This window comes from Aphelocoma coerulescens, chromosome 7, assembly GCF_041296385.1.
Source record: "Aphelocoma coerulescens isolate FSJ_1873_10779 chromosome 7, UR_Acoe_1.0, whole genome shotgun sequence".
NCBI classification, from domain to species: Eukaryota; Metazoa; Chordata; class Aves; order Passeriformes; family Corvidae; genus Aphelocoma; species Aphelocoma coerulescens.
The window spans coordinates 21,490,011-21,745,000 of record NC_091021.1 but is presented as its reverse complement, the minus strand read 5'-3'; the positions used below and the strand labels follow the sequence as shown (position 1 = coordinate 21,745,000).

The following is a 254,990-nucleotide window of genomic DNA, read 5'->3' as shown; positions in this document are numbered from 1 at the left end:
TGCATCAAGCTAACAAAAAACTGGAGGAAATGTTATTCCTTTTAGAACATTAACAGATTTAAATATTATTAAACCCTTTTTGGATCACTAGAAAATATGCAGAGAACTTGCTTTTAAGATTCTTTAAAATGAAAAACAACTCCAAGTCTCAAGTGTACTGTAAAAAATAACAAGTAGAAATACCCTTAAACATTGTAAAAATACTGGTATTAGTCTGGTAAATGGTTACTAACCCCACACCTTAAAGTAAAAGTGAAGCTCCTGCAAGCTCAGAGACAGCTCTGATGCACATCTTCCTCCCCAAAAGGCAGAGGGCTGCTTCATGGGTGCACCTGAAGAAAAAGCTTGCCCCAAACCTGGGGCAGTGAAATCAGGGTACTTCCAAAACCACTTGGGTATGGAAAGAGCAGCAAGCACTCCAAGTGCCTGTTCCCACAAGGGTACTGACACGATCTGCACGAACCACAGAAATGCAGGTACTCCACCTGAGTGCTAGTTCCAGCAGGGTCACCACAGCACAGCAACAGTCTAACCACATTTTCTTCAATTTAAAGAACCAGCAAAAATGTAATAAATCTTCTTAAATATATATCTATTTCTTTAAGGTAAGACAAGGAAATAAAACATTACATTCACATTTATGTTTTATGTATCTTTCCTGAAAATTTTTTAGTGTGCCTCTACTCCCTGAAATACTTCTAAATACTTTCAAAGTGCTTCAAACTTTATATATAAACCTTTCTCAAATGACATATCTGAGAAGTGTAAATAAGCAGTGTGAGTAATTCTTACTTTGGTTCTCATATTCTATGTTCTTGTATTCAAGTTATTCTGATGATTGATAGTCCTTGCCATTAAAATTTGTGTTTGGTTAATTTGAATGTGTTTGGCTCTAATGATGACCATTCAGTCCTGTGACAGTTTACACTTGATCAAAGGAATCAGATGCACTCCATATTTTCCTTCTCAAATCAAGATGAAACCTTTGCTCTCTAAACAAAACAAACTTTAGTGATAATAAACAAATAAAAACTTGTAGGGAAAAGAATTTTCTCCAATTCTTCTCCAGTTTCTGAGATCTTTTCTATTATCTTTTCAAAAAGAGGAACAGATGTGTTCTATGAAGCAAAACTAACACGCCTCTCCTGCTTGTTCTAAAACATTCAGGGGTTCACACTCACTTTTCTGCTAGAGCACCAGAATGGGACCGTGTACCAAGATATTTGCATCCTATCACTTTCTCACTGCCTTTTTTTGGCACTGACTTACAAGACACAGTCCCTCGTTCTCAGGTATTAAGTGTATAAAGAGATCCTAAATGTGCAATTTATCTGCATTCAGAAAATGCTTTAAGAGGTCTTAGTTTAGCTACTAATTATAAGGCTTCAGACTTTTGATTTTTTTTCCTGATATTTTTTTATTTGTCACAGCTTTTATTTCATGTTTGATTTTAGAATCTTGATAAAAAAGTAGTGATATTGCATAAAATCTTGAAATATTCTACCAAAAAAAGGAATTCACTGTTACAGAAAAAATAGGTGATGTTCTAGTTGCTGACTGACAGTATAGAGTGCTTTTTAATGGATGGAATGTACATTTCTAGTAGTACATTTCTAATCAAAACAAATAACGTAATTGGGATTATTTGACAGTCTCTACTTTCTTAACACTTGTTGACTGGCATTATCATAAATGTTCTTTTCCATTGTCTCAGAAGAATCCTATATTTTAACTCTTCTTTTACTTGGACTGCTCTTCAGTTAAATGGCTAATTCTAGCCCTATTACCCCATTGACTACAAAGTGCACCAGCAGCAAGTTTGTAGTGGGACTATATGAATACCCACATTCTTTCCCACAAACATTAAATCATTAGACTCATTAATACTTGTAATTTACTCACATTTGAGATAGGCACAATAATATTTCTTTCTCTCACAGGCCAAGAGTAGTCAGTTTACAGAGCATTTTGGGGAAAACTGAGAGGTATTTTATGCCTGGAAATATTACTGAAGAGATGAGGGGGAAAAAAAAAAAAAGAATCATTATTGTTACCTGCAGCTAGCCAATGTCATAATGAGGGAAACTGAGAGTAAAAAAACCAAAAAAACCTCTAAGAGCTAGATTTTAATGAAGAATTATTGTTTATTTTCTTTAATTAAATTTCTAAGTTTGAGAAACTAGGGGTTTTTTTATGGAGCATCTTCTCACCAGGCAGGCCTTATCATAGTCATCTCCATTTTAATTACTAGATTACTTTCATGAGAGAAGAATCTATATCAACTTTTATTTCAGATTGTAAGGAAAGAAAAAAATCTATGTGTCAGTCTCAACAGATTATATTTGTAGTTTGAAGGAGAGCAGTCAAGGTCAAATTAGTGGCTCTGCATCCACTGCATTAAAAAAGTGCCCCTAGACCTATAGGTAGCAATTTCTTAATAATTATGACAAACCAAGGATAGTTTATCTTGGAACACAGAACATACAAGCCTCAAACTAAAGCCCACTCAAGTCAGCAAACTAAGCCCCTTCATTTGCTCGGCTTGTTGATAAGTCTTTGTGCTCCCCAGGGACTCGTAGCCATCCATCCAGTCTTTCTTCACCCAGGTATTGATTAGAAGTGATACATACTCTTAAATAGTACTTATCTATGTTACTATTCTCAGCTATGAGCACCAATAACAGCCTTTCTATATCCTTGAAAAAAATGCTTTAAAAGAGGCAAGATTTAAGCTACAATAAGAGTGAAATCTAAATATTGCTTAATATCAGGTAACAGAATAGTTTTGTGTGTACTTGAAATAGTATATGCAGTATACGCTCCCATGCAAATCTTTTTTTTTTTTCATCAGAAATTAGCTATCTGGTATGCTGCACATAATTCAGATCTGTGGCATTGAATAGCTAACCTGTTCTACTTCTGTTCAGGCCAATATGTGGGTATGTCCTTGTGTACATAAAATATATAAAATAACATTCTGGAAACTAAAGTTATTCAGAAATAATTACATATTATGAAATCAGGTTTAATATATAGATACATATTTGATTTGTTCTCCCTTTGTACAATATTGCCACCAGAGCAACCCAGTGTAGTAAGGAATCCAATATCCATTTGAAATTTCTGAGACACTTTCTTAATTTAAAAATTAATTTTAAAAATTTATTACACTTCATAATCTCTAACTTCCAATTTGACACTACTGTGTCAAATAAGTAATTGAGTATGTAGCAACTACTACATCTCAGTACAGGTGAGGTTGCTGTTCATGGCAGAAGCTGTTGGCTGATGATGTGCAAGAGCCGGACTCCCAAAGTCCTCACGCAGAATTGCATTCAGTCACTTCAGCCTCATGCAGCATAAATAAATCTTGTGGGACTGAATCCCTTATCATGGCTCAAAATGAACCCAACTCACCAAGGACTTAAATCTGGGCAGATACAATGCCTTCTTTCATCCAGGAAAGTATCCTGAAATCATTCAAATCTGGTCTGATGGTAAGGTCAAACCCTACTTTTTCGGCACGTACAGTAGTAGTATCATAATTCAGCAATACACACTGGCTCAAAATATCATTACTACATTGTCAAAAGATGCCAGCTTTCTGCAACTGAGTCAAACTACATCTTCTGCTCTCCAGACCTTGGATACACATCCCCAGCCTTGGACACCTTATCAGATATTGGAAGGGTTCTTTGGAATGGGAATTTTAGTGCCTGCTGAATCCCCTAAATGCTCATGTCCTGAACTTAAGCAACTTACTCACACTGCTGTGACATTTGACCTAGCTCTCAGTGCTTATGAATTATGTTTGAGACAACCTAACAAGAAAACAAGGAACACAAGCTCAGTGTTCTAATAAGGCACTTAAAAGGAAACAGACCACTGAAAAGAAAAAAATTGAAAATCTCTGTTTAATTTCACCTTTTGTTTTCGACTGCTCTTTCATCCTTGTAGGTTTCTAGGTAAAAAGCCTGGTGTTCCTTAGGATTTGAGACCAGTACACAGCTGATACCTCACACTGTACTTTGATAGCTCTTAGCACTGACCTTTGAACGGAGTGTCAAATGCTGACTGAATCTGGTGCATAAACTAGATTACAGTTTACATTTAAGGAAGTCCAGGCTTATATAGTTACCCCAAAAATATGCAACATAAACTCATTATTTGACACAATTTAACAGCCTACTTTAGCAGGATCTCAGCTTCTCTAATTCTCAACATTCTCTTACATTCAGAAGGCAACAGAATTGCTGATGTGATGTTGGTTTTTTTTATACTGCTTCTGAAGGTAGAATGCCACCCACTAAGACTGCCACCAACCAGCAATCTGGGCTATTCTTGACAAGGTCTCATGAAAATAATGACCAAACCTAACCCAGCTTCCGCTGTGAGAAAATCATAACCTTGAGTTCAGTGTCTAATCCTGGGATGAAATGTCAGCATTCCCAAAAATATTGCAAAATTGTCATTACCTAAGGTAAATCTACTCAAACAGCCATTGTCTATGGGGGAATTCAGAAGCTGAAGCTTTGTGACTTGCATGGTAAGGCTGTGGCTGCTAAAAACGAACAGTTGCTAATTGATAGGGGCTTTAAAATGAAGATATCTGGTATTTGACATCCTGTTTTGATCTTTTTTACTTTCACACATGTGCCCTTCTGTATCCTGTGGATCTTCTATGTGGCTCGGTGGGTACATGCTCCACATGGTATTCTCTCTTTCTGATGTTAAAATACAGCACATAGGCTCTTACACATGGTGTAGGAGCCTGTCTTTGATGGACATATAATCAAGCAGGAATTTGAAATATGTCCAAGACTTTGCTTTTATTTCTTGACTATTGGACATAAGTGTGAATTTAGCCTATAAAATTTATTCCTTTTTTATTGTATTAGATAAATTGAAATAAGTGGGAAAATCCTTCTTCTTAATTCCTTCTCCTGCAGTCAGTTCCACAAAGTGTGGTTTAAGCTATCAGTACTTAAACATACATGATATAATACCATTGTCAATAACAGACATTATTAGGAACTATTTTATGCCATGAAAGAACAGAAGTGTGCTTCTTTCCTTTCTCTTTTAGTCTTACAAATCAATGCTATTATACCCACTGGTTTTTTCCTATGTGAGCACACTTCCATTAACTCCCATGTGTCACTCATTTCAGCCTGCACAATAAAATAATTGTCCTCCAATAAAATTTCTCAAAGAGCCCCCTCTATCAAGGTAGTTTCCACTATTATTTGTTGTAGAGGTATTTGTGAGCAGTTCTTCTAAGCACCTATTTGAAGTATTGTGTTTATATACCAATATAATATGTTAATATTTTATTTGCATACAACCTTATATAAAAGCATCTATATTCTATTTTAAAATATATAAAATATAATTTGATCAAGCATGTTTATTATAACTTTCCTCTTCTTTTACTGTTTTGTTCTAAATTGAAATAATCTTCCTTGTTTGGCATAGACTATCCTCCTCAATAACTAAAGCTTTATCATGGTGTGCAAACTTCAATAAGAATAGCATGTTCCTGTAGCATTAGTGGAGTTTTGTTTACTGTGAAAAAAACTACTATTCAGTTATTCTACTCAGTTATTTTGAAAGTTACAAAAGCATATTTCCATCTCAGAAAAAGGTTGAAGCCTAAGGAATCTGTTTTTCTTATAAAATGCAATGGAAATATAAAATATATAGGCATGAAAAAGTTTAATTGTTTTGAAGTACTGAAATATTATTCTAAATGCATGAAATAGTAATCTGACAAAGAGTGAAACAATGGGCAATTCCAAAAAAACCTCAATTGAAATAAATTATTTCATTTAAATTTCTACCACCACCATCCCCTTCCAGCCCTCATCAATATTGATTCACTTGTCCCAGATCCACATGAGGTCAGTCAGATGGCCTTGGATCCTTTTGCAATTCCTTAGCACCCAAAAGAATGTAAGCAGAACTTGTGTTATGGCTCTAAATGTACTTGGTCATAAGGTTCCTCTGAGGGAGAAATTTTACAGAGTTTCAGTAACACTGCAGTTCATGTTATGCTGCCAGTGATCACCAAACAAGTAATATATTGATTCAGTTACCCAAATGTAACTTGTAGGTTAAGAACACCTACAAGAAATGCAACCAAAAAAAAAAAACCCTACCAAACCACTAGGCCTCAAATATTTTCTGTAAAATATCACAGTATCTCCTGTTGAAGAAGCAGGCTGATTAAATTTCAATACCTGCTTTGCAAGCATTGTGAATTTCATATACTATTGTCTCTGTAATGTGATCTTGCAGTGGTTGAGGGTATTGCAGAAAACAAACCACAGAACTGCAGTGTATCGGAGGCTCCCGCCACCACACAGCAAGCCCAGCATCCAACTATTGTCCTTTTATTCTCCGGAACTGCTGGAGGTTTATGCCTGGTTTGGTTTTGATGGCCTTTGTCTAACTTACACTATGATCTACAGTCCTTGCTCTGTTTAACCCTTCTTTAAGCTGTGTAGACCATGCATTCAAGATCTGTGCCTAATACATTGACCATGCTAGAATTATAGCCCATCCAGCATTATTTCCGAAACAGAGACCGCTTAATTTATCACTACCCTGAAGTCAGACTCCCTCTTACAAGTACCTATCAAGGACAATTCACCAGCTACTATTTCCTTTGCCACATCTATTAGTTTCCTAACACAGAACAAAAAAAAAAATCATTGTAAAAATATATCTTTTAAGATACAATAAGAAATAACACTGAAATATAATTTTTTTTTAACAAAGATTTATATTATACTTTCAAAAAATCCTCTTCCTTCTACAATTTTGCTTACCAAGGAATAAATTTTAATGTGAAAATTAACTGATATCCGATCAAGCCTGATCTCCAGATAAATGAAACAAAGCAAGATAAAGTGAAAATACTGACGACAGATTAGGCAGTTTGCTGATCACTAAGATCAAAATCAATAGAAAGTGTAAAACTTCAAGAGATAAATAGTGGTGTATTCTTGTTTTCTAGAAGGATAGCAGAGAGTACTAACCAGAGACAATACCATGTGCTTTTAACTTTCAATTCAAATGGAAAAGGTTTAGTCTTCAATCCCTATTTATACAAGAGTGGAGCATGGCTGTTGAGAAACAAAGGTGTAAATATTGAGCACAAACCTGTGGCGGTGCAAGTGGCTGCAGCCACCCTGACCCCTGAAGGAACAACAGAAAGCAATGTGTGGTGATCGAGCACCGACGTTTAACAACATACTCCATGGTTAGGGTGAGAACCCATAATCCCCCAGTCCAGTAATTTGTCCCCTCTCTCCTTCTTTACCTCCACCCAAGCACCTGACAACTAGGTCAGGAGTAGCTCCCTCAGGTGAGGAGCTCACTCTCTGCCTACCGTTTTGTGTGAAAGCCGCCAGAACCAGAGGGTGCAGGCAGACCTCCAGGCTTCTTCAGTTGTTTCCTGGCTAGCATGCCCTCACAAACCCTTATTCTTAAAAACATGGAAGGGGTATTAATATGCTCAGTTTTTCTTTGTTCTTTGGTTTCTTTCTCTGTGAATAACTTCATGTTATTCTAAATTCATGAGCAGCACATGTGAGCTGCTAAGAAGTCATCAAACACTTCATCACTCCAAAAGAGGGCTTCAGAATAGACCTCCTTGTGAAAATGATGAAGTATCATTAATAAAGCCAAAACTAGAGCATTACCTGTAGAAGAAACCATATTTCACAATTCTTCCCATTCTTCTGCACTATAAGATCTTTTTCTTAACCCACTCTTCATGCCACAATTGTATGTGTCATTGAGTAGTTCCTTCAAAAGATTCTTGGATACAGAAAAAAGGCAAGCTAAAGAATATTCAGACACAAGAAGTAGGAGAAAAAATAAATTGGATAGCTAATGGATATTTGAAGTTTTTCTTCAGTCACCAAGCAAAGAGGAGGTCCACACCAAGCCATGTGGGCATGTCAGGGAGGCAGGAGGACAAGCTTTTAATGGTGGAGCTGTTCCTATTCCTTTTCATTCTTCAGGAGCTAGAATTTTTTTTCCTTTTTTTTTGACATTTTTGTTTTGGAGAGCTGATGTCCTACAGCCTTCATATTCTTACCGAAACAGCATTCCTCAAAACAGTCCCAAACAAATTCTCATTCAAGAAAACAGTTTTGGTTTCCCAGTTATGAAAACATCCATAATATCTGATTCGGTATATTCATGGACATATAGTCCTAAGATATTGGAGGGATGGGAAACATTCAAACTGTGAAAGTCTCTTTACAGCCTCTGCCCTACAATAACATTCTTACTTTTTTTGTATCTCCAGCAAAAGCCACTTTTGTGTTGGTGAATAAAGTCCATTACTGAAAATAATCACTTCAGGAGCTGCTTTTATTTTACTGATGGCTATGGCTACACAACAGAATGAACTGCAAAATATTTCTTTACTGCTCCTTCATTTTAGTGACAAAGGAAGTTTAAGCCATATCAAAGAAAATCCACATGAAAAATATTCATGGACAATGCTGGATATACAAGAAAATATGCATATATTTCTATTTTTTGAAGGAAACAATAGATCACCGTGTAGTAACCTCTAATAAATCCTTAGCCCAACAGTCTATCTCTCTGAAGAAACATCTACCAGAAATATTTGCCAGGTCCTCTATATTTTGAATTCAAAAAGCATTCACAACAGTATGAAGGATTTTTGCTACTTTTTTAACTTGAGAGTTAGTGGAAATCATCCCGTTTTTACATTTTAAAAGCTGCTATAGAAACCCTATTAAAATATAAGAACAACAACAACAACAGCTTTTTTTTATGCTATGCCCTATTCAGCTGATACTGTCCTTTTGGAAAGCCAATGACTTGTTAGTACCTCTAGCAGGAGTGTGAACAGATGTGTCCCTGACAGGCGATGGATGGTCAGGGTCCATCTGGCCAGTGCAGCTTGGACAGAAATGATGTATACAGCTTCATCAGCGAATGACTGTCATCAATCCTGTGCCATGGATAGCGTAAATGACAGCTACACTGCAGCTGAGGCCCAGGTGTGAGAACCAAGAAGGGGCTGATTTAAGAATGCTAGGTAATCAGGAATGTATAGTCTCTAGGACTTTAATTTGTATCTTTAACCTCCTATAAATATCCCTCTATGCTGTAGGAGGTATGTGTTTTTAAAGAGTCCGATAGTGAAATTAGCTTCAGGATGACAGACATTCCTTTCTCTCCTTTAACTGCTGATTACCCCACTTCCCAGTATACATTAACAAATGCATGCTGAGCTTTGGTCACTGTACTGTGGGCTCCACAATTTAATTATTACCTCATTGATTTTTCATGTATTTCAATTTTCTTTTCTTCAAGTCACGGTGACTGTCCTATTGGGGGCAATGTTTTTTTTTTCTTTCCAAGATTTCCTTGTGGAATTTATTTCGAATTCAAGGATTTATTTTTTTTAAAGCATCAGGAACTCATATTTGCTTAGCCTGTCAGTTCACAGACAGGTAGATGCACAAACCCTTAAAATGAAACTGAACTTTGTGGTTAAAGCTAGATATAAACAGAAAACAACAATGCATTGACCACTGGTATTAAAGGTACCTCTGTTTTTTAAAATGGCCTCTTTTTAGCATGCATCAAAGAGCATGCATAATTTGCATTTATTAGCATTTTATTATTTCACAGCATTGGGGACAAGAAAATGGACACAATTATTGTATCCTCACAGGGTATTTCTCTATTTATATCTATTTCACAATAAATTGCTTTTCTTTATCAGTGGATCATATGGATTAATGCAGAGATTTAAAAGCACAAGAAATTATTAATGTTTTTTATAAGGATATGAATCGGTCCTTTCAGTACACAGAAATATGTTCATAGTCATAAAAGGACATTGCCTACAATCATATTCTCTTAAGAGGCAGTTGGTTGCCAAGGGCTACATTTTGACCAGGTAAGGTATGTTACATGCCTGAAGCAAGACCTGTATGCACACATCATACTGTATCTCTCATACTGGATGAACAATTTGTCTATCAACACACACAAAAAAAAAAAAAAACCACCTCAGATTTCCAAAGTATAATCCATGCTGGCAGGCATAAGACTTATGGTGTATTTGTTTCAGACTGAAACCTGAAAAACACAATAAATCACTGTCAGTCTAGGAAGAGAAGTTTTAGGAAAGCATGATGTAAATTTTGGTAATATCATTAAAAAGGGGGTGGTGTGGGACAGTATGCCAAACATCCCCATTCCAGACACAGAACTCAGTCAATATGCAATATAACCAGCAAAGAGGCCTTAACACGAACTCTGCAGAAGGGTCTACAATGAGCCACCTTAATTGCAGGTTGCAAGGAATGTGATAAATTTTCATCTCCAAGTACTGACTTTTGCTGGCCCTTCTTCAGGTTCCTGGAGCAGATGTGGAGCATAAGGGCAACAGAGGAAAGCAGAGATGTCTTAAGAATGGGGTGCCCTGGTACACCTGCTTTTCCATCCAAACAGAGTGGATGAATTAGGCTTGGCTTGGAAAGAAATCCCATCTTTAAGTGCCTAAATATATATATATATATATATATATATATATATATATATATATATATATATGCTTGAGTATGTGTAAATTTGCATTTGAGAGCTTTTGAGCAAGTACGTATATACTTCCCAATAGCAATTTTCTGGAAACAGATTCATTCATATTCCAAAAACGGTCTTCTTCAAGCTCCCTGAAAGTCAAAACCAAGAACTATTCTGACAAGAGAAACTGGAAAATTCCTTGAAAAAAAATTCATCTTTGGGCACCATGGAACTTTTTGTCCTTCAGACAGAAAATTTAATTGATAAAAAAATTCCAGTAAGCAGATTAAGACTTGTCATCTGGATTTTCCTGAAGAAAATCTATCTACTCCAATAGGAGGAGAAAAAAAACAAAAAAAACCCAGTTTTGTGTAAAGGAAAATTTTCAGCAGAATACTAATGCAACAAACCCCCTGACAAGTCTACAAAAAGACCATAGTGCAGGTTTCTATGAAACAGAGATGAGTTGTATATATACAATCGGCTTTAAGTGGTTTAGGGAGAGATTTTCAAAAAGCACATGGGGAATTTAGTGTTGGTTATCTCCAGAAAGTCTTTGCAATTTGTGCTATGAAATTCTTGCGCACTTGAAAAAATATCCCTTTTAATATTTTATAGGGCTGTGGTTTAACCTTTAGAATATGAATAGAGCCCCCATCTGTGTAGGCCTACTTGTTACCCAGTAGTGCAGGTCAGTACCCATCAGATCAATACAACCCCAGGAGAAGACGGAAGTGGAAAAGGGCCATTGAGCAGGGAGCATTTACACCAATGAATCACAATTACAGGAACACCTGTGCTAACAAACTGTGTCCTGGTCCACTGGGAAAACCTGCACAGTGCTCGGGAGCCCTCAGAGTTTCTCATTTATTATCACTGGTGGGTTGGCCTGAAGTTGTATATTGTGTTACAGTGTGAAATTCAGAAGGACACTGGTCAAGACCTCTTAGGATGACTAAGCTTTCAGAGGGCTTTTGGCTGCTTGTCCTGTATATGCATTTTAGCATTATCTTCAAGGTACTACTGGAGGCTTTTAATCCATACATATCAGTTTCAAACAGCAATTCACATGTTCAAGGAACACAGTTTCAAAAGAGTTACATCCAAAATCATGCTCACATTGAAAGTGATGTATGTTAATGAAGAGTTTATAAGCTGTGGCTACATATCATGCAACAGAGAAAAAGAGAAAACAGGAAAAATAAACATACAATACTTGAAAACACCTCCCTTGCACACTGCTACAGTATTAGCTGTTATTATAGGTGTGGAACAGCTTTAATATTGCTGTGTCATTACAATAAATTATCTACCTGAAGTGTAAGGAAAGGCAGCAGTATAATGAGGAGCTGCCACTATGTGAGAGTTTGGACTGGCAGGAAGTACAGGCATTACTGCCCTTAAAACCTCTCTCTAAAGCAAGGATATATTAATACATCTTGAGTTTGTTCACTTCTGTGCTATCATAATACTGTACAACATCTGTTTTGCCATATATTCCAGAAAACTAATAAATGCATCACTGAACAAAGGACCTTTCAAATCACATAGAAGCCAGAAAGCTTCCAAACACTTCCTGTGAAATCTGGCAGATAATATTGGTGGTATGCAGCAGGCAGAGCCATGTCTTGTGTATTTTACATATATTTCACAGTGAGAAAGCATCAGAGTAGAAGACCATGCTACACAACTGAGAGGAAAGTGTCCATCCAGCAAGCCTCGTTCTTCTGGCTTCCAAAATCATGCTTTTAGCATCATGCTGAGAAACAGCTACTTGGAGATTAGGACAGGTGAAAATCTGGATATGTTCTCTTTTTCTATCTCAAAATTTTGTCTAGGCAAAATCTAAGGCTTTGAACATATGTTCAGTATATCTGTTTGGATGCCCTTCAGCCCTGGTAAAAGAACAGCTGCTTTACCTCTGACTAGGCTTTGGCACATCTGAAAATCCCGCATAGTAGGATTGGTGAAGTACATAGCCAGTGAGCTGATACAATGAAGACATGTCACAACACCTAGGTTGATGACATGGAAAACTAAAATATCCCACATGCAGGGTTGTCTGTGAAATATCATCATGTTAGGGGATATTGCACTGCCCAGGCTCTCTTCGGCACATTTCTGTATATTTGTGAGTACAGGTAAGGAATACCAAGTACCGCAAACTTTAAGATACAGATCTTAAAGCCAGAAGAAAGGTAGGAAGTGGGACTGAATATATATGAAGGAAGGAAAAGAATGAAACATCTGGAGAAACTCTTCCTTTTCTGTAAAGAGTATACCTGACAAAGCGCTTTAGGGGGAAGAGAGTTAGCTAGGCACTAAGCCATTTAATTTATCACTCTGCAGAGCAGAATGAAGATAGCCATTCTCACTTGCCACACGACTACTTCTCAGGATTCGAATTCAGATTTGATCACAACTAGAAAACTATTCAGCTGAGTTAGCCTTTTCCTCATTTCTCATAAAATGAGAAGGTATTTTTATTGTTTAACAAAAGGAGCAAAAAATCACCAAAGTTCTGTTTATTTCTGGACCTCTCTCTGTTCTCTGACTCCTCCTACAGCTACTCTTCTCCCAGTGTTTGGTTTTTCTCAGGGTCTCTCAGATACCCATTGCTGTCTCCCTCAAATCTCCCCAACCAGACTACATTTAACAAAATTCCTGCTCAAACCTCATCAGATTTTTCAAGGCAAAATACCACATGGTACTGAACAAATGAATTAAGAGGGGAAGTCACCAAATAGAGTGTACCTGTGTTATCATTGATACTGACTTTTCAGTCATTGCCCTAGCCTGAGAACCAGCATAGGACAAAATGATAAAGAACATACAAATTTGTATTCTTACTATGACCAATTTCCAGCTCTGCAGGAAAATTAAAGAGGGAATGCCTAACCTGAGATATTAGTAATTTTTTAAACTAATTTTCCATTACGATTACTTGTATTGTCAAGATTTTATGTAAGTCCAGTGTGCCTTAAAATTCTTTTGATGCATTTTTGCTGTTCTGGTTTTGGGACCTGCTTGATTGGAAACCACTAAGCATGCTTAACTGTGCCACTTATTTTTCCTTCTGATTAAAATGCAGGCTGGCACAAGCAGAGACTGATGGCCTCTGAGTTTATAGATTGACCAGGGCACCTGCCGTGCAAGCATCTTTGTGCTGCCCCATCACTGAATTTCATTCTGACCTTGAAGCATCACACTTGATAAAGCTGAAAGTTTCTATTTCTATTTCCAGCCCTGTTTTTTAGTATCCCTTAACAGACTGTCAATTGTACTCTGACACAATAGTGCCTGGTTGTAGCTCTCAAGAGATAGTAAACTTGATGCTTTCAGCTAGAATCTTTTGCACCTTTTTTGCATGATTATGATTTAAAATATTTTTAAATTAATCATAATAATAAGACCAGGAAAACATTTGCAGATGACAGCTTGAATCTCCAGCAGTTTTGCTGGATACCTAAGACTGCACATGACCATGCTGGTACTAGAGGAGGTTTTTTGGTTAAAGGTCTGTTCAACCTAGTTCATAAGCAATAGTCAGAAGTGAAGTTTTCTCAGGAAACCACAGCAATTTCTGAAATGTGTCTTACAGCACAACGACTGCAGATACATATCACAATGAATGGAAGCTTTATTCAGTATAAACCTTCCAGACCCTGCTTCAGTGTAAGGAAAATGAATACAAAAATCAGAAAAAAAATAATATATTTGTGTTTGCAATGTTTCAAATAATTGCCCTTGTCTGTCCATAATCAAAAACCCAAGTAGCCCAGAAACTAATGTACCCATGACTGTGCAAAAGATAATCCCATTTTACAACAGTGGGGATTGGGTAGAAATGCATTGCTAAAGGTTTTCCTGAAACAGATGTACCTCCGAGAACAAAAGCAGGTACATAGAGCTCTGCCTCTGATGACAAAGACTCTACTTTCTAAATCACAGACGAAAACCTTTCCAGCACACAAATAGAATAAACTTAGTGTAACTACTAGAATTAGAGCCCTGAATTTTTTTTTTTTTTTGGCCTGTGAAATGTATGCAAAACCAACAGGTATTTCACTGTCCAATGATCATGACATTGCATCGACTCGACAACGGCTTCCTAGAAGGGTTTATGCATAAAGCAAAGCAATAACTGCAGCTACAAAGCACACCAAACATCTGAAGACAAGCCATCAAAAGCTAGGAAATTCTGATTTCTAGTTGAGGCCTGTGACATTTACAGGCTATACAAGAATACATGGGATGTTATACAGCATTGCGCATCATTATTGTGGAAGTCATTGTTTCCCTCATTAGTGCTCTAGATCTGTACATTACTTTCATTCCAGGTCAACGACCTCCATGCTGACAGTCCATCCTTAACTCACCCTTTTGTGCCTAGGTATTGTAGCAAATTTGCTACAGTACGTGACATCTCACACTTGAATTTTCTGCAATATTTGAAGACATGTATCCCATTCAAATGCACTACTTACCAACTCAGAGGTCTTCAGAAAACCATTAAGAAGATATGGGACACATATCTAAAGGAAAATTAGGTATAATTTCATTTGTAAGTGTTGTATTTTATTATAATATTTAAGCTGTATTTCTCTGTAGAGCTTTTAATTTTATGTGATAGAATGATGTGCAAATCATGCAGCACAGTTACAGTATTCCTGAAATGTTTTTAAAGTTTAATAATGTTTTCCAAATGAATAAAGATATTTACTCACTAGGAACATGCAAAACCTTAAACATTTCCATGCTCATTGTCCAGATTTCTTTAAGTGCTAATTAGAAGCATAACTTAATAGGCTGCAAACATGTTAGCCTTTCATTTTTAATGCAATTGAAGATAAATTACTGAAATTTAGCTGTGATTCTGGACTCCTGGAAAACTGTGATTGACACAGTATCATCCTGTAATGAAGCAGTTAACATGCAGACATTGACATGGCAGACCCATTATGATAGATCATATCAAATCATAATTTGGCTTCATAAATATATAGAATTATTGACACAATATCTTACAATGGCACTTCCTTTTCTACAATGCTAATGCACAGGACTGGCCTTTGCAGTGAGGACTTTAAAGTATAACCTGAGAGGACGTGACACATGGAGACGAGATAACATTCATGTTGCAGGAAGTCACTTTCTGTTTTAATATCAGAAAACCAGTGTTAAAACCAGGGAAAGGAATTAGTTAGGGTTTTCATGCCTGGAAGTCACTTTGATACTTGGTTAGGTTTACTGTCCACATTCTTTGGTTTGCTGTTCAGGGAATTGCTCAGAATTTGTCAGGCAGTGGGAAATGGTTTGATCAAACTAGAAGGAAAAAATGCAAACCCCATGTTGGTTTTATGGTTAGATAAAGAAAAAAGATAACTGACAAACTGCAGCATTTTCCTTTGTGTTTTTCAAAGAAATCTTATGTGGAATTGTTCTATGAAATTAGATTTTGAGGTTTTGTTTGAAATGTGCAAAGAAACTTTTCTAATAACTTAATGCTACTGATGTTAGAGCATGGGCAAACAAGGGCAAAACAACAGAACCAAACAAATGCAGCTAGTAAAGTCAGCTTTGTCCCAGCTTAAAGTGCACCCTGTCTCTAATACCACAGTGTAAACTAGCAAGGATTCAAATCAAAACATAGAATTCTGACAGCTCCAGAATATGCTGATGGGTATACAAAGGATTTGTGTTTGTTTGTCCCAGAGTTCTTGGGTGCTATCATGATATTCATATTGGGTGTCCAGCAACACTTCTAATACTTTAGTTCCATGTCTTAGCTTTGGTTTTCACTCTTCTTGCCCTTGTACTTAGAGTCAGACTAATAATGAGAGGATGCTTGGTGGATACAAACGAGTCACTTGGCTGCTCTCAAATCTCAAAAGACAGAACACAGTCAGCTGATTCACCCCAGCTGAGGGTATGCATATTTAAATTTTACTTTCACAATTAGCTTCTGTTTAAATTGTGAACAAAAGTACTCTTTAAAGTAATCTAAACCACTGCTATGTATACAGGGTAAACAGAGGCTGAATTGATATACATACTTTAAACAAACCCTAAAACATATTGTGTGGGCTGAGTGCTTTACATTGACTTCTGGTGCTAAGAGAATTTTATAATGGAATTATAAAACCCTCAAAAAAGGGGGTTGTAAAGGAAACTCTAATATACCTTTATCTATCATGGCACGGCTGGGGGCTACTATAATAATCCTTTAGCTTTCATGTGGCCATCTGGAGGCCTATTAAAACTAGTATCTAAAACAGACTCCCAAGTGTGTTGAGTTTGCCAGTTCCCACTAAGTCACTAAAATCAGGGAGTTAGCCCTGCTATAGGGTGAACTGTCTGCTACAGAGAGAAGACAGCTTGAACTCTCACCTTTTACACTGTGAATATGTTGTGTACAGCCTGATTTTGATACATACACTTTAATTGTGAAAAACCCCTAGTCCTATGACTTCTGTGCACCTCTGGGGTTGCACTGCTTTGGAAAGAGAGTAGCCAAAGTGAGAATCAAAATATTGCAAATTTAATGAAGTATTCTGTTTCAGCTGAGAAATATTCTATTCTGATTTTTATGGAGAGCAAAAATGAAATATTGAAAATTTTGCATTAACCTACTTTCCTTGCTCAAATATAAACACAGAGATTATATATAACATTTGTTTAGTGCTGTGAGTTTTTATCCAAAATGTCTTGGAAATAAATATTTGAATATGCAAATCATTTTAAAGCATAATTTGGTCTCTTTGGTTTTTTTTCCAATTAGGATTAGGTTCATGTGAATTTACTCAGTGAAACATTTTGATTCAGTGGAGAATGGGTATCATTTGTCCAAAATAAAGTCCTTTCATATACTCATTACTGATCTTATTCAGTAATGTGGTTACATCCTATTATACCTGATACATTAAAAAAAAAAAAAAAAGAGAAATTAAGTTGCTGTCTAAAACCACACTAGAACTCAGATCTAGGAAGAAATAAGATGCATTAATTGCTTTACTGCTTCACTGCAAAGCCACTCTTAAAATATAATTCCTTAATGAAGTCCGTTAATTTGTTCATGGCAGTACACAAGCTGTTCAAAATGACACAGAATTGCACTCTGTTTTCTAACCCCTGCAGTTTCTTCTGTTAGTCACTCTGCCTTGTGTTGTTATCCCATGGATAGTAATTATTTTATAGTGGCTGTAATTAGGAGAGAATTAGGCTTGGTAAACAAAACCTGCCTTCTCCTGTTAATAGCTAAGGATAATAAATTTGGCTCTGACATTCACTATATTTGGACAAGGCTTGGCCTTCTTCCAGTTTTCCCAATAAGAACTTTATTATATAATTATGCCTTGGAGGAGCTCATATTACAAGGTAATTCTTTTTTGTTAAGACACATATTGCATGGCTTCCAGCCAGTAAATGATACACTGTAATATATGCCTTCAATAAATGTTTTAAACAAAATCTCTCTAAGCAATGTTCTGCTAGAGCTGCACGTTGCAATTCAGCAGCTATATTTACAGGAGTTTCTCATAATGCAAATTATTTTCTTTTTCTCCCATTTTCCAACATAAAGTGTTTAAAAAGAAGCCTAGGATTATTTTTATCAGCAAATGGCATGGTTAGATCTTTAACTTATCATATCTCAGTAGCTTAAAAAAAATTCATAGTTTTTACTTTGTGAGTAAAGTTATAGTTTTGTTGACATGCACAGAAGTGCATCAAGTGTCTTATTTTCTATTTTCAGCTTGAATTAAAAACCAAACCTTTGCTCCATCTCTCAACCCACAAATTACTGCATCATCTCCCTCCCTTTCCTTTATTTATCTTTTGCCTTTTATGTAAAATACAATTTAAGTCAACACACAATAGCACAAAATGCTTTTCAAAGGGAGTCAATCATAAGCTAAAAAGAAAAGGAGGGGCTTAAGGGAAAATACATGAAGTAGTGAGTGGCTCAAAAGAGAGAAAGAAAGCATTTCAGTGACAAGGAGGAGCAGAGATAGGATCAAGGCTGGGAAAAGGGAGCAAGCAATTAAATTCTGAAAAAAATACAGTAATAAAAACCAAACAAGACAAGTACAGTAATTTTAAATATTTCTCCTGCTGCTGAGTTATCACTTCTCAGAAGATAAAGATAAATAATTTATCATAATTGCATTCACCACTTTTTGTAAAAACTGTGTAGGTAAGCACAATTGGGTTTACATACTTAAAGACATAAACCAAGTCCAAATAGATTAAAAACTGGGTAAAAAAAACAAGGATCCAAAAGTCACGTTTCCAGGCTGTCTTTTCTGGTCACTAAATAGCATCCAGTACCTTTTCAGTTTTCCTGTACACTATTTAATGCTACAGGTTAAAGAGTGGGAATTCTTCAGCTACAAAACCAATGTGGTTCAGATAAGATACACTGACCATCAAATGGTTTTGATGTAAAAATAGAATATTTTGTATATTTTTACTTCACTCATTTGAAAGCTCAATCTATTTTCTGGTGACACAAATCAGATCAGTATTGATAACTCAGTATACAATCCCCAGGGTAAGAGGAGTCAAAAAGATCAGGAGAAGGGAACTGGGATATGTGTCAAGACAATGATGCCAAAGTGCTCTTAGAATATGCAAGATATATTAGCTTTGAAAACACTATGCTCACACAGAATGCAGAAAATAAGTTTCATTGTGATGCAAAAAAAAGTCAAATATTAAAAAGAAATCACACTGCCTCAGACATATGCTTCAAATCCTAAGGCATAACTTGGCACTAGAAAAACTAAAAATCTTGAGCAAAATTCACCTGCATTAGCAGCACATAGTGGATTAACTTGGCCCTTGTTAAGAAATCTGAAAAGCACAAGGGCAGGGACCAAGTACATCAAGAGTCATTGCAAACAGAAAAAGACAATTAGATCAGCTAGGCCAGTCTTATTCCAACTTCTTAATGTAATACCATCCAAGACAGTATTTTCTTCCATGTTCTCTCAAATATATATTTTTAATTACTCAAACTAAAGAACTAACACTCCTTTCCTTGGAAAAAAAAAGCCTAAGCATTCCTTAATGTTTCAATCATACCTTGGAGGATATATACTCTACATTCCTCCAGAAAGTGTCATATTATTTTACTGTTGTCTGTTGACTCTTCAAAACATTTAAATTATCTTTGTTCTTCTCATCTGGCTTCCTGGAACTGCCTTAGAAGGGAGTCCACAGAGTTGCCACAGCCCTTGAGACAACAAGGTTCAAATAAACACCTCTTCTACAGATTCACATGGAAATGCCAGGGAAGCAGGGTGAGACTACTTTTTTCATCAGAAGAGCACAGACTAGTAGTGATTTTATAGTGTGAGCCTGTGTATAAAGGAGCTGTTGACAAAAAGGACTCATCTCAAGCTCTCTCCAAGAGTTGGATTCTATAATTTTGTCAAGATCAAGTGGCAAATAAACTCCTATTGTGGCCTTTCATCCCTCTATTTCTCCTCTTCCTTTCCTCTTCTTTCCTTTCTCAAAATGATTGCAGAAGAAGGAAATTAAAATAAACCTGAAAGGGCATGAAAGATATTCAGGGTACATCTTTCCTGTTTCCAAGATGCAGAAGGAGTTGCAAGACCATGAGCAACTGGTTTATGTATAACAGCACTGATTAAGAATTTCTTTTGCCATCTTATCTCAAGCTAACATGATCTTGGTGTCTGGAAGGTTTTATATGGTTCATAATTTTAAACTATCACTTTAGAAGGAGGAGAAGGTGGGACACAGACATAAGTCTGTCCTGTACTGAAAGCTCAGCTACCTGACAAACGCTAAGAACCCATAAATGTGCATGTTGCCCTAAGATGCACAACATGACCAGACTCAGACTTTGATAAATGACCAGTGGAAGCACATTCTAACACCAAAGAACCTCCTCTTGAAGGTTCTAGGATTTGTCATCATTACTCTCCAAATGTTGTGTAAATTTGGACAAAGATGAGGTGACAGAATAGCCAGTCTCTTCAGAAAAAAAAAAAATCATGTCTTAAGAAAGAAAGAAATAAAAACCTCTATAAATAGTAAGGGTAAAAATATAGTTTAGAAACACTGTATATAGGCTATAAAGAAGGCTACAGACAACTATACTCTCCCTCCTTCCCATTATACCATCTCCATACTTCTGCAGCTGTAGTAAAAGGCAGGATGAAGTTTAAATAATCATGTTACAGCTTCCAATACAGACAACTTGCTGAAATCCTATCTTAGGATACTTACTATTCTGGAAGAGAGTTGGGGTATATGGCTTTAACAGATACTCAAAAAACTTCTTTCAGGACTTCACAGCTGCACTTCACATTGAAGACCTCTGAGTTTAAATAGTGCACAGAGCCAAATTATATCCTGGTCAGAGCCAGGGTGTAAATGAAATACGGAGAATTTTGCACATCTGTTGTGTCTGTAACTGAGAGCATTTCTGGCAGATCCAATGATAGAGCATACCTTGTTTCAAATAGGGCTTTGGAGTTTTACTTTTTTAAAGGCTGAGGAAAGCAAGCTCCGAGAAGGGCATAGTGAGCAGCAGGGAAGCAAAACTCCCTTTGTCATTATTCTAAAATGAGATAAAGTGAAGAAATGGTCATGAAGAATATCAGACATTAAATAGCATCCCCATGTGCAAATCATAACTGTAAGCTCTGTTTTAGATAATGGCTTACAGTGGGAGATGGCTCTTTATAATGAAAAAACACTGAAAAAGGTGATAGAGAGACCTGATGGTATCCTTATGAGAAATATTAGGGAATAAAGATAAAATGTTTCATTTGAGAAGTATATTTATAATATGTGCACTGGTTCTTCCTTCATTATTGGTAAGCCATCCTATGAACAGAAAAACAATATATGAAGTCCATAGCATATAGTCATCTTTGGGTATGTGAACTTTCTAGAAACTGTGAAAGCTCCGTGCAGTGGTGAGGAAAGGTCTGAATAATATCGACTCTAATTCTTTGATTTACCACAAAAGGCTTTCAGGCAACTAGCTTGGTAATACATCCTTGGCTGGGTGCCTGATGAAGATGGTCATTTATAAATGTGCAAAATCTCTCCAGCTCCGCACTGGTCAGGTCACATCGGAAATAATTGCTTCTGCTCCTGATCCATCTGTCTGTAAACACATCAGACTGACAGCTCGCTGTAATCACAGTGCCCAACAGGCATGGGGACAGCACCATGCTCTAACAAAGGCCTAAGTCACTGACTAGCTTTTGGCAAGTCTGTGTGATACCGAACAAGAGCATTGGTCTGGTTGCTGATGATGCATAGCTTGCAGGAGTAGGAAATGTGAGGGAATGTGATTCTTCTCATACATGGTAAGATAAGTATGTTAAAATGGCAAATGGAGTAAACAACTTCTGATTTGTTTAAGGCTGGACAGTGTCTTTATGCATATAAACGTGTGAATTACTACTACAATCAGCTAACAGAGACTCTCCTTTAGATAAACAGTAGATGACTGGGGTTTTGGAAACAAAGGACAAAGGGAAGCTGAGCAGTCCACACAGTGTAACACATTGATATCTCACAGCCAGTCAAGATGCTTTGGTAAAACTGTGGCATCTGGGTGAGAGCTGAAGCATTTTGTTTGCAGAAATAACAATATTTTGGTCCCTTTCACCTTGAAAAACATTTCTATGCATTTGACTGCAGCAACATTTCAGAATTCTCTGGGAAAATAAATTATTTGGGGAGTAGCAACTCTGGCAGAAGCATCAAAACGTCAGCACTTTATTTTTGAGCTACCTTGTGATGTCAATACCTGCACCAAAATTATTTGTATTCAGATTTTGTGACTACTTGGGAGAAACCACAAAAGTAACAGAAAAACAAAGATTGCACACACAAAGAAAAGGTGATGGTCCTCAAGTATAGAAAGGTTAAAACAAGAAAACTGGATTGTGTGAATGCCAGTTTCTGTCCACCTCCCAGACTGGTAGTGAGGGGGAAGTGTTTGCTTAGCTATTTCTGTCCCTCTGCAAAGGTGAGCAAAGTGCTGTTAGTAACTAAAACTTCCCTAAGTCTAATTACAAGGAAGCAAGAATCAACAAGAAAGGAATTAAAAACACACAAACAGAAGAACATGGGAGAATGAAATAAGCATTTATGGGGTTTTTTTTTCCCCCTGGATGTCAGTTCATTACCAGTCTGATGCCATAACTTCAAGGGTCATTTCTCTGCAGTCACTAAAATACCAAAACAAGGGAAAAGCTGCATGTAAGTAGAAGCAAAACCCCTAGATAATTACATTCTCAAAAGAATTTTTACATAAAAGAGGCCTTGAAAAAGAGAATCCCCCTAACTCATACACTGTTAACCGCATTCCCCTGCTAATGAAAGAGAGAACACATTATATGAAGGAAGGACTCATAGGAAAGACACTGGGAAACAAGATTAGGTAAAATATTTGATTTTAAATACTTTTAGTGCTTTTTTAGAGGGGAAGAAAATGGTAGGACAGTGGTAGATGTAACTTCCATGCTATTTCAACATATGTAAGTGTAGCTTGGGTACGAACTTTGCCTCACTAAAGTTGGTTGCCTACATATTTTCAATAACACTGTACACATGGTTCAGGGCCATTCGTAGGACTCAAACGTGGCACTTCTTTTGCATTTCAGATTTCTGCAAGGATTAACAGATGAGATTCCCCTCTGGTAGCTCTGCAACTCATCAGACAAAGATGATGTACAGATACTGCTACTCTCACATCAAGACAGTAGTTAAACAGTTTGTGCACAATATGCTCACCAATATCAATCAAACATTGATTGTGTAAAAGAGCCATATTTGAAGTCCCACCACTACTCTCCAAATATTTCAGAGATAACACAAGTTCAGACCAATAAATGAATTCTTCGACATGTTAAATTTTTTTTAAATTATTTGCCAAAAAACAGTGCATAAAACCAGAAATTGCCAGGTAGCTGTAGTGGTAGCAGAAAGCACTTTGATTATCTAGGGGTAAAACTATTTCACATTCATTCCAAATAGGAGGTGAAACTATAAAAGTAGTTTGAAAAATACACCAGTGAACCAGCATGTCAGTGCAGCTCCTCATAACATGACTGGTGTGAGGTTTATCCGATCATATACACTCCTTCATGAATGCCCACTTAAAAATTAGGGAAAGCCAATCTTTTGTACACAGATCCTTTAAATTCAGATTGAAAAGAAACACCCCCTAGACAAATACGTGACTATTGAATTCCATAGGGCCATGTGTACCCAACTGATTCATTTCACAACTCAGGTGAGGCTGTGCTCCAAACCAGGGACCTGCCTAGACCCTTTTCTCCTGACCTTGAGCAGCAGCTCTCATGGAAAAATCTGTTTAAACAGATAGAGACTATTTCATCATATATTTTGGGAAGACATAGTCAGATACAAGACTTCCTGGTTACTTTAATCCTTGTCAGAGAACAAAGAGCAAGATAAAATGGAACTTAGTGCTTGAGCCAAAATCCTTTGAAATCAATTAGATTCTTTTCATTGATTTCAATGAGTTGTGGATCAGACCACCTCTTCCTCAAGGCAGCAATAAGACACTTCCTAGAGAAGGCAGGGGTCCTCAGTTTCACCATTCATTCATTTTGATCTTTCACTGTTTAATGAATCTCTTCATCCTGCTCTTATTCTCAGCTCTCAGCCAGGCAGGCATTAGCAGTGCATTCACTAGGCAGTAGACGATCACCAGTATCCATCTTTCAAAAGAGACGTACAACTGAGGCCACTCAGGGCCATTAAAGATCCCATGGTATTTTTGCAAGAGCAGAAATAACAATGCCAGCATCTTGGCCAAATTCCAGCCTCTTTAATTACATTCTGTCCATCTATATTCCCTCCTAAGTCTCAGCTAGAAAAATTAGCCACCATTTTCCACTATCTTATTAATCTTTTAATGTAGAATTAATTATAACAGAAAAACTATGAGTGTAAAATACTGGCAGTTACAGCTATAATGAGAATATCATTGCTGTCCATAAAAACCAGAAAATGCAACTCTCTTTTCACAGAAAAGGTGTACATGTTTAGCACAGCAAAACTATTCATATAACTGTTTTCCATTTTTAAAAGAGAAAAGACAAAATATGTCTAAGTGGAAAAAAAAGTCCCAAAACAACCCAAACCAAAGCTTTGTCCAACAAAAGGTTGGACAAGCTCCACACAACTATTTAACATCAGGAACCACTCAGAATTCTTGACCAGTGTGATTATTTATGTGCCTTTTGGAGCTGGAGACACTGTGATAAGATATCTAACTATGTTGAGGAGCTCTAGACTAGAAGAACATGCAGTTATTTTTCAGCATCCCAACTTAAAAACAAACAAACAAACAAACAAAATTTAATCCAGGTAATTGATAATGTGTAATATAGATGATAAGAGAGAACACAAAAAACTAGACAACATCTTTACATTTTTGTCTTAAGAAAAAAGAGACTTTAAATACTTTTCTTTCCACAGTATGGATGTAACATATCATAGAGAAGACAGTGGCCCAAAGAGTTCTCAGATGGTACAAAATTTTAAGTAACAATTTGGAATAAAGATGCAGGATAACTAAGTCTCTGTGGAATACAGTGAAAAAGGGTTCAACCATGAAAGCTTACAACTCATTCACTCTTCTAGGAGATGTGATTGTGATTAAAAGGTTGTTGTTGGCAACAAGTAAAATGAAGAGCACTCTAGGGGGCCCAGAGAGCAAGTCCATTAACTTCATCAGCCCTAGATTTAGTTCCCACCTCAGTACAGTTTTAGGAAACAGTGAAATTGCATTTACCCATCCTAATTATGGGATTCAGTAAAAAAGTAGGGCAATAGGTAGAGAATTCATAGCTAGAAACAAGGTCATGTTGGTATCTTTCTGTAGAAATAATTTGGTCATTTGCAGATCATATTAGGTCAAGTCACTTGTGGTACTATAATCAAAGCTACAGACTGGAGAGCCTCAGACTGATGATCACTGACAGGAGATATTTTTCAAGAGTCAAGAGATCTGAAAGGAGAGAGAATAAGGAGAATCTTGCAATAAGTCCAACTGACCAAAGAGCTGCTGTTGTTTGGATGAACTCAGGGCAATCTTCATGTTATCTGGGCTCTGTTTTGCCTCTTCAGCAGAATTGACAAAGTCTCTCATTTGCTAAGACATCTAACAGTGAAAAGCTAATATTTGGGAATTCCTAGGAAGAAGCAATTCATCAGTGTCAGGAAAGAGCCTAGATAACTTCAGAAACGTCTTCCTTCAGTCTTCATGAAAATTTCTGAGGAAATGCACTTTAAAAACTAAGGTATTAGTATATATTATTGGTATTATTTTCTCTCCAAGGCATCAGTACCATTTTTATAGCAAGGTTCTGCTGTTCAAATCATCTGCAATGTTCAACCATCCATACAGATAGGAATTCATCCTATCTGTAGTAGTTTTTACCTGGCATTGAGAGGGAGACTGAGCAACTGAGCTTCTGTCTTATTTCTGACCTCCTCCCGATGGTTACCACTGTATGAGCTGTATCCTTACACAACACATATACGATGTTTCTCAGTGAGCCAACTCTAGCGCTGACATGCACATTTCTCTTGAATCCCTGCCATACATGACTATATTTTTTGAGCCTCAGTGCTCAAATGATGGCTGATGATTTCACTAGCTACACAAAATATTAGAATACTCTCTTTACTCCAGATTTCTTTTCCTTTTGCAGAGCAGACAGCAACTTCCACATAGATTTACAAGAAAATTTGGAAGCCTAATATGTTGAATTCAGAATTTTTTTCAATAAGAGGTAACTTCCATCAGGCAGCCAGCAATGCTGTTCACAGAGCACGCAGGAAGTAATTTTAAAAAAAATATAGGGAGAAATTATCTTCACTAACATAATAAGGACTTTTAAAATGTCCAGAAAATATTTCAAGTTTTTTTCGTGTTTCATTTTTTAGACATTACACCTGCCCAAGTTCTCAGGGTTTGCAAACATAGCTGTCAACATTCCTGTGAGAAGAATATTTTTTTAAGCGTTTAATTTCTCCTGCAGCCCATTTAATTGCTTTTACTTGCTGTTTGTGCAAGATGTACAGACAGGAAAAGCTGAAAGTGTGTTCAGAAACTCCAGCAAAACTCTCTATTACACAAGTCATTGTTAAATGTATGACTTTAAAAAATAGATAAATACATTGTTAATCAAATCTTTTACAGATATCTCAATCCTGTAACAGGGAAAGACCAAATAATTTTCAGGCAAGTGTGTGCCCTTTTTCTACAGGTATTACTAAGCACTGGGAAACACCTGGTGCCCTCTTGCTCACTGATACTGTTTTTTCACTAACTAATTTTCCTTGATAATTTGCATTGGGCATGAAGAACCATTTGAATTTGAACATATTAAAAAAGTGTTCTCTGCAACTGATGTCTCCAGATGCAGCATGTCCTGTCCCACAGATTCAAATTAAAGACCTTACAGCCATTACCCACCCATCGCTTACCCAAACAAGAAATCTCTACCTATCAAACCAAGCTAGTAGGTTATAGACAGAGGAAATAAATCTAGCAGCCTAATCTAATTTATGAATGTACATAATTAGGAATAATTGAATGAAGCTAAAAGAAGAAAACTCCAAGTGAATGACAGAGTGCAGATCAATTCCCGAGTAAAGCAATGCACACCCAATGGTTTACCACAAATTAAATTTGACTGGAAAAAAAACTGAAAAAAATTACTCTTCTGGCAAGAAATAGAAGTGATGATCTAGCATATCCTATGAGCCCATGATTAATTGCCAAAAAAAGCTCTTTACATATTAATAACTTTCTTTTTTTGATTCTCTTGAAATGTGCTTTGCTTTTGAAAACTGAGGTGCTTTCAATGCTGTAATAAAAAAATAATAATAAAAAAGTTGTCCTCACCAAGAAAAGTATATTTCATAATTAAAAAGCTAGATATAGCCTCATTTCTAGTTTGGGGGTCAGGCTGGATGACACAATGGCCATTTCTGGCTGGACTATCTACAAATACGTAATTGGAGTGTAAATTATTTTCACTATATAAATAGCTCCTGATGATATCACAATTTGTAAATAGCAGTCTGTTTTCCCAGAAGCAGCTTTGTGCTTGCTGACAGCTCTGAAAAGTTTCTGCACTTGATTATGCCATTTTCCTCTTCATAGCTCAATAGGAAACCAGATGTCATGTGCCCAGTATGAACTGGGTCTGCTTTTCCAAATGTTCTGTTACATCCATGACATGTAACCACCTTTAACATCCTCGGGTGGGAAAGAAAGCTGCTTGCACATATATGTATTATTTTTAAGTCTTTATTTTTATTTCACAGCTGGCTGATGAAACACACTAGAACTGTTTGGAATTCCTCAGTGCTCCTTAACAGGCAATTAAACCGAAAATAGAAATGGCTGTATGTGGTCAGGTGCATTTCTGCTACTGTATTACTCACACTGTTGCCAGCAGAGTATTTAAAGCACACGTTGGTGCAGCTGTGCTAATGGCTTTCCAAACTTCACTACTCAAACTTGCCCTAGAGAAGCCTTAACAGTGCATCCATTTACTAAGATTTTTCCATTAACCTTTCCAATATCATGGCATCTTTTTAACTTGCTTAGTGATTATAATAACAGTATGCTGTATAGTTTATATCTGAAGACCTATAAACACACATGAAGTATTATACAAACCTTCTACCCTTCTCAAACAGTAAAATAGTATTTAAGAAATAGCTGTGAAGAAGAATATCCTCCTTTTCTACCTACAGAAGTTGAAGTTAAATGCATCACAGAAAAGGCTAGAAAATCCTGTGCTGAGATACTTCAGAAGCTGGCACAACATATGGTAAGATGAAATGGGCTGAGTCTCTGGAGTAATGTGGTCCCTCAGAGAGAAATCATCTTCTGCTACCTTGTAAAAATTGCCTTTTCTTGAAAGACTAGAGATTGTTGTATCCACCTCCCTTCATCCTCAAGAAGAGACAAAACTGTTACTACTTTCCTGTCTGTTCTTTAGACAAGAATGCACAAGAACAAGAGCTTAGCAAGGACCCAAAGAGAAGAGAGAGCATTTTACAGAGGGAAGTATAAGATAATATACGTCCACAAACAGTTCTATTTTCAATATAAACATTTTCTTGCTTGTGTCCATAGAGACATAAAGGGGGAAGAAAAAGGATATATAGCATTTATCTACTAATGTGAATATTTTTAAAGTGAAACTCAGTTATAGAAAAGTCTTACAGAAATTATAAATAGTTTCTATTGTATGTAGCAGTTTTTGGAGAAACATCTGTAGAGTCCAGCTGAGTTAGATCTTATCTGATTCTGTAAGAATTGTCAGTCATAGGGAAGAAGTGGAAGCATGTAGGCTGACATAATCACACAATCAAGTGGGGCCATTTCTAGGAAAAAGAGAACCCTGGTCATAGAAACTGCAGCATCCAGTGGAGAAGCAATCGGCCCAGGTGGAGGGAGAAGGCAAGAGTTTGAGATTCAAACTCTAGATCAGGAAGCCCAAGGAGCTCTGCCCTTCGTGCACACACGTGGCAGGGGTGGCTGGGCTGCCAGAGGAAGAGAGGAAACTATCCCAGCTCTCAATTACAGGAGTGAGAACTGTGGCTTAGCAAAGTAAAACGCAGCTGGAATGAGGACTACAGACAGCTATGTTGTATCAGTGTTAAATTGTGTTTCTAAGTTTCTGCACTGAAACTGCCATTGTTGAAAAGACGTATTAGATTTACTGATCTACACATGAAAGTCTTGTTAAGGTTAATGAGAATTCCTGTTGGATAGGCAATAACAGACTTTTTCATCATTATTACAACACCAAAATGTTTTCCCGTGTTTCAGGATTAGAAAGCAGTAGGTGTCCTGAATTCTGGGTCTCTGACAAGCCCCATGAGAAGTTCATATATTTAGATGAGCAGCAATGTGGAGGGTGTCAGCTAATCATATTTTGAACCTAACTGCAACACAGATTAATTGGAAATACAATAAAAGTAGCCTGTTAAGGAGAGGGTGAGGCACTGAGCTGATAGATATATCATGTCTTTTTGTCACTTATATGTCATATGTTCTTTATTATTTAGATCCAGATTCTTTCTAGATTTTCTTTTAAGCTGAAATATTAAATGGCATTTATCTAGGCTTTTTAAAATCATGACAAGATAAAAGCCAATCTTTTTGTAATCAGTATGCAGAGAAGAGGAGAAGCAGTAGTAAAGCAGTTGATGCATGTTTGCTGACAAAATATTTAATCCAAACATTTAATTTCAATCTGCCACTGTTCTCAGTTGGTATAATTACTTTAAGCAAATATCATGTAGAAAGGAACAGAAAATAGTCTCAGCTACTGAAATGTAAATAATAAAACATAATCATAATCAAATGTTTAAAGCAATATAATTCCATTCTAGGATCATTTTGGGTGGACTATTTTAAATGTTTAAGTGATTTTAAATTATTTCTGACATAATGGCCTATGATGCTGCCTATACTGGCAAACAGTGGAAAAGATTTAATTCTCTCATCTGTTCATACACATCTTTCTTCAAAGGTACATAGGGAAATTGCACTGCAGTCCCTGGAAAACTGTAGACTTTTGCCTTTCATGTCATTGAACATTAAAATCAACACAAACTTTGGGTAGTGATCAAAACAAGTATTTGTGGGATTTAACCAAATTGATATGAACAATGTATATCACTCTTTTAAGCTTACTTGAAACCTGGTTAGCTCAGGACCTGGTGACAGAGGCTCCAATTTTTAGGACAAAATTTTTGGGCGAATTTTCTATTTTCTGGAAAATTAGGAGTTTAAAACACCTCTCCACCCAAAAGCCACTTTGATTTTCTACAATGAATTAATCAATCCATCACAAATCTTGTGGCTCTACAAAGGGCTAAGGGTGTGAATAAGTTGGATTTCATTGATGACATTCTTTTCTTGTGGTTTTCCACATTCTTGACTCTATTACAATACTTGTCTATAGCACTCATGAGATTTTGGACTCTGTTCTAGAAGTTACATATACTTAAATACAATATAAAACTGCGAGCCAAATGTATGCATTACATGTATGCATTATTCAAAACAAAACCAAAAAAGAGAAAAGGCTGCTCTTTAGTGCTATTCTCTAGTGAGTAGAATTTACTTCTGTGCAGAGGATCATTACAAAGGAAGAGCAGAACTCCAGTCTTGTTTAAACACTGACTTGCATATTAATTGGGAAAATTGCAATTACTCTGACTACAAAGTTTTTAGATTGTTTTACATTTTGGAGAAAAAACTCAGTTTAATCACATGTGTACCAATCATATGAGGAAAATTATTACACGGCTGAGAAGGGGCCAGGGTAAAGAATAGAAGAAGCTTTGTTTGCTAATTGATTGCAAATTTTTTTAACAAACATCTGTATTATATTATAAAGTTTGATCCCCAAAGTAACTTGCCTTCACCTTTTCCTCTTCAAAGACTTCCTCTAGAACAGAAACAGGTAAGAGCATTAATGTGAAGTATAAGAGACCATGGAAAATCAGTCCTCTCCTCTCCTTCAGCTGCTCAGGCCAGTCCATAGCACTTGCATGTCCTTGCAGACCGGGTGCAGGGAGCCCAGCTCAAAGCCTGCGCTGCCAGTTCCCAGTCACGCTCCAGTCTCTCGGTTCACCTAGACACATAGCACTGTTTGCATGTATAGGAGGTGAGAGAGAAAACATTTCTACTTGCGATGGTGAGAGGGAGGCATTTCTGTTTGTTTCTGTATATGGCAAAAACACAAGTTCATTTCAAAGCAAAATGATGGATGTCCTTAATTTGTTACTTATGAAGTGCATGAGCAGATGAGATAATCCAAACTAGAGAGGTTATCCTGACTACCTAGACAGAACAAGCAAATCAGAAACAATCCAGAAAGAAAAAAAAAGAAATGTTGTAAAGTGAACTAACCAGGATCCAAAGACACTCTCAGAGTCATGTAATCTCGAACATAATTACACCAATATTTCTCTGAAGTGAAGTTACAATTTTGTTTACTTCTCAGGCAGACTCGCCTGTATTACAGGTCAAGCATGCGTGTCAAAACCGGCCGGCTTTTCAGCAGTGATTGCTGCTACTTATCGGGTTTGTTTCCATGGCTAAACAGGTAGAGCTCCCCTCTCCTCCCCAGCCCCGGTACCAAACCAGAGCGGGGCGGGCGGGGAAGGCACATCTGACAATGGCAGCAGAGGCTTTATTTATTGCTCCCAGCGGGGGTGTGATGCCGCAGCTTCTTTACAACCATCAACACCCTGGGGCTTTTTAGTTCCACATATAAGACAAGGAAGATGGGGGATGACAACTAACCTCAAGGGATTAGGTACCTGAATCCTATCCCAACTACTAGCAGACTCCAGCTGTGTTTAAATGTTTTTTGAAGAATTTCTGATGTTCAGTGGCTGCTGATTACTTCCAGATTTTAGTTCTACACCAGTGGAGCTCTGCTACAAAGAGTTTAGCAGTTGTTGTTAAAAATTGCAATTGCACCAAAGAAATGCCTTCTTTAAAACCAGTTTCAAAAATATTACAACATAAAAAAAAAACAACAAAAACCAAACACAAGCACCGAACCAAACCTACAGGCTCTTCACAGTGAAAGAACACAGAGAAGTAGGAGGGAGGTGAGGAGAGAGGGTGGAGATGACAGTGATCGCTTTAGCTTTAAGTCCGTCTCAAACTTTCCTTCAAATGTTATGATGGTATTTTAATCTTCAGGAGGATGATTTAGATAAATGTTCTATAGAAAACATTTTCTTTCTGTTGAGTCTACATAATTTAAGCTTCAACCTGGGCCATGTCTGGGACTTTTCTTCATTATTAAATGTCAATATAAGAGAATGTGTATATTCAGACATATCTTTTATTTAAGTTAGATACCATTAGATAGTAAGATACAATTTCAGTATTATAAAATGAAATAGAAAATGTTTTTTAACACACACAAAAAATCCCATATATTCTCTTTTCAGCTGCATACATGTTTCTAGTAAATCAGAGGCCATTCAGTGAGTTGCCTAAAGGTAAACTTGGTGAATCTGAGCTACTTAGTCTAGAAAACTACCTGTAAAGGTGTCACTTGAGTTTTCTTCAGCTGCCTAGAGAATGAAAGGCATAATCACCATATTTATATCTAAATACTTCATTGTTTTGTCAACAAAGAAAACATATTAAGAGAAAAACCTTAAAAGAAATAATATCATTTATATAACTACCTTTTGTATATTTCTCCACTGAAATTAAGTTTTGAACAAAGCTCAGTGAAAGATAGACTGCTTCCTTTGTAAGGTCGGTTGGTTTTTTTGTTTCCAGGTACGTACATGGTTTTAAATAGCAGTCAAGGCTAAAACAGACATTTTAGTCATAGACAAATTTAGAAGAATTATTATTTAAAGATTTTAAATTAAAAGAATTATTATTTCCATCAACTTTTTTCTCAGTGTAAGTGTAAACTTTTTAATTCACCAAAGCACCTTCCCACAAAAGAAAAAGGAAATTAAAAAGAGGAGTACGAGAAAAGGGAAAGACTAAAAGAGAGAGACTAATGGAAGATTTTCCAGTACTCTTAAGCAACTGCGAAAGTCCTTAAAATCTTGGTAGTAAGACAAAAGCACATAAACTAAAATTCACTTCATCTTCAGAAATGCTCACCATGTTTAGATAGACACCGTTCATACAGCAGAGTTCAATTCTGACGTGAACTTCTTTCAGTTTTGCAATGCAATATGGGAGGAGCTTACATCTTTCTAGCAAGCTCCAGGACAGGGCAAAAATGAATTATTTGAGCAGGCTATAGCCCAAGCAGCAAAAGGCAGATACTACTGCATATTCACATAGTGCACACCAGACAACATGTCTGTTTCATGGCACTAGGGTTTTTGGAGTACAAATTCAACATGGGAATAGATTTCAAATCTTTTCAGATCCAAAATGGATCTGAAGCTGGATGTACAGATTCCTGATGCATCATCAGCACTATTATCTTGTTACAACACATGCATTCATTAGAGAAGAGTTGTTGTGATTTTGGGTGAAATAATTCTCCGATGGTGAGCTGTATTTGTAGTACTGACTCTTGGCAGCATGCAATATACCACAGCCAGCATCGTCCAAGAGGGGATTATTTCATTCCACTACATCATATCACAACTGACTGTACCTCATAGTACAAATGCAACCTTGTCATTGCAATTTGTCACACTTTTTTGTGTGCATTATAGCTCACTGAAGTCTCATCTCCCACACTGAATAGCCCACTGCCATATAATACATGACACTACAAATGAAAAAGGCGAGATCACAACAAGGGAGATATTGGTCATAGCTTCCTTTACAGAGCTGGCTGTCTCCCAGATCACACGTGTTCTGGAATTGCATCCAAAGCTCAAGCAGGGGACAGTTTTGCTGTCACCATCATGTGTCTGCTGGCCTCTTTGCAAATGTGGCTTACTTTATTTAATCATTGGACAACTTAGCAGCAGTTGCACATAAACATCTGGTGTCAACACTGTTTGCTCCTTAGTTATCCAAGAAGCTAATGTATAACTGAAAACAACAAAATCTATATCCACATTCTCATCATTGTCCATACATTTCTTCCATTTAAAATCACCTCTGCAGTATCAAGAGATGTAAAGGTAGAAATGAGAAGGCAGGAAGAGTTAGGCCTAGTCAGATGGGAAGTCAGATGGGGAGAGGGCACACAACAGGGTGAGGTGCCCTCCTCTTCTCTGGGTCTGCATTCAAGCCCTGCCCTGCAGTCAGGGTGAAAATCCAGCCTCCTCTGTGCACTGGGTCAAATGATAACTATGCTGGGGGATGGCTGTTTGACTGGGACTCCGTGCCTAGGTCTCTCTGTTGATGTATATTAAAACAGGGTAAAACAACCTACACCAAGAAAAGTGGTGGAGGTGGGGGGGGTTCTTTGGGATTTTCCAAAAGGATTAAGTCCCTCTCCAGTTTCCCATCCTAACACTCTCTCATACTGTAATACCTGGTGCTAAGCAGCTTGCCTTGACCACTGTTGTTCATAAAGGAGAGTACTGTCCCATTGTTCCCTTATGTTACCCTTATTTCATCCATCCTTTGTGTACAAGTGTAAACCTTTTACTTACACCACAGGTTTTCCTGTGCAGTGATTGTCTTTGTTATATATTTGTAAAGTGCTTAACTCAAAGAGTCCATGGCCTATACATGCTACTGTTATAAAATGATAATAATAGCAGGCAGATGACTTAGAGGGAAGTGCATGAATTTTTCAAACAGGTATGCGCAAATCAGGAAAAAACCCTCAACGGTGAAAATTCTTGATGAGAGTGAAATACATGAGTGGGCAATTGCCAATTGTATTGTTTTATAACATTGTGAAAAATCTTTTAACAAGCTTCCCCCTTCAAGAATTATTTCCGTCTAGTTAACATGGAACCACTAACTCCAAAGTTTCAATTTTGTTTAGGATATAAAACAATTCAGCCAGCACAGAGAAACAATGCACCGCAGGGAAACATTTTACATAAAACTGAAGTGTAATTTCCACTACTCTTACATACCTAATGAATACACTTTAATACAGCAGTACAGTAGAGACTGAGATTTCTTCAATCACAGACACATGGAAAATGTTTGTTTGTAAATAATTTTATTCATGTCCTACCACCTCTGATTTTCTAGCAAAACAAAAACTTTATAATACATTTAGGACTACACAGTAAAATCTGTTTCTCAATATTAAGGGGTTTCTGTTGCTCTTAACAAGTTCAAGAGGTGCTTTTTATTGGTGAGAACTTTCTTTCTAATCCTCAAAAGAAATACAGGCTATTTCAGGTTCAGATCAACCTACTTGGTGCAGATCACAACACCTTATCTGTACTGATAGCTTTCCAAAAGCCAAATTTCAGTTCATTATCAAAGGATGAATGTGGTACAAAAACTCACAAAAGAAATTTATAAATGTTTTGAATGATACAGTTAATTTTAGCCCACTTGTCAAGTTTTGCACTACACACCCCATGCCCTGCCTGCATAGTGCTCCCCACTCCTTGGCAAATTTAAAATGTTGAGCTAATCACTTTACAGTTATCTTTCAATCCATCACACAGCCAGGCTGCAAATGGCTTGTCAGGGCACTGTTTTCCTTCTTCATTCTGCTTCCTTTTAAGTTAGTAGTAGCACTTTACAACAGAAGATCAATTAATAGTAAATTATTACAGAATTCATGTGGGATCATATATTACAACATCCTTGATGCCAAAACCTTTCACAATGATGAATACCAATACAGAGAATACCAAACACAACTTAAAATGATTTTGCCATTCCTGAAAAGTGTTGCCAATCTACCTTTGATTCCAAAGAAGCAGCACATCTTTATCTGTTTGAAAATACGAACTTTTGCTCATGAGATCTACACAAAGGCTCTTTTATGTAGGTCAAAGGATGCTTCCCCTATGCCCATTTAATATGTTTTCTGTGAAGTTCTGTGTGCTGCCCTTAGGGCCATGCACATGCTGGCTATATGCATGCAAGTTGCACAGCAAGTTCTTCCCCCTGCCCCATCACAATATCTACAAGTCCATCTGCCCTGTAATGAAATTGTGTACCTCCATCTATTTTTCAAGCATTTTTAAGTGTCACACATACAGTAAATCACTGCTTTATGAATGGGCTTCAAAGACAAGGACACAGTTTACAAGAAACTTAGCATTTAAGCGATTTTCATCTTGACAATGACTGACATGTCTCTCAGAGAATATTATATATTTAGAGTACTTTGAAGGCACTGTACTTAAGAAACATGTCTCATCAATTGGATGAACTAGTGAACTAAGTCTTAAATGTTTAAAGAAGGGTCAAAAAGACACCCTGCTACAAAAGTGTGCAACCTACACCTGACTCATAACAGAGTAGAAATCCACTCAATGAATATTTTTGCAAGTTTTCTTTCTATTTAAAAAAAAAAAAATCTTATACTTTATCTCTGAATATTTATCAGACCTGGAACTGATATACTAAGAAGTAAAAGCCAAACTCTAAAAGAAAAGAAAAAAGAAATAGCACACTCCATTCTTCATAAACTTCATGAGAATTTCCTCGACACGTGTCTCCATTTACACAACGCATCAAGGAAGGCTAGAATCCAATTTCAAATCAAATAACCTCCATATCGATGTGTGGTGTAGTTGACAATGCACTCTTATCAAGTCGTGCTTTCTGGTGGGTAATGCGCACAATATAACTTAGAGCAGCCATTTGGCAGAACACTGCTGTAGTCAAATTGAAATAGCCTTTAGTACTTTGGTTAAAATGGAGAGCCGTAAGAAATGCCTGTCATTTGATGAAAAACAGTGTCTTTAAATTAAGAAAAATAATTTCCCATGAAAATAAAACAATGGCACAGATGTTAGGATCTTATTTAAAACTGTAAAGGCACAGTGCAGCAGGGAGACACAATTTGTTAGGAAACAAAAGATCATGTGCCAGTGACCAAAGATTTGCTGCTAGATTCCTGTCATAGAGGTAGAAGGAAAATGTGAGTTACTTACATATAATTGCTCATTCCTCAAGGGAACTGACACCTTTAAACTGACATCACAATACAGAAAAAATATATATTTTGCCAAAATAAAAACCATGGTAAAAACCATATTTGATCGCATGAAACAGGTAGAGTAGCTGATGCAATATTATACATTTAGGAAAAGTACAGCTTTTTTTTAAGCACTAAGATGTATCTGATGGATCATATAAATAAGGAGTCAGCTAACATACATAGAAATTCATACCAAAAATAGATTATGAATGAGATTTAAAAATCACTGAAGGTCATGGGAAAAAATTCCACTTACATCAACAGATCCTTTGAAATGTCCAGTTATTTCACCCAAAAATATCACATAGCTAAACCAGGGACCTGAAACACCATTTTTAAATAAGAACTTTGGAAGTATCAAAGACCTGAAACTCTGTCTTTTCCTAAGCAAGCAGTACACTGGACTGTTGCCATCAAGAGCTCAACTAGTAGGTCAAGGACAGCAATTCCTCCCCTTTACTGGGTACTTGTTAGGGCACACCAGAGCAATCCACTCAGCTTTGGCTCTCCAGTGTCACCAATATCTTTGATGGTGAATTGTAGGGACTCCAGCAGAGGCCACCAACACAAGCAGGGAGCACATAACCTTTGAGGAGGGACCAAGGCTTGTTCCGCCCAGAGAGGAGGGGGCTTGGGGGGAACCTCACAGCAGCTCCCTGTGCAAGGGGGGAGATTACCTTGTTCTAGAGCAAGGCTCCTCACTGAGGTGATGCAGGAGAAGGAGAATCAAGTGTCACAGATTAAATCAGAAGACTAGAAATAATGAAAATAAAAATCCTTAAAAGGATGGCTAGGGACTGGCACAGATTTCACCAAGAAGTTGTGGAATCTCTGTCTTGGGGAGATTCATGGCCCAGCTGACTGAAACCCCACAGCTGATATTGCTCCTACATCAAGAAGACTAGGGCTCCCCAAGCCTGATCTAAATAAGTAACAGAGCACCACCAAGATTTTTTTCTTCTATGACATGACAGCAGACACATTAGGGAAATTACAGTGATAAAACCAAACAGCGCTTGTTTTGTTTAAGAATCAGCATTCACTGCTGAAATTTATAAATACTTAAAGAAGTTTGTATGTTAAATACATGTGCTTTCCACTTTGCTAATAGTGCTGGATATAAGAGCATATGAAATTTGAAAATCTGTGTTAATTCGGTGAAAATCTGTGTTAATTCAATGCCATATGGCTATAGGCATTCATCCAAGAAACTGGCATCTCAACAAATGATTAGAAGAGCTTTCCAGATTTGAAGTTGGAGTTCAGTGGAGAACCCAGCTGACTGGCTGCTTAAAGTAAATGAACCTCTTGCAGGGCCTGCCTCCATGTCTTTACTTTGGGAAAGACAGTCTCTCACTTCCAATAGCAACAGCAACTCCAGAAAGCTTTGCAGGGGTCTTTACACCTCTCTGTTTCCCTAGCACTCTCTGAGAAAGGCTTATATTCTATCTTCCACCTCACCCAAAACAATAACAGGAAGAAACACAATAAAGCACAATAGCATATTGGAAAGGGCTACATGATTTTCCGAAATTTCCCCATGCAGCATACCAGAATGCAGAAGGAGCTGAACAACTCTACCCAACACTACCGTGAGAAACTGCTAACTGCCAGGAACTGCTAACTGCCAGGAGCAATCATAAGAAGAAGAATTTAAAGAAATAATTAATATTCCACAGTGTAAAATAACATTTTAAGTAATCTAAATGTTAGGCAAAATTTAGTCAATTATTAATATAAACCAAAAAAAGAGGCTGCCAATACCATATTGCAACCAGTCAGAAATTTTAAGGGAAGACTAAGAACACTATGAGATTACCTTGCTTAAGCTCGATCAGGGAAAAATAAAAAGAAGCTGCTTAAAATCATGCGAGCTAATGCATAAGTTAGCGTGCACATATACACTAGAAAGATAAAGATATATCAACAAAACTTGGGGTTTTTCTTCAGATCGATAGTTCTGTTATGGCATGGTGAATCTGACTAGAAAGTCTAAATGGAAGCAAAAAAATAGATACCAATTGTATCAAAACTGTACAAGTACTATTTTTGATAATGTATCAGAGTAACTAGAAAATCTACAGACTTCCAGATTCAGACTTCACAAACAGCAAATGAGCGGTCAGACTGGATGCAATGGGATTAATCAGCATGTGAAAAATCTCTTCTTTGTGCATCTGAAGAATTAGAACACTCATTTAAGCCATTTCACAAGAAAACAATTCCCTCGGCATAAGTGGTTTTGGCAAAGATAAGGTATTGCTTTGTTTCAACTACTGTATTTTTGAATTTTGATTCTTGACTCCGTGCTGGAGATGTATGAACATTTTAAAAACTTGTCAGACTTTTCAAAATTCATGTTCTTGTTTAAGTGTCTGTAAGTATTACTGATGGAGACTTTTATCTGAATCAGTTTGTTCATTACTAAGTGCTAAGAAACATTAGAGATGAAGTACATCTGTGATCTTAGATAAAAGTATTCTGTTCTGTTCACAGTTAACTCAATAAAAGAATTGCATCAGACCAAATTAACACATCATGTGAAATCTCGAAAGAAAGGCCCCTATGAAAAGTGATGTTGGTAAAAAAGTACAAAACACTTCTGTCTTCAGAAACAGTCGTGAATCAGTATCCAGCAGAACAGGATGCTTGAATACATTGTCACAATACTTAAAATTAAGGTTTAGACCTTTTATCAAAATGAAATATCCTATAGATATTTTCTTAATGCTAGGCAGTCATGCATGATCTCCTGTCCAGATCAGAGACACAAAACATTTCACGTAATTAAATATAAACTGTAACATAGATTTTACACATGGGCAAAATCCTGTTATTTTACTAAATCTAATTTTCGTCGCAAAAAGTGAAATTCTTCCTACTGATTTCAGTGATAGTGTATCCTGTTAGTGTGAAAAATTTAGTATATGTATCATGGCCCCTAGGCTTCCTCTTTACCAGAATAGTATAAATGACAATAGTAAAATAGATAGGGAATTAACTATTATATAATTATTTCAGCTATATATTAGAATTAAATAAAGCATGATTTTATCTACTCCCTGTTTTCTGGAGGACAGACCCAAATCTTGCCTCTTTTTGTAGTACTTCCTTAAATTGTCTTATCATGATTTGCAATTTGAATTCAAACAAAAAAAACCCATCATTCTTGTGTGGTCTTATATACTTGATAGTGGGCAAAGCTTAGGGGAGTGTGCAGCACTGCATGCGAAGCAATCACATATTATCTAGAGGATTCTCGTCTTTCAGGCTGTGTGAGGTACATGGGAAATTTCATTACAGAGTTTGCATCTCCATCATTTATTATCTGCAGAGACAGACTGGCATTTCTTGCAATCGGGGAGAAAAATACTGTGTGGATAACAACTCAATTATGTCTTAAAATTAAGTTTGAGAAAAAGGTTTGTGCACTGTATAGCTCATGCAAGTATTTTCTCAGAGGCTTTTAGCTCCGAGAAAGCAAATTGTGAAAGGACCTTTTGAAGCAGAATATAAATAAATATGAGAACTCCTAATTAAGCTGAAAGATACATTATATATTTTAAAGTATATAAGTCATTAAACGTCTTCCCTAGGAGAGAAACATCTTCATTTATGAGATTTCACTAAGACATTATGAAAACAAGGACCTGAGAGAGGGAGTTTCAGAGGAGAATGTCTTGTGCGTGAGTCGCAAAGTTTTCAAACAGCACCTGTTCTTTCTCTATTACTTAACCCAGAATAACAATCACAGAAACTTTATAATTTTATTGAAGAAAAATTAGTGTAATCTCATTAACTGTACCTACACAAAAATTTTAATTTGGTACTTTCTTCTTTTTATATTTAAAGGGATAATGTTAGATTTCATTTTAAAAATATATTTTTATTTTCTGTTGTTAAAACAGGCCCAAACAGTAGCTAATGGTCTTTCTGAAAACACTTGTCATCTTATGCAGGGAAGACATGCAGTTTCTAGGTCATTTAGAAGTTCTGCATCATCCAGATGTGATGAAGCAAACCCCAAATTTCTAATAATTTAACATTCTGCACAACTGCTGCCAGCAGGGCCAGATTTGAGTGAAGATCGTACCTGTTCTGATGCCACTCCAAGCACCAGGGGCAAAGACTAAACCAGCTGACTTACAGGAACTGTTGAAATGCCACAAAACTGGGTCATATCCTGACACATACTAGAGCAGAGACAGCAACACTACTTTGTCGCTGGAGGGTTTCATTTTGGCTGTGTGTTGTTCCCTTTTGTTCTGTACTTTCATTCATCATGGATATGCATGTAATAATAAGTGAATAAGTGATATATGAAAATGTTCTTTTTAATGCAGGACAAAACTCAGACCACACATCCCTTCCTGGCATTGGATGGGGAGGTCTGTCAATGACTGCACCTTCAAGAGTCAAATTCTTTTGCACTGCCTTCCTCCCCCTAAAATTTGTGAATGGGCAGGCAGACAACATCACTCCTCAAAACCAGCAGCTTCAAGTCCTGGTTGATCACTGGCCCAAGACTGGCTACTCCACCAACAGCAAATCTTCACTGGTCTCCTCTGATGTCTCCATACAGGGAAGGCAAGGGAAGGACTATACTAGGGTAAAAAGAAGAGCAGACAGCCTTGCTTCCACTTCCTACTGAATACTGTCATAGAAATAAGCAGATCTGAGCTCAGAATCTCAAAACTTGTAAAGCACTCCAGCATAAATAGGTGATTTTCAGCAAAAAAGAGAGTAAAAGCATTTTAGATGCTGCGTTATACTCTTAATTGTTGGATAATATGTAGCCAAAGCTTGTTTATTAACATTCCAGTTACTTGTCATTAGTGAGAGGCTAACTAAGATTAAAGACTAGGAATTTCAGCAGCTGTGATGTGGTGTTTTGCTTTTGTAGAGGGGTTTTTTGACTTGCTTTTGTTTTATTTTTGAGGGGGGAGGGGCTGGTGTTTGTTTTTAGCTGTGGAAAGGTTTGAAAAGCTAAATGAAATGTGACATGCTTTCCAGAGCAACTTTGATTTAGCCAGCAAGGAAGTGTGGAGGGGACTGCATCTCCTATATCATTGTGTGCTTTCTGCTTGGCTTTGGCAATAAGCAACTCAAAAAGATAAAATGTATTTGCAATAACTGAAAGGAAAACTATGAATAGAGAAATTACCATACCAGTGGAAATGATCTGCTCTCACATTGTGAGACCAGCTGTTCTAGCCTTCATCATTTGTACGTTTGCGGTATGAAGGGTGAATATACCCCATTATTGGAGCTGTGCACAACCTAGCCTGACCTAAATGCCAAGAAATAAGCAAGTGAGAGTGAAGCATCAGTGGCAAATTGGAATCTAAGGCCTTTTGTGCTTGTTAAATGGTGGAATGATTATAATTGGAAAAAGTGATGTGCATTAGTTCTGAGTGAATGTACAAGAAATGACAAGCGTGTAACTTAATGATTACTTCACAACACCCAGGACTGCCTTCTAGTCTTGCACTGAGAGGCTGAGCCCTACAGCAGAGAAAACTGCATGTCTTCTCCTGCTATTCATGGGCATCCTCCACAGGTCACATGGAAATAACCCTGAAGTGATAAGTCTCGGTTTAGGAAGTCTGCTGCTTAAGCTTGTATAAGTCATTGTGACAGAGCATTTTTTTTCTCTCTCCACAAACCTTTGTCTGTATTAGTAGCAACTGAGCAGAGAGTCCAGCTTTGAATGAAAACACACACTCGTTTATTCTCACAGGTAGAAAGCATATTCGCAATCAACATCTGTAAGACTTGCTTGACTACACATCATTTAGGCTTTATTATTTTTCATGTTTTCATTGTGTAGATCACCATGGTGGTAGCAAAAAAAACCCCAAAAACCTAGTAAAACATTAGTCCAAACATACTAATGAATAATTTCAAGTGAATAAGAAAATTAATAACTGCAGATTAATTAAACTTCTTTTTACAGCTGGCAGAAACTATTTCTCAGGATATTAGAAATTCAGTACAATTAATTTTTCTTCATGTTACAATAATTTCTGTCTAGGAAAAGCATTGCCAAGCATTTCCTGGATGATAGGCATGTGCTTTATGGTAGGCTCGTATCAAGATTCAGGGTTAAATGCTCAATGAAAATGTATAGCACATAAATCTACACACAGAAGTGGCAGGCAGAGTGTCAAGAAGCAATCATCTCCAAAGTCAGTTTACCCTCACAACAGGGGCCTTGTCATGGTCAGAGTTAAACAGGCTCTGGATAGGACTGAACTTCTGTCTGCATGAAAGAGTCAGAACTGGGGAGTTTACCAGGACGTTGGAAATTCACAATTAGCGATATAATAAACAAACCAATCCTAGTTACTTTTCACAGAGAAGCTCTTGAAAAGCAGTTTACCAAAAATCATTCCACAGAATTTTTTTACAGATGTTTGTTTATATGTTACTTTCAATATGCTGTCTTTAAACTGAAAGAATTCCCATGTCCTCAAGTAATTAAGACCTGTTTTTATAAATGAAAAGTTGCAATCCCTTTCTACCTGACTAGCTGAAGTCCACTGGAAACTGCTGAAGATGCTTAGCTGAAGAAGTATTTTTTTTTACATATTATGATGATAGAGATCTCAGTATTAAACAAAAAAATATAAAAGTTGATCTTTAAAAAATTAAATTACTAATTGTCTAGCTCTTGTTTAATACAGATATTGAAGCTCTCATAAGTCAAGAGGTAACCCAGTACTGTAGACAATTTACATAAATCCAAAAATAAGCCAGAAATTGAATGACTGCTATAAGTAACACATGCAACAAAAGTCCCTAATCTTCAGGTCCCAAACAGAGACTTATGACAGCTCTTAATGTTTTGCCATTCACACAACAGAAGAAAATGCAGTCCTATTTCTATGTAAGAACCTTTCTCGTTTCTATGGTGGAATGTCTAAGGAAACTGTAGAAATGCAAAAGTAAAGAGTAGCTACTGCCTTCTAACTTCAGATATGTCAACCTTCCAGAACAGCCTGGAGGTTCCCAGTCTTGCCCCACATTTTCCCATGCAAAAGATTTGGAAAGATGGAACATCAGGGAAGGAGCTGTTCTCCCTTGTTCTCTTTCATTAGTAATGTTCATTTGAATATGATTTACTATGGAAAAGGATGTTAATAAGAAATGCTTTTTTACATTTATTAGTGGAGAGATGGCCTGACAGTTGGGAAGGAGAATGTATTATAAAGACGATAGTGCAGGTAATATCCTGTATATTGAGTCTAATCACCCATTTAAAGTTAAAACAGAAGTTGTTAAGAATGTAGTGAATCACACTCTAATGATTAGTGATGAGAATCACCTAGATAATGAAATTGGTATTGAGAAACAGATTTTTCGGCAGGATGATTATCCCACAAGATTGATTAAAAGGATAATTGTAGAACAATGTAACCTTTTCCATAATTATAGCACTGAACTTGTTTAAAGCCATTTGTCATAACAGTGTGGCTCTGCCATATCAGAAAGAGACTGACCACTGATTAACACTATACTTTATTACCTTCCAGGAAAGTGAGGTACTGCCACACCTGTACAAGGTGGTTTTAATATCTCTGCATCGAAAGTTAAGAATATTGTAAAAACCACTTCAAGCAGTCAGAACTATAAAATTCCATGTGGTTGCACATTTCTAATTGCTGAATCTCAAGGATGAGTTTTCCATCCCTTTTACTGTGAGGTCCCATGACAGTAACACTATAGCACTCTCTCACTGGTACTGGCACATTTACGAGACGAGACTGCTTTTCAACAGTTGGCACAGCAAAAGAAAACATCAGAAAGCTTTAAAATGGTACTCAAAGAAGTTCTAAAAGATCTGCAGCTGGAAATGCTAAAAGTTCCAGTATTTGAGATATGACAGAGCAGGGGAATAAAAGATTAGTTTTTTTGGTTTGTGTTTTTTTTCTTTAATATTTTAATGAGCAGTTTTAATTAGCTTCACTGAGAAATTCCTTAAGATTTTTAAGAATTTCCTGGTATTATTTACAATACAATTAAATCTTTCAACATTTTAGCCACATAGTCAAGTAGTAAATTTTTAACATGGAGGAATCTTTTCATCCCTAAGAATGATGAAATCAGGGAGCAAGTTTATTAAAAGAAACAAACAAATATGATGATGCTGACATGAATGTGGCTACAGCATTTAGGGGAAAGAATCAAAATGTCTAGTACCCACAAGTAAACTTTGCAATGTTTTCTCCACAGACTAGATTTCTTCAGACAATTCTGTCAGTTTACAAGTTTCTCCCTTAGCTTTGTTATGACAGAAGTGCTTAGTTTTGCTAGTTCATGTGAGGCCTTTTAAATTAACAAAGCAGAACCCACAGTTTCACACAAGAAAACACTCACAGGATGGGTATGAGAAACACTCTCAGACATTAAATAACTGTGAGTTAAAATGCAGCCACAGAGGCCCAGGGAAGGGCCTTCACCTAAACATCTTTCTCAGGCAGACACACCAGCAACACCAGAACAAGCCAAGTTTTTAAAACCTCCAGAAACGAAAATTCCTCAGCCTCTCCGCATAACCAGCACCTCCTAGCGAAAACATTTCTAGCAAGTGTCTCTTCTTAAACCACCTGGTATCATAAAGAAGAGTTCTCTCCCTAGTTGTAGGATACTTCTTCTTCCCCTCTCAGTCCCCTCAACCTCTCATCTTAGGTCAAGTACAAGAGGTCCTTTGCTTCTTGTGGGTCCTCTACTGGATCATGGCTAACTTTTCAACATCCTTCTTGCACAAGGACAGCCCAAAACTGGATACAGTATTCCAGGTAATGCCCAACCTGTGCCAGGAGAGGTAGATAGCAATCTCCCTCCACTAGCCATGTCTCTCCTAATGTAGGCAAGGGTGCAGCTTACATTACTTCCCATATGCACACACTGTTGGTATTCAGGAATGTGATGCATTCAGTCAGGTTTCAGTCTGTACTGACACATGGAGTTACTTTTCTTCAAGTGCAGAACTGTCAAAGTTTTGAGATTTCTGTCAGTCCCTCGCTTCTACTCAACTGAAGCTCAGGTGGATGGGATTATCATCTCCTACCCGTCACTTAGTGTCTTCAGCAAATTTGGTGAGGTTTACATCATCCAGCTTGCTAATGAAAACACTGAATTCTACCAGCTCCAGTATCAACCCTCGAGATCATACAGAGGTTTCGTCCTAAAGTTTGATTTATTTTTAGTTTTTCTTAAATTTGCAATTTGAGATAAGATGAACACTCTTTGGTATCATAAATCACATTTTAGCTTTAAAAAATGTGCCACTAATCTATGGGTTGATCAGGTGTGGAGTGGTAGGGGGAGGCAGAAATATCTTGATAACTGTATTTTGGTCAGACAGCCCTAATAATCAGAGATGTAGTGGTTTTCATTTAAGAATGATGCTCTTCAAGAGGCTCTGATAGAGTAAACACAATGCTTGGCAATAACACTAATAACACATTATTATTACTGTTGGGCTACTATATTTCAAATTTTTAGGTACTGCTTTGTGCTAATGAATTTCAATTCACACGCGAGTACATTTGATGAAGAGAAGTGTATATAGGCTAAGTTCTTCATTCTGCTCATGTTGTTTTAGCCTGCAGAATAATAATTATGGGAATCCACCATCTGGTGAACATATGTAAGGTTTGACTCAGCCCAGGGAGAGGACAATAAGTGGCCTACTTCAGGTGAGTAACTGTAGGGCCTCTAATCTGTCCAAGGTAATGACGGATTCCTTCCCTCCTCCTGGAGCAGGCAATAGTACATTAGGGGGCCAGCAAGAGACTTTATTTGTTTTAACTCACCTAGGGCTCCTGCATTCATTTGCGGAAGCCAGCGGCAGCAATTCCAGACGCTAATGAGTAATGACATGGCAGGAGGAAATATGTGGCACACAGTCAGTGTGTGGCTATGCACCATTTGATTATGTGCTGAGCTAAGAAGTGGGAACAGCCTGACGGCGGCAGCTCCTGCAAGGCCTCCCGCTACAGCCATCTAATGGATGCTGCTGGAGTGGGAGCAGCCCCTGCTGCTGCGTAAAGCTACTAAACACGCTCGTGACACAGAAGAGTAAAAGGTGATATAGGCCAGCAAGAAATCAAAAGAAAACCAAAAGTTTTGCTTAATGGTGGCCAAACCACGTTGCTAATGGTCTAAATACAACCCATCGCTTTCCTCTCTTGCATTTAGCATTTGGACACAGAAAGAAAGTTAATTAAATGGGGGAAAAAAAAAAAAAGATTTTTCAAACAGTATTTTCTACACAATCCATTCCAGGCATGAACCTTTGCTGACTTTACATTGGAAGTGTCTGGCATCACATGGTAGGAGACAAAGGCACAAGCTACTCCACCACTCACAATGAGAAATGTCTTGAAGGGCTGGTTGCTGAAAGAGAGGACTCTGAAACTAGGTAGTGGAGGCTGAATTAAAAGCCAGGACAAGGTAGCCTTTTTGCTTATATTACTTTGTGTGATTCATACTTATAATGATTCCCTCCTGCTGAAAAGTCCTGGCTGCCTGGTGTTTTTGCTCAGTCATCTCCATCAGTTTTACATATGGATTTTATTGGAATGAGAGAATTAGAGCAAGAACGTGATTGTTATTGTTTCACTGCTGATGAAGAACAACAGTAGAAAAGTAGTTATGAAATATCATTTTGTTATCTTTGCTTTGTGAAATTTTACACACCTATTTCAGACAACGGGAAAATTTTTGCCTTAAGGTTTGCATTATGTTTCTCAAGGGATGAGTGAAGGGTATCTGCTTCAAAGGTTAAAATACAATGGAGCTTCCCTGAATTTTCTCTGTGTAGACACAGATAGTTCTGCAAAGACTACAGCACAGAGATTCATAAAGCTAACATTTCTTTTTTTTAATGTGCATGTGGTAACGGAGGTTCATTTCTCCTGAAGCAGATGTGTGAAAAATATTGCATGACTTTTGCAGAACAAAAGTGAGAATTAATTTCAGGGCTCTGACAGATCTAAAGCCCCCTAATACTACAATTTGTTAGGGAAAATAATCCAATAGCAGATTCAGACAATGTGAAAAAATATACAACACATATTTGGGCTGAAGATCTTTTACTGCTTTACAACTTTGGTTCTATTGTCACTTAGAATAAAATCAGGGGGAAAGACCTTGAGAGATAAGCTGCTTATTTATTTGTTCCTGAAGCTTTGATAGCATGTAGGTTGCTGTGTGATCTTTATAAACTCAGAGGTGCTAAGCACAGCTTGTTTTTGAAAGTCAATGCCAGCAAGAGACAGACTTTTTGCAATAACACCCGGTGAGCTGTGGCACTCTTATACTCATATATTTGTCTGTGCCAAATCCTTACCTAGTCTATATTAACAGAGTCCTTTTGACTTCATGCTGGGGATTTGGCCCATTATCCATTTCTTGAATATGTATATCCAACTAGGACAGACGTACTCAAGAAGATATTTCTCATCTTCACACTCACCAAAATCCAAACACCTTTAAACTAGAAATAAAGCCAGTAATCCCTTTCTTTTCCTAAACCTTACAGGATAGAAGCTGATCAGATGAGAAAATCCTTTTTTTTTTTTTTTTTTTTTTGAAGATCTAATGGAACAGGTAGATGGTTTTAAAAGAAAAAGGAATTAATTTGTCAATTGCCCTAATTCCACAGACAAACTGACCTCAGATAACCTGCACTGTCAAAAAGGATAGACCACTTTAAAACAAATCATGCAATAATACTCATCATCAACATGCACAAAATCAGCTAGAGGACGTATTGAAGAAAGGGAATTTGCTGTAAGCTTCTACTTGCATTATTCTACATCATTGCAGATTTTTAACGTGTGTTTTTAAGTGTTTCAGATGCAGAAATATGAAAGGAATCCAACACCTGTGGCCATTTTTCCTATCCCAACATGGGTCACAGGACCCAGCAAGGGACCTCTCCCTTGATCCATGGCTTCGCCCTGCTAGGTTATGACATGGTTTTAGAAGAATTTCACTCTCATAGAAGGCTGTTATCCTACATGAAGGGGTGATGCCCAAATGCTGCAGCTTCTGCAGAGAAATAAAAACATCAGGATAAGGTGCTCATATATGTGCATGTGACTTTCATGATTCACTGGTATGATGAGCTGTGATGACTGGGAAGGTTGGGAACACCACAGCCTAACTCATGCCTTTTCCTTTTAATTTTTTAATTGACCCATTTTCTCACTTTTCCCCTAAATTTGTCCATTCTTCCAGTCTGTGCATCACACTGCATTCCAGAAACATGACATTCATGCTTGAAACCCCAACCAAGCAATGGATAAACTAGAGAGTAACACATTGTTTCTGTACCAAAGGCAGTTTGACATGTTGCACCATGCAGGCTGCTAATCTTTTATTTTCTGTCCTATGAACAAAACAGTGATTCAGTTTTATAGTGGAGATGCAGTTACTCAGAAGGAAAGAACTTATACTAATGATATCAAGCACATAATAAACACACATCAGCCACTGTTTCTGCTTTAAAAATATTATTTTGCCTCAGAAGGGTAATACTGTCTCATTTTTCTCTTTTTTGCAATTCAGTGATAGATTTCACAAAAACAAAGCAACTCTGTAGCACTTTTATAGCCAATGAATTGAGGAAAATAGGAGGTCCTGTCCATTAATTCATTTTAAGTCCAGAATACTCACAGAATGGCAAGTATAGGAAAAGGTATCAAAAACCCCACACTCCATAATGCAGAACACTTTCTGTAACATTCCATAACAAAGAAATCTAGCTCCCCAGAGGTGTACAAGAATGTCTTACTGAAGAACAGCCATAGTATGTGTCCATTCACTATGCCACCTCCTATATATGCTGAAGGAGAGATTAAATACATAGATCTTATTTCTAGGAAAATTCCTCCAAAAACCAAATTAGAAATTCTAGATTTTAAGTCCTGAAGTTTTTGCTTCCACTGTCTTCTATTATAAACTTGGGTTGTCTGTTGTACATGTACACTCACATTCTTTTGTTAGCAGTGGCAATGAGTTGCCCAGCTCCATAATTTTGGGTTTTTTTAAACTAGCACTTTCCCCTATTTTAAATTTCCCAGTGTTCATTTTAATTGAATATTCCATTCCTATTAAGACAGAAGATGTCCTTACAAAAGTATACAACACAGAGGATGATCTGAAAGAGATATGTACTTAAAAGAGTAGCTGTATTGTACATACCTTTTTCATGTCTTTTCTTGGTTTTTTTCTGTTTGCAGTTAACAACCCAGTTTTTCTCTCTTTCCCTACATAAGCACCTTTCAACTAAAATTTAAGTCATGTACTTCTATAGACCCTCTATTCTTTTCAGTGTTGACACCAGACCCAAACTTCCAAATCTGAATATTGTAAGACAAATGAGACAGAGAGTCCATTTTCAGCAAGGATTTCTAACTTCTTTGGTGTACTCCATATTCTATTCCACCAGCTCCCTAACAAGACAGAGAGGACTGATCAGTCCCCTCCAGTCTTATCCTAAATCCTGCATTGATACAATTAACTAGAATGTGCATGAATAGTACTTTTTAGTACATTCTCTTTAGGGAGGGTATGTGTTTGTGAGCGATATAGTCCATCTGATACATCAGTGTCTACTGTTTTGATATTTCTTTATCTCCCCAGTGAAATTCTCCACAACAAAGTTTCTGGAAATAACTGACCAACAGGATCTTGTATCATGCAACAAAATTTGACTTTAACAATTACTGCTTGCTTCCTTGTTTTACTCAATCTTCCTATTTTTACAGCTTAATAAAAAATATTGGACTTAATAGAAAAACTTGAGGCACCTCTTACCCAGTTTCTTAGCATGAAAACCTTCTAGTTAATTGCTGATTCATAACAAAGCTTGTCTTTCTGCACAAAAATTATTCTCTTCTTCAACCAACTAACTTTGATGAACAACTCCCAAGAATTCACTTAGCATTTCTGTAGGGCCAGATTTCATGCCTGTGAAATCCCCTAGCTTGAGATTTGAGTTTTCTAATGCTGGATGATTGAACAGCACAGTCTATAGACTTACATTTTATCTAGGCCTACGCCAGCACTTGGCAGTGTCTTGGAGAAAGGAGCCTGCAGATTCCCTGTCAATGTATCACTATTTGCCTCAACATGTTGGAAGTGCTCAGCAGTGGCTATTCCCTCAGAACAAACTGTCACACAATTAAAAGAAAATACAAAATTCACAAAAAGGAAAAATGTTAATATTTCAAAATCTAATGTCAAAGCAAGTATGCTTAGCCAGCCTGTGCATGCTTTTTACAAACTGTTATTTAGAAATAATTATCAAAAGAGATTGTTTGAGTCTTTTCTTTTAGCCTTAAACTCAGCATGACCATGTGTGAAATGATCCATCAGATTTCATCAAAGTTAAGAATCCCATATGGCTAGTATTGCCACAGTTTAAAACTTCCCATGATTCAAAATGTGTCTACACATTTCATAAAGAAATAAATTTCTTTATAAAAGAAATACTAAATAAAGAAATACTTCAGTTAGATTACAACTTGGTTGTTCAGTCTAAATAGCAACAGTCCTACCTGAGAAGCTGGATGAAAGTTTAGGCTTTGTATCACATGAGAAGCTCTGTGTTGCCAGGCCCAGCAGGATCCTGAGCTGGTTCCTTTGAAACTGAGCCCAGGAAGGTTGATATATCTGAGCTACTTGTTTGATGGTAACATCAGAATAACTTTTTTTGGGCCCTAAGTGTAAATAGTTGTTAATATACTGGAATAGCCCATGAATTTGAATTATTGCCTGTGTACATACATACACACACTTTACAAACAAGCATTTCTAAAGGTTTAGCATGCTTCTTTTTTTGTATACAAATGCGGTGTAAGGTTTGTAAGTCAGTGCAATGACTATTGTTTTCAAAGGAAACCTGCTCTGAAAACCTCAAATGACTTCCAGTGTTTTCAGTTTAGATCCTTAAATCTCCCTATCTGAAGGCCCTCAGATGAGCTGCATTGGAAACCTAATTTTGGATTTTTTTTTTTTCTTGAGCTCTCTGAGGAACATTTATTGTACAAAAACATATATTAGAACAAAGGAATATAATTTTGACTTTCTGATGCACTGTCCAAAGTACAGAATAACATAAAGGAGAATTCAAGTGGGGTTTTTGGGGACCATTTTTTTGCAGGTTATAGAATAGTATCAGTCTTGTTTCAAAGAATTTCAACTACAATTAGTGTGGGATGTTAAAAAAGAATGCGTGAAAGATGCTGACATAAATGTTCTGCTGTGAACTGTGCATTTCTTCAGCAGACTTTGGTGAAATGTGATACGGAAAAATTACTTTAAGATGAAAAGGCCTTGAAATAAATAATACATGCAAATTCCATGTTTTGCACTAGTGGAAAATGCAAAAATATTTGCATTTTTAAAACATAAAACAGAACTATTAAGAGCATTTTGATTCTGTACATAAAATTAATATAAATAATTTTCTCTCCTTTTCCACCACTGGTATTTATCTCTCCATCGAAATCTAGAGAAATATGATCAGATATTAAATGGCAAGTCTCCAGACAGAACAATGAATATGATGATTAATTATTCATTAGATTATGATATGATTAAAGGTGAACTAGAACAACAACAATCCATAAGACTTCCTGTTGTAAATCAACTCTTTTCCAGGGGAAAAAAAAAAAATCTTCAACAATAATCACAAGAAACATTGTTTCAATGTCTGTAAATTAGAAAAATAGAATGCCAAAGAAAACACAAATATAAAAGGACAAGATTACCATTAACTTCAGAGTATGTGGTATTTAAATACCTTTCAAATGTCATTTATTTGCAATAATCTCTTTCATGTTATTACACTGAATTAAGAGACTTGAGTCCTACTTTTCAGACTGTCTCATTTCTCTTGTGGCTCCATTTCTAGTTTCTTATCTGAAAATGAAGAGGATACCCAAGTGCTACCTTTGCAAAGGTGTTCTGAGGGTTAGATAAGTACCATCTATAAAGCCCTTTGAGATCCTTAGATGAAAAGCTCTGTAAGACACAAGAAAAGCTCTCTCTAAGTGCAATATTTTTACTGTAGTTCTTACTATGTTTATTTGTTTACTCTCCTCTAGAGAACATAATTCTGAAGAGATTTACATTTGAACTTTGAAAGGATTCTGTTAGCTGTCTCTCGAATTGCTCTTAAGGGCTCTGTAGAGGAAAGGCAAATGCTCACAAAAGCACACTCAAATCTTTGCAAAGATCCCATTCTGCAAGATATTCAGTGTTTCTTGAGCAACACCGAGCACTCTCAGCTGATTGCAACTCACAACATTGCAAAATTTGGCCTTGGATTTTAGGTGCCAGCCTTCCTATGAACAAGAATCCCAGCACAAAAATAAATGTAATTCTACAATTCTTTCTCTGTTCCTTGTTAGCTGCTCATGGATCAGGTGGGCAGATACAGTTACTGAGTCCACTGCCTCAGTGTTCATCAGACCGCTGACGTACTCAGCAAAGTACAAAGAGCTTTTTACTGTCACTGATGCTGCAAAAGAGAGAGTGCCCATGGGTCACTGCAGGTATTTTTATTTCATTGCTGGACAAAATGGACAGATTGAACAACCAACTGCACTATCATAATGTCATTTCTCACTTTGATTTCTGAAAAAAATAAACTTAAGACCATTCAAAGAGTTTTATATGGAATTTAAATGCTATTCCTATCCTGAAGAACGAGAGCATGGGAAGTGGCACATGGATGAGGAGGAAGGATGGATAAGCAGGAAAGGAAAATGGCAACAACTTAAACGTAAGATTAAGAGAGTCAAAACTTTCCTAAAATTATATACTATTTTAGAACTAGTCTGGTAGCTTTGGACCAGATATTTTCTGAGGTGGCAATGGCAGACAAAGGGCTTCCAAAAAACCTCAAAACTAAAACCAAAACCAAGCAAAAATACCCCCATAGTAACTGCATCAGTAATGGGGAAGGAAGCAAAATGTTGGTTGTGGCCTTCTGAGGTATCTTAAAATACTTTACATGCTGTGAAATCATGGCTTCAAGTTTTTCTTGAAGACAAAATTGTTCGTTACTGAGGTTCGATAAACCAACATAACGAAGTGGCATCATTTTTTCCTTCATTTAAAAGCACAATGGAACTCTTTTGCAAAAAATTAATCAGACCTATAACAGACTCCCAATTGTTCAGAAAAGCATGTTGATAATATTCTGAGTTTTCTCTTCAAAAATATCTTTTGGAAGAATGCCAAACATCTTGGAAATACAGTTGCATCAGAAGATGTCATCCATACTGAGAGCAGAGTCACAGGACACAGTGAACGTCCGTTGCCTCATGGATCAGGGAAGATGAGAAGCATACACAGTGGCGCTTTTTGGACGGTTTTACTGTTGGGGTTTTTTGTTGGTTTTCCCTCCATTATCGACATTAACAAGAATATTTCTGTGTCTTAGGGCATCTCAAAAAAATAGAAAATTTTCTTGCCCCATTTCAGCTGAGTTTTAGGCCTTAGTGGTATTCCTCAATAAGAGAAATTCTTTCTAGAACAATTCTGGTTAAACAATGCTCTTATTTCAGCTCTGTACATTGTTATGCTTTGTTTAAGGTTTGATGGTTCAAGGATGTGTGAGAAAGTGGAGTAAACGAAGCTTGCATGACAGGCAGTAAAATTTAAAATTGTAATAATTTAAGATTATTACTACTATAAAAGTGTTTAAAAGTTGGGGTTAAAAAAACCTTGTAAATTCATTATATTTAATATTTTCTTCAAGTTTCACAACTTGCATCGTTAGATTTTCTCAGACTTATCTGAAAATCCACTACTTTGATGCAAGCTACTCTTTTTACACATCTCCATTGGTCATTTTTTCCACATATAATCTCATTTCACTGTGAGAAGGGGTAAGAGAATTTGAAAGGAAACAAACCAGAAAAAGAAAAAAAAAAAGCAAAAATAAACCATTTATTGGCTTTGTTTTTTGCTTTGGGATACACCTGTTAGTGAATAAGAAATGTAGAGTGTGAAGTCATTCCAGTCAAAAAACACTGCTCACTCAGTAAATCAGGAAGACACCATACACCTGTATACCTTATGAGCACAAAAATGAATCTTCTGCAGAGGAAACTGGAAATATTGTTAATTAGGTCCTTAAAATTAGAAACATCCATACTTATGGAGTTTATATGTGGTTAAAATCTCCAATTTAAGAAAAATACGTAGTTGACAATGACAGAGTAATTACAGTCACTGGTTCAATATTGCTGTATAAATCATCATGATTCAACCTATAGTAGTAATAAAAATAAATTATATTGGGTATGGTTCATTGCTGCTGATCTAAAAAAATATAATGAATTTTTTAAAATCCTGAGTGTAATAGTTTCATAAAAATAACAATTTACCAATGGCTTCTTAACAACTCACATGAATGTAATACATAAGAATTTGATAAAATTAACCTTCTGATGAGAAATTATTTTAATTTTATTCCTCTCCTCATAGCATTTTTGTCCAACGTGTTTTCCTCAGTGAGTGCCTCTTCATAATTCAGATCTCCTTGATTTAGTAAATGAGACAGGAGGAGGAGTTTATTGACATAAATATTAAATGAATGAGATTCATTCTGAAAATGTTATACGATCATATACAATATTACTTCTCAGAATAGAAAATAAAGAAAACTGTACAATAAAATATCCCAAAGCAAGTTTCTTTCTCTACCTGTTCCTCTACAAGAACATTATTTTCCCCTCCAAACCTGCAGGGCAACTGCTAGAAATCAATGTATGGTTCTTTTGAACAAGTCTCCCTCATTAGCTAGACCCATCTGCTGTGATAGAAAATTTGAAGATACCTTCAGGTTCTATAATACCAGCTTCAGGTGACACTACACATTTAAATGTTTTCTTTAAACCCTGTATCAGATCAAGCAGCCTGAATACACCTGTTAGATCAATAGCTCAGTGGCCATATCAGCCTATGAAGTGTAAGGCCTGTGCCCAGATACAGCCAGCTGGGGCTTTGCACCAATTTCAAGCTATGATGCTTTGCCAAAACTGAAGCCCTCCACTTCTGGTGCTGGCAGGAGCAGGTCAAACTATCAATCCATAAAAAACCAGTGTTGAAATTAAACCCTAAAGTTTTCCCACTGAGCATAGTCTCAGAAACTGGTAAGCAAGTGCTCAGATGTTTCGCATGTGTTGGAATGTGTTGTGCAAACTGCCTTTCTGATGTTCCTTTATAAATAACATCACTGTTACAAGAAACAGCTTTTACTTTATCTTAAGCATTCCAGAAGAACATAATTACACTTTGAATATAGCTGGAAGCTTGTTACAGTAAGCACTGTAGAAATGTCTCCAAAATACAGCGTTAATTTCCAAAATTCAGTTGAAAAACCAGAAATCACAGATGATAATTCAAGCTCTCGATGGGAGAGGATATGATTAATTACTTTGACACTAAGTAATAATTGCTAAATAGGAATGCAGATTCAGTAAACATTGCTAGCATTATTAACTTTTAAAAATTCAAACTAGTTGACAAATTTTTGGTTAAATAAAAAAAATGGCTTCATGAGATAATGTTATGGAGAGATGCCAAAAATCTTCATGGGTCTGCAGGGGATGAAACCACCAAAGCATTTAGAATTAGTTGGAGACTTATATTTTGTAGAGGAAATGAATCTCTTTTTCCTGTAAGAAAAGATTTAGGGAACCTTTGGATTAAGTTAAAGCAGAGGATCAGCCCGAGTTCTGTAACCATGGATTTCTGCATGTCTGGAACAGGTTATTTCCCAGTCCCTCACTGACACCTAGTCAAGGATGAGGGAAAGATCAACAAACAACAGAAAGGGGAATAAAATCAAGTATTTAGGAGACCAGTGAGAAATCAAAGTGAATGTAACAGGCCAACCTGTGCAGAGCTCAGCAAAATCTTTCTCCCTGCCAGCAGATGGGCAGCAAATTCCTGACACCCATTACTACAAGAAGTGGTTTCAGTCTATCTGCCATGATAAACGGTATCCCATTTTGATTTCTGAAAGGACAGACAAGGCATGAAAACTCTCTGAATGTTCTATATGAGAAGGATAGAAACATTCCATACTTACTGGAATATTCAAAGTTAAAATTACATATACCACATTCAAATGACCATTGCCATAAATGCTGTATATCACATACACTGTGTATGAAAAACCTTTGAATAGCCATCAGCAAACAGAAGAAAAAGGACAGAAAAATTCCTGAAAATAGTATTTTTTGACTAATGGTGGAGCAGTTACTCTCTGCAAACTCTAAATACCTTGATAGTGCTCGGTAAGGTTTTTAGAGGGAAAAAATGGATGTTCAGGGAGTGAGTAACTGTCACTTAGTAGCATGTGTCCCATTTGCACTTTTTCCTTAGGAAAAGATGATTAAGATATCAAAATTCATCAATGCAGTACACCATTAAGTTGTGAAGGCTCATTCTCTCAAACACTGTTCTTAATGCAAACATGGACCGGGCATATACTGTAAAAATATTTTTCTATTTAAGAATCTGAATTTGCACAGTCAGAAATATTCATGTATCTTTGCCATAAACTACAAAAGCCTTACAAAACCACAGCATAATCTGGGTATATGAACACCTACTTTGCTGTTTAACAGAGATAATAGACGAGTTGGAAGCAACAGGATCAAGGGAATTAGAAGAAATGCTCATTAAAACAAATTTAAAAGGTCTAATGATTAAAATATTGATTAATTAGCCAAACATTGATTAATAGTCACACTTTATCAACTACAAAGGTTCTAATTACTGCACCATTATTCCATAGATTGACCTGCTCTCTCTTGTCACTTACAATGAAGAACAATTTTTATTAAGTGGGTTTTGGATTTTTGACCTGTAAAATTTTAATAGGGAGTGCAAAGAGGGTGTCGTGTGTGGTTTGGCATTTTAGTCACTGAGGGACTCATAGTTACTGTCTCTAGTTAACCAAAGGCACAGAAGTGCAAGAGGGATGTGAGTACTCGGGGATTAAAGCCCTCCCACAACTTCCCAATCATGAGAGAGAGATGCATTCAAAACTGCTCTAAGACTTCAGTGAAAGGAGAAACTCCATGATCCTAAACTCTAATGATGAATAACAACAAAGTGTTGTTCCAGCCAAATCCTGTTTGCAAAGATACACAGTGATTTTTTGGTGAAGTATAAAATTAAAATCTCTTCTAATTTCTGCACCTACTCCAAAGCAACCCAGCTTAGCCTGGAGATTTAACCATTTCACCATTCACAGAAAAAAAACCAAACCCAAATCAAACTGACAAAAAACCAACAAACAAACAAACAAACCCAACCAAAAAAAAAAAAAACCACAAACAAACAAATAAACAAAAACCCAACAACAATAAAGAGTAGCTCTAGAAGTTCATCTACCAAAATATTTCCTGCTACAGCAGCCTAGATCTCAGAAACTGCCTCACACTTGAAAAATATTTCCCAGAAAATTTATGGATGCCTCACATGAGACTATCTTGCTGATTTCAATAACTGTCCATTTAAATCTGTTGATGTAGCGTTTAAACCTTGCTTCACAAAAGAGAGAGGCTAATACACACACGGGGTTATACTCTCAATATAACTGTCTGAAACTGATGGTCTGGATTTACTCCTGATGAGATCAGCTCTAAGGCCAGAAAGCAGATTTATAGTGTGAACATAAATGAGCATGGAGGAGGGGGACCTTTTTGATCATACATATGCTTGTCAGGCAAAAAGTGCTTAAGACCTTATTGCCAAATAAGCAAAAGCAAGTCCCTTACAGCCAGTGGAAAATGGCATGAGAAGGACAACTCTGAACAGATGCACCAGGCAGATAGCTTCAATAGCCAAACCCTGGTAAAAGACCAGGAAAAAAAATGATATCCAGGTGCTAACAGAGAGTTTGAGCTTTATTTCCTTCAGACTAAATTTACTGGTTTCTCAGAATGGCAATAGTGTAGAACTTCCTGTATCATTCTTCAGCAGCTTAAAGGAAAAAGAGGAACTACTGCCATGCCAAAGTCTGAAACTACCTCAGCTTCTGCATATTAAGGAAATAAGTGCTTCATCCAGTTAGTGGTACTCAAGAGCAAGTGAAGGAATTAATACTGTAGTAAATAGGTAGATGTCCTTGGCCTTTCCACTCCATCCTCCTGTTACACTATTTTAACCAAAACAATTCCTTTACTTCTACCCTCCAAATCAGCAAAATAAAAACTATTTCATTTTCATTGTATACCATATGGTCTCTTGATCTGCCTTCTTGATTTTTTACACCAGAAAAGCTGTTATATTTGTACTACAATTACAACTTAAATCCACAAAGACAGTTTACAGCATAATCGGACAGATCTGCCTGAGTGTTATTTTGCTATGACAAGGTTTATGGATTTTCTCAGGTTATTCAATGAGAAGGGGGAAAAAGGGGGGGGGGGAAGACTTTCTTGAGAATCCTTCTCCCTTCCCACATTCATACACACCTAAAATCAGTACAGTAAGAAACTGAACGTTAGGCTACCTAGAGGATATTTTAGGCTAAAAGTCAGAAAATAAGTATCTTTCTTCTAGTTACATTACTTTGCTCTTCAGTCCCCCCAGAGGGACCGGCAGAGGAGCAGCAGTTTAATGCCTACCATAGTGCATGTCAAATCTTGGACTTGCTTTCCATTTTGCACACGGAGACCAGGCTGAGACAATGACACCAGAGAGGAGAATGGTCCCAAGGTGCTATATAAAGTTCACCTCAACAAGACTCAGCTTGTTGCTGCTGGTCAACTCACTTTCCCCCTGGTCCACACAAGTCTCCCCTTCCTTTTAACACCATGCTTGGGATTGTAGCACCTGCTGAGGAAAACCAGCATCTTTGTGAGGTTCACAGCACTACACAACCACTCCTGACTTGTTTTTTTCCCTTCAGGATACAACTTCCCCAAGATACCTTGTAAGGGAGAGTTTTTGTGTATGTTTCTGCTTTTGTACTTTGAGAAGGTACTATTTGCCCTGCCTGCAATGCAGTTCATTGAGCTAAGAAGGTAAGAATTTGATCCTAACTGGAAAGAAACATAATAAAACAAGGATTTAACAAAGTGTCCCTTTGCCATTACAATGGGCTTTGCGTCCATAAGTTTGATTATATTGTAACAACACTGCAACTATCGCTACAGTGTCACAGTGAATCTTCAGAGTCAAGTGTATTCAAGATTAAAAACTGAAATCTCACACTGAATGAACTATTACCCACTACTTACAGGTAGCTCAGACATAAAAGCCTGTAAAGAGCTTTTGCAAGATGCAATAGCATACTGAATTCATACCAATTTTAAGATAACGCTAAGGCACCAGCAAAACACAGAAGAACATGTGAGCAATCAGCAAGATGACCTCTCTGCCCAACAGTGCTTCTGAAGAGAAATATTAGTTCTTGTTTGAGGGTTAAAGAGAGGGCTGTGAAAAGTTGCCTTAATAAGAAGAAACCATTTGATCATCACTGATAGCGAAAGAAACCTTTAAGATTTAAATATATTTGTTTCATCTAATGATTCTTGACTGCTCTACTCCATTATGACCTTGACTGCTCACTGCTAAAATTTTACTTCCTTCATTATTCCCCTTCCCCAACAGTAAATTCTTTTCACTCTTCACCTCACAAATTTGTAAGATCATCTATTCTCCTGCTTTTCTGTTTAGCAGGTGCCTTCCTAATTAAACAAGTTCTCCTCCCCTCCACTCCAAAAGCATACTAACAATGAAATGCTATTGAGTAATGCATACAGTATTTAGGCAGAACCTTTTTCATATTTGAGCATTTAGACTAAAAAGATTTCTCTATTCTTGTGTGATCCTTGGGTAATAGTCTAATAGTGATGTCTTGACACTATCGATAATGATGGTTCTACAAATGTATTAATTTTCTATATTTAGATATAACTCCCTATCCAACACCATTCAACTTTATCTGATTATGAACACTTGATAGTACCATTTCAGAAAAAAAGTGCAAGCAATACTGATTTACACAATCTAAAAAGTAAAAAAAATCCTGCAAATATGCAGGCCAGGATTCTGGCCATGTTTCACAAGATATCAGAGTGATTTCAGACAAATTGTGCTTAAAAACTTAAATTGAGGAAGCTCTACTGGTTTGATTCAGAGCAATTATTTTACAGACAAATAACAGAATCAGTGAATTGTTCAGCACTATTAGAGACTGTCTTTTAAATTCAGGTTTGCATTTCAATCAGTGCTGTTTCCATCCTCTTTACAAAAGGGCTGCAAGAGAAAAAATCCTGTAGAGAGAGGCAATCTAAGTGCATACTGTATACCACAAGACCGGTACAGGTTCCAGGACTTGCCCTCCAATCCAACAGCTATGGCTACAGGCTCCTTTCCCACCTCCCAAGAATTGCTGCTTGGGGTGATAGATGACCAGCATATAGTTGAAAGCAAAATATCCCCAGTTCCCTTTCATGTATTTATCTAACTCCATTTCTTCTACTAAACAGTAAATCAGACATGGAAAACTTTGTCTGGGGATGTTTAAGACTGCTTTAATACAAAAATGGCAGCTCTTTCTCCTGTGTACAGATGCACTGTTTTAAATCAAAGATACTAACAGCAAAGCAAGCTTCTGTCTCACGTTCTAATTTTTTAAATATCTACAGTTATGTTTCTCTGAAATTTGGTTCAAATATGCTATGTTATTCTTAATATCAATTTTCTTAATATTGTAGTCACTTTCAGGTTTAGGAAATGTTTGTATCTCAGGCATGATGAGGTAGATTTAGTTGCTGGAGGGAAATAGTTCAATCCCTTCTTTTGAAAAATAAACGCATGCAAAAGCAGCATTTACACATATCTCTTCAAACAGACCCTGGTGAAACATAGAGAATGAAGTTGATCCCTGTGTGTAGTGAGAACATAAAGCTTATGTACCACTTAAGTCTTTAAAACAGCGTTTAAGTAGGAGTTGAACATAATTTTTTTCAGGCACTCTTCATGGGGTAAAATTTACTAACAGAAGGCTTGAATAACTTGAGCAGAGGGCAGTAGGGGCCACACAAAAGGAAGGAGTAGGGAATCATGCCTCAACATGGTAACTGTTGGTAAAGGTCAGCTTCCTACCGACAATAAAGTGCAGTCGCTGTATTTATCTGGCAGATCCCTGTGACAATGGCTGGTAATCTACAGATAGCTTTTTAGAAAGGTTTGAGCAGTGGCCTTCATGCAGCATAACTACTATTCTCTGAAAAGTTTCTGTGTTCAGTTCTAACTGAACTGTATTGTTCTGTGCCTCGAACAAAACAGCACAGAAGGAACATTAGGAGCCCATAAAATGACATGCAGTAAAAATATAAGCTCCAAAATAAGTTTTAAAGAAAATACACATTTTAATTTTCAAGTTCTGTGGCTGATACTGCATAAAATCATATTTTCTACATTGTCAGTGGGGAACTTTCCCTGAAGGCAAAATTGTATAATCACTCAGAAGAGACACTGCAATCACCTGCCCAAAAATATATGCCAGAACCAACAGAAAGCAAATAACAAGAGGGGTAAAGAAAACACAGACTGATCAAACCTTATTCTGGTGTAGACAAAAATGGACAATGGTCAGGCTATTTTCCACCGCAAGCTAAATGTTATCCATCCTTTGACTTATGCCATGGGTCTTTTTTGCTCACAGTTGACTTAAGACCTCTTTACCTTTGAACCCTCTAGCTTTTATCTGTTTACATTATACTCTCAGTGTTATTCAGGCTTATTTTTTTAGCATGTACATGCACCCACCCAACCAGATACACACATGGACAGAGAAAAATAAGAAAATTTTTATCCTTATAGTATTTTGGTAGCATAATGGGAACAGACAGCAACTACTTTGTGTTACAAATTTGAATGTGAAATTTCAGAAAACCTCCTTGCATTAAAAATGAATTAACTGTGTGATTATTAATTGTGCATATTCCAATCCCTTTGTGCTGTACTGAATGTTTCTTGAATCTCATTTGAATCCTTTGGCTAAGTAATGTGTCAAGGGGGGTACTAGCCTGAATGCCTGGGTTATTTAAAAAGCAGGACAGCACTTCCAGATTAGAATACCAATGAGTGGGGTTAAAAAGGCTCTACTGTAGTTGGAGGGCAGCTCTCAGTCTGAGTAGTACCTGAAAAGGACCTCTATGGACTAATTTTCAGAATCACATTGTAATGTGGGCTCATGTCAATCATCAGAACAGACAGCTTCATCCCATGATATAAACTAGTTATACATTCAAGAGCTGCCAGAGGATCTTCATTAAAAAGAGACTTAGCATTAAAAGAAGAAGGTTGTTTTATTATAATACTTCAAACACAGTTTTTTGTTTTATATGTTCTCAGAAATCTTTTTTGTTCTTCTTTACAATATCAAAAAAAGTGCCACAGAAGCAGCAAAAACATTAAATATTCCAATTTTTAATGGGAATCAAGGTAGCTTTCTGGTTTAAGGCATTAAAATCATATACATTTTTCTAAATATATTCATGTCTTTGAATAACAAAAAGAAGTCTCTAGATGTAATAGGAGGATGTTTTTAATCTTTTGTGAGAAGGGATTTGCAGAGCTGACTACTCAAGGTACAATATCTACTGGCAAAGTATATCAGTGAGAGCTTTATACATATAAATTTGTATAAAAGCTTTGGGCTATCCACAAGCTTCCAGATACCAGTTAGATATTACAATCCATGTCATTAAAATTTAATATGATTGTGTTAAGAAGAAAACATTAATAATATCCATGTAAGTAAATCATTGACACAGTAATCTAGTACTTCAAGAAACCTTAACAAGGGTTTATCAAAAAATAAATAGATAAATGTATCTATTTACCTATATGTGTATCATTTCAAAGAACCTGATTTAAATATAATTTCACAAATCATGCACCTTCTTCCAAGTAGCTGGGAGTATCTTGATCTAAAATTGCTGTTGCCTACCTACTTCATACCAGGATAAATAGTTTATAGGAATCTAGCTGAAATGAAATGCTCCTTTCTGAGCAGAATACAGTGTCCAGTCTAATATATTTTCTGCTGTCCTTTTAAGCTATAGTACTCATACTCTGCATTATTTTCTGTCCTAAAAAATTACCTCCATTTGCAGCCTTTTTCCTTCTTTTAAAATCAGCTCAACAATCTTTAAAAATAAGACACATTCTTAGTAATAGTAATTCTCAGCTTTTCATTGCATAGCTCTTTCCATTTTCTATTATTACCTTCACAATTATTAGCTAATTAATTATTAACAAGCTAGTGAGTTTTTCTATTGCCTTCATTACCATAATATCTAAAACCTCTCAAAAATTTCAAAATTTCACTTCCAAACTGCCTGTGAAGCAGGAAATATTGTGTCCACACCATTATATAGATGAGAGATGGAGGCACAAAGGATTTAATTCGTGTATTCACATTTCATAAGGATGAAAACATTAAAAGCTAATACAAATGCTTTTAAAACACAGTTATTTCAGTCATCTTTGGCAAGAAGATTAAGAAACCTAGCACAAAAAGACAGGTAAATTTAACAAGGCTACAGATGAATCAAACTATTAATTAAAACAGAGATATTCTTGTCTCCTAGTTCTCTGGACAGACTACTAGATGTTCCATGTTTATTTTTCACATAAATCAGTTACAATGGGTAACAACAGTAACAGTACACGATATGATAACACAATATATATTGCATTTTTCAGTGATCCCTTCAGATATTTTTTCTGGAAGCAGTATCATTAAAAATTAGTTTCAAGAGCTAGAAAACCCTCCTGGTGAGTGAGCTCTAGCAAACTCACATGAACCCAGGGATATCTTAATTAAAGTCTTTCAGATGCTTGAAGATAAAACAGACATAACAATTCTTGCTCTTTTGGGTTCTTAAAAGAACTCTTTTGAGGCCACCTTCTCTCTCTCTCTGCCACACTGAAGCCTTGAATTACACATAAACACGCACAAAATATCCACCTCAAAAAAATCTCTACAGAATGAGAGCATGACAATTACTTTGAAGTGCTAGCACCTTTGCTAGCCCCTGTCCTTGGAGCAGTTAGCGGTTCAATCTTTGATCTGGCCTTTATCCCTGCCTAACAGGTAAATGGCATTCCAATCCTAAGCCCAAAATACGCACATTTGGAGGACTTGTACGGTGCAGTTCAAATCACTGGCACAGGGCTCTTTAGAGCACTACAAAACCAAGAAATTAAGGGAACAATGAAAGCCTGTGTTGCTGCAACAAATTATATATAAAGGTGGCAATGAACAGGACCATAAAGGACTTGCATACAAAAAATACTCAGTAGGACTGCAGCTGCTGCCAACCATCTGTTGGGCATCCTTACCTCTTGGTAAAATTGTGGAATCTCCAAACATACATGTACCTCCCAAAATCAAGACTTAGATTAACATCATCTCATATTCAGCATGCTTCTGAACTGGTACAATAGCTGACAATATCAATCTTGTTTACATTATTTGGCTCTAGAGGGGGTATTGCAAGATGCTTCATGTCTCAGAGCATGAAGAATTATTTTTTTTAAAAAAGTCTCCTGCAGGGCTAGTCCAACTTTCTACCTTTGTTTTTTTTTTAAAAAAAAACAAACTACTATGCATTGTATAATTTTATATCCCTTGCAGGGATTTCCAGAGTTTATTCTGGAAGATGACATTTATTTATTAAAAATTGAATTTTTATTTTTGGTAAACCATGCAGATGTGTGACAGATTCCCATCAAATTATGCATCTGATTACCCTCGACACCTCATTTGAGCTGCAATATATTCTGTGCATTGTCTTCTTTTATGCCCATGCTCAACTTGTCCATCTCTTTGCCATTTTCAATATGCTGATTACACCAACTCAGAGGCTTCAGCACTTTTTAAAATATATAAATCCTTTTGCAGGTGACTCCAAAGAGGCAGCAGTACTAGTAAATTCAAGATTAAACACTATTCTTTTTAATTTATATTTTGTTTACATTTACATTTTAATATCTTTATCCTGAAGATAAAACTTACAATGCCATTCACCTGTCATCCATGAACCATGTGCTGCAGTCCCTCTACTTATGGAAAGAGATGAGGTGCAAGTATACAAGGTAACTATTTTGGACCCAGTGAACCATTCTGGAGACAAAGGAATTAGTATTGTTTATGCCACTAGATTATATGAAATTGTCCTCTAATTTTACCTGTGTCTTAATATTTTCAGGGTTATATTTAGCAGTTTATATTGAAACCTGCAGTCAAAAACATGTGTAAAAATATATTATAGAAAAAAAAGCTATGCAATCCATAAAGTCTCAGACTCCAAGTAGAGGGAGCACTTAGAGAGAGACTTGAATGAAAGGAGGTTATCAGAATTCTTTGGAAGGGATTTATTGACACCACTCAGAGTGCAACGCTGGAAAAGGTCTACATGTTAATAAAAAAGAAAAATCCTCAACTGCTCCTCTGTGCAACACTAATTTACCTAAGGTTTGTCTAAGCTGATGGGTTTCACAAACAGACTGTTATATGACAGCCACAAACCACAGGTTCCCCAGAGGGCATCAATGCCCAGTAAGGAATGCTTTGCTACAGAGAACAAAAACTTCTTTGAGGGAAATAGAGGCAAAAAGTGAATCCAAAACAACCAAAACAGTTACAGGAAAGAGCTTGAGGTAGAAAATCTGACAGGCTTTTTAGGTCCTGCCAAGTCTTAGGTAGCATTTTGTTCGGCTCAAAAAGGACTGAGAAAGGAATAAAGATCCTGTAACATCCATGTTATAGTAGCAGACATTAATCAATTTTACAATGGCAGCATTATTAAAATCAAGTACTTTTTATGGCTTATTGCAAATAAAAGCAGCTTTTGTCAAAACAGCCTCAAAGAAAGTGGCAAGCTGACCCATTCATGAAATGAGGGTCCTAGTTCTCAGGTAGCTGAAAATTCTTAACATCTTTCAACAGCAGCTATAAAAGATACATATAATATCATAAGACTATTACTTAACTAGCATTTTGTATTGAAGAATGTAGAATGATCCTCATTTTATATATGAGATCAAGAGATTGCTGTTAGAATTATCTTCAGACAACATGAAATTAGCAGAAAAAAATATGACTAAACCAGTAATATCCAATTATGTGAAAGTTCAAAATAAAAATATATTGAGGTGGAATTGGTCTTAAATTTTTATGCCTTAGTTAAATTTTCATTAAGAAAACAAAACCTCAAATCATACATCTCAGAAAATCCACTGAAGCTTCCAAAGACATGTACTTTCTAAAGAGTGATAGACACTTCAGTAGCTGCAAATATCTTTAAGTAAGGAGCCCATTTTTTCTACAAATGGATTAAAGGGTTTTTGAGAAACATTAGGAAAGTAATCATCTGAATGAAGCCATTTTAAGAAAAAAAAAAAAAAAAAGAGGGGGGGATGTTGTCCATATTTTTACATTGTTGTTCCACTTCACACTATGTAGGGAGTATTGAGTTTCTGCCATAATTCCTCATTTATGTGAATTTAATAAGTCTTAGTGTTCTTGATATTATGCTTTACTACTCTGAGCCTATTGATGCATTTCCACCAAATCCTTTTCTGTGTCCTCTTTTGGAAAAATCTTTAGAAAAGCTGTGACAGCAAATGGGCGGGGGGTGGGAGCAGGGAGAGGAATAGAGGAGAGAAAAAAAAAAGAAAGGAAAAAGAAAAGAAAAACCAGTCTTGCAGATCTTAGACTATTTTTTTTTCAAAGGCCCGTAGCCATCACCACACCAGAGAACCTCACACAGATTTTTATTATTTTTTTTTTCAGAAAATGTTTTAACACCAGGATTTGATGTCTAGTCCCTGCTTCACAGGCATATCTCTTTAAAGGAGACTTTCCTCTCTATCATTAATGTGTAAGTCAGTCAGTCAGACCTTTTTAATAAGCAGTTGAAGAGCCACTGTCTTTAGCACATGAAACTAACAAAAGCCTCATTAGTCAAATGAACAAAGAATAGTTTGAATATCAATGTATTATTTTAGAGGAAAGCCTCCAAGAGAATCTCAATGCAATCCTTTTTACTGGAGTTTCTCCTGTCCAAATTTTAATGTTCTGGACCCTACCTATGAAAAATTGATGAGCAAAGAAAGCTGTTAAAAGACGACATCCATTGCATGTCATTTTTGCAATGTGCCACTGTGTTTGACAATACAAGAAGCAGATAACAGGCCTTTTTTAAAAAAAAAAACAAACTTGTCCAACACAACTGTTTTTTTCTGCTCTGTCAAATGATCTGTTGCATAAATAACCTTGCATCAATTAACAAGGTTATTTAAGTGACCTCTGAGCAGAAGAATAGGGCATCAAAACTATACAAAATTGGATGAAAACCTCTTGTTCATGCCACAAGGAAAAGTAAAATCTCTACTGGGAATGTCTATAAACAATTTGGAAAAAAAGTCACAAATGTTCTGTATAAAGATTTCATGAAACTAAATTCAGAGACAACAGCAAGTCAGATTCTTAATTATTTATTAAAAGAAAGGAGAAAAATCTGAGCAATTACTCCACAAAGATAGTGCACAATGTGTTTTGTTCATACACTAGAAGGTATAATTTATCCACTTTTGTTGAGCAATGCTCACAAAAACACTGGAAGTTCTATACAGCATAAACATACAGAAGGTTCCTACAGAACCAAGCAACTTGGCACCACAAGCTTTCCTTTCACACCTCCTAGACTTATGATGCAAATACAGGTAACTCAATGATACTACATTCTTTTTTATTGGAATGGCATAATTAAAAGGGCTAGATGGATCCATCTATTTTCCAGCCAGAGGTGGTACAATAATTGGTTCTTATCAGTCCTGTACTAAATCACAGACGTCTGGTACCTGGCATACCTGTCTATTAAAATCCTGCACAATGTAATCAGCATGTTTCTCTCAAAATGCAGCACTATTCTTCCAACAATATTCTGTCTCAAAACAGTGTTGTGAATAACTTCATACAGAAATTGAGGAGAAAAAGCTGCAAATGGACATTAAATTTTATGTCAGATAATAATTACAACTAAACATTTAAAACACTTGGGGAAATGAATACATAATAATTATTCATTCAGACATGTTGTTAGGCACTAAAATTACAAGTGCTTTCAACCTCCAAATTGTGCCTTTAAGGCATATTAACATAGGTTGAAGGGGTTTGTCTTGATGCTATGACATGGAACAGCAACGATTAGTACCAAATCTTGCAGGTACAGGATGAAACTAGATGAAATCTGTTGCCATATCTGACTATTACAGCAATTCCATAGCAAGACTCAGATACAGAGAAAAGAGCAAGTGGGAAAAGAATTCTGAAGTGATTCTAGAAACAAATAGTAAGAATGGGAAATTGCAGAGTTCTTTCTTAAAGTAACAAAAGTGTTGACTAGAGAACTTTCAGACAAAACACATTGGAATTAAGGAATACTTCTGATACAGAATTGCAGAAAAGTCTGCCCTATAAAGGTCAAGAAAATATAGCACTAGAGGTGGTTAGAGAACTAGCTTGGATATCTGACACAAAGGTTACTTGCGGGGATGTAGGGAGTTGATAAGTGGGATGCCGTGAGCATTAGAATTTGCACTGTTGGGTTTGTTTGGGGCTTTTTTCTTCTCCTTTCTGTATTGATGACCTGGCAGAAGAAATGTGAAGAAAGGTGAGACAGTTTTTGCTGACACAAAAATGGGCTGGGGGAGTGAGTCAATACAAAAGTGAAAAGCAATATAGGTCAGAAAGTCTTAGGACAAACTAGGAGTCCGAATGGATAAAAGTGAGTACCAAAAGTCAACCTAAAAATCATAAAATAATGAAGCAAGAGAAGAGAAACAGGAGATCAAAGTTAATTTTCTTTTCAGAGAACTCAATAGAGATATGATAAAAGACAACATACTGGCTTCTATAGCATTATACGCATTATTGGTCATGTTGTTGTGATTCACCACAGTTAAAAGGCAAAACAAATTCTGAAATGGTTAAGTAGCAGAGGTGAGTCAAGGAAAGCACTCTGTAACTAGGAAGCAATTTGGCCACTGGGATAACACCAGTAAGTCATGGTATCAGAAAACAAAGCATAGTTTAGAGTTGCTGAGTATACAACAAAGGAGAGCAACTTTACGTGGTAAGACTGGGATATGGAAAGTTTGATTATTTATAAAGCTAAGGGAAATTTTGTGGCCTTTTTCAAAAGTGAAGGCAATTATGAAGAAACTCTATTAAGGTACACACAATCCTGAAGGGAACAGAAAGGAGAGATGCTGCAGGCTATCTGAGCTTGTGTTAAATAGAAGTACAAGGGGTTATGAACTTAAGCTGAGGGGAGAATTGGACACTAAAAGAATTTAGGTAGAGTTTCCTTGCACTGCTGCCCTTAGTGAAATAACCTACCAAGGCCAGACATTGTAATAAGCAGTATACAAAAAGAAATATTGGACAAGTATACTGTGGTGTGACTGTCCATTTAAAGCAGTATGGCAGCTCCATGAGGGTTTTCTGCCCTCAGTTTGTCAGAAACTCTCCCAGCTTTGCAAAAGTTTTAAGGCACTTAGTACCCTTTTGGGAAAGATATAATTAAATGGGATAAAATGCTTGAATTCTGATTACGCAATTCAAAAGTATAAGTGTATGATAAGAATATTGCCATGCACCATATAATACAAACCATAGAAAAAATTACATTTTATATTAACTTAATTTATGATGGTACATACCAGGATGGAAAGTACTAGGGACTGAGAACTCCTGGTTCTTAGGAGGGGAATAACTTAGGGATTGACATGTTTTAAAAAAAAATTAAAGTCTTTTACATTCATATTCCTTAGGAAGAACACTTTTGAGGTTAGGAATACAGCCCTCAGTTTCCTTATCCAAATTTTCCTAGGTATCCCTCCCATTACTACCAGGATTAGGACAGACAGAATCTATTCACAAGGTGCTAACAAAACAGCACCTTTTTGATTCCTAACGACACATAATTACCTTAGATCTAATACTGCATTCTAGCTGTTCTAAAAACAAATACTAGATCCTTCTCTAAGTTTCCTCCCTCCCAAAGATGAGTCTTTTCAACATCTCAGTTTTATCCAAAGCTCTGTAAAATCACATGGTCATTTAGGTTGTAAAAGACTTCTGTATCATCAAGCCCAACCGCTAACCTAACACTGACAAGTCCACCAGTAAACCATGCCCCCAAAGTGCCACATCTACATGTCTTTTAAATGCCTCCCCGGATTGTGAAAGACACTTTCCTGGACAGTCTGTTCCAGTGCTTGACAAACATTTCCACAAAGAGATTTTTCCTAACATCTAATTAAACCTCCCTTGGCACAACTTTGAGTCCATTTACTCTTGTCCTACTTCTTTTTACTTGAGAAAAGAAACCAACCCCTGCCTGGCTACAACCTCCCTAAAGGTGGTTGTAGAGAGCAGTAAGGTTCCTCTGAGCCTTCTTTTCTCCAGACTAAACAACCCCAGCTCCCTTAGCTGCTCCTCATAGGTTTTGTCCTCCAGACCCTTTCCCAGCTCCATTGTCCTTCTCTGGACACATTCCTGCACCTCAATGTCTTTCTTGTGGTGAGGTGCCCAGAACTGGACACAGCACTCGAGGTGTGGCCTCACTGGTACTCCCTCACCAGGGGAGCAAGTACTGCCCTGGTCCTGCTGGCCACAATATTGCTGATAAAGGCCAGGCTGCCACTGGCCTTCTTGGCCACCTGGGCACACACTGGCTGATGTTCAGCCACTGTCAACTAGCAACTCCAGGTCCTTTTCCACCAGGCAGCTTTCCAGCTGCTTACCCTGAGATGCAAATGGAGTGTCCTCCAACACTGGCAGCTAGGCATTAATGTGGATTTCACACTGCCCTACTGTTAAATGTTTGTGATATCCCCTTGTCTAAATATCCTCACATAGCCAGTACTGGAGACTGATGAAAGATACTGAGGTACATAGATCTTTGGGGCTAACACAATACATCTGCTCTTACATTCTCACATATGCCAGGGAATTCCCTTTGTTTTATTATAGAATTCAGAAATGAAACACATTTTTAGCACTGCACTTCATGAACTTCTGACAGCATTATACAGGGCTTGAACATACTGTTGGTGGATTTTAAAATCAGAGAATTTGATCTGTTCAAGAGAGCATTTTTCTAACAGGACTAACAATTCAGAAAAATAATTTTAGACCAAAGCCAGGTTAACAAGAAAGCACCTGTCCTTTATGGCCTTTATTTGAAATAGAACAATGTAATCCCAGAACACTAGTGCCTGAAAAACATCTAGAGTAGAAACTTTTTATAATAATTTTAAAAGGAAAATTATCATAAATTATCTTTGTGCCCATATTAAACAACGTAGGCATTCAAATTAAAGCTTTGTTACTGACTTCAGTAAAACTATTGTTTGTTACAGGTAAAATCATCTGCTGTGAAATACCATGTTTCAGGACCACCCACAAAATTGTGTGTTTAGAGAGTATTAAGCCTGAGCTTTACAATTCATGTGCTCCAACTTAACATGGAAAGTTTAAGTTCTTACAATTGGACACACTTCATTATCATTATAGTAATGCATTAATTATTTGCTCCTAATGAATGATAAACTGTCAGGTTTGATACAATGCAAAGCTGAAAAGAAGTGACTATATTTTTCTCAACCACCAACTACAAAACAAACCCCACCAAGTATTGAAATGGAAAATGCACTCCCTAAACATTTCAAAGCACTGAAAAATTGTCTTTGTCCATTATTTCATTGATTTTTCTGAATGGCAAAGTTGTCAGGAGACCACTGAAGAGACTTCTTGAATCATCCAGCACTTTACCTCCCGATCACAAAATACTCTCATTTCCTAAGTCAATTTGGTTAGAAACTCAGGTTGCTAACAAGTCATTTGGAGAGAGGTCTTGTTTGAAAAGGGCTTAAAAATAAACTAGATGAACATATGCTGTCTATTAAGTAATAAAAACCCACACTACACACAGTTAAACTTATACCATGCCTGTTTTGTTGCCTGTTTAACAAAAAAAAATTAAAATACTTGGACCAGTTTTAAGGGATCTCTCACAAAGGTTTTCAATTGTAAATGTAATTAACAAACTGGACTAGTCTTTCTATAACTTTGAGCCTTTTACTCCATCCCCTTGATATACATCACCACACTGATGATTCTTTGCACACTCCATTTCATACTGTTACAAAAAGGATAGGATATTGGATTTTAGAAGTAGTAAGGCTAAGGCTCTGCTAGGCTGTAAGGCCTCAGGTGTAGAAATAGTTCTCTTGGGAAACAGGAATGGAATGTGCTGGGTGGGGAAGTTAGGAGTAGTGAATTAGCTGGGCATGGAGAACATGTCTAAAAGTAAATAGTTCTGGGTCGATATATGTGGCATGCAAGGGGGATTTCAGTGGTGGGAGTTCGTTGAGCATTATCTAAGACTAGACAACCATGAAGATATACGGCTTGGGGTATGATTATCAATTGTTAATATTTTGTATGTGTGCCAATGTTTGAAACTGTATAAAGAGCTGAGTGAAACGATAGGTCTTTGGGAAGCCTGATTTGGGACACCAGTCCCCAGGTCCCCGGGCCCTGAATAAAGCACCGCATAAACTGACTCTCTGTTGGTTTGTGTTTGTGGTCGGTGGGCAACAATACTACCGAGAAGAAATTGCTTGAGTAAGAAGGTCTTTAAAAAAAAAAAAAAGACATTAATTAGGACCTGGACTAAGATTTCAAGTTCACACAGACCACATCACAGATCTACCTAATGGCTACTTTAGTTCTCTATAGACAAATTTCAAATGTATTGAAAAGTTTTCATACCTCATTTTCATTTATCTAAGCACTCCTTTACCATCGAATTTATCTCCACGATATCAAGTAGAGCTCAGAATTAAGAAGGTTTAGCTACAAAAATGCCAAGAGCAGAAAGCTGACACATGCTATGCATATTGTAATGAATGACCTACTTTAAAATGTGTGTATATGTTAGTTCCTACACCATTTTACTGGTTACTCTCTACAGAAATTTGAGTCCTTAACTTATGCCAAAGTGCATGTGCTCATTTTCAAGGAAGCTGTAGATGGATGGCTGGTGCATATTTTTGTAAAACAGAGAGAACAAAGGAGAGCTGAAGCAAATGGAAGAAGATTAATCTTAAAAAAAAGGTCTATATTGCTGAATTATAGCACCACAATTCTCCAACACTTGGATATGCACAGGTGACAGCTACAGTCTTTTTTTTCCTACAAACACCTAAAAAAAGAAAACAAAACAAACACCCCAAAGCAAAAAACCCCAAAATATCCCAAGCCATCCTAACCAACTAACAAACCACCAAATGTACTTGTATTTCAGATGTCAAAAACTACTTATCTTCACAGTTCATGTAACTTTTGGGGTAGGTTTGGCTGTCCACTCAGGGCATACCTTCCAGAAACAGAGATTATATTACTATCAGATTTTTAAATAGATATCATCTAAATTATTACATTTTAAAATTATGTAGCTTTTTGAGACAGTGTTTCAGACTCATTAGTCCATTATGCAATTGTGCAGCTTGGTAGCTACTATGAGGATGAACTTTGAAAAGCAGTTAGAATTTAAAACTTTACTTTCAAATTTATTTCATAGTTTAGCTTTGAGAGAAAGTGTTTTTCTCTATAGGAATTCTCAGACAGCTATGCTGAGCAAACTAGGTGCTTCTCCCTTTCAAGTTAAACCCTTTAGATTACTTTAACACAGCTCTTTGTGGTTTAATTTATCATATGTCCTGGCACCATTTATCACTAAATGCAGAATGATGAAGAAATGGCTCTATTAAAATGGAATAACTACTGAATTAAAAAGCTGTTAAATGAGTTGGAGTGCAGACTCCTGTTAACAATATGTGGGAAGAGTGTTTGGCTGAAATAAATTACTTTCACAGTAATAATTTGAGAAGTGCACCTTTGGAGAAACATGTTCAAAAATTCACATCTTGATTTCCTGACTAAAATCACATTCACCACTAATAATATTTTTAAATTAGCTTCATAGCTAAGGTGGAGAAAAAATTAGTCTCAAATACTTTGGTTCAAAACCAAAATACTCTTTATTAAAAAAGCTATGAATGGCAGTTTTTAAAATACACATGCAAAATAAAATAGCTGATTCCAATTAAGATATATTTCTTATGCTTACCCTTAACTTAAAAATAAAAAAACTTTTACAATCGTTCAATGTAGTCTGCCATATAAACTTGTAAATAATATATAGCCCTGTAATTCAGAGTAGTCTGCATTGTAACTCCAAAAATCATAAACAGTCAACTACCTAATGAGTCGAAATATACTTTCATTTTATTGATTGAAATAGAAAATGTAGGTAAGAGAAAGTACTGAATAGATACTCAGTAAGTTCATGATAATTGACATGTTTCAGATATAAAGCATTTTTTTCACATTCTAAAATGCTGGACTCAACAATTTATAGTTTGTTATTAATAAAACCAGCCCATTTCCAAACAATTTAGTGCTGTAGACCACTGCCTTCTTACTCTTGTGCGTAATCAACACAATTCTTGTGGTTAACAGCAGCATTTACTCAACCCTTATTAGGAAATTATTTAGCTCAATAAAAGGAAGTGTCCATCTATCACTCATGGCCCTCTCATGCACTGATTGATTTCACTGGAAGCAAAAATAATTTCCCAGAACTCACGTGCATCATCTCACGCCTTTGAAACAACCTGCTAAGGGATATCTTATGGTCACAGAGTGACATCTTTATGGCTTTAAGAGCAGATTTTATTTCTATGAATGGTTACTAAAAAGCTGCATCCTGACTCAGTCTGTTTTCAGGCTCTACTGTGGCACAGAATATAAAAATAGTTATAACGCACATCTCTGTCGACTTTGCCAGCACCTTGTGTGGACAAATATCATGCATGAGATGTCAGTGCAAAGGCAGGCCATGATTACTCACTCCCAGACATCCTAGAAAAAGTTAGCCATCTTACAAAAGCAAAAATCATAATGACCAGAAGGACCACTGTATTTAGTACAAGCCAGTAGATTTACACTGAAATGACAGAACATGTTACCTGAACATTAGACAGTTTTATAGACCAGACAGTAACAGAGTGATTGCAAGATACACACAGTATGCCTAAAGGAAACCCAAATGGAGGGCCTTTGTGCTTCTCATCAAAAACTGAAAATGATTTTTAAGTTTACCTCAAACCCTTGTGTATTTTATCTATCAGAAATACACAGGCCATAAAAAACACAAGGATTCTTTTCCATTTCAGACTTGGTTGGCAGAAAAAACTCATTTTTACCTCTACAGACTGTGTGATTGCCAGGCCTGTTGTGAAATCCAGGGCAGAACTATATACATTGACCTTTACACTTGCCCTCCATAGTCATCTGCATATATACCATCTTGCTTCCTTTTGCATGTACAAGAACAGAAGGAGTAAGAATAGTAGTGCAGTGACCCACTTTCATACATCCTTCTTTAGCTTTAATATACTGCAACTTTCCCCCCCTATGCTAACTGAAGGCCCCTTCATGGTTGTATACATTCATCTTGTTCTCTTGTTTGGATATACACAATACTGTGTTCATCTGGTCCAGCACAGTAGCTAAGTCCACCTGCCCTTGCTCCTTTGCCAGCTAAAGCTCCATCCATCTGTCTAGATGGGAATTAATACAGAAGAAAAAAAAAAAAATTCATCGTTTCTTTCATAGTTAACTTCAGCAGTGTTGAATTTAAAAGGGCCTTGAGGCTCTGGGCTTTTTTAAGGGTTTCTTTGTGTGTGGTTTTGTTTGTTGGAACCCTGGGTTTAGAGAATTTAAGTTTCCAGGATATAATAATATATATATATATATATATATATATATATATATATATATATATGTGTGTGTAACAATATGAAGGATTTGGGGTGTGGATTTGTTCTTCTTCTTTTCTCCTTCTTCACAAATCTGGATGTTCTGGTATTGGGTCAAAAAGCCTGCAGCGCGGTTCATGAATAGTTAGTTATTGGATTATAAGTAAAAACAAATTACTTGGTATTTCAAAATTGGGTGATTTGGACCTTAAAAGGCCTTGAAAGTTAGAACTCACAGCCATTTTCCACTTTGTTAACTTGGAGGCACACTCTGTGCAGCTGTATTATAGATAAGAAATTATAAACATCAATTAGAAAAAAGCCAGGCGTCTCCCACGTCTCAATCCTAACTCTGAGTAAAAGAACTCGCAATTCAGAGGCAAAATGAAAATAGAGAAATCGACATTTGTTATTGTTGGGTCAAGGGTTTTTTTCAGAAAACTATAAAACTGGAAAGTAAAGAAGTGAATGTTACCTTCAGCTGAAAACTGTATTTAAGCATGAAAGATACACTCCATAGAGTCTTTTCTGCCACGTTACCATGGATAAAATGTAGTATGAATTTAATCTCATGTGGTTTTGGTTTTTTAACAAGCAATAGAATTTAACTTATTTTCCTTTATAATAGTAAGCAGTTGCATAATAAAATACATTAATTATGAAATATATCTGATAAAATAACTGCTTCTTAGAGGTTTTACCACATTTGTAACACAGCAAATGTATCTTTATTGGTACTCAAGTTATACCATACAGCACAGCCACTCTCAAAAATGCACAGAAAATTACAGGGTTTATTACTTGGAATGGTATTTTAAACAAATGTGAGAGAGTCTCTGTTCCACAAGTAACAGAATCACTGAATCACCAGGGTTGGAAGAGACCTACAAGATCATCTAGTCCAACCATCAACCCAGAACCACAATAATCACTTCTAACCAATATCCCCAAGTGCCACATCCAGGCACCTCCTGAACACTTCCAGAGAAGGCGATTCTACCTCCTTCTCAGGCTACTTATTCCAATGACTAAACACTCTTTCAGTGAAAGGTGGATTTCCTAATAACTAATCTGAACCTCCTCTGGGGAAAAAAACTTCAGAAACTGTCAACTGATTATCGCAAAATTTAATCTAGACATGGAGATTTTGAAGGAATTTGGTTTCCTATTTGTATGATGGGAAAAGGTGGCCAGGCAGAGAAGAAACCTCTCCTCAGTGCACAGCTGAGGACAAAGTTGAGGGAGGATCAAAGACCAAAGTCTGCTCCCAAGGCTCCAAGGGAGGGCTGCCACCCCCTCTGCACCGTGCACAGGAGTAGGAGATCTTGACCAGCCCTGAACTATAGATCAGGACCCACAAGTTCAGTGTTTATGCAGCCACACATCAAGTTCTGATGCCCTTCACTTAAATTAAATAATTAAATTAAATAGTACAAAATTTGCTGCTTTACCTGTTCTCTTACATTGGGCTCTGGAGATTCCTACAGATTCAAAATGGATTTAGGAAATAATTATAAAAATTTAAATGGCTGTCATTCATCAACACCAAAAACAGAACTCTCAAATCCTAAACCCTGTTTAGCACAAATGTTTTGAATTGAGGAGTTCTTACAAATGCTCTACTGAGCATAACGAAATGTCTTAAGCAGGAACAAACAGACTAAGCTACTGAACTAAGACCAAATGGGAAAATGCCCAGTTTTAGAGCAGGCAATAGTTTTAAGCTAAATTCGTTAAGGAGCATATTTTAATTAAATAAAAGAAACAACCCTGAGTATTTTACTGACTTTCTATTTCTTTAAACTTTCCCTTATAAATATTTCTTTTTAAATAAATACGACATTTCACTTGCACTAATAATTTTGATTTCTTTTTTCAGAGTTTTCAGCCATTTTTTTTATTTAGGTTTCTTTTTTTTACATAGATTTAACCACACTTCTCAATGTTTGGGAAAAAACACTCCGAACAATAACTTCCAACAAAACATGTAATTCCTTGACAGAGAATCCAAACAAACCCGAACAGCTCAGAAAGAACACAGCTTTTTAATAGTTAATATTCCATCCATTTAATATCTCTAATTATTTTCCCTCTGCAGCTTTGATGGGTAGTTATAGTCTGGAATAAAAACACTGTGGTAAGGACGACTGCACAGCAAGGTTAAGTGCCTTCTTGTCTTCAGTACCAATAATTACCTTTAAAAAAAAAAAAAAAAAAAGAAGCTGTTTTCAGGTTTGACAGTTAATTTACTAATGAGTACGTGGACCCAATTTATAATAAAGCAATATTGACCAGAAATAATCCTGCATTGGTACTCGTTCGAATTATTTTATTGTTCAAGTCTCCTATTAAATAAATTGGAAAAGATTAATTTTGCAAGATGGATTGTCAGAGGCTGCTGCATAAACTAGATACATGTCAGCACTAAGTTTAATTATTGATCACAATACAATAGTGCTGAGTATTCCAATCCCCAAACAGCTTCCAGTAACTATCAGCAGATTCCAAATATAGAAACTGAAGAGAAAAAATTTGATTGCAGATGACTACATTTTAAAATAAATAAATAATTCATTAGCACCCAATAAAAAATTAATTTTAAAGTACAATTCAGATCACTCACTAGATCATATAACTAGTAATCAGAAAATGAAAGTGCCTCCTTTCATGTCACAAACTCTAATGAAGTAGCATAATGTGCTTTTGATCAGGGTATTCCTATGATTCGCCAGTTCTGGAAGAGAAATTATAGTTGGAAATGGAGGTTGGGTAGAGCAGAGTCCCTCATTACAACCCGTCTTGATGCAAAACAAATGTAAATATTGCAGGATGTACAGTGAACACTGTACATACAGAAATACATAACAGGAAAGATGTGAGAATGCATCTTTGGAAATAAACCCATTTTCCAGCTCTAATTAAGTTCTATAATGGTAGAAAGCAGTCTAACAGGACAATTCCAACGCTTTCCAGAAGTAGTCAATAGTGGATAGTTTTCCTTTTAATTTTAGAAAGTTCAGCAAATGGACATGAAAAACGCCTATCTATTTGAGATTTTGCACCTAGTCCTTAAAAATCTCTCTGGAAAAAAAAAGGGGGTGAAGTTACAGCCTGATGAAACTCAGTCGAGTTACTTTGTGAAGAGTTCTAATTCCAGGGTAGTAAGTGATGATGAGACTTGTCTTAGATACAGGAATCAGCAGGTAGAGGTGTACAAAAATGTACACAGATATAGATAGATAGATAGATAGATAGATAGATAGATAGATAGATAGATAGATAGATATGTATGTATGTATGTATAGTAGCAGGAAAGATGGAAACAGCATACAAATGATTCTTTTAACACAATGTCAGATATTAATACAGTATTGGTATGGTCATTGTAAAGCAATTTTCACTGTTTAATTCTGTACAGTTACTGTTTAAATTTATAGATTTTATTAACTTTCATACAAATAACATTAATGAAACCACTGCTTTTCTAGTGAATTTTAGTGTGCATCCTGAAAACTTTTCAACTTCCTCTGACCTTTTAAACAATAATTTCAGAGTATAACTCTGCTTTATTTACAGCAAAACTAATTTTCCAAGCCAGCATCCAATATCACAGAGAGTCCAAGTCCACTTTAACATTATCATCAGAAACTTAGAAACAATTCCAAGGTAATTTGAAGATTGTTCAAAAAATAAATGAGCCCTTCCAAGATTTTTTTCTTTTTTTAAAGCAGCTACAAAGTTTTAAATTTTACCCACTGTTACACATATCGATGTTAACTCATAAATCTGGGCTTCATCCAACACCTGCTGAAGTCAATAAAATTGCCCCCTTGACTTAACCATGTGCTGGATCACGTCCTTTGTGACAATTATAACACACTTACCAAATGTTACATCCCCAGACCAGGAGCGTTTTTAATTGAGCTTTAAAAGTTTTTATTAAACTCTTGCTGTATTCCAAAAGACCAAACACAGCTTGCCACGGAGCCCTTCTCCTGGAGAGACTCCCAGGAGCACTAAACTCTTCTGATGAGTCTAAAGGAATGCTTGGCACAATCACTGGTTTTCACAAGGTCTGTGACTGCCTTTGGCAGTCATTGAGCACCTTTCAGCATAACCTGCTCTAACATTGCTATGCCAGTTTAGGAGTATTCCACTAGCTCACAGAAATGAATTCCTTCTAAAAAAAAAAAAATTAAAAACTTCCTTACTATATGCCCTAAATCCATCTGAAGTGTAAAAGCAGCATTCTACCAGCCCTTACACCCACAGCCACTTTCATCTGGGGAAAGACATGGGTTCTCAGCCATTCCTGATGCTACTGAAGCCTGGGTACAAGGTAGACAAAATTCTTTCAATTGTGGGTTGTTAGTAGCAGTCCATTCAATTCCCTTCTCTAGTTATAGCAGGGTATAGGCAGAGTGGCAAATGTCAGCACTAAAAGAAACACCAAAAACAACAAAATAAAAAGCACACAAGCAAACAACCCAACCACTTCAAAATCAGGTTACAGAAGATGAAGACAACAGAGTTAAGAGAATCTTTTACATTTGTCTAGGTATTCAGGAAAATTATTTTAAATTATAAATTATGTTAAATACAAAAGGTATTTCTTAAGATGCCTTCTCTACAAAACATGATTTCTCAGACTAGGTAGTCAGCTGAAATAGATTAAAGTATCCCTTCTGTCATCTCACCCCCAACACTTCTGTGAAGACCTAAGAACTTACTTAATTTTAAGCATATATGAAGTCCAGTGGGGGAAAAAAAAAGCGCTCTCACTTGCTTAAAGGTTGTGTATGAATCTTTGCCATATTAAAAACAAAGTCTTTTGAACTCCCAGTAGAGTTTTCCAAATACCACAAAACAACTTTTAGAGATGCATTTTTCACCTTAACTCAGTTCACTTAGTGTACACACAAAGGAAGTCTGTTTATATCCCAAGAGATTGAGAACACACAAAATAATTATTCACTGACAAGACTGTAATCTAAACCTCACAGATGAAGGCAGATGTTTTCAGCAGGAACTATATGGAAAAAAAAAACAAAAACAGTCCACAATCAATATTATTCTTTCATATTATTATTATTTCAATAATGCCTAGAGGCTGACAAATGTATGGGAATTACCATGACAAGTTTGTGTTTACAAACGGCACCATGATACTCTGGCCTGGAAAATCACCATGCCAGCTGTGCCACCCAGCTCCTTATTCATCTGTCTGCCTCTCTCTGATTGTGAAAGGATGCCTCTAACACAGTAAAACCCCTGGCTTTCCTCCACACTAGTCCCTTGGCAGGAACCGAATTCTAGGTTTTCATCATTCCAGTAGGTCCTGTGAGATTTGATCCTGCAAATGAAGGAGCTTTGCTTCATGACACTTAATGCCTGCCCATTGGGCCACAACATCAGGAGGGCTGTGAAACTTCTGACAGTCAGATCAATATTTTTGTTGCTACAGATAAAAAATGGACTGGTACTGCCCTCCAGCAGCCTGGCTGCCAAGTCTGAGAGGCAATAGTGCAATGGGCTGGAAAGTTATTTTTAACCTTCTTCATTAGGTTTAGAGCAAAAAAGATCTGAACTACAAATCAAGTAATGAGTGTTTAGCAACTATTGGACAATAACCTACCAATGAAGACGTGCCTTCTCCCCAGAAAGGGGATTTTGCCATTTCCTGAGGTTCTGAACCTCATCACTGCCTTAGAGGCATATGGAAAAATTGCACCCTAAACATGGCAGCAACCCCAGTGTAAAGTGGCAAAAGGGGAGACTTACAGCCAGTACTGCAGCATGTGGGGAGTCCCCAGCCTGCCTCAGGCAGTGCTGGCAAGAAAGAGATATCATAGCTGATCATGAATTCTTGTATGAAAGGTTATCAACCCTTTATTCCTGCAAAAAATACAGATTTGAATGCACAACTAATGTTTATCAGAAATCAGATTCAAAAAGCAACTGCATGAATTTCATGCTAAAATCTGTAAATGTTTAATCTAAATTTGAAAATTTGTTAATTTGTAAAAGATGTGAAATATCAGCAGTTATATAGAACAGTTAAAAACAAGTCAATAAAATAGAAATCTGTTCAAAATCAGTTTAACATGATGAGAATTTACTTTTACATTAGGTTCAAGTCTTATCTTAAACTCAAAAATAAATAGCCAGATTTAAACTGCTTTTTTCCCTACAAGCCACCCAGAAATGCATACTACTGTGTGAAAAAGTAAAAGTAATTACTTCTAAATATGCTGTAAACATTTTATTCTTCTCAACTATGAAAAGCAAGAACTTCAAATAATTTCACATAAAATTAAATGGTCAAGATTTCAGCCCATGCAGCTCACACCTGAAAGCCAGTGTTGACTTTTATCATTGCTCTCACTCAAAACAAAGCATCTTTAAGGAAAAAAGAATGAAAGTGGTCACTTTCACCTTTACCATAATCAAGGGCACCAAATGAATGGCTTTGCAGGGGCTCCAAGACTGGTAAAATTTGCCTTACCAAGATTTTTTTATTCACTATATCTCTTTATTTTTTCCTTCAAATATGAACAAACTAAAAAATCCTACATGGAGGAAAATGATGAAATCAACCCAGAGAGAGTCATGGAGAGCAGCTCAGAGTTAAATAATGGAACAGCTTTGTGGTTACCATTCACACAGCTCTCGGAGTCGGGGCTATCAGGCAATGAAGTAGAATAATGAAGCTACTCCTTCAGATAAGAGATCGGCTTTATAAATATGATCTTTTGTACAGCAGCTGTAGAACTGTACACTTGAAAATAAGCTCGTCATAACTCTGACAGCAGGTGAAGTGGCTCAGGTTCGTGTATGCTTATGAGTTTCTGGGAATATTAGTAAGTTTACAGAAATGAAAACAGAACAAAGAAATTTTTCAGGAGAAAAAGCTTGCCAGTGCATAAGAGCTGGTGGCCGAATGAGCACATACATGGTCAGCAGCCAGTTATATGTATGTGGCTTGGAGAACAGGGTTCACAACCACCATTTCTAAAAGCACAGGGCATCTTTTTGCTTACAGGGTAGAAACATCCCTTCTATAACAGCAGCATAGGAGTATATCCTCTTTCCAAGCTAGCACTAGGCTAACAGGGCAGTACCTAATGAAATACATAAATAGATCTGACATCCTGTCCGTGGGGAACCACTGGACAGTACCAAAGCCATAAAATATCGTATTATGTGCTCAAATACTATGTGGATATTCAGCATTGAAAAATTTGCCTTGTGTTAATACCAGAACAATATTTGCATGCATACTGAGCAGTGTGTTTTTATTTCCAGTTGTCTCATAAATAAATTCCTAAGAAATAGTGAGAAGCCGTTCTTGAAAATTTTGATGTACATTAATATGTAGTTCTTTAAAATCTTATCACACAAATTTAATTGAACGATTGTTTATTTCTTTTTTTTAGGGCAAGGGAGCATTTATTTTCTGGTTTGGTGGGTTCATTTTTCTAGTTTAAAAAAAATAAATGACTGCATTCCCCAAGTTTCTGATATACATTTTTTGCTTTTCTTAAAAGACTACTTCAGTTCTTCTATTGCTAATAGCCACGAAAAAAAGTAAAATCAAAAAACCTTTTGCATTATTGTGATTATAAAAAAATAATATTTTTTAGCCACTGCCAGTCAAGTAAGTTCACCACAGTGATTCTCACTTCATAGACTGAATGTTCAGTTTTAGCATAAGAAGGTTTTGCTGCTTCTGTCACTGCAGCTCTGAAATCAAGGTGGGTGCTAGGGAGGCTGGAAGAAGCATCAACAGAAGCGTGTGCTATGGGTAGAGGGCTCTAAAAAAGCTTTAAAAAACTAGGAATACAACAACCAATTTTGCAGACACAAAGAGAAGAATATTATGCATCAAGTGTAAAAAATTTGAGGTTTCAGAGATAGGAAAACAAGAGGCAGTTGGAAAAATACACTACATGACTGCATGGGAAGGATGGATGTGGTCCAAGGGCTGGATATTAGAGCAAAAGAGACACAGATCATGTCTTTTCCTCTACCATCCATTTACTGACTGATTTTTAGAAAAGAAACAGTCTATTCTTATGTGTACTCATTTTTTCTCTTGTCCACCTCACCTATTTGGATAAAAAAATTCTCTGTGACAAAGATTGCTCTTTCTTGAGTATTTGTGAGAAACTCAGCACAGTGAAATTTCAGTGTCTTCAGAGTCTCTGAAGTACAACTATAATATAAACGATACAAAATATGAATTATACAAAAGTTACATTTCTTATTATCTGTTTATTTTTGCCTAAGAGCCCTGAAATGTTTTCTGACCAAGTAAATCTTAGATCTTAGTGCAATAAATAAAATTTACTCCACTGAATAAATAACTTTTAATTTCTATCACAATACAAAACACAGAGTATGTTTTATACATATACAGAACAATTCCAAAGGCTCCCTTAACTTTCAATGGAAGACTCTTGTGCATCCCTTGAGTCTCTAAAAGAGTTCTCTATCTAGTTTTGAAGAAAGAGACAGAGAAGTCATGGCTAAAGAAAACAACTGTAAAAACACCTCTACAATACTTCTGCATTTTCTGTTATTTCAGTGCTTCACCACACTCTCCAATATTTTGATCATGTACTCTTAACATTTAAAATAAATTGATAGAAAGCAACAAAACCTCAGAAGTAACTACAGTCACTGAATAATTATGAAATAATTGCACCATTCAGCAATTCTGAGAACAGTCAAATGACCTTGCAGAACAGATCTCCTCTAGCAGAGAGCACGTGCATGGAAAAAAAAAGATAAATAAAGAAGAAGAAGCGGCAGACCAAAACTTAAAAAAAAAAAAAAAAGCATGCCAAATTTGGGTGAATCCCCTGCATATGCTTCCTCCCCCTGCCTCTGAGTTAATGTTAACTGGCAGGATCATAGAATGGCTTGGGTTGGAGGGAACCTTAAAGATTTTCTAGTTCAAACCTCCATGCCATGGGTTGGTCAGAGCCCCATTCAACCTGGCCTTGAGCACTGTTATGTATGGGCATCCACAGCTCCCCTGGGAAACCTCTTCCAGTGCATCACATAAAAGAATTTCTTCCTAATATCTAACCTAATCTACTCTCTTTCAGTTTAAAAGCCATTCACCCATCTTTTATCACCATGTGTCCCTGCAAAAATCTTTCCCCATCTTTCTTGTAGGCTCCCTTCAGGTAGTGGAAGGCTGAAATTACAACAGAAGAAGAGAATAAAAAAATTATGTAGTGGAATCTGCAGCCGCTGTCTTTTCTACCTGACTTTCTACTGGAAGGTTCTGTCTAACTGGATTCATTCAGACTCCCACCCTTTTCCTTGTCCCCATCACCACTTCGTTTCTCTTTCCCTGTATCTCTGGATATCCTCTCTTCTCCTCCTAAATATTCTTGTTTTCTTCAGTCTTCTCTCTTTCCCCCTCTCCCCAGTCCTTTTTTGACCCAAAATCCCTTTCCTTACTCTTCTCTGCTCTTTCATAGTCCCTTTCAAAGTGAGCTGCAGCTACTGCATGGGTGCTTAACAGGTGTTTGCCAAGGCTGCCTTTCTCTCTCCTATGCAAAAAGGCACTCACAGCAATGAGAGGAAAGGAGACAAGAAAAAAAAAAAAAAGCCAAAGAACAAAACAAACTAAAACAAAAATTTAAAAAGAAATTTAAAGAAAGTGCAGATAAAAGGGAAACAGGTGTGTGCAGGCCAGAGGGGAACAAGAGAAGGTAGAGCTGAAAAGAGGAGGAATTTAGATGAAGCTAAGGGGATTTAGAGAAAGAAATCAAGAAACAAAAGCCAAAAGCCCTTGCTCACAATCATGCCAGAAGAAAACAAAGAAGTTGAAACAAAAGGAGACCAAACAAGAAAAATTACTCTAATTCTAGGCAAAAAATAAATAAATTAATTAAATAAATACTAGCCCAACAACCAGAAACAGAAAGAACAGTGAGGAGAAAAAAAAAAGAGATGGCAGAAAATACTGAAAGTAAAAAGAGATATTGCTTAAAAACTGAGTAAGAGTTAGAAAAAAAAAAATAAAGAATAATTTTAAACTACATTAAGTGCAAATACTATTTTCCCACATTTATCTTCTTATTACTTTTTAAATCAAAGTCAAAGAAGGAAAAAGGAGTGCAACAAGGAGCCTGGAAAGAGGTGTGGGTGCAGTCTTCTCTCACATCTCTGATCACCACACTGACTCTGTATTGACCCATATGGTCACTACAAGGGCAAGGGTTGAGGGGCACAGATGGATTGGAAAGACAAGATTCCAAATGTGATGATAAGGTCTTTTTTCTTTCAAATTTTGAAAAAGAGCTGCCATTCTTAATGTTTGTAGTTTAGCATGCATCCCACATGCATCAAATTATCACATCTTTTTTTGACAGAAATACTTTTCAGAAACAACTGGAGAACAAAACTTCTTTTCTACATTAAGTAGCTTTTTCTAGCTCTGAAATTTGACACAAGTTTGTTTTAAAGGTTAACCATATTTTAATTAATACTTGGGATTAATTCTGAAAGGAAAGGGGAAGCAACAATCTGTCTTTCCACTTATCAGTGGAAATGGTGACATAAAACCAGAAAGAAACTCACCCCCAAAATAGAACATGTTATAACAGGAAGAAGTTGAAAGAAAGCTGTTTTCTTATACTGACAGAACTTTCAAGATTTTTTCCCCTATATCAGACTGTTTCTGATTCAAAACCCAGAAATATAAAAAGTACTTCTTTTCATAAAATGCAACAAAATGAATCATTTTCCTACTTGAAGAATTCCTTGTTTTAACAATCTGAAATATACAGCTTGTGTTTGCTTTTTTTATGCTATAATTGGCTTGTCTTTTTAAATGGTATAAAAATTTTAACCCAAACTGAAAGCATTCTTGACAAAAAAAGACACTTTCTCCACACTAAAGCAAGAACAAGACATTACACCTGATCCTTTGTCAAAAATCAGTCTGAATTCAGCAAAATGCAATCTCCCAACAAATTTTAAATACAATTTTTGGCCAAGAAATCTCTTTTTTTGATTACTACTTCACCTCATGTGAAAAGTTCCAACAGTTACTTACTGGAGTAGATGCAGGTGCTCTGAGGAGGAGTACCACACACTTCAGCACACAAGAGTTCATCCTGCAACAGGTCAGTTTATCTATCTGCTAAGGGAGAGTGTGTTTGCAGGTCATTTGCAGGCACCTAAGTGCAGAACACCCATCTTCCCTACCACAAAAATATGCTTCTGTTCCTGAAGGCTGCAGGGATGCAATCTGACATTAACTTAAACTGTCTACCTTACATATAGAAGCAGTTCAATATATTTCAAATCTAAGTAACATAGTTTTAACAAATTCATAATCCATCATTCATTTTCTGCCATAGAGACACTGTATTCTCTAGCCTTTCTTTTATATTCTGTCCCTCATCCTTAGTGCACTCAATTCGCTCAGTTTATCTTTTTATATTTACTATGTGTGAGAAATATTCAAACAAGGCAAAAATAACGACACTTTTAGCAATGATCTCTATTCTTTACATAATGTTCTGAAAGGTTCCACATGACAATGCTGGCAGATGTTGATGCAGGTAACGTTTTAGCTAAGCCAATGATTGACAGGTACACCATTATTTCTGCAATCTGGACTGACTGTTACACAGAGTAAATGCTAATCCTTATCCATTCAGTTGTTTCTCCACATTATTCATTTTTTCCCTCCAGTGTAGAAATGACTTGTTTGTTGCACTCCTAATCCTATGCCTTTGTGCCAATGGACACCAGACTGCAATGAACACACCTGGACAAATATTCTCTGATGAGGCTACAGAAATGGTAGCCACTATAGCAAATGCCTGCTAGTAAAAACCATGATTTGTGACTCCTGGGGAGCCAAAGAATAATTCTCCTAGCTTCAATTAATTGAGCTATACCTAGAGATTTTTTGTGCTTATGTAGGTATCTCATTTTATCAAGACTGATTTGCGTGCAAAAAAAAACCTGACAATATAAACCTATACTCTAGCCTGTTTTAAATTAGGTCCTCCACAAAATGCACGCTCAGGAGATGGAAGACTTTTACTGGATTTAATTGGATGTTAGCTTCTGAGTATTCCAAGGAATGAATTATGGGAGACTTTGATGCCACAGCACATCAGGTTGGATTAGCAATGAAAGGAGAGCACATTCTGAGCAAACTATCCAAAAAATTCAATTGCAACTGGAAAATACCTTGGGACAATCAAAAACAAATCTAAAGTGATTTTGATTTGAGAATATTTTTCATCTTAAGTTCTGCCCTCAACAAATCAGTTTCTTGTAGCACAAGCGAGAAAAAGCTGAGTTTAACAAGTTGTGTAAGACTAACCAAATTACAGAAGGCAAAAACTGTGACAAGAAATTTTCACTCTAAGTGTTGCCAGGACCTTTATGCAGAAGCCATAGATGTGCATTATAACCACTTCCAAACAGACCAAAAAAAGTGGTGAGTAGATGATCCCCTTCCATTCCTCATTTCTAAATTTTGGCATCTGAAAATTGTTAACTGGACTGACACAGGTCATGGACCTGGGTAGTTTGTACCTCCTACTGTTACTGTTCAGAGCTTGGGTTTGTTCTGCTTTATTTTACAGGTAAAGAGGAATGTAACAAATTCGACAGTCGACAGACTGGAAACAAATCTATGAAGACAACATTTCTGGTGGAATTCTGGTCCAATCATTGTAACTGCAGCTCTAAGAAAAATCTTTCCTTTTTACCTACCATGTAGAGAGCCCAATTTTCAATTATTTTAATGAATTGAGTACTTCATGTTTTCACCATATGACAATTATCATGGAAATAGAGGCTATTCCAACTTCTGTCAGACCTGATTTAAATATACAATGTCTATGAGGTTAAGAGATATTGCAAAAGGAAATCAGTGGCAGATTGCCAAAAAGTATTCGCAATATTAGGAGATGCATCCATGTACTGGCAATCTGAACATTACAATCTTATAAAGTTCATTTGCTTACTAAACCATAAGAAAAATACCAGTGCATATTTCTGAATGAAAATATTTTCAGTAGAAATACCGGTGAGTTATTCTGTGACATCCCTTTACAGATTCTGATTTTGCTCCTCAATCTGAGAACATACTACTTATACACTAATAAAGTATGGTTTGATATTTAGGGTAATATACCAGTTAACAGGTTACAAAATTAGATAAACTGTATCACCCCTTTTGATATGTTTTGAAATATCTCTTCAAAATATTTGCCTTTGACTAGAAATAATTGATAAAGCAAGCTGAAAAACTTTGCATGGGGTATATTTAGCATATAATTATATTTGCTCCCAGAGCATGGATCCAGCAAACTGTAGATTTAACAAGTGGATGAAATGTTGGACTGAGTAATTAGTCAAAAAAGTTTCCAGCATAGTGTGTACAAAAATCACATAAACTTCAGATAAACAGACTTCAAAATGAGATGGTCTAGGCAACATTCCAGAGCCTAACTGTAGTGCCATGAACCTGAAGTGGCTCTGAAGAGATTCTCTGACCAGCAGTTAAATCTGTAACAATCCTCTGAGAAACTTTGATTTGGTGGGGTATGAAAAGAGCAGCCTGGCAGATAGCAAGTTGATATGACTGCAAAGCAAATTTCTACGGATGCTGAAGGACAACAAAAAGTTCAGATTTAAAAGGGAAAGAATATTTATTAGCACAACCTGCATTTTAAATACCTTCCAGGTGTGAGGGGGGTTCATAGCTGGTGTTATTAGAGTAGGCATCCTCAATCCAACTTTAGAAGCTGAGATCAAGAATTACAGTAGCACAAACTATATTGTTGGCTTGCCCCTGAAACACCTGCAATTGTTGCAGTTCTTGTTTCTCCTATCTTTAAAAGTAATACTGGCAATAAGAAAAAAACAGTGGCCAAAAAAAGAAATTCCTCCCCTAAATGAGCCTTGGAGAGCTTGCCTAAAGATAGGAGTTTTTCAATAGATATACATTCTAGAACAATTTTTCTAGCAAAGTTCTCTGAAATAAAAATAAAAGCAACTCTGCTAGATGAGTGGCCATCTAAAGTTGCCAAGGAATGAAGCAATACATGACTGCTACAAAAAGCCATCACAGCTATGCTCATCTTGGTGGCACCATGCCCCAAGCAAAGGGATGTCTCTACATTTGTGGAATCCACAGCTGAGACCCAACCCATCAATAATTCTATAGCTTTGAAACAAATGAAAGTTAGCTTGAAAGCTTTCAGACGATCTCTTAATAGGGAGACGACTCTGCTCTGAAATGATGTCTCCTGGGCTTCTAACAGAGCCAATATCTGCTAAATATTTCATAGTCCAGACCTCTTTTAAGGGAGGAACAGAGTCAGGTACCTTTTTACCTTGTTTCTGAATTTCTCAGGTGTTGGTTCATGGTGGCGAAATGAACTTTCCTAGAAGGGAAATCCCACTTCTTCATCTTTGAATTTCTGATATAAAAGCATTGGAATATGTACAGGTGGTGACAAACTGTATTTGATACTTCTGTTCTTAGCGGTTTCCTAATTGCTAGCTGTGATTTAGTGTCTTGGGGTGACTTTATGATGTGTATCCCCTATCGCTGCTCTATACCCAGAAATTAACTTTGTGCCTTTCTGTGCCTTTAAACTGAGCCTGAGAGGGGGGAGAGGAGAAAAAAACCGAGCAAACTTTTCAAAGCAGTTGTTCAAGTACACAGATACACACTCCTCTGCTGCGGTAGCAAGAGAGGAGGAAGCACCCTGCTTGCTTTCCAGCCAGCTTTCGGCTCCTTTTCCCCGGAGGGAGACAGAGAGTTGAACGTTGTTTTCCTGGGACTTCAGATTGTCCCTTCTCTTCTGGACTGTTTCTACATCAGAACACATCAGGAGAAATTTCCACCGAGGCCCTGGAGGTGGGCCCACACCGACCCAGCTCCAAGGAGGAGGAGAGAGACCACACCTACAGAAGGATTCTGAAATCTTCCCAAGTTTCTCTCCACAGTGAGAAGTTTTATTGTTTAGCATTATTATCCTTTTCCTGTGTGTTTGTTAAATAAATAGTTTTTATCTCTCACTTTCCTCCAAGGAAAATTTCTTTTTTTCCCGAACCTAGTGGGGGAGGAGTGGTTTGTAACCTGCCTTCTATCCGAGGACATTTTTCTCCAAATTCATCCAAACCAGCACATTTAGGCAACTAAAACTGCAAGTGGGATGTGTCATAGTTCTGGCAATTAGCCCTCTTCTTGGGACAGAGATCTGTACTTGAATTTTTGTACAAGAACCACAAGTTAAACCTCTTCATCAACATCAGATACACTGTCCGATTGTCAGGCAAATGAAAGTAACCAAGGTTTGCCATAGTCCTTCACCATAAAAAAGTGATATTTGACTTTTTTGGTTTTTTGCAGAATGTGCAAAGCTTGAGAGCTCCCCTTCTGTAGGGAACATTATGGCAATGCCCAGAGCACCTGCAGACAGAGAAAGAGGACATATCCTGCTGGAGATGGTGGTGCAATCACCTTTGCTACTTTATGTGATTCTAGTTAAACACTCCTTATTCTCAGTGCTTCACCATGACTGTCAACCAGTCACTAACATAACCCGCACATTCTGTGTTACTCGTCCCTGGATTTTCAGTCCAGGAAAAGAAATCAAATTTCAAATGAATTTTAAAGTATGATGTGGAAAAAATAGAGTCCCCAGCATAAGCCTTATGGTGCATAACAGCAGACCCCTTAATTCCTCACAGCTCTTAACCTTTTGATACCCTACTTTGAACTTCTGTAAAACTAGGATGCTGACCTGCTTCGTGGGTGGGTGATTATAACACTGAATTAATATTTGTAAACTACTGTGATACATTGGAATGAAAATTTAGAACTGTAAAGAATTATGATTATGATGAACCTCCAATTCTTTTTTAAGTTGTCCATCTGTCATTATAAACCAACTTGAAGTAGGCTATTATTCAAATAGCTTAAAATTAGTTGCATAATACTAGTTATCAAGACAGACCACTGTTTTAACTTAGCAAGTAGTGAAAGGAAAAAAAAGCTTCACTTATATTTTAAAGACATTTTCTATTTATATGGCTTTTATACCATGATAAATGGTACAGCTGTTCTGTAAGATACCCCTGTATTGTTATAGAGAAGAACTTCAGATTTAACCTGACCTACTCAGAATGGATATCTACACTACAGTATGTCATGAGACCTTTGTGATACTTCTTTGATAATTTTTCGCAGGCATCCATTAGAAACATGGAAAAGCTACTTCAAGAGTGCACACTTACAGCGTACTGTTTACCTATACACTCATAAGATCAAAACCCCTGGTCTTACTGTTTTTGTTAACAAGGAGCACTAAAAGTCTTCCCACATACTGAGTTTTGGTTTCCATTTTACAATCTGAGATGACAGACGGCACAAAAATGATGAGAAAACTGTGGGGAGGCTTCCAGAAGATTGATTCTCTCATCAGCTGATTCTTTTCTAGTTAGTCTTTTATTGACTACAAAGGTATAGCCAATGCAGAAAAGGAAAACCAGACTGCCCTGTTTAATCCTGAGGGCATTGGCAAAAGGTGATCACTTTTTAAGAAAACAGAGGCCTACAAGGAAATCAGCACACTGTATGAGCTGTTAAGCTGATTTAAACACACAGGGGATGCCTGGGGTTGAGCTCAAGATCTCTGAGGTGTGAGATGAGAGTGAAGCCATTGCACAGACTAATATTACTGAGCTTTAGTAGCAGGTGGCATAGTTGATCAGTCAGGAACCTGTCATTTGGAGAATAGACCAATAGATCTGAGAGATATGAAAAATCCTCCCTTTCTCGACCCCCTTCCTTACCAAGAATAAAAATATTGTAATCATGAAGTTTAGCAATTACCGTCTAAAACTTACCACAATTTATGGAGTTATAAACAACAAGGAAAAACCAAAATATAGTTACACAGCACACACTGGCAAAACATATAAAAAAAATTAAAACCAATTGCAGCCATGATTACAATAACACTGTCTGCAATTCTGACACATAGGATTTCAAGAAAAACCATTATCAGATGACAAAAAAAGAAATATACAATGCCCCAGAACAGCAGTATTTACTTTGCATTAAAATCTGTACTGTATCATGAGAAGCACCTTCTGCAGCTCTTACACTGTGTGCATGCTTACAGCAACTGTAGGGAACTTGCAATGGTTTCTGGTATGTGCTTCTCCAGCAAACAAGAGCCACCATTGAATAGATCGAACCGAATGTAAAATTTTTACTGTGCTTTCTGCATATATCATATTCTTCAAAACTCAATTTTCCTGCCATTTTTCCCCATTTTATCTGAACACTCCTCCAAATTTTCAGATAAAAACCTACTACTGTTATTTGGCAAGCAATAAGGTACTTAAGCAAGGTAGGCAAAAAAAAAAAAAAAAAAAAAATCTTTCATGGGAAAAAAAAATCTCCATAGGTCCAGATTTCAGGTGTCTTTTGCACAAACAGAACTGTAGACACACTTCTGATAAAAAAACCACTTGTTCATGGATTAGTTGGTTTTGAAATTTCAGCATACAAGCCTATACAATGGTGTATCTTAACAAGTGGCTAACGTTATTAACCAAAATAAGTGCAAATATTTTGTAGCTCCTATTTCAAAGACCAGCATCTACATATACTGTATGTATATGTATGCTAGTATATGTATGCATATACATATACTACATATACAAGTATATATACATATACTTGCATAATTTGTAACTATCTTCACATTCAAAGGCACAGCATCATAAATCAAATGAGCAATAAGTGTAAAATCCAAGGTTAAATATTTTGAATATATATTTCTATTTCTGGAGATACATAATTTAAACTCTCTCAAACAGAGCAAATGTGGACACTATATAGATATCTGGTACACCAGGTACAAATGCACAATAATTGCAGACTGATTTTTAACTAAGTAAGTTAGCATGAGTGATACAAATTGCATGCAAGACAGATTATCCCATGAAAGAAAGTTGCCCTCTAGACTGGATTTAACAAGGTACATAAAGGACTATCTTCTAAAATTGTCAACACTAAAAAAATAAAAAGCAACCGTGGCACAGTTTTCTTGGATGATGTTGTGCAATACTGCAATTCTACATGATAGAGGTATCCATAGAGCAGCTACCATTAACCATCTGCCCACATGACATGGCTGCAAGACCAAAAATTTTGTAAATTGTGAGATTTCTGTCACTCCTCTTGAATGTCAAGTTACCCAATTCCACAATCAAACATGAAAGGAAAATCATTTACCATAACTTTAGTTAGCTTAATAAATTAAGCACAGCTTTTAAAACTCAAAACACACACATTTTATTCTGAATTTGACTGCTTGCATAATGGGTATTATCTTAAAGTCTTCATACAGAAAGAACCAATCTTCAATCTTGTAAGGTGCCAAGCACACTTCCAGGCTGGGAGAAATACAGTTACTTCAAATTACTATTAGCACAAAAATAAATAGCATTAACTATGAGTCTACAACACCTTTGACTTGTTAGGAAATACCTTCATTCATGAAACTAGAATAAAACTTAGAAACTAAGAATGTAAGAACTACCAGGAAGAACACCCATGCTCTGAATCTATCTCCAAAGCTGTTGCTTTTTTCAGTCTTAGAGTCAGCAGTAAAGCATTTTTTAGAACCTGCTTATGGAATCACTGATTTCTGGAGGGATGTTAGTGTGGAGCCCTAACTAGATACAGTTTTTCACATATTGTACCAGTGCATCATACTACTAAAATGCTTCAGATAAACCGAAAAACAGAACACATGTCGCACAAGATGTCATTACCAACTTGCTAAAAGAAGGATTCATATGAAACTACGTGCCATCAATATGTTGCTTCCCAAAAATAGTAATTTGTGGATACGTAGTTGAGACCATGACTGAAGATTTTTCTTTTCATACATTTAAATGTGAATCAAGCAAACAGTAAAAATTTATATTGACAAAGGGATGGGAGTGGCTGCCTTCTTTTATTCCATCTCACTTCTTTAAAATTAACTCAAATGACCATATGTTTCGACTCTATATTACACCATGACTAGCTCAGTGCCAATGTAGCTTTTTAGACACAGACAGAGAAACATTTTCTGACAACAATATTAGAAAGAGACTCCTCAAAAGATAAGGGATATAAAACTTAATTGCTTTCTAGCTATTATCTTTCCTTACAAAATGCAATCTTTTTTTATGGTGTCCAGGCTAAATCATACCTGAAACCTTCCAAAAGAATGAAGGCTTCATGGAATCTGCAAAGTTGACAGATAAACCAAAGTGTATCTGAGGCATAACCCAAGTACATGCACCCAAAATACCTTGGCAAATCCCTGTGATATTTCACACAAAATAATTTGATTTTGAGAGTGGAAAATTGTGACAACCGATGCAACCTTCTTTGCTATTCTCCTTAACTATCCCCCAGCTGAAAGTTGTCTTCCAATTGATTTCTATAGTCAGTACTAAGCTAGCGTGTTTATGAGCCTCATATTGTGATCAACCACCTAAGTGAACTTTGCAAAGAAAAAGGACACTCTTATTCCTAACACTGTAGCATGTAAGTGCTACTTCATGGAGGAACAGTTTACTGATCCAGTCTGGTACACCATGTGCTATGCACACTTCTTCCTTTATGGTGCATGTCATTTGCATTTGTTACAGACAGTTACTGGAGAACTTGGGGTTTTGTCTCATATCTTCACCACTAGATTCCCTTTCAGTCACTGACATGCAGCCTAGGATAGCATTCCTCTTGTTGACACTGTGGAATAAGCAATACATAAAGCACATAGATGACTTTAAAATTTGCATTTCAGAAGTGGAACATAGTCCTTCAGTATCAGACCAGGAGAAACCTATACTCCTCCTTTGAGGTTTTCCTTAGCCATCAACCATTTTCTTCTAACTCCTTCCATACGAAGAATTTACAGAAATTCTCTGTTTGCAGATTCTGCCATTAAAAATCACACACTACTTGAGCATATATATATATATACATATATATATATATATATATATATATATATATATATATAATGGCAAACCTATATCTGCACATACTCTGGTTATTAAAGTGAAGTTGGAGGGTTACTTCCATTTCCACTGCTGCATTTTGGGCTTCATACTCACCCATTCTCTGGCGCATAATGCCCTTTTTAGAAGATTAAGAATAACCCTTCCTGATCATTGCTCAGTCCTCAGAACAGAGGTGTTAGAACAAAATTCTCCACCCTCTAACCTTGATCTTAGTGTATGTTTTATCCTACCCCTTCATGGCAATGACACCAACATTAAAAGAGAACAAAAAAAGGAGTAGTAGCAGCAAGAATGTCGAAGAACTTAATGATATAAAGATTGTTAAAAGTGACAAAACAGACTATTTTTTTCCCCAGGAAATATGACAATTATTTCAGCAGACACAAGATGTTAACTTCATTTTATAACATTGAAGGAGATGACAAAATGCACATATTCAACAATGATAACAATACAGATACACATATATATACAAGGTACTTATATTTTTGTAAAGCAAGATTCACCCCTAACTCGGTAAACATCATGAAAACTTTACTCCTCCTCCCAAAACAAACTTATAAAAACAGGTGAATGCCACATCCTTTCCTTGCCTTTATAAAAGAATGATACATCAATTTTGAGGCTTAAAATAACTTGTAATTTTTTAATGTTTTTTCAGTTCTGTGTTTGACTGGTCACTGACCACCTTTCCTTGCCACAGCACAAGTTGCTGAGGCTGTGAAAGCGCGCGGGAGTAACCAGCCAATGACATTACAGAACAATGAGCAGGTCAAAGTTCCATTGCATATTGCTGTCCTTCTTCCAGCACTGCACACAGCATCCAAATGGGAAAAATTAACCCTTTACTCATATTTCGTATTACAGAAGTAAGATAGAGCAGGATGTCCTACTAATCCAGAGCAAGCAAAGTAGGGTAAAATTCTTGGGGAAAAGCAGTTATAATTAAGGTATTGCTTGCCCCTTCATTCTGCCTTTTGTGTCAAAAAAAAAAAAAAAAAAAAAAAAAAAAAGTTGCTAGTGAGGAGGACATGGAAGTGTCTTTTGTTATCTAAAGAAATGAACTATAGTTTTCATCCCACTAGGGGTTTCCACAGTAAATGGAGCTTTTCTTTCTTTCAGTCTTATTTTAACAGTTCTCAGACTGACAAGCTGTTATAAGCATCAAGTTATCTTCTATCTTGGAACTGCATTAAGGAAAAAGTCCTATCTTTATCCCTCAAGACAAAAAGAATTAATTTTAACGTAAAAGCAAAAAAAGATGCAAGTATTGAAAAACATCAAATAGTGATTTTCAACACAGCAAAAGCTTATAAAAATGTAATCCTTAAAATATTTTCATATTCACACATGAGAATATACATAGAGATATACATAAATAAATTGCATATCATATATGCATATGTTTGTGTATATTTCATACTTTCAAATAAAGTGATTGCTGTGCTTTTCTACTTAAATTCCAGGCATCTGATATTAGTTTCTTAAGTTAATAAGCCTTCACCTTATCTTGCTGCCCATATTGTATATGTTTTGCAAGCTGCCAGCTGTGCATCAGAGCTGCCTCAAAATGTTCATGTTTGCTTATAAGCAAAAAAAATTGAACATGAACTTCTTAAGAACCCTGAAATTTACGAAATAATGAAAGAAATGCCCCTTATTTTCTCATACTTATTCTATTCTCATTTTGCAGTTTTTTTAATAAAAGAAAAATGCCCAGAATTACCTATGCTTTCATGGGAAGGGGAAAAATAAATTTTACTCTCACAGATTCACAGGTCTGATGGAAAGATTTCCTCCTCCATGATATAAGCAACAGTGACTCAAGCCATGCAGGTGCTGGCTGACTAGTAGGGCACTTCAGCTGAGGAAGTAATTCCATCTGAGAGCTCCCCAGCTGAATGGAGAAGCCAACCAAGGACAGTGGGAGCCAGAAAAAGAAAAATTGAGAAATATAGAACACACCCCAGAAAAATGTCTTTTTTTCAATTCTCTGTAGGCTTAGGCTCTTTCATATTTTATCTGACTACTAAGATCAGTACTGTGTATGTCTTTTTTCAAGATACAACAGTATCAAGAAGAAAGGACAACTATTTGCATAGATTTAAAATGACAGTGCTCTTCCTACTCTTAACAGGATTTACAAATTCAGAGGGTTTCCCACACATCTAAATGGAAAATTTTGGCTCAATACATATTTGAGTCAACAGGAGCTCTTCCTTTCATCCAGATTTCTATTTGAGACAGAGAATTCAATAATCATTGCCACTTCTCAAAATTTGATTTTCCTGGTAATATATTTCCTGGTAAATATATTTTGATAGATTAATAAAATATCACAAGTTTTCCATCATTATAAATTCTTATGGCACAGGATGAGAGAGTAGGTTTTGTGCACAATCGATACTTTTTAGTAATAGTTTTATGTGAATTGTTTATTCAAACATGGATAGGTTAAACAGAGAATTTAAAGAAACCAGCAAGCACTTGAGAAGGATATTAATAGTATGGTCAAATGCTCTAAGAATGAACAATAAACTTGCGAGCCTTCTTTCCAAATTAAAAAAAACCAAAACAATACAATACAAAACAAAACAAAAAAAAAACAAACCCCACACACAAACCTCCTCCTCTCCTCCCCCCAAAAAAACCCAAAACAAACAAACAAAAGAAAAAGAAGCAAAAAACAAACAAACAAAAAAACCCCCACAAACCAAAAAAACCCAAACAACCAAACACCTTAACAAAATCAGAACTTGTTTATTATTTATAACAATTAAAATCACTCCTATATGTCACTTACCCATTGGGAAAAATGCTACCACTTCTCCAGCAGCAGAGAAGGCCATATGCGAGGTATTTTGGTTTAGTTGTGTGGGGTGGGGGGGAATCATCAGAAATAAAGGCAAAAGGATAATTAGGTAAAGAAAAAACGCACTTGCCCTTTGTGCCCTAACTTTATTTCCTACTCAGACATGTCATTGATTTCCAGTAAGAAGAAAACAGAGAACTCTGGTCCTTTGTTTTCATTGCTCTAAAGATACTAAGGATCAGAAGACCCACCAGACTTTAGTTTGGATTAGGCCATAAGTGCAGAATTTAGTTTCTCATGGCTTTAGCTCTGATATGCAGAATGAGAAAGAGATAATTGGATGCACTTGCTTTTGCATTAAATCCTCCTTGGTGCCTGCAATTTCATGAGTAAAGCTGATTGTCCTTTACATACTACAATTCCCCAAGAAAAGCAGAAAATATTTTTAGATATGCTGGTGCCCACTGGATAAACTTCTCTGAATGAGACTACTCTACACTGCCTGCTGAAGGAAGAGACAGATGAGAAAGAGGCAGCAGCCCATGTAGGTTGGTCTAGTGCCAGAGCTGGATGACATGGCTAAAACATAATAAAACAAAACCAAGATTAACCTCACAGTAATTTTAATAATATTAGAGAGCCTTCAAGCAGAGGTGCAGTGATGCTAAGTGGAGGTGATCGCATTTTAATTTCTTTCTTTAATCAAATGTATCCAAGTTCGTCATCACTGGATAGCAAAACATATCAACAGCCAAATAGAAGATCATGCACAAAAGACAAAAGATCACATTCCTCAGAGTCTGAGAGGCTTTATGCATACTCGTGCCACATTCTTCAATCTTCAAAGGAGGTCATTCATATAAATTCAGCAAAGACAGTAATGTGTGAATCTGATGCTACCCTGACCCCTCTTCCACCTTCGAAAGCAACTCTAAAAGCTTAAACAGTAAAATTCAAGCAAAAAGGCACCTCCACTGCTGCCAAAGAGATAGATAGCCTATGCCTGAACTCAATTTACAAAACAGAGACATCACTGTATGTTAGCCACTTTAATAGATTCAAGTTTATTTTCAGAATATACATCTACCCCTTCAACGAACTGCAAAGCACAAACAGAATAAAAATGCTGACAGAGAGAGCAACCTATAAGTAAAACAGGCAATGGAAAGAAAAAAAAATTAACAAATCATAATAACTATTTTCATAGCAAATGAAGAGTTTTACCTTCAGAATTTGGCACAGCAGGAACAAAAATAATGCTTGTAAATCTACTAATCCAGAAGGAAAAAAAATATATTGGACCTGTTCATGCACAATATATTGCAGAAACCTGTCAGGAACTCTGATATAGTCACCCTCAGGTCTAATCCCATTATATCAGATGAAACACTGTAAGCATTCATACAAGACCAACCCTACCCAAGAAACATCAAGAAAAACCTATAGTAGCGTAGGTGTCTGGTCTTAAGTGTTGTGAGAACACTAACAAGCTGCAAGCAATCTATGAATCTAGAAATGGCAGTAAATAGGATTGCTTTCAGTTTATGAGCCTTTCTCATATTGCAGCTCCCAGTCTCCGAGAGTTAAAATATTGGGTCATCCAGCAGTGCTTGTGCTACATGTCAAGAGGCAGGGGGCCACAAAGGCTGAGGAAACTAAAACACACCAAAAAAATAGTGACCAACATCATACGTAGCCACCTTTTGAGAAGATGAGCAACAGCTGGGAAATAGTTCTAAGCCATAAGCATTGCTTGAAGGGAACACAGAACAAATGCAAGGATAATCTTTCTGGCTGGTTACCAAAACTGTGGAAACAGTAGCAACAAATTGTTCTTGATACTAAGCAATTCACTCCCCCTACAAAATATTTTAAAAGTCTCAGGCTGCTGGATTTTTGCCTGGCATTGATTTTTCTTCTTTTTCCTTGGAATTAATTGTAAATTAAATTCAAGGTAGAGAATCTTTTCAAAGAAAATCTTTCTGATGCTTCTTTGTGCCATAAAATAATCTTTTCAACATATTCTAATCTGCTTAATTTTGAAGGTAGCTACTGAATATTCTTCAAGATCATTTCACAAGTAGAACAACAGAATAATGAATATAGAATTAAGAAAGATCATTTCTATTCTCCCTACTGACAGAAATAGGTGCAAAAGGATAAAATGGTGAGTCACATTTCCTTCCATTCACTCAATAAATCAAGTGCAGAGATTAAAACGCACAAAAAAATATTAAGACTAAACTTGAAAAAGTATTGATGACAATATCTCCAGAAAACAGAGAGGAAGCAAGTGCTTTATATTACAGTAAATGGATGCTACCAGCAAATCTGTCCAGAAATATTTTTTCAGTGTTGTATATAAATGGTAGTGGAACAAGATAGAATAAAAAATGCAATATTAAAAGAACAAAAAGATTTATATAAGACTTAATGATTTTAATTCCTGTTATATTCTGTTTGCTAAAGAAACTCAAGAAAGAATAAGTTTATATTGTCTTAAAGTCAATTACCAGTTTGGTATTGGCACATCACCTTTTTAAGTTGACTTAACACACACAAAAAGTTTAAAGTACAATATTCCCCAGCAGCCTGCATATTCTTTGAGGAGGACTTAATCCCTACACAAAAGCCTAGTAAAAGTTTTCTTTCCCATTTTGGACCACCAAGTCAGGCATATATACAGACAAATTTTATGTAGACTTGCTGCACAAATACAAATTTTTCCTACAGAATTTATGTCTATCTAGCACTTAGCAAAACATCATCTCTTTTTCATTTTTCTTACTTTCCCAAATTAGCAGAAATTGCTTTAGAAAAAACTAGGAAGAGGCAAAAAGAAATACCAGAGAAAACTCCAATCTAATGTGCTGAAATTTTAGAAATCAAGTTCAACTAAATTAGAATGAGCTCTAAGGCATAAGAGGTGAAACAGTTTATTCCACTAAATCCAGGATGACAGGAAAAGAATCATGAAGACAGAAAAGATGAGTAGAATCATTTTTCTGTTGGAACACAGCACAAATGAAAGGACTCTTCAAAGAACTTTTTTTTTTTAACATTTTAAGTTTCTTCTTGAGAGTACTGGTTTTGCTTGGAAAAGTATCCTTTTCTCTAGATTAATCAAGCTTCTCTAAATTAAGCCTTCAATGTACTAGTATACTGGGGGGGGGGGGGAGAGGGGGGAGAAAGAGAAAAGGTTTTGATGTTTTCCATCAGCAACAAAAAAAGATAAGCCACTAGATCTCCTGTCTGTAGCGAGCCGTTTCCTGCTTCTTTGATTTGCCAAGCATTTTTCCAGACTTAGAAGATGACCATCGAAATCCTTGAAATATAATACCTCAACAGTGCAGGATATATTTTAATTCTGGCATTCAATTGGGAATGTGTATTCAGAAAAGAAGAATAAAACTGTCACTACTACATAAGGTTCCCTCATGTTCCTACAGGCAGGACATTGTCTAGAACAAGTTCTTTGTTGTACAGCATTGTGGAAGTTTGGAAGGTGGAGAAAAGCAGTCCATTTAGTTCTCAAATTCTGTCTAAATGCAGAATTTTTAGGAAAAACATAAGAATCTCCAAAATTAAATTTTACTATTTCTGTAAGAATGTACACTACAAAATTTAGCTGCCTTATGTGAAATATTGTTGAAATAACTAAGTAACTGCAAATTACGTACATTTTAACCCCAATGTTGTGATGTATGGAGGAAATAGCATCGCACTGCATTCAAGATCCTAAATAGCCTGAAGAAAAAAGCCTGACTACTAATAGAATGCTTTCTTGCAATTTTAACTAACGGGAAAGCTACCTACATGCAGCTCAGAAACAGTACTTGCAATGGAATTCTGTAAAAAATTATGCATCCCTCAAAAAATGGAAAAGCTAATATCCATCTCTACTACTCATTATGCAGTTAATATAGTACTCCATCAAGGATTAGCAACATCTATGGATACCAAAATCAGATATTTACAGAAATGCTCCATTTTTTTTAAATAGATACTTAGCAGATATAAACAAGAGCAAACATTTTCTGCAAGTCAACGATGCAAAATTCTCTTTTGGTTTGACTGAATTGCAACCCAATACTTGCAGACAGGCTTATTCACACCCAGGTATTCTACAGGAATTACTAAATCCTAGGATTACGTAATTCAAAATGTATTTCATATGTGTTACAAATATAATCATGGGTTGTGTTGCATAGTATTTAAAATAATTCTCTTGGATTTCACTAACATTTCAGTTCTCTTTCACCGATTATTTGAAGGTGAAATTATTGCTTACAGGAGTTGCTCAATACTTCCTAAGAGGAAGAAGGGAGGAAAAAAAGATTTTTCTTTTACATGAAAATTTCTCACTTTTCTCATATCCTAATATTTCTAGCAATGGATCATGTCAGCAGTCCAGTATTCTGCAGTAAGAGAGAGAGAGCAAGAATCATTTTCTGCTCTTGACAAGCTCCCCCTTAAATGTGCCTCTTAGATGTAATGCCCTATGTCACTGCCTAGCTCTGTGGAGCTTCTGTTTCCATGGCTGCTTTTAAAGGTTTTAAAGCCTCCTTTTCACCTGGAAATGTAAATTGGGAAACTCTATCAGGAGGATTGCCTAGCAAGTATTTTTAATCAAAAACTAAATTTTAGGGGATACATTTATAGCAAGCTTGCCTTAATACAACCCACAAAATTGCAAACACATCAGTTTTACACACATAAAAACTACATTTGTGCAAATAAACAGGGTGGTTTGCAAACATTAACTTGACCAATCATCTGGTTTGTGTGTACGAATTCAGATTTGCCATGTGTGTAATGCCTAAGTTGGCAAGTTTCCAGCCAGAAGTATAGAAACTTCAGTAGTTCTGTAGTCAGACTGTTGAGTGAAAGCAAAAACATTTCAAAACCAGTCTAACATAAAGAACAAAAAAATCCACCAAAAAATGACGTAAGTTTCAATAGGACTTACCAGTTCAACAATACCCCATTATGAATCCATACCTTCCAGAACTTTCAGAAATTAGGATCTCAAGCAGGACTTGAAACTAACACATTCAAGAGTAAAAATAATTTTGCACAATACTGCTTATCATGTTGGCTGAAAAACACCATTGAACTCTGACATGTTTAATGGATAATTGGTTTGTAGTGCAAGGCATAACAAAATTTTACAGACTATGGTATGAAACCGGCCCTGAAATCCTTATGCCTCTGGAATACCAAAGTAGGAGAAAACCTGAATTGTTTTCTGGCTGAGCTGAAATAAAGAGGACTTAGGACCTACAAGTGGCATTTTGTGAGTGGCTTTCTAGATAGCTTTTAGAGGACTGGTACAGACCTGGGAGGCCCTGTATGGCTTATGACAAAGTTACATCTTAAGAATCCCAAGTTTAAGCAACCGCAAAAATTATACCTGTGTAAACTGTGTCCAGAGGCAGCTTCTCACATGCTAGCTTCCACACTGCCTTCAAGCACTTGCTCTCCAACCTGAGCTTCTTTTAACACCGAAATCAAACTGACAGGGTTAGATCACTACCATGACAATAGTCTTTTAGTAGTCATATGTGCATCACCCTCATATCCAGCACCCACAGGCTGATTCATGAACAGGCACACAAAAAAATAATTTAAAAAGAAAAAAAAAAAAAAAAAACAAAATACAGAAACCAGCAACATTGCACAACAGCAAGGTAAAGTCTTATGTAAGACTTCTTTAAGTCTCCAAAGAATCTCTGAACCCACACCAGTCTTCTGATCCTAATGGCCACAGCAATGCTGCTTGGGTAATAGCAGCAGTGTGAGTTAGACACGAGTGATGCAGCATCTATTGGAGAAACCAGTTCAGCAGGAGAGCTGCAGCTTAGAAAGATGAAGGAACTTTTCATGCACTCACTGAGCATCAACTGTTCAAATACCCTCAAAGGATGTGTTCCTAAGTCGCATGGCATTTGGCCAAAAGCAGTGGGGTTCTAAATCAGCAGCAATAAGAGAGAGTAAACTTTTCTCCAACATGGGCACTGATGTTGAAAAACAGCCTGTCCTCTAGGATAAGACAGATAATTTCAGTGGCATATGTCTCAGCTAATTCTGATCTTTCAAGCACTGGCTAAAGTCATCGGGCAGTATCTGTGGAAATCTAACCTTTCAAGGACACATGCATAGGGAAACAGATGGCTTGCAACAGACTGTTTAATCCCAAATCAAATAACAGAATCAGCATTTCAGAACAACTGCTTATACAGACACTTCTGTTAGAGAGTGTGGCCTACAGACAGGCAGCTTATGCAACAAGGCGCCCAGAGAAGCTTATGTGATATATTAATAAAACATAGAAATCCAATATTTTAAAAAATAATTTTCCATAACTATGCTATGGTTATAAACAAATCATCTGGTCTTTTCTAGGACAAATACCTTCATTTTATACAACTTCTGTTAGTATAAATAATACTTAAAAATATGTAAGATATAAGCATTTTACTTATACATACCCCCTCCATAAAAAGTCATTATGCCTCAAAACTAGTCATTTTTATCATATTCTGAAGCTAGAAAAAAAAAAAAAAAATCAGTTGATAGAAAGTGATCAAAGAACGAAGAAAAAAAATGGGTGTGCTCAACATTTAAAAGAATTTCATGTCACAACATGGTACACTAGGAAGTGTGAGCATAAAAATAGCTCAAGAAGCAATATACTCGAGAAAAACAACACCTTCATTATCACGTGAAACTCAGTATCTCTTACATTACTGAATGTTTCTAAGATTACACACCAAGAGAATTACCTGCTTGCTCACACGAATATCAGAAGAAAAGTGTTCATTTAACATCCTAATATTTGCTATTCATATTGAAATGTTTAGAAATATTTTATTTGACTACTAAAAAAAGATGAAATCACCAAAGACCCCCAGGTCACCTGTTTGCTGTATAACTGCTCACCAGTGAAGCCAATTCATCTGGGAGGTGTAAGCACCTCCCCAGCTGCACACAATAGCACCAGGCACTGTATCTCCCTATACTCAATACACTTTCAGTTCTAAATATTCACCATTATGAGAAGTATCTCATGCTTTAAATATTACCAGTATGACCACAACTCATATCCAACATGAAGTCAGCTTGTTGCCTAGTAGAAATTACAATAAGCTAAGAAACATTTTTAAAGCTGGCAAATAGAACTTACAACTATGTTACTCTGCTGTTGAATTTCAACTTGCTTGTTGCTGAGCACAAAACAGGAATGGATCTTATCCCCAAAACCCTATGCCTTCAATTTAAGGGGCAGGGAACTGCTTTGTTCATCTCAAGATCGAATCCATTACTTACAGTGTTAGAATTCAATGAAGGCAAAACTAGAAGTGTGTGTGATACATGCCTGGGATGACAGTTTTAGTCAGATGGAAGACATAATTTAAATATCTTTAATAAAACAGTTTAATGCACAAGGAACCCAGTGTCTGGCAGCCACCAAGCGATAGAATTCCCATCCTTTTAATAAGCATTGAACCAATTTGTCCAGCTGCAGTGATTGCAGAGATTCCATGATGCCAAAAAAGTATTGTAGCATACCACGTATAAAACAGACATCCATTCTTAATTTTTGGAGATTGCATCATTACTGGCAAGAAGAAGTTCTAATTCTTGAATTGTGGAAATATTTCATCGATCTAAACTTCCCCTTTTAAGGGTTATATTTTCTTCTCCCCATTCCTTCCTGAAAACTACTGCATGGTGTTACTGAGTCATCTCAAAAGCAGGAACACATCAGCAGTGAACAAGTCATATATAAATAATGTAGATCAATAGTTTTCAACATGTGGTCTGCAGACTCTTTGGGTTCACACGACCTTGCTGTGAAAAGGAAGCCGACTGCAGTAAGTTAACTTTTGCTGCACAGAGATACATGCCTCTGCTGAAAAGTACTTGGGGATCAACAAATCAAAAAGGTTATAAGCCAATGATGTAAGTAATCCGTTAGCAGTTTTAATGCTTTGTAGATTTTAAATGCCATTTCCGTTTACTATTTAAACAAAATGTAGTGATTTAGGGCCTGGCTAATTTATACAACAGAGATATTGAAAAATCAGAGTATGATTGTACCAAACTCCCAATGGAGGAAACATTAAGTAATTTAGCTAAATAATTTTTTGATGAAGTAAAAACCTAAGATTTTATACCTGTTCTAGTTTTGCACAGCCCTTCATAGCTTAGCTCCGTTGGTATGTTAGTTTTTCATTCTTGTTTACTGACAAAAAAAAGAAGCAGAGCAAAAAAAATAGTTTAGCACAGCTAGGAATTATTATCTTTGGACAAATCAGTAGAATTAATCTCTAACAAAAAGCATACAGAATCAGTGAGGATGTTAAATATAGACAACACTGACAAATAAGCAGGCTATATTTGTTTGAAGAGCTTATGGTTTTCCCCCCACTTCCCCGCTCCTGCCTACAACTACTGAAAAGATGTCCTTATCTCAAGTACTTTTCACATATCAGAGAAGTGGTAAATTTCACAAAGCCTGCACTAATGTTTTGCATTTCCATTCCAAGTGAAATGCACTTCAGTAAGTAAACATGAGTATTCAAATAAAACTGTTTCTAGAGACAATGAAAAAAAACCAACCAAAAAACAATGCCTTTTCAAAATACATTGATAAGTAAATCATTCTAAAAGCATTGGATAATGCTGCAGAATACTAAAGAGCCAAGGCACACAATGCTGAGAATAGGGTTAGTCCCATTTTAGTGCTGATATGGGTTTTGCTTTTGTGGGTTCTCTGCCCCCCCCCCCCCCCCCAAATCCTCATGGTGCTTGACAAATATAAAACAAGATATTTGTATTCTAATATTTTGTAATTCTGTAGACAATTAAGTGAATCAATGGAGAATAACCACATCCCTCTTATAGTCTTACAGCACACTAAACAGCACGCACATATTCCTTTTCAAATGTTTCACACAGCTGAGGGATGGGGGTGGTGGGGGGTGACTTACTTAAGAAACGTTTTGCCTTATTTTGGAAGCCCTGAAATTCATAGTGTGTTTGGTTTGAGCACCTCAGGATTTCTATTCTCAGAACTTATTAGAAATTCATAGACAAAGTAACTTTTCTTACTGGAGTACAGCACAGGGGGTCACTATCAAGAGCCACAGCCTCTGTATTCTAGTCACTAATTTAAAAATATGTCTTGACTTTACAAATGATGTATGCACATGCCTAACTTCACATGCTGCCAGATAGTCTCACTAGATTCAGCAGGGCCATCTACAGCAAGTTAAAAGCTACCAAGCTTTTAAGGCTTGGTGTTGTAAAGATCTACACATTCTCTAAGATGATGCAAATGAAAAAAAACAAACAACGTAGTTAGTGTTAATTCATTCATTAGAATATTAATTTGTCTCCTAACCTATATCTACCCTTTCTTCACTAGGACTTATCTGCTGTCAAAAAACTTAGACAATGAATATTTTAAAATTAAATTATTTGAAAATCTCTGCATAATCTTTCCATAGAGTGGGGGAAAAGCTTCTGATGGCAGTGTCTTACCAGAGACCAACAGCTTGGGTTGGTAGAGTGACTGAATGCTGTTTTCTGGAAAAAGCACCTTAGATTCTGGGTTTCACTTCTGATCTATCCCTCTGAATGGTACTCATTACTGACCTTTTCAATATAAAGTTCCTGATAAATTTTATCTGGTCAGTAAGCAGGAAAGAACAGCCTTTATAGTAAGATTAACTTTAAATACATTAAAAAAAAAAATCTACCCAAGGAGATGACAAATGCAGTTTTCTGAGCACCAAACCGTCTTGCTCCCTCACGTAGTCATGTCCTGCATCACACTCCTGCACGCTGCCTCAGCTTCTGAGACCCCACCATACTCAGCCTGTGGCAAGACAATGCATTGCAGTTGTCTGCATTTGTACCTCAGCAAGGTCCTCAACTGTAAAATTACTGGTTAATCAAAGATGATAAAAACAAGATGTAACATGTCCTAGGGTAGAGAGAATCAGACAGAGCACCGTTGTGTTCTATCTCACTATCTTAAAATCCAGTGGTCAGATACCCTGAATCAAGGCAGAGGTCAGTCTTCCAGCAGTTTGAACTTCTTAATCTTGTCTCTCAAATTTTCAATTTCTTCTGTTTTCCTGATTCCAAGTTTGAGACAGTTTTTCACCCTTATGCTTATTTCTTCCCAACAGTCTTTTAACAGACTATTTCAAGTATAATCTCTTGTATGTTTATCAACAAAACCTTCTAAATACACCAGCCAGTCATCTACACTGTGGTCTGTCTGTCAGATTCAGATTCTCAAAAATCACTTTAATCACATTTTTCCATTTTTTTTCAGTCTTTCATCAAATTATATTTGAATGGAATCTGCAGGTCATATGGATTAAGTTGAGCTATATGTGAGGAGCAAGAAAAAGACAAGTAACTTGCCTAATGTCACTCTTTCTGCTTAAGTAGGAGAATATTTTAGAAAAGTCCAGCAATTTACAACTGCTGAGAATGTCTTTATTCTATAAAAAACTTTAAAATATTTGCAAATAACAACAAAATGGTAACAGCTGCTCTTATTTAACCAAATCAGTGAGACTCTCACCAACCTAGGTTGACTACAGATGCTTCCAAATAACTTGTCTCATTGTTTCTTAGGTCTGAGAAACCAGGGAAAATGACTGCTCAAGGAACATGCAAAACAAAAAACTATGGACTTAGATACTTAATCCTACAAATACTTGTAATAGTATAGGATTTCTCTTCCTAAAAATACTTGTGTAATAATGAATTTTAAAAGAAATACACTTTCCATAAAAGTTCTTTTCAAATCTTAACTTACATATAACTGAACTTCAGTTCTATTAAAGGCTGGTTGGCAAAATTCTCTATGGCCATACTGCTCCTGCCTGTAGCATAGTCTCTATAATTCAGCCTATTCTAGATTTTTTAAAATAAATTTACTTTCAGCATTGACAAATCCAACTGCTGTGTACTATTCTCAGCTGCCTGGAATTGTGAGTACCACCAACTTGAAGCTTCCTCAGAAAACACATTCTCCTTCAGCCCCTGCCATAGTAACAATTTTCTGGTTACCAGTAGGTTTTAAAACAGTAATTGAAATTAAATTAATTTTTTGGGCCTCTCTATATTTTAAAATAGTAGTGTATCTTGGGGGGCAGAAATATAACAGGAATAACACAGGAATGCTTGGCATTCAGGTTGCTTATTTTTCTAAAATTGTTTATTTAATGCTTCTCCCACACCACTTGGGTATTGCTCTTGCCAAGACATATACATTTCTATTCACTCTATTTTGCAGCGGAACTTTTACAAAGCTAACACGTACAGTATGCACTAAGAGCCACTTCTAAGCTGCAGGCAGAATAAAACAAATCCAAAAAGTAAATGCACCTTTGCAGAAAATTGTTGAGTAGATTTAACTTACAACAATAAACAATAAATAACAAAGTCTTTCTGAAAGCTAGAGAAGCACATGTGTCCTCTTCATTGATTTTATCACTTCATCACACACAACAAATCTGTGTCAACATGAGTGGCAAGTCTCTAAGGTAAAAGATGTACAAGTCAAGGCCATAAAAGCAGACCACATGCTTAGGAATTTGTCTATTGTAACCATAATGAGGTGTCCTGCTGTCTCTAAGGAGACAATTCATGATACAGCATATACCCAGAGAGAAGTGAAAGACTGTTTTATGAATCCAATACAGTCAGCTGTAAGTCAATGAAGATTCAATTTCTTAAAGAGACAGAGGAAGAAAGAATTCATGTGAAAAGTAATGTCGCAAATAACCTGATCATATGCAGCTGGATATTGCTGTGCACCAATACCATAACCTACTGGAATCAGCACACCTACTCATGTAAGTAAAGATTAATCACATGCTCCTTTACGAAGAGGCCTTTGATGCATAACATGATCTACCTTGTTTACGTAAATAGCATTTTTCAGCGCTCTATTAATCCTGACAGTACTTCAGAGAGGTTGCCAGTATTAAAACCCATTTTCTGGAACATTCTGAGAAACAAAATGGCAAAGCAATTTCTTCATATTTATACTGTGCCTTACTACTACCCCACAATACAAATCTCACTTTGGGTGACCAAGCTATGCTACAACCACTGTAGAAAGCACATAGCATTAAACTGCAAAAGGAAGCTGCAGCCTAAAAACAACTGAAAAATAGGGTAACTGCCTGCTTGCTAAAGTGTTTTTACAGAAGTCTGCTCAGAGAGGCCTAAACTCCCCATTTTATTGCAATGATTGCTAATAATGAAGAAAAAAATCTTTATGGAGACTTTCCAATAAAACGAAATGATATATCATGTGTTTAGCGGAGCAGGAGGGGGACAGAGAACTGAAACTAGCATTTTGACAAACCTTTTACTTCGGACACAAGGAAGGAGGAAGGGAAGAAGGGCTGTTTATCAAAGAACTGCAGAATAAACAATAGATAAATGTAGGGTGTTTGACTATCCAGTGGGAAGGGAACACAGAAAATAACATCGTTTCTTGCTTTCTACCACAGACAAAAGGACTCTTTCTTAAAAGAAAGACAATATTGAAAGGCTTTTTAAATCATTCTTTTTTCTACAGGAAGTTATTCAGTAATAAAAGAGTTCCATACATTTGGAGATTTTGTTTCAAGCCCTGAGAATAGAGTGCATGGGCATGGGACTCTCACTGAAGTTTACATGAAGTATCCAATAACTTTAGTAAGCTCCCTAGTTCCTTTTTTCTGCCCATTGGTAGAGTGTTACATGAAACAACATTTTAGACTCTTTAGTAGTCATTCACGTAAGCACATTTAGTCATAAAAGTTATTTCCAAATGCTTTCTTTCACATATGCAGCTGAGAGAAGTAATGCCAATATCAACAGAGTAGTTGATCGTGTATTTATAGCCCATAAATGTGAGGGCATATGCTGAGACTCTAAAATGAATATCAAATGTTCACAGAGCCTCACACAGATCATGAAGTGAAGTGTAAAATAGGACACAAGTGACTTGGATACAGTCATTTAGCATCTGCTCCAGCTGTATTAATTCAGATTGGACATTATACAGTAGCATGATACAGACACAGACAAGCAACTGCACACATAAGACAGCTTGGTTATGTCCTAGCCAAAAATGAACTATCCTGCAGCAGACCTGAGTTACCAGACAGATATTCCCTCTCTATTATACTAGTATGAGGTGAAAAAAAATGGGTCTTTTAGTTCTATCATTCCTGACTCTTATCCATAGTCCTCTCTTTCCTTCCTTACAAGTAGGAGAAAAGTAGTTTTCTAGGCATCACACCTAACATAATACATGCATCAAGAGTAACTCAATGTACTTTCTCTTGGGAGATACAGTTGATCATAAAATGAAAAGCAAAGCAGCCAAGAGAAGGTACCTCAAACCCCTGGAATTTTATCCATTTCACCTAGACACTAAAACTGTGTCTTTGACAAGCACAATCACTTTCTTGGAAAAGGACACATTGACAGCAAATCCAATTTGAAGATCTAGAGCCTTCACATCAGAAACAATCATCATTCAAAATATACAGCAGAAGGAGAGGGAGAGGCTGCTTTCTGATGTGATTTCACCTTAAGGCTCATTACAAAGAGACTAGAAGCAAAGGAAGAATTGATTTCATGATGCAAAGGTAGCACTACCAGTACTGGTGTTGACAGAGAGTGGACAGTAATCATTAACATAATTTACATGAAATGTCTGGGGATCTGTCTTTCCACAGCTTACAAAACTGGATGGCACACAATAATGCTAAACAGAAGTGCTGGTTCTTGAGGTGACCATTTAGTATGCTGCATGTTTGTTCACAGTAGTCTCTGTAGTCCAAGCAGCTGGATGTCAGTCTGTCTCTCTCTCACACACAAACCACCACATTAGCAAGGCAGAAAAAAAAATTATTTTAATTTAATGCTAAAAGCTTATTCTTTTCACCTGTTTTTACCGTTACCAATGAAAATTGATTGTTTTCATATTACAGTAGTTAATAACTTGATGGCTTTGGATCTGCTCTCTCAAATCACCTAAATTTGGGAACTGAGTAACTCATCAAGTCAAAATGAGTATAAATAAAAATGTAGAGAACAATTTATGGAACTCCAAAATGCAGGACCAGTACTGCTAGGCTTGACTAAAGAATTTGTCTTGTAATAACCAGCTTTTTGCTTTCCTTCTCTAGCCTCTTTTTATCTCCTATTGTTTTGTTTCACTGTTCTCCAATTTTCTCCTTTTTGGTTCTATTCTTTTCGCTTTTGAATAGTTGTATAGTTCCCACTCTTGTTTCTTCATCCAGCACAAGTTAAAAGGTTTCATTTTTCAGCACTAAATGAGCTGATACAAAGTCAGTCCAGAGTGTTGTCACAAATTAAAGGATTAGTAACAAGACAAACAAGAGAAGACTGGTCACAAGTGCTGCTCCCTAGCCCTACGGATATATGGCAGCCCCTTGTGAACATCACAGTCAGCTTTAAAACTGAAGAATCACTGTTACTCTGAAACACAAGAATGCACTTTCCCTGCTGAAAGAAATGTCGTCTTCACTAATTTTTGTCCACCTGCTCTCTATGTTCTGACTAATATTGGCCAGGTTGCAGATAGACAAAACACCATCTTCAGTAGATTCTATATACAAGGTTATTTTAATTCTTGGCTATAATCTAATCATAGAATTCAATCCTCCACTATCTCCAGCATTTAGCAGAGGCTTTCAAAGAACCATCATAACAAAGTAACATAAATGCCAGTATCAGGGAAAAATGCAAGTTTTCATTGAATATTACTGAAAGTAGTAAATACTTTTCCAATAAGAGTCGGCAATATCTGTAGATTTTCTGGTATCTTCCAGGTTGTTTTTGAATATTTGATCTACAGAAGGATATTAATGAAAAAACTTTGAAATGCAGCAGTTTCATGACTCTTATTGTGAATTAGATTTTATCTATTAAATAATGGATCTTTTTACTTGTTAAACTGATGTTCAAACATTTCAGACTAGCTCATTAGAGAGCAGAAAAGGTATCACGACTTCAATGAACAATCATGCAATATGAAAGAGAGCATTAGGCTCAAGTGTACAGTTTACAAAAAAAAGACAAATTTGTTCACAGTCACTTTTTTCCTACTCTCCTGTCCATCTGCAAATACTGTGTTTGTTAATCTATTTATTGCAGACTATAGTATTGAATAGTATGTCAGTCTAGAATACTTCTATAAACTTAATCATCTTGTTTGATAGATTCACATTTAGCTATGAAAAGTATATTTTCTCTCCATAGAGAAATTTCATGAAAAAACCGAGTAGAGTTGGAGTGCCATGGATTTTACATTACAAAATTATGAAGAAGTTGAAAGCTTCAATGTTGTTTGCTTAGCATTGCATCTTCATTATAGCCAATATTGTTAAAATCAAGTTCTGCTCTCTAATTAAGTTCCATCCTTGGCTGTCCCATTGCTTTTTCTCATGGCTCCATACCAATTTGTATATTATAAAGAATCTTCTATTGATTCTACAAAGTTGACAATTTGCCTAATGGAGGGCAAGAATAATTTGTGACTGTGACTTCCCTTCCTTTCCAAAGTGTGCCTCTACAGAATCTGCAGATGACGTATAAGCAGTGCACATTAGGTTCAAAATTAAAACATTTGTCAGCCAGACACCTAATGGCCCATTTCATGGTGAATAGATGATGTTCAAAATATGCCAATTTTCATGGGTCTTTTAATTACAGCTTTGATGGGCATGGTTTCGTTTACCTCATATATTTAACCTAACAGGTACAAAAGGCCTGAAATCTTCTTCACTTTTGTATTTTCCTTGCAAAGCTTAAATTTGTGGAAGCTAATCAAATGTATTTCCTTTCCAATGAGACGGAGACCTGAAAGGTTGTAACTGCAATACCTAAAATTTGAAATATTAGGCTGAATTGTATAACTAAAATCAAAGGACTGTAGAGAAAAGAAAGAAATTTTCTTTCACCTGTTTAGAAAGGCAGACTCATTCTTCTGCCACCCGATGCAAACATAAGCCAGCATCCATTTAGTTTTCAGCACTACTGAGTATCATATTTTAAAAATCCACACCTCTAATTCTAGTTACTTTTTTCCACACATTTCTATACATAAAGAGGATTTTAAATTAATTCAACATTACTGTAGAATTTCCTAGATTGGATGCTATTTATTATTTCTGAAAGCAGCATGCTGGAAAAAAATGTTTTTGGAGAGATAAGAAGGGAATTCACAGCCCTTGCCCAATTGAGCACAATCAAGCTGCTATGTTGCTTAAGCAAATTTAAAATCTCAGCATTTGTTTCATTATCTATAAAGTATCTTCACAAAGATTCAACTATTTGTGTTTCTCTCTGCCTTACAAAAAACATTTCAAAAATTGAAACACAGAGGCAGAGATTTCATGTTGTGTTAGATGCTGTCAAAGATGTCTCTTTTTCTCTCCCTTTCTCTGTTGTTTCCAGCCATGCTTCCCTCCATTCTCCTTTGTTTGCTAAAGTAGCTTACTGACTGTAATAAAGGGAGCCCAAGTGTCAGCTTGAGACTGCCATGAAAACTAACATTCACATAAACCATTTTTTCCACTTTTGTTAAGCTCCTTATCAAAAGAACTCTCCATCTCTCTCACTCTCTTTTACTCTCTCTCGTCTTCTGTCCTTTTTAGGATATCTTTCTAATTTTATTGAGACTCCTCTGTTAAGGTACAGCACTATAGTTCAGTAACTATAGGAAAGTGAACCCAAAAGAGCCAGCTTGAGACTACCACAAACCATTTTCACTTCTTATGTTAACATTTCATCTCAAAGGACTCTTTTCTCTCTCTGTCAGTTGCAAGGCATCTCTTTGTCTCTATTGTGCTTACTGCGCTAAGGTGCCTCATTGACTGGAGTGAAGTGAACTCAAGCGTGCCAACTTAAGGCTGGCACACATTTTTTAATTTGGTTGAAGTTGACAGCCTAAAGGACTCAGTTTCGGAGCAGCAACACTCCTCCCCAACCTCATGCCCACTCCACTAAGGTAACTCCAAGATATATTTACTATATTAATATTTTCTATACTATGTATCAAATCTGACAGAATTTAATTGATCATAATCCTGCAGATCATTCAAAGATATTCCTTTTATTCTTCACCACCTTGTACAGAACGTGGGATACTGAAATGTGAATACCAAATTGCCAAACACACACAGCGCTACACCTGCCAAAAAGCTCAGGAAAACTTAGAAGTAAGGTCTTCTTGAAAAAGAAATACCTCTGAAAATTAGGGACTGGGGAAAGATTTAAAAAAAACCAAACATCTAAACTCCCCACCTTAGCCTCTGAAGTTTCATGCCAACTGAAATAATAAGTATAGATTTCTAAACTAAGTCCTGATCACTTTGGTTTGACCTTTTTATATCTCTCATTCCCTTGAGGATATACTTTTGGTGAAAATCTAATGGTTAAATACAAAAAAAACTATGATTAAATGAAGTATGACAACCAAACTCATATCCCTGAGTGGAAGGATGCAAGTTGAAAGACAACAACCAAAACTGACTAGACTGCAAATTCCCAGGACAGAATTTAAGTCAACCGCTGTCGGCACTTAGAATCAGCAAACCTTCGGTACCTAAAGGTTTCACTGTAACAAAAAACACAGAAGAAAGAATCCAGCATGCAATATTTTCCACCTAGTTTTTTGTTTGTTTTCAGTGATGTCCTTCACTTACTTTCTATGTCTTTCACAATTCCTGACAATATTCAGTTAGCTCAATTTAACGTTCTAATCTCTCTTCTGTATTGCTTAAATTAAGTCATGTAGTTTTGAACTGGAAAACAAAAATGGACATTTTTTATAATACCCAGTATATCCTTCAGTTTTTGTCTATGGACAAAACCCTACACTTTGCAGCAATGAAAATCTATATGTTTTAAATTAAAAATGTAGTAAAAAAAAGAGCTTGTTTATTTTTGCACCAAACAGAGATTAGTAATGAAGTTACCCAGAAAAATCTGCACGACTTACTTTCAATTTTTCTTTTTTGAATATCTGTGGATCACACTAGAATTTCAGGAACATGCCTAATGTTGACAAAACCTACTCCAAGTAACAAATTATCATAAAAACATGCCCATTAATTGTGAACACAGCAAAAATCTTATACAGATTCATAGGCTTTCATATACAGCTTGTCTCCAAAATAAAATTAAAAAAAAAACAAAAAAAACCCACCAAACAAACAAACAAAAAACCCCAAGCAACCAAAGCCAAGACCTTTTTTAAAAAACCCTTAGATGTTGGAGAAAATACAAAAATATTGTGATTTCAGGGCAGACAAAATTTAATACCACTTCCTGTCCATTATGCCAAAACACAGCATTGAGTACAGAAGTCATTTCACTTCTAATATTTTCAATAAAAGCCTTAACCTTGGTTGCTACACTTGGGGTCTTTCCTGCTCCTGAATATACCACTGCGCAGCAGTGCCAGATTCACTGAACGTCACCCCAAGACAGCAGCATTCCAAAAGGTGGGTCCTTCTATATCAAAAGGGCTCCCCTTTTCCATAGTACATTTGGGATTCGTTCTACTTCTCTTCTTGTTTCTGAAACTTTAGAATTCAGTCAAGTCTATACTTTCAGTTTTACATTGCCACAGCTAAGAGAGGGAAAACATGCAAGTTACCCTGCAGAAAAAGAATCAGAAAAAAGGTGTAAGTTTAGAGCACAGATTCTAAAAATTAGTAAGAGAAGGGAGTAAATATGGATTGTAAGCTTTCAGAAAGCTTGATTTTCACACCATGCTCTAATTGAAAACACTCTTTGACACATCAGTGCTTATTAATGAAATGAAGTACTACAGGTTCCTGAATAGTCAAGGTCAGGGATGCATAAAAAAGCAAACAAAACCCAAGAACACCCACACCCAGCCATGACCAAATAGTGAATAACAACAGGGCTGGTGATGATTTTGTATAGAAAAACTAACATGAACCAGGTATATAAAAAAATATGTTTTAGCACAGAATTTCAAGAACATAGCTAATGTTGCAAAGAACTACTTGCAAATAGTAAATGAACTGTAAAAAACTCATGTCACCTAGCTGTAAACATAATAGGCATTTTATCTCAATATTTCCTGAATTTCAAGAATTGTTTTAAGTCTATTTCTTATATGACTATCAAAATACCCAAAGTCACTGATCTGCAGAAAATTCCTAAAAGTAAATAAATAAATACATTAATTAATAAGAGTCACAATTTCTGCTAGGTCCACGGGCATTCTGTCTGCTCTTGGTAGAATTACCTTTTCGTTAGTGGCTCGGGAGACTGTTAGAAGCAGAGACAGGTGTCTTCTGATTTTGGAGTAAAGGAATGTTTACTTTACATTGCACCAGCAAAAAAGCCAAGTGTCACAAGCTGTGACCAGCTAAATTAACTATGGATATTCCTTATGACAAAGCAAATCAGTCTCCTGAGTGAAATGACTGGATGTGCTATAAGCAGTATCTTGCATAGATTCATAGGACACAATAAGCTCTCTGAGAACTTTCTGGGTCCCCTTTCCTCTTAAAATCAGTTAATAATCTATTATTTGCCAGCAGGAAACTCAAAAAAATGTTAAAATGCTCTAAGCCTGCAAACCTGTCTCTGGCAAACAGCAAAATAAGTACAACTGGCCAATTTCCAATCAGATTTCTTTGGCAATTTTTCAAAGATGGGAAGAAGTGTGACAGAAGTACTGTGCCAGGCCTCACGTGTCTCTGAATATTCTGTAAACAAAAGCACTGCAGTGCATCCCCAATCAAAGTCATACCAGCTGTTGTTCTTCCTGCACTTATTCTCTGCAATGGAAAGGAAGACAAAAATTTTACTGCCTGGACAAGAAAGGAAAAAAAAGAAAACAACACAGGCAAAACAACACACATCAGGAATAGAAAGGGATATTAACAGCTATTTCAAGAAGAAAAATTTTCTTTCCAGCAGGCATTTTGATACCCTCATAAAAAAGGGCCACGATGATGATGATGATGCCATAAAAAATAAAACTGTATCAAGCTAGGACTTTCATTTCCTTTTGACTTGTGCAATTTTACCAGATTTGTGTAAAGCTCACAGCACTTCAAGAAACAACAGAAAGACACATTAACTCTGCAGTAGTTCATAGAAACTTTCTATGAGATAGAAAATGTATTCATGTTGAAAATATTGAGTCACTAAGCCCTCAGACTGCATTCCAAAAGTCTACCAGAAACATTTCAATCAAGAAGTGAGTATGTGACAGCCAGGCCATTTGGGCTAAAAAGCATTGTGCCGAATTATGTTGGGTGAATCTAGTGCCCTCTAAATGACCTCATATTGTGGCCATGGTATTAAGTCATGGAGAAACCTGTAAGTAAGATGAATAATTTTTCTTCTCTTAAAAATAAAATTTAAAGAAAAAGAAAGGGAAAAGTTCCCAGTAAGAATGCTAAATTACCCCCTCTCCCAATGGAATGCTTCACTTTCATTTCCAAGTAGCAGTAAGCCTATTGACCCCCACAGTGTTATCCTTTTCACTGCTCTTACAGTACTTTCTTTAATCTCTTGGATCAAAGATTGGTCAATAAAAATCATCTCTGCTTTTGTGGGGAGCAAACAAACTGCACCGATATCTATGATAATTTTAAATCTTCACTAAAGTCCCTGAGAAACTAAAAAAAAAAAAAAATTAAAAAAAAAAAAAACTAAACAAAACACCACACCACATATATGTTGATGTTAACTTTGCAACTGGAAATGCTTGTGTTCTTTTTGTTTTATATTAAATATTTTGAATAAGATGTTATTTTTTTATACTTTTTCATACATCTTGCATTAAGTAGTTTTAGGCCTTGAAAAACTAAAGCTGAATTATATTTACACACCATTATACACTATTTCTAATCAACTAGTTTAAGTCCTAATTGTAGAAAAGCCCCTGGGCCCTCCACAAAGATTAAAAGATTGCACAGTGTTTTCACAACAGAAATACTTGGTAAGACAGTTTTCAACAAACAGCTTCCAGAATACATGGCATCCAAAGGCTTTTTTTTACACCTTAGGTATCAAATCTAACGAGAATCTGAGCCAGGGGAAAAGAAAATAAAAGGAAAAACAAAATTAAAGAAAATGCCCCAGCAGAATTTTTTGCTGTGGAAAAAACAGCAAAACCTAAACATCCAGAGGTATTATCTCCATGCTACTTTACCTTATGACTTAACTCATTTTTTAATTATTTTTCGACTTTAACCTGTGCGTCTTGTGTACAGCATCCATATTCTGACCTTATTATTCAGAGTATGTCTAATATCCATCAGCTTCCCTGTCATCTACACTGAAAGGAAGTGATTTCTGTTTAGCTGAAACTCCTTAAAGTCACTCATAACCACTGATCGTTTCATCTTCGTCCACTCTGGACTCCCTGATGAATGTCAAGCATTTCCCTCTTCCTGAGTCTCAAAAAAACCACAGACAGCGGATGGTCCTTTTGATCTGGCTGTGACACAGGTACAACTTTGAATGTTTTCACCGGGTCCCCCAAGATAGCGCTTGAAAGTCTCGACATTACTTACAGCATGCCTTGTAGACAATCTCTTGCTATCACAATTTTATTGTCACCTCCAAAATGCCCTCCTCCTTCCCTTAGGAGTTGTTCAAACCCACATTGCTAGCAAGAAGTCTCTCCATTTCACCCACTGTATTTGCCTGGCCCTCAGGACAGGTTGTCTGCAAACTTGCTGAGAGATTCTTGGTCAAGCATTCCTCATAGACTCACCAGTAACTCTAGTTAAAAATAACATATGTATTTGCCCAGAACATTTTAGTCATAATAACAGAGAATTTCCATCATTTTGGGCTACATCTTTTCAAAGCAGAGATCCCAGACTTGGACCTTGAGTTCAGGCAGGCTTGAACCAAGTCTTAACTGTGCTATAAATAACATCCTTGTTTAGCAACAATTTCCTACTTTATTTTGGAGCTCAATGCCATTTTTTAGGTCATACTGAAAATGGATCAGAAGATTCAAAGGTGAAGGGGAATGCTTTCTTATTTTTTTCTATATGGCACCTTGCATGCACTCTGAAGTGATGTAAAATAACACATCAGGCTAAATACCACCCATAATTACTGAACTATAATTATTTTCTCGCACATTTATTGCAAGGTCAGAAGTTATTCTGCTAGAGCTTTTGAAAAAAAATAGACCCTCGCTTCCAAATCCAGATCACTCAACTCCAGATGCCAAGGCTGAGAGAACAGTTTGTGTCCCCACACCCTAACACTGCTCTAAAGATTACAGAGATGCACTTGGCATATCAGGTTTGGCCCCTCAAGTCCCAGGGAGAGTCAAAGATATTTGGAAGACAGATAAAGCTTAGGTGAATCTAGAGTAGCCTAAAACATAAAGGGCAACCTTGCACTTGCTGCATGAACAAATTCCGCATGATTTGACTTAAAACTTTGAGCATACAAGCAACAGACAGTCCAAACCCAGAAAGTTGTGTCTGTCCCCACTGCCCCTGCCACCACCCCCCATCAGGGAAAACATTTTTTCATTTAGAATATAGATGAAAAAAGTAGCTTTTAAAAAACTTAGGAATTAACAGGTTGTTCCTGAAGGAACAACCTTTTTTTTCCCTATGATGTAGAAAGGGAGCCTGCTGGATGTTTCCACAGTAGTGTCAGTGATATTAGTGCACAGAGAGGCTAACAAAAGGCAGCCATGCTGTCTGCTGCGGCACTAAAAATGGAGAAAAATACACTAAGGTGAAGGGAAAAAAAAGACAGAACAAGCTAATTTCAAGACCAATTTTAACAGCAGATTTAGAAATACGAAAGTAGAAGTTGATACTTTTATGACAGGCTAAGCTGACATTGATTCAGTTACATTGTTATAGTAACCTCAGAAAGAAATGTCTTTGTTTAAAGGGACTTCATCATGATTCAAAAAATATAACACATATACATAATTTATATATAGTTTTTCCTAAATCTTAGTGCATCTGACATGTCTATCACATGCAGCATCTATTGATACCTTCTTACCATTACACCATTTTTAAGATTTCCCATTCATGAGAATAATAATTAATTTAATATCATGGGTTTATTTTGTTTTTTTTAAATAAAACACTCTCATACTAAAAATAGATACTTCATATAGAAAATAGGTTGCTGTTCTCTAAAATTGAGTCTAATGTTAGCTGAATATTAATAAAATCCATAAACCATTAGTACATTATAGCTGCTTTGTTCTGAATTACATAAACCTTTTATGTTTATTCCTCAGTGAAAATGCATTAAAAAAAATGAAATCCTCTCTAATTGTGCTCTCTGAAGATAGCTGGTAAAATAATTCCTAGCAGCAATAAATCAATTGTGTATTAAAATGACCTGCCAGGTGCATCTTCTGGGTATCAGACTAATTAAGGGAATGTATTAATTGCAACTATTCATCAACACCACCAATTTTAGATAACTCTTACAATGAATCTTTTTACCATACTATCCAGCAATGAAACTGCAGTTTGACAAAATATAGGGGACTGAACAACAATAACAAAAAAAGCTTAAAAAACCCCCCTGTGCACGGCTTTGTTTATTACTTTGTTCCCAATTCTTAGCTGGTAAATCAACCAAACAAGCAATCATAACTATATGTACATATATACTTTGTACTTAGACATATCTCTATCTCAGGAAAGAGTTTTACAAGGTTTCAGATACTAATGTGGGTTTTTCCCCCTTCCCCCAAATCTAATTCAGATATAAATTCATATGCATTTTCTGCAGCTATGAGCCAAAAGTGACCCAAATTTGGATCATCAGGCCTTCACTGGAAACAACCATTTACTTCTGAAAGTAAGCTTAATAGTATCGTCATTCTTTTTCTATCAGGACATATTTATCACTTTATACATTCTTATAAATGCAAATAAAAAACTTCCAGTCTACAGGTTTATATGGTTTGCTGATTCCCCCCAATCTTATTTCCTGGGCTAAAAATAAAAACTGTCGTTCACAAGTTCTGAGGTTTTTTATCATCATCTTTTACAAACAAAAATTCTGGATTGCACAATAACTTCATACATTTCAGGCAAAACACTAAAAGTTGCAGGATTAAGTAAAATACTCCTACAATACCAATTTCTTTGCCATGCTTTTTGTAATAGAAGAAGATTAAGAAAGGGCTACAATTATAGGTAGAGCAGGAAAAAACCTACGTGTATGAATTCAATTAGTAAAATACACAGAGAATAGTAAATACATAGACCAAATCCAAAAGACATGAGGAAAAATTTTGTCCCACAATACTAAAGTTCACATTCTTCTCCCCAGTGTGCTGCAAATGCTCCTAAGAGATTGGTTCTTGTTGACTTAGTCTATTTAGACCTTGTAGATATTTCTAGGTGACCCTGCTGTCTAAGCACCAAAAATAATTAGATATAACTGTGGCTTTTCCATTGCCAACCCTCACGACTACCACCATCATTCTGTCTCAGGTGAACCAGAGATTGTAAGTAGCACCTGTAGACTCATAGAAAGACATTCATGTACCTGGATAAAATTTACCTTCTCTCCTGGCTCTATATCCATAGATGGTCAATGAGATAAGGAAATTGGTCATACTTATAAACCAGTGCATGTACACTTATATTAAAACAATTATGTCTCGGTTTTATTCAAAAGAACAGGGGCTGGGGGAAACTTCACAACTCTGGGGCTCCTGTTTGGGCTTTTGTAAAATTACTCTAAGTCATACTTCTGCAGAAAACACAGAGAATTACTCACGTTGCCTCTAAGGCCACAGCACCAGATACCGGCAAAAGCAGCAAGCGAGACTCGCACATCAGCATGACAGTGCAGATGCACTGGTAGCAGCTCCCCAGCTGACTTTAACACAAGTTCCAGTAGCAGGCACTGGGGCTCATGGCAGGCAGCCTGTTCAGCACCCACAGCCACACACACCACGGTCAGGATGCTCCTCTTAACATGCATCTCTGCAAACACGCTGCAGTCCTGACCTCCAACACTGCTTATTGTGGGTTTGAATGATTCTTGAACAGCTGCTGCCAAGAATTGTCAAAATGAATGAAATTGAAAGGAAATAGGCCCACAGTGAAAAACACTTGATTCATTTTTATGTATGACTCACAATAAGAATATACACCTTCCTACTTTTAAAGACTATCAAATATAGAAATTTTAAAATTATATAGATGCTTCACAATCAACAATGAATTTTAAAACCAGTCACCTGTCTCCAGCTTGTGTCAATATGTCTGAAGAAATGCTCTCGATCGCCTTTGGTATTCAAAGAGTTAGAAATAGAAGTTCACAAGTAAGATATTGTTCCTGTCTCTCCCTTCACTACCCAGACTGCTTTCTGATCTTCCTTTTGTCCTCAATCCTTTCCTTATCCCTTTCACCTCTCTTTCTCACTCTCACTCCGTCCCCTTGATCCATCAGACACAGCCAAGCTATCTGACACCAATGCCTTAAAGTAATTTTGGACAGAGGCAAAATGCCCTAGAATCCTTAGTAATCCTCCTCAGATCCATGTACTGAGCCCCGGGTTGGCTCTTTTATAGCCACAAACAGTCTTTCAGCTAGGTAGCCTGGAAACTGAAAGCTGTTTCAGTAACAGAGGAAGGACAACAAGTCCTGAAAGAAAATCAGCCTTCTCAGGAAGAAGGGGAGGAAAAAAAAAAAAAATTCCACATTTTTTTGAGTGCTAACATTTATATAAGGTAGGATGAATTAATTGATAAATAAAGAAAGAAATCCTCTAACTGTAGTAGGTAAATGGGGGGGCAGTCAGTTATGAAGGCAGGATCTGTCCTCTCATTCCAGTTGTATACACTCCACATCCTGCTACAAGACAATGGTTTATAATAACCAGTGGTTTTGTGAATTATTGAAACAGCTACAGTGTTCTGTAGGCCTGTAGAAAAATGTCTTTCACCCTTTACCTTATCATTCCCTACTGAGCCAAAGTATAGTTTTTGACATACCGGAGAGTGGGATTTTTCTTTGTCCTTTTCCAGTAGAACTAAATCGAAAGCCATATGGAATTCAGAGAAGTAAATAAAAAATAAAACACAAAAATCAATAAACTACTGCCAAAACCCTGTGGATCATACTAAAGTCAGTGTTAAGTTACCTTTCATGACTAAGCAAGGATACAGAAAAACTGAAAAGACTGCTTGTACCACAAGAGCTGCTTTCCCCCAGGCTTAGTGTGTACCAGCACTCACACTCCCCTGGTACAAAAGGTAGATTGCAGTGACAGACTGCAGGTCCTAAAGCTATCTCACCTTTGAGAGGAAAAAAAAAATTGACAAAATTATTCTTCTCAGTGTGGGAACATAACAGATCCTACTCTTTGCAGCCTAATAGAAGTTCCTGTCATCTCACGACTTTCTAATCTTTTCCTAGAATAAGAGAATGTTGGAATATGCAGATACACCACATGAGCCAACCTTTCCCAGCAAAAAAACCAAATACAGCTAGGGAAAATAACATGATCAAAAGCAATTAAGGATTATTGCTAAGTTGTGAGTATTTTTACTGAAAGAATGTAGAGATTTTTGGAAAGGAAGATGAAGGAGGAAACAGAAGGAAAAAGGAGGAAACTCAGGATCCAAAAGCTGCTTCTTTCTTCCAAAGCCCATCAGACTTGGCAAGTAGCAGGACATGGAACCAGATACCATGCACTCACTATCTCAGGGCTTAATTCTTCCTCGACTCTGCCTTGTTGTTCCTGCAGTAAATCCCCAGGGACAATGGATGTCACAAGACTTGCATTAGACTTACTCTAGCATAATGAGGAGCAGAACCCAGCATCGAATTGTAGCAAACACAGTCAAGGTGAACTAACACACCTCTCTGCCAATGATATTAGATTAAATTTTTGCAAGTTAAAAACAAAAGCTCAGCCACTCTCTGCTATTAAAGTTACCAGCCATTTCTAAATCTATTAATTGGTATTTCCCCACAGCAAAACAAAGGAAAAAAGATGCAGCATGAGACTTCTTTTTAAGAAAAGAAAAAAGACAAGTCACTGAAGGAAATGTAACATACCTGCTACTAAGAGCTACAAATACAGAGTTGGCCAGCCATTCTCCTTCCCCAAAAGAAGCAATTTACAACAGTGAGAGAACGTAAGTCAGGGGATCAAACACAAGAGAAGTTTAAAAGCAGGTTTTGGCTGCAGTACTGATGCACCCTAATGGGGGCAAGAACAACTTAATGCCACACAAATCCATTTTTCTGGTAGGGCCATAAGGCTCTGAGACAGCCTGACAGCTGATTCCACCTCTCTGGGACATCAGTAGGCAATGCTCTTTAGAAAAGCACAGCCCAGACTTAAGAAGCTTTACTCACTCTTACTTCCTCATGATAAATTACAGTATGTGCCACATCAAGAGGCAAAGACTTTCAGCATTGCCATGTCCAGTGCTCCTAGCATTAAGCTCTTAAAACAGACCAGGCTTTTATTAAAAAAACTCCTGATTCTAAACTCCATTTTTGCTTAAAAATAAAAAAAAAAAAAAAAGAAGGAAAAATAAAAATAAAAACACTGGGCAATATAAGCTCAGCTCACACTACCACAAAAGCCATGAGATTGGACAAATTCATGATTTTGGAAGTAACTGAATTTTGACAGCTTTAGTCTGGCAATAACAGCTATTTGAGAACCTAACATGAGGGAGACAATTTTCTATTCATGTTTGTATGCCCCCTCCTAATTAATGGAAAAAAAATCATGAAGAAGAGCATGTGAGTTTCAGTTTTGCTTTATCTTGCCAAAATAGGAATTTTCAAGAAGAAACCTGACCTTAACTTCTGTGAATGACTGACTACAAAACACATTTTCTTAGTCTGCTTTAGCATCAGTCATTAGCTTCTTTCTCCAGTTCTGCAGTACCAAGGTAAAATTTTACTCACAACCACTCCAGACATCTGCCCATATAAATGGCACATAAGTACTTGATTTCCAAGGGTCAATGCTTTGTGATAGGCCAAAAATTAGGTATTCCCATTTTAGCTCTTGACCACAGTCTGTTCAGTGAAGATACACATATGAAGATGTATCTATAATCTTTTACATGCACCAATATATTCTATACTCTGTTTTCTTAAGAAGGCATTTGGCCTTATACACTTTGTCTACAGCAGCAGCAGCTCCTCTAAAAAGCAGTATCAAAATTCATAATTTCAAATTTTTCTGATTGTATTGGTACACCAGCTTCCAGCCATTACCTTCTACCTTAGCTAGAAAAGAAAAAAGCATCCCTAAAAAAACAACCTATCTATCTGAAAATGAAAATCTATCAATTCTAAAAATATTTCCTCCTAACCATTTTTGTTCCAAAAGGTTGTTGTTCTCTTTACTTTATTATTCTTTCATACAGTTATACTTTCAAAGCAGCAGATGCTTTCCTCCAAGGTTTATATTCAGTTTTGACTCTTATTCATGGCAGTGCTTCATCCTTAATATAGTTGTGACATATACCACATTTTGTCCTATTTTCACATTTTTATTTTGTGGTTGCTCTTTTTCTTCGAAAAGTGTCATCCTTCATAGCAATTTTTTAAACAAATGCATGAAGTCTTACAAACTTTTAATTCATTTAAAAATGTGATTTTCAGGTCTCCCAAATACAAATACAAGACAACTGTTACTCTGGGAAAAAAAAAATCTGTTCTTAATAATGAACCATTATTTAATGTTATTACATAGATGAATTTTTCTTTAAAAACCATTTTATTTAAGCATATTTAAGATGGCTGGGCCCATTTAGAAAAACAGCTATCTGTCCTCCACTGCACATGTAGCTATGAAAAACTATTTTTCAGGACTTCAGCGGCCTTGCCCAGTGCAGGAGTCAAGCTGATTTTTGCTGAATCAGGGTCTTAGTTCTAAATTATACCAATTTTTCTTTTTGCACTTCAGACTTCCTCTTTAAAAAAATAAGAGGGGGTGGTTGAGTGGTAAGGCAATTTGTTTAACTGTTCAGAAACACTGGAATATTAGAACATCTGTCATTGAATTAAAAAAAAAAAAAAGGAAAGAAAGAGATCTACCTTTATCAGAACTTTTCAGAAGAGCTGCTCTTGTTAAGAGTCATTAGGCTTGTAAATAAAATGGAAATGTGTAATTTACATGATGAAGAACAATAAGCCAACTAACAGATTAGCAGCATGCTTACTTCCATATGCTAGAAAATATTTACAGCATCATTCTGTATTGTTAATTTTCACTGCTATGATAATAGAAAATTATCTGCAAAAGGTCTCGGTACAAATCCATTCATGTTGTTTGTCACTTTGGAGAAAAGTACATCAGAATAATCATGTCAGACAACTAAGAGTTTCTATAATGGCAAATGGAATTCTGAAATATTCTGGGCCACAGGTGCTAAGAGATTATGGCAATTTTGAACATTCTGTATTTTCTTATTAAATCCTAAAAGACTTTTGGTGTTTCTATTTCCCAATTCCTACAAAAATACCTTTTTATTATGAAAAAAATTACATTTTGCTGAAGAAAATATGTACAATGATAATAGTATTAATCCATTTTAAAAACTCAGCTTAACCCAGTATATTTTACTATTAAACCAATATATTGCCACTGAAGTAAACTGTCATTCTCTCAGCACTTTTTAGTTGACATGATACTGTCATTAAGAATCTAGCTTCCATGCTAATGTATCACTAGAGACACAGGTATCTCTTCAGTTGTATGTTCCCATATACCCATACATTTCATTCAAAGTACAATTAAACATGACTAGGTTTGCATATTTCATCTATTGCAGTGCCTCAATAATTATGATGGAGCTATAAAGGAAATTATACACTCTGCAGATGATTAAATCAGCCTAAACATTCTACTCTCATGATTCATTGTGGCATGAATGAAGATACCATATTCTTAGCCTTATATCTGTCCTGCTAATTTTCCTTAGCTTCATTATTTTTTTTGGCCTGGTACTTTTGACCCTTCTTTTGCTCCCCCCCTACCCTACCCCCTATCATCTGTCTCTCTCCTTTTATCTTCTAATTAGGCCACTTCTGGATTTTTCTCTTTTTTCCTGTCCTTCTTGCTCCAGGTATACTTCTGTCCCTCCTCTCACCTCTTTTCCACATTATCTCTTTCTAAGTACAATACCAATGCCACATTTTTTTCCCTTTCTGATTTGTGAAACTCATTCTTTCCTCTGTCCCTGCCCAGGCTCCCTACCCCCTATGGGGAAAAGCCTATGCTTTTCCTTTCTCCTCTATTATGAGGTATGGTCTCTTGTATTTCAAGCTCTAAAGTTCACTGAGCTTTTGGGAAGAGAAAACTACAGCTGTGGTGAAACAACATAGGTTAGTCCAGAACTACTGCTGTCAATTCAATTCAGTTAGAACCTTTATTCTGAAGTAATAGTATAATTTCCCCAGTTACTGGAAAATTAGAAATCAAACCAAATAAAAATACTGTAACAAAAACCACCAAAAAAATCCCCCAAACCAAAAAAAACAAACCAAAACAAAAACCACAAAAGGACAATCTCCCTGGGAAATGCACTTAGAGAAATCCTTTTGCCACAAATTTCACCAAGTGCTTATGCTAGGAGGTTGCTTTTTAGAGGATTACAGCGCAGTACAGCTCAAAAGAAATTGCTAGACTTAAGTGATCTATATTGAAGCATCTCTGCTAACAAAACTGCACTAACATAATCCAAGTGAAGAGCTAGTTCTTCAAGTATAGAGTTACATGGTATAACCCTCTTGTGTAACATACATCCTCTACATCTATTCAGTTCCGCTTTCCTGACACCTAATGTTTAAAATCTAGGAGAATTTTATTATATTATTTTGTTTGCAGTACTCCATGAAGTGTAAGAAGACTAAATAAAGTGATGATCAATTGGCAGTCATTTGCCAAGACCTTAGATAAAAGCACAGCAAGGAAGAAATGCCATAATTGTATATTATCTCATACTTGGTCTATCTTGAAGTATGCTGCATTAAGGTTCTTGTAACATTATCAGCACCTATATTTTTTTGTAAGCCAAAATAATGCACCTGTACAATGCACCTTACTAAAAACCTTTTTCTTGCAACTAAATGCAGGCGCTTCTATAAATCTTTCCTGATTTGGGTTCTACATTTTAATTTTCTTGTAGCCTTCTCATTTATATTTTATAAAGCCATTCCTATTTCTATTCCCACATTAAGCATATTATCTTCTCTCTATACATCTTTTCTGCAGAACATCCATTGCTAAAAAACCCTCCATTTCCTTATATCTTGCTACAAAAAAAAAAAAAGACAAGAAGATTTCTCTGGAAAATTAAGTTATCATAAATCACTATTAGATTAATGAATTCTTTTAAATGTTGCCTTTAGGCAAAACAAAAAGAAAGCTATGGGAAGAAGTTTAGAAATAGGCTTTTGCGAAATAATCTGTAAAGTCAAACAGAGTTTTGTTGGATTAATCACTCCACAATTTGGTATATTTTTCTTCTTTGGTTGATGAAAAATATATTACAGTGCAATATTAGGTGGGCATTCATATATTCAAACATAAGTGGTGAGTTCTCAAAACTGTTAAACACCTTAAGAAGTCACAACTATCACATGGAATCCTTTAAAAAGAGGCTACTCGATCCCAAGGCGTAAAAGGCTAATTTGAGCATTTAACTTTAGGCATGCAGTGTTAGAAGTTTTGAAATGTAGAAATTATGGTAAACTTCACAGAGAAGACATATGTGTGTATAAATACGTTAATGACTACACAAAAACCATTGCAGTCATTATCAGTTTGCCACTCTTCATATTCAGTGGAAATGTAGCTGAAAGCAATTCAGAAGAGTGAAACTGCAAAATGTGAGAAAGAATGAAGACCCTAGTCTTTGCTAACAAATGACCTAAGTCAGCATAGCATGAATCGAGAAACAGTATCTAACACAAAAATTCTGGAAGCTTGTTATTAAAGACTGAGAATTAAATACATAGAATGTTTGACTGCTTCTGAATGGTATGAATTGGACTAATTTTTGTAATCACCTTAAATTAGAAGCAGAATTTGAAATCTTGCATCACAGTGGTCAGGTTGATGCAATTCTATTGCCCAGTTTAGAAAAACTCCTTAGGAAGCACAAGCTCCAAAAAAATCATTTTCCATTCACTGCCACTGTATTTTTTAGAGTCACTTTAAGATAAATAGTGCTGGGATAAGAGGAAAAAAATCATTAGCACTAGCATTTCAGTAAAACTATTTTATTCTGAGAAGTTCTGCAGAAATCACACTATGCCAGTGATATTTAATTGTAACATAAAAATTAAACACCATTTACTTGGTATAAAATTGGGATAGTATGTAAATTAAGTAAGTTTCAATTCATGTCTTCTTACTCACATCTGTTGGCAGTTTAAATAGTTTTAGTGTCATTAATTGTTATAAAAGTGCAAGATTTGCTGTATGCTTGCCACTTAGGACCAAAGGCACAAAAGTCTAATTGAACTAAGTAATTAGTAATTTGTCATTTCCTATTGTCAGCAATTACTTTCCATTAGAAATCCTCACTGAAAATTCTAATTTGAAGTGAGGTTTGCATTTTATTGCTGTCCATCCAAATTAGTTTAAAATTGACAGCTACATTTTCATTTAAAAATTTAAAGATATTAAATATGCTTGAAGACACTGAGACATATTGTACCCCATGTGTAGTTGTGATAACATATCTGGAGTCAGAATGAGAAGCAAAATCCAAAACTTTTCTTTCTTTTCTTCAATTACAAAGTATGTACCAGCATTACATAGTAGGCCACATCAAACTCTTGCTCATGTGAATAGTGCCCTTAATTGGCAATTTAAATGGTAACACAAACAGAGTATGACACACAAAATTCCATAAGGATTCATTGGATTTCTTACTCACTTTTAGACAAGGAACCAGAAATGTGTATTGAAAACACACATAAGAGCAATGGAAGTGAGTATTTTCATGCTTTGTCCTAGAGGCTTTTCCCTGTGGTTTTACTGCAAAAGAATTTTTCATTTGTTATTTTGCAGACTTGTTAAAGCAATCAGCAGTGTTCAGTTGTGAATGCTCATCATGTAGCACGAGGCAGTGCTTGGGAGGGCAGGACTGCTGCAGGTTCCTTGGAAATGCACAGGGCTGATTAACCATGAGGAGGTAGAGATTTATAATTAAGACGTGTCAAATGGGTATGCTCATAACTTGGAACTGCCTAGCCAGTAGCAACTTGGTGCCTGGTGAAATGCTTCTGCTGCCCAGTAAAACCCAGTCTTGAAACTAGGGGATGACTTGCTGTGCCAAGAGGCAAACTGGTTCAACTTTCTTGGCAGAAAGTCAAAAGTAATAATAGCATAAATTCATCACTGTCCTGGAGATCTTTTGTAAGCAAGTTACAAACCTGAACACAAAGAGCACAGAGGTTTATTTTTTTAATGTGAAAAATGCTCAGACCCTGAAATAAGATCAGGCTTAGCTCCAGCTGACAAACATTTCAACATAAAGCTAACAGTTTAGCAGAGGTTCATACTAAACATGCTCAGAAGATACCAGCTGGACATCAGTTGTTATCCACTTGTAAGTAAGCCTCTCTAAGTCACATGCAGAACATAAGATTCTACAATAAGTTTTCACCATAAAATGGGGGAAGGAATTTGATGTTTAAGAAGTTGTATTAATTTACAGATTTTAAAAACTATTAGAACCAGAAGACAACAGAATTGCACAATTTTTTGTATAAAAATAGAACAGTATTAAAGGTACTATCAAGCCCATCTGCACTTCAACTGCAGTACTATGGTATACTGCCATCTTTCTTTACTTAGTTTATGTGTTTATAAACACAAACTTAGTTATACTTTTACCTTAAATCTTGCAATGGTGATGAATTTCCCTTAAATAGTTATTCTACATTAAAATTTCCTGAAAGCATACATCTTTTACTGAAACTGTCTCCGATAAGTGGTTAATACACATCTCAGATAACTAGCACTCTAGATTAAGTGCACACTAATTACTGTTAGTCTGGAACATAATTCCTATGAAAACACATACCCACATGCTTACATGAAGTTTATCAGAATTGATGCTGTGTTAGACAAAAGTGAAGATTTCTAATGATTTGTCACTAATAAATAACAGGCATTGTCCACAATACTTCCATAGCTAGAGTAGACTGTACCAGGGAATCTCAAACAGACAGTATCCGAGGCCTCTTTTCTTAAAATGATTGAATAGATTTTTTACCTCTTCAGGGAAGAAAAATGTTTAAAAAAAAGCAAAACGCAAACCTCCACCCCCCAAAAAAAACCAAAACACAAACACACACACACAAAAATCCCAAACAAACAAAAAAAGCCCCCCACAAAAACAAAAAAATCACACCAGAAGGGGAAAATGTCATCTGGTCCCTCAACACAAGTCCTCTGGACTGGCAGAAACCTTAGTCCAACACCCTCCCTACTCCACTGCAATCAGATTTACTTTATACTGTATTGGTAGGAGCTGATAATAATTAGATGTTTGATATATATTAAAAAAACTCCTGATCTCCAAATGCATAGACTGTTTCCTAATTATGTGATTCCTAATTCCATGGGGTGTTCAAAGCTAGGGTTTAGAGATATTTTCAGAATAATAAAGATAGTGGGTATATTGCAAACCATTATTCTGCCATTTCTGCAGCTGTGTTTAATTGCCAATAAGGCACTGGACAAAACAGAGAATTAAAAGTTCAATAAACACAGATCAATGTTCTTGTAAATACCAAGTCTATAAAATGATCTCTTTAAATGTAGTTATACTACAGGTACCATGCAGATAATCTGCATTAGAATTTTATGTGCTGCTTAAAGTCTAGTTAAATTTCTTCCCAGTAAAAATATTTTTTCATCTAGGAATGCTGTCAAAAAAGGAAAAATTATTATAAACCTGTCTTTATTCTTAAATTGTTGCTGTGCTCTGATTTCACATTAGCTTACAATCAGCTGAATAAAGAAGTCATCTTCTGTCTAACATGTAAATAAATCATCAGCTTCAGTTACTTTACCACTAGCTGTTTGTCATTCAGAAAAATAATGGTTAATCAATGACTAATCAATGAAGATGTGTAACGTATTAGTTTGCAGTCCTTCATCATCCTATTTTCCTCAATTGCCTGGGGGTTTGTGTTCAGTACTTACAGAATCGATTACAATTGTGAGTGATCATTCAGCTCATGTTGAGAGCTGTCAGCTGGGCTTTCTGCTAGGAGTTTTCACCCTCCTGTTTAATACGAGATGCTAATATTTAGCTGCATCTGACAAGCCAGATACTGTAGTAGAAAATTTTATAAGAAGTGCTTAAGTAACTAATTGCAACACTACATGTCACTTGATGAAACTAAACTTTTCCTGACTTCACAATAATCATAAGCATTACTGACTTGCTGTGGAAAATTAAAGGAAAATAGCTGTCTGCTTGAGTCTGATCATGCCTGCAGGGAAGGCCTAAGAAAGGCAACTGACAATGATGCCTTTGTGCATAACTGCAGGGGAAACACCGATAATTCTTCAATTTTCATATAAACTGACATTCTTCACCATATGACATTCATGTGTGCACTCAATTTCCTAGCAGAGACAGTAGAAAAGTTGGACCCTCAGACTTCTGATACAAAACAACATAAATGAATAACAAAGGTTTCTATAACGAAAGTCATGTTTCATCGCTTGACAAGACTATTTGCTTTGAAGCAGATTTAAGCTTGTCACCAACATAAGGAGAAAAGATTGGGTGTTGTTCCCACACACACACCAAATATATTACTGCCAATGTATAGGTTTATTCACTTTAATTATTGTTTTCATACCTCTCTTAGAAAATGCATGTCAGAGGTAGTCAGAGAGTGTGATGGTGGAAACTAATAATTGTTAATGTATTGCATTAAATATTTAGAACTGAGCGTATCGATTAAAGCGGCAATGCGTAGGCACGCAGTTCTAGCAGTTTTAGCTCCAACAGCTCCCTCTTGTGATTGAAGTATCAAAGCTCCCTTGCTTAAACTGAGCAACATTTGGGTGTCAGGCTAAGTTTACCGGCACTCTTTCTATACACAGTACTGAGAAGAAGAGAGAAAGAGACGTTGCCTTAGCAGCAAATTGTGCTAAAATATCTTTTTTTACACAAAACATTACAATGTAGTTCAATAATCAAGTTTATCATACAAATTTAATCAGGAAAATAAAGAGTCATTTCTCCATTAATTTAAGGAATATAACTCACCCAAGAATTCTTTTAATAGTGTAGGGGTTTGTTCAGTTACCTTATTTTTATAGCTAATTTGATAGACAGGAAAGATAGCAACAGATTTCAGGAAACAAGCACTTTCCTACCAAAGAGACTAAAAACTGCACTTATACCCATAGAACTGAAAATAAACAGTGCCTGGTTTTTACACAGTGCATAAAAAACAGTCCTAAAAACAGTCCTAAATACATTCTCTAATTCAAAACAATCAGTAGCCCACTAAAAATAGCAACAAAGCAGCATTATTGCCTTGCTACAGAAAAGAACATTCCTAGCATTAAATCTTATTTTGTTTCTATGCTTTTGCCCCTGATCTGTATTGAGAATAAAATTACCTTTTGCAAACGAACAGATATTCCAGAACTTTTTTGGTTTATAAACAGATTGATAGAAACCACTGGTTTCTAGCATCATCAGAGAAATCGCTGATGTTATTCCTATTACTGCATCCAGCAGAAATAAACCAAATTAGCTATTAGTTATAAGACTAGTACTAAACCAATAAAAATGCAAGGCCTACAAATTATGTGTAGCAAGAATCTCCCTACAATCAACTAATAAGTAAACACTGTAAAGGAGTAAATACAATATTTGTGAAAACATAACACTCATTATTTAGTAGACAGTTGGAAGGGTGTTTTAATTTAAGATCACTAAATTGCTCCCAAGGAGCTGAATAAAATAAAATATTGTAGCTTGGTTGTTTCTCACCTAAAGCTTCTTATAAATACACAGAAATATTTAGATATGGTCAATTAATCTTAGCAACATCTTGAACACCCAGCCCAGCTCCCACCCCTTTAGAATGACAATACAAATAATTGCTCTGAAATTGCAAAGTGAAGGAAACAGCACTTTAAACCATGGATGGTATTCTTAGGGCACACTCCTTTTTGTTTCTCTTTTCTTAAGTTCCTGCAGAGACTCAAAGAACACAAATAGGCAAAACAGATCCATTCCCTCTCAGTTATTTGGTATCTAGAGAATAGCCCCAATTTGTTGGGCTTTTAAGACTTAAAAAAAAAAAAATTCTTGTCTGCTTATATCAAATTCGTACTCGGAATTACCTTGCTTTGTCACCTGACTTTTTTGCGTTGGTCTGGAAGCCCCCAGGTCGCTGCACTACTATTAACAGTAACAGCCAGAGTGTGGTGGCTATGTGTGAATAAGTCTTCTCATTAATGACTTTGCAAGCCAAACTGACATTTCATTAAAACACATTTCTAACAAACTTTTCTTGAGCAAAATTTCTAATCCTTATCTTTAAAATGAAACCTTACACCAAAACATCTAAGCAATCATATTACATAAGACAACAAATGCTAATTTTATCCAAGAAATTGATAAGCCTTATGAACTATGATATGATTCCTGATGCACAGAACATTTTTCTTTTTTTTTCTTAAGATATAATCATCAAAACAATGACAAATGAAAGACTCAGAAAAGGTTATGACTTGACAAAGTAACATTTTTAAAACTTGGACACCAATCAAATTGATAGAAGCATCAGTGATGCAACACTTTCTGACACTAAAGTCTTTACCACTGTCTAAAACATATAGAATAGCCTATTGTGATTGCTTAATGTCAACTTTTGTTCATAAACTCTTTCATAAAAGTGAAACAGGGAAAAATGATTTAAAGCAGTTCAATTTGTCTATTTACCTTAATCTCTAACTATTCCCATATGTCTTAGATACATGATGTATGACATGCCATAAACCAATTTTTCAAAGATCTACAAGACAGAAGAAAGTCAGGCTCCTAACATTTTATGCACTGAACTTTCATAGCCAGCTGGCAAAACAAAACACTTCCAGGCTTCAGAAAAAGCTGAAAGGTTTTATTTGCATCTCTTAAATAAGATACAGTTAAAATATTTCATCATACATACAACCTCAAGGGAGGAAGGTCTTCTTAAAAATCTGAATTAAACCAAAAAGTTGATGGCTGATATTTTAATAAGACAAGTAGATTTTACTTGGGAAGCAAATGCTAGAGCTGTGTGCTCATTTTTGAAAGCCAGCCTGTGACACTGTACATTAAAAATTGCAAGTGGTGTAATCTCACTTTATGGTCATATGCATAACTCAAGGCACTAAATGCAATGAGTTTTTCCAAGTATTTATTAGCAACACTCACTTTAATATGCATCAGTCTGAATCACAGGGTAAGGCAGCACACGTTTAGCAAGACTTTCACTGGCAATCTAGAAAACAAGAAACACACTTCACAATAAAAGCATCAGACTTACCTAGAATAGGCAGTAGACTGGAGCAAGGTGATGTGTCAATTAGCAGAAAGTTTTTGTTCCATCCAAGTTGCAGCATAGGATCCATTTGGGCATAGGGAGTAGGCAGGGCCCCAGGTGGGATTATTAAGAAAATTAATACTGCCGGTCTAAAAAAAAAAAATTAAAATAAAAACAGAGAATAGAAATTTGCATAGATCAAAACAAGTTTAGCTTTATATATTAAAATTAATGTATAGTCTTGTGTAAGAAATATAATCTTCAATTTATATTTTTAAAATTTCATTCACAATTTTGTTTCAATTTCAAATGTTTAAATGAACTTCTATGTTAAAAGGCAGAATTGTTTCTCATATCAAGACATTTTCCTCATATCAAAAGGAGCTAAAGCTTTTCAATAAGCCTAGAAACACACATTTTCTATAATTTGGTATCATTATGCATTTCCAAAACATTTGGTATCAGGTAGAGATACCTGACAATGAAAGAGTAGTGTGCATAAATTTTCTAAGACTGTAGTTTCAGAAACTTCACTGTCATGAAATATGTTTATGCTAAAAAAGGCCAAGAAGGTTCTATATAGAAAGATATATATATAAAAATATTAATACCTCAAACTTACAGCTTTAGAGAAAGAAAAATAGTTTTAATCCAGAATATAAATTTGTACATATATTTTGAATCCTAGGATTAAAATGGCTGGGTTTTAAACTTCAAATAAGATTGAGAAACAGACTGCAGATCATGTATACAATGTAGGGTCAATGCTGTATTGAATTTCTAGACCATTTTCAGACTACCTTCTGGCAATGGAAGCATTTTGACCACTGACACTTCCTATGGGTATATCTGACTATCCTGCTACAATGCACCATTCCCCATTATTGAATCTACAACAAACTGCTGTAGGTTATTCATTGATTGAGTGTTTAAGTGTATTCTTTGGGAGCAAATGGAGAACAAAATCTGTAAACAATCATGCACACAAAATCAGCAGAATTCTTCACTTGGACATGGTTTTCAGTTTCAGCACAATTATCTTTATTATTTGATACAAGCTCTGTCACTTTAAATAAAGATGCATAGGAGTTTTGCACTTAAAAGTTATACGAAGCTACAATGTGGAGCTGCACATTTTATCTCAAAGAAAGATTAAGCCATCATTGGCCAATATGACTACATGGGGACATAAGGTTTAAGCACATCTGCCATACTTTACACTAACATCTTTATCTAGATCAATTACAATATGCACTATCACTGTTAAATAACCAATATAGATGCAGACTGCAGATCTATAATATTCCTAATGGAGGTTAGAACAGATATTAAGAGCTCCATTTTCATAAGCTCAAGCAATAATCATGCGTGCTTGTACTCCTCTGCATATCTTCAATCAAGCTGTATTTTGATATCACCGGAAAATGTTCCTTTTTCTCCTTTAACCTGTGCAAAACATTCTCATATATATATAGCTCCGAGTTCATTTGTACAGTTTGTCTGCCACTATGTATTTATAGCTATTGCTCAAATAAGCTGTTCATACAGTACTAGGGAGCTAAATACACAAGAAAGACATTTGAAGCTTATTTCACTATAATTTCCACCTTTGATTTAACAAACAAACAAAAACATAATAAAGGGATCACCCTGAAAATTTACAAGTTATATGATTCCACCTTGAGAAAATTGTACCTGTCACTGCAGTACAAAGTATAGTAGAAAATTTACATTTCTTACAAGTAAATATTTAGATTAATTTTACCATAAATCTGCAAAGAAGCTTTATTATTCCCTCCCATTCTCACTGGAAAACTGCAACATTACTTTTCATTTCAAACTAGCCCCCAAGCACCAGGAACACAGGAGTCTTTGCCATGTAAAGACCTTTCCATACATATAGCAAAGGTTTGACTGTCCTCCAAAGAGCTCAAAGTTGAGTAGTTTGAAGCAAAACACACAGCAAGTAGAAAATAACATTCTGTTCTATGAAGGGAACTTCATTGTGGTTCAGTTACACTAAATCATTGAAGAAGGATGGAAACCTGCACCCCTGCTCACAAAGATATTGCACTGTAAGTTGAGCATAACTAGGTTAAACAAATCTCATCTGTCCACACACCACTTATGTATATTCACAGACAAAAATATTTGTGGGTGAAGCACAGCACGATTTCATAAGTATTCAACATTTTAGCTGATCTGCAAGTCACAGAATCAGAATATTCTTAATTGCAAAGGACCCACAATCATCATCAAATGGCTCATGCAGTGATCAAGCCTGTAACCTTGGCGTTATCAGCACCATGGTGTAACCAAGTGAGACAATCTCAGTCCATCAATGATCTCCTCTTCCTACTGGAACCCAGACACACGTAGCTGTATTCTGATTGCAGGCTGGAGCAAGGTCTTCAGCAGGGTTCCGTTGGAGAGAACCCTAAGTCCACAGTAAATCCAGAAGGATTCCATTGACATTCAGGGAGTAAGACTGCAAGTTGCACCATGAAGAGCATCCACTCTGCAACTCAGACACTCACAATAGGAGCTTTTGAGCAGACGCTCAAGTGTGTTATTAAATTGAGGCAAGGTATCAATTACCTCTTTTGTCTGACAGGGTTCAAATTCATACCTCTTACCTCCCCAGGAGACAGCTCAGCCATCTGCCAGCAAGTCCAGCCTATCCTTTCCCTTCCATTTCAGTAAATCATGCTCACATAGTTCATGCTGGAGTGGGACAGGACAGATTCATGTTCATAAATCCAGCAGTACCAACATTTAGATGTTTGCTTAAGTCCGTAGGTGTCCAAAGCTCACCCAGGAATGAGATTCAGTTGTATTCCATTACAGGTATTTTTGTAGGAACCCTTGAATATTTAATCTGATCTCCAGCTGTCACTTCAGAAGCACGCAGATTTCCCATAGTAAATCCTCTGGTCAAACGCAGATATGTTCAATGTTCCAAGACCGAAACAGCATCAAGTACCTACATTTTGACACAGCCTACACTTAAACTGGCACCAGGGCATCTCAAACATTAGAAGCAATCTGATCGTCTTCGCTTTCTTGAGATGTGATGATTAGTTCAGCCAGGGTAGCCACAGATATTACGGTTTCACGTTTTTAGCCTGCAGTTCAGGTATTTCTTCATGACATTCATTGGACTACGGAGAACTTAGATACTTGTTCTGCTTCTAAATACACCCAGAGTCTCATTCTTGAGCGCTGAACAACCATGTATTCATACAGCTCACTGGGAAGCTGCATTTATGAATGAGATTTCATGTAATTTGTATGAAACTGTTAATGAGTAAAACACAAGCAGTCCCTGGAAGCAGAGCACAGATTTCCCTTTCCTAGCAGAATACCCCATCAGGAATCCTGCTTATTCCCTTCAGGCTAACACCTTTTTTTTCTGCAAAGAAGGAAGGGAAGAGCAAACAAGAAATAGTATAACAGTGAGGTCTCTTGCTGGAAAAGGAGACAGGGGTTTGAATCTGATATAGGTTCAAGTCTCTGGCAGTCAGACTGGTGATCCTTCTGCTGAACACCTCACACCAATGGAAAGAAATTCCTTTCAAGAAAAGAATATTACGTTTTGCTTTTTGTAAAGACACAGCTCCCATGTTCAAATGCCAAGAGAAAACTTAAGGTTATAAATATCACATAGAGGTATATGTTCAAAACCTGAAAAATTAATGCAGTGCTTCAATACTGCTTGTAATCAGGATTTCTTACTGGCTGACTAAGATGGCCACCTTATAGGTGTCTTTTAAATAAAAGAAATCAGTAGATCTCATGGTTTATGCTATCAGTAAATCTCAGTCAGATGTCAAAGTAGGGGTTTCATATCACAAATGAGACCCCTAAACATCAGGTATTTCCACATCCAGTGTCATAACAGCTGTACTTTGCCCTTTAAGGGCATATATACCTGCAGGTCCAAACACACAATTGTGTGGACTATAAAGACAACTTGGAAGCCCTTTAAATCTCACCTTAAATCTCTTGTGACTGACTAACTTCAGGTAAATTCTGTTATGTCACAGAGCTTCCTTTGGGAGCCATTGGAAATGAGGACTCATGTCATCATGCAAATTTTTGCAATACTTCAAAGTAAGGCAATTAAAAAAATGATAACAAGAAAAGTAAAAGATATAGGCTTTATTTTGTTCTTATGGGGTTTTGTGGGGGTTTTTGTAAACAATAAAATTCTATAGCACTGGTAACTATGCTTTCTTTATAAACTCATCTTGCAAGGTTGGGTAAATCTAACAACAACAGTATTTTTTTTTTAAAGTTGCTCTAGAGTTTTGTGTTTTTATATTGTAGCTGTTAGGTGCACTAAATTAATTTCTTCCTCTGCATATTAAACACATACAACAAAGCAAACTATCTTCATAAAGAATTTTTCCTTTGGGACAGTTGTCTGCTCCAAATTATATTAACATGAAAAACTAGTATATTCAGCACCTTTCTTCACAAAAACCTATTCTGTTCTATTTCCTGTACTGAGGAAGACATCAAGACAGCATATAATCACCTTGTCTCTGTTCCAGTTTAAACGCGGTCAAAATTTGTGCTGTAAACTTCCAGAAGTGGGGCTTAGTCATTCAACATCAAGTCAGGAGGTTGATTTGCTTAAAGAAAGTGGCTCTGCTGCAATACTAATTTTAAAGTTGCTTTGTTTTAAAATAGGGATCATAGGGATCGCCTTATATGAGATTACATCAAAAGGCCTACATGAAAGACGTCTGAGCATATTTGGATGAGCAAGTTGAAAACTTGCAGGGATGCAGAATTTGCCATTAGAGCTGTGCTGGAAAGAGCTCACAATCAGGAAGAGGAAAGGCTTGAGATTGCACACACTACATGAGCTCTGCGCCCTGATGCATATGTATTACAGCACAGTTTCCAAACATATGGTCACTTTCTCTCCCAGTCATACGTACTTTCCATAGGCAAACAAACATAACATCTTATGCTACATATTCCAGGCAAAGAAAGTCTTCTAGAACACCCAAAATGTACACATAAAATAGGGAATTTCATCTTAGAAAACAGATAAACAAGTGCAACAACTCTGTTATGCTTTCATTCTACCAAATGCCTATTTACCTGCTCCCACCTGTTCTGTTGTGTCTAAGGGGGCCCTCACTGACAACTGAAAAGAAATTTGTACCATGGTTGGTACTTAAGCCCGTAAGCTTGCCAGGGCAAAGAAAGACTTACATCAGGGAATACCACTGTCAAAAATATGTTACTAGGATCATCCCAGGCTTTATCAAATGTGTTAGTAAGCACTGTTTTAGGAGCTATGGTGTAAAGGAAAAGTTTGCTTTTCAGAAATAGTTTTAGTCAAGAGGAAGAAAAATTATTTCACTTTCATTTTTTGGGACAAGAAAATACATGAAACACAGAAAAAAATCTCTGAAGATTATTTAGGCCCAGCTTAACTCCATAGTACCCAAAAATTACTAACCACCATCTTAGCAAAGAAAGTTTTCCAGTTGCAATTATCCTGGCTCAGAATTTTGCCCATTCATTAAAATTCTGTAATAAGAAGGGCTAAAGGAGAAAAAAATTATCAATACAATGTTATTGCTTCTAAGAAGCCATTTAAGGTGGAATGGCAGAAGCAGGCAGGAGTTGGTAGAGCATTAATGAATCACAGATTCAGTTAGGTTATCTAGATGATTTTTAAGGTCTCTTCCAACCTAAGTCATTCTGTAATTTAGGTTGGAAAACACATTTAAGAACATAAAATTCAACTGTTAACCTAACACTGTTAAGTCCACCATTAAAACTGATGACATATGTGGTCTGGTTCCCTTTGAACAACTGTTGAAGTCTAGCATTTATGACATAAGACCTGTGAATTTAATAATACGAAAAATAATGTCAGAGTCTTATACCAGGAAACCTAAAGAGAAAAGGCCCTCAGAAACTGTCTTTTGAAAGGACTGAGCTCTGATCCACCCCAACCGCAATAAGAACAATTTCCTCCTCAAAAAAAATTTGAAGAGAAAAACTGACAGTTAAAAGGAAATTATTTCTATATTTTTGAAACTTTATTATTTGTAATTAGATTTTCTGGGTACAAGATATTCTCTTAATAATTTAATACTCTTTTCAACATTAAAAGTTTGTTAGTCTAGCATCATGATAGATTCAAAAGGACTGAATCAGAAGAAACATAAGAATATATCTCTGAGCGGTACTAAAGGAGAAAAATAATGTTAGAAGCTACACCTGAATGCAATTAACTGACTTCTGAAGACGTTAAATTTCTTTTGTGTAAAGTACAAATGAGGTGAGTTCACTTTTTTTACATCACAGTTCAGAAAATAACTGTTGATCTAGAACACCTGGAAAAAATTTGTTATTGACACATCAGTTTAGAAAAGGCTTAATACAGAAGGACAAGGAAAGGGTTGCATATTTAACATTAGCATAATAGAGTGACATTTATTGCAAATTTAATTACCTAATATGCATATTTGAAAGTTGTCTGGAAAATAATCACTGACGACTAATTGTAGTGACTGAAAAATTAACAGCTCCAATTGGTAAGGATGCCAGAGGCTGGCAGAGGCAATGCTTGCTGCTGTCAGAACTAAGGAGGAAGCTGGTATGAACACTGGCACATTTTGGCTAACTAGGGTAGTATTATTGCTAAGGTAACTGCTGCACATGGTGGATAAGTATTTCTGATGGAAGACAACACCTACAAATTGTAGGTGGTAGACCCTGAAGAAATTTCTCTACTTCATTCTTCTAATAATCCCACTACTTCCAAGCTAGAAAGAAAAAGCCAAGTATGTCTAATGTAGTGGGGAATCCAGAAGAGAAATATAAAGCCACCTCTTTGCTGCTCACAAAATTGACCCTTTACTAACCTATGAGAAACTAGTAAAAATAAATGGACTTTGCCTGGAGTCAGCTGAATGCAGGAGGTGAGCAGGGATGCTTGTGATTGATAAAAGATACAACACTTGGAAGCCTTGGAGCAGAGAGACTAATCTATGAAATACAAAAGAGAAAAAGTTTAAAAAAAAGCATCTCAGACCAGACTTCAAGTTCCTCCCAAGGATAGGAGCTATATAAATTTTCTCCTGTGCTTTTTTATGAGAAATGGCCCTAATAAAGACATCTATCGTGTTGTTACAGAGGTACCTGCCACATAAGCACCACCAGTCACTAAATTAGCTTAGTCAGGACTAAAAAGCAATGCAAGACTTATCAAAAGCTATTTTATTCTCCCCCAAAAATACTTGAGTGCTTCTGCACTGATGTCAGCTAAAAATCACTTGAAATTAAACATAAGCATGAAATAATTATACATACTACTAAACAGCAGAAGTCAAATTTAAGTATGCTTGGCCTCCTGGTTCAAATATTGCTTCCAGACATCAGATAACAAAATTCAGAAATTATAAAGGTTAGACTGTGATTATATTTACCCCACAAATGTAGCTGTAAATATTTCACTAGAACTACATACATAGAAGTGCCATTGCTGTCACAAGAATTTATTCTTATCTATTGATTTCATTGCCTAGATAATCTCCAACTGTGAAGGCATAAGATGACACCCACAGTCCTACAACAGAGCTGTCTTGCCCTCCTTTCCACTGACTAGGATATGCAGTTATCCATACTAGGATTACAGAAATGAATAAGAGTTGCATGACACAATCACTCTTTGCCTTATTTTATTTTCAGCTGTAGCAGAAATGAGGTCATCTCCTCCCTGAGACAAAGGCTAGACATGGAGAAGAGCCCACTTCAGAGTTTTCCTTAATTCAAGAAATTAAATTAGGGTCCTTTATATCCCATCACCCTCCAGCAAAAGGGAGCCCATAAGAGATGAACAGTAAATTTGCAAATCAGAAGTGTGTTTGATTCCTTAGGAATCTGAGCTAGCCACTGTCATTTAGAAGAAAAGAAAATTGCTTACGAGTGATCTACTGCACAGCAGGACCTTGGTTGTGGCTACTTACAATCTGCTCCCTGGGAGCTACTCATCCCTTCTGTGCTCAGGGAGTGTCAAAGCAGAAGGAAACACTGTCCTGAGTACTTGCTGTTAAAATTAAAGAGCTCCTTAGCAAATGAGGGGACATCAAGCACCCAACCCACTTTAAACTTACAGGAGAGTCACTTCAAAAGCCGTTTAAAGTACACTGAATTTCTGATCAACAGACTGTTTTCTTCATACAGCCACAACTGCAAAGGGAGCATTTGTTTGAAATTGATCCCCAGTGCAAGTTTTAATGTGCTGTTAAACTCAGCCATTTAAACCAGAACCAGTGAAATAAAACTCTGATGACTCTTAAGGATTTTAAGATTAATGCAGGAGGAAATTACCTTGCCTAGTCATGCCTACTTTTATTAGTACCCTGCAGTTGTGTTTCATTTTGGATGTGGCAAAAGTATGATTTGAAAGTCAAGAAGGCAACTCCTTGCATTTTGTATTTAATTATTGAACACAGAACAATGCTAAAGCTGCATTTCCAAATTTGTGGTGTTGTGATTTGCAAGTTTTACTTAACAAAACTGCAATCTGGCAGTAAAACATTATGTCTTATTACAATCAGACTGACAAATGTCATGTGTTTTTTTTTATTATATATGTGTGGTAATCATTATACCAGGATTGTAGAATTTGAAAATTTATTTTTCTTATTTTAGATATTTAATTTTAATACAGTGAAACATGTTTCAGTAGGCTCTGCTGATTACACACATGGGGGACAATCTTTATTACTATTTCTGGTGTATTACATTCTATTTTTATTGTAGTATGTGGTTTTAAAGAGAAAGCTAGTTTCATCATATAGTGAAGTTGGTTTTATTTATAAGGCTACAGTGTACAGGGAATTTATTAGCAAAATGGCAAAACAAACTAGACCAACCAGGTTAGAGAAGTTCTAAAACATTTATCAAGTTCTTCATATAAACTGCACTCCCTTGGCACATCCCAGCACACCACCTGAACTTCTGCCCAACTCTGCTCACGAGCACTACACAACTACATTCTTGTGCAGATGCTTCAGTGCCTGATCATTAGTTACACAGCTCAAAAGATATTCACTATACAAATTTAACTTGAAATTAATATAATCGGCTGTTTACTTAGGCCTGCCTTTAAATGCAAAACTGTGCTGAATGAAGCAATTTTATCACCTCCCATATATTCTTATCCTTTCCCTACCCACAAATGTAAGCCTCCAGTAGACTTCTCATCAAAATACATGTGTACTAGCAACAGCCTGGTGGAAGGCAGTACACCATGAGAAACATTGAACAATTTCTATTATAGCATTATTGAATAGAAGGATCACACAAGAATGGCATTTGGTGCTCCATGATTATATTTTGATGGTTGTTCACATGAAAAAGGACTGGAGGAAACAGACAGTATCAGAAAACATCTAAATATTTCCTGGACATTTTTTCTTCCTTTTATGGCAATAACGAAGGGAAAAAAAAATATAGAAAAGAGTAGCAAACATTTTTTAAAGTACTTTGAACTCTTCTTAAAGAAACATGAGACAAATAGCAAAAACCCTCCAAGAAATGTTCTCATCATGAAGCAGTACCTGCTGAGATGCAAACTTGAACTATGAATTACACAGAACTCCTTTCAGCTCTTTGTGTCTGTGCATGTGTTTAGCACAAGGTGGACATCTCTACAGAGAGAAGTAAATGGTGACTGCCTGAGTCTACGCTTAACCCCCTCTGGTCCATGCTGAACATTTATATAGTACTCAGCATAACCAAGCAGTAATTTTGGGAAGAATATAAAGTGCAGATTTTCCATTCATAAACAGCAAAGATACTTTTAGGAAGAGAAAGTGCAATTACTGAAGCTGGCATCTGGGCAGGGCATTGGCCTTAACTTTCTTCCACTTGCAAAGAGCTCCGCTAAGACTAATGACCACAAGTGGTCCAGGACCTCAAATTTGCATCTTGTCTTCAAGACCTGAAGTGTGTTATGCAAGTATATATGAAAAAAATAAAGCCTTGCACTGTCAAAGGGGTAATTCTTCTAGTTAAATTAAAATGTTAAAGCAGATTTAGGAAAAAGTCTCACACAAGCTGAGCCCTGGACTCAATGAGCACTTTTCATTAAGTAACTAAGAGAAATAAACAACAAATGTTCTAAATGTTTTAATTTTATGGTACAGAAATTTTACATGTCTTCACTGCAGATTGGACCTTCATCTGAATAAAGTAAGAACACCAGCAATTTATTAAATCCAGAATTTTGGGGTGGGAGAAGAAACAGGGATGTAGAGAGAAGTACAGAACATGCAGCAATGCAAGTATTGCATTGCAGTATGCAAGTACACTTGAGCACATATTATGAGGGCCAAAGGGGAAGGCAGCGGATGGTGCTGATAAAAATTTATGTTTATATTCAGAACACTTCCCTTGAAAACAGAGGAGAGAAAAGCTGTGGGATGTTTTAGTTGTTTTATTCAATAAATCACATTCACTGAGTACAACACACTTTTGCAATGCCCACTCAACTTCTAAATGAAAAACCATCCACCCTGCTGACCCATAGGCACTTGCCCCAGGACATGTAAAGGGGATTCTTGTTCCAACCAAGAGAAAGGACTGAACATACATTGGAGTCTTCACTTCAAGGAGCAGCTGCCAAGCAATTCCTGACCCCAAATTCTACTAGCAGTATTGACAAGAAAATTTTTGTCTCAGCTCCCTTTGGGATCAACCCTTCCTCTCCCTGTAATAAGACACAACACTGTCCATCTTCTCCGCAGAACAGACAGATGCCAGAGCTAATGCTTACAAAGCCAGTGTAGGAGTGGAAACAAGCAGGTGCCTAATGCAGAATTAATACACATTCTGAGAAAATGGTGAGGGATAGATACATTTGGATATCCTGGGAAGATAGAACTGCAGAATGAAACCTGCTCCCCCAACAACTGTATCCATCTCAGAACATCCAAATCAGCTCTTCCCTGCTTCCCATTCCTCCAATCCTGTCCCCCACCAAAACTATTTAAATTCTGCTTAAGCCATAAAGAAGTCTTATGTCAGCTGAACATACAATAGCATCAATCTTTGGTAAGACTTAAAAACTGTGTGTATTCATGCAACTTCAGTCTTATTGTGGAACACTTCCATAAACATTGTTGCAATCCATTTTCCTAATTCCACCCTTTTGTTAATATTGAAGGCTCCACTTCCCTCTTGCTGCTTGCTTTTATATCTCCATGTCTAATATTTCATGGTGTGTAACTACAAAACAGGTTATTTTTTTAACTCATCTCCAAAAGTCAGTTTCTCCCACACATATATCCCCAACAAGATTTCTTCCTTCAGATAAAGTCCTCTTGGGTTTGTTACTGTAAGTAATTAGGATTGGATGGGAAGAACGGCTAGACTTTAGCATTGCTTTAGTGTGAGTTATTAGGTTCTTGAAGATAAAGGCTTTACTTCAATAAGGATTTTTTTTTTCTTAGAGGCCATCAGGCTTATTACACAAAACATAATCCCATCTATTTGAATAAAGTAGAAGGAAATCAGACAAGGAAAGTTTATATCTTCATAGAGAAAGTCCTAGTCACATCTAAACAAGAAGTTGTCCCTGTTTAGCTAATAGAAACAGGCTATGTTGTTGCATATGTAGGTTTGGGGGTTTCCCCTTTTATATTTACATACTACTGTATATAGCTGCAATTAAACTGAATTTGCACTGTTTATCTCTTGGCATGAGAAAACCTCTCTACACCACACTTCATGAGCAGTCCTGGACAGCAACTGACATACTTGGTCAATTGTTACATCTCCATTCACACATCATTAAAAAAGCATTTAATCATTCCCTCCTGTAGCCTGGCATAATGCTCTCCCCAATAACTCTGGGGAGATGCTGTGATTGTACTGCCACTGGTTGGGTAACACTTATTGACATGAAGCTCTGCTAAACTTTGTTGTGTTTTGCTTTTCTGTGTGATAGGTAAGTATTTCTAGGATTCCTGCCTTTGCAACGTGTAAGCGTACATTTAAAAGCTTCTCTCTGTACTCCAAAAATTATGTTCACTCTATAGTGAAAAGGAAACAGAAGAAAGCACTGAAAGGATATTAGAACAAGGTTGAAGAGATCAAAAGAAGCAGGAGCTGTGCCACCAGACAGGTTACCAGAGCCAACAGGGAAGCTGCATAGAAGATAGAGGACATTAGATGTAATAAATTTCAAGTTTTTAAAAGTACAGACAGAAAAAACACAGTTTGAGCAAAAACTAAAAAATAAATAAAAAAACCCCAAACACTTTCAAGTATACCTGAGAGAGGAGGCAAGTATTTCAGAAGAAGAAAACAAGAAGAGTTAAACAGTGAAGGCTGTGGTGAAAAAAAAAGAAAACAAAAACAACAACAAAACAACAAACTCAAAGAAACAAAGCAAACCAGCCAAAAAGAACAGCACATAGCAAGTCTTCAGGCACACTAACAGTGTGACAGCATTACCACTGTTACAGCCAGAACATCCAGAAGCAAAATTTCCCTGAGCATATGCACAAGAACAAAAACTCAAGTGAAGATCTGTGTGTCCAAATATATTTTTACAACTCTGCTCACTGACAGTGGTGCTTCTGTACTCATGATGTTCCACAGTTGTAAGTAAAAGAAATGACCCTTCCTTGGAAACTTCACTTGAATCAAACTACACAGAATTGGATTTTAACAAAGGTGAGAAGACAGAAACAAGTCAAAACACCTGAAGAAGGACTTCTGTTCTTGGAAACTTCTAAATTGAGAACTATCACTCTAAGTTTCATTCAATTAATTTGGAAGGGAAGATAATCTAATCCCTCTAACAGTTTCTAAAACAATAGCACCAAAAAGACAATCTACCCAAGCTCCAGAATCACTAAAAGACCCTGCAGACCTACTCCACAAAAGCCCCAGGCCTTCAAACACATCAAAAATGTGAACAAAGAGCCTCTCACACAATGCCTCACTTGCTTTCAGAATACCTTGATCAACCTAAGGACACCTTGCAGATATTTCTTTCTCACAGACCCTTGGGACTTTCCAAACTCTTCTAGGAGAAGAGTGGCTTCTCCAAAAATGTACTATGTACATTCTCAAGATTAAGGGCCGCCCAGAACATCTATCGCCTAAATTGTCATCTACCAGACTTTCTTAAAATTTCATTAAGATATTACAACTTACACTAGGAGAAGATCTCACGTAGAGAAATTCACTCACAGTGAAAGATTCTGCTTTTAAAGCAAAACCCATCACTGGAATCAAATATCCCACAAGCCATCCTTTACCTAATGGAACTCAGCAATCACAGAGCAGTCAAGATAGAAAACAGCCATTAATTCCCATAACGACACCTGAAACTACTTGTTAAAATTACTTATGCCTCTAACGAAGCTATCCACAAGTTCAGTTAATTCCTAACCACCACTGTGAACCGAGACCACATAAAAGGAATAGAAATACTGTTAATTACTGCAGAGTATTTTTCCACAAAAGAACCATTCTATATCTAACTTCTCAGCCCTGAATTGAGAAAGAGATGAAGAAATAAATAAGAGACAAGACCAGAACTAACATTTATAGCTCTACAGTGACAACAGTGTTTTGGGAATATTACAGTTTATTCACTAACCCTCTACCCCCAAATATTGCCTTAATGTTTCACAAATGCTAATTATCTGTCTCTCTCTCTGTGCCATGAAGGTTAGTGACCTTGTCACTCCTCTCCTTGTTAATACTTCCCCTTTGCTCCACAGGTCCAATCACCTTTTCTTTCAAATTGCCTAATTGATGAACATAATCAAGTTAAGCTCAGAGCAATTGTTCTCCACCTCTATTTAATTTTGAAGGGTTTTTGCTTCTATTTCAGACTAAGACTGACTTAGTGTTCAAAAGCTTGTTTGTCCCTCCCCTTGGATCCTGATAAGAAATAAGCTTACACAGAGGCACTCGTATCAAAGAGTTTGAGACGGGGAATAAAATGTGTTAGACCTAACCAAAAAGCTAACATCATACCATTATTACCATACTTAGCCTTCAGATATGCAGAAATTTTACCTCGAGAGTCAATTTGTATTTTTAACCTGATGTTCTGGAAGAAGACATAGGAGAGCACCACAGTTTTCTGCAATTATTTTTCTAGATCAACAAAAACACAAGCTAAGAACAATGTGAATCTCAGGCAATGATAATAGCATCAAGACTAATGCAAAGTTCTATGTTAAGACAATTCCCTCCTCTGCAATCCCTAAATCAAACTTACCATGGCTGCAGCAGCAGGCTTTACAACAAGTAAAACACACATTTTTCCATATTTTGGTGGTACACAGCTATGGGTTAAAAAAAACCAAACAAACACAACCAACCCCCCAGTCCCCCTGCCAAAAAACCCCAAACCAAACGAAACTTAAACCTTCTTCCACCTTATTTCCAGAAAAACTTCATCTCCTAAGGTACCTTAGCTCCTTTGAAAAGATTGATAAATTTTCTGCAGATGTTATCACATTCAGATCTAAGCCAAGCCATCAGAGATGCAGACCTTCCCTGCTGAGTACAGGGAACTGATGCCAACTGACATGAAGAGTCTGTCAACTGCACTTATTGCTCCAGTGTTGGGCCATCGGACAGACAGAGACAGGATAATTCAGTGATAGGGTTCAAAGAATCAAGTTGAATCTTTTAAGTCTTAATACACACTACTGTCTTCTGGAAAGGTGCATGTGCTCTGTAGTATCAGTGTCTACTATATCTGGAGACTAAGTATCATTTTGAAGTTGTATCCTTGTTTTTCCCTCAAACTGTTTTGGATCCTTTCCCCATACAAAGTAACTCAAGGTATAAATTGATCATGCTTTACCATATATACGAAAGCACAGCATGTTTTCAAATCTAGTCCAATATCAATCAACCACTCCAAATCACTTCTGCAGTCTTCAATTTTAAAAACTCCAGAAAGAAAAATGGTTATTTTTCAGATTAGACAAGCCAAACCTATTGCTTCCTCCTGCCGCAGTAATTTGGGGTTATTTTATTTCTGCTGGAAGCAACTACTGATTTATGTTGGCCAGCTTGCTTGTCACAGGATAGGCACTCTCACAGAAGCACACCAAGCTGTCTGAGAGCTGTAGTATCCCTGCTTTCCAGCTCTCAACATGCTTATAATTTGAAGCTGCCAGTGGTACTTAATGTTATGGTTTCAGATAGCAGCTTTACCAGCAGTAAAAGAGAAACCACCAAACTCTGTTCAGCACCTGCAATGCCAATAACATCTGAACTCAGGTTTCCTGAGGTGAAAGGAGAGTGTACCAAGTACACCATGCCACCTAGCCCTCAGTGTATTAAGATATTAATTAGTCACTTTACTTATTATTCAGTCAAAATATGCTGGATTGAAACAAATTAGATTTTTATCACATATTTCAGACATTGGCTCAAGTCTTGCAAGGATTTTCTTTTATTATTTATAAGATCATGTGCTGTCTTCCTGCTGAAAATGAGATGGTCTGCATGAGGAAAAAGGTAAAAGAAAAGCAGAGAAATGAAAATCAGATATTCCCTAATGATATTTAAAAATAGAAATTTTGCTACTGTTACATACAGCATGTTCCATCTTTTGAGATTTAATGGCTCTCTTGTGGTTTAATGGAGAATTACTTTCAGTAATTGATTATTAAAATTTAAAATTGCTAACCATCTTCATTATTAGATGAGCGAACATGTTATCCTTGTAATTAAAAAAGCTTGAGATTCACTTTCATCCTGTTGACAGAATGGGCAGATAGGCTCAGCACTCCAGTGCGATGGTTTCAGGGTTCTTGTTTGACAAAAATAGCCAGCAAGCTATTTGATGATGAAAATAGAGAACACTCACAGACTAAGAAAAAAATAATGAACAGAGAAAAATAATAAAAATCTTTACAAACTAATTAAAGTTTTCTGTCCAAACTATCATAGGCATCATAGGCAGAATGCAGAGAGCATTTTCCAACGAATTTCAGTTGAGTTCAGTGAGAAAGGAAAAAAAAAAACAACCAAGAGGTGTATTGTAAATATATATGATACTTCCGAAATTTTTTTCTCAGATCTAGGGCTATTTTCACCTTTTGGAACTCAGTGCTGGACTTGTTACCTGCAGTAGTACAGAAATATGTCTAGGATAAGTGGGAAGGCTAACATCCTCCCTCTTAAGAAAGCCTTGCAGCTGAATGAAGGAAAAGAGTCTTCCCAAATTGCAAAGAGGGAGAACCAATTTTAAGATAACCTCTTAAGATTAATCCAAAGGGTTGAGGGTTTGCACAAGAAAACTAATCCTTTGGCCTTTGTGTTGAGACTAATAACAACACTTTAGGTCCTAACTTTAATGTCATAGGCAGCTAATATTCATACCACAGGCAGAACATAAGCAAAACAAAACAACCCCCCCAAAAAAGTAATTATATTTATATAATTAGATATGAATATATAATTATATTATATATAATATATATATTATATTTATTATGGAGTTTTAAAGTTAGTAAGCATATTACCTTTTTGGAACTGTCTGTATTATGCTGTCAGTTCCCACACTTTTCAAAATGATACAAGACCGAAAGTTCAGGACTGCTACACAGAAGCAGAGCTTTAAACAACTGAAAATAATCGTTTCATCCTATATATTTAATAGTAGTCTCTTTACCAGAAATATCCCTTGCAAGAATCTATTGGTATATTTTCTCATTTTTCCAGCAAGATGACAAATTTACCACCTATGCTTCTTATCCTAAAAAGCACAAAGAAACTTCCAAAATATAGAGCAAAGGTGTTGGAGAACAATTATTTTCCTAATGTAATTAGAGCAGATGTTTTTACCATCACACTGGGTGATCTTTACAACTAATGGTAATATCAGAGTAAACTGTCTGAACTGTCAGGAACTCATTCCCCAAGCCCCATAGTATTTTAAAAAACATTCTCCTGGCTATTCCAGTTTGGTTTGTTTCCCTTCAGTTTTTCCCTAAGACTGTTCTTTTCATCTTGTCTCAAAGTGCAGGAATGCTGTTTTACTGCATGCATGTGTTGGCATAGATTGCACCATCTCAGCACGATGCCAGGGCAGATTCAGAATGACAGTAACACCTCAGGTCACACCATCAACAGTACTTCCAAGACATGCCATGGGGGGAAACTCCACATTGTTAGCAGAGTATGCTCCACTACATGATGTACAAAAGAGTATGTGTTTCGCCATATAGTTACAACAAGTATATTAACTGCAAAATATTAACCACAAAATATATACTTTATTTTTTCACGGTATATGTTCATTGCTGTATCCTGAGCAGCTTTCAAAGAAGCACTTTGTGTTAGTGCATAAAGGTGTATTATACCACATCCTGTCCAATGCTACAAAAATTATCCAAGAGGGGCATTAAACCTTAGTTTGAATCACAGAGTAGAACCAAATAAACTGAACTTTCTAACTTCAGTGCATCCACAGCTCTCTATTAAAAACTGTATACTACTAAACTGTATAATACTAAAATACAAGATACAGAGCTGTCTTTGTCTGGTAATAGAGAGCTTATCTGTAGGCCAGGAGAGGTGTGTTTTAAGGATCCATTTTTCTATATACATTATCACCTTGAGACAACAGACTTTAATTCTCTATTTGAAGGGAAAAATTAGTATAGTTTTCCTGTCTAGCAGAGAGCAAGATGTATAAAACTGTTCAAAAAACCTCTGGTTTGCTTTTCAACATAGACAAGCTGGAGTTTAAAGTGCTAGGCCCATTACATGTATAGCTAGGCCCATTACATGTATAGCTCTAAAAGTTACCTTCATTTTACACAGATAAAAGATTCTCTTCATCCTCCAAACTGCAAAAAGTACTTTCACCATAAATGACAATCACAGAAAAAACTAGAATAGATTGCAAGGAAGGATGAGTTCACTATTTCAAATGTTTCTTTGTGAACCATCTTGCATGTTTATGCATCCTTCTTTTGAACACTTGACATCTTGAGACTCACTGGCAGATAACAGAATTCCAAGGTTAAATTGAGTGAGCACTGTCAGGTTAGGATCAGGGAATTATAAAATGAGATGTCAATAGAATTATTTACAAAGAACCAGAAGAACTGTGTCTTTAATTATAAAAATCAAGTTTTCCCTCTGATTTCAAAAAGTATGTGAAAGTTCTTTGCATATACCTGTGATATTCCACAGTGTTAGCAACCCCATGGTGCATTTTACTTCACCATGCCTGAACTTCTCACCAGGTACTCAATACCTTAGTTTCAGCAAAGACAAGGAACAGATTTTGCCCTCTTTGGTCACAAGTAAATTCATGTCAGAGAGTTATTCTAATGCTAAAGAACTAAATGGGGTTGGGAACATGAAACAAAAAATACAGAATAGCTGTTTTCAGCTTTATCCTGTGAGGCACAGAACACAGAGAGCACCTGCAGATATCAGCAAGGTCCTAAATGATGCAAGTCCTTTCACCCACTCAAAACATCAGATTACCTGTTAGCCTCGGATTTTAGCTGAGGTTAAATTTAAACAGAAGAATGTGAAAAATTAGATTTGTTGATTTTGTTGATTCATTTGAGGAGGCTGTTATAGTTAGCAGGAAGTATTTGTAAATATCCAATGGATTATGCTTCCTTTTGGTCAGGTACTGTTCAGTTATGTAGGCTTGGAGAGATCATATTGAATGGACTACACATGGTAATCTCCAAATTACCCACAACAAGTACCTGAGGGAGTAGGGTTGGAGGAAAACAGGAAAGGGGCAGGTGGACACAAACCTCTGAAGTTTTATACCAATAGTAAACCCAGTGTGGTTTACAGAGCCTAAAAGCTGTGTCAAAGAAGAGGGGGGGGAGAAAAGGCAATTTATGTTTGCCACAACCTGTCTTTTCCTTTAAGGATGATTCCTAGTTAGCAAGCTCTACCACAAGCAGTGTCAGCAAGAAGCATCTCCTCACATGCCTAAATGTAAATACTATAACTCTCAGGTTTGTTTTAGAGAATTTAGGGAAGGGGAAATAGGATAGGGAGAGTGAGAACTCCAAAGGGAACACTCCAAAGTTACAGCTTGGCCAAAAAGCCTCAAGACTCAAGTACCCATGATAATACACCAACACAAAGCTAGTCCAAATACCCACACAATCACATGACTATATACAGCATATGTGAAAATCCAAACCCTGGGCATCCTTGTTCTTTGCTTTTCTTATGTAACTCATCACAACCTCCTGTATGAAAACACTAAATCCCGTGAACTTCACTAAAAGATCTATTTCCATAAAACACTTATTAAAATTACAGATCGCTCTAATTCAGTATGTCATTAACTAATGTTGTTGTGGCTGGATTACAAACCCAATGTCACCCCTACATGTGATGCACTAGGTATCAGTTGGATATTTGGCTCTGTGCCTGGCTGCAGCATGGGAGACCCAAACCTTCAAAGCTGGCCTTGTGTCCTTCTTTCCTCCTGAGAGAGTTTCTCCTTGTCCTTACATGGCTCTGCTATGCTCTTATTATAGGAACAGAATACCTAAAATCTAGTGCAAAGATAAATAAATTTCTACCGGCAGAGACAGAATAGAAAGGAACTAAGCAGGCTACACAGAAGTTCATTGAACTCACATTTTCCTTCACTTACATTTTGTAAAGTACATGCTTTGCTTATACATGCAGGAAATCCTTTTTGCTCTCCTTGTTTTGTTAACTGCATGCTCATTTTTGGTTCCAACATACGTCACCCTGTCCAAGATGATTTCCGTTCCACTTGTATTCTAAATGACCAGCTTATAGCAAGCAGCTTCTTGGATTTTATAGTTTTACATACAACGAAGCAAAGAGAACTAATTATTTTTATTTTCAAGTGAATCAGCTAAAATTACGTGTAATTTAACATGGATGTTTCTTTAACCAAGATGCAGAGGGAAAAAAATAGATTCTTATACTTGCTTAGAAGCAGTATCAGAAGTCTGCTAGTACTGACAACAAAAAGCTGGGTTTATATTTTAGAGAAACATTTTTAAAAATACAGAAGCATTTACAATAGAAAATTCTACATTAGGTTTCACAGGAAAAAAAAAATATGAAAGCAGGGAAATTACTTTCAACTCCAATTACAAACTCAAAGATGAGGGAGAATACCCAAGAAAACTCCACCACACCAAAAACTCAATTTATCTTTTTTGCTTCTTCTGAATGTGGATGAAATCTTATGCTAGTGACACTTGCACTGTCATTATATACTGTTAAACATAATCATCATATTTTTTCGCTCATATCTATATTCATTCAGGCAATGAAAGAATTTATCACATGATGATTAATGCTTGATTTACAAAAGGATGCATAAGGGCTTAAGTACTGCATCTAGAATGGGTGATTAAAAGGCATTGGTATGTTTTTTCAACAGCTTAACTACCAAGATGTACCAAATTCATATATTACAACTGAAGTACCAATTTGCATATTGTCCCAAAATGATAAAGGGGAATGGTGAAGTACTTTGAAGATTTTTTTTTTTCTGCCACTGTTAGTGACACAGACAATGCAATCTTATCCTAGTGACAACCTTCAAAAAAGCCTTAAAAATAGCATTCCAATTAAATTCATAATTTCATTAAAAAATAACATCAGCTGGTAGTTATAACAAGCCACCACAGCATTTTTCTCCCTGTCATGATATAGTCTGTATGTGTTCTGGATCTAGAGGCCTACACAACAACTGTGCAAGTACAGTAAAACAGGGTATCATCAACTGAAAATAAGACTTCAGCAAAAGAGTCTTGTTTTGTTTTTATAATAAACTCTCAAATTACTGAAATTTTACACTGTTATTTTTATGCAGAAGGTTTCTGATAGGCTTCTTCTTTCTGTTGTTGTAACCATGACAATTCATAAATACAATATAGCTATCCATTTAAAAATATCTTCATTAACATAAACAGTATCAACTTCAGTCAGTTTTGATCTTTCTGCAGGGAATACAACCTTCAAAAGACAGATAACTCTCTCAGCTAACTACATTTTCAATACCATAGCAAACCAAACAACTGGTTTACTGATGCATTCAGCAAACAGGATCAGTGAAAGTCCCCCAGTCTAGTTTTCCATTGCTTTAAACATGTATCTGCTCAACTTGCAGGATCTTGCTTGCTAAACACCTGCAAATCCCTATTACTATGCCAGAGCGATTTATACGTGGGTCTACTTTCATAAACCATAATCTGAAGACAAGCAATATCTAACAGCTCGAGAAAGAGGCCCAGTCTGGCACACTGGACTTTTATTTAGCTAGACCAACCTAGAACCCACAGTACCAACTGCCCAAAAAAGGACACATATTAGCTAAGGAAATGGTTTGAATTATCATGTTTTATCCAGAGCTATAACAGTGCAGAAAGGCATTTCTTCCTGGCAGCCACTGAATTAAGTGCTGCTTCCAAAATTGATTAGGTGTAGAATGGCAATTTTAGAAGTTGTTTTGGCTTCTGGGGTGAAGTGGAGGAACAACAGACTGAAAGACAATTTAGCATTGTAAATATGTGCCTTATTGCACACACACTAAAACCTGCCATCTCAAGTGAGATGTTTCTCCCCTTTTTGAGGAGTTTTAGAAGAGACATCTTTTTGATTAAAACCCAGGGGAAAGTTGAAGTCATAAGAGCAGAGAACAGTTCCTACTCAGAACAGTGAAAAACAAAGATCCTGTTGTTCCTAACTGCTCTGATCCCAGGTCATGTTAGCTTTTCGTGGCATTAAGCAACAGCTGCTTAAAAACTGTCTTTCTGCAGACCAGGGGGACAAAAACACAGCAGTGTAGATCATTACTTTTCTGATAACACTAAAAAACTAGGGTACAGTTGAGCTGCTAATAAAGCCTGCACAAGACATTCTCTCACACCCCACATACTCTTCTGGTGTGTGTTCAAGGCACAGTTACTCCTTTTAAATCATATATTACCTGTTAGCAACTCTTAGTCAAAAGATTCCCACTCTCTCTTCCTTTGCTCTATAGGAGGTAGCTATCACCCAGTCTTTTAGCTTTCTCTATCAATTCCTGCAGAAAAATCTCACCCTCCAATCCCCAAGTCACAAATGTCCCTCTGCTCAAGGACCGTCACCACCTATCTTCTCTTGTCTGGTTGCCCAGGGTATTTGATTCTCTCTTGAGGTAGAGCTGAATGCAGTCTTTTACACCTGCCTCCTTTGGGCTTGCCGCCGCACTGCTCAGCCAGCCAGGAAGGTTCCTAGGCCTCTCTTTTGGGGGGAAAGAAAGTTGTTCTGTAACACCTGCTTAGCTAAGTATTACTAAAGCTTATGATCCTTTTGGATCTTCACATCACTTTTTCATCAGTAAACTGAGTACAGATCCATGACCTTCCTCCAGTCTCTCCCGCACTGGAATTTCAAGTGCGATAATTGCCACATTTTGTTTCAATAGGATTTTTACTGCTATTAAATTTAAACCAAGTATGAGTTGCAAATTGCTTCTAGCCTAGGGCAGACACATCTTACTCCAGGGCTTAATACTTCATTTGACCCTGGTTTGACTTCATATCAGGATCTACAAGACTAATCAGACGGGTAGCTTCAAAGAAGCATCAGGCATTAGCTTTTTAGGCCTTTTGCTTAGAAATTTTTCCTCTAAGAACAAGCACAACATGAACAGTAGTCAGTTTAAGAACAACAAAGACTGTTTCCACAAGCTTTTCCTTTTCTCCCAAATAGCAACATGATTCAAGGACCTGCAAGGCCTCTATATACAGAAGTGACCTTATCTAAGAAATGTTGCACTAAGGCAACACAGGTACTACGGTAACACAGGTACTACGAGGCAGAATACCTGTGTGCACAAGGCACTTAATATGTACAATCCTCTATTTATCCTCTTCAGGAATTCTCCTACAAACTGAGTCAAGAACAAACACAAACTGCATCTATAATAAATTTGCCTATAAGCAGCAGCATAGTCATATTCTCCATTTACAGGAAACTCACTAATGGATGTGGACACAGCCTATAAAGGATCTGAAAGCTTGGGATCTTCCCATTCAGTTCATTTCTTAGCATCTGGAAGGGCTATAGGAAATCTTTCCTCTACACATTTTTGACCCTTTTTCCAAAATTCATACACTTAGTATCTTATGTACTGTGATAGATGAGGCTCTTTTTCACCTCTGTTTGCATGCCATCCCTAAAACTCATGACATTATTAACCTCTGTTTTTCAGCATCTAATAGATGTCACTAGAAAAACAGTTTTAATAAATGCATCCTGGAACATTCAGTTTAGAGCTAAGGTACCGTGTGTAAAAAGGAAAAATAATGATAAGTGATAAATGGGATAAAGATTTTAGGGAAATTTTATTGTATTTAATTAATCTACCATTTTTACTAAGTTGCTTTCAAGTGAAATGGCTTTTTACCAACTCCTTTTGAAAAGGTTAGAAGGGTATTCCCTGAGCTACAATCATTAGCATATAGATGTCTCTAAGTGTTAATTTCTGTTTTCACTGAATGAATGTAATTTAAAATGAGGCCCTTTCAAATCAGTTAACTTTGGCCATTTTGAGGAAGATAAGAAAAACGGACTCAAGCATGAACCCCAGCAAAACCTGCTTCTTAAGGATAAATATATGTGACTATTTAAGAGTCTCCATTGCCACATGCTGCAAATGATAGATTTCAGGAAAATTACGAGAAAAGGTGGATGATGGGATTAAAGTCCTTCCACTAGGTGATAGAATCCATTAATAGGGTTAACAATAACAGAAAAGAAGGGTTATTTTTATAGTTCATTTTTAAAAAGAGAGTTGAAAACCAGCCTAGAAATTACAGCGGTGGCAATCAATTTTATACCTACAGCAAAACGTGTTGAATTTCTTCTCTTTCAGTTTTATGCAACAAAAGAAGAATAATTTAGGAGCTGATCCATCTCCTAAATTAATGAATAATATACCAACTGTAATCTTCATCTGGCTAAGGCTCAGGAGTGTTTTGAGGTTTTCATTTAAAAATAACCCAGTACATGTTCAGTATGATGTACCACGAACCTCTGACACAGCTGTCCATCCAGGCTTGCCACATGCCCCAGGAAGGGAGTGTTTCTCTTCAGCAAGTTTCTAGCATATATATACCATGGAACATGGTTAATAAAGACACAGAATATTCATAGTTAAACATACCTCATTCTCCAACACAAAATCATACCTTCACCAGAACACACCTTTTCTGAAATTACATTTTTCTCCAGAGGGATCATTTCTTGCTTCAATGTTTTTAATTCACGGAGAAAAATAAAGAAACAAGAAATCAACTTCAATCTTTGAGAACAGGAAATAAACATGGAATTTGGGAAAGTGATTTGTCCTAACCTACACAGAAATTCCACCTGTTCTGGCAAAGCTACAAGGTTTTTGATTATATTTAATTTGCACATACTGAAATGACCATTGCTATATTTTGGTTAAGCACTCAGAAAACATGTTTGATCTGAACATAACAGGATCTGGAGAAGTCAGATCCAAGCTACACCATTTCCTTGGCAGCAGCAGATCCCTCAGGTGTGGCAGGCACTAGGAAGGAAACCAGAAAGACCATTCTTTGTTTTTACCCATACAAGATATGATTATATTAGGGAAAGAAACAGTGCAACAATCAGAAAGTCAAAAACAGGAGCCAGCAAGAGGGTAGACTAATGCCTTGTCAGCCCTCTTTTCACAAAGGGAGGGCAGCAGAAGCCACAAGACTGAGTCTGATAGATAGAAAGTCAGACTATACATACATCAAAAATACAATCAAAAAAAACCCACAAACCCCTAGGTCTACATTCTTGTTCATCAAGAGAGATAAATAGAAATGTTCTGTTATTTCTCCTTGCCACTTCTACAAGCTACTCCATTAAATCAACTAAAGATTCTATTGTAGGCTATACCTGATGGATTGGTCAAGAGAGAAGTCAATATTTTTCCTTACACATAATTTTTCTCTTGTTCCCTACTTAATAATCAAAACCACCTAATTATACTCAATTAGCATTTAGATTACAAAGTCATAGAATACCCTGAGTTAGAAGAGACCAACAAGGATCACCAAGTTCAACTTCCAGTTCTGTACATCCCCAAAAATCACACCATGTGCCTGAGAACATTGTCCAAATGAGCATTGTCCAAACTCTGGAGCTGTTAGGCTTGGTGCTGTGAACCACTTACCTGGGGAGCCTATTCCAGTGCCCAACCACCCTCTATGTGGAGAACCTTTTCCTAATATCCAGCCTAAACCTCCCCTGACACAACTTCAGGCCATTCCCTTGGGTTCTATTGTTGGTTACCAGGGAGACATCAGCCCCTGTCCCTGAACTTGCCCTCATGAGGATGCTAAAGACTGCAATGAAGTCTCCTCTGTCCAAGCAAAAAACCAAGTGGCTTCAGCTGCTTCTCATACAACTTCCCCTCTAGACCATTCACCATCCTCATAGCCCTCTTTTGGACACCCTCTAGTAGCTTTATATTGTTCTTATATTGTGGTATCCAAAAGCGCACACAATATCCAAGGTAAGACCACACTGGTGCAGAGCGGGACAATCCCCTCCCTTGCCCAGCTGGTGATGCTGTGCCTGATGCTCCCCAGGATAGGGTTGCTCCTTTTGGCTGCCAAGGCACTTCTGACTCATATTCCACTTGCCATTGACCGGGATCCCCAGGTCCCATTCCATGGGGCTGCTGTCCAACCTCTGTTCCCCAGTCTGTAACGTACACAGGGTTGTACGGGTTGCCCCATGCCAGGTGCAGCACTGCAGAATCCAGCACTCACCCTTGTTAAACTGCGTACAGCCTGGTGATTGCCCATCTCTCCAATTTGTCAAGATTTCTTGGCAGGAACTCTCTGCCCTCAAGTGAGTCAACAGCTCCTCCTAATTTAGTGTCATCAGCAAACTTAATACACCTTTGAGTCCTGCATTCAAATAAACATTCAACAAGGGAGGAAATAATGCATTAAACAAGCACTGACAATTACACAGGCATGCAGACTAATTATTTGAGTCCAAATGAATTTCTCTTTCTGGTAAAGGTAATGTCAGTGCAAACTTTCCCCTCTAGATACTTTAGACAACGTGTCAAGATCAGTTCTCTTGCCTCAGACTTCCCTCTTCTCTACCAACAGCCAAAAGACAGGCCAGCTGATGTCAGCTGTAGTATGGATACAAGACTATTTGGCTTGGATCAAGACCAGCAAAATGGTATATGAAATAAACTGAACAGATGGTAAGAACATTCAGCTTTGATATTCTTTTTTATCCTGGTCACTTATCTGCATCAGATGTGCTTGAAATATGCTGATTATGCAAACCCCGAAAATAAGCATTATACTCTTCAGATAAACATACATACATTATGCAATCTAATATTGCAACAGCAAATACATAACCAGACCAACCCCGAGCTGGTATTACTATGAATTGTTGCTAATAAATCCAGCTTGTTTGAATAAGCTATGCAGTAGAACTGCAGGTACTCCAGTCTCTGGTGTTGGATATGAATTGTCCAGAGAAGGAGGGATTTCCCATACACAGAATTTTTCACAAGATTTCCTAAATTTACACTATTTATCAGCATTATCTACACTGCGTATTGGGTTCAACAGCCCTGTTCTATGGATAAGAAGAATTTACATGTAAAAGGCCAAGTGAAAGTTATGAAATCACCTTGCACAGTTACAAGCCTATCTATGCTATCCCTTGCACAGTGTTTTAAACAAATTCCAAATTAAGACTTTCATTTTGGTTTCTAATCTAAAAGATATTCAGAAAAAGCATTACATACTTTTTACTCTCATTTACATCCTTGAAATTCTATTTCACTTTGTAAGTTTTCCTACATACAGTTCCCATAAAGTTTGAAAAAGTTCAATATTTAAATTTCTTCACATCATCCCTTCCACAACAAAAACTTACTAAAAAACCCTGGCTTTTGCAGAGCTGTAAATAAAAGAATGCCATCATATTCTGTATTTTTGCAAGGCTCTTCTTGTAAGTAGAATCCTTGTACTCTGTTCTTACTGTGTATGAAATGTGCACAGTCTTTAGAAATGCAGATAATCAAAAAAAGAGCCACTAGGGAAACAAAGTAATAACATTAGCTAATGCCACACAGTAATGTTTATTTAACAAATCTGTGTTGCATGCCTGACATTTCCCCTGGCATCAATTTATTTTGTTTTGCTTTTCTCTGATAGTAGCACAAATCCATTTAAAATGTAAACTTATTTTACACCTACCAAAGTGTATACACAATATAATAAAAACATATACATCTTTTTTAATATCTTATGGGAATACATTATGGAGATGTGCAGAAAGCCTAGCCGCCAAAGTAAACGATCTAGATTATGGAAAATGTTCATTTTTAGCTTTCCCAATAGCTACTAAAACTGCAATTGTCAGTGCACTGTACATCACTGCATTATGTTATTTATAAAGTGCCACAATGTGACAAAATGATGCTATCCATCAGGATCCAATCTTAAGTGAAAGTGGCAGGGGAAGTGGAGTGGATGGAAAGATATCTTCACAGACCATTCAAACTGGCAGTTTGGAATAGTTACAAATGGCAATTTTCAGAACTTTAATTTACTGGTCATTTGTAAAAGTGTACACAAATGATTCAATGAACCAAATTAGAAAAAAAGAAGTTTCTACTTTCAAACTTCTCTGTAATCAAGCCATCTCTTGCTCCACTCTCCTTCCAGACAAAGTTCATACTGCTTCATTCATCCACTCACTTGGTTAGAGTCCTAGATTTGTCGGCCTTTCTTTTCAGGATCAGTACCTTTCTTGACTTAGAAAGCCAGCCCAGCCAGTTGTCTCAAAAAAATCCTATTTATTTTCCCTCTTCCTTGATATCCAAAGATAGTGTCCTATCTTTGCTGCCTCACTGGACTTTTTCCGAACACTGACAACCCCAATTTTATGTCTTTTCTTCTAAAATACTCATTATATCAGACAACACCAAGGATAACGCAGGTAACACACCAGGCAGAATGACATCATCTCTCTTGTGTATATCCGTAATCTACTTCTGCAGTAACAAGTGTTTTCTTTTTAAATGGGAGATAAAAAAAGTGTCATTAAATTCAAAGTAATGGGGAAGAATAACCCTGAGGCATGCATATGCAATGATTGGTCAGCAGTTAGACACTACCACTACAAAAACACCAGTTCAAATCTCAGAGGTCAGAAAAAATAAACAGCATTAAAAACTGAAGAAGAAAAAAACCAAGGGAAAACAAACAAAAAATCAAAATATTACATGACTTTGTAAATCCAAATATTCACAAACCTTTTCTTTTAAATGCAGCTCTGATTACCTCATTAAAGAGCCAAGAGGAATACAGAAAACATTCAAAAGGGAGACAATTCAACTCTTCAACTGGTCTCTTTCCCAGCAGAGAGTTTCACCCATGTCTATAAGGTAACAGTTGCCAAAGTAAAGCACATCACCTGCTCACTAGTTGTTGCTTATAAACATCTGGCAAACATATCGAGAAGCATGTTTAAAAAGACACAAAGAACTTTCTCCACATAATGAGAACTGCAACTCTTTGCCTGAGAGGGGGTGGAAGTCAAGAGTATAAATGGGACCAAATAGCTGCCAATAGTTTGTGGTCCAGTTATGACTAATTAAGAACAGACAAGATGCAGCCCACAGAAAGAAGGTCCCTAATGACAGACTGGTTACAAAAGGACACCCAAAAGGGCAGGTTCTCCCATATAGCTGTTATTTCCTATTCCCCCTAAGAGCATTTAAAATTGACCACTAGTAGGAAGAGAGTGTTGAGTCCATTTGACTTAAGTTAATTTGGAGACAGTAACATAAACCATAATGAGCATCTCTCTGTCCCACCCACCATTTGGGGATGAGGTGAGGAGAAACCCTTACTCTCAAAGTAGCTGTTTCCAAAGGCAAAGGGTACTCCACTTTTCAAATTGTTTAATCTCATTTCTTAGTGCTCCACTGTGCTTTCTCCATCTCTGCTGTAGAACCAGTCAGCTTGCATTTCTACCTCAAACAATCATTAACTGTTTTCCAGATGCAGGAGTTTGGGGCAGAAGGTTTCACAGGAGAGAGGATACATCAAAATTATTCTTTGACCCAAACGAAGTAATAGCCTTTAACTAATCTGTATGGGCCTGTACTTCCACTTATAAACCAAATTATTGAAAAATTAAGGTAAGCTAACTGGAAAAGGTTTAACAAGGAACTGTACACATCTAGGTAGTTGTGACTAGATATGAAATCAATACTAAAAGGTTTATGTTTTTTTAAACTATCTTCAAGAAAGTGGACCTAGATATAGAACCTATTTTATAACAAAGTGTAACTGCTATTATTTCCACAGCAGAATCCAGAAGAATATGTTAGGATATGCTGCCATATGACCATATTTGCTCAGTTCTCCAGTTCCATCCATTTTCTTCTCTGATACAAGGGCAACTTGTGTTGCACAAAAAAAAAACCAAAAAAACAAAACATAAAAACCAAAACCAAACAATAAAAACCCCCCAAAACAAAACAAAACAAAAATCACACGCACAACATAAAAAAACCCAGAAAACAAAAACAAACCCCAACAACAACAAAAAAATACCCCAAACCAAACCATTACATGAGAAGATATTTGTCTAGGTATAATGTGTGACTTAAAGATCTGTTGGCCTATATAAAAACATCACTGTTTACTTATGTGCCTAACTCCTCTATGTAGCAGGAAAAAAAAAAAAAAAACATGAATGCTTACTCAAAGACATAATATGCTTTGAATTATTATAATAAAAACATCTGCACATAATAGTCACAGCTGAATACCATTAAATGTACTAATATCACACTAATATATTTGGTACACTGCTATGCTCTGTTAGTACATACAGAGTACATAGGTTATACTCCAGAAGATGTCCTTCTGGGTACCAAGAGTCTAACACTTGAACATGTTCATGGAATTATTTTTGAGTTTGCCATCTTAAAAATAGTTTGGCTAATGTTCAGGAAAAAGCAAATGACTGAAAGCACACCTCCTCTGACCTCAGTGTACCACAGCAGCATGATTCTTTCCCATCTGTCACCAGGATCAGCAGTAAATGAAATGGCAGATATCTCAATTTTTAAGTGCAAGACACCTCAGTGCAGGCACCTACTTCTTTGGTACTCTTTTTCACAGTTTAATGTACTCCTGCTCTCTATCACCTCTGCAGAAATTTCTACTCTTTTTTGGTCAGCAGAGGAAAACCGAAAATCTTCCACAAAAAATTGTAAACACTATATTTATTCCACATTCATCAACTTGATATGATAAGCCTTTATTGTTCTTCCTTCTAAAGATGTTTTTCCAGCACAAACACCAGGCAATGCAGAAATGCTTAGGTCAGACTAATGCGTTTCTGGCTGTAGGCTACAGTGCTTTCTTTCCCTTCTTCAGTGCCAGTGCTGTTTATCCTCATACAGCATCACTCTCAACCTTTCTCTGCCACTACTCTTTCCTAACCTGTTAGTTGCCCTTGTCTAGAGCTGTCATTGTGTCTATCCCAAGTTCAAAAACTGGACAGTAATATTTGAGATTTCCTATCAGAAGTCCATGGTGTAGTCAGGATATGATTCTGGAAACGTCAGTTTGAGAACAATGTGCAAAAGCCACTACTCTTTGAAGCCTCATTTTTTTCTTGGGTTTCTACTAGATAAAGAATCTCCCATGCATAAAATCACAGAATAAGCTGAGTTGGAAGGGATCCATCAGGATCATCAAGTCCAGCTCTCAGCCCTGCACAGAACCCTCCCCAAGAATCACACCATGTGCCCAAGAGCATTGCCCAAAGGCTTCATGAACTCTGTCAGGCTTGGTGCTGTGACCACTTCCCTGGGGAGCCTGTCCCAGTGCCCAGCTGCCCCCTGGGTGACAAACATTTCCCTGATATCCAGCCTAAACCGCCCCTGATTCAGGTTCATGCCATTCCCTCAGGTCCTGTCACTGGTCAAAAGAGCGAAGACATCACTCCTTGTCTCTCCACCTCCCCTCATGAAGATGTTGAAGATTGAAATGAGGTCTCCCCTTCTCCAGGTTGACCTCAGCTGCTCCTTAAAAGGTTTCCCCTCCAGACCCTTCACCATCTTCATGGCCCTTCCTTGGACACTGTAATTTGGATGAATAAGGTTTGGTTTAGACTTTTTATTATACAAAACAGAATAAAAAAATTTAGAAACAACATAAAAAAAAAAACCACAAAAACAAAACAAAAACATGAAAAACCAAACAAACAAAAAACCAAACAAAACAAAGAAAGAAACAACGACCCACTCAGACTGAGGGTTGTTTCCCTGCCCTGCTCATATCAAAGATACCAGAATGTGTTACAAATAATAAAATTGAGGCAGCAGTCTAATTCAATACACAGGAAAGTAGTAATCTGCTGGGATTCACTGAAAACTGCTACTGATACACTTGATTGAGATATCAATTTACTCTTCTTCTTCTTCTTCCTACTACCCACAAATAACATATAGTATAATGAGAGATGAAAATCTGTTTGAGACTAAATAGACATAAAGAAGTACTTTGTACAGATTCTACTTTACCAGATGGTTTCCACTAATATTCACTAATAAAAGCCTGAGGAGCTTGCATTCAGTTAGACTGGAGGAAGCAAGAAACAGCATAACTATGCCAGCAATTAATTTCCTTAGAAAAATTCTGTGTCAGTACTGTCCAGGAACTCTGTAGTTTTTATGGCTTCCTTTACTCTGTGCAGATTTGTTTTCTGCAGTGCGAAGTACCTGACAGCCTTTCTGTAGCAAAGCTGTGAAGACAAAGTCTTAAGTGGAGTCCTGTCAATATATGAACATGCACATATTAATGTGAATCTTTGAAGGTAGTACTACCTCTGTCTTTCATTTATCATCAATGTAAACATACTATTTACCTATCAAAAGTTTTGAGCCACTACACTATGACAGAGGTCAGTCGATGTATCAAAATCTCTCTCATAAATACTGTTTATGTTGGCAAGGTACTGATTCATCTCAAGTGTCATCAAATTATTTTTGGCACAATTTCTCTGTCTCTCCTGTTCCTTATTACATCACTGCACAGATAGAAATTCAGAGAAGTATATTTTCTATGAAAAACATTTTAATTTAAGTAGTAGGGGAAACAACATAGCCCTGGCTGTTTGTCAGAAGATCTGAGGTAACATACATTCAAGCATGAATTGCAAATCCTTCCCAAGCAAACAAAGTATTATCATGTAGAACCTAGAAGCTATTTGCTAAATATGACAAAATACAAGTAGTTAGGTTGTACACACGCATTTTAGATATGAAAAGTAACCACAAAAATACCTACCTACTCAAAAAAAGGGACCCACCTCCCTTAAAAAAAAAAAAAAAAATTTTGTGTTTCTTAATGCCCAAGAACCATTTCAACCCATGGTCTTGTCCCTTGCTCAGATCCTCTCCATCACCTGATGACTTTTTGCCATCTTCCTGTGCTCTTTCTGGTGGGATTTCTCATTACTGATCTTCACTTAAAATTATTCTATCTTCTAAATAACATCTTGGTTCCACCCACACAAAGCAGACCAAGTGATTTGTTCCTCCTCCTTCCTCCCACACCAGTGAGAAAACAAACCTGAGGTCAGGACTGATTGTTTATTTTGCCTGAGAATCTGCATCCACAGGCAGAATACTTGTCTCCCTCTGTACCAATTACACTTCTACAAACTGCGTTGATATGAAGTCCCTACCTTACTGAAACCATCTTAAATATGGGTGTACCTTGAATGTCCTCTGGCAGAAAGGCACCAAAAGAAGAGATTGTTTGAGATGATCTTGTGCTGCCTGTGAGGACTACTTTATGTCCAGATAGAGCAGGAATAGAACACGAGAACCTCTTCACCCAACCTACTGCTAGAGCCAAGCACTCTAAACTCACAGTATGATTCCTGGGACACAGAAATTCTTTGCAAGAGCACTGTACAGAGGTACAGTTTATAGACAGGTTATTTTGTTTGTTTAAAAAAGAAAATAATGGAATTATTGAGCTTATTTGATACTTTGAGCCTGTATGTAAAGTGTACATTTTTAAAAATAATCATCTGCAATATGAAGTCTGTGACATCATGAAAGATTCTATAAAGCACTTTTAAACTGTCCCAGTTATATATGTGAAAAGAAACTATAAAAATCAGAATGAATGAAAAATTCTTAAATTAGTACAAGGGCAGAGCAACAGCTTTTTTCAAAAATGGCTTTTATGCTGAACATGTTTGCAGTTTTCAAATTTATGGGTGTAGCTGTCAACATGCATATTCACTTTTAGAATATCGTCCTGGCTTAATGAGGTCTCCTGGAATGATTTCTTTTAATAAGAAGTTAACATGCTTACATATGTGATTTCCACCTTTCTACTTTTTTTTAAAATATCTAAGCTACTCTTCAGCAGAGATATCACAGTAAAGTTTAAAAGTAAACTTCACAGCACATTCAAATACTTCAACACTTCAAAGTCAGCTTCCAATGAAACTTTCAAGTAACAATTGTCAAAGCTAACTCCTAACAAGTGTAGATCCATATCTTCAGCATGAGAAACCTAAGCCAGAAAAGAGTCACAAGACAGCTGCATTTTAATTACAATTACATACCACAACCAAATGATGCCATATTAGTAAATAGAAATAAGACTTCTTACTAGTCTCTTCATCTTTGCTCAGGCCTCATAATTGCAACCCATACGATGTGTACACCTCACTTCTTTGTCTCACCATCTTTCCACCTGTCTCCAGTTTATATGGTTCTGTTAGGCAGAGCATAAGATAATTAGATTCAGATAATACACACAAACCCCTCAGAAGAAAATCTCCCCTACAACGTCTGGCTGAGCGATGCTTTGAAAATTATCCAGTGAAAATACCAATGCTTCACTTACTCAGAACTGCTTCATGTGACTCCACAAGTCACTGACAGAGCTGGTGAGGATTTTCAGATTCATACACATCCCTGAAAGAATGTCTCAATTATGGGACAAACAGATGAAGACTCTTCCCTGCCCCAAGCATCTGAAGTAATTGTTCTTTTCAAATGTATTCCATTTCATCTTCTCATTCACTTTTCTGCTTTTCAGGGTTCAAACTGCCACAGATATCCAGCAAAACTGCCATAGTTCTCCAGCTGTTACTTGGAACTTGTTTCCTCCAGATCCATCATCACTGTTCTCTTCTTTAGGAGATCCCTATTTGTTTAGTTTTTCTTCTCTTGTTCTCCCCGCAATCACTCTGATATACTACAAAAGCAAACCACACCACTATAAAGATGGTCAGTTACCTCAAGACTGAAGGGGTTTTTTTGTCTGTATAACCTAATATAGCAGAACTTTTCCACCATCACATTTATTTGTGAAGAGTCTGTATAAGACCAAATACACATTTCTCCTACTGTTACAACTTTGCAAACATCCTAAACAGTACATGTGCATGAATCCATTAAATACCATGCTTTCAGCACTAGATTCAGCAACTGTAGATGCAGAACCAATGCTGCTTCCAGATTACATCAAAAATTTGTTCAGAGAACTTACAAGCCTCTTTTCTATAGGAAAATACCTAGGAAGATAAATAACTGACAAAAAATACTTGAGAGATTAATTTTTGCAAATAATAAAAATATAATTAGAAATAATTCTATACAGAACACAACATAAGTTGAAAGCCGAGAAGAACATCAATAGCTAACATTCTTGCAACTCCTTGGATAAATGTGATGGCAAAAGCATCTTCATTCTTCCCTGTGTTTCTAAATCCATGCTGAGTGATATGGCCTTATTTCAAGTGGAAGTAGAAGCAGAAGTGGAACACATATTCCTGCAGACAAATAAGCATTTCACTTCACCACAGAACAACCTAGAATTTGTTTGCAACAAACTTCCATTATCTTTACCAAAGGGCAATACAATTCAGGTGTACTTCTTTTCCATGGGAAAGCCCTTTTAAGCACCACCTGTACTGCTAGTACTCTAGATTAGCATGTTAGTTTTATTTCTAGCAAAGAAACAGAAACAATTAGATCATTCCTCTAATGGTTTTTAGTTCATAACTTTATAGTGATGAGGGATGAAGAACTTTTATGTCATACATCTTACACTTTCACAAGGCCAAGGCCACTTCAAATATAGATTCCTACTGCAAGTTCTTACCTGCAGGAAAGCTAAGGGCCAGAATGGGGGAGGTTTGGTTGGGTTTTTTGAGAGGTTTTTTTTTTCTTATGCACACACAATACAGGATAATAAGCATAAACAGCAATATCAATGTACAAGAGAAAACCATTCTTAATTTTTAGTTCAACCTCATATACTGCTCTTCATTTACCTCAAAAATAGAGATGGATATTGTTCAGTCACAGTGAACCCAGTGACCACAGTCCATCATTAAATATAATACCAGCTACAATTTCCACTTCAGCACCAATTGAAGTATCACCTTATTACACTTTGTGAATTTCCACAAGCCCTCAAAGTTATTTTTGACATCTTTGACTCTGATCCTGCCAACACTTACACACATTATCTTAAGCATACTGAAATCCATAGCATTATGCACAGAACACAAAGTACATGCATCATTTCAGAAATGAGGACTTCATTAATTGTTCAGTACAGAAGCAAACCCCTCCAGACGTGATGTGCACAGGTTAGGAAAAATCACTCCAACTGCATATCTATTGTTGTTCCAAGTGTTAGCATCTCTTAAAATTCTCTCAGTACCCTTCCACCCTCCTACACATATCACCTCCTTTACATTCTCCTTAAATGCCTAAAAATAACCAGCTATGCATATGGTCTGAGCACCACAGCCCTATACCATGTAACTGGGGAAAAAATATTTTAGTTTGCATAGTTGACCTCACATCCATCATCAGAAGATATTTTTCCATGAGTTATTTCCCAGACCTTAAACATTTAGCATAGGCTGCAGATTTGGCAATTGCAAAGTTCCACACTATTTAGCAGAAAAAGCTTTTTTGTTAAAAAATTACCACATCAAACTACAAATTAACAAAAAAAAAAAAAAAAACAACCAACCCCAACCTGTGAAAGCTTCATGTGCTTTTTTTCTCCCACTTGCATTCTCTCACATTGCAAAGGGATTTGAAATTATATATTTCATTTCCCTCAGTTTAAGGATTCTTTTCATTTTAGAAAGTTTCATTGACATTAAAAACCAGTCTATAAACTTATGACCTCACATAGCAAGGTATCATTCTATGCCTTATTCAAGAATGGGAGACCAAGCACTCATTCTTTGTTAGCTTCAGCCACAAAGAGAAAAGCAGGAAGCACCTCGGTCAATGCGCTCTCAACTTTTTTCTATCAACATTCTTGCTCTAGCTAATGCTTTTTCCTCTGCTCCTTCCCTGTCCCCAAGTAGGCGACTGGTATAGAAGAAGGGGAAGCTGAAGTATCTCTGTCAAAAGTGGTGTTTTGAGTTATCTCAGAGCAAGAAAAAGGAGCAAGGACAGTTGTACATCCAAGTCAGTGCATCTCCAAGAGCACTGCGGCAATGCTTCCTGAGATTGCATTCTGCTAAGCCAGCTCCTAGGTCACAGTCCTAATTTCTCACCATCAAAGAGTCACACCTTCTATTTTACCTAAAGAACAATCATTTTTACTTACACTTATCCTCCCCACTGAGCTCCTAGCCATGCAAGCTCAGTGGGCACAGCAATGCAACACTGTTGTTGGGTCTCACTCTAGTGAAGGCTGAGCTACAGTTCTGTTTCCTTCTACAGTCAGGGCTAGAAACCCACATTGCACTTCATAGAACTGAGGCCTAAATACTACTACATAGAGCACAGTACTTGAGAACAAAGGCACTCTGATCTATAAAAAGAAGAGAGAAACTAAAAGGGGCAACAGAACATATACATGACACCCTCCACTCATTATTTTCCCTCCCCACCTCAAAACCTCAGTCTTAAAAATATAAACAAGTTCACTCACTATTCATACAAACCTCAACATATAACACACCTACTATCCAAACCCAGACCTCACATATTTATTAGGGGCAACTCATTAACTCTGACAGTTTCCAGCTGGTGGGGATCATCAGCATCACCTGAGGGGCAACTGCTGCTTTTCCAGGCGGCTGGGCTGCTCGCACCCTCCTCGTCCGGGCCTCGCAGGAGAAGGTGGGGCAGGCCCTCACCTTCCTTCAAACCTCATCCACAGCAACTCACTCCTGTGGTGTGCCTGGGGTTATCAGCCTTGGTCTCTGGTGGCACTGCACCAGGGAGAGCTGGAAGGAGAGGGGGAGAACAGAGAGCTTGGGCTGTCCCTGCTGCAGAGTGCTGAGTTGTGCTGCCTGCCCCACCCTGCCTGCCCTGCTGGGATGGCAGCCCACAGCTCACGCCTAAGCCTCCCTCATGTTCCCGGCCCACTTCAGCTCCCAGTGTGTGGCCACGTCTCGTTACCTCCCGAACCCTCTCACAGAGGTGCCACAAACCAACTCACACCCCACTGCACCTACCAGCCGATGCCAAAAGCTGTTCCATGTCAGCACCCTTGCCGGGCACCACCCACCTGCACTCCCCGCAGCCATAGCTACTGCCTCGAGGACTCGCTTCTCTCAGGAACATGGGAAGGCAAGAAGCCTGGCCCCAGGACTGACTTCTGCTCCAGGTACTCCCTTAAGGGACAGTAAAGTCATTTGTTTTCTTTCCCCCATGGAAAGGAGGACAGGCCCATCTCCTGAGCCAGCCCTGCAGGTCCAACAGGGCCAGGCTGCTCCCCCTCACGGGGGGCTCTGGAGAGGCCCTGCTGCCCACACCCCAAACAGGCCTGGCTGCTGCCCCGGGCACAGCTGTGAGTGGCTCACCACCCACACCCCCTCAGAAACATGGTGTGAGGGCAACTCCTCCCTTGGAAACTTCGCCTGGCACTGGCCACGCTGCCCAGTGGCACTCTGTGCCATTAATGCCACCTGTACCTTCCTTCCCATGGAAGCCCTAGGGCTCCTCACATGCTTAAGTCCAGCACGTGCTTAGATGTTGCAGGAACTGCATCTTGATAGTTTTAAACGTAAAGTTTAGGGGAATCATCTGTATTATCAGTGTTAATCACATCAAGTTCTATTTTGAAAATACGACTCACTAGCTGGTAAGAGTTTTCCCAAATTGCTTAGAAGATTAATAAAATAATCAACTTAGCAGAGGGGAAGAAAAACCACAAACTATTCCTGTAAGGAAATCACTTTATTGCCTATACATGTGAATGAGCTGTTTTAATGCTCAGGTTCACTGCCTCCTCTGCATTTAATCTCTTCCCTTTTATGTCCTACTCTGAATTTTTTTAAAAGACTTTCAGGCTTTTATAAAATTAATTATACAAATCATTAGTATTAAAAAGGTAATATAATGGTTTCAAGAACAAGCTTCACAGACTATCTGCATATTTAATCATCTCTGCTAATAAATTTTTAATCACTCATTGAGTTCAGGTTCTTGTCTTGAAGCTTAACTTGATAACAAACCTAGCAACTGGTAGAACTAATTGGTACAGAGTAAGTGAATAATTTATAAGAGGAAAAAGCACTGGGTGTTCTGGAGGTGGGCAGAGACCACAAGTCACAGATAGTTCTGGGAGGAAGCATGAAAACAGCGGCTGATTACAGGAATTTTGTGATACACTGCTGACATCCAGAGGCCAACAGTCAATACTGTTCACATATGTGAGCCAGGCTGTAAAGCGTGCTGTAAAGTCAAATTCATTAAGTTTTAAATATTCATGCATTTCATTAAAGTTAACATTAATTGCACTACCATACACATTGATTATGCATAGACCATAAGTGTTTAACCTCTGAAAGCTTGCAAGTATATTCAAGTAATGGGGTATGTCCCATCTTCGATGATTTCAGCTACAAAGTTGAAATTAAAAATGGAATGCATTACAGTGTGAATACTAGAATAGTACTTTGAAATACTGGAACAGTAATAAAAATAATAATTTTTCTAATCAAACAGAAACACTGGTGTAAGCTGTAAATTACTTTGTATTTTTCTAAACTAATTTAATAAAGGTAACAAAAATTAGATATAAGATTTCTTAAAGACAAATGCTAGATAGATTTGCAAACCACAGCTAATAAATAGGTTTAAACAGTTAAGACTAATCAGTGAATGAGTGGCTTCTGTTTAGATGAAGATGAGTAGCTTTTAAACAATGTTACAACAACAAAGAAAAAAGGCTATTGTCTTGAAATAAGCTGATTTTAACTTGAGATACCCCAAGCTCACTATAGAATAATTCTACCCCCAGGGAAGCACAAAATGCTACAATTCTTAAACCAGGATGTAACAGACAACATTTGACAGAAATTCAATTATCCTTGAAAGATCCCACTTGTAGCTAGTTACATACATAATCCTCTTTTATTTAATGGGTTAAAGCTCTCTTTCAAAACATTTAGTTGGATGGCTCGAAGACTTACTACATTTCAAATAATTCATTAAGTGACTTACTAAGATTGTTAAGTAAAAACACTCAGAAGTCTAAAATTGTCATTTAATGCTGCCCATGCAACCTTAATTCCAGCCGTGTATGTATATGCGTTATGAAACAGCAGTGAATTAACTTTTAATCTCCTTTGAGCCAAGATTTTAAGATTGGAAACTAAGGCACAAAGGGCATACCGACAAATACAATGCTGAGCTTTAGCACAATCTCTGCAATAGCTCACATCTCACAGAGCATACCCCTGCAGGGCTAATTACCCCAGATACCAAGCTAGGCTTGTGCACTTATGGTGCTTCTGGTACCTCTGCATGGCAAGCTCAGTTCTCTCTTCCTGGAAGTGCACTACACATAAACACTCACAGAAGCATAACATTTTAAAACTGAAGAAAGCATGAAGAGTTTTTCAAATACCATGCTTCAGCCTTAGGTGCTCTCGCACTGGCTTTCCATCAAGGTAAATACATACTATTTCTTTAAGTATTAAAAAAAACATTTTGCAAATAACACCACTTTCTAATGTTCTGTTTAAAAAAAAAAAAAAATTCTGCCCTTAACACTCTGTGAGGTAGCTATAACATAGATATAACATTGTCCACATTTTGTAGAGAAGCAAATGTTGGAGACAGATAGACTGGCTTGCCCAAAATAGTACTGATTTCTTCCTGAGCTGTTAACAGTTCCTGATTAGCCAATTCTCTTTGTGAAGGTGGGCACTAAGTGTAGTATTCCTAATTAGAAGTGACAGTTAACACACTGAAGTTCTGTCTAAATAGCATTGCCTACACCCCCAAAGAACTTTATGGTTAGACATCTCATGGGTGATCTCATCATAGAAATTCCTTGCTGTTTTTTCTGACAGGTTGCTAGCAAGGATCTTGAACGTCACGTATCAACCGCTTGTACCATTTAGTACATCTGGAAGAAGTCTGGGATATTAGAATATTTTTCTTTTGAGGGGTGGTGTTTGGTTCTTTGCTTTTACACATTAAGACTACCTCCTTCATATTTGTTTCTTCAGTAATATTTAAACAAGGAGGTAGCCTGTGAAGTCATTTAAATACCAAAATAGATTTTATTAGTTTTATGGGTTTGTTTTTTTCTGGCATAGTCACAAATAACCACGGAGTTCAGGAAAGGTATACACATTTATATAAAGAGATTATGTATTCTCAGCAATATTTCAGTTTAGATTTTAATTAAGGGAGCTGTCAAAATGCAGGAGGAAATGTTTTGCAGTGTAAGAAAGTTTTGAACTTGAGAGTTAAAAAATTTCAAATGTCCAAAGCCCATGCTCATTAAGAAATACTTCCTTTTACTTGGGTTTTTTTATTATTATTATTTTGGTTTAGTTTTGGTTTTTCATTTTTTTCAATTTCACTTGTGAGACAAAAACTGAAAAAGCAGGCAAAGCTTCTTGATGGTTGATGTCTCTCCATCATGTGACATAATCCCTACATTCTCTTTTCTTTTCTTATAGGTCCAAAGGTGGCAGGTACTCACTCACTGAGCTGAGTTGGCTTCTCTGTCAAGCATGCATACAAATACAAATAAAACTTACAGCAAAGCTTTCACATGTCCAAGTAGAAATGGACTACAATAGACACCACATTTGTCAAGAGATGATTAAAAGAAAAGGGATGCGGAGAATGTTTGTCCTTATTCTATACCAACATCTGAAATAAAGCTACCTGAGAAGCAATCACATTATTAAACTCAACCTGAAGAGGTTTTAATTAAAATTATTTTTTTAAAGTACAACTTGAAATTACGTTTGAGGTTTAAGAGTTAAATTTATTAGACTGTAAAGAGTTTTACAAGGCTTTCCTAATGTAATGAGCTTAGGCACCACATATGTTGCATCTTTGGTACACATTAGGAAGAGTTGCTTTTTTAATGAGCTTTAAAAACTGCATTTGCATACCAGAGGAAAAGGTCAGTGATGTGTGGATCAAGTCGGTAAATTAAGTATCACAGTATTATGTTATTATGCTTGCCTTCCAGAGACACACAATAACAAAACCACAGGCTACAGTTACCATACTGTTCTAATGTTTCCATCTCCATGACCTTGTCAGCTGACACATCCTGGCCCTGCTGTGCCTCAGGGCCCACTGGCTCCATCCCTCTCCCAGGCCTCCTTTACCTTCTCTCCCACCACCTCCTACAGCACGACAGCTGCTATGCCTGACAGTCAGGCAACCCAAGCAAGCACAGGAAGGGGGAGCTGGATTCAGTGTGACAGCCCATCTTCAAACACCACTTTTACTCCAGCCTTTACCCTATGTAAAGATACCCAGGACAACTTCCTGAACCATCATAACAAGATCAAATCCCTTGGACAGCAAAGTATCAGGATGGGGATGCCTCTTTCAGTCCAAGTCCCATTCCACTCAAGTTTTTGTTCAACGATGCAGCAGTATCAACTCTCTTTCAAAATACCAAAAATTACTTCTAATGCTGTGGTCCAAAATTTGACTGGGTCTACTGGCATGGTTCTTTTTAGCTGGAATGTTAGGTACTTGGTAAGCTGTAAAGACTGCTTCATTGGTAGCTACACTGACATGTTTTTTATGCAATAAATAATAAAATAAGCTAGGAACTGACTGCAAATACACTTTCATGAGGTTTTCAGCAAAGTCCCCTGGATTTACCTTTATTTGTAAGTATTGTAAATTATTGTTAATTTGCAACTATTACAACATTACCTTTATTTTTAAGGGCAATTGAAATAGATTCCCTCCTCAACGGTGCAGAGATCCACAGTACTCAACAAGTCTTTCTGCCTCTCTTTGTGTCAGAGATTATAGGTATACACTGAACCACATTATGCACTACATAATAATTTATGCATGTTTATACATTTCACAGCCAAGTAAGTGACAGTCCAGCTCTGTATAAAGATGTAGATTTAGTCATCAGATTAGAGAAAAAAATCCTTTAAAATATTACAACAAGAACAGCACAACTCAATACAACTGAGCAGTTATAAGTGGTTTTAATGATTTTTCACTTTTTGGATATGATAATCCTCAAAGTAGCATTCAAAAATATAGTGCAAAATATTTATTCATTTTATTTACAAATAAAATGTGCAGTTCAGCTTCTTATCCTTGCCACAGTAAATGTTATTCTTTTATGTGATGAACAGAAATTATGAGAACCATTCATAGAGAAAAAAGTTAATTTTAAACCTAAGAACAAAGATCTTCTTTCAGTTATATTTTTGTAGGAGTTACACAATATTTTTCAAAGGTGTTTTCAGTTGAAAATAAAACCCAGAAAGTCCAAGACAACACTAAAGAATTACATTGGAAAAATGGTTTTTCAAAACCATAAAGTTAATTTTGCTGTGACAATCACAAAGCAAAGTTCTTATCTACATAGAATATAAATTTTTTTTGCAGCTTAAACATAGAATCTTTACAATGTAATGGGATTTTTCCCCCTTTTTCCTATACAAATTGCCTTTAGGGGAAAAAGTATACTAGTATCTTCCTCTCCCTCAGATGAAACAACAAACGCTTTGGTTAAAGAGCAATTCGTGCACAATAGTGTTTTAACTTGCAAGGCAGCACTCCTTTATTAAGCTGGTAGAATTCCACTAGCTGGATGAGATCAGTAAATCTGGTATGTCCATCATCAAGGGTATAGAACAGCTTCCCATCATCTTCCAACTGTAAAAATGGAAAAACAAGATTCAGTAAAATCCTCTTTTGCTATGGTAGTTCTTTCTGACTGGAATACACGTTTGACACGTGTCCTTACAGACCAATGTATTCATGATCTTATGTATACTGTGAGCAGGAAAAATACAGTGATCATTTACACAAAAAATAAACAACAGAAAAACAATGTATTCTTTGACTTCAAGTACACACCTTAAAGGAAAGAACAGTTAAATCAGTATAGGAATACTCTTTCTGCACTAACAATACTACTCCATGCCTTTGCTTTGGAATGATGGATGGAGTTAATACGAACCCTGAGCTCTTACAGAGTGACATGAAACAACCAAGTTTGAAGTTACTCATGGATTTCATCCTTTGTTCCATTCACTTCCATGATTTTCTATCACTTTTGTAAGGTGTGATGAGGCTACACACCAGTGCAGTGGTGTGCTGGGTGGTATTAGCTACACAAGACACTCCCCATCACAAGAGTAACATGCTTGCTCTAGTAGTATGTTCTTGGTTGCAGGAGGAAGAATTGCTGCAGCTCCAAACACTCGTATTAGCACAGACACAGAAGAGAAAAAAGAAACTTCAATAGATACCTTGAAACATTCATTTTGACTTTTAGATGCTTAAAAATTTGCAATCAGTATTTCCCTCTTCTAAGTTACCGAATGTTAGCTCTTGCACAATTTGTATTGCACTGCTGACTATATCATTTCTTGATTTAGTTCCTCTACTGCTGATTTGTCTAATATCAAGAGGATTAGTGAAATAGTGACTAATTGGTATTCATGTAAATATAGGGTGAAAAAACATATTTAAACTATTTTTAAAAAGAAAAGGGGAAAAAAGATACTTTATAAGATTGGAAAAGTAGTGAGCAGAGGATCCTGAAGTAGGGCTAGCACAGAGTAGCAGATGGTGTGCTAGGGAAAGATGCAACTAACCCTACTTGAATACAGGGGAAGGGAGAAGATATAATTAGCTGTCTTACCTGTAATTAAGATGTTTTATCTGAAGCAGCTGTTGAACTGCTTATGACTCCTGGTTATTCTACCCCTTTCTACCATGTCTGGAAGTAGTTTGTTATTTCTTTATTCTCAGATTTTGGTCAAACCAGGTCAAACACTGCTAGTTAAGGAATTACCAATGTGTGAATGTGTAAACTACTGTGCTCCAGCCAAGAACCTGAAAATGGATTATCATTCATTGGACTTTCTTTATGCATGCAATTTTTCCTTCCAACACACTGCAGGCAAGGAGAGTTAACAATTCAAATGTATGTTATCCTCCTAACAAGTTAATTCCAAACCTTGAAATAAATACCAGACAGATTGCTAATTCTAAAGCTATCAATATTTTGCAAAGTAAAAACTCACATCGAAGTTCTGTTGCCCAAGAACCTAGCACCTTCTGCAAGCCAAGAAGGCTGTTATGAGAGAACATTTATTAGAAAAAGACAGTCCCAGAACTGTGTATCAACTCTTCATCTTTCATATGGACAAAATTTCAGGATAGAATACACTGAAGTGAACTTGCATCAGCTCCAAGTATAAAGGCTGAAAAATACCTTGAAACTAACAAGCTCTTCAATTTTCACAGTACAGGATCCCAAAAGTATCCCAAAGGTTTCCTTTTGAACTTTTTACAATCAATTCCCTACTACCCACCTGCAATACCTGTTGCACAGGTTACCAGTGTTAACATGAGGCACCTGTTAACATGGGTGAAGCATGAACTAGCAGGGTGCACACCCTATCTAAAAGGAGACATTTTTAAGTGCAGCATAACATGAAGCAACCTAAAATACAAGAGAAAAATAATGTATTTAGAGATTGAATTGTTTTTACCTGTAAAACTGCTTTCTAAATGACATTTATTTATTTACATTTTGTAGGAAAGTTTGCCTTCACAAAGGCTGGAAACAAGTAAGAGCTTAGAAGAAAAGTAGAATTTGAAATTCAAAGAGAATTTTTGATCTCCAACTAATAAGCTATGGAGTTACTACAGTAATACAAAATGTCTTGTTTCTTAGAAAATGAACACTACATTTAGATCAGCGGCAACTGGAACTAAAGCCCTTCCTCCCTTAAATAACAATTTCCTGAAATCTTTAAAGAGCACTGTTCTAGCAAAAACAGAGCACGTTTAAGTCAGGGTATTGAGAATGGAATAAGGGTACTGAATGCAACCAGAAACTGACAGAAAGGAACTGAAATATGCGGATATTTGTGGGACAAACAGCTTCCATGCTGACATACTCTCTCTGGATTAAGCTGTTCTCATCACAGATTTATTCTTTCTGGTTACTAGCATAGGAGAAATTGCTTTACTTAAAAAACAATTCAAAAATGTTTCCTTCAAGTAAGTCAAGTTTCACAATGAAGTGGTACAGGTCTTCTCGATGAACAGCATGGAAAATATGACCCAAGTCTGTAGACAATTATACCAAAACAAAGAATTCCTAGTGCCTCCAAAGATCCCACAACAGGAGAGCAAGGTTTTAGCACAATCTTTTGAAGGGAAGAAGAGAATCATCCATTTCAGAGGAAACTGAAGATAACTAAAACTTCCTGCTACATCTGTGCTTAGAAAAGAGAGAGTCTGTTTCCTGATAGGGAAAGAAAATTGTCTCTTAAATTTGAGAGTTAAAGGACATCCCAATAAAGTAGAATCATACACTCTTTGTATGGAGTTCAGAAGGTTTTCTAAGCCACACAGCAGTTATACCAAAGTAAATACTATAAGTGACTACAGTCAATAAATGCATAGAGATCTTACACCTGGGATTCTTACCATCATATGTTGATGATCCCATGGGATCCAGGGCATAGCTATCACTTTTGGATGAAGGACTCCTCCATTGTCTGTACCTAAACACAACAAAATCCTGGACAGTTCTTCTAGCTAACACTGATCCACTTCTTTCGTCCTCTCAAATAATTCCTTCCATTTTATTCTACATGAACTTTTTTTAGGGGAGGATATCAGCTACAAGCCCTAGGTAAGGCATACAGAAATTTAGTGAATGATCATAGGGTATCAACAGATCAACAACAGAAAAAAACGTGCCACTTGACTAATTTCTACTGAGAAACAGTGGAATCTGCCAGAAACTTCAGCAGGAAGATACATGGAGGGCTAGAGTATTAGGTGGTCTGGAAGAAAGGTTCTTGTAAAGAGAGATGAAAAAGCTCTGGGTCTGCTCAGTTATGTCAATTATCTGTGGCCAAAACACAAAATGCTCAAGTGTTTCTCATCTCAAGAGAAGCAGCATGTAAAGAAACCCACACAAACCACCTCGTGAGAGAGTGGAAGCAATGGGGATGGCTGACCATTCTGGCAGGAGAACTGGACAGTATGTTAAATAAAAATTAACAGAAATATGATTTCAGCTTAGGAAATTTCAGCTTACCTATAAAACAGCTGGACAAAATAAGGATTTTTTTTTTTTGTTCCCCTGAAGAAGACCTGGACATGAATATACCACAGTAACAAGAAGAGAAGTCAACAAAATATGTTTGACTACAAATATTGATACTATCCTGAAGAGAAGAGTCAGTGAGATATGGACATACATCTTAGGAAGTCCAAAAGAGATGACTAAGGAATTGTGTACATACTGAAAATTTAAAAGGAAACATGAACTCTATTAATACACGATTTCCATGCCATCAGGGTTGCTTCTATTCCAGTTGAAATAGATTTGTTTCGTTTTTCAAGAAACTTTTTAGGATTTCATAATACTAGTCAAGCTTTAGAACAAATCAAGCAGCAAAGTTCAAAAATGTTCAAGTCTGCTAAAGAATACTAATTATATTTAGTATATATATAGTAGTATTTAGTATTTATGATACAGGTATGATGTTTACATCTACAAAACAGCAAAAGAAGAAAAAATCCATCAATATTCTATCACAGTTATTCAATTGTCTGGTTTTACAACTCCATTTGTAAACTGAAAAAACTTACTTACTGGTACAATTTGAAAATGTTTAATTTTTAATCCATGACTCAGTGACAATACAAATGTTTTGGGGTTACTTTGGCTATCACGTACCAGGAATACCCTAGAAGAGATTGAAAAATTTCAAAGTAAGATCATTTGAAATCCTTTTGTAAATATCCAGTTAAAACTGTTCTAAATTTGTTACAGTAAGTACTAGTGAAAAGCATAAATAATATCAATTATGTAAGTTAGGCTTTTAATCAGTATTTCTTTGCAAATATGTCACTGGGAATACTTACTCTTAAATTCTTCTTCACCTTGTCTATTATGTGAAAAACATGCATTCTCAGAATAAATGACACTGTAGGCGTTGGTTTTTACACTGCATAGAATTACAATACATCTCTTCAGACAGAAAAGCACCCTCAAAGTTTGTGCTTTGAACAAAATTTTTCTTTGGACTCTGACTTGAGAAAACTTGAGTTTTCTAAATCACAAGCATTATAAGAAAAATCAAAAGGTAGTTAAACAGGAATTTTACAGAACAGGTAATATGCAAGACACAGAATGTTTTTCACATCTGGCCAATCCTCATAAATGCACTCTCATTTCTGCACAGCAGCAAAATTCCCAACAAGACAGAGCTACACATTGCTTGCTTTATGGAATCATTATTGAAATCATGACACTGAATGGCCAACAGTGCCACTGCAACTTATTCACTGATACATTATTCCAATCAGAACGTGGACAAACATAACTTTTTTTTTTTTTTTTGGCCATAGTCCTGGTGGAATAATTTGGTACAAGCAAAGAATGATTACCAGCATGAGACAGTTTGCATTGAATCACCTGATTTGGAATACTGGCAGAGAACATTTTGGAGGACAGGGAAGAACCTGATAGATAGATTTGCAGTGGAGAGAGTCCGAACCGCTTGTACGGTGCAGGTGTGGAACAGATACAGATGACCAATGTACCAAACAAGGGAAATGGAGGGACAGCCATATGCAAGCATGCTCCTCTTTCAGGACACAAAGGGAATGGGCAAAATGGACTTGCAGGTATCAAGCAAGTAAGCATCAGTGACCACCTAATCGTAACTGTTTGTCCCACCACACACCAGAAATGAGAGCCCAGCTACTACATGAAAAGAAAGAATTTCAAGGGGGGAAAAAAAAACCAGCCAAAGGTTTGCAGTGGATTTTCACTGACTACCGGCATGGATTCAAAATACTAATTTCATTCTTGAAGTTTTTAAGAGCTCTACTTTTACGAAGTAAGAAGCTATCTGGAATTAAGAAATTTGGAGTCCATATAATCATTACCATCCCTGTGCAGTCTCGTTACAGCTCCGTTACTAATGCAGTCCCTCCCGAGGGCTGCTGCCAGCTCAGCGTTCGGCACGGGCAGGGACAGCCGGAGCGCCGGCAGCGCGGGCTCTGCTCAAACCGGCTCGCTCCCACCACCTAGTGGGCTCTCACCCTCCCCGGGACACGAACGCGATTCTTCACAGCAGTTACCACAGATCCCGTAGATCCTGAGCATTAATTCAATGTTTTATGTATTTGTCATTAATGACTGGCGCTTCATTTTATTCAGAAAAATGACACTATAAAAATGTGCCACTTTGCAAATATTCAAAACGGGGTCTCTACACCCAGTTACTAGGATCCACATTAAAGGATACACAATGTAATCACTTTGATGAGGATTTATGCTCCCATTCATCAGTTCTTTTAAAGTACATTTTCTTACTTTTTTCCTTGTTTTATCACACATATAAGCAACATTTCTTCTCCCTCAAATAAAAAGACCTTTATTCTTTTCTAACATAATCACAATAGACCTACTTTAGTTGTCAAAGAAGCTTTAAAAGCTTTATTATGAAGAAAGGGTTGTAGTTCACAAAATCTCAGAAATGTTAGCTGGAAGGAGCTTTTTAGACATGCTGGATGACTCCAGTCAACTTCTCCCTCATAAAATTCTCTGAATCACCAGTTGCACTTTTTCATGGGCCTTTTGGTAATGCTCTCATGCCTTTCATCAACCAGATGCTGATCACTTTGCAATCCTGTCAACCATTTATCACTGAAAAGTCTTCAAACATACTTTATGGAGTAAAATATAAAATCTACAATATTACTATGTAAACTTTTTAAAGAAAGTTGGTTTAACACCAGAACAGTAGATCCAAAAACTTTATTCCTTCACAGCATGCCTTAAGATGGTTGCTGTCTCTAATTCTGTTATTGGGTTCTCCAAATACTGAAACCACTGTAGTTAGTTTATATAGTTGCCTCCTTGTCTTCTACAAGCCATCATGAACAACAAATTTTTCTACACACACAGTACTACAGAGGCCCTACTCCCTTGTCATATATTCATGAGAACTCCTGGCTCAGGGTCACCTTAAGAGGCTCAATATGGATTATTTTCTCTGCCCCCACTCCCAGAAACTAAAGTCTTATTATTCCCATTAAAAATGGCCATATTTCTGGTGATAATTCATGTTTTCAGCCCATGAAAAAAGCACAGCATTAGTCACATGACATCATGTGTTCATTAATTCACTGTAACTCCTGAATATTTTTCTAACACCATATGAGCACTCCTACTACCAATGTTCTAATCAATTCTAGGTAGTCCACAGAAAAGTACCATCCTCCTCAAAATCCCAATGCACAGCTATGAATAGCTCCAAGAATATAACATAAACAACGCTGTATTAAACCAACACTAGCAAGGTGTTCACTTTCTCATTTCAAACAGTGTGTCTGTAAGAAATACACTGGAAGATGCATCAGGCCTAGAATGACATCCTGCTCAGAAATATATGTTGGATTCATCCCCATGTCCTGTCCCTTTCTTGTAACAAATACAAAAATAAGTGGAGACTACAGAACCAGCTTCAAGACGATAAGCCAGGCTTAAAAACAAGACCCCAGAAATTAAAAAAAAAATTTAAAAATACAAAAGTTGAAGTCCAATTAACCATCCTTGTGCTGATTATGACTGGGCTTGTCTCTCTTTCCTCCCCTTCACTTTTTTTTTTTCCTGGAGCCCTTTCTGTAGATGTAGAAAACAGTACTACAACATACTTTATCTAAAAGATCTAAAACTGAAGGAATTCAACCAGCAATCTGATGTTCCAGGTATCTAACTGGAAACAGGCTCAAAGAAACTGAGATTTTTATGGAATTACTCATTGAATGAAGGAGGCCCAAGCTTACATTTAATATAGGACTAAAGATAAAAATGCAGAAATGAAAAGCAGGAGGATTTGAATATAAAATACCTACTTGCTTTGGCATTTTTAATTAATATTTAAATGAAATATTTTAAAAATTAAAGTCTTATCCTAACACTTACTGTTTACTATTAAAGGATGACACAATTTTTAGTCAATTCATGAGAAAAGAGCATATTTTTTTCCAATGTCTGTCCCAGCACATTATCTTAGAATAGTTTTTTCAGACTTTCTTTTATTCTTTCATCACTAATTGAGATACAAAAGACAGTGGTGCCAAGGTTGACAGTTCCCAGAGAATACTGTGCAAAGACACAGCTCAAGTGCCTGGCTCTGAACAGATGTAAGTAATCGGTCAGTGACAGAATCAAAGTCTTAGATCACCACTTCATTGCTTCCAAATGATATAAAATAGGAACCAACTGATCCCCAGACAGCCCTATATAAACGGATTTTTATTCCTATTAGGTAATTGCAAACTCCTCCTGCCTCCACCTCCCCACAATAACAGGCACATGAAAATAGTTGTTGGTTAGAAACGTCTCAGAGAAGCATTGCAAAGAATTAACTTACCCATCTACAAGTCCATGCTGCAAAATAAGTCTCTGAGCCTCTTCTCTAGAGATTTTATGATGAAACCATGACTGAGATCTGTGTATAGCTGTAGAAAAAAAAAAAAAATCAGTGAAAAAACACTTTTCCTTTATTGAAAGAACCAGTTACTGCATTTCTCTGGCAAGGAATTAACTCACACATACCCATGTTAGACATGGCAATAGGACTACCATGTGAGTTGAGTCGGAGACACCCTCTCCTCTGCATGAGAAAGAAGCAAAAACATGACTTCAAAGCTCTTTTGTTAAAAAAAAAAACAAAAAACCAAACCTCCAAACCAGAAAATACTATTCTGATAAATCAGAAGTGTTTATACCCGCCATGCTAATCCTTCTTCAACTGCAACTGAAAGGGCTTCTGTTGGATTTTCTATAATTCTGCTTCTGTGTCCTGAGAAATCCATTGCTACTAAAGAATTTTCTGAAATGCTTCTCTGCAACAAAGAAAAATAAATTTAGTTTGCTCATTTTTTATAAGGTTCATCATTTAATAGCAAGCTTCTGAGAAAACATTATGTTTTGTAAGTGATCTTTCAAGTATTGGCAGTGTTTCCCATCAGAGCCAAACTCGTTGTACCCTAGGGAGCATTTGTAATTCCAGTATGCTGCTGCAAAGCTCAATTTTACAGTCTGGCAGGACAGATCATCTTTTTGCATTACTGCAAGGGATGATAAATAGATCACCTTACCATAAACCGTATTTATATTTTTAACTATAACTAGCCCTCTGCATGTCAAAACAAGTCAGGAAACTGTTATTAAGATGTCCAAGTAACAGGGAAAAAAAGGTAAAATACAAAATTATTATATATAATGATCAAATGAAAAAATATTCAAAATATTTCATTAGAAATATGTCAAATTTATTTATTTGCTATATAAACTTCCATTCAGTTTACCATATTTAAGCATTGAAAACAGCAATTTTTATGGAGCATAACTTCTATTTTAATACATCCCTTCTAACTCTAATCACAGACTCAATAACAGCAGCATTTGTGTCTTGGGGTGACTTGGGGTCTTTTTTTTCCCAAACCTGGTGGGGGAGGGCTGGTTGTAACCTGCCTTCTCTCAGAGGATATATTTCCAAATTTGTCCAAACTGGCACCGTCTGTTATAAAAAAATGCTTGGGTTTTTTTCTCTCAGTGAAGATCAAATTTGTAAAAACTGAATAAGAACACTGAAGTTCGACAAAACAGTCCTATAAATCACCAAAATGTTTCTCAGAAACCAAGGTTTACAAAATCAGGTTGTATAAAGATTTCAATGGCTCAAATGTTGGCATTTGAGGAATATCTGGAATAGCTAATAAATAAAAGAGCATTCTAGCACTCCATAAATTAAAGCAACATCTGGACACAAGAGGCCCAGATTTCTGTAGGGTTAGCAAAGCTTCCCAGTCCAAAACCAGAGCAGCTCTGTTTTGTTCTTGCTTGGTTACAAGCATGGATATAACTAGAAATGGAAGACAGCAATACTGTAGTTCACTGTAATTCTTGACAATGTGGACTAAGGTCTATCTGAGTAACTGTAATCTGTACAGAATTTTGCAAAAGTAAAAAAAAACAAGGGCAAAATAAGAGCAAATGTTTGCCTCTAGCAGAATGGAGGGAACTCTTTGTAGCTGACATGGTTGAGAAATTAAGGAATGTGAAATATGGAAGCAGCTTCCTTACGAAGTATGTTCATTAGCATGTGCACTTAATCCCCAGATTATTCAATTTGCTGTTTAACTCATGAATTATACACAAGTAGAAAAACAGTGCCATAGTTAGCAGTAGGTATAGATTCTGCCTGTTAGAAGCTATGGGAGCTAAAATGCACACAACAGTGAAAGAGGAGAGAATCAGTGATGGCTCCCAGATCCATCATAAGAGCAGCTGCTGGCTATTGCAGTAGCTTCACATGGCACAAACTAAAGACACGGGCAGCGTATTAAGCACATGCTTAATAAGACATGGTTATTAGCAAGGTCACTGAAAACTACCTTTGTGAATACCTGTGATAGCAAATGCATTTCTTAGGCATTTTATCAGCAAGCACTAAAATAAAAGCTAAAAAAACCTACCATAAAATCACTGTCACAGATCTCGGCAACAAGTCATTTTTATCCAATTTAGCCAACAAAAACCACAAAATGGATATAAATCATCCACTAAAAAGTCTGAATTCAAATGACTCATAAAGAGCTGGGATAACATAAGATACTAAGAAAAGGACAACCTCACCCAATCCCAACTGTCTGACTTAGAAAATGGACACAGTATCTAGTATAGGCTGTTTTTTCTCCAAAAAAGGGCAGACTATCTGCCAAATTATGGTCTTCCTCTGAAGTCCAGTCAGTATTACCCTAGCTGAAATTCATCTCAAGTACAATATTTTATATTTTTTTTTTAAATTAAAAGAGGAAGTATGCTGAAAAGGATTTGTTACAACCTTCTTATTCATCAGCATGTGTAACCTTAAACACTTTGCTTCTCTTTTAATGCATTTACAGTTCTGCTGCTCTGTTTTCAAAATCTTTTTTCCATTCAACAGTAATAAGCCAATGAATTCCCAAAATACTGAAGACTTTACTAAGGGAAGAGCCTTTTAACTGGTTTGTTCTAAGTAAGGAAATTAATTAATCAGCTCTCTAGTTAGCCCTGGCAGCCCTAAATATTTTGGTAAGCGTTTGCACATGCAATGTTTTGAAAGAGCAGGTCAGTAGTATAACTGACACAAGTTACTTGAAAAGAGCACGACAGCAGAAACATGTATTTATTCATGGAGTTACTGTGGGACATACCATAGGTGTTATATTCAAAGGGCTGCAGCCACTTCTACCTTGATATGGTTGCATGTAATTCTGATACAGCTGCATCCCATACTAAAACCAGAAAATAACATGGTTAGCATTTTAAATTACAAACCTAAACCAAGTAAGGTTATTTTTCAGACATAAAAGATAGCACAGGCTTTACTTTACCATTAAAAACCAGGGACAAAAGCTAAGGAAATGTACATCATCATTGTTGCCGCTGCCTTTATAAATGTACACTTGTGCATTAAATACTACCCATTTAATATATTAACTGGCCTGTTCCTATTTTGTCACAAACAGTCACATTTTAAAAACATTAACGTTCCCTTCTTGTGTATTCTTGTCTCTTTGTTCAACAGTACTCAGCAATCTCACTGAATTCAACATGGTTACACAGAAGCATATGCTTAATGTTAAATATTTTCAGGACTGAGGCATCATTCCCTCCCCTAAAATGATTCCAGAAATTTGGTCTCTCTCTACTTGTTGGGATGAAAAAAAAAAAGCTTTCAAAGTACAAAATTGATATTGCTATTGCATGGGAACCTAAAGATTATGTTACTTCTCTACTCACAGCATCAAAATATCACATACCACACTTAAGCAAGAAGTTAACTCCACACAGAAAAATTACCTTGAGTAACCTAATTGCTGTGATCCAACAGGTCCTACTTTGTTCATCATCTGCACAGAGCTGTTTCAGGTCTCTGCTTCCTCCTGATTTGTTAGGCTAGAAGGCCACAGCACATTTTTTTAGCATTAAAGCATATCTTGAAGATAATACCTGTTGAAATAAAAGCCACTAATTCTCCTATTTTATAATAGACAGCTGAATATTGCTTTCAAAGCCTTAAAGAAACTTAAGCTTACCTAAAAACTGTGGCTTGCTTTAATATGTATCAGAATAATAAGCTTGTACCTTAAAGCAGAATCCATAGTTTGTTGGTGCTCCAGAAATCTTTTTGCCTGTTAAAGACATGTACATATCACTATTGCTGAATTCACAGAAAAACTGCAGATGCCTTGGCTCCTAAAAAGAAAAGCAATGTAATACAGTTAGACTACTTTTAACCAGCCTCTCCAAATAAGAAACTTGGAAGATTACAGTTATCCTGTTCCAAAATACAGTTTTACAAACTGCAGTTTTAACCATGACATCATGAAATCTAAAAAGAGGCAACTCAATATTCATTTCATAATGCAGAGGGAAAAAAAATCAAATTAGTTAAACGTTTATTCTTCCAGAGAGGAAAAAACCCCAAACTACAAGTTATACAATTTCTGAGAAAACTTCCACTAGATTCAAGCAATAATAAAATTAAGAGTAGGAGACAAGTTTTGAGAGCAATATGCATTTCAAACATCAAAACAAACTAAGCTTTCATAATCTGAAAAACAACATACTGTTATAATTATTACTCAGTACCACCTCTAACCATTATCTCTACCAGCTAAGCTTAATTATGTCAAGGAAGCAAACAAAAGAAATTTGCCTAAGGATAAAAACCAGCTCAATGCAAACTTTGGCAGGTAATCACAGAAAATCCAAAACAACAATAAACGTTGGTTTAAGTAGTTTATGTAGGAGGTTTCTCAACTCCAATGTTTAATATAATAAAGCTTAAAGTACCACCATTAAAAATTTGAACTAGTAAAATGAAAAACTGTCCAGTGACAAATTTTGAGAATTCCCAAAGCTATCCTGTAAAAATTCTTATTTTATATAATTCATTACTATATCCATTTTTCAGAACATCTACTTATACTTCAGAAATTTAACTAGTATTTGAAAATTTATTTTAACAGGGTACTCTGTTATGAGAAATATCAACCAGAATGAAGCAAACTTACCAGGCAAAAAGAAACTACAGTTTCTAAGACAACACCTTCCCAGTTTTGTATATCCATATCTCTCTAGATTTTATCTATAATAGCTAGATTTTTTTTTTTTATCACTACAAGTTTAATTATTTGGTTATAAATTTTGGTTGTTATTATTACAGCAAATGATAAATACATCCATATTTGCTCTCACTTCACAATTCTTGCTCTCTCTTTTTTGTTTTCCTCCCTTACCTTAGATGTACCTTTAGTGGAAAAATAAAGGCCAGATCTTCTCAAAAGAAAGTACAGTTTTTTCCATGACTTTTTTCCCTGCTCCTTTGCATACAAATAACCATGAATCTCAGGATATGTGCTGGAGCTTACAAACATCTGAAAGAAAGTATCAAACATTTTTCTTTTCCTCTGAAACCAGTTTTGTGTTTCATTAACATACTCAGGGCTAAGGGGAATAACTCCTAAATACACTATCACACCACAGTAATTCAGTTATGATTGCATCTAATCCCATTAACAGTACCTCTGATTTAAGGCATTTAGAATGTTACACAACTCCAAGGTATGCTAAGCAAGTTACATATTTATATGGAACCATATGGTTTGAAATGAGAGCATTACTTCTGCAATATGCAAACTTCTGCAACTAAACCAGTGTAAGAATCCCATGCCTCAGACCCTATTTATATATAACTGCTAATCAGTGCTAACAACAGAAGAAAAAAATTACATCCCTCCCCTCACCCACCATGTTACAAACCAGAGAAAAGAACTGATCTGAGTCAAAATTAACTCAGCAAACCACAAACTCTGAATTACAAAACCATGCAAGTCAGGCAGATATTAGCATAAAAGGAGGGAATAAAGGTCTCTGCACCTGAAAGGTGCTTAAGTAGGAGCTTTAGTAGAGCCAAAACCAGAGAGACTGGGCCAGTCCTCAAGACAGCTCCTGCCTCTACTCAAGACATCCAGTGGCTTCTCTTCAGCCATTTCATCAGACATTGCCAGAGGGCAACACAGCTTTTACCTCAGTTCTACTCAGTCTGCAAAAGTACCACTAAAAGTGAGCAACCATGTTATTAACTTTATTCTCATTCCATGTAATGCATTCATTTTTATCACTCTTCTTCCAATAACACTACTCAGAACTATGACTCTACACATATTAACCCCGAATTCTTCTATTTCCATATATGCAAAGGAATTTGTTATTACTGAGCTCTTTGAGGAACCTTGCCTCAGGACTGGTCTGTGGTATCATAAATTCTGTCAAGTCTTATAAAGAGGCATGGATCAAAGGATTTTCTGGTCAACATCTGCAGTTTTCATTGCTGAATCTTCCTCCTATCCACCGCCATTTCCAGAAGATCTTATTTGAGGAGTGAAACAACAGATTACAAGGCAAGAGATGGACTGGCCAGTACTAGATTCCAGCAGAATGAAAAAGTGAACGTGATTTTGGAAGCACACCGAGTTCTCTGGCCACTAAATAATGCAGTCCAACCAAGATACACAAGGTTTCTTTGACTTTTATTGTCTTCCTGCCTTGCAGTGAGATGCATGACTGTACCACCTGCAGACCAACCTGAGCTGGTGTGAATGCAGTAACACGAGCAGGTTCCACAGGCCAGGGGAGTGCCCCAGCCCACCACAGCACTGCATTATCAGCAGCTACACTGCTATTCACCTGAACAGTTTAATTACAGTAAGCCTAGGTACATCTATCTACATGTGCTGTTGGCACACAGCTGTGTGCAAATGCAGTTTAAGCTATTTTAGCCACACTGAAGCAGATGGGTTCGTCTTGGTACATGTTCTGGCTGTTAATCTTCCCATTTGCCACATACTAACAGGTTTACAGGTGGGAAATATAAAGGCTGAACCGAAAAAGTATAAAATCCAGAAACAAAGTCAAATGAAAGCCTTAGGAAAATCTAAATGAGTCAATGTATGCAAAAACAAAAGAGCATCTCTTTAGGCTTTAATGTCTCTGCTGAAGCTGAAAGGAGTGGTTGGCTTCCTGCCTGCACAAGTGTCTTCCCCAGGATTTCTGCCATAAGAGCTTCAAACCAGAAATGCTGTCATGAAAAACACTTTTCTTACTCAGCAGACCAAAGTGGAGGAGCAATACAATGCTAAGTTTCGACAGTCACTGTTGTACCCATGCTATCAATTAAAATAAAGTAGCAGTAATGCTAGGAAAAAGGCAATCTTAAATCCATCTTTTCCTTTCTAAGACAGCTGAGGACTGAGTGAGAAAATAGAACATGAACAAGCTGTAGTCAAAACCATTAACTGTCAGAAGGATGAGCAGTAAAAATATTTCAGAGTGAGAACTGAATGTCTGTAATAAATGCCAAAAATGAATGATAGTAGAAAAGAAAATTTCCTTGGGCTGTTTTTTGTTTCAGGTTGGTTTTTGTTGGGGGTTTTTCATTGCTCTTTTGTTTTGTTGGATTTTTTTAATGAAGGTACATACAAGTTTGTTATAAGAGGGAATGGATCCCTGTTTATGCAGATAAGAGCTAATCATAATAGGAGAAAAATAAGAAAAATACTTAATACTGGAAGAAGAGGGGAGAGCTAAATGATAGTATGCTGCAGACAGGGACTACTGGTCACACAACATGCAGAAATAAACTTGCACCATCTTCCCCACACAGTGAAATACATACCCTGATACACAGAGTGGTGTCAAAAGCCACCACGTCTGGCAGATAGTGACATAGACAGCACTAAGGACTAGATTATCATTTGATTAGTTGTAAACCAACTAATTTAAAACCAATCTGAACATGAAACAAAACAAATAAAAGTCTTATGTTGCAACCCCCCCCCACCAAACAAACAACAAATGAAATCAATCAGAAAGTGAAAAAACAACAGAATGGGAAAAACATTGCACTATCTCAGATGAATATAATAATAATGAAAAACACAGACATCCTAGATGTCACTGAATGCAATAAAGACTGAGAGCTGCATTCCTTACTATAAAACTTATTTGTCTACATGTTAAACATTTTCAATGAAAGAATGGCTGCAGTAGCAGAAACAACATCTGCTAAGGTGGATGCTTCTTGAGCATTTACACAGTGGTTTGGGGAGTTAAAGAAGCCATCATTATACTAAGACTTTGTGAATCATGTTGAATTTGATGACTGATTTCTTCAAAGATGTGATGACAGTTAGCCATGATCCAGACCAATACTACAGGGAATGAGCTGGATTTTTACCCTGAACCTGCTGAAAAATTTTGGGGGCACCAAGTAATTTTAGTGAAGAATTGATTCTGAATCTCAATATTGTCTCCTATAGACTTCAGTCCACCTGAGAGGTTTAGACTGGGAGGCCAACAAAACCTAGACTGGAAGACAGAGTAAGGCAATGGGGAGATTAAAACAACATCTAGGATATTGACAAGAGACTGAAATTCAGTGCAGGTCTGTTTCAGCCTGAAGCCCAGAATGGCAGTCAGGTGAGAAACTAGTTAGGGAAAGAGGGACTTGCTACAGCAGGGAGATTAAAGAAATGAAATCCTGGCTCTTAATAATAATCTTAAAATTTTCATACTATGTTCATTTTTGACGTATTTTAAAACATCCAATTTGCAAAAATAGCCTAAAGCAAGTTCCAAATGACCCAGACTGCCTACCACTAGACATGTACACACAGCATTGTGTCTCAGAGCAGTTACACCCTGATCGATACAGTGACACACTTCTTCTGTAGGCTAAAGATCTTCATGGCAGCAATTAAACCTCTCTCTTTGGTATACACAGACTAGTAATTTTACTTAACACATGCTAAATGGATAGAAGACAGATGAACCTCTCTTTTGTTTTTGTGGCTCTGTTCTACAAAGATGTTCTGATTCAAAATCATCAGCCAAAATACTCACTCTTCCACTTTCAATGAGAGTTAAGAAAAACATACCTGAAAAACATTTTACTTGCCTACAGCTCTTTCCACAAAAGGATGTAAAAGTATCAGAAGTGATTTTTTAATCACTTGTAAGCATTGAATTGTCAAACTAATGTCTCTTTTGATACTTAACCAAGCACATCACAAATAATAATGCAAGCCCATTAACTTGTCTTAATGAAAGTTTCCAAGGAAATAGTGACTCACTGTAAACAATTTACCCAACTGCTTCTGCTGAAATGTGCACAATGGCTGAACAACCCACCAAGGTATTCTCTACTTTGGGCCTATTAAGTTTTATTAGATGAAATACAATTAAACATACTGTGCAATACAAAATAGCAACAGAGGAGAGTTTGCAACATGTTTCTCAAGCTACCAAAATGGCAAGTAACTAGATACATTTAGAATGATTCTTAATCTTACCTACCAGCTTTGAACATATTCTAGATCTCACAATATGGGCTTAAAGAAGCTCTGCACAAGAATACATGGCAAACAGTTCTCTTATAAAAGTCTATTACTTTTTTGAACTACTAAATTACATTTGTGAGCAAAAAATATAAAGTTCTATTAACATAGGGGACAAAATTTTCTGAATTAAATGTCTACGTTAGACTGCAAAATCGGTGTTATGTAGGTGGCAAAAGTGAAACAATTTTCATTGGATTTGCAGCAGTTTTGAAATTGCAAAAATTTTATTTAGGTTTGTAAATTTACTTAGAGAATCTAGTGTGTGTCAAATTTAATTTCCAAAAATTTTTACTATATTTGGGATAAGCTAAACATCTTGATTAACATCCACTTTCACAAGGATTTAATTATTTAATATGTAGGAATACTTTGAGAATTAGTTATTTAAAATTATTTTCATTTACTTGTGGATGCTAAGGTAGGCCTTATAGTACAGATTTTTAAAGTTGCAAATTTCTATGTTTCTTTTACTTCTACCCCAAATATCCTGTGTTATCATGTTGCCTTTCCAATCATTCTTTATCCCCAAAACTCATGCACAGGGTTGCTGTCCTAAGACCAGGGAAAGTTCCTCTTCTATTATTTAATTTTTCTAATGACAAGCAAACAAGAGTGATGTGTATGTTTCCACCTTTATTACTCATTTTTCCCCTCTTTGAAAGCAAGACGATGATCCCTGATATGGTCATTCTGTATTATCATTTCATTATTCCCACTGTAAATTAGAATCCTGTGTCTGCTTAAAAGATGACTAACACTGAGTGACCTACCATAATTTTTTTGGAAGGCTACAGTAGCCTTCAAGCTCACAAATCATACTAGTCAGTCTAAATTTTCTACTCGTTAAGTTTAACCATTTAACTCTTTTTTATATGCATTTGTGCCACATCACCAGTTCTTCGGTATTCTACCATAGCCTGCTGCTACGTTTGTTCAGCACTCCACCTATTTAAGGAAGAAAAAGGGTCTTTCACTTGAAATACCCAATAAAGGTACTTAATGTTTTCACTGTATTTTTTTCTGTTTTGTTGCTTCTTGATTCTTAAAGGATGTGCAAGTTTCCAAGTGTGGACATAGAATAGCTGCCTGGAAGGAACGCATCGATTCATATTTCATGAGGAAAAAAGTTATTAACCATGTTTTGAGTTATTCAAAACCTAGCAACAGATCCAACAGCAATAAGGAACTGTGCTCACACAACACAGATAATGGGAAATTCTGATCTGTGCTGGCTCATCTTCATTCAAGGATTATATACCTGTAATATCCCAGAGTGGCTTAGAGCTGCACTGGTCTCACTCGGAAAAGATATCATATGATCTGGAAAAAAGCTCTGCAACGACAAAAATTTGTATCAAAGTTCCGTAAAAATAAATATAAAAATTTCTATCTCTTTTGGATGTGCAATTTAAGTTTTCAATGCAGTGAAAGACACTGCAGATTCCTTGATCCAGTAATTTAAGCTTACCTTAATATCATCCCAAAATTTTTCACATGCTACAAATTGTTTGCTGAAAAAATTAGAATTTTGAGAAAACACCGATAGTCTCGGGAAGAGGGTTGAAGAGGGTTTCAGACACCAATGTAAATCACACTGCAATATTTGGCACTTAGTGGCTTTTTTTCTAGTAGTAATTTCTATTGCTGTTGACATACAAGACTTGCCTGGGGATTCAATATGCTACAAAGTAAGGAGGCTATATGCCAACATGCTGAAAAGTGTATTGTTTTGAATTGTTTTCATTACACTAGAAACCCAGTAAAATATTTTGGAATAACGTCTGCTAACACAGAAAAAGTCATCTCTGGTTTTTTTTAATCTTCAATTTTTTGTATTGTACAAATTGACAAAAAATCTGACTACATCAACATGGTTAGGTTTAAAAGTCTAGATTTAAAATGCCAGTTTCATTATCAAGGAAAGTTTAAGGGATAATTTATGGGACAGATCTGTAGCTGGGGTGTTTAATATAGTCATGTAGATATGAATCAGGCAAGGGTTTGATCATCACAAACAATGTTTTCTCAAGGCCTGGACAAGCTTGACCACCCAATGTCCAGCAATTTCCATTTTTAATGAAATTGAACTACTGGTAGGGTTAATTCATATTAACTCATTCTGATAAAGCATTCTTGCTACAGCTGGGACCAGAACACCCAGAAGAACCCTGCTTAGCTACAGCTGCTGGAGCTGGTGCAGCTGCAGGTCTGCCCCACTCCACAGCCAGTTCCACTCACTGGTTAACAATACATAAACTTAATCTATGGAGCCAACAGACAGAAACTGATGCACAGGAAGTTCCACCTGAATATGAGGAAGAACTTCTTTACTATGTGGGTGACCACACACTGGAACAGATTTCCAAGAAAGGTTGTGAGGTCTCTGTCAGTGGAGATATTAAAGAACCCTCTGGATGCAATCCTGTGCCATGTGCTCTGGGATAACTCTGCTTGAGCAGGGAGGTTGACCCATTCTATGATTCTGTGAAAGCCTCTTTACTAACTGCAGACCATTTCAAGCTTAAAAATTTTTCACTGGTACAGCAATATCTCCATATTTGGGAAAAATCTATCATGATTTGTCCAGAGACAGGGGAATAAAAAAAAAAAAAACTTCTCAGAACTCTTACATTTTTGTTATCTTTATATTTACCTTTTTATCCTTTTCACAGGTAGATAACTTGAGTTCCCTTTCACTTTTTACCTTTTGAGCCCTCAAAAAATTCTGGTATTTCTCCTTTTTACATCTGAAACAAGCTGGCTTTGTAAGAGACAGCATTAGGAGTGGTCCAACTACACCATGGAGCAACCAGATGGCAAGTCCCTTCCGCTGAGCCAGGACTGCTTCCATGGCCTTTGCCATCAGCCAAGGTCTGAATCAGCAGCATTAACCTTTGGCAACATCCCTGAGTTACAAGATATCTCTGCTCTCTTTCCATTCCTTATGTACACTAACTTTGGCTTCACTTTCACTTACCCCTAATAGGTTATGCCTGTTCATGGCCTCTTGTGTCCGTTGTCATTTAGCTACAGCGGGGAGAAGCTGCAATTGGGCAGTCCTGGGCCAGAACATTCAATTTTAACTTCAACAATATAATCGTTTTTGCTACAGGTGCCCCTCCTCACACTGCTTCATTTTATATTATGTTGTCACTTGATGAAAGTTCACTGAGTTGAAAAATTTTATCTCGTTTTAGGTCTGTGTGCAAATTTCAATAACATTAAACCCATTGCTGCTCCCATCACCCCCAAAAATAAAACATGAACATGGATATTTTACAGTTGTAACAAAGGGACCAGCCATCGATTACATGCACTACGATACATTCCTGTATCTCACATATTCCCTCTCCATTATTCCTTTTGACTCATGTCACACGAAAAAATTTAAATTCTGACTATCTGGGTGCAACAAAAAAGACTTTTTTAGCAACGGCAATTGCACAGCTTCACAGATACAATATCAGCACTTACCAGTGGATTTTTAAAAAACTCGTATTTTGCATAATTTTTTCTAAAATACAGTTTGGTTTCCTCTTCCATTACCCAATTTGACTGGACTTCCATCACTAATTCATGGTCTTCTATAGCTCTTCCTATAAGAAAAACAAAAAAATCTTTAAAAAAAGCAAAAGCAAATATCAATCTCATGACTAGCAGAAGACAAAGAACTCTCATGATTTACAGATAAAGTGGAGCAAAGTTAAACTTTCATTGAATTTCACTCATTCTTCATTGAATTTAACCAATTTTTGAGTCCACAAAGACAGAGATTAAGGATGCTGTATGAAAATCACATTTTGTAACCAGATTAAACGAAGCAAATAAAACCATAAAGAAATTCAGAAAACAAAAAATACCAAAAAATAGTGAAAGAAAAGTAAGCATTTTAAAACTCTGTACAGGTTGCTCTACTCCAAAATACATTCTTCAGATGCAAGGGCAAAGGAGACACTAAAGAACTGAAGCTCTTAGTTAAAAACGGCTTTTTTTTTCCTTTCAGTTTTATAGAGAGAAAGTGCTCCTCTGGGATGACATTTAAAACTCTTAAATGCTTGGCATTGTGACATTTAAGAAAACACCATTTCCTCAAGACTTACTTCTTGGTAGAAAAATAAGACACTGTGCATCACCTCAAAGGGTGGGTGAAGATGCTGCTATTTCTTTATTTTTAAGGTGTCACATCAAAAAATATTTTGTAACTGAGTAAACTTACTTTCTTGAAGGTAAACGCTGAGTGCCCTCCAAAAAACAGCCCTGGAAACAAATCCCTAAATGGTGACATGAAAAAGCTGCCCTTCAGTTTAGGTAGATCATTTTTGTATTCCAGCTAGACTGGAGAGTTTCTACGTCCCTTTCTATCATCTCTTTATTACTGCTATCTCTAACATGAGGAGTACCTGCTACAATCCAAAACAGTCTCCTTAACTAATGGAAAGTATTTAATGCACATGGAAGATTTATTATTGAAATATATGACAGAACACATTTCAAAAAGCCTCTTCTCTAACCACCCAGTGGGAAAAAAATTTAAATAAATAGAAAAAAAAGACATTGCTCAGCACTATTTCACAGGTAGTGCTTTACGAGCCTACCTGAAAGAATGCAGAGAGTGAAATCAAAATGCAACTGAAAGACACTGATGATGTGCCTAGCCAAGGCACTACCCTGTACTCAAAAGAGGAGCCCTAGCACGTGTGTTCAGCTGCAGAAGCAAACAGGTAACTGTTTACAGTCAGCACAAAAATTTCTCAGTAGAAAAGGAACCATTTCAAGGTGAAGATAGTACTTCCCTTACAAAGGAGAGCAGTTATGGAAAACTGTTGTGTTTTCAGAGCCTGCCCTGCTTAGGGGAATTGCAGTGGAAGTATGGGACTCCCGGCACCAAGGTACGTGGTGGTAGGCATGGCATGGCATCATCCAAATCTAGCACACTTCAGCTGCTTTCAATAATCTTAGACATTGTGAAAACTATTCAAAAATGTGTTTGAATTCAAATGTTAGGATAAAGAGAACACATACCAGAAACACACAGTTCTAAAATATACTGATTTCTAGAGCTGCAAGAACTGCTGAACTTCAGATATTTGAAATAGAACCCCTGCTACTGCAAAACTTTGGAGGTGGGGAGGAAGGCCGAGTTTCCTGGCTGACAGGGCAGCAGCAGTGGGCAGGGTGCAGTGAGGGCACAACCATCCCTAATGCTCAACAATAGAGCTCTGCACCAAGGGCATACATGTTTGTGAAAACTGAAATATAAAGACCGTGGGTTTATGCTTTGGTTTAGGTGGGAGTTTTGTTGGGTTTTTTTCCTTGTTAAACCTTCACAGCAGATACCTCCACACAGAAATGAAAGTACAATCCAGTGATGTAATTAATGTCTGTCTTGATTAAAAGTAGAACACTGTGCTCAGCTCACTAAGATTCATGCAATTATATCTAATTCAGGAGTATTCAGACAGCTGTTGGATTTTAAAGAAAATGTTCACTAATTGATGGATGAATTATTAATCCACATCATCCTGGAATTTACACAGACACACACATTTGCTCACAGCACTTCTCCTTCCAACACCAATTCACTTAACTTATGAGATGAAAAAGACTTTCCAACTTTATATGGGTAAAATATACAACAATAACAAACATAAAAATCCCAAACTAACTCATCATTTGAAAAATATTTGTTCAAGCTACTCATCCAGGTCTTAAGAATTACTTAAAGCAAGTCAAGGTGAATATGTTAGCTCTTTCTAACAAAACCAGATCTAACAATATCGTAATAATTCCATTATTCTTCAGTAGTCTAAAAAATATAGATGATATCTCAAATTGTTCCTTTTCCTTGGCCAGTAATGTTGAATTGCCAACCTCATCATCTAGGAAATAATTTTACTTTTAAAATTAAGTATTCACCTTTTTCTAGAACTACACTGAAAGCAGCTGGAACAGTTACACAACTGCATAATGAATTAAGGTCTTCAGCAATTTTGAGGATATCAGGATCTTAGGAAAATCAATTTCACTAATTGAAATATTAAAATCTTCCAAGAAATCTTTCAGATTGAAGAAAACACTACTTGTCAAAAAGTGTACTGTGCAAATACAGAAAGCTGGAGAAACTGTCACTGTTGTTCTGGCATGGTTTGTCAAAGGTGTCTTCTTCAATAGTTACTACACTACTTTAACACCAGCTACACTATAAAATACAGAAAACACTTCTGCTATTTATATAGTACTGTTTACTAAAGCCATTTTGCTACCTCTTCTTCTATAGCAGTCATTTACAGCCTCAGCCCAGATTTAACTCTGACCTTACTCTAAGTTGGAAGCATCTTACAGCTGCTACATTCAGTGCAAAAGGTTACAAATATCTTTGAAATGTTACAAAGCAAGAAAAGAAATTTGAAAAACGTTTGTGTCTGCCTTCATAGGATAAAGGAGCATAAAAGGGCAGAAAATAGTTTTAGCTTTTGTAGTTCATCCTTAAATTACAGCTGTTAAACATAATTGAGTCAGAGATGCACAGTCAAGTTTATTTTCAACAAATGCACAAGGCTGGATTGCCTAGATACATTCAGAAAAAGGGACTCTAACAATAGCTTTCAGCCATATTTAAATATCTGGGGGGGAGGGAGGGAGCGGCCGGGGCACATATTTGTGAGTGTATTTGTTTGTGGTGTGTACTGTTTTTTTTTAAACCAACAGCACTGGAGTTACCAGGTACCAGTACAGTCTCTTTTGAGAATTAGGAACTCCATGGAGTTTTCTATGTATTTTAGAAAGCAGGAAGGCATCCAGAACATCCTTTTTTTCAAGCCACACTTTGTACTAGCAGATGGAACTGCCCTTGAAGTTGCAGAAGTACTATCTTTTTTAGCTCTAGTACAGTGCCAAAGTTCAAGAATAATATGGAAATTTTGAGTGATGTGAAATTATAACCATATTTCTTATGGAATTTGTCTTCTGGTAGATTTTTTCTAACATAATTTCCTATCAAAACCATACACAATACAGTACTGAAACACAGTGCTGTAAAAGCAAGTAAGACTGTCTAACCTGAGTTTCGGTTCAATATTATATCCCACCAGTGGCCTTCTACACTCATCTCTTGCTGAGTAAAGTCTTTCCTGTGTTCTGCATATTTTACATCTCTGCAAACATCCCCTTTCTCCCTAAAATTAATTTCCCTTATGTTTTTCATACTGCAAAAGTATACCTATACACTTCAAAAAGGAACAGAAATCAGAAGTTATATTTTGAAACCACAGATTACACATTTTAAACTGTATAATAGAAAAAGAGGGGTTTTACTACACTAGAGGAACATTGATGATGTGAAGGGATTTCAGAATGTCTTGCAATCAGCAACTTAAAATACTACACATGGTATCACTTCAACACAGTTCATTGGTCCTATCAGGAAGTTTAGAGGAAGGGTTTTGTTTTCCTTTTAAAGTAGCCCTGCCCCAGAGTTCACCATAAATTTAGCCAAACTGAATGTAGTGAAGGAAAATACTGACAGCCCACTCTGATATTATTTCTGAAGACCGAGTCCTATAGTAAAGATAAAATAGCATTGTGTAACCTCTTTCTGTCCCTGATGTCAGAGATTTCACTCAGGTGTGTTGAGAACAAACAGGATTTTATTTTCAATGAAAATAATCCAAGTCTTTCTAGAGATAAGCAGGAAATACCCATAAGAGAGGAAGAACTGCCAAAGAAAAGCAATGTAGAGCAAGGAAGAATTTATAGTGAGAATTTTAACTCTCATTTAAGTCTCACTACTATTAGTGTCTTTCAAATCATTCTTACAAATGTAGATCAAGCAGTGTGAAGCAAATGTACCATGAAAAAAATCTACTTTGTACCTATGCTTTCAAAAATAATCAGAAGCAACAACCCCACAAAAGAACAAATTCACACAAGACTTCCCATCATTTTGTTTCCAAGCCTTCCTATTGGAATTGTACTTCCATGTGAAAATGAAAACCAAACACCTTATTTACCACCATACCACCATATAATATTAGTCTTACCTAAACCTGTGTGGGTAAGTTGTTCAAAGAGAGTCCAGCTGTGGTCATCAACATAGTGGTTCTTCAATATCAAGAGCTGACACACATCCCTGGCTGTTATATCACTTGGTACTTCCAAAGTTCTGCTAGTATCATCTTCACTATACACTTTGATTACCTGCAATAAATAAAAACTCTACCCATAAGTTTAATCTTTGCTTTGGTTACTCCATATGTGTTGCTTTCTCACCTTCATGACTGAGGCAAGAACCCACACACACAGAATGTAACAAGAAAGGCAGCCATTCCTCTCTAGTGCAATGGCTTAATTGAGAACAGAACATCCAAGCAAATTATATTCCATTTCTAAATTTGGCTACTGGACATCCCTTGCCACTGGACAGACTGGTGCATTAGCTTCAAAAAAAAACGTTAATGGAGAGATAAATAAATGTAATGAAACTGTTCATTCTTAAGTAAGCTGAAAAAGAAACCACAGAGCATAAACAGTGAAACTCAAGAACTCTATGACTGCAGAACTGTAGAAAGATTTGATAAAGGAGTTAGTTCAGAGAATGGCAATCGGACTTGAGATGCTAACAGTCCTGTAGACAGTTAAACCAGGAGACTTTACAGAGTGGCTTCAAATTCTGACAAGCAAGAACTGGAGTTCTTGCACACACATCCTCAACATAAAGGGTGTCCAAGATGCTTTTAATTGATAAAATATTCCTCTCAGTTTTTGAATTTATCCATATTCATGAGGATGCAAGACACAACTCTCCTGAAATTCATGCACAAAACCTAAATACCATTGTAAACCCCTCATTAAACGGAAAGATACAAGTTCTTACTGTAAAGACAAACAAGCCTGTTACTGTCAGTCATTCTTAACAGCTGCCTTACTGAATACATGCTCATTTCAAGCATCTGATAAACCACAAGCAATGCATTGTGCCCTAACTTGTCAAGGCAGCTCCTTCTCTGGTTAGTGCTGAAGTTGGTAGGAAAGTGAGCAAGTAACTCCAACTGTATCTCCTGCCACCTGCATCTCTCCCACCAACAGAAAAAATCCAAAAATAATTTTAAAAAATCAGGTCCTCTCACTCATGCTTTCCAAACAGCAGATCAAGGAAAAAGAACTCCATTTGTAAACTACACTGAGATTTTAAAGCACACCAATGGCCTTACTCCTCTCCAAAAACCTATTTTTCTCAGTGGAACTAAACAGATACAGCAGTTTGGTCCCAAACTTTGGCCCTGCACATTAAATGAGCATGAAGTCCATGATAATTTGCTTTAATACTGCATCTAATAAATGTAGACAGGTCAAGAGTTCCACACAATATTCAGCCACCCTTGCCACAACACCAATCTTCAGGATATGGCAAACATTAAATTCAGGCTCCTAAAGTGCTAGAAAATCTCTCCCTACTCACGAATCAACCACCTCAAGCTGAGTCTGTCAAGGGAATTAGGCAGACCTCAAAGAAAGAAGATCCAAGGTTTCCATGGGCCTAAGCTGCAGCCTAGTACTTCCATTTAATACAAAAGGCAAAAAGACCACATTGCTGGTGAATTTAATACTGCCAAAGCAGCCATGGGGAGTGGCTATGGTTGGTTTTGTAAGATGTCTATGCTTTGGCAGTGTTCCCACTGCTAAGCAAGAGAGACCAGCAGCAATGCAACCTGCTTGCAGCAGAGTCTGGTTCCACACACACAACCTAAAGTGTTGAAATTATGTTTGGCCATTCAGGATAAACCACCATGAATTATTTAAATTCCTGAAGTATTTACAATGATTCAAAGATGAAATCAAAAGATGTGTGTGGCAGGGTGCAGAGTGAATGGGTTGGAGGGCTGTAGGGGTGACTAGACAAAACAGTGTCCCATCACCTTAAAATAGGTCCTGCTGTGGGCAGCACTGAAGGTCAGAGACAGCTTCATTGGTCTCTCCAGCAGGTCTTTGTTAGGCTGAACCTAAAGGATTTTACAGACTGAAATGCCAGAAAGGAGAGAGACAGTAGAGAAGGGGAAAGCAAAGGAAAGAACTGAAGCAACTTTCCAAGTATTGATGATTGTTCTAAGTCCCTTCCAGCTGAAATATTCTATTCTGTTTCCCAATATTCTTGCAATAAAGCCAGGGTGGGAATCCATGTGAGCACGCTGGCTAGGGACTCTATGGCACAGAGCAGCAACTGCAGTTTTCCCCAGGCACTCATCAAGTTCAGCGATATGCTTGTTTTACAGCAAGAGCACGTACAGCCCATGCTGAGGCTCTTGACGGATATTTTAACAGAAATTCTTTTTAAAAGGGTTAAGAGTCGCAGTGCAGATGACTTCACTCTTATTGCCAAAGAAATAGAAAAAGAGTTTTTAAAATGCTGAAGACGGCAATGCAAGTCATGATAATGAGCTGCCTGTGGCCATTCACCCCGGGAAGCGGGAAGCCTTGGAGGTGGCCTTGGACTACTGGAGCTCAGCTAAAGCAAAACAAAACACAACAAAAAAACAAGGAGAAAAAAACCCAGTTTATATTCTCTGTGAGTATTCTCACTCAGCTTTCTCAGTGTAGAGAAACAAATCCTGCTCAAGTCTAGGATAACACATCACCCCAGCTCACAGCTGGGATGTGGTACCTTAAAAAACTCAAATGATGTGACATTTTTCTCTTCCTTGCAAGGGATTCAGATGCAACAGAAGACAACAGTCACCTAATAGACTCTTATCAACTTCTGTCACACATTTTGCTTAATGAATTGGTGTAAATCTCATCAGTTAGAGTGACCTTTGAGGGTTGTTTTAATTAGAAGTTGCTCAGTATGCACTTTGTGCTGTGTTTGAAGAAAAGTCTCTTGTAAGATTGCTGGGAATGTACTTATTCCAAGGGGAGTGGATCAGATGAAAGAAGATAAACTCAAAACCCCATTTTTCCTTGGAAATTTGTTGCAATACTTCTCTTCCCAGAAGTAGAGGATGCTCTAAGAATTAAAGCATGGCAGAGCTACGCTAAAGATGCAGCTATGCTGACCTCCTATAGAAATAAGTAAGCTTGAGTGATCACTTTAATTAGTGGTTCTCATTATGCATTTGGCTGGCCTGTCATCTCCACTTTCTTCCATTTTTTTTCCCCTCAAAAATTTGTCTGAGAAGTAGCACACAAGAAAAGAGTTGCTAATTGAGAACAAGCTCTCCTTTCAGTCTTCATTACCCTACACTCAAACTTTGTTTCAAAGCAAGCTGTTTTACTTCCCTTGACTATACCTATCAGTAGACAGAAAAAGTTGCCTCAGCAGCACTGAAATCTTCTTTCTGGTCTAGTTTATAAATACATGGCTTCAGTTCTTCCCAAGGGTAGAAAAAGAAACACCTCGATAGCTTCTATTTAAGTCACTGGAAGTAAGAAATAAGCAGCACCAAGATCTTCCAAAAAGAGGAAAACACCAAGCTCAGCATGACAAGCATTAATCATTTTCACTGCCTAGGGGAGCAGGCAAAGAGGTACAGCATTTCTACATGTTCTCTTTCAGTTTTTCACTGTACTGAAAATCCGCCAAGATCCCAGAATTATGTGCAGTGCATCTTTATTCCTCCAAAAATTATTTTTATAAGAACTGTTGCTTCAAAATAAATTATTGTTTATATTTCACTACTCAAATGAGTTCAGAACATAAAATAAATGTTGACAAATACAATCTAATATTTAACAAAGGAAAAGAAAAAGAAGACCATAGTTTTTCCAATAAAAAATAACCTAAAGAAGCAAAAAATCAGAAATTGTTTCAAAGGATAAGTAAAAGAGCACATAAGGTAAGCAGTGTGGGAGGAGGGAGGAGAAAGAGAAGCAAGGCTGGACTCCCCCAAGTCTTCTTCCACACTCAACCATCATCTCCACTACAATAATTAAATAATCTGTCCATAGTCTTTTAAGAGAGGGTGTCCAAGTCTGATTCTTCAGAATCTTCATGCCATCTGTTTCGGAAGTTCCAATCTGCAGAAACAGCACAAACATATGCCCTGCACTGAGGAATTTAAAATTTCAAATCAAAGTCCTAGCGTGTGAAAAAAGCCAGGTAGAACCACAGAAAAAGAACCACTAGCACACAGGTTCCATATTTAGGTGCCTACACCAATATGACATGACATTTGTGTCATTCTTAATGCTTCTGTATAGCCACTGACACAGTGGGTAGTCAGCACCTTTAAAAAAAAAATCAGGCTACTTTTATTTATAAAGATAAAAACACCTAACTTTAGCTTATGGTTTCTAAAATTATTCCCCCCTCCCCCCAAATAAAACACTGCACATTTTTGTACTTTCATTATCATTTCAGTCACATTTTTGTTAAATGCAGAGTTATTGTATGCAAAATCAGGTCTTAAAAAGTCATACGCTCCAGGGTGTCACACTTCTGAAATGTTGCCTGATACTCTGCTAACCCCTCCCTTTAGTGTCACCAATCAGGCTATTTGCCTGCAGCATTTGTTCTCCATCTCCCAATCCTGCTGCCTGCTAGACAAAGTTTTTTGCTTATTAATATTGGCAAAGGGTAGGGGAATTTGGAATATATTTTTCCTACAATGGAAGTGCTTGGATTTTCTAGCATTTTGAACTTGTTTACAACTTCTAGCAATAATCTGTCTCGGTTTTAGTGAAAAGCAGCAAAATTCTGCATTCATAAAAATATTTAAGATGCTAACTCATTACTTTTGTTAGAAACAAATAGTATGTTAGTAAAGTTTACTGTTTTCTTTATCAGCTGTGAATGCAAGATTTTCCCTTTAAATATCCCAGTCTGCAGTTAAACTCTCAGCTTCCAGTATTTCCTCCAAAGGGAAGATTTCCAGGCCAAAAGGATTCACACAGTTTGCAGAAATCTAAATCTGTCATTAAAACAAGGTGCATACAATGTTTAACTGCAGACGTCTTGACTTCTCATTTGGAACACGGTATAGCTTCAAGAGGCAGAAGGAACACTGCTCCTATATTCTGTCTTGCAACAAAACCAAGTGCAAGAGAAGGAAGAGCAAAGTCTAGGAAAATTGCCTACCTTTCCTTCCACAACCTAGAAAAATCTCATACTTTTTCCATAATCTAACCTTTTTTAAAATGTCATTTCAAAGAGCAAAAATATTGTTAATTTCCAGCCTTTATTCCAATCAAAGACCATGGACAAGGTCAGATTCCCTAGCAATTAATAAATTTGTTACTCCAAAACACAAAGAATTTTTTTAAACCAAAATATTATTTTAGAAGGTATTAAAAAACTTGTTAAATTTCACGTTAACTGTATGCATGTATTATCAATTAAAACCATTTCTACTTATTTTCTGTAATAATCTTCTGTGGCACTATATTTACTATGGCACTATTACACAGCCCACAGAGTCACTCCCTTCCCTCAGACTCCTGGTACAAGCTCCATGCCCTGCCTAACCCAACCATCCATGACAATCCCATGAATGAAAAAATCATACCAAAAATAGAAACTGAACAGCAATGCAAAGAAGTAACAAAAATTACTTTATATTACCTATGGTAAGAAAGGTCCAATTCTTACTTTTAAAGGACATACTTGCCACCTCACTTTGGGCAAGTCAGCATTAGTCCCTCAGTTTCGTTTTTGCAAAATGGGGTGGGGGAACTGAAATCTGTTCCTGTACAGCAAGGTAACAGATTGAACTCGTTAAGATTTGTAAAGCACTTATACCTCCTCACATAACTACTGCTTTAGATGTGTAAATATGTTGCGTTATAAAAAGGGAGGTTAAATTATGCAGATCTCCAAATTGTAATAGGCTATGTGTAAAAATATACCAGCAAAGTTCTTTCAAACAAAGGTTATGACAATCACATCGTGATACTGGAGAAAATGGCAGAATGAGGACAATACTGACATGCAATCACGGCAAAGACAATGTCAGTAAAACTGAAGAGAAACAGAGTTTGAAAGACACAACAGGGAAGTTAAAATACAAATATCATTATTTAAGCCTGAATTTGATACATTCAATTTTACAATATTGGTCAACAGAAACAAAATATAGCTATAAATAGTAATAAAATAGTTATAGAAGATTTCATTTCCCTGTATAAAATTGAACAAAAAGGCAAAGTCTAGAGAAAGTCACTGTCACATTTTGGAAAATTAACTCCTAGTACAACTACTTTTAGAGCAGAAAGTGAGATTATTGTAAACTATATGAAAATTAGATGACACTTGGTCCAAAAAATTACGATAACTGAAGAATTAAATAACAACAGCAAAATTGTGAAGTTCAGCATCCTGTAAGTAGAAATAGCAGTAATAAATAGATTAAAAGGGAAAGATTTATCCCCATTAACAGTCATTATCACAAAGGACCAAATAAGGAGTGAGAAATACAAAGGGATCTATAGAGGTAAAACCCACAATAAACTCCTTAAAAAGAATGCACATTATTTATAAGGAAAGTTAGGTGTGGATCAAACAATTTATTTAAATAGAGAGTCTCAAGTTAATCTACCTTACCAAAATTTTTTTCAGACTATGGGGACTCCAAACAAAAGCAGTGTAAGAGATATTTCAAATACAGCTGTTAAGATGTGTCTAAATAACTAGGAAGTTGTGAGGAAATTTAAATATTGTCAGCACAAATTTAAAATAATACACTTCCATGGAACAGTAGAAATGAAAGAAAATTAGCAGACTTGTCAAATGATTAAGCTGTCAAAGGAGCACTTATACAAGATAAACACACCATGAGCAGCTAAATCATTTATTTGCATTAATTATTCACAACGGATAAGGAAGAATAGGTTCCCAGATCTAGTCTTTCTAGGTGAAATAAAATTATCAGTTTAAATAGAGGGAACACTGGAAATCAAAAAAAGCAAATAGTTAAATAGTTAACAGGAGGTTATACAGTCTAACATTTAAAGAAACTTAAATTGCAAACATCAGCCTATCCTAGCACCAGTAGAAACAGAGGCTTAGGCTCCATCTATCACTTCACGTGATGTGCACTGAGTATTAACTTCTGCTCAGATCTGAAAAAGTGGAAAAGCCCAAGGGCTATTTCAGCAGATTAACTTTGGGATATCGCTTTGTAAATCTGTGAGCCGCCAGTGCCTGTCAACAGGCAGGTAAGAAAGAATCCACTAACATCACCTGAATCTGTCTCTTCCTAGAAGAAAATCTACTCTTAAATTTATGAAAACTTTTCTCCATCTTGTTCATAGCAGTTCCTAGAGTAATTTAGAGTAATCACCATAATTCTGAAAAATCTCAGTGGGGTAGTGCAGTTTACACTGATTGGTATCAATAACTTTTCCCAAGACCTTCAAAAGAAGAGCTATAATGAAAATTAAACAGTTATGAAGAAAGATACTTCAAAATAAAGATGAACTTGGAATGCACATTTCATTTTTAGAATAGCTGTCTATAGCCAAGTAATTTCAGACTCTTACTCATATTAACCCTTAAATCAGAGTGGAAGACATTTTTTTATCATGTCTTACTAGCCATGATAAAAGTAAGTCATAGTTATTTTTCATTACATTATTAATGCTAACTTTATACATTAACACCTGACACAAGGCTATTTGCAAAACTTCTTGGCGCTGGGAAAGGCAAATGATTCCCTATTCCTGTCTTCTTAAGAGTACCAGTTAAAGAGAGCTAATCCAACATAGGTCCCTTCTCCATTCCAGTGCACAGTATGCATGACTTTTCAATTAATCTAAACCCAATATATGGATGAACAGGAAGGCAAGAGAGTTTTACACCTTCCTCGCCACTAAAAATAATTAATGGTGAAATTTCCGGGAAACTTGGGTAAAATTCTTTATACAAGGGAAAGGAATTTCAAACTCATTTGAGACCATAACGTAATCCAGCCACTGAGTAAGTGTACACAAGCTATTGTCCCTCAAGCCAAGCATCACCACTTCTTAGTGTTAGAATCACAACACTCTTTCATATAGTTCAGCTTATACAGTCCACCCAATACAGCTCAGTTGTTTAGGCTAAACGTACATGCTTTATGACCCATTATCTTCCCTCAGAGCTACCTTATTATTTATCATTAAATCCACAGAAGATTGCGAAAATAACTAGCAAGGTACAAAAATTGTCTTGGTCATGCCTAAGGGTTTCATATTTTGCCCCCAAAGCAAGCCCTTTCTGATAAAAGTTAAAAAAACTTATTGTTTGACTTAAAGAGATTAATATTCAGACCAAACTTGATTATTCAGGTTAATAAAAGTGTATGTTCACATGAACTTTTCTTCATGAAAAGTTAATTTAGTGGAGGCGATCAGCTTATTAGCCTTATTAGTAAAATTACGGTATTGCTATCTTCAGTCCTTTGTTTCCACACTGCCTGCTAAGTCTTAACTTTAAAGAGCTTTTATATATTTAATAGAAATACACAGGTTTACATTTTACTATATACAATAGGAATATTTAGAATGCACTTACCATAGACAGAGAAAAATATCCAGTTAGGCTAACTGGACTTAAAAAGAGGGATGGAACAATCATAGTGTGGATTCAAAAAATCTGACTTAAGAAGGCACTTCAGTATTTCTTTTTTTTAAAAAAAAAAAGTTTGTCAAATAGAAAACAACAGAAAATGAGAAAAGTTAACAGTGCAACAGTATTTTTATCCCCCAACCTAGAAATATGGCAGAAATTATCCACACACTTCTCTATTTTCCAAAGAACTCATGTCTGAAGATAGAGGGAGAAAAAAAAATTTAAATACAAAGCCACTAAAATACACTTCTGGTTTTTGTTTTCTGTGTACAACCAAGATGAGGGCAAAATGTTATCAGCCTCATGTTTGAATGGCTTGTCCCTATTTATGTCAAAGCACTAACATTATTTAAATGAGGCTTTCTGTATTTAATAGTGCAGTTTGTCCAACATATCCTTTGGTTGTCAGAGATAAATAGAATGCTGTGTTCCAGCACAAGAGAAAGCAAATCTGTTACTGCCGCGTTCTGGCTGCAGTCTATGTTTCTGAAGAGATACCAGCTATAAAAAGAAGTACCTATTGTTTCTACCAGGTTTTTCACACCATGTTGCTGGTTTCTCAGTAGAGCAGATCTCTTGCAAAGCTGAGAAAGACCAAGTCTCTGAATAACACTGTTAAGAGACCAATTAGCTTCCTATTTCCTTTGCAGCAGTCCTGAAATAGATTTTTTAAATAAGAAAAAAAGGAGAACAGATTTTTTCTTAAAACTCTATTTCACTTTGGCCATTTTAAAGAGAAGTTTTGGCTTGAACTGTAACACAGCTTCAAAGAGAAAAATGCTTTTGTCATCAACTGTATCAACTGTGTACTCCCATGCAGGTCACTAGAGAGAAAATAGCGCAGACTCTAAGACTAAGAGAAGTTTAGATTTTTAGCTAAAGAAGATACGGTTTGGAAATTTTCTCTGTATTTCTGGAGTGGTACAAGGAATGTCCAGAGCCAACATGGTAAAGGCCATGTAGGGCAACCCACTGTAATAGATGGTTGTTTTACAATGCTGAAATACTTTGCCACTTGGTATAAGACAAAAAAACTTGCTTTGCTGGGTCAGACTACAACATCCTTCCAGTCCAGTTCTGTCATCTCTGGGTATCTGTTTCTAGTCATCAGTGGAATATAAGAGCAAGGTTTAACTGTTGTAGGATAGCTAATCTGACAGAACATTTTATTTTTCAGTGCTTCTGAATCTTTTTTTTCATTCACACAGCACTGTTGCCTCTCGCCAAAGCATAAAATCCAAATAAAGAATAAATCCTGCAGTAAAGCTAGTAAGTCTACTCAAACCATGTACAACCTTCAACTATATACTGTTGTGTTATTACAGATTTGTCTGCATATTTTGCAGACAAATCCAAACCCCTAAAGGAACAGAAAAAGAGATGAGGGGCATCTGGGCATGGAAATCAGGCCCTGTAACTGTTGGGAAAAATGTAACAGTCACCAAATGCAACAGACTAAAATGAGTGAATGAAGTGAAATAGGAAGATAGTAAGTGAGTGACGTAGTAAAAAGGGGGTAATAATTTCAGAAATTTAGTCTGTTTTGATAATGTTTACCTCTAATCATTTGTTCTAAAATGAAAATGAGATATGTAGACTGAGCAGTCTTCAGTCTTACAAGAAAACTGAGAAGCCAGAAGCACATTTCCCATCTCTACGCAAGTTGTGATACCCTACATTCAGAGGTCTGCTGGGTTGTCTGGCTGCTGCTTCGCTTGCCCACACACAAGCCATGTTCATATTACCATAAATGCATGCATTTTATTTCTGTTATGATCATCCTACAAGTCTTGTCAAACAGGATACCCAAAAAAACGGTGACAGACACCAATCCAACAAGTTACAGTCAACAGGACCAAAAGAAAAATGACAACATTGAGAGCTTGCATATGCAGCTGATGGTTATGATGAGTTATTGAAGTCTGGCTGTCAGGCTAATACAAGACAAGCCGAGGGCTCCAATTGCTATTCAGTCTAGATATCATTTAATTGCTAACCTCTTGGAGAAGGGAATTAACTAGTTCAGAAAAGAAGTCTCGGTGATCTAAGAAAAAAGCACAACACTATGTTAGGGCAAAGGTTGTCAGTAGAAGTGATACAATAGGCAACAAGAGTGATGAAAAGATTGTGAAGAAATCAGAATGCAATAAAGAATAGTGGGGGGAAAAAATAGGATACTAGTAGAAAATAAAGGAAAAGTATTATGGGTGTCAACTGAACACCTCCTCCCAGATCTCAGTCCTTCATATGAATTTTAGTGGTGCCAAACAAAAAAGGTATCAGCAAAAACACAAATTGCAAGAAGTTGCAACTGCAGGGATGTGCAAAGCATGGTAAAGAAAGGAACCAAAGATGTCTCTCCAAGTTAACATTTTTGATGCCCAAGCATGAGTTTTGGTGAAGATATTGATCAGCAGTCCAAGACAGCCATTTGGATCTGCCAGAAAAAGGAGATGAAATACGAGAACTATGATGAAATATGAGATACATGCCAAGAGCCTATCAACTCTGGGTCAAGAAGGTGAAATGTGTGTTCTTGGAAAGTGTAACTTGAAGTTTGACTCACCTTGCTTTGTACTGTTCCCAAGGCACCCATTATAAACTGTACTGCGGCAGAGTAAATTTGTTTTTATAGAACTACTTTAAACTGTGAAAAACTGGTTGCCTTGAAATAATGTAAACATAAATAAAGGGTTGAAAGCAACAGAATAAGAACAACATCAAAACAGAAATTTTTGGAAGTCACTACTAGTGTGAGAGACTTAGATGGACTGGAACTGGGCTAAAATTTCCAGTGTTACCACAGAATTATATTGGTTCAGGTGTTTTGATCTGTGGTGGGTTGACACTGTCTAGACACCTGGTGGCCACCAAAGCTACTCTATCACTTCCCTCCTCAGCTGGACACAGGAGAGAAAATACAATGAAAAGCTTGTGGGTTGAGAAAAAGACAAGGAGAGATGGCACACTAATTACTATCACAGGCAAAACAAACTCGACTTGGGGAAACCAGTTTTATTATCAATCCAACCACAGAAAGGCAATGACAAATAAAACTAAATCTTAAAACACCTTTCCCCACCCCTCCCTTCTCCCAGACTTCAACTTCACTCCCAATTTTCTCTACCTCCTCCCTGCCACTGGTGAAGTGGAACAGGGAACACAGGTTGCAGTCAATACATCACACGTTGTCTCTGCTGGTCCTGCATCCTCGGGGAAGACTCCTCACACTCTGCACTTCTTGCAGCGTGGGTTCTTCTCACAGGTCCACAGGTCCTGCCAGAGCACGTGCACTGTGGGCTTTCCACAGGTGTCACAGCCTTCCTTGGGCATCCACCTGCTCTGGCACGGGGGTCTCCAAGGGTCTGCAGGTGGATCTCTGCACCGCCATGGTCCCAACACGGGGACAGCTGCTTCACCGTGGTTGGCACGATGGGCTGTGGGGGAATCTCTGCTCCAGTGCCTGGAGCACCTCCTCTCTCTCCTCCACTGACCATGGTGTCTGCAGGGCTGTTCCTCTCACATGTTCTCTCTCTCTTCTTCTGCTGCAGTTGCACAGCAAACCTTTTTCCCCTTCTTAAATAAGTTATCCCAGAGGCACTGTTGATGAGGGGCTCAGCCTTGGGAAATGAAGGTCTGCCTTGGAGCCAGCTGGCATTGGCTCTATTGGACATAGAGGAAACTTTCTAGAAGCTTCTCACAGAAGCCACCTGTGTAGAGCCCCCCTCCCCCTGCTACCAAAACCGTGCCACGCAAACCAAATACATGATCAAACAGTCATAACTTCTTTAGGCCATTAAGGTAGCTGTTGTTTTGTTGGGTTGATCTTGCCTCTGTTCCTGACCAACAGGCAGAAAAAAAAGGAGTGGGAAAGAATGGGGCATGGGCAGTACCTATAGCAACTGCATGAAAATGAGGAAGATAGCACGTTTAAATATGAATAATTCCTTGGTTCAATGTGGTGAGTTTTCTTTGCATTCACTGATGTAGCTTCAGTTTATCAGAAGTACAGAAAATTTTCTAATTTTTCAGGTACTTGCTTATGTATTATAGCATGTTGAAAGTAACACGTAACACACATATAAATAAGGGAAATTTGATCTTTTGCATAAGACTCACACCAACACCTTGTGTGCTGTTTGTTGAGTTTCTCCCTTCACATACAGCAATGCAGCAAAATCAGTATGAGGTTTACTTTAGCAGAAATAGCTATTCAGCAATAGCTCTTGATATACTTCAAGGCTAGATAACACAGTCTGAAGGTCAAGTTCTGACTTCTTGAAGCCTAATTTATTCAAGAGGAGACTAAAGTACTAGAGCTAGAAAATGGCCAAGCACTTTCTTCAATTGATGAAAAAGCTGGGTTTTTTTCCAAAGGATTTCTGCCCACAGAAGAGGATTATGAGCAGAGTAGGGCACTAAACACTGCCAATTTCCTTGGTTACTATATGAAGAATGTTAGATGTTCAAAGAAAGCAAGAAGAAACTGAAAAACATATCAAAGATCTGTTCAAGAACTGAAGACAGAGAAGAGACAAAGTGCAACGTTAATTGTACCACTAAACCTTGCCAAACTATACAAAGGACAAGTAATGGCCAAGTGTATTAAACCACTGAGATTTTAAAAGACTTTTTAAAAAGCTCTGTGCACTTACTACTCACCCTGTCATACACACATACATCTCTATCTACCCTTCATGGCAACTATGCAGCATAGTGCTGTACATTTGAAATTTCAAGATCATTGATGATTTTTTGTACAAAATACTCTGAAAAATTTGATTGCTTGAAGAGACTGGAATGTCAAAGGATAGGAAAAAAACCTCCCTTTCCCTACCTGCACCTGAACCACAGGATCTGCTAAAATTAGTCCCATTTTGATTTCATTTATGCATGTGAGATCATTTTTATACACAATAAAAACGGTAGGAAGCTTTACTAGTTTCATGGTAGTCAAAGCAGGAACTATGACTGGCCAACCAATATGTGATGGCTATACCAGAATCCACTTTTAGATGCCTGCTTGAGTATAAGGAGTACATACTCAGTGCAAAAACTGGTCTAAAACTCTTTTTAAGAATAGTATCAGATCTAGATTTATTTGGCCTACATCATAAGGAAGGGGATGAGTGCTGCAATACCTTCCCTTGAGAAGGCCCTGTCAGTAGTTTTCTCCTAAACAGTCCCTGGACCTAACCAGAGTTCTTCCACAATGACAGAAAATGCTGGTCTGCCACCCTCCTTCTTCCCTCTCATCCATAATTGAATCATTAGCCTCTCCTCATCCTCTGTCACAAGTAGGTAACTTAATTTAATATCTGCAAGTACTGTATGACAGAAGACTGAATTTTAGGCAGTTTATCAATCCTTTCAGAGCTAACATGCTCCCTCAAACAAGTATCTCAGGTAGATGCTTACAAAGCTAGTTTCACAGAGTTTAATGTTTTAGGAGACAGCAGGAATTCCTGATCTCCCCAAACAAACTGCAGCTATCTTAGCACACATTAGATACACAAAGGTGGCAAGACCCTTCTGTAAGCCTACATCCTGGCTGGGCCTTCTAGCAATCTTAAACATAAACTTCTTTCAAAAAACACACTACCATTCTTCTGAATGCAGTTTGGGTCTCTTCCCACTCCCATATATATTCCTCCTTCTCAAATTGCCTCAACTCTTTTTTCTGGCTCAAACCCTTTATTCAATTTGTATCAAACTCTGAAGATACAGAAGTAGCCTATCGTGATGCTCTATCCTAGTAATTTATATCTAAGACATAATTCTACACTGAATTTCCAGTCGCACCCATCCTAATAATTTACCTGTAATTTTCCCCATTGCCTTCTCTCAGATCCCTCAATAATTCATTAAAGAAAATATTCCATTTTGAATAAAGACTTTAAATTCAAATATTTCACCTCAACCATGACAGTTTTTCTGACCACTGTTCCTTAAGCCTTTAAAGCTCACTCAAGTCCATCTCCCACTCTCTCCATCTCTAAGAAACCTCTCAGCTGTCTTCAAAACTTTGCAGGATGCTGCCCTTTTATTACTGTATTATAGAAATATTTTATTACTGTATTAAAGAATCAAAGAATCCTAGAAAGGCTTGGGTTGGAAGGGACCTTAAAGATAATTTAGTTCCAATCCCTCTGCCATGGGCAGGGACACCTTCCACTAGACCAGATTGCTCAAAGCTCCATCCAACCTGATCTTGGATTATATTATTTATTATTGTATTTCTTTTATTTTTATTATTGTACTTCTTTTATTTCTATTATTGTACAAAAGAAAAAAAAGGGCACTGGTGTTGCTTTTGCATTTTTAAATTACTATTTTTCAAAATGTCCTTATGAAGTGATGTCTCATACATGAATGCTTGGTCTGCATCCAGTAATTTTATAAAAGGTATCCATTTAATGACACCATTATCATGTCACTTAAAGTGCCTTATGTAAAATTCCTGGATTAGCACATTGGCCTTTCATCTCAGGGATCCAAACACAAAACTGAAAAATTACTTTCATGCTCTTATCCTTGCAGACAGACATTATTAATTCTCAGTACAATTTGGCTTAAGTGACCATTTTTCCTTGGGGGAGGGATAAGTGTTTATTAAAGCAGCATGTGATTTTGGGTCAGAAAAATAGATGGAATAAAGATGCAAGAGAATCTTGAAATTTGCATACTTACACCAGTCCTAGATTTGAGCAATCTAAAATCACATCTTCATTTTCTGATCAATATTTCTTCCACTTAAAAGACACAATAAAATCTCTCCAAAAATTGCTGGAAATTATTCAGCTGTAATACATATTGACTGTGTACACAATGCTTTTTATCAGCATCTGACCTAGTGTGCTATGAAGTTCTCAGCTGTTGTGGAAAAATACTACAGTTCTCTGTTTATACACCTTGTATACAACATCAGGTGCCTAAATCTTCTACTTACCATGTAACAAATCTAATAGACTTGTGAGTGTTTATATTGAAGAAATGGTTGGTCTTTGACTGTAAAACAATGTCTTGAATGCATTAGGACCTTTCAAATCTAATTTTTCTTAAGTACTTTTAGAGGAGTATGATGTTATTCATACAAAAGATAAAAATATTTACTCTGTTTGGATTCACTATATGTCTGGTCTATCCATACCATAAATCTGGTTGTGATAGCACTCAATATACATAATTCCCCATGCTCATTAAGCATGTAATTTTCCCATCTGTGTTACAAGACCCCTTGGAATCTAAACAAGGTCTGGTAGCTTTAGTTAAAAATATATTACTTAAGAATAAAATGCATCGACTCTGGTAAGTATTGACAAAGTATATTAGACATTTTGAATGAAAATGAGAAAACCTAAGTGTTCAAGAAGTTGGTAGAACAGTCAGATTAGCACATTGACAATGCAAAATTTTACCTTTTGTGAGATGGAAAAAGAAAGACTTGTAATTTTTGCAGTACCGTAATTAAACTAGACTTCTTACACAATTGCCTATTCCATGAATTTAAGAAATAATTATTTGGAATGATTGATACTCTAAAACAATACTTCATGAGCTAATGTTTAAGTTTCTCTTGACTATGTAGTGTTAATATAACAATTCTAGATTTCCAGGTCCTTCTACAACAAAAATTAGAAATTGCACTACTTTAAATCAAAGATTCTAATGTCCATAAGAAACAAGAACAAACTTACACATGCATATATGTCAGCCCTTACCAACATGGCTCTTTCTTGCCTACCTTTCTACCTTCTCTTCCTCCAATATTCTAGTTCTAGAAATAAAGGTATTGCTACACAAATAACAAAGCCCCTTCTGAACAGGGAAAAAAGATACTTTCAGAAGGAAATTCTATGTGCACAGATAAAACCATCACAAGCCTTAACAAACCTATTAAATTTGGCACACAGTGAGACCTCAGTGAGGACACATGCCTTCAAGAATTTTTTGGAAGAGTGTGTAACCCAATAGCTACCTACCTAAAGCAACACCCTATGCTGCTTCCTCCTACTGCTTCCATTAATTTTATTTTGGGCTTACAAAGCACATAGATAAAGAGAAGTAAAGCCAGTAACTGTTGGCAGCTAATTTGATAGCAGCATGAAAAAAAAAGAGAGAGAATGTGCAGAAAATTATCTTACTGTGAATTTGTCAAAAGAGAAAAACTCTTGTATTTTCTCAGAGAATAATTCTTATCTTTCGACATCAAAAAAAGAAGTATCAATCCATTGAAATATACACTACAGATAAAAATGAGTTTTCTAGCCTTCTGAATGCTAGATTGAGCAAAGTTACACCTCTCCCCTCCCACACAGCACCAAGTACTGCTGTGTGCATACCAGAGGAGTCTAACACAACTACATGCTGCAAGAACAAAGACCTTCCTCTTCTAATATACAATAACAAAACCCAGACAAAAATAAAATAACTATGACAACTGAAAATCTGAGATCTGTGTTAGGGGGATGAAGAGAGGACTGGCAGGTAACCACAATATTGAGAGGATGAGATCTGAGAAATTAAACCACAATTTTTAAAGGAGTTTTTATGAGACATGCAACAGCAACATTGCAAATTGTTATATAACACTGTGTAAGAGCACACCTTGCACGTATCTAAAAGTTACTATACCAGAAAAGTAGTATATTATCATGCTATTAAGACAGCAGTATAATCTAATCTGTACCAATCAATCCCAATAAAACTGTATGTTCACTGGCTCCTGCTCCAGCTCAAACAATGAAATAATATAAATGAATACTATATATCCCAAATCAATGGAAGTTCTGTGTTTATATACTATTTTAGACCCACTGGACTTATGCCATAAATATATGCTGCATTCCACGTCAACTGCCCATGAGAACCATTTAATACTGTAGTAATATTTCAGTGAACTTTCATTTTTCACAATGCTGCTACATTAAAAGCCACTGAGTAACAGAAGAGTCCATTAACAATGAGTCAAGCACATTATGCAGCAATGAAGTTTTGAAAAATATCTACACATTTACAAAATAAATCGAACTAATTAATAACTTACAGCTTGTTTGAAATAACTTCTCATAAGTTAATATATCTAGCTCAGCAGAGAGTCATATTTCTGTACTTCATTTCCGTGTGTATTTTTAACTTCACAGATACCCCCAACGCATTGAGTTACACTAGGCAATCCTAGTGCATACAGATGTAATCATTTTGCATTGCTTACACGTTTTATTGAGATAACAAAAACAAGGCAAGCTACAGTGGCCATGGAAAAACATTGTACAGTGTCACCCGGGTTCCCAAAATACATGATGGGCCATCCACTATTAAGGCATTAGCCAGAAAAGGTGAGGAAAAGTATGTCATGTTTAAGGCTGATGCAAAACCTGTGGAAGAAGACTCCAGCAATCATCTGTTAGGAACAGTATCGTAGCCTTCAACAGAGGCATACTTAATGCAATCATGACACTTTAAAAACTACATTAATCTGTAAGAAAAATAATTTCCTGCACAAAGTACAAAATTACAGTAGCAGATAAAAGAGCACTGGTAAAAAAAATTCAATTATGGACATATATATATTTGTAAGCAAACATATTTCACATAATGAAATAAAAAAATCTACATTTATCAGAAAAGAAACATTATTATTACACTAGAGAAATTTTTCAAGAAGTGAAAAAATAAATATAGCCATGTTTAAACATTGTTATCAACCCTTACTAATGTCAGCATTAAAAGACTGATTTAAATGCCATACCCTTTTCTGCAGAGTTATTGGCATAACTGCAGGCAATGTTACTCTTCTGGAAGACAAACTCATGTCTGCTTTTCACAGAACTCACCAACCTTCATCCAGGTGATAATACGAAGCAGAACAAAGTAGTTAGCAATATTTCTTGAAACCTAATTCCTCATAACCTAAATATTGGACGGTCAGCACAAAGAAAAGACTAAGGCTCTAGCAATGTCATTCCATTTATGTGAATTCAGTCCTAGTCAAAGCCAATGACAGAACACACTGGGGTAGGACAAACCAGAAATCAACCAACCAAAGAGCTTGAAAACTTTTGTTCTGTCCTTGGAAATGCCCACACTGTCTCTTGCTATAAAAATAAGCAGAACAACATGCATTTCTATCACTCAGAGCTTTGTCTTTACTGTCAAAACAAAAAGCAAATCATTAAAGACTGAGTGGTTACAGTCTTGGGGCTTTTTCCCTGGCTTTTTCCAGCAAACAAAATATTCTTCAGCACTTCTGATCTTAGGGTTTCAGGAAAGTAACTGAGCTTAAGAATAGATTTAATGAATCCATGGAGTTTAATTATACAATTCTTAACTATCTTTATTCAAAGCAGAAGAAAAATACACCTTTTACTTTAAGTAATGCAATTACTACCTTTTCAGTGCAACTAAGGCCTGAAAAAGTGGCACATAAAATGTTACAAGGAGTGACATTTAAGACTGTTTTATGAACCCAAGTCTTTGATCACCCCCACTCACATGATTATTTTATGTATCAAATATCTGCATAACAAATCTGTTTTCATTGACATGGTTTGACAAAGGAAATCTGTTTTTTGTCTTTCCTCCTTTGTCAAAAAAGGTAACATTTTGTATTGCTTAAAAGATAAGACGAGCTATAATCTTTTTTTAAAGGTCTCATAATGCACTTAATAGCAGAATTTTTTTCTGCTTTTATGCAGCATGACTAAGCAATATTCCTGTTGTAAACCAACTTATTAAACAGATGTTAGAACTGTGATATTGGGTATTTCTTTTATAACTCTCAGACAAGCAGTTCTCATCAGAAACATTGCTCATTGTAGTTGAAGATTGCAGATACTCTGAAAAAATTATTTGTATTAAGTATTCATAGCATCTTAAACAATAACATGTCAGATATGCAAGGTACTCTATTTCATAGGCAGTCACTGCAAGTATATTTTTGATAATAAATCTGATGTATTGGTCCTAGAAGTATTCAGAATTGACTTGGTAAATATTACAACAATCCATACTAAATTTCACTAGACTGTATTTATAGTTTTTTTTCCTCTGTAACTGGAAATGAAAACATTCTTTAGTAATCCCAAAGTATCTAGAAAAGAATCTCATCTCCAAGAAATAAGTAACTGTACAATGACAAGTTAAAAATGAACAATTTGATTTCATGTAATTTTCTGTTTTGAGTTTTCCAGGTGGCAAATACATAACAAGTCTCTGGCACCAGTAAGATACTTCAGAATCTATGCATTCAAAGCATCTCTTTTCATGCTAAATCACCTTCCTGAAATCCTAAAATCAGTATGGCTTAAGTTCTGTTGATGAACAACACGAGCAAAGACCATAAACACAAAAAATACAGCTCCCTCCAAAAACTAAAACCTGCATTGCACTGGCATTTTATCAGCAGCTCTCAGATAGTAATAAAATACTGCCAAGGAATAGGAAGTAAATACAAATATTTTCCTAAAATTTCAAAACCTGTTGTCCTTGACTGAGACACACAGGATGGAAAAAAACTGATAAGAAACTGATGCCAAGTCACAAAGAGAATTTCTTTAGATAGACATTTGATCCTCGTTGTTAGCGTTAAAACAAGAGCTTCTAATAAAACCATAAACCAATTAAAATACAGCAGATATTACCCATTTCCTTGCCTCAAAATAAAGGTTCAGTTTTAACTTTGACTCCTTTTACATTCAGTTTATAGCAGCAAGAGATCCATAGCAACTAATCTTTTAGGTTTAAGGTATTTAATTTTATTTTTGTCTCTTAAACTCCAGTCCAAGATCCTTACGATTGTTTGGATAAAATAAAAAAGTATTTCTGAGATCAAGTTTAGAGTGTTAATTCTGTAACATTTGGAATTAACATCCTTTTCTACGAGAGATAGCTATGATAAATGTCAAGTGTTTGCAATTAGGTTTTTACCTTTCAGGCACACAGTTTTTATTTCCTGTGGGAGCATGTTTTTAAAATTCTATAATATAGCTCCAAAATTTTGCTGTAAGAGTCAGAAAAAAACTTGTGGTACAAGAGCCTGATCCCATGGGCATTTTACTCAAGGAACATTAGACATGCATATATTTGCAGCACCAGGACAAAAAACTCCCTCTACTCTTTTATCCTTGGATCTTATGAAAAAATGTTCGGGTAATAGTGACTGTAGAACTTGCAGCCTTGCATTAGTGACTTTACTGGGAAAGAAACAAAAATAACCCAAGCCTTTTTTCCTTACCCCTGGGTACTGAAGGTCCTTGGCTCTTGAAAGCATGTGCAGCTTTTTGCTCTATGAATAAAATTGACCTATTTGTCTGCAAGGTGAAGCAAAGGCTTATTTTCTTCAGTGAAATTATCTGTATTGTATCTTTTCCAATCAGATGTACAGACAAGACCCATTCAGAAAGTAACCAAAACCTTAAGTGCTGCATTTGACTTGGTAATAAAAATCCAATATTCAAATAATGAAAAGGTTTTAAACAAAAAATACTACAGTAATTTATGTATACTAGTGACAGCAAACATGGCTGCACCCAAGAGTACTAAAAATAACATTAAGGAATATTTTCTTTTCTTAAATTTCATAAACAGCCATTTAAGAAAATAAATTGAATAAAACACAACTTCTAAGTGCAAGCCTTGCAGAATCACTTCACCATGTGAAAGTCAAGAGGAGTTCTATTGATAAATGTGAGATACAGAAAGGCTTTGAAAGCCAAGTATGCCTTCAGGGAAACACATATAACCACTTTTTTTTTTCTATAGATAAAAGATTTCACTTGTCCATGGCAGGTTTGCAAGAATTTCACTGGTGCTGGTGGACAGGAAGGAAATCAGATCCAGCTCACTTGCTTGAGAGCTCTGCGAAATGACTATGTTTATGCAGCTTTTCACTCCTATTTTTGTCACTAAGCTACCAGATACAGTTGTGAAAACATTGTGCAGATACTTTTTAGATACTTCAAAATATAAACCACTTCTACTTCTTGCCACTTAAGAAAGCGTGACTAAATGGAGTGGGCAAGAATTGAAATGCCCTTAGTAAATTAGTAACTCCAAGTAAGGGTTTTATAACAACATATGGAATAGAGATATCCTGCTAGAAGAGGAAGGTCAGTGATGTCCTTAAGGCACTGAATATGGTGTCACAGGAGCTGATCTATTCCTAGCTTTGCCAGATAGTATGCAGGAATATGAACATTTACAGGTAACAAGAGCAAATCAGACTCAGCTTTTGCTTCTGTAGATGAAAAAAAAAAATCTAGATAATATAAATCTAGTAAGGTTTATAAAAATCTTTGATGCTATTTTTTGTAATTGTCTTTGAGCTGAGGCAGAAGTTTATTACACAGTACCAACATAAATCAGGTAAGTTATTCATGGTGCTATTTGCACTTCCTTGTGAGTGTGCTCCTGTCTGCCTGGCACAGTCACTTTAGCTCTTTACCAGAAGAAGAGCCCAATAATATGTGAAACACACAGAGGGTGTTTTTTGCACAGGTACACTTAAATACACTTGACAAATAATTATTTTCTTTAAAACCACCCCAAAAAAGAGAGTTTTCAAAGTGATTGAGTTGTTGTTGTTCTACTCACATCATCCCTTACGCAAAGAAAACTAATAGGTTTTAGTCTTCACACAGAACATACAGTACACCCTCTTGGAGGGTCAATAAGGGCTGGTGCAGATTCAGTTGCACTAAAAGAGACTGGATTACCTGTAAGGCATCATAATGTACCCAGGAACTTCACAAAGAAGTTTGAGCCACAAGGAACATAATGCTGTTTTCTATCCTCGTGAATTTTCCTCACAAACTTGGGGGATCCTACGGCGTTCTTCTGCATGCTCCTTGGAAAGCTTTTCAGCTGCCTATTTCTGTAATCAGTAGGTTCAAGCCTGATAGAAAAGCACACTGATGAAGTTCTGTCAGCTGACTTATTTTAAAAAACCCTCATATGGCATGGCCTTCCCTCTCACTACACAGCAGTAAATTCTAGCGATTATGAGAATAAATTCTTGCGAACTTCCAGCCTGTTTCTCAACAGCTGATACCATTTCTGTGCCATTATCAAGAGCCTGCAGCTGTCCATAAACACCAGGTCTTAATGTAGTCAGTAACAGGAGTTATCATAACATAACTAATATAAAAAGGCTATTTATAGCCTAAGAATGCAGTAACTGAAAAATCCCATTCTGATCACAGGACAATCTAGTATATCGTAATTTCCTGTGGGTAGAATATCAAGAAGCTAAAAGATAGACCTACCAGTATGCAGTATAAGCATACCAGAAACAGGCAGGAACACCTCATCAGTATCCTCATTAGCAGCACAGACACACCTCTAAGATAACCGATATACACTTCTCTCTTGAGACTTAAGTATTAAATATCATGTACACGATTGGGCTAAAATATGAGCTGATTAGCTGCAAATGAATGTTCTGTGACTGAAACAGGAGAAAAGCAAGTTCACATTGTTACTAGAGCAGAGGTCTAATTTCTTCTCCCTCTTAGTTTCTCCTTCCACAACTGCCCTTCTTGAAAAATTTTTGTTGGCCTGATTAGCATTTTTTTTAAATCTTCCCATTTGATGTGACTCCCATCAGGACTATAACATGAGAGGTACGCTTAAATACTCTGTCTTGAAGGTTTCCCCTTCTGTTCATTCCCAAATCAAAAGCAGTAATAAAGGTGTTAATGCCTTTAGAAGTAGCAGCTTTAAATATGGAGACAAACAAGGAGAATATGGGCATTGGTCAACTATTATCTCCCACTTATCATTGCTGAATTTCACCACTTGCTAGAGATACATGTGCCATCATTTTAATAGGAATAATCAACTGCTAGAAAAGTTTGGAAACTCTGAGCCCTGAAATCCCCAACTGGAAGCTGTACCAGTTACTGCCTCTGCACACACACAAAAAGAGATCAGCATGAATGTCCATAATAGGATGCACTTCCACTGCCTGGGCATCGGCATTCCTGCTGTGAAAGCACCAACAGAAAACTATGATCCTAAAGATACTCATCTAAGTGATCTGCAGATGTTAAGACAGAGATATCTGTTGTCCTCTACTACACAACATGGTAACAAGGGTGAGAGATCTCAGGGTTATTGTCAGTTTCTATTTCTATTTCTGTCTTTTTCTTATAGGGAAACTGAAAGCAGAAAGTGAAGCATGATATAAGCAGGCACCTTAAAAAATGAGGAGTCCTTTTCCTGTCCTGACAGTGACATCTCCAATTGATCCAGTTTTCATTACAGCTCAAGCTTGATCTCTTAATTACACTGGCACAGCATAAAGATTGCCACTGCAAAGAGTTAAAAAGATCATGAAGCAAAAATCATGAGGGAACAACAATACTGTATTAGTGGCTCTGGAATTATCATGCGAAAGAACATGTAAGTCCTCAGTTATCTATTGTAAATAGATACAAGAAAATATGAATGTATAAAGAATATTAAATTATTTTATCAATCACAAATATTCAATACTATTCTACATGCATGATCAAGTTCATTCCACCTGGTGAAAACTAACCAGGTTCAACAGCGGTGTTTATATGGAGGCATGGGGGTTTTTCCATGTAAAATCTAAATTACACCTATTGTGCCAACATTTATGCACAGAAGCAGGATGGAAATATTCCTCTGCTTGTTTCTATAGTTCTCAAGTTCTTATTTGAGAAGATAATAAATTTCAGAACATCAGAAATGCAGCAATCCAAGGACATGCTAAAAACTGCACCAAAACTCCTAGTAAAAATTGATCTGAGTTTGAGCTCCATTCATCAGTTAATGCGCCAACACTAGAATAACAAAGTTTTATGATGATAAAATCATAAAAATTCTATCATCTTTTAGTACTGTAAAATGTATGGTAAACTACTTTGTATTTTCTCCTTCTGTTGCACACCTTCTCATTCAAAAGCAGCTGTAAACCTTTATTATGAATCATCCAAGTTGTCAACTTTACCAAACTTGTAGCATTTAAGGTAATTTAATTATTAATCGACTACCCTAATCTCACTCAATGCAACTATAAACCTGTCTATGATATAAAAATAGCAGTACCTGATATAAAGGAGATGTTTACAGTATTGGGCAATGAGACAAAAGTAGATCAGAAAAGAACTACAGAGGTTTTATAAGACCAGAAAAGAACACTGAGAAAAAACAAAATGGAGAAAAAAACCCACAAAAAATATTTAAGGCTTGATCTAATTTTATGAATATTACTAAAAACTGCTCTGATAAATCTGGACTGTGTCCCCCATGAAGTCAGAGGGGAACATGTATGTGTTCTGATCAAAAGACAGTTCAGACAATGGTCTGTAAAAGGAAGATGTCAATAGTGTTCTGTTGTTACCATACTGACCTCTTCCATCCCCTCCTTACCACAGCATCACTTACTGACAATGCCATCAATGAGAAGAAACCTTGAAAAAGATCTGTCAATAAAATATTTCATTAATCATGGATCGGTCTATGGCAGGTATGGAGAGGCTACAAAATGACCCAAACATTTCAGTTCTCCAGTCTAACCCTAAATAAAAGCACCCATCCCTGGCAGCAACTGTAAATAAGAACAGTGTTAGTATCTATCACATCTCATTTCCTTATGAAAATTATGAGGATTCAAGCTCCATTCATGGGAGTTTAATCTTTTAATGTCAAATTCAATAAAACTGAATTATCAAAAGTGACTCAGCAGCACTAGAGAAAAAGTTCCCTGCAGTTTCACCTGACTTTAACTGAAGAGTCTCTTGTATATTCAAAGAAGCTGATACTGTTTGTATCATCATCTGCCCTAGACACCTTGTATTGACATAGAGACACCACAGGACCAAAACACCAGACCGTCAACGCAGAAACTATGAGATAAAAATTAAATATTCACTTTTTGGAAAATCAAGGTTTCCAAATTTACAGAGGTTTCTCTAGACAAGTTATTAGATCTACTGCAATGTCACAGAGGTTTCTTGTTCAAAACAGAACTTCCCAAATGGCACAGAAGAGGCAGTTTCTTGTACCAAGAAAACGGGCCTAAAAGAAAAGATAAACAACTTCAGGTTTGACTTTTAGGCTGATGAATCCAAAACAATCAAAATCTAAAGGTTTATCAAAATCATTCCAATCTGACAAATATTGACAAAATGTCTACCAAAATCCTTGACAGTACTGATGATTTTTTTTTATTGTATATAAGTAAAAATTGTAAAACTTCAGGCTTAACACCTTCCTGATTTTACCCAATTAAGCAACAAGTTTGCAGAGGCAATATCTTAGTAACCACAAAAGTTAAGAGTGACCTTGTTTTCTTCCCTATTAGAAAGGAGAAAGAAAAAAAAAAGGAACACATGCTATTTTTGTGAAGTTGGAATGTTTGCAGTCATTGTCTGGGTTGTTTTCGGACAGTAACAAAGTTCAAGGTTAATATGTGAAAGAAAACATTGAGGGTTGATGTGAAGTTCGACAGAAAGCAACTAATTTCTCATCTCTGTAAGAAAGATACACTAACGAATGAAGCAATGTAAAGAAGATAAAGTAAAATACAAAACAAAAAAGGAAAGAAACAAACAGGTGATTATTCTGAAGTTTCCCCAGGCCGATGTATCAGACAGCTTGTGATAGGGCACCTCCTGCATAAACCAGCCAATATTCCTGATTGATAAAATGAGAAATTGTTCAACCTTGCCTCCTGATTTTACCTGTGCAGACAAGTGACTTTCTGTCACAGTGTTAAGATGACTGATCAAACTACAAAGGTACCTGCATTAAAACAACAAGTTTTAATATGTCTCTAAATAATTCCAATCTGAATATATATATACTGAAATATCAGTAAATCTTTCCTTGGTGGGCAGGTACGGCCATATAAATGAAGAACAGGGCACAGAAACTGGAGCAGACCACCAAAGGAAACACCACAGAAAGGAATCCCACTGAATCCTTTTTGCAATTCTTATATCAGAGACTTCATTGAGCTCTTTACGTTGGTTCTGTACAAAATATTTCTACTGTTAATCTATAAACTGGTTGGAAGGACTTTTTCCTTTCCCTTCTGACTTTCAAATTCTAAGTCTTTTTTGTGTAATTTAAGGGGAAAATTGATATATGTTTAGAGGCTGTAAAGAAGAAAAGACTTGAGAACTGATAAAGGAGGATATGTGCAATTGTCTCCAGCTTGGAAGGAAATCTGGTAAGAAACAGACAGACTAGAATTACAGAGTAAATTCAAGTAATCCCTCTTTTTGTTGGAAAAGATGTCTCAACCCTTGGAAATTGATTAGAAATGCATGAATCATTGCATTTCAAAAAAAACAACCCTTTTTGTTTTCGCATTGTTTAAAAGTCAAGAGTAAACAGGTATTTCAGCCAAAAAATCTGTCATGGAAACATTTAAGTACCAAAGACTTAGCCCTATATGTCTGCTAATAGAATTATAATCAGTTTTGAAGAATGAGGCTTACATAAGAAGAACATGAACTATAGTTGTAAAAAAATGGTACTCCAATTACAACAGTCAATGCTCAATATTCATAAACTTAGAACAGCACACATTTAAAAGAAAAAAATCTGCTCTTTAACATAAAGTTTCTGTTAGCTCTTCTTTGTCAAAGAGCTTTACATGAAAATCTTTATGAATACAAAAAGCAAAGTGACATTCCACTACAATCACAAGTATTTGAGGTCGCTATACAACTGATTTCCTGGAAAGAACATTGTGGGAGTATATTTGGATTCTACATGATAAAAATATCTACTTGTTTAGAACATCAAGAAAGACAAAAGAGGCAAGGTAAAATTTCAGATTTGAGTGTTCTTCACCTTGAGATTTACTTGAGCTTTATTTTTGCACTTCTAATTTAATTTAAAGAAACAAGGCACGAATTACCTTGAACTACTTTTGTCATGAAACACTTTTTGGCTTATCCTTGAGCAGGGCAAGAACTATCACTGCAGTGCAAATTATTCAGGTTTTGTTTTCATAAAGCATTAGAAACTAAGCTTCCATAAAGCTACAGTAATCTTTTCTTAGTTTATCTGACCAAAGACAACAAGAACAGAGCAAGTTTTCCTACAGTTCATATTTTTTCCTAGCAATATTTATTTTGATCATAATTAAAGACAAAAGTACAGTGGTTTATATTTTCAGTTCCTTATCATTTCTAAGAGAATGCAGGCTCTGAGACACAGTCAGATTTTCCATATGAGTTTATGAATTCCACCTAATAGCAGCAGATGCTTGATTCCTCAGAGGAAGGCATTTCCCACTATCCACCAAGCTGACCATGTTGTGCTGGACACGAGGGGAAAGATGGTTTTGTTGGCCTATTCAGATAAAAGTCTTCCACCCTGGAATATGAAATTCAGTTTATCTGAACACATTTCATAGAATCATAGAATCATCAAGTTTGGGAGATACCTTTATAATCATCCAGTCCAATTGTCAACCCAGCACCACCACTGTAACCCCTAAACCACTAAACCATCACCCAGCACCAGACGCAGATGCCTCTGAAACACGTCCAGGGATGGTGACCACTGCCTCCCTGGGTAACCTTCTCCAACACCTGACCACCCTAACAGGGAAAAAAAAAATTCAATTATCTAATCTGAATTTCCCCCTCTCTCATCTTAAGAACACTTCCTTTGTGTCCTCTCACTGCACGCAGCGTAGAAGAGACCAGCCCCCAGCCTCTCTCTTCAGGAGCTGTAGAGAGCAATGAGGTCCCTCTTGAGACTCCTTGTGACTAAACAAACCCAGCTCCCTCAACCACTCCTCACAAGACACCTTCTCTAGTCCCTTCATGAGCCTTGTTGCCCTTTGCTGGACACTCTCCAGTATCTCCACATCCTTTTTTAAAGTGAGGAGCCCAGAACTGGACACAGCACTCAAGGTGTGGCCTCACCAGTGCCAAGTACAGTCACTTCCCTGGTCCTGCTGGAACCACTATTCTTGATACAGGTCAGGATGTCCTTGGCCTTCCTGGCCACCTGGGCACACACTGGTTCATGTTCAGCTGCTGTCAACCAGCACCCCAGGACCTTTTCTGCTGGGCCACTTTCCAGCCACTCTGCCTCCAGCCTGTAGTGCTACCTGGGGTTGTTGTAACCCAAGTGCAGGACCCAGGACTTGGTCATGTTGAACATCATGCCATTCATCTGGCCCATCGATCCAGACTACCCAGGTCCCTCTGCAGGGCCTTCCTACCCTCCAGCAGATCAAAACCTGACCCAACTTCCCAGGAAGTTGAATTTGCTAATGGTAGGCTCAGTCCCCTCATTCAGACCATCAGCAAAGATATTAAAGAGGACTGGGCCCAACACTGATCTCTGGGGGACATCACTCGTGACCGGACACCCCCTGGATGCCGCACCATTCACCATCATACTCTGAGCATAACCATCCAGACAGTTCTTAACACAGGGAAGAGTGCACCTGTCCAAGCCATGGGCTGCCAGCTTTTCTGAATTTCTTCAGTGAAAGGGCTGTTAAGCACTGGAACAGGCTGTCCAGGGAGGTGGCACAGTCACCATCCCTGGCAGTATTCAAAAAAACTACTTGGTGCTATGGTTAATTGAACATGGTGGTGTTTGGTCAAAGATTGGACCCAATGATCTTGAAGGTTTTTTCCAAACTTAATGATTCTGTGATTCTAAGATAGAACACAAAACTCTTCCTAGCTGCAAGGGGGGAAAGGAGATGGACAGCTGTGTTGATAAGGCAGACTGAATAATGTTCACAGACATAGACATACTACTTCCCAAGCACAGAGGCACTATTCTGCTACGTGGCTTTTACAAATTTGCTTTTATAAACTTATTTTCAGTGAGTCAACCCCACAAACATGCTGTTCAAGCAGCATGTTCAACGTTTTGAGAGACTTATGATAAAAAATCAGCAGAAGACAGTAAGAATTTCAGCTTAGAAAAACAAGAATTCAAAATAATGTTAATAATCTATTTCAAAGTAGAAAGATTTCAGATGTCACAAGTGCTATGAATAAAAGAGCAGATATTCATGACAACTTCTTTCTTCTGTAGAAGCAGAAAATCTTTTCTGGAGAGAAAAACAAGACACGAGAGGCATCTTTTTTTTTCTCTTTTAGAAACACCCATTTTGATAATAGTCACCTACAAGACATAAGTAGAAATTCACTCTGCAATTTTTCTTTCCTATGCTTGAAATTAAAAGCACAGCAGAAAAAGAAACTAAATCAAAAGCAAGCAATCTAAAAGAAGAATCACTGAAAACATATGTAGATCATCAGAGAGGCAACAGAAAAAATTCTGGCAGCTGTCAACGCTATGCACAAAAAAAAATTCTTAAGAGTAGCTGGTTTCTCTTAAGAGTTAGTAAACTATCAAATTGTAACAGTAGTATTCATGAAATATTTGTATACAGACATTTATTTGCACATAGAGCTGCTACAAACTTGACAAAATAAGGACAGGGGTTGGAAACACGACATTTCCGAGCACAGTTCCCACAGCCACCTGTGGGAAGTCAAAGTCACAGCCAGTTCATTTCTCTTCGCACACCTGCTTAGCATTCCCTCTCTTTTTAAAGCTGAGTAATTTTATTAACCTATTAGAATACTTCAACCTGAATTTCAAATATAAAAGTTTAATTTGACAGTTGTCATTTGGCCTTAACTTTAAAAAATTTAGATGAAGAATGTAACAACAGTCATGCTGAGTCTGACAAATGTTCTGCTTGGCCTAGTATCATTTCTCCTGCAGTGGCCATAAACAGACACCTCGGTGACAGAAACCATGGTCTTGTTAAAATGCCTCCACAAAAGTAACAGGAAGATTTCTCTCCATTTTTCTGGTAGCTGAAAAACAGGTCAGGCCCTCCACAGACACCAGGATTATGTTACTCACTTCTGTCAGGAAACCAGTTGTTCTTGTTCCTGCTTTTACCAGAGAGAGCACTACATTCTTAAATGAAAAACCAGGAGAAATGGAATGACTATGAGCAGAAATGATCACAAAAAGTATGACATGAACCTTTATGAAGAACCAGAAGTCAGTGAAGATACGAACTTCAGCTTCTGGAAGACTGAAGCTAACACTTAGCTGGTTTAACTGATCAAGTCTGTCAGTAATGTTAAACATGACTGGCCAAAAAGCAGTTGACCTTTGTGTGTTAAATCATGCTTACCAATTGCAAGTCCAAAGATTACCACAATGACTGCAATTTAAGTCTGCAATGTGACTAATTTAAACTATTTTTTAAAAAATGTGACCTTCAGTCCTTTTGTTCTGAAAGATAATGTTACCAATCCAGCATTTTTCCTGCCTCTGCAGAGACAGTCAATGCTTCCGCCTTGCCCAAGAAGATGAAACTTGCACAATTTTATGCCACTGCATTAGCAACACTCAGATGCATGCTGACCAGAAATGCTTCAGATTAGTATTGCTATTGTAGGAGAAGAACTGAAATAAATAAAAGTAGTCCAGAAAGACACCATAGCTTATAGAGAGACACCTTGGAGTACGTGCAAAATATGGCAAGATAGAATCAGTGCAGTTTCCCAGAGACACAGATGTTTTTCACTGGAGAAGTGGGGAGAAGGTTCCTCCTTAAGGTGCTAGCCACAATTGGCTAACAAAGTTCTCTGGCAGGTGCACAGAAACAGCTGTGGCAGGTTAGCTTCAGAAAAGTTAATACAACTACAAGGAACTTCAACTTCCAGGCATATTCTTCATGCAAATCTAAAAGCTGAATAACCAACAGCAGTTTAAGTTCTTACACCTCCAATATCTCTTTAAAACTTAAGACAGGGATCTAGCAGACCACCAAAACAGAGAGTGTGAAGGAGGGAGTACTCTTAATCCCACAGATGTTCCTTGTCAGAACTCCTCCCAATCTCAAGAAGAGAAGAGAGAATGAGACAGGTAAGCTTTCAAAGACTGAAACTGATCTTTGACACCAGTAACCTCCATTAACTGGGAACCCTTCCTCCTCTACCCCTGCTCAGGATAACAAATACAGTGTGTCTGAATAGTACTGCCAAGTCTGTCTACCCACTCAGATCTTCCCCTGGCTTACAGTTTATGGTCTTTATGGAAATACAGTAGCATCAGCCATACACAGATAAACACACATGTATAAAATATAGCCAGGTACACAGCATTTGCTCCTTCCCCATCAATTTAGGTTTTTTCCATTATCCTGGAAAAATCAGAACTTCAGAAAAGCTGTTCAGTGACTGTTAAAATCCTCTGTTCTATAACACTGATGACAGTAATTGGAGGTGGGGAGGAAGGGAAAAAAGAAATTAACTTCTCATTTAAGGACATAAAGTACTGCCTGCCTAGCCCTGGTTCTACTTAAACTGATAAATCTGCAGAGCCACACACAAACTCTATGAAACAACAGTCATGTCTTAAGTCACAGATTCCAAAACCTCATTTTCTACAATCATTGATGACCTACAGAGAAAATTTCACCAAATTACAGAAATACGGAACACCTCTATTAGAAAAATAACTTAATACATAACTGAGCTTTTCCTCATGCTTTCATTTAACCAATTTAGAAACTGTCAAATAATAATCTATAAATCTTACCTGCTTTTTTCTTGAAGTTGCCTTGGGCAACAGACTGGTTGACAAAACTGATGCAAACGGCGAGCAACACAGCTCAGGAAAAGGATTTGGAATCGATGGGTTCTCCAAAATACTGTCACCTTTCTTTTTTCTCCTGTTTCAACAGAACCCATAATATCAAGCAATAAATGTAACAGCTGCTGTTAAAATTGCAATATCCAACCACAATACATTAACTACTAAGGCACTAATACCATGATGCTTCCTGGTTGCAGCAATTAGCTTTTTTTTTTTTTTTTTTTTTTTTTTGCAGTTATTTTATTTAATCAGTAGGCTGAATATATTAACATACAGTGCCTAACACTACTTGAAAGCAATCCAAGTACTCAGCTCTGAATATAAAGTTGTTTGAATATGCGTAAGTCTTTGCAGAGTAAGAGCAGAGATATATTTATATTGGCTTCTAAGGACATTAGTAAATATTTTGTTGTCCCTGTGTTTATGCCATTCCCTATGTACACATATTACAACAGTAGATGCATGTAACTTCTCAGCAAAACTTCCCAAGTACATCACAACAGTATTTTAAACAAATGGAAACTTTTTTTAACCAGAATCGAATCAAAGTAACTGACAAGGCAAAATAGTGCAAAGCAATCCACTCATTTCTGTTTTCAGTTAGTTTTGTATTGGAATCTCTGCAGCTCCATCATAAAATAAATGGCTCAGCTGTTGCTGTCTGCTGAAACAGGATTGTGTCAGAAGTATCACCAAGCAGCATTTGAAGGAGTAGTGAAGGTAATCACTACTGTAGTTGCTGAAGAGCTCAGTTATGCACCGGTTTAAAGTATCACATTAATGATGTGGTTGTTTAGACTGCTGTGTACATTACAGTGCATGGTGTTCTCACATAAAATATTGAAGAGCACTTTGTCTACTTGATTTCATCTGGAAACCTGCACCCAAAGCACCCGATGTATTTGCATCTGCCAACACGTAATAAGATTTTTCTACATGTGTGAGTTGATGCCTCCAAGCTTAATATTTTACTTTATTACCTTTTTTATTATCATTCCAGATTTCATACAGCAATTGGTACAAAGTAGGGAAAACCATCAGAATAAGGTAACAAAACAGAATAAAGGTGCTTTACTTACTGAAAATCCTCACCAAACATTCATTAAAATGATTAAAGAGATATTTTGCTTTAGGAGGAGCAAAAAATCCTGTAATGCAGTATTTTAAGATTTTGTAAACTTCAGTCTACCAAAACTCATCAGATGCTTCATGAAAAACCCAGCTCACAGCTCCCTTTACTAAGAATAGAGACCAATGCCTTTAAGAACAGCCTGAGAGGTAACAAACGGGGTGCACACCGCTGACAGCGGCACCGCTCCCGGTGAAGCGGTTTTATCTCACCAACACTCTGAGAAAGACACTGCAAGGATAAAGAAGCGGCTGGCTCAGCCTGACAAGACAGGCTCGGCACCGCCGGCTCCTTTCACCTCAAACTGGGAAAATTCAAAAATAAAAAGGGGCTGGGGGGTGGGACACACACACGCATCCGCAGCGGCGGAAAGTGTCTGCAGGGCCGGGAAACAACTTTTAAGCTCCAGGAAGGCGCGGGCCGGTCCAGAGCCAGGCCGCCCCTCTCCTGCGCTTCGCCCCCTCCCCAGGCCGCCGCACCCCGGCCCCGCGTCCCGCCCGCAGGGCGCTGCCCGCCCCCCGACGGCAGCGGGCGGCCCTCGAGGGAGCGGCAGGGCGGCGGCGCCCGCCGGGCTCCGGCCTTACCTGTCGGGGGGCGAGGGCGGCGGGTCCCCCCCGGGGGGCCAGGGGGGCGGCCGGGGGGAGCCGCAGGGGCCGCCGCCAGCGGGCTCCGCCGCCCGCCCTGCGCCGGGCGCACCGGGCAGCGGGGCGGCCATCGGCGGCGGCGACGTCCTGGCGGGGCGGCACGGCGGCGAGCGGCCCCGGCGCTGCCGGGCGGAGGCTGCTCTCTCTCCCGCTGCAGAGGGGGAGGCGACGGGGAGCGGGGGGAAGCGCCGCCCGGGCGGCACCGAGCGCCTTCCCCGGCACACGTGCGAGGGCGGCGGCGGGGGCGGGCGGCCGCCGGCTCCGCGCTGCGACGGGGAGGCAGCGCGGGGCGGGCGGGGGCCGAGCGGTGCCCTTCGGCTACTCCGCCAGGCCGGGCGGCGGAGGGGGGCGGGCCCGGCAGGTGCGCGGGCCCGGGACCCGAGGCCGCGGCGTAACCCGGTGGGGCCGGGGCCGGCGGGCGCCCCGCTGAGCGGGCCCGGTCCCGGGCGCTGCCCACCCTGCGCCTCGGCGCCTTCGCCCGAGGGGGGGCCCGCGGCCAGCGCTGCCCCCGGCATGACCGGCGACCTCCTGCCCCGCGCTGAGCAGCGGGCTCCAGCCTCCCAGCGCCGGACGGGCCCGACACGGGACTCAGCGCCTGACAAATCATTAACTAAAGTGACACATCCCTCTGGGCATCGGGAATTTATGGATGTGCCCTGGACAAACAGGGAATGACCGAGGCCGGGGGACAGACCAGTTACCTTGTGTCAAAAAGCGGCTCGTGAGAAGGCTGGGCTCCCAGCCGGGCCCAGCACCCTCGTCCAGCCGCAGCCTAGAGGACAGCAGAATGTGAAAAGGTTTTCCCTCGTGCCCAGGGCTGCTCCACAGCAGCCTGCTCCTGCTCTGCTTTATGTACACAAAACCCTCTGTGGCAATTCCATGGCCGTCCTTATCAGCCTTCATCCTGTTTCAAAATAAAAAATACCCTTGCTGTATGAAGAACAGTTTGATGGCACCAAGCAGAGTGGGTAATACTGTGTAAGTCAGTCAATTTGGTAGTCAAAAACTGAAAGCCCCTGGTGAAGACAGCCACATGTAGAAACCTTCTGACTGTCTTTGGCATGGTCAGGGGCAGGAACTGAGATGTCAGACTGCTGAAAATATAGAATGTTTTGAGACAAATGCTTTGCTGTTTTCCTGAATCTGCTGAAAAAATCATTACACACAAGCCAAGATTTCAATTCTGGAGAAAGATTTTTCTGTCATAGAAGCAATACTCACAGTTTTCATTTTGGCTGAGTCACAGATGATTTTGCAGGACATTCATTTTCATTGAAATGAAGGATTCCTTGTCCCCTGAACAGTTCATTCTGTTACACTGACAGTAGAAATTGAAGTCTGAGTTGATTAACAGTTCTTATATACTAAGTCTGGCAAATATATCAGGAATTTTACAGTGTCAGATAATTGACTGGATTTGCTCGTTGTTTGTGAACAGCTATCCTCTTACAAAACTGCAGAGACTAGGCCACTGGGGTTTTTTGCCTAATTGATTCACAGGCATAATTGTGGCATGTTAAACCTCATTGTCTTCAGAAGACCAGGCAGGACAATTGGTATAGGTGCTCTAGGTAGAAAACTGAGATCAGGAAGAGATAAAAACCTGCAAGTGGAAATTGTATGCTGATATTCATCAGCATTTAAAAAGTTCAGCCACAAAAAGAAAATATATTTTGACTTTTCACCTAGTCCATGCAATTTGTTACACAGCTGCAACCTGACATACATGGCATGTTTTTGTGTCTTTGGCTTAGTCATGCAATTGTTTTAAAATGCCAGGCAAATAAAAACCACAATTAGAAAGAATAATAGCAAATAAATTAAATACTTTTCAAAATAACTTTGGTGATAATCTAATTAGTCATGATAGCAACAATGCCACTTCTAGAAAAAAATCAATTAAAATGTAATGTTATTATAATTTAACTTGCATGTAATAAGAAACAAATTGACTTAATTTTTTTTAATCTCATAGTCTGTCCTGATGCTTGCTGCTGTCAGTGCTTTCTCTGGGAATAGTATTGCATGAGTGAAATACAGTCAGTGGACTACTGAGGCACAGAAGGACCTATGAGATTGTTCCAGTGTAGCACTGGAAATGTTGCATGGATGAGAATGTGAAACTAAAGGTTCTCCAGACTTACTGTCTCTCTTTGCAAACAACTGTAACAATAAAAATGGTTTCCTGAGCTTGGCTAAAGATATCTGAGAGTATTTGACCTAGAATCTGCTCAAGTGTAACCTCTTTTAACTCCTTCCTTGAACAAGTTACAAGCCCAGTAATCTCTGAACAGTTAATAGAGTTGATACAAGACTGGCAGATTTCTGCTAAGTCCCGACGCCAAAACATTTGTTGAGCTGTCTGATTTGGTTTCCTTTTCATCATAAATACACTTAAGCTGCCTAGTGTGGCTTTTGATAATTGCTATGCTTGTGCATCACAGTGGTTCTTGTTCTAAAATTTACCATTTTAAACTAAATTTCTGTGTATTCTTCAATACTCAACTCAGTAGGCTTTTTTCCCCTCTTTTAATTTTATCTTTTTTAGTCATAATCAGGTCCAGGTGTTTATCAAGTAAAATTAAAATATATATTGAGAAAAATCCCAATGGATTCAAGCTATTCAATATGCACCCCACTTCCAGAAAATCAAGCTCTCCACTTCTCAAAAGCCTGTATGCTATTTAGAATCACAACACTTGATTAATGTGACAAAATTATGCCTTTAATTAGAGTAAACTCACAATTATTACTGACAAAGTGGAGGTTTAAAAAATCCAAACTACTTCTGATTATCTTTGAAAAGTGTAGAGGATTTTTTGGGGAATTTTTTTTTGTCACCCTTCCACACTTACCCCCTTGCTTTTATCAAAATACTCACAATGTGTGTATAATGGTTTTACCATCAAAAGCTTCACTGCCCTAAGAGAACTAATATCATACCTTTACACCATCTTTTGTTGTAGCTGCAGTGGTAGAGAAAGGAATTATCTCTACTCAAGTGCTAGCTTGAAGCCACAGAAATAGCTACTTTTTCCAGTGCAAGGCTATAACCAGGCATAAGTCTTGTCTCCCCATACAATGTTTTCTCCAAAAGCCCCCCAGAATAAATTGCATCAGCAGTAATGATACAGAGGATCACCCTAAGAAAAAATTCATTTGTTCAGTAAAAAAAGGCATGCCCCAATTTATGTGTATTTATTATCTCAATGGACTTAAAATGTGTTGAACATATAATCCCCATACAGTGAGCTGTGTGTTCTTGCTCCTTCCTGAGCATTTCAAAAGCCCATTTATACCTTCGAAAATGGGCTCAAGTACTCCATGAGAGCCAAATTTATCCAGTGACCACAAGTGGAGATACCACTAGCTAACTTCCTGGCAGTAATGCACAAGTCTCTGAAAAGTATCTGTGGTTGAATGTTTTGTGAGGAGTCTTCCCTATTATTACAGCTTGTACTGAATATTAAGTTTGGAATTATTGTTAAAACATGTATATTTTATTGAATGTAAGGAAAAAGTTCCAAGGGTTTAAATCAGTACCACCAGTCTCAGTCATTTCCACAACCTGCTTTTCAACCTAATCTGAAACTCAGTGTACAGCTACACACACCACAGCACAATAACATTCCAGTGTTTCCCTGACTAAATTCTCATTTTCTGCACTTACTATCAAGAAGGAGATTTGCACTTGTGTTTTCTGTTGTTGTTTGGTTTAGGCCTTTTTTTTATCAATTGAAAAGCATGACTACTTTAGCATACTTTTGTAAGAAACTTGAGTAGAGAGATGGATTTTATTTCCAGCTTTGACAACAGTGTTTGCTATTTCAATAGCAAGTTCTGTGATTCCTTATGATAGCTCTGTCAGAACATCCCCCTGATGGAATTTTGCCTTGAACTGTAACACAAGATTGGAATTAAATCCTGTGTGGGGTTTTTTAGAATAAGAATGATACCCTTCCAATCAATCACATTAAATCAAATCAAGGGCTTGTGATTTCTGTAATGTTGTAGCCAAGAACAAATAATTAGGTTCAGCGCAGGGTTGACTGAGCGGCATGTAGGGCTTGTGAGCTGCAGGTCAGACACGTGGCATGCTGGCTTCTGCTCCCTCGCACTAGGGCTGCATGAAATCAGTCACACAGAACATCTGTAATAAACGATGCATTAGGTGATGCAATCTGCGCTGGCCAACCTTGAACTGAGGCCTAAAGTTCCTTGCTAGCGAGAACTGTAATAGCCCAGGGTGAGTGTTACATACGTGGGGGTTACAGCGGCTGCGGCTGCCTCTAATGGTAGTTGGAGGTTGTGCGCTCACTTCCAGAAATAACTGCAGCAGTGTATTATGTGGTTCATTTGTCCATAACTACCCCTAGTACCACAACAGCTACTGCACTAGATGTAATCTTCTGGAAGGGAATTGACAAGTGGATGATTTTAAGCATCACATAAATTATTAACCATTTAGATAAATTAAACAGACGATGTTTCACAATAGCAGAGTACTGCTGATACTTTTTACAGCCCTATTTCTGGAACTCCACCTTACACAAAGAACATAATTTCTGACCTCACATGCCTTCAGAATACTGCACAAAAACATGTAATTATTATGGAAGGAAGGTTGCAGGTGACTGTGCTATCTGGTACTCCATGTGTTTGTCCAGCACATAGAAGTTCCGTTTCTGTAATGTGAGTTCTTGAGAAATCAGTTTCAAGATCCTTTAACACCAGTCATCTTGTAGAGTGGAAAACAAAATACAGGCATTAAAAAAAAAAAAAAAAAAAAACAACCAAAAGAAAACACCAAAAAAACCCCAACAACAACAAACCCCAACCCCCAAAGAAACCCAAACGAACCACAAAAAAATAAAAACAACAAGAAATTTAGAGCTAAAATGACTTTTCACAAACAGCCACACCACTCATAAGTCTCAGCCATTTCTGAGCTGCTGCCAAGATCACTGAAACAGTAGAACCAGACAAAACACAGTAAGAGTCTCCAGATACATGCAAAGAGGAAGGCAAATGTAGACTTCTTTTGGATTTAAAGCAGCAACGTACCTGGTCAGACTTAAGGCAGGTAGCACTCCACTTTTGTTATCAGAGTACAAGGCTGATGTATGAAATTGAAAGACAAAATGAATTCTGGTTTTGGAAGAACTGATGTAAAGAGATTTGTTTGCCTAAATGCAGACATTTCATACCAATTTAGATCCCTGTTCTACCACGCCCTAAGAAGGCATAGATTTCCTGTTCAGCCTGTGTCACACAGGTCTGTCCAGTGGGGATGTTTCAGTTATCATTGGGTATTAAATATGTCACCAGTCACTCATATTTAAGTGCCTAAACTTCACTCATATTATTTCTTTTCTGCTTCTGTAATATGCAGCTTGCAACAAACTACCCATATCTTTAAGAAACAAAGTCTAGGAACATCAGGCATACTGACTGCAGTGTGAAACTGGATTTTGAAAGCTTTCATCAGATCTAAGGAGATTTTTCTCTAATTCTGGTAACAGTAAGAAATTTGAAATGTGTTCATATGCATTTCTGCATACATGTGCAGGAAGGAGGAATTTTTCTCTTCCAAAAGCACTGGAATAATCTAGCCCAGATTTGCACCCCCAAATTTGCACCAGCCCTGGTTGAGCAAAGCAATTTCCAAATCAACCTACCTGTGCACATGCAATTTAGAATGCCTTGAAAATGGGCTCTGAAACTGAAAGCTCTGATGAACCCTGATGATGGAGTCATTATGTTTCTGCCAAATGACAGAAACCAAACAAATGCTTATCACTCCAGCTGGAATTCCTGAGTTAGTGCTACTGTATGATAGCATACCTGCCACCATTTTAATACATCACCTGGTAGGATTTACTACTCTTTGGAATTAATTAATCATACAGAGAAGGTCATTTGCTCTGTCTCAAGAGTTATTCCAAGAAATCTATATTCGGGAAATGAGATATTCAATAAACCTTTGAAAAACCAACCTACTGTTCATATTTTAAAAGCATTGTGCTGGCTGCTTGGAAGTTATTATATTAAAAGGTTATTAATGCAAATCTTTGTAACTCAGGAACCCTATCTAACAACACCAATCTCCGCACTTATTATGGACCTAATTATCACAACATCAGTGCACCTAACATTTTAATGTATTTATTCCCTTCATACGGATGAGTAAATGTTTGCATCTTTATGTGCCTGAACATGTTTAGAAATTAACCCTAAGAAGGTATTCAGAGTACCTGACTTTAGACAAATATACCATGTTAGCTTGGCCATCACTAAGGAGAGAAACAGAAGATTCCAGCTGTCAACTAAAAAACGCATGGGGTTTAGTGCTGACAACCATCCCAGAACAGCTTTTTGTTTCCTCTGAATACATGGAAAACTTTAAGAGAACTGTCTTCTGACTTAAGCATCTCTGTTTGCTGTTGAAAATTAGACAGTACAATTAATTTGCTAAGGGATTTTCTCAAAATCTAATGGAATATGTGGCTCAGTAAGAAATGCAAGCTCTGATTCCAAAATTAGTACTCTAACAATCAGGCCATCCTTCTTTGTATAACAACGAAGGTTTCTTGTTTCTAAAAATAATAATAATAAAAAAAAAGGTAAAATGCATTAATACTTTGCCACTTCAAACAATAAATCAGCTTTAAATCTGGTCCAAAATGCATTTTTCCTTTGAGCTGAAGAAAAAAGCACCTTTTCCTTTGATTTCATGTTTATTGAAGCCATGCTCTGGAGTTGTTTAGTACCTACTTGAATTATTTTTTTCTAATAGTCATAATTTTACCATGAAAAATAAAACAATTTCATAGCGCTAAATGTAAGCAACCATCTAGTTTGCTTTTGTGTGTTTATCAAGGAGATATTCCACAATATATGAATAATAACATACAAGATAAATCCAGACAATTGTGTTACACATAGTGACCCTATAAATTCTATTTAACAATCAAAAAGTCTTACAAAATTTCTCCTCAGGTGGAGCAACAGGGGGAGAATGAGAAAAATGCTTGCTACTGAACAAGTTCGTAAATAATTTGCACCTGACTTCAAAGAAATTTAATATTTGATGTATCTGAAGCATTTGGGAAGCAGGGATACAAACTGAGATCATATCTAAAATTAAGAAAATTATTGTAGCCACTCAACCCTTTCAAATTCAACTGTCAGTGTTCTCCTCCACTTCCATAAATTTATCCCAATGTATTATACCTGTCTCAGAATTGAAATATGAAAAAGCAGAAATATGAGAAATCTTTTTATTTTTTTTATACTACTTAAACTTACTTTGTAAGACGGTGACAGTGAAGTTTTCACACTTCAAACCCACTTGAGCTTTCATCCTATCCATCCAGAAGAACTGCTGGACTAATACTTCCTCTTTCTATACATCCAGGTCTTTATACATCCACACTAGACATAAACTTGTTATACTTTCTTATGACTGGATTTCTGTGCTACTGGATCACTCAGGATGACATATCCATACCACAGATGGACTAAGCACACAGGCACAGTTCTCTCAAATTTGCCACAGCACACAAAGAATCTGTCATAGCTTTATGATTTTTGTGTTCTCATTATGGGCTGTGGGAGGACAGACAGTAACTAATCTGGCAAAAAGCCTACTGGTAAAAGTTCAAACCATTTAAAATCTCTTAAAGAATTGGAGCTAACAAAGTGAGTTTGAGGATTCTTCTTCCTGTGTTAGTTCTTCAAGGCCTCAAGCCCATTTTAGCATTTTGTCAAGCCCTGGCTACAGAGCCAACACCACCTATTTTTCATATTAAAGCCAAGATGTATCACTGAGGGTGATACATGAAACTTACTAACTGATATATTGGACTTTGTGCAAGTCCCTTAGCTAAATTCCAATTAACATTCCCCAGCCTGCTTGGTTTCATTTGAAGAAGGTACTTTGCAGTGTAGCTGGAGGAAGCCCATCGAATATTGCATTCGATCCAAATGTAATTGCAGTTCAGCAGTGGATGAAGGGAGTTAATTCTTGCAGGAGCTGAATTTTGGTTAATTGCAACTTGGATTCAGGCAGAAGCTGTTTGAGTTTCCATGGGGAGTAAGAAAGGTATATTTTAATATCTTTTATTACCACAGTCCTTTCAGAACATTTCTCCTTTTGTTTATTTGGAGAGAAAATGTACCATTAAGTGATTTGTTAAAATATTAAAACCCCAGTTTGGCTGGCTCTCAAGCAAGAACGTAGGCTTCTATTATAACATATTGGGAGCTTTTAAACCAAAGCAATTCATAATAAATTTATTCAAATTGACACATTTCTGGTTAAATGTCTTCATTATTTCTTCAGAGTTATGAAACATGAATTATATCACTGTAACCACAACACTAGTCAAGGAAATCTAATTTTCTGTGAAGTCTGTTTGTACAGTCATCATGTAGCTCAAGGCATACATTCAATTATTTTCTTCTACTGTTCCTTATACTGGTGTTATTCCAAAGGCTATAGTAATATTATAACCTCATTACATCTAATTCTAAAATATATTCTTACTTGGCAGGTTCTAAAAGTATATAGCAACGTAAAAAATTAGAAATAATTACATCATTAAAATCTGTTAAGCATACATTGAAGAGAAATGCATTTCAGATTATTTTGTATATTTCAAACACTTTCTCTTTAAGCAGTATGTGCATTTTATCATCATAGCCAGCAAGCTAGTATATATTTTATTCAATTCAAATTAAAACTGAATTAAATTAACACGGCATAGAATTCCTTAATCGTGAGAACACAATCATTAAAATGATCAATATAAACCAAAAAAGAACTTTTTAAAGCAAAATAAAAAGGTTCTCCATAAGTATCTTTTCTCTTATACTTCATTTATTTAATTCTTCTAACAAGAATGAAGTGAATTATAATTAAAAAAAAAAAAAGCTGATGGCCTCTTTTACAGCTTTTAGGATGGAAAGATTTTTTTCTCTCTCACTTTGCTGTCAGAAATGAAAGCCCAAGCTGCAATTATTAAAGGTTTGAATTTGCATTTTTCAGCAATCCAGAGAAATGAGAGCAGGTATTGTTATCATCATTATCATCATAAAGTTCTTTGTCTATGGATATTCTAATAAAGTTGGTGGTCAGCTGTTTGTTAGATGCCTTGCCAGTCATCAGATAATCTTATAGTAGATCAAAAAGAACAGCAAATTAAAATTATAGCTTTGTGTTCTCATAGCTGTTAAATCCTCTATAAACTAAAGTAACTGAATGTGGTGCCTAGTGCTAGAAGCTAACACAGGGAACCTGCAGAAGCTAAAAACAAATTAATGGATTTCTTTGTAAATAGCTGGTTGGCTTTTGTCTCCTAACGCAGTCCTTTTTACCTCTAGTCCTTTTTGTTAAAACAGCTGGACTGGACAACCTCACAGAACTAAAATTCCCCTAAGCCAAGACCTCCAGCTTACTGTATTTGGAACAGAGATTTGAGGATGAATATTAAAGTCAAAATGACCCTTGATAAGACCCTGCTGGCCTGAACTACCAGTGAGAAGGATTGAGAGAACAGAGTGCAAGATCCCTTCTGCAGCAGTGGAAGGCAGTGTCTTCTCTGCCACAAGTCAGACCTGTGGATACAAAAATGCTGCTAGCAAGGATTTTCTTGCTATTTTCTAAGCCAGTGAGAGACTTTTCTCTCTCACAGAAGAGGTAGCAGAGTTCTGTAAACAATTAAACACCTGCAACCTTGAAAAGTCTTGTTGATAGTATAGTAGAAAAATATTTTGACAATGGATGTTTTAGGATTTTAGCCAATCATCCCCAAGGGGTGGCTGATCCTTGTCCAATTAGACTATGAAGAAAAAAGTCTATAAAAGAGTTTGTAAAATAATTAAATAAATCAATCTTGCTGCACAATTCCTGCCTGCTGGATCTTCTCTCCTCTTCCCTACAGCTGCAGGACACGGTAATATACCCTAGGGCAATATTTATTTTTTTTTTAATACAGACCAATTTAGATAGCTCTTTGAGTAACTGAGCTGATTGAGTAAAACAGGCAACCTCAGCTTTATTCTGTGAATGCATCTTTACAGACCTGCTATAGAACATCCCCGAAACCAGCTCAAGCAGACACCTGCTGAAACAGTGTGTCAGGAGCTTTTCTGCTAAAAGGTATCAGGAAAAGTGGAAGCCAAGAAGTTTACTGTTCCTAGTGAGCTTTTAAGTAGGCATATTTTATTTCCATTTCTCTTACAAAGCACCTTTACTTGTATTATTTTTTGCTATGATCAGATATATGAGTGTCTCTAGTTTCCACGTGGAGTCAGTCTGGAAAGGTGGAGTCCAGCACAGCATCCTCAGTAAGTCTGGGCCCTGTTTAAATGCTGTTGCTGCAGCGGTTACTGTGGAATACTTCAGTGGAGGGCTGCCACTGGCAGCTTTTTCCAGCCTTCTCCCCAGGGCCAACCAATGGCCCATGTTCAGTGCACTGCAATGTGGAACATGGGAGATGAAGTGAGGCATTAGGTCCTCATACCTTTCTAATGCTTTGGAAATGAGGCAAAACTATATTCCTCTGCACGGGCAATCAACACCACGTTTGCTTCCTGGTCCTGCACAAGGTGGGAGAACTGCTGAAAGACAGTGTCTGCTTTTGGTGTAGGTTCCCTCACCATCTCTTTGTCTACCTCTGGCAGATTGATGGCATGGGCACTCTTCAAAAGCTCTTGGTACACCTTGCTGCAAGGGAGTACTGCAAGGGAGTCATGGATGTGCCAGAATGGTCTCCCAAACATGAGAGGGGGCGTGGTGTTAGTCAGGCATTGTGGAGAACTCTTCTGAGTCTGCTGCATAGATGTGGGCAAGATACTCTGACCTGAAAAGGTCTTCTGAACTGCTTGGCAGCAGTCAAATAGGGCAGGTGAGGTATTGCCACTGTTTCCAGAGTTCAGGGAATTAATGCATTTCCAGTGTCTGGTGGCTGCATAACTAAGGGAACAGAAACAATTTAACAGCTACTGCAATTTGTTTTCATACTAGGATTCCATTTTTCAGGGAGTAATAGTGGGAGTATATCAAATTGTTGACCCTTTGCAAGTGGGCTCCAACATAAATTAATTGTTGTGTAAAAAAATGAATTTTATGTTTACAGTGCAATTTGTCCCTGAAATGGAGGCTCAATTAGAGCCTCAATGATTTACTAAAGACATTTTAAACACAATGTCCAAACAATGCTACATAAATTAAACATGATGTAATTGAGTGTAACACTAAGTGGCTCATCACTGTTGATTCATGTGGAAATCACTGAAATTCTACTGATCATTATGCATTCATTCAGTATTAATGTAGATACCATATGTGCTTCCATAGGGATTATAGTGTTACTCAGCATTCATTAAGTTTTAATGTACCATTAAAAAGGCATCAAAAGACCCATCTAAAAATACTGCCACAAAGGTAGTTCATTTAAAGACAGTTAAAGCAGCATGTTTCACTTTAACATTGCAATACAAAGTAAGGTAATAATGAATCAGCAGAAACAGTCCAGGAGAAAATAGTGTTTGATTGCAAGCCAGTCTAGAGTGTTTGAACTAAAGGCAATACATTTGCCCTGTTTCAGATTTCCAGACAGCTACTTGTATTTGTAGGCAAGAGTACTTACCATGCAAATACATGGTCTTTAAGTTGAAATTAATGAGCAAGTATGTATCATATCCTTAAGGCTATAAGTTCCTTTGTTCACTGGCCAGAGAACTGCAAAGATCACCTGTGAATCAGATGATCACATCTGTGAATAAATAGGACTTAGGAAGGTTGTATCCAGCTGGATATTTAGTGCTTTAGAAGCACCACACACAAACTTATCTCAAACTTTGATCTTGTAAAGAGTAGGTACATCCTGTAGGTGACTCAATATAGCAAATAGCAAAAGGGGACAAATTAAAAAAATAACTGTGTCTAAGGGAAAAAAATCCTCTTCCAAAGATATTGAGAGAAATGAAGCATAAGGCATGCTCAGACCTACATATTTGTTTTGGCAAACCTTGATGACATGTAATTGATAAAACAGCAAAAGTATACAAGCCTCAAATGCCTATGGCACAACTCCTGATGTTATGTAAGAATATGAGTGGCGCAGAGAGCATGAATGGGGATTGATGAGTTAATGTCTCTTTCAGGAAAAGCATTGGAGAGGATTAAATTAAGCTAGACAGTAGAAGTTCACAACAAACATAAAATCGTTTTTCAGACAGTGTAGCATTAAGTCAAAGAACTCCGTGTCACACAGGAATATGTCGCTGTTCAAAATTTATGGGAGTTGAAAGAATAAGTTGCTGAGCTCTTGAACAAGATTATTTAAGACTGTTAAATACATAGAAATCGTCTTTGCTTTGGCATTCTCAGAGCTAAAAGTTGTTGAAGGTTTAGCATACTTGGGGGTAAGTATTACTTTGTGTATTTTATAATCTTATGTTTTTCCCTAGGCACATACTTTTGATCATTGTCAAAAGCCAGATAACAGGCTAAATAAACCTTCTGTTTGACCTAGTTTAACTATTCATCCTTTATGGTATAAAGCTAGAACAGACTATTGCTTGAAGATACAATGATTAATCAGTTGTATTCATGTAGCAACTTTTGTGTTGATACATGGTTATGTCATCCTGATCAGTTTTCCATTTTTAACTAAAGCAGCCCTATTCCTTTAATCTTTCTTGACGTGGTTTCTAAAGGTCTTACAACTCCTGTTTTATTTCTCTCACCCAAATTGCCTTCCACTATTAGATAAGCAATCTAAAGAGTCAGAACTCAATCTAAAATATCTGCTGCTTTTAACTCCTTTATTTTTCACTTGGAGATTAGTTTGATTCCTGCTTAGGTTTTTTTCTCCCACTGATGATCAGGCAATTCACATTTCACATCACCTCCAAACTATGTTTTTGAAGTAATGTAATAGTTACACAAGACACATCTACTTCCTTTTCCTGAAAATATGGTCTAGCAGACCCTTCCTTACACCTTTTCAGCCTTTTATCTTTAGTTGGCACCAAAGACTATGCCTTTTAGGTCTATTGAACTTCCAAGCACACCTGAGAGTCTAATTTTTTTTTTTTTTTTACTTTGGAGATTTTCTTTAAAAGAACACCATACCAGACACAGTTTGAATAACATAAAAAAAATTAAACTCACCATTTTCAGGTAGAGCCTTGCAGCCCACCTCCCTCTCTCAGGGTTCCTTTTCCTGATGGGCCAAGCCCTAGGTGAACTTCATACATAGAGCTTGTGCCTGTGTCTCATGGTAGCTTCTGTTAAAGAAAGCTCACAGTAGAGCTCTGGTAGAGCTTACACAGATGCATGAGGGGTGCCATGCAGTTACCAGCACCTACACAAACTGGGATGCCCTCCTGTTTCTACCACTCAGCTGATAAAGGGAGATTCAGGTAAACAGTGCCTCTGGCACCCTTCTCTCCTCAGCACTCTGGAGATGGCCAAAACATGCTGGAAGAGCTGGGGCCACCAGCATCCCAGCTGCCTTCTAACCATTCAAGAGCCACCCTGGCTGCTTGACTGTGAGGCACCTACCTCTGCAGCTGCCTGGAAGCCCTGTTGCTCCCAGTCCTCTGCAATTTAAAAAGGAAGTTTTCGCCACCGACTTCTTCAACCTTGGCCTCACCTCCTTGTTTCACTTAGGTGCTGAAGTTTAGAATTGCAGCAGCTTGGCAGTTGTAACATAGGGATTTCCTTTTTGGTACATGCACTTTGTAGCTGCAGGTGGCCAAATACACTTCAGTTAGGGGAATGCAAGTGCTTAATTAGCTTTTAGCAATTGAAGCAATGGAATAGTGTCTGCTGATGGGACCAATCATGCTGCTTAACCAAAGGTGACCAATTGCACAGTTGCAGCTCTTTCTGCATTCCATCTCCCCATTTAGTTCAAGTATTTAATTTAGAAAACTGCAATCAGCTTAACTATTTAAAATATTATTTTTATCGCATTGTTGATAAATCAGAGCTATATAAAGCATCAAGCAAATGTGAAATAAATTCATTTTTTCTTGCTTTGCCACTTCAGATTAAGTGTGACTATATCCTGTTAGACTGTAGCCTTACTTCTTGCTCAGGAGGACATGGGGGGAAACAAAGGAAAAAGAGACATTAAATAAACAGGC

The 254,990-nt window shown here is 36.9% G+C and overlaps 1 protein-coding gene and 1 long non-coding RNA gene across 6 annotated transcripts; both read right to left on the bottom strand.

Moving 5' to 3' along the window:
• Positions 1–77,897: 77,897 nt before the first annotated feature.
• LOC138113021 (uncharacterized) lies at positions 77,898–175,864 on the bottom strand. 5 transcript variants are annotated; one of them, XR_011151975.1, is made up of 5 exons: positions 175,843–175,864; positions 172,764–173,694; positions 172,527–172,631; positions 138,760–138,905; positions 77,898–79,405 (listed from the first exon to the last, which is right to left on the bottom strand). It is a non-coding gene; the product is annotated as an uncharacterized lncRNA (long non-coding RNA). The 5 variants fall into 5 exon arrangements; XR_011151973.1 differs by having other exon boundaries at positions 175,830–175,853; XR_011151972.1 differs by lacking the exon at positions 175,843–175,864 and adding an exon at positions 175,503–175,797.
• Positions 175,865–181,322: 5,458 nt separating this feature from the next.
• On the bottom strand, positions 181,323–241,501 carry GRB14 (growth factor receptor bound protein 14). The gene is given in 16 exon segments (XM_069020796.1): positions 181,323–182,020; positions 185,997–186,090; positions 189,793–189,880; positions 189,978–190,035; positions 190,151–190,267; positions 192,623–192,703; positions 193,272–193,367; positions 193,557–193,667; positions 194,714–194,851; positions 200,133–200,207; positions 202,349–202,470; positions 206,914–207,070; positions 238,998–239,130; positions 240,768–240,921; positions 240,924–240,996; positions 240,998–241,501. Coding segments are annotated over 16 exon segments (1,989 nt in total). The 5' UTR covers positions 241,343–241,501; the 3' UTR covers positions 181,323–181,873.
• Between the last annotated feature and the right edge of the window lie 13,489 nt (positions 241,502–254,990).